The sequence below is a fragment of the Ovis aries genome, chromosome 1, assembly GCF_016772045.2.
Source record: "Ovis aries strain OAR_USU_Benz2616 breed Rambouillet chromosome 1, ARS-UI_Ramb_v3.0, whole genome shotgun sequence".
Taxonomy (NCBI): domain Eukaryota; kingdom Metazoa; phylum Chordata; class Mammalia; order Artiodactyla; family Bovidae; genus Ovis; species Ovis aries.
Genome location: NC_056054.1, coordinates 231,291,159 through 231,531,785, shown reverse-complemented (window position 1 = coordinate 231,531,785; position 240,627 = coordinate 231,291,159). Strand labels below are relative to the sequence as shown.

Here is a 240,627-nt window from a genome sequence, read left to right as displayed (position 1 = left end):
TTGATGATACTTAAGTTTCTTTTTGCTCTATCGATCTAATTCTATAAGAGGGAGTTGCAGCAAATCTAATACACCTATTTTGTTTGTTTTAAAAAATATATAAAAGGATTTGCTGCCGGCATCTATTCTGTGTATATTGAATCCCAATATTTTAAAACAGCAAACTCACTTAGAATAGCAATATATGTATAATTCTTTAATAATGTTGGGGTTAATTAATTTTACTCTACCCTAAAATATCCCAATTTTAGTAATAGTGCCAGTATTTTCTATTATTCTTTATAATTTTTCAAAAAACTTACATTTGGGGTACTAAAAATCTTAACCCTATTAGTAAGTGTCCACAGCTATGCTATTATAAAACCTTCTCACTTTAAAAGTTTAGGATTTTATGGAACAAATCCAATGTTGCCAAGCATTCAGATAATTGTTTTAGAAAATAATCTCTTCCTTGCTCACCAAGCCAAAAACAAAACCATCCTCCAATTGTTACCATGTGAGAGATGAGAAAATAGGCTCAGGTAGTAATCTTGACCTTCTGAGCCACGAGGGAAGCCCTAGTAATATGACCAGGGCACAAAGTCAGTAAGTGGCTGAATCTAGTTCTGAGATTTTTAAGGTGGCTTTGTATTTTATTAGTATCTTATCAAGCAACTGGTACTTATAATCATGTGCCCCCATTGTCCACTACACCGCTGGAAATTTAACATGGTCTGGAAGAGAACACGCACTGAACACAGTAGAATTTAGAAATTTTCCATTAGAAAATATAAAGTTTCTTATTTACGTGTGGATAGATTTGCCAACAAGGACAAATATCATAAATCTAAACCTGAAATAATCACATTGTTAACTGGCTATACCCCGATACAAAATAAAATGATGGCACTAAAAAAAAATGTTTTTTAATTAAAAATAAAGTGAACTGCCTCAAAAGGCAGTGAAAAATATCACAGTAGGTGACTGAATTCAGCAACTTAAAAAACAAAGTTTCTTCAAGACTCAGATCTCCTTTCTGCCCTGCTGTTTCAGTTTGGAGTCTAAGACTATCTATCTACGTTGTGTCTGACTTATTTTCCTGTCAGACAGGAACTGGAATTTGAACTTTGCTCTCCAAAAGCCAAAGGCCAACTAATTTAGAAGGAGACTCTCAAAATCAATGATGGTTTCTTCTAGTTTCATTAGTTTTGTCTAAAGTGATTAAAGGATTTGATTCCCAGATAGCCATGAAACTTACTGCTATTTTTACAAATCACATTAATTTCTATACTTAATTCTGATCACTTGTGGCATTCCTGAGGCAAGTCTGGATTCATGCAGCATTCCAACCGCAGTGCCTTTTCAAGTTTCCAAAAAATCCTGTGCCAGTGAGTGATGATACCTTTATTGTAGTAGCCCCAAGGTGTGGAAGTTGTTTCCTGTGGCCTAGACTCAGCCCAACCCCTCCACTTGTTGAAACATCTGCAAATACTTTGTTCATTTCAGAGGCATCTGACCACAGCTAGCCTTCCATCTGGATTGCTTCCTCTTTCCTGATTGCTCACATAAAGCATCAATAATCTGGGAAGACACTCAGCAAGAGAGAAACTAGGCGGGCCTAGGGATTAGATTGAAGTGCTTGGAAGTTAGTTCTTAGGAGTTTTCTCTCATACTCATTCATTAATTGATTCATTCAATCATCACCATTTATTGGGTGATACTAGTGGTGCAAATATCAACAAGGAGCAGTCTCTGTCCTGAAACAGGAGACAATATTACATGCTACATTTATTGTCTCAAGTAAGGAATTATATTAATCAGTTTATAATAATAAACTGTATTTACTAGGTCTCTTCTATCTGTAAAGTTCCACAATTGCTTTTATTCTTATCTTCAGTAGGTATAAGGTTTATAGAATCTTTTATCTGTTTGCCCACTTTGAAACTATATAAAACTGAAAGCAATACTCTCTAAAGGGTTTTGTAAATAATCATTAAATAATTTAAGAAATATCCCAGGAATTTTTACTTGATATGTGAAATGATAAATTGTGTTCCTCTGAGTAATCACATTCCTTAATATGTTGCATTTGCCTTAACATTTCTATATGTGAAAACTATTAATATAAAACTATCTGCTTAACTATTATTAGAAAGACTATATTTTAAAAGATTTTAATGCAGTTGGGTTATTTTTATGCTCTTACGTGTTTTAAAAACATAAAATTCCATGTTTTAAAAATATATCTATATTGTGCACACATTTGCACATTTTATTACGTTTTTTATAATCAAACCATACAAAGATCTAATTAAGTCATCCCAGGAGTTGCTGAGCAATAATTATACCTTCAAAGTACCAGAAGATTTAAGGCGTATACAGGGCGGGACCCATCCACCCAAGATTTCAAAACCACAAGGTTCTTCAGGTCCTGTTGGGGCTTATCTATTTGCACGTCTTCCCTTGCAGGAGTTTGGACTAATCAGGTCACTACATCTTGACTGTAGTCTCTACCATTCATTGTTTGCAACACAAGTACTGTCAACAGACCACAGGGAAGTTAGCAATGGATAATGAAAAGGCTAATAGCAAGGCTGTACCCAGGGTTCAGCAGGACAGATAGCCTATGTCAAATCATCTGATATCAAATCCAACAAATGAGCTCAGCCAAAAGGTTGAGCCACGTTGTCTGATGGCATTGTGTCCTCGGGTTGCAATGCAGTACTAAGCAAACTGTTGCACGTTGACAGTTCTTGCAGTTTGCTAAAATGGAAAAGTCAGGTTGTTTCTCCAGCACTGTTTCTGTTTTGCTGCAAAACATTTCCTACAGGGTTCATGCCTCAGCTAATCGTCTTTGATCCAGATATTAATTGGTCATCTTGGAAGCAGACAGGCCTTCCTAGGTGGCCTAGTGGTAGAGAATCTGCCTGCCAATGCAGGAGACAGGGGTTCAATCCCTGGATTGAGAGGATTCCCTGGAGAAGGGCATGGCAACCCACTCCAGTATTCTTGCCTGGAGAATCGCATGGACATGGGAGCCTGGTGGGCTCCAGGCCATAGGTTGCAGAGAGTCGGTCATGATTGAAGCGAGCTAGCACACATGGAAGCTGACAGGAGTTGGTTCATTTCTCCTTCCCATCCCCCAGTGCTCCCTGTCTGGAGACTCATAACAGAGTAGTGCTATTAAATATAGTATGAAAATACATGTCAAAGGGCAGATGAGAGCTAGGTGCCTGAGAACTTGCAATAACAGAGAGAGCCCCTGAGCCTTATGGTACTTTGTTCAAATTTTTTAAAAAGACACTACTTCCTGAGGAGGTGGGTGACATATATCTTAGCAGGTAGAGGATGAAGTTCAAAGCCTACCCACCTCCTCTGCCAGGCACCATTATGCAGTCAACAAACTGCACATGTATATGGTCGCCTGGCAGAAAGAGTATCAGAGCCTTCCAATCATAGATGAGAGCACTGAGAAAGATGAAGTCAACTTTGATATGAAGAATAATGGAAAACAGGCAGTACTGGGTGGTTCTGTCTTATGATTCTCTAAGTAGAAGAGGCTGTTTAAGTATGGTATCTGCCTTCTGATTCAACTTAAAACTATTTACCATTTTATGGTGACTCCTTTCCTCTCAGGAGATTTCTTCTAAAAGTTCAGATGAGGAGCAGGTTTTACATGTACGCAAAGATGTACATATTATATTCCTATTCCTAAGGTGGTCTGCATTTAAACAGAGGCAAAAACATTTAAAAACTGGTTACTGCTCTGTCCCCAACACCTAGAGCAATACCTGAAACACAGTAGGTCCCTTAATATGCTGATTAAATATATCTCTAATCCTAGACATTCAGTCACTGAGCATCAGGAAGCAAGAGGTATCTTGCTTTCAAGATTCCTCAGATCAAATTAGAAAGTCATCAAAATTAGTTTTCTCTTAGGCATGTCATAAGCCACAGGTCTCAACTCTCTTATAAAATAACATCACCACAAATACTACTCAAATGCCAATTATTTGAAACATCCCTTGAACATCACCAACAATAAAATGTCTATAAGCCAAACATTTTAAAAAAGGATGCAGCCTATATATAGTTCAGTGCTTGATAAGACTGTGAAAAGTGTGAAAGTGTTAGTCGCCCAGTCATGTTTGACTCTTTGTGAATCCATGGACTGAAGCCCACCAGGTTCTTCTGTTCATGGAATTCTCCTGGCAAGAATACTGGAGTGGGTTGCCATTCCCTTCTCTAGGGGATCTTCTGGACCCAGCGATAGAACCCAGTTCTCCAGCAATGCAAGCAGATTCGTGACTGTCAGAACCAACAGGGAAGCCCGCTTGATAGACAAGTACAAAAAAAAAAGTTGGTCGCAAAGATGCTTATAAACATTACTTTTTACTTTGTAATTTTATATATGGGGTTGCAGAATCACAGTGTATTATTTATAATTGAATGTATCACCTTCCATCAAAGATTTCAAAGCACCTTTGGTGAGTAGGTATAGTCCTCCCCACACATCTGGTGAAATAGGTATGCTATAAGCATTATTTTTATCAAACCAGGATCACACATGAGTCAATGTCAGGGCTGTATTACTCACTCAAGATACTTTAGTTTAGGGCTCTAACCCTCTGAGGACTGACTACACATTCATTCATTCATTCATTCATTCAAAACATTCATTTTATGCCCTTTGGGAGGCACTTAGGCTCAAGTCCCTATTTCCTCACTGAACTTGCATCATATGAACATTACAATATGTTAAAAAAAAACTGTCATAACATTAAAAATTTTTCTGCACATGATGATTAATCCTAATTGTTTCATAGAGACATACCTACCAGTGAGTCACATGTATACTGAGGAAATGACCGAAATACAAAAAAATTTAAAGATCACTTCTCTCTTATATATGGATGTTAATCATGTGTCTATAACATGAGGCCTTTTTTTTTTTTTAATGTTTGCCTGGTGCAACTAAATACTTGGCGATTTCTGTGTCTAATTATAAGTTTCCGCTGTGTGTTGTAGCTGAGTTGGTACAAGATGTTCAAAACCATGAAATGATGAATGTAATGGCTTCCTCGTGTCATGGTCTCAATTTTTTTTTTTTTCAGTTCATTTGTCCTTTTAGGTAATCATACTGTTTGTACTCTGACTCTCGTACTGAATCCACAATTATCGGTCTTGCCAGCCATGCCTCCAGACTTAACTGTATAAATTAAATGTGTATTCCTATGCATGCATATACAAGCCGTGTGCACTGCCTGTTGAACGAAGTAATGTAAGCAACTTAAAGGCACATTTTTTAAAAAAATAACCTTTGAGTTCCCGTGTTACAGTGGTTTTTAGACAGTTACCTACTGGGCAAAGTATAAGACAAGTGATTCACAGAGGTCATTATCAGTGTGCGCCTCGCAAATCGGTTTGATCGAGGAATCCAGCCCCCTAAGTGTGCAAGTTGCATTCTCCACGGTGTTCTTCTCTGGCTCCCCGCCCCCTAGAAGGGGCTGATTCACCCTCAGCTCTGCCGGAGCTAGCGTGCGGGGCGGGGCGGCCAGGCCACCGAGGCAGGGCGGGCGCGCAGCCGAAGTCGGGCTGCGTGACAGGCTGCACTTCCCAGCCCGATGCTGTGGTAACTGCCTGAGCTCATCGCCGCTCGTCACGACACGCGCTGCTTCGGTTGCACGCGGCGTAGCGTGAGAGGCGCCGGGGCTGCGCCCACCCCGGAGTCTGCGTGCGAATGCGCCCCACCGCCCCTCGGAGGCCCAGCCTGCCCGTCACCACGCCGCCGCCGTTCTCCGGCTGCAGGAAGACGGCCCTCGGACGTCAACAAATAACCTGACCTCCCAGGCGGTAGCCTTCGCTCTTTTCAGCCTCGGAGGACCCTGTCCCTCACCGCCCCCAGACACACAGCTGCCAACCCCCTCAGTGTGGGGAAAGCGCCAGGTCAACCGGGTCAGTCGCCTGGCAGCGCCACTTGCCTCCCGTGCGCCCCGAGTTCCCGGCAGAAAGGGCTGCGGTAGGGTACTGGGGGTGGAGGGCGCGGGACCTTCATCCCGGGGCACAACACCGGTAGGGCGCAAGGCCGCCAGGCTGCTGTGGTTGCCTGGGCAAGGCAGGCGGCGAGGAAGCGTCGGTGCCGCTCAGGAAGCCGAGAACTGTCCGCGGAGGCGACTCGTGACTTCTCGTCCGCGTTCCCCTTCGCCCTTGTCCCGCCGCCCGAGCTCTTTGCCTTACAACAGCGGAGCTGGGTACTTTTCGGCGTTAAAATGAGTGCATTAGTCGCTCGGGCTCAAGTTGGCGGCGGGTGCCGGGAGGAATCAAGGATTCCTCGCGGGATTAGGCGGCCGGCCCGGCACGCGAGGCGGACGCAGCGCCCGCCAGGAAGCCCGGGTTAGCGCGGAAGCGGGGAGCGCAGGCAGCGGGGGCGGGGCCGCGGGGTTGCGTGACCCGCCGCCCGGCGGCCGCACGCACTTCGTGCCCCGGGCAGCCCTCCCTGCCGGGCTCGTCGCCGCCGCCGCGAGGCGGGAGCGCAGGTGCAGGAGGGCGGTGCCGGGTTTCCACTTTTACAACCGCAGCGGGGAGGGGAGTCACGCTATATTTCTGGGACAGGGAGTGAGTTCACCCGGGAGGACACGGCGTCTCCTTGTTATCGGAACCTGGGTAACATTCAGTAATAAAACCCGCTCAGACAGGATGTATTAAACGAACTGGGAACCAGAGCTGCTCTGTCAATAAGCAGTCGTTCTGGGGAAGCTTTCCAAGGAAAGCTTTACATTTAGAGGCTCGGCACACAGGTGCGTTCGTGTGACATGCTTACACAGGAAGGAACCAGAGCGAGGACGGCGGCTTTGGGACGCAAGTTTTGTGCACTCTACACAAAAATTAATAACAGAGTCGTGATGCTGGGCAAACTATCATTCCTCCTAGAAGCGTTCTTGCCAGTGCTTTATTTTGCAAGAAGAGAGAGATGCCTGGTTTTAATGGCGTACAAACGGGAGAGGCCTCTTGCATGGTGACTCAAGAGTCCAAGGATATTTGAAAAAGAAAAAGAAAAAATAACTGACTTTACAGGGGACCACAATCCAACTTCCTTCTAAAGACCATGCAGGGGGGAAATGTTGTTTTCATTCAGATATGTTTATACAATTCAAATGTTTGTCAAAAATATTGACACCAAGACAGCTTAACATAAAACCACTTGGGTCGGCTGACAAAATTACATATTAGATTATTTAAAATTTCATTTGGTGGATCTACGCTCTTATTTCCCTGTTATTACCTTTGTGCCAGTGGTGCCTAGTTTCATACTCACTTTTGTTACACAAGAAGCACACCCTCATGTAAGGGGCTTCTCCGGGGTTAGGGTACCTACATAAACTCCCAGAAGGCTCTTTCAGAATACATATGTTCACCTTTCAACTTACTACATGTGGAAAGATAGCAAGATTCACTGTTTAATTTTAAAATATTCTCTCAGTTAACTCAGATTCTCACTTCTGTAAGTAAGAACATTTATTTGCCTAGCACTCTTCCTTTCTTCTGGGACAGAACTGCCCCTTCTCCTCGGATTCTTCTCTCTCTTCTCTTCTAGACGTGTAATTAGAAAGAGAGGTACCATCCTGTATAGCCTGGCCTCCCTGAGAACCACAGTTGGTCAGGAGACTGGTACCTGACTTCTCCTGGTTTCAGTGATTTGATCAAGGGATTGGGATATAACTCAAGGTGTGCTAAACAGTCATTTCCTGGAACTTTTCTAACTGGAGGTTGGGAATAAAAGTCTCATTTCCTCTTGGTTTCAAAATGGTTAGCCACCACTGCTCTGCCACCGACAAGAAACTGTAAAAGAGAAAGGAACCAACTTTGAGTAAGTGGTAGATTCAAAGGGTTGAGACTTTCTATGGCTTTTTAGAGTTCCCAGAGTTCTCAAAGCAGTCCTGTTTCTTGTTTTCTTGAAGCTTGGTTATTTAGCTCTACTGCTGATTCTGTGAGATACCTTTAATATCCTAATAGAATATACATTGATAGTAATATGGAAGATTATATATATATACACACTTAGAATGCTATTTGGAATCAGTTCAGTCGCTCAGTCATATCCGACTCTTTGCGACCCCATGAATCGCAGCCCGCCAGGCCTCCCTGTCCATCACCAACTCCTGAAGTTCACTCAGACTCATGTCCATCGAGTCAGTGATGCCATGCAGCCATCTCCTCCTCTGTCGTCCCCTTCTCCTCCTGCCCCCAATCCTTCCCAGCATCAGAGTCTTTTCCAATGAGTCAACTCTTCGCATGAGGTGGCCAAAGTACTGGAGTTTCAGCTTTAGCATCATTCCTTCCAAAGAAATCCCAGGGCTGATCTCCTTTAGAATGGACTGGTTGGATCTCCTTGCAGTCCTTGGGACTCTCAAGAGTCTTCTCCAGCACCACAGTTCAAAAGCATCAATTCTTCGGCGCTCTGCCTTCTTCACAGTCCAACTCTCACATCCATACATGACCACTGGAAAAACCATAGCCTTGACTAGATGGACCTTAGTCAGCAAAGTAATGTCTCTGCTTTTGAATATACTATCTAGGTTGGTCATAATTTTTCTTCCAAGGAGTGAGCATCTTTTAATTTCATGGCTGCAGTCACCATCTGCAGTGATTTTGGAGCCCCCCCCAAAAAAAGTCTGACACTGTTTTCACTGTTTCCCCATCTATTTGCCATGAAGTGATGGGACCGGATGCGATGATCTTCGTTTTCTGAATGTTGAGATTTAAGCAAACTTTTTCACTCTCCTCTTTCACTTTCATCAAGAGGCTCTTTAGTTCCTCTTCACTTTCTGCCATAAGGGTGGTATCATCTGCATATCTGAGGTTATTTTAAAAATTTATAATTCTATTTGTAACTTGCCTTTTTTCATAGAAAAAGGAATAGAATCCGTTGGGACATTCACCACCAATAAACTACATTATCATTTTTAACAGCTGCACATTCTTCTTGTTTGGTAAATAAATTTATTTCATTTTGATACCTCAGATTTTAAACATTAGAAGCAAGATTGTTATGAACCTTAAGTATTTGTGCTAATAAGGAAGAATTTTTCAGAAGCTTACAGCCGACTTCCTTTGGAGTCTGTTTGGTCAGAATTGGGTCATAGGCCCATTCCTGATTTAAATCACTGGTAAAGGGAAAGTGGTCAGTGGAATTGATCTAATCATTCCTGAAGTTGGGCTGATCTATGTGTGCTTAGGGGTAGAGGGTGCAGAGGGGAGGATGATGAAGTCTGGATTTCTGAACAAGAGGAAGAAGGGAGAATCAGGTGCCCACTATAATAGTTTTGAACATTTTAAGGTGTTTAAAACATAATGTAATAATTTTTCATGCTTAAAGCAGTGTTTAAGAGTGCTAATTGTGGGACTTCCCTGATGGTCCAGTGGTTAAGAATCTGCCTTCCAATGCAGGAGGTGTGGGTTTAACCCCTGCTTGGGGAACTAAGATGACACATGCCAAGCCTGCATTCTGTAACTAGAGAAAGCCTGCATGCTACAACAAAGACTGAACACAGCCAAAAACACACATTAAAAAAGAGTGCTAGTTTCTCTATACCCTTGCAAACCAGGGCTACTATGATTCATCTTTTTCACCTGTTTGATAGTGTTTGATTTTTTTATCAGTAGTTCATAAGAAAATACTTTTAAGATGATTCACAACTCCTGATTTAATGGCATTAAAATATCCTATTACTAGAGATGTAAAAAAAAAAGAGGAAAATTACTCCAACTTGAATCTTATAAATTCCATAGTTACCTGAAATTATAGGTGCAGAAACATGAACTTCATCTCTGTAAAGACAGAATGAAATCACTGCTGCCAATCACTTATCAAAACAAATATTAGATGCTTCATTAGAATCTATGGAAATCTCAGAAATAATAATTTCATTAAAAAAGCAAGTTCTTTAAAAAGTTTTTAGAGTGTATAAGGCAGTTATCAACTTTCAGTCTGATTTTATTGATATTTGTTATAGGCTAGATATTGGATGCTAAGGTTAAAGAACTGTCAGTACAATAATTTTGAGCATCAAATTCATTACAAAAGTATTAAATGAGTACTGTTAGAGCTTTATTCTTTTTGTGTTTTAAAATATATTCATGAAAATAATTCCTGTGGATGTAGTGTTTCAGCACTGTAACATACTGTACTGTTTATCTGAAAGAAGCTAAGAGAGCATATCTTAAAAGCACTCATCATAAGAAAAAAAAATTGTATCTATCTGTGGTGATGGATGTTAACTAGACTTATTGCCTTTATTTTACAATATAAACAAATATTGAATCATTTTGTTGGATACCTGGAACTAATGTATTTCAGTTATATCTCAATTAAAAATCAATATATTCATATGATAACTATTAACATATTTGGCACACAGTACATTTTTGGGTGAAGCTCTTATCAGTAATGAACAGGCCACAAGAGTACAGGTTTACAGTCATCAAAGGGTTCATTGTAGAGCTTGACTTTGAATATTTGAAAGTAGATGTTTATTTCTTCAAGGCCTAACTTGTCTCATTGGAAATTTTGTTCAATAATATTCTCAGGGCTAAAAAGAATTTAGTATACAATTTATTGCTGAACAGATGACAAAAACTGAACTCCTAGTTCAGTTCAGTCCTTCAGTCATGTCCGACTCTTTGCCACCCCACAAACCGCAGGACGGTTGGATGGCATCACCAACTCAATCGACATGAATCTGAGTAAACTCTGGGAGTTGGTGATGGACAGGGAGGTCTGGCGTGGTGCAATCCACGGTGTCATAGAGTTGGACACGAGTTAGCGACTGAACTGAACTGAAATGTTAACATGACAACACAGTTGTGTGAACCACGTGGAAAGTCCTAGGGTATCACTTTGTATAGACTCCAAAAACTAGGAAGAATTTTTCTTTTCTTCTCTTATCTCAGGGGTCAATGACCTCTGAGAAAAATTGACAGAAGAAAAATTATAATAAAGGGTCACAGTCAGTTCAGTCGTTCAGTCATGTCCGACTCTTTGCGACCCCATTGAGGGGTGAGAGGTAGACGGACTTTGTCTTCCACTTCTGCCACCGTCATTCCAACCCGCCTCTGGGCTGGAAATGTCTCCCTCCATCCCTGCAGCCGCCCCCACGACTCCAGCCCGCCCTCCTCTGCCTCGCCCTTAGCGTCCCTTGCCTCCCACTCACAGTACCCAGCGTAACCTAAGCCCGTTCTTTGACCCCAGCCAGGAGACTTCAAGCTTCCGCCCAGGACTTGGCCCGGGGCGGCGCAGGGGTGTCCTGTTTCCGCGTTGGCGAGCGGCGTGGGTCGTGACGTCATCGCGCCTTGACGTCAGGCCGACGTGCAGCACGGTCTCCTGGGAGACCAGGAAAGCCTTTTGCCCCCGGCGGAATCGAAGTATAGGTGAGAGAGACAAGGAAAGGCTTTCTTGAGCCCTGGAATGATCTGGTCCCGGCGCGCAGTTCCGAAGAAGAGGCGTGCTGGCACCCCGGGGGCAGAGCCGGAAAGCCGAGCCGTGGTGCCGCGCCCGGGGAGTGGGCCCCGCGCCTTGCCTCTGACCCCAGCTGCTGCCTTTGTCGAGTCTTCGCGAGCCCGTCCAGCTGGGTGCCCTCTTCTCTGCGTGGCTAGGATAGGCCTCATCCCCGCACCTTTTCTTCTTCCCGCCTCCGCGGGTCCCGTGGGAACGGGGTTATAAAGGGACAGATTTCAAAACCCTTGCAGCCGATTTTGGCTGTACTTGCAGTTAGTTTCTATTTGGAAAATCCTGTCCCTTCAGAAAGTCTCAGGACGTGAACTCCCTCTTCACCTGACCTTGACCTCATCTGTGGTGATTCACACTAAAGGAATAGTTCTTTAGGGAAGGGCCTGAAAGCTGAACGTGAGTTAATGGCCCAGCGTGACACTGGTGTCATGAAGGGAATCGGAAGTGAACGACTAGGGATGGGTCTGTATTTTTGACATCTTCCTTGTAACCCTGTCAGAGCAGGTTCACCAATACCTACGCGGCTACCGCCGGTTATCACCGCACCTCATGTCGAAGAAGAGTCTACAAAGTGTGTAATGTGAGAGAATAAAAGGGCCTCTTTGATTTTTTAAAAAAAAAAAAAGCAAAATAATGAAAGAGTAAATTAAGTTAAAAAAAATTTTTTCCCCCTCTTGCTAAAGGGAAAGAGATCTGTCCCATTCCTTTCTTGGGAAACCTTTTACGGCTGTGTGCTTCCTCTGTTCCTTCAACATGTATGTATGCAAATCTTTTGAAGACCCAGAATGTTTTTCTGGAGGACCTGGGAGCCATTTCTTTAAAATGTAAACATCAAGGGAAACAGGACCCATATCTCCATATTACTTTGGGAGTTTAGTGCTTCTAGTAACCAAGTGCTTTGTCTAGAGATATGTATTCATTTGAACAAACGCTGTTAGCTAGCACAGGTGGCTACTTCAATTACCAGGTGAATTTAAAACAAACTATGAAATAGAGTATAGTAAGCTCTGTTGAGGACAAATTATCTTTTATCTTGAGAACATGTATGTAATGGAGTGTACGTGCTTGGCTATATTAAAAAGTGGGATTTCTTTCTGTCTTTGTAATCTTATTAGCAGATTAGGTGTGCATCACAGTTTAGTTAAATGCTTATGTGATAATAAAATTGCTTTCTGCATCGTGGGGAAATTTTCTGGATGGCAGGATTTTAAAAATTTCCCTCAATAATCAGACCTACCAATTCTTCCCACTCAGTATAGTAAGGCCACAAAATTGGAGTAGATTTACAATAACGATACTGTTCCACTGTGCCACTAGATTCATGCTCTCAAATACATTTAGGTGTGAAATTTTAAAAAGGAAATTTAGTTGGTAATTTTAGGAAAAATTCTGCTCACAATAGAGTTTCATTAAGATGAAGCCATCTTATTTTTCTGATGGTGAGCTCACTGTAAAATGACAGAAATGAGAATAATGAGCTTTCTGTGAATAATGAGCTCTTGCCACATCACTGTGACAGTCTGCCAAACATCAGATTATTATGTACTTGGCCATGCGGGCCAATGTTCACTATGTCAGTTAACTTTACTCTCTCTGTCCATACACATTGTATTACCTTTATCTTTAGATTGGAAGACAGCCCATTAGTTATTTATTTTAAACAGCAGCTCATTAAACATGGAACTTTGCTAACAAGGGGGATTGGAAATCCACCGTTCCACCAATACTTACACAATTAAAAAAAAATACTGCCTCACAGGAACTTTTGTCAATTACAATTTTCTTGACATCTTGCTATGTGGCTGGGGTTACTTTTTCTAATAGAGTACTATGCCTCTTTAGTCTGTTTGTCAAAATCTTGTCCAGATCAAATGTAAATCTCCTCAGGAAGCCTTTGCTAATTCCCCATTCCCATGAGGAAGATAAGACATTTTTTTCCTGGAACTTCTAGATCCTTCCTTATCTACAGCTCCTGACCCTCAGGCCTTTCCTGCTGTGGAATTGTGCCTATATTATCTTAGTCTACTGTCCCCCTTCACTTCCCATATATATGTGTGTATATATATATGTATCTGTATATACCCATACATATGAATGAACATCTCTCACTCCTGAAACTGGACTGTCTATTCTTTCTCCTTATTTGGGAAACAATAAGAAAAAGAACTCAAAGTGCCCCTTCATTAATCTTGTGTGATTTTATGAAAGTAGTGATAGAGTTTTATATTGAATTGTTTTATTATAAAATGAAAATTATTAGAAGTTAAACATCTGCGTAAAAATTATATAAATGTCCACTTTTGGTAAAATTGGCGCTTCTTATGCTTTAGTGACTTTTCTGTTCAGTGCTTGCCTATCATATTTAACTTGATAACTCTAAATATTTTTTCCTGTACGTCATTTAAACCAGCGTTAATGTCACAGTTGCTTTCTTTTGTCTGATAAACTATTCTATAGATATTTTTTCCAGCAGTTTTTCAGGGGAAAAACTTTTCTTTTAAATGAAATAAATGGATCTGTTTAAAATTTTGTGATCCTTAATCTGTATTTGCAAAACAAATAACTCGTTGTAAGCCACTACAGAGTTACAATTATAAAGTTCCAAAGAAAGAAAATGTTATTTTTAATTCAGTAGTCTCTCTAGGTCCTTCCTGTTCTGTTGGCCTAATAACCACATGTGAAAACCTCATTTGTACCTTTTAACATTGAGTTGATGAAACAAACATCTGTAAAAATAGTTATCCCCATTGATTCCCAAATACTTGTAGGAATTTATCTTTTAATTTAAATTTTGTTCATATTGTTTTAATTCTAATTTATCACCATCAATGTTTTTAGATTATTTTACTTCAAAGCTCCTTCAGTATATTTTGGGAAATTATGGATCGTCATGTTCCCATGCATGCATTACCTGAAGAAATCCAAAAGGTATGATATTATGTTATTACAGCACAACATTAGAATTTTAACAGTTAATTCTAAAACATGGGAGAATGAATTCAGAGGTTTTATATTTATTTCAGTCAGGGGATCTGCAGTGAATTGGTGAAGTGGGGAAGGGAATAATTATAATAGTCAAAACGGTAGAATTCAATTCAGTGCAAAGAATGTTCAGCCTGTGAAAGAAGCTGGATATATGATTCTGGCATGGTATTTGACCAGGTGTTTTTGGAGCCCTTGTAAGGGCTCCAGCAATGGCCAAATACTATGCTTAGATATTTATCTTGCAGCTTTTCAAAGAAAAAAAAAAAAAGAACTGACACAAATGGGTCCGTTTCAAATGTTAAGTAATCCTTATTGTATATTTGCAAAACAAATAATTAGTAGTAAACCACTACAGAAATTTTCAGTTCAGTTCAGTTGCTCAGTCATGTCCAACTCTTTGTGACCCCATGGAATGCAGCACGCCAGGCCTACCTGTCTATCTCCAACTCCTGGAGTTTACTCAAACTCATGTCCATTGAGTCGATGATGCCATCCAACCATCTCATCCTCTGTCATCCCCTTCTCCTCCTGCCTTCAATCTTTCCCAGCATCAAGGTCTTTTCATATGAGTCAGTTCTTCACATCAGGTGGCCAAAGTATTGGAATTTCAGCTTCAACATCAGTCCTTCCAATGAACACCCAGGACTGATCTCCTTTAGGATGGACTGGTTGGATCTCCTTGCAGTCCAAGGGACTCTCAAGAGTCTTCTCCAACACCACAGTTCAAAAGCATCAATTTTTCGGCACTCAGCTTTTCTTTTTCTTTCCAACTCTCACATCCATACATGACCACTGGAAAAACCATAGCCTTGACTAGATGGACCTTTGTTGGCAGAGTAATGTTTCTGCTTTTTAATATGCTATCTAGGTTGGTCATAACTTTTCTTCCAAGGACAATTTTGTTTATTCATGGCTGTGCTGGGTCTTCATTGGTGTTCAAGGGCTTTCTCTAGCTGCAGGGAGTGGGGGCTACTCTTTGTTACAGGCCCTAGAGCACACAGATTTCAGTAGTTGTGGCACACGGGCTTAGTTGCTCCGCAACATGTGGACTCTTCCTGGATCAGGAAGACCCATGTCCTCTGCATTGGCAGGTAGATTCTTATCCATTGTGCCACCTGGGAAGTCCTACTTTGTAACTATTTATGATGCAAAAATTTTAAGGGTGTCTCTCTATAAGGGTCTATTTCAGTTTCACCTTAATTCTTATCTTTTACCATGTTTTAAGGCCTTTTATAGATATCAACTCATTTAATCTGGTTAACAATCAATTCTTTTCACCATTGCTATGCTATTTTCCTACCTGTTAATTTATATCTTTCCTCAGACAAAATCATTTCTCCCATATTTACTGTGGCAATGCATACATTGCTAACAGCATAATTAAAAATATCTCTTTGAGACTGATTGACAAATTATGAATTAAAACCTCAAACCTTAACTGTCATTTATCATTCAGTTTTTAGGGTAAATCTATAGTCAGTTTAAGATTAATCACCAGTACATTAGTTTTTAATTAAAAACTGCAGTCAGCTCTCAGGTATATTTTTATCTTTTATGTATGTAATGCCTGTTAGCATTAATCATGCCATTGATTTAACTTGATGTGTTACTTCTACTGCATGTCCTTTAGATTTATGTAAACTGCAGCCTAGCAGGACCTGGAAGGGAAGTCCAGTTACCATAAAAGACCTTTTAAACCATTGCCTTTAATTCACTTCACCTTTAAAGTTAGATATAAGAGAAAGTTCAGAGAGAGCTCAGCTATGCCATGCTTACCTGAGCAATGGTACCTAGATGTGTTAGAATACATGGACTGTCCTCACATTCCCTCAAATGATTTCCTTTGGTGTACTAGCCTGGTGTGGTAGAGATAAAAAGAAACAAAACAATCTGCAAGAAATAATACCCATACTCAGATACCAGTCATCTGTTAGAAAGCAACTATATAATGACATGAAAAAAAAAAAAACCCTAAAGACAATGTTTGATATAAATGTCATGTAAGATACTATCTTTTCTGAAAATAGAGAAAGTGGGAAGAGGAATCCTTGAGTATCATGATGGTCAAAGGAGGATCTTTATGCAGGAAATAGAACTGGAATTGGCCCTTGAAAGCAAAGTGCTCCTAGAGACAGACAGGGAAAAGGTTATTCTGGGCTAAGTGAACAAAATCTCACTGGTAAGAAAAAAAACTGGCCAGGGTAGAGAATGTTTAACAACGTCAGTGTTTTAAATGCATGAAAGAGTATATGTTTAACAGAGGTTTTAATGAGTTGAAGAGTGTGGTTTTTTTTCTTGTTTAAGGTACTTATATAAGTAAATTTTCAAAAAATGCTAAAACCAATCATTTTTAAATACACGTATATTCTCAAATCTTAAATGATGGGGAGCTGTCTGTGTAATGCAGAGAGGTAAGGAGGCCAGGGGTAGCTTAGCTGCCTAAGGCCCTGGACAAGTGAGTTGATTGTAGCACTTGGTCTGCTGAATGCTTAGCCTGTAAAGTGCATCTTTGCACTTTTTCAGACCGAAGTTAATACACTTGTACGACAAGTGTTTATCAAGTGCCTGTAGTGTCCCAGACACTGTTTTGGGTACTTGATTATAAAGCAACCAAAAGTATGCCCATGCATCCCACAGCCTGTTAGAGCTTGTTTTGGGAATGTCAGTTACTCGTTTTCCATAACGTCTTACCTAATATTTGATTCCTCTAGATTGTCCATAATGTGACTCGTTAAAGCATATTTATTTAGTCAGCTTGCATACATCATTCTATATACAAGCACATTAAACAGATATATAAGCTTATAATAGGAATAAGAGTACTTCAGATTAGAACCATTTCGTTATTAAAGTTTAGTCGCTCAGTCATGTCTGATTCTTTGCAACCCCACAGACTGTAGCCTACTAGGCTCCTCTGTCCATGGGATTTTCCAGGCAAGAGTACTGGAGTGGGTTGCCATTTCCTTCTCCAGAGGATCTTCCTGACCCAGGGATCGAACCCAAGTCTCCCACATTGTAGCCAGACGCTTTACCATCTGAGCCACCAGGGATTTCATTATTAAGATAAAACAAATCTTAGCCTTTCATAATGACTTGGAAATTGTGCTATAGTTCTTTATGGGATAAGAAAGAGGGTGGGTGGATCAGTGTGCAGTGACACAGAGGACTTTTAGAGGCTTTTTTTCTTGTTCTTTTGTTAACTTTCTACATTAGTTTTTATGCCGGTTCTTCTTTTTAGGGGATTCCCTGGTGACTCAGATGGTAAAGAACCTGCCTGCAATGCGGGAGACCCGGGTTCTATCCCTGGAATATCCCCTGGAAAAGGAAATAGCAACCCATTCCACTATTCTTGCCTGGAAAATCCCATGGACAGAGGAGCCTAGCAGGCTACAGTCCATGGAGTTGTGAAAAGTCAGACAGGACTGAGTGACTAACACTAATGGCTTCTTTCTAGAGAAGGTCCTGCTGTGTTTCCTTTTTTGCTGTGTGTAGGCAAGAAAGGTTAGTGTAGAAATCAGGAAAGAGAAGTGAGGGAAATCTTTTTCTTTCTGTGCTTTTGCTGTATAATATGGAAATAGGATGGTTGATCCAATTACTTGAAAAATATATGATAAAGGAAATAGAAATGACTGTACTACACTGTACACACACTAGTAAAATAGGTAGCAGTAGATAAGAGTTGCAAGAGAATATAAATGTGGTAGGGGGAAATGGCCAACACAGGAAAAGTGTGGAGAGTACTGATAATACTAAGCTCTAGTTAGTTCATTACCTTATTAGAAAGAGAAGATTGTTAAATCGTCTTGCCACTAGTCTCACCTTCTTAGGAAATCTTAAGGAAGAAAGAAAAAGATAATCTTTTGACAACCACTCCCAGATCTTTTTGTTTTTTATCACAGTTTCTGACTGAGCATAAACACATTTCAGATTCCCGTCTCCACAAGTAGCAGAAAATGTCAAACAGACTAATGGGCTGGAAGGCAAGACCATACTCATTCCCTTTGTCTGCTGCTGGACTCTACAGCTTACTTCTTTATGTACTTAGACTATATCTCTAAATATACTCTCTAGACAAAGTTGACTCCTACCTATTTCTAACTTCCAATAAGTTAGCAGCTTTGCTGGAATTTTCATCTAGCAGACTGAAAGCAGAATGCACTTATAATGATAGTATACTTTGTGTTTAGTATTTTATTGCCACAATTAAAACTAAAACACTTATAGATTAGCAAAATAATAACTCTATATTTCTTCCCTTCCTGAATGTGCACCTATTTCAGAAACATATGGACTCTTTTTAGAAAGAAGAACAGTGAGTAATATTCCTATTTGCTGTTTTTGCTAGAAGATGTACACAGAAGTCAGAAAACCTCAACAAATCAGTGGAAAAGTCAGTTATTTTGCAAAGGTAGAACTGATCTCTTGTTATTTTTTAATGGTGACAAAATGAGCACTTTTAATGGGATTTTAGCCTCAGGATATATTTATTATCACAGGACACAAAGTAAAATAAAGAGACCAGAGTTGTTTATTTTATAATACAGAAGTGGCAGTGCAAGGGCTGGAGAGCACACTGTTCTTTCTGGGATAACAATCCCTTTCCTTACCAGCACCAGCTCATTTTGTCCTGTTTCAGTAATTTTGGTACTTTGGAACTTTGAAATTTATTCAGAATAACAGTTTTATATTTCCAAGCACAGGTTGTCATTGCCAGAAAAAATAAACTTAATTTTCCAGGTCATTTTGGGCCACTGTGGCTAGGATCAGATTTTGTGTTGAATTAAAGTAGAGGAAAAGGAGAGAAAATCATTGAAACATTAGCGCTATTATCCTGGAAAAGTAGTGATATGTCTATGTGTGTGGGGGTATATGTGTTGTCTTTTTAAGCAATTGTAGGTTTGAAACTAGTAACAAAAGACATAGAGCTGTATAATTTTTGAAGAGACTGTTCACTTAATATTGTGACCCAAGAGAGTTCATTAGGGAAAACTTAAAAAAAATAGCTATGAATATTGAAAAATCTGTATTTGTTAATTTGTAGTCCAGAATACTTTTGCTGCCTGGCCATAGAGAGTCCCAGAATTTACTAAGGTGAAGTTTTCTAGAAAAATAGGTGTTTGGGTAAAAATACTTTGGAGGTATGTTTAAATGTAAACATAGTCATGTCATGTATAATTTGTATATGAAAACAATACTTCTTAAAATTGCTTATTGAAATTTCTCTGTGGATTAATCTCTAGCATTTTATTACCACTTTATTTATTTTATATTTTATTATTTTGAAACCAAACCTTTTATTTCAAGATCATTGTAAACTCACAAGAAGTTGTGAGAAATGATACCAAGAGATCTCATGTACCCTTCCCCCAACTTGCTCCAATGGTAACATCTGGCAAAACTCTACTAGGTATCACAACCAGACATTGACATTGACACAGTTAAGGATTCTGTGACAACAAAGATTCCTCATGTTGCCCTTTTATAGCTACATTCGCCTCAACCTCTGCTTTCACATGCCTCCACTATCCTACCCCTAATTCATGACCTCTAGCAACCAGTGATCTGGTCTCCCAATAACTTTGTGACCTCAAGAATGTTATAAAAATGGGGTTATGCAATATGTAGTCTTTGGGATTAGTGTTTTTTTGAATCAGTGTAATTTTCTGGAGTTTTATACATATTGTTGAGTATATTTGTAGTTTATTCCTTTGTATTGCTGAGTAGCATTCCATGGTATAAATGTACTGCAATTTATTTAACCTGTTGAAGAACATCTGAGTTTTTCCTGTTTGGGGCTATTATGTATAAAGTTGCAGTAAATATTAGTGTACAGGTTTTTATGTGAACTTGTGTTTTTATTTTCATAGGACAAATGCTCAAGTACAATTGCTAGATTGTTTGGTAGTTGCATGTTTAGTTTTCTAAACACTGCCAGACTTTTCCAGAGGGCTGTAACATTTTACATCCTCACCAGCAGTGTATGAGTGAACCAGTTTCTCTGCATGTTTAGTACTTGATGTTGTCATTGGTTGAAAAAAGTTTTATTGAGTTATAATGTACAAAATTATATGTTTCAGGTGTATAGCATAGTAATTCACAATTTTAAAGGTCATATTCCATTGATAGTTATTATAAGATATTGGCTATATTCCCTATGCTCTATAATATATCCTTGTGGGTTATTTATTTTATATATAGTAGTTTATACCTCTTAATCCCCTATCCCTAATGTGCCCCTTTTCCTTTCCCCCTCCCCACTGGTAACCACTAGCATGTTCTCTTTATCTGTAATTCTGTTTCCTTTTTGGCATATTCAGTAGTTTGTTGTATTTTTTAGATTCTACATATATGTGATATCATATAATATTTATCTTTGTCTGGCTTATTCCATTCAGCATAGTACCCTTCAAGTCCATGCTTGTTGTTGCAGATTGCAAAATTTCATTCTTTTAATGGCTGAGTAATATTCCATTCACATCTTCTTTATCTGTTCATCTGTTGATAGACACTTAAGTTGTTTCCATATCTTGGGCATTGTAAATAATGATGCTGTGAACATTGTGGTGCATGTATCTTTTTGAATTAGTATTTTCATTTTTTTCTGGATATACACCCAGGACTGGAATTGCTGTATCATATGGGAGTTCTACTTTAGGGTTTTCTGGTTTTTTTCTTTTTGAGAAACCTCCATTCTGTTTGCAAAAGTCTTTGCACCAATTTACATTCCCACCAACAGTGTCTGAGGATTTGTTCTTCCTTGCATCTTTGCCCACTTTTGTTAATTTTTTTTTAAATGTTGGCCATTCTTAATAGGTGTGAGATGATATCTTTGTGATTTTTAATTTTCATTTCTCTGATGATTAACAATGTTGAACATCTTTTCAAGTGCCTATTTGCCATCTGTATGTATTCTATGGAAAAAGATTTATTCAGGTTTTCTATTTTTAAATTGGGTTTTCCTTTTATATCAAGTTCTATGAGCTATTTGTATTTTGATTATTAACCCCTTATCAGTCATATCATTTGCAAATATTTTTCCCATTCCATAGGTTGTCTTTTTGTTGTTGTTGAAGGTTTCCTGTGCTATGCAAAAGCTTTTCAGCTTGATTAGATCTCATTTGCTTATGTTTGCTTTTGTTTCCTTTGCTTTAGAAGAAAGATAAACAATATTGTTGATTTATGTCAAAGAGAGTTTTCGTCTGTTTTCTTCTAGGAGTTTAAAGATTTCTGGTCTTACCTATAGGTCTTTAATCCAGTTTGAGTTTATTTTTGTATATGGTGTTAGAAAATGTTCAAGTTTAATTTTTTTTTTTACATGTAACTGTCCTATTTTTCCAGCAGTGCTTATTGAAGAGACTATCTTTTATCCAATATTCTACCATATATTCTTGTCACCTTTGTAGTAGATTAATTGACCATAAGTGTGTTAGTTTGTTTCAGGACTCTCTCTTCTGCTGCAGTGATCTATGTGTCTGTTTACTGTTTTTGTACCAGAACCATACTGTTTTGATTGCTGTAGCTCTGCATTATAGTTTGAAGTCACGGAACATGATACCTCTAGTTCTGTTCTTTCTCAATATTATTCTAGCTATTGAGGGTCTTTTGTATTTCTATACAATTTATAAAACTGTTTGTTGTAGTTATATGAAAAATGCCATTGATATTTTGATAGGAATTGGATTGAATGTGAAGATTGCCTTTGGTAGTATGGTTATTTAAATGATATTCTTACAGTCCATGAACATGGTATATCTTTTCATCTGTTTGTTTGACCATCAGTTTCTTTCATCAGTGTCTCATAGTTTTCCCTACCTCCTCAGGTAGGTTTATTCCTGAGTTAATTTTATTCTTTTTGATATAACTGTTTCTTTAATTTCTCTTTCTGTCTTAAAAAAATATTTATTTATTTATTTATAAATATAAGTTTATTTCTTTTAATTGGAGGCTAATTACTTTACAATATTGTATTGGTTTTGCCATACATCAACATGAATCCACCATGGGTGTACACGTGTTCCCCATCCTGAACACCCCTCCCTCCTCCCTCCCCGTACCATCCCTCTGGGTCATCCCAGTGCACCAGCCCTGAGCATCCTGTATCATACATCGAACCTGGACTGGTGATTCTTTTCACATATGATATTATACATGTTTCAATGCCATTCTCCCAAATCATCCCACCCTCACCCTGTCCCACAGAGTCCAAAAGACTAATTTCTCTTTCTGATAGTTTATTGTTAGTATACAGAAATGCAACAGATTTCTTTTCATTCATTTTGTATCCTGCAACTTTACTGAATTCATTGATGAGCTCTAGTAGTTTTTTGGTGGCATCCTTAGGATTTTCTATGGACAATATTGTGTCATTTGCAAATCATGACAGTTTTACTTCTTCCTTTACAATTAGAATTCTTTTATTTCTTTTTCTTACCTGATTGCCATGGCTAAGACTTCCAATACTATGTTGAATGAAAGTGGCAAGAATGGGCATTGTCTTATTCCTAATATCAGAGGAAATACTTTCACTGTTGAGTATGATGTTAGTTTTGGGCTTGTCATACACAGCCTTTATTATGTTGAGGTATGTTATATCTATACTCACTTTGTGAGAGTTTTTATCATAAATAGGTATTAAATTTTGTCAAGACTTTATACCTATTATGAATGCAGAGTTCCAAAGAATAGAAAGGAGAGATAAGAAAGCCTTCCTCAGTGATCAGTGCAAAGAAATAGAGGAAAACAATAGAAGAGGAAAGACTAGATATCTCTCCAAGAAACTTAGAGATACCAAGGGAACATTTCATGCAAAGATGGGCTCAATAAAGGACAGAAATGGTAGGGACCTAACAGAAGCAGAAGATATTAAGAAGAGGTGGCAAGAATACACAGAAGAACTGTACAAAAAAGATCTTCACGACCCAGATAATCACGATGGTGTAATCACTCACCTAGAGCCAGAAATCCTGGAATGTGAAGTCAAGTGGGCCTTAGGAAGCATCACTATGGACAAAGCTAGTGGAGGTGATGGAATTCCAGTTGAACTGTTTCAAATCCTGAAAGATGATGCTGTGAAAGTGCTGCACTCAATTTGTCAGCAAATTTGGAAAACTCAGCAGTGGCCACGGGACTGGACAAGGTCAGTTTTCATTCTGGTCCCAAAGAAAGGCAATGCCAAAGAATGCTCAAACTACCACACAATTGTACTCATCTCACACACTAGTAAAGTCATGCTCAAAATTCTCCAAGCCAGGCTTCAGCAATACATGAACCATGAAGTTCCAGATGTTCAAGCTGGTTTTAGAAAAGGGAGAGGAACCAGAGATCCAGTTGCTAACATCCTTTGGATCATCAAAAAAGCAAGAGAGAAACAAAAAAACATTTTTTTCTGCTTTATTGACTATGTCAAATCCTTTGACTGTGTGGATCACAATAAACTGTGGTAAATTCTGAAAGAGATGGGAATATCAGACCACCTGACCGGCCTTTTGAGAAACCTGAATGCAGATCAGGAAGCAACAGTTAGAACTGGACGTGGAACGACAGACTGGTTCCAAATAGGAAAAGGAGTACGTCAAGGCTGTATATTGTCACCCTGCTTATTTAATTTATATACAGAGTACCTCATGAGAAATGCTGGACTGGATGAAGCACAAGCTGGAATCAAGATTGCCAGAAGAAATATCAATAACTTCAGATATGGAGATGACAGCACCCTTGTGGCAGAAAGTGAAGAACTAAAGAGCCTCTTGATGAACGTGAAAGAGGAGAGTGAAAAAGTTGGCTTAAAACTCAGAAAATTAAGATCATGGCATCTGGTCCCATCGTTTCATGGGGAATAGATGGGGAAACAGTGGAAACAGTGGCTGACTTTGTTTTTCTGGGCTCCAAATCACTGCAGATGGTGATTCCAGCCATGAAATTAAAAGATGCTTACTCCTTGGAAGGAAAGTTATGATCAACCTAGACAGCATATTCAAAAGCAGAGACATTACTTTGCCAACAAAGGTCCGTCTAGTCAAGGCTGTGGTTTTTCCAGTGGTCATGTATGGATGTGAGAGTGGGACTATAAAGAAAGCTGAGCGTAAAAGAATTGATGCTTTTGAACTGTGGTATTGGAGAAGACTCTTGAGTCCCTTGGACTGCAAGGAGATCCAACCAGTCCATCCTAAAGGAGATCAGTCCTGGGTGTTCATTGGAAGGACTGATGTTGAAGCTGAAATTCCAATACTTTGGCCACCTCATGCGAAGAGCTGACTCATTTGAAAAGACCTTGATGCTGGGAAAGATTGAGGGCAGAAGGAGAGGGGAACAACAAAAGATGAGATGATTGGATTGCATCACTGACTCAATGGACATAGGTTTGGGTGGACTCCAGGAGTTAGTGATGGACAGGAAGGCCTGGTGTGCTGCAGTTCATGGGGTCGCAAACAGTTGGACATGACTGAGCGACTGAAGTGAACTGAAGGCGATCATATGGTCCTTATTCTTCAATTTTTTAATGTGGTGTATTACATTGATTGATATACAGATATTGAAAAATCTTTGCAACCCTGGGGTAAATACCACTTGATCATGGTTTATGATCCTTGTAATGTATTGTTAGATTCAGTTTAATAGTATTTTGTTGAGGATTTTTGCATCTATGTTCCTCAGTGATATTGGCCTGTAGTTTCTTTTGTCTGGGTTTAGTTTAAGGGTGATGCTGGCCTTATAGAGTGTGTGGAAGCATTCCTTCCTCTGCAGTTTTTTGGAATAGTTTGAGGAAGATAGGTGTTAACTCTTCTCTGAATGTTTGGTAAAATTCACTTGTGAAGCTGTCTGGTCTTGGACTTTTTTTTTTTCCTGAGTTTTAGAATAATTGATTCAATTTCATTACTGGTAGTTTGTTATAGTTTCTATTTCTTCCTGTTTCAGTCATGGGAGTCCTATTTCCTAGAAACTGTAGATTTCTGGAAATTTGTCCATTTCTTCTAGGTCATCCATTTTATTGGCATATAGTTGTTCTTAGTTGTCACTTACAATCTTTTTTGTTTCTATGATGTTGGTTGTAACTTCTTTTTCATTTCTGATTTTATTGATTTTTGTCTTTTGTCTTTTTTCTTGGTGAATCTGGCTAAAGGTTTATCAATTTTGTTTACCTTTTCAAGGAACTAGCACTTAGTTGTTCCAATCTTTTCTATAATTTTTAAGAGTCTCCATTTAACTTGTTTCTGCTCGCATCTTTATGGTTTTTCATTCCACTAACTTTGGGTTTTGTTTGGTTTTCTTTTTCTAGTTCCTTTAGGTGTAAGGTTAGGTTGCTTATTTGAGATATTTCTTGTTTCCTGAGTTAAACTTTTATTGCTACAAACTGCCCTCTTTTTCTGTGTCTTTTTGTTTTGTTTTCATTTAATTTTTATAATTTTAATTACAAAGTAATTTTAAATTTATTATTTTTAATTAAAATAAATTTTAAATTTCTTTTTTCCAAGTAATTTTTAATTTCTTTTTTTATTTCTTCAGTGAACCATTGGTAGTTTAGTAGCACATTCTTTAGCCTCCACATTTTTTTTTTTTTACAGTTTCTTTCCCTTGTAATTGATTTCTAGTCTCATAGTATTGTGGATGAAAAAGATACTTGATATGATTTCAGTTTTCTTAAATTTTCCAAGTTTTGTTTTGTAGCCTAGTATGTGAACTGTCCTGGAGAATGTTTCCAGGCACTTGAAAGGAAGCATCTTCTTCTGCTTTGTGATGGTATGTTCTATGTATATCTATTAAGGTCATCTGGTTTAGTTTGTAATTTAAGGCCAGTGTTTCCTGATTAATTTTATGCTTTGATGATCTGTCTATTGATGTAAGTGTGATGTTAAATCCCCCACTATTATTGTATTACTGTCAATTTCTTCCTTTATATCTGTTAGTATTTGCTTTATGTATTTAGATGCTGCTAAATTAGGGCTTAAATATATTTGCGATTATTGTATGTTCTTGGATTTAGCACTTGATCATTGAATGTCTTTGTCTCTTGTAACATTCTTTATTTTAAAGCTGATTTTGTCTTATGTAGGTATTGCCAACCCAGGTTTCTTTTGATTTCCGTTTGCAATGAATACCTTTTTCTATCCCTTCATTTTCAGTCTGTTTGTGTCTTTAAGTCTGAAGTGAGACTGTTGTAGGCAGCATGTATACTGATCTTGTTTTTGTTTCCATTGAGGCACTCCAGGTGTTTTGATTGGAACATTTAATCCAGTTATATTTAAAGTAATTATTGATATCTATATTCTTATTGGCATTTTGTTAATTTTTTTCTGATCTTTGTTGTTTCTTTCTTCTTTTGTTGTTTTCTCTTGTGGTTTGATGACTATCTTTAGTGCTGTGTTTGGATTCCTTTTTGTATGTGTATGTTTGTATCTATTATCAATTTTTGGTTTGTGGTTTACCATGAGGCTTATATTTAGCTATATATATATGTAAGGAAATGGCAACCAACTCCAGTATTATTGCCTAGAGAATCCCTTAGACAGAGAGCCTGGTGGACTGCTGTCCATAGGGTTGCACAGAGTCAGACACGACTGAAGTGACTTAGCATGCATGCATGCATTGGAAAAGAAAATGGCAACCCACTCCAGTGTTCTGGCCTGGAGAATCCCAGGGATGGAGGAGCCTGGTGGGGTGCCGTCTATGGGGTTGCAGAGAGTTGGACACGACTGAAGCGACTTAGCAGTACATATATATATATATACAGTGGCTGACTATTTTTCTGGGCTCCAAAATCACTGCAGATGGTGATTACAGCCATGAAATTAAAAGATGCTTACTCCTTGGAAGAAAAAGTTATGACCAACCTAGACAGCATATTAAAAAGCAGAGACATTACTTTGCCAACAAAGGTCCATCTAGTCAAGGCTATGGTTTTTCCAGTGGTCATGTATGAATGTGAGAGTTGGACTGTGAAGAAAGCTGAGCACCGAAGAATGGATGCTTTTGAACTGTGGTGTTGGAGAAGACTCTTGAGAGTCCCTTGGACTGCAAGGAGATCCAACCAGTCCATTCTAAAGGAGATCAGCCCTGAGTGTTCTTTGGAAGGACTGATGTTGAAGCTGAAACTCCAATACTTTGGCCACCTCATGCGAATAGCTGACTCATTTGAAAAGACCTTGATGCTGGGAAAGATTGAAGGCAGGAGGAGAAGGGAATGACAGAGGATGAGATGGTTGGATGGCATCACCAACTCAATGGACATGGGTTTGGGTGGACTCTGGGAGTTGGTAATGGACAGGGATGCCTGGCGTGCTGCAATTCATGGGGTTGCAAAGAGTCAGACACGACTGAGCGACTGAACTGAACTGAACTGAACTGAATCTGTAGCAATACAGATTTACCTTGAAATCAGGTAAAATACTTTTCCCACTTTATTCTTGTTTTTCAGTACTCTTTTAGCTTTTCTAGTTCCTTTGCCTTTTCGTATAAATTTGAGAACAGTAGTGTTTATATCTTAGAAAAGCACATATTGCTGGATGTAGGGGTTTTGGGTAGACGGTCTTTACCAAAGTGGTTTTTAAGTTGGTAGTACTGCCAGTTGACTTACTGAAAGGAAGGCTTTTGATGGTCTTATGAACTGGTCAGGCGGTCTGTGTTACTAATGACTTAAAAGGTCCTCTGTTCTGTCTGAAAATGTTTCTCCCAATCTGAATGAAATTCACTAGCTAGACACTTATTGTTTTGAGTAAAGGTATCTTTTTTAATGTAAAACTTATTAGAATGGTTAACATTTTATATGTGCTGTCATTTTTATAGCAGTGAATTTTTTCCTATTTCTTTCCTCCTTATGCAAGTATAGAAAGCATGGAATGGGTGGGGAAAAGAAGGGAGAACAATTTTTTTGAGCAGAGAATGCTTCACTTGGGCACTAGGAGGTTACTGAGTGTTTTTTCCATTTGAAGCATAGTTAGCTTCGAAAAGCATCTGAAGCCTAATTTAACCTTTTAAAAAATTTGCATCGTTTTATATTAAATAACTATAATTTGAAAAGTACAAATATTACATTTGAGAAGTATAGTTTACAATTTATTTTTAAATGGCTCCACATTTGTTTAATATACTGCTTTTGTTGATGCCTCCTCCAAAGTGCATCTTATAAAAAGCAAAAACATCCTGCTAATGATAGCTCTTTTCTCAAGAATGACAACATGTCATTATTTTACTTACAAAACGACATGATACAACACCAAGTTATAAGAATGAAGCGCAAATTGTATTTCACAAAAAACAGCTAAGGTTTACTTAGTTCATTTGGGAACATAATTATAGTATTTCATATCTTCTCAAGTTTCACAGAAATGTCCTAAGTAATTAGCCTATACAGATACAAAGAGTTTGAAAGTGTTATTACATTTTACTGTTGCAGTTTTACTTACCGAAAAGTATCTACAATTTAATAGCACTGAAACCTTTGTTCAGTATACTTGTTTCATGTAGATCATCAGTGACTTAGGTTATACTAAATGAAACCTAGAGACTACTCTTATGGACTTATTATTTATTTTACAATTGTTTTGTTTCCTAGATTATAGTAAATATCATATTTTGGCTTCCTATACTGTACATCTAGAAGCCTGATTTATAGCATGTATATTTCACTTATTTCAGCTTTTCCCACCGTGCTTGCTATGGTGGAATAACATTCTAATATTTTCACAGTTTTGAAGTTTATATGTTCTGTGTTTTGTACATCAAAAGAGCTTGCAAATAAGCTCTGTCCAGCATAGTTTTCTTTAAAATAAGGACACAGCATTTTCCCAGGAGCAGGGAAAGAACTGTGATTAATAGGCTAAGGATAAAAGTTCTTTAGAGTAAGAATTTTTAAGTTGATGAGAAGGAACCAAAACTCATGATGGGCAAAGGGACTGTAAGAAAATATGCATATGTTCTGCATTCGTTCAGGTCTCTTGACCTGGATGATTTATATTCCTGGGGACTGATAGTATATTTCAGTAGGACTGCAGTGCCACTCTTGGTGATCTTTGAAAACATGTAGAGAGTAAGAGGATAACATACAAATACCATTCCATGTATAGAATGACCATAAATTACTACCAGTGAACTCCCAGACAAGATTCTAGGCTATATTAAAGGGCAATTTGGGCGTTATGTTAGGGAAGACGACAAACCTTGAGCCAATTCTGTGTTCTTGAACAGAACTAGCATGTAGGCTTTGCCATTCCATTTTGTGCAGAGTCGCTAGATTTAGGGACTGTAGTTGACATAGAATATATGGAATTTATGAAGGCATTTGACAAAGTTTGTCTTAATATTCCTAAAGTCATATGAATAAATATAGACAGGTTACACAAGTCATTGGGTTGTTTAGCAACCAGTTGAAACACTGTATCTGTAATGTGCTGAGTAATGGATTTAGTATTAACCAAGTAGATATGATTGCCTGGAAAATCCCATGGATGGAGGAGCCTGGTAGGTTTCAGTCCAGGGGGTTGCGAAGAGTCAGACACGACTGAGTGACTTCAGTTTTACTTTTCACTTTCATGCATTGGAGAAGGAAATGGCAACCCACTCCAGTGTTCTTGCCTGGAGAATCCCAGGGACGGCAGAGCCTGGTGGGCTGCCGTCTATGGGTTTGCACAGAGTCGGACATGACTAACGCAACTTAGCAGCAGCAGCAGCAGCAGCAGCAAGCAGATATGAGAAGGAAATGGCAACCCATTCCAGTTTTCTTGCTTGAAGAATCTTATGGACAGAGGAGCCTGGTGGGCTACAGTCCGTGGTGTTACAAGAGTCGGACATGACTTAGCAACTAAACCACCCCCAGACCAAACCAAGCAAATATGACAAGCGGTAGAGTTCTACCCTCAACCTTATATTGAGGGTAGAACTCATATTCAACATTCTTTATCAGTAAATTAGATGGATAAAGCAACTTGCCAGAATCAGTTTTGCAGAAGATACAAAGCTTAGAATTTTCGGGATACAAAGTCACTTAACTAAGGTTTAAGTCTAAAACATACATACATGTGTATATGTATACACATTAAAATTTTATTTATTTATATTTACAATTATATTTGTGTTTCTGTGCTTGCATCTGAAAAGCTAAATGCTCACATAAGAGAATGAAGGTTATTGGTTGTAGCTTTAGGGGGAAAAGTGAGAATAGTGGGAGAATATTGGGTATGGATTCCAAAAGGCAAGTAGGGTAATTAGGTCTTAGCAGGGACTGGAGTAAGGAAGTGGAAGGTCATTGGGTATGAGACAGTATCTGGTGCCAGTTTGTTTCTCTCTTACACTGGATCTGCAGTGTCTTTTTCTCATCTTTGTGTGTTTGCTCATTCTTCTCTCTCATCCCAGTAATGTGGTTTACTCTGTACCTTGCATGTGATCCTTATATATCCTGACTGTGCTAAAGATGTCCTCATTGCCTGAGACTATAAGAGTCTCAGCTGGGTCATCCCAGCTCAGGACTTGGTTTTTCTAGGTTAGATGTCCAACCTTCATTTATCACTCAGCCATGCTAGGGTGGCTTGTTGGAGTAGTCATATTACCAGAGTAGCCAGGACTATGGAAGGTGGATTCTCTACAAAAGGGGACATAAGTGGGAAGGAATGGCTTGGTATATTCACTATAATGGGACATGGTTTTACACTGCAGTGTGTTTTTGGGTACGGGTTTTATTTAACATAAAAGCCAGTTATAGTATATAATAGCAACATATAATTGGTAAAAATACAGAAGACCATTGTGATCTGACTGTGTTAAATGATGTTACTAATGGTATTATTGAGATCTTATAATGAGGGAAATACAGGTCCACTCTTATTCTGCTTTAATGAGACCAACAGTAGTATTCAATTCTGGACTGCATACTTTGAAGTAGATATAGAACACTGGAACATGTTTCGACAAAATTATCTAGACTGAGAAAGAAATTCAAAGCTGTCATTATGTGAAATAGCTGAAGGGATTGGAAGTGTTGACCTAAAGAATTAAAAGATATGTAGTGTTCCTAATAGCCATCTTTAAATATTAGAAAAAGATCTGGTTATTCCTTATGATTACTAGGTGGTTTAGGACTGGTGGATGCTCCAGGGAAGCAGATTTGGGATCAGCATGAGAAAGAATTCCCTCATAGACAAAACCATCAGAAGATGAAACAGGCTGTTTTACAAAGTAGTTTCCCGTCATTTTTGAGTGCTGAGATAGAATCTGGATAACAACTTATCTAGGTTGGAATAGTCTCAATGAAGACATCCACGTTTAAGCCAGGTTATCTTTATGATTTCTTTCAAACTTGTTTCATAAATCTATAAATTTGGTGTCAGTCGCAGTTAGATGACTGATGTAGTCATTCATCTGAATCCCATAGTATTATATCATAGTTTTTAATTTGAAATTTTTATTAAGTTTAAATGAAAATAACTGTAAAAGTTATTATTAGTTTGTGTCAAGTAACTCTTTTATAATGGCATGGATAGGCACATATAGTAGATGGCATTGATAGGCATATATGGTGGCATCACTCTTAGTTATAGGAGCAGTTTCTATAGTCTTAACAAAGTTGCATTAAGAGTAAGCATTCTTTGTATAGTCCAAGAGTTGCTTTAGTTTTAGTGCCCTGAAGCAAATATTTAAATGAATCTCTCTTATCTTTATGAAAAGCAAGACAGGTAGAGGCTGCTTGAGGAATATTTATATACTTGATACAGAAAAAAGAATTATGTCTCTCGTGACTTCACTAAAATTTTATTTTTCACTCCCTGTATCTGGCCAAAGATATATGAGCATTTTATCTGAAGGAAGTAAGAGAATTTAGCAGACATTCACATGGTAGATAAATATGATACAAATGATTACAGGCATAAGTGCTGGTTTTAAAATAGACTTGGGTTTAATGTCAGCTTCTCCACTTATCAGCTGGTTATTTAACTTCAGTAGTCCCTATGTTCTTATCTGTAAAATAGGTATAACTATACCTACCTGAGGGGGAAAAGAACTGATTCAGGGAGAGGAGATTAAGTTCAAAGTGTTTCTTCTATCTGTGGTTTTATGACAGAATGCTAAATTCTGTGCAAATCATAAAATGATAAAACTGAGCAGGAACTGAGAACTCATTTGGCCCAATGCCATAATTGTATAAATGAGGAAAATGAAGTCTGAATAAGCTAAGAGCCATCTCCAGGATCACAGTGCAGTTGGCAGTGAAAGGCCAATTATTTCTTCCCATATCAGAGAAAATTCATCTTAAAGCAAGAATTGTAAAGATATTTTCATCAAAAAGTTTTACTTTATGGCAGATATTTCAAGGGTAAATCTTTCTTAGAGATACTGTGGAGAAATTATTACTCTGAAAGATCCTATTCTAATTCCAAGATTTTGTCAGAGTCAATATCACGCCATTTTTAAAAATTTTATGAAGTGTTGTAATTATTACTCCATGGCAGAGCACAATATACATTTACTTCGTTTTCCCAAGATGATTGTAATAACATCTTCAGTTGAATTTTATTTTTTAGAAATAAAAAAATATCATTTCAGTAAATGTATGTTCTATTTTATAGATGTCTCCTGAAGAAAAAGTTTGTAAGTACTGTGGAGTCAGCTATCTAATTCTACATGAGTTTAAGGCTATGGAAGAAAAAGTAAAAGCAATGGAAAAAGAGATGAAATTTTATCAAGGAAGTATAGAACGTGAAAAGAGACTTCAAGAAAAACTACAGTCTCTTAGCCAAGATTTTGAACAGTGCAAAATTGACAATGAATCCAAAACAGAAAGGTTAGAATATGTTATTCTTTTCTCTCATTTATTTAGTTTGGAAAACAAGTATAGAAAATAGATTTGACTTTTGTTTTTCTAGAATTTATCTATATCAAGTATAATTTATACCTTGGTACATTTGAATTTGTTCAGTAATTATTACTGATTACTAAGTATAATTTCTAGATACAATCTGAACATTCCTTTGAGGCTGTGTTTCTATCTGAATCATTGGTGGTGGTGGTTTAGTCGCTAAGTCACAACTAACTCTTGTGACCCTTGTACTATAGCCTACCAGCCTTCTCTATCCATCTGAATAACTGGAAACCAGTTAATTCAGTAACTATAAGTTGAGATGGGTTGACTTTTACTTTTCTCCAGATTTATATCTTAATTTTATCATTAGAAAGTTTTGTCTCTAAAAAGTCAGGTGAATTTTGATAGTTTTTATATCTAGTATTTTTTTAAGATGTCCTTGACCATTTAGATTTATAGAATAAGGTTTTCATGTTATGCAAAGGTTGCCGAAACATTAAAACTGGCACCTGATTCTAAATCAATAAAGCTGGAGTAAAATCAGAGATTGAGTTCCTAATGCTGGTCAAGTCCAATCAGCAATTTATTCTGCCTAAAGACACCTCATTGGGCTTATATAATACAAAAGGATTTTTGCTGTTGTTTCATGACTTTTCCTTTGAATAAATATTTTTCCACTTTAAAATATCGACAGTTGATATAATAAACAATGAACTAATGAATATATTGAACATTGTGTCCTTGTAAAGTAGAAGTTTTCTTATATCTCTTAGGATTAAGTACTTGTCTTAAATTTTATTACAAATTTAAATAAGTATATTAAATATCAGTTCATAGTCTTTGGCTAGGAAAGTTTTGTTTCCTTGAATTTCAGGTCTGAAAAAGTATTTAATCATATTTGAGTGGAAAAATAAAAAAAATAAAGTATTTAGTTTAAAATTTTAAATACGGAGGGTTTTTGCTTGTCAGATTCTTTTGTTTACTGTAATAGTTTACTTTCGTTAGTGATTATATGAATAATACATAAACATACAAAATAAAAGAAATATATAGAAGAAAATTCAAGAAAGTCCTTTTTTATTCTTCTGATTACTTTCTTTCACCGGAAATAAAAATTAATACATTTAATGGTTTGGTATATGTTTCTAGATCCTTCACTGTTCCCTAAGCTTTATTAAAGATATATATTTTAAATATTTGTAATGTATTATATTTAAGCTATGTAGTTTTAAAACTTTTCAATAGACTAGTGTTTAATATAAGTAATATATTAAAAGTATGTGTGACTTTTACCACTTAATTTTATATTCTGGAAATTGTTCCATGTTATACACGTAGATCTATCTTATTCTTAACTGCTACAATGTCTTCCTTACTAAGAATATGCCATAATTTACTGAACCATTTCTCTTTTCAACATTTAGATTATTTCCAGTATTTATGACTACACATAGTATTTATATTTATATTCTTGTGTACATATGTTTTTCCATAGGATAAATTCCTGGAAGTGAAATTGCTGAAAAGAAAGTAAATGCCAATTTAAGATTTTGATGGACATTATACCAAATTGTCCATTGAGAAGACAGGGTTAATTTATATTTGGCCAATAGTTTATAAAGTGGCCATTTTCTTAGATCTTTTTAGTATTGGAATCTTCTTAAGTTTTCTCAAATTTTCACTCTTTTTCTTGGTGAAAAAAAAAAGTTACTTCATGATTATTTAATTTGTGTTTCTTTATTGCTAGTGAGGTTGAATTTTTTTCATGTTTATTAGATATGTATATTTCTTCTTTTATGAATTACTTGTTCATATATATTGCCCAAATTTCTATGGTACTATTTCTACGTTTCTGTTTATGTATAGGAGTTTTTAATATAATATGGACTTATACTTTATTTACACACTGCTAATATTTTCTCATGGTTGTTTCAGTTCAGTTCAGTTCAGTTCAATCGCTCAGTCGTGTCCGACTCTTTGTGACCCCATGAATCGCAGCACGCCAGGCCTCCCTGTCCATCACCAACTCCCGGAGTTCACTCAAACTCACGTCCATCGATTCTGTGATGCCATCCAGCCATCTCATCCTCTGTCGTCCCCTTCTCCTCCTTCCCCCAATCCCTCCCAGCATCAAAGTCTTTTCCAATGAGTCAACTCTTCACATGAGGCGGCCAAAGTACTGGAGTTTATCTTACTGTTTATTGTATTTTTTTGGTATAAAGTTTTTAAAAATATCTTACGCTGAATTCTGGAAAGGGTTCTGTGTCAAGTCCTTTTGGTTGCAAGCAACAGAAACTTGTTCTGTCTTTTGCTAACCTAGATTCAAGCAAGTTGAAAAACAACATATATTTAAAACCTTTATGGTATTGTTGTTTTGGTAAGTCTTTTAATCTGTTTATTAGTTAGATTTGTGATTTCATGTTTTTTATTGTTCTTTTAAAAATATTTATTTATTAAAAAAATTTATTTATTTTTTGTTCCTATACACCTATAAGCGCTTCCCTGGTGGCTTAGCAGTAAAGGATCCACCTGCAATGCAGGAGATGCAGGTTTAATCCCTGGGTTGGAAAGATCTTCTAGAAAAGGAAATGGCTACCCACTCCAGTATTCGTCCACGGAGAATTCCGTGGACAGAGGAACCTGGTGGACTACAGTTCATAGGGTCACAAAAGAGTTGGAAATGACTTAGCAACTAAACAACAACACACCTATAACTTCTCTCATTATATACACCCCATATCACAGAGAAACATTTGTTATAGTTAATGAGCTTGTCTTGGTACATCATTATTACCCCAAATACATGGTTTTACATTAGGGTTAGCTTTTTTTTTGCCACTTTATTCATTTTTTTTTCAATTGAAGGGTAATTGCTTTACAGAATTTTGTGGTTTTCTATCATACATCAGCAAGAATCAGTCATAGGTACACCCATGTCCCCTCCCTCCCAGAACTCCCTCCCATCTCCCTCCCCATCCTACCCTTCTAGATTGTCACAGAGCCCCTTTGATGTTGTACATTCCATGGGTTTTGACAAATGTTAAATACCATGTATCTACCATTGTAGTATCATACAGAATAGATAATGCTGCCCTAGAGATCCTGTGTTCTGCCTGTTTGTCCCTCCCTCCCCTCTAAGGATGGACAATCACTGTTCCATTGCTGTCTCCACAGTTTTGCCTTTTTCAGTATGTCATAATGTTGAAAATGTCCATTGACAGAAGAATGGATAACGAAGATATGGTACACACATACAATAGAATATTACTCAACCTTTAAAAAGAATGAGAGAATGCCATTTACAATAACATGGAAGAACCTGGAGAGTGTAATACTAAGTGAAATAAGTCTGAGAAGGAGAAATACTATATGACATCTCTCATATATGGAATCTAAAAAGAAATGATGCCAATGAACTTACTTACAAAATAGAAACAGACTCAGAGACTTAGAGAATGAACTTTTTGCTGGGCAGGAGGTGGGGAAGGAATAGTTAGGAAGTTTGGGATGATTGACATGGACACACTGCTACTTTTAAAATGGATAACCAAAAAAGACCTACTATATGGCATATAGTTATGTGGCAGCATAATGGTATGTGGCAGCCTGTATGGGAGGGGTGTTTGGGGGAGAATGGATACATGTATATGTGAAGCTGAGTCCCTTTGCTGTTCACCTGAAACTATTACGTTGTTAATTGGCTGTACTCCAAAACAAAATGGGCTTCCTAGGTGACAGTAGTGGTAAAGAACCCACCTGCCAATGCAGGAGATACAAGTTCGATCCCTGGGTTGGAAAGATCCTCTGGAGGAGAGCATGACAGCCCACTCCAGCAGTGTTGCCTGGAGAATCCCATGGACTAGAATCCATGGGGTTGCAAAGAGTCAGACATGACTGAAGAAGAAAGAGAATGTCATATGGTTAGAGTAATACAGTGTGTAACTTTCTAAAAATTAGCATCTTTTAGTTAGTAATATACATTTTAAATTTACTCCATGTCTTTTCATGGCTTTACAGCTTGTTTCTTTTTTTAGGACTGAATAATATTCCATTCTCTGGATGAAACACAGTTTATCCATTCACCAAACTGAAGGACACCTAGGTTGCTTCCAAATTTTGGCAGTTATGAATAAAGCTGCTGGAAATATCTATGTGTAGGTTTTTGTGTGGACATGTATTTTCAGCTCCTTTGGGTAAATACCAAAGAGTGTGATTACTAAATCATATAGTAAAAGTATGTATAATTTTGTGAGAAGCTACCAAATTGTCTTCCAGAGTGGCTCTCTCATTCTGCATTCCCAGCAGCAATGAGTGAGAGTTCCTGTTACCAAATTCTCACCAACTTTTGGTGTCGTTGGGGTTTTGGATTTTCACCATTCTTATAGGTATGTAATAGTATCTTGTGTTTTAATTTACATTTCCTTGAAGATGTATGAGATTGACTATATTTTATTATGTCTGCTATCTGTATGTCTCCTTTTCTGAGGTGTTCATTCAGGTCTTTTGCCTATTTTAAATCAGATTGCTTGTTATTGTTGAGTGTTAATAGTTCTTTGTATATTTTAGATAATAGTTCTTTATCAGATGTCTTTTGCAAATATTTTCTCCCATTATGTGGCTCATCTTCCACTTTTCTTGATATTCTCTTTTGTAGACCAGAAGTTTTAAAATTTAATGAAGTCCTGCTTATTGTTTATTTCATGAATCTTGCCTTTGGTGTTATATTTAAAAAGTCACTGCTGTACTCAAGGTCATCTAGGTTTTCTTCTATGTTACCTTATAGGAGTTTTGCAGTTTGTATGTTATATTAGGTCTATGATTCATTTGAGTTGATATTTGTGTAGTGCGTATGACCTGTGTCTAGAATCCTTTTTTTGAGGATGGAGGAGGGGGCATAAGGATGTTGTCTAGTTGGTTCCAGTTTAAAAAGATAATCTTTGCTCCATTACATTGCCTTTGCTCCTTTGTCAAAGATCAGTTCACCATATATTTATTTGGGTCCATTTCTGGATTCTGTTCTGTTCCATTAATCTATTTGTCTATTCTTCCACCAAACTACACCATCTTTAATATTGTGTAGCTTTATACCAAGTCTTAAAGGCAGATTTTGTCAGTCTTTCAACTTTGCTCTTTTCCTTCAATATTGAGTTTTTTCCTCTCTATGTAAATTTCAGAATTTGTCCATATCTACAAAATAACTTATTGGGATTTTGCTTGGAATTGAATTAAATCTGTAGATCAAGTTGAGAAGAATTGATGTCTTGACAATGTTGAATCTTAATAATCCACAGACATGGAATATCTCTTTCATTTAGTTCTTCTTTGTTTTTGTTCATATGAGTTTTATAGTTTTTCTCATATAGTTCTTATATATATTTCATCAGTTTGCACTTCATACCTATATTTTTGGAAGGCACTAATGTAAATGGTAATGATTTTTAACTTCATGTGTTCTTGGTATATAGGAAAGTTACTGACTTTTATGTAATTAATTTTCTATCTTGGAGCCTTTCTGAAAGTGCTTGTTAGTTCCAGGAGTTTGTTGATTTTTCCAGTTTGTTTGTATAGGTGATCATGTTGTCTGTGAACAAAGTTTAATTTCTTCTTTCCTAATCTGTATACCCATATTTTCTTGTCTTCCTGAACAAGTTGGGACTTCATATACAATGTTAAATAGCAGTAGTTAGAGGAGTAAATATCTTGTTCTTGCTCTCAGGAGGAAGCCTTCAAGTTTTCCACTATTAAATATGACACGAACTGTAGATTTTTTGTAATTTTTTTTTTGTCTGTGCTGCGCAGCATTTGGGGTCTTAGTTCCCTCACCAAGGATCAACCCTGTGCCCCCTACAGTGGAAGCACAGAGTCCTAACCACTGAAACTTCAGGGAATTCTCTAAATTTTTTTTTTTATAAAAGTGAGGAAATTTTTCTTTATCTTAGTTTGCTGAGAGTTTTATCTTGAATGGATGTTGGATTTTGTCAAATGTTTTTTCTGTACCTGTTGAAAATGCTTGTGTGATTTTTCTTTAGCCTGTTAATGTGATAGACTAATTGGTTTTTGACTATTGAACCAGCTTTGATACCTGGAATAAATCCCATTTTGTTGTGGTATATAATTAATTTTTACATATTTTAATATTTTGTTGAGGACTTTACTTCCATGTTCATGAGAGATATTGATCTGTAGTTTTCTTGTAATTCCTTTGTATGATTTAGTATTAGGGTAATGCTGGCCTCATTGAATGAGTTGGGAAATAGTCTCAATCTTTTGGAAGACAGAATGGATATAATTTTTTCCTTAAATATTTGGTAGAATTTACCAGTGACTCCATCTGGGCCTAGTGTTATCTGTTTTGGAAGTTTATTAATTATTGATGAAAGTTTTTTGAAATTTTTTTAATGGTTAAGCTATGTTTAAATTGTCTGTTCTTGTGTGAGTTTTATCATTTCTTCAAGGAATTGAAATATTTTATCTTGGTGATCAAATTTTTGGGCATAGAGTTATTCATAGTATTTCTTTTTAAAATTTTTTGTACTTTTTTCTTTTTCTGTTGAGGTATAGTTGTGTATAATATTATATGTTACAGTTGTACAGCATAGTGATTTATACTTTTTAGAGGTTACAACTCCACTTATAGTAATTATAAAATATTGGCTGTATTCCATGTTGTACAGTATATCCTTTTAGTTTATTTTATACATATTAGTTTATATCTCTGAATCCCCCACCTTTGTATTGTCTCCTTTTCTCTCCCTGCTGGTAACCACTAGTTTGTTCTCTGTGATTCTGTTTCCCTTGTTATATTCATTAGCTTTTTTTATGTTTTAGTTTCTACACATAAGTGATGTGTTATTTGTGTTTTCTTGGTCTGACTTATTTCATTTAACATAATGCCCTCCAAGTCCATCCACATGGTTACAAATGGAAATTTTTCATTCCTTTTTTTTTTTATGGCTGAGTAGTATTCTATTGTATAACTATAACACCTCTTCTTTATCCATTATCTTGACGGACACTTAGGTAGCTTTCATATTTTGTCTATTGTAAATAATGCTGCTTTGAATATTGGAGTGTATGTGTCTTTTTGAATTAATGTTTTTGTTTCCTTTGGTTCTATACCCAGGAGTGGAATTGCTGGATCATATATTTTTAGTTTTTTGAGGGATCTCTATTGATGATTTCTCTTTAACTTCTGATATTAGCGATTTGTAATCTTCTCCCTTTTCCTTTGTTCACCTTATCTGAAGATTATAAATCTTACTGATATTTTCAAAGAAGCGGCTTTTGGTTTTATTGATTTTTTTCTCTGTTGATTTCCTACTTCAATTTTATTGACTTCTGGTATAATTTTTTTTGGAGTTATATAAATTATTATTATTTCTTTTCTTCTGCTTACTTTGGATTTAATTTGCTCTTCCTTTTCTAGTTTCCTAAAGTGGAAGTTTAAATTGCTGATTTTAGATCTTTCTTTTCAAATAAATGTTTTCAGTGCTATAAATTTCCCTGTAACCACTGCTTTTGCTACATCCCACAAATTTCAGTAAGTTGTATTTTCACTTTCATTTAATTCAAAGTATTTTAAAATTTCATTGTGATTTCTTCTTTGATATGTCTGTTAATCAGAAGAGTGTTGGTTAATCTCTAAGTATTTTGGGATTTCCTAGCTCTTTCAGTTTAATTTCTAACTTTATCTCATTGTTGGGTGTCTGCAAACGTTGTATGGTTTTTTATTCCTTTAAATTTGTTAAGATGTATTTTATGGTCCAGAATTTGTCTATCTTGGTGAATGTGAGCTTGAGAAGAATGCATTGTACTGCTGTTGTTGTGTGAAATCATCCATGTATGTCAGTTTACATCAGTTGATTGATGATACTATTGAGTTCAACTTACAGATTTTCTGCCTCCTGGATCTGTCCATTTTTGGTAAAAAGGTGTTAAAGTCTCCAACTCTAATAGTAATTAATCTGTTCTTCCTTGTAGCTCTATAGCTTTTGCCTTACATATTGTGTTAGCCAAAAAGTTTGTTTGGGTTTTTCCATAACATCTTATGGAAAAATCCAAAGGAACTTTTTGTGTCAACCCAATATTTTCATGCTCTGTTGTTAAGCTCTCTTGTTAAGGATTGTTATCTCTTCCTAGAACACTGACCCCTTTATCGTTATATAATACCCCTCTTTATTTCTGATAATGTTCCTTGTTTTGAAGTCTTCTCTGTCTGAAATTTCTTTTGTTTAGTGTTAGCATGATGTATCTTTTTACACCCCTTTCTTTTTAGTCTGTGTGTGTCTTTATATTTAAAATGTGTTTCTTGAAGACAATGTGATAGTTGATCTACTCTGACTGTCTTTAAATTGGTGTATTTAAATCATTGATAATCAAAGTAATGACTGACATAGTTGGATTAATACCTGTCATTTTTTGGTTATTGTTTTCTATTTGCTGCCCTTTTTCTGTTCTTATTTTTGTCTTTCACATTTTTTTTTCTGTCTTTTGTGGATTTAATCAAGCATTTAATATAGTTCCATTTTATCTTTTTCAGAATATCAGTTATACTTCTTTTTCTCACTTTTTAAGGTGTTGCTTTAGAGGCTTCCCTGGTGGCTCAGATGGTGAAGAGTCTGTCTGCAATGTGGGAGACCCAGGTTCAATCCTGGGTCAGGAAGATCCCCTGGAGAAGGAAATGGCAACCCACTCCAGTATTCTTGACTGGAAAATTTCATGAATGGAAGAGCCTGGCAGGCTGCAGTCCATGGGGTCCCAGAGAGTTGGACACGACTAGTAACTTACACACAGAGTTTGCGATATATTTTTATAACTAATCCAAGTCAACTTTTAAGTAACACTTCACTGCTTCACCAGTAGTGCAAGTGCCTTATAATAGCTAAATATTCCTAATTTCCCCCTCCCATCCCTTGTATCATGGCTGCCATTTATTTTACTTATAAATAAGCATACATATATGTATGTATGTATAAATATATATGTGCATGTGTGCTCAGTCACTCCAGTCATGTCCAACTCCTTGTGACCCTATGGACTATATCTTGCCATGCTCCTCTGTCCATGCCAGGCAAGAATACTGGACTGGGTTTCCATACCCTCCTCCAGGAAACCTTCCTGACCCAGGACTCAAACCTGCGTCTTCTGTGATTCCTTGCATTGCAGGTGGATTCTTTACCACTGAGGCACCAGGAAAGCCCATGCTAAGCCTTAGTTGGCATTTATCCTGCTTGGTATTCTCTGAAGTTCCTGGATCTGTGGTTAGTGTTTGACAATATTATAATTTAGAGGAAATTATCAATCATTGTTTCAAATATTTCTTCTTTTCCTTTCTCTATATCTTCTACTTCTGGTATTCCTATTAGGCAAATGTTATATCTTTTATAGTTGTCCCAGAGTTCTTGGATATTCTATTATGTTTTTAATTTTTTTTTTCTTTTCAGTTTTAGAAGCTTTTCAATTCTGTTGTCATATCCTCCGGCACAGAGATTCTTTCCTCAGTAATGTCTATTCTAATGAGCCAGTTAAAGACTTTCTTCATTTCTGTTAAACACTATATATTTTTTTTAATCTCTAATTTCTTTTTGATTCTTTCTTCAAAGTTCAATGTCTCTGCTTATATTATCCATCTGTTCTTTACATGTTGTCTCCTTTTTGTTTACATCCCCTTTCACATTAATCATAATTTAAAAAAAATTTCTGATCTAATAATTCTAACACTTCTGCCGTATCTCACTCTACTTTTGATGCTTGTTCAGTCTCTTCAGACTCCTTTTTTGCCTTTTAGTGTACACTATAAGTTTTTGTTGATAGGTGGACAAGACATAAAGGTGTAAAAGGAATTGCAATATATACCTTTAGTAATGTGGTGGTAATGTCAAGGGAGGAGAAGTATTCTGCAGTCCTATGATTATGTCTCAGTCTTGTAGTGAGCCTTTGCCTGTGGACTGTGAACTTTACAGATATTTCTCAGTTGCCAGATCTTGCATCCCCCACCCTGCCCTTAGGTGACACAGTATTTCTAGAATGAGCTAGAGCTGGGTTTTTCCCTTTGTCAGGTCAGTTAGGCTCAGATGATATCCCAGCAGGTTAAGGTCTGCTAAAATAGTTTCTCCTGAGGGAAGGCCGTGTTAAACATAATAGAAAGCTCTGGCATATTTAAAATATTTGCTTCTCCCCTCCCTCTGACAGAAGCTCAATCAGGTTTTTCTTTAGATGTTAGGAAGTATCACTTAACAGATTTACTCTCTTCACTACTTCAGTTGTGCTGCACATACTCTGATATGTTGTATTTTCATTTTCATTCAGTTCTGTGTGTTTTTGTATAATTCTTAAAAATATCCTTTGAGAGTTTTTCTTTGACACATGGATTATTTAGAAGTATGCTATTTAGTTTCCAAGAGTTTATAGACTTTCTTGTCAGATTTCTATTAAAGATTTCTAGTTTGATTCCACTATGGTCAGAGAACATACTCTGTATGATTTCAACTTTAAAAATTTTGTTAAAATTGTTTTATTGCCAAAGATATGCATCTGCCTTGATGACTGTTCCATGGGTAGTTGGGAGAAAATGTGTATAATGCTATTGTTGGGTGGAGTTTTCTAAAAGTGGCAATTAAAACCTGGTGATTGATGGTTTTGAGTTCTTTCATTTCCTTGCTGATTTTCTGTCTAATAAGTCTATCAGTTGCTCATAATGGAATATTGGAAGTTCCCAAATCTGATTGTGGGTTTGTCTGTTTCTCTTTGAGTTTTATCATTTTTGCTTCATGTTATTTTGTAGCTCTTTTGTTTGGTATGAACATATCTAAAATTTTTGTTTTCCTGGATTGATTGTTGTATCATTATGTAGTATTCTTTGTCTCTAGTAATTGTCTTTGCTCTGAAATCTACTTTATCTGATATTGGTATAGCAACTGCTGCTTTTAAAAACTGTTTATTACATGGTATACTTTTCCTATTATTTTACTCTCAACCTACTTATGTCATTGAATTTAAAGTCAGTCTTATGGACAACATATTTTTGAAGAATGTTTCTTTTTTAATCCACTCTGCCTATCTCTTTTAATTGGTGTATTTAGATTTACATTTATATTTAGGTAATTTTTTATATGTTAGGGTTTATGTATGCCATTTTATTTGTGTCCAGTTTATTTCCTCTGGTTCTCTTACTTCTGTTTCTCTTTTTACTTTCAGATTGGTTTGCTGAATATTTTTTAGGATTATATCTTGACTTACTTATAGTGTTTTAAATATATTGCTTTGTATAGGTTTCTTAGAGGTTGCTCTAGCCATTGCAGTATATATACATAATTGGTCATAGTCTATGGTTTAATTATGATGGTCTTAACATGGATTTCTTTGGGTTTATTCTATTTGTATAGAAAAGACTCTTTGCTACAGCTTGTTGAATCTGTAGGTTTATATCTCTTGCCCTTAGAAGTTTTCAGCCATTATTGAATATTATTTAATCATACTTCCTCTTTCTTCTTTCCTTCTCTGACTTTAATCGTATGAATTTTAGCTTTTTGTTGTTGTTTTGTCACACAGGTCTCTGAGACTCTGTTAATTATTTTTTCTATTTTCATTCTTGTCTAGATTGGGTGTTGATTTGTCCTAACATCCTCTGATTTTGTTTTCTGTCATTATACTCTGCTGTTGAGCCTGTCTTATGAGGTTTGTTTCTTTTTTTCTTTCACTTATTTATCTTTCAGTTCTATCATTTCTACTTAGTTTTTTTAACTTACATTTCTTTGCTGAGATTTTCTATTTTTTCTTTTGTTTCAAGAGAATTTTTAATTGCTTTTAAAAGAATTTTTATGATGGCTGCTTTATAATCCTTATCAAATAATTCCAGCATCTGATTCATCTCAATGCTGGGTTTGTTGATTATCTTTACTAATTAATGTTATGATTTTCTTGGTTCTGGCATGATGAGTGATTTTCTATTGAGTCCTGATTATTTTGGAAGTTACACTATGAGACTCTGGATCCTATTCTCTCTCTCTCTCTCTCTCTCTATATATATATATATATACATATATATATATATATACACACTCTCTTTCTCTCTCTCTCTCTATATATATATAAAACACACATTCCCCTTGTTGTGGTAAAGCATGAAAGCCAAATGGGTGTGTTTGTTCAGCTTCCTGCTGTGTCCACAAATACTACTTTTCAAAAGTAAGGTTCCCCCTGCCTTGTATCAGACTGGTGAAGTTGAAGTTAACATATCACCCTTAGCCCCACTCACACCTTTCTGGCAAAAGTGAGTCACCAACTTGCAGGTTCTTGTGTCTCTGCATGGGAATATTAGATCAGTTCCCCACTTAACTCACTGTCACCAGAAGGGGAGAACCAAAGAGCTGTCTCTCACTGTTTTGTAGCAGAATAGGGGCAAAAGTTTGACTTCTTTCTGTGCCCCATTGATACCAAAGGATGGGAAAAGTTAGGTGTCAGCCGGCCCTGATTCTGCCTTACTGATGCCATCTGGGAGTAGAGGCTCAGCTCCCTACACATCCCACTGGCACCAGAGGATGGGAAGCAAAGTGACTACTTTGTCTCACACCACCTTCTTCTATCTCACGGATGCTGGGTGGGGTTAGAGGCTTCTAATTGAAACCCTCTGACACAGGATATGTGTAGGGAGTCAGAATAAGAGTGCCACTAGTCTTGTTTTTCACTGCTTCCTTTGGTCTCTTTGCTGCCAATTGGGTTTGATTCCCCACTGGGCCTCACTGACACCAAGAATATAAGAAAAGTGGACTGTGTGCTCAGTCACTCAATCATGTCAACTCTGTATGACCCCATAAACTGTAGCCCGCCAGGCTCCTCTGTCCATGGAATTTTCCACGCAAGAATACTGGAGCAGGTTGCCATTGCCTACTCCAGGGGATCTTTCTGACCCAGGGGTTAAACCTGCATCTCCTGCATCTCTTGCGTTGGCAGGCAGATTCTTTATCACTGCACCACGTGGGAAGCTCAGAATGGACTGTTTACTACTAACAACTTGTACCACTTTGTTCGGATTCATTGGTGCAGGGTAGAGGTGGAGGCTCAGCTCCCCATTGACCCCACTGACACTACCCTGGTGTCGGGTATTGGAGCATGCCTTGCTTCTACAGAGGGGAATGAAAGATCAGTTCCTAGCTTACCCCACTGATACTACACCAGCCAGGAGACTTGGAGTGCACCACCTGCATCAGTAGGGCAGGGCTGTGGCAGTAGGGAATATCAACTCTGCTCAGTTATGTCTGTCTTTAAACTGTGAGCTGGGGAGGTACAGTTTTACAGTTGATATTTGGCTTGAGAAGGTGAATATTACAAAGATTGTTTTCAATTATATAGTCACACTTTACCTGATCAGCTAAGTTGATCAGACTTTTTTGGAGCTTTTTGGTTTTTTTTTTGGGGGGGGGGGTCTCTGCTGTTGGTGGTTCTGGGTTGGAAATTTCTGTAACACTCATCTTGGATATATGGGAGATAATAATAAAACTCAGGAATCTCATTGCCTTGGTGTTTCTCAAATCGTGAAGTCAGTAGGCCATCTGCCATCTTCTTTCTGCCTATCATGGTTTTGCTGTGCTTGTGTTATGTGGTATCAGGGTTTTTTAGTTAAGAGATGAACTTGGGAGTAGAAGAGCTACTCCATCTTGGTTGTGACCTTGGGTTGATTTTTTAGTAAAATTAAATATTGTTCTGAGTAACTAAGAACATTTTTTGTAAAGTAATGACTTAAAATTTCACAATGTTAATAGCTAGCTCACAAAAGTCAGTAGTTAGATATATGCATCACTACATGCTTGCTAAATAATTTCAATTTCTCTCGCTTATGCCAAATTGAGATGATCCATGGAAATTTGAGCCACAAAAAGATAGGCCTGTCTATGAGGAATTAGACTTAGGAGTTCTGTTGATAGCTGGCCATTCTCACAAATCAGGTGAGCTGTAGAAGTCAAGTCTAGACTAGTCAGCTCAAGGAAAGGGCATAAGTAGGTACCAAGGGTTCAGAGCCCACAGTTTGGAATCAAATTAATAGAGTGTAGAGACACTGAGTTTATAAATGAAGACAATTGGAGGAAGAGATGTACCTGGCTGGAGTAGAGGATAATAGGGTAAACGTGGCAGATTTTGTGAGTCATCATCTTCCTCTGTCAAAACTGCCTCCCTCATAGACCAGTTATGTCAGATAGTAACACTTTCTACAGCAAATGGCTTACATGAACAAGGGTTTATTTGTTTCTTGAGTTAAGAAGGGGTGTAGGCAACTCAGAATGTCACCAGGGATCTAGCCTTTTCCATCTCTCATTACATCTTTCTCATTGAGTAGGTCTTCAGTCTCATACTGATCTCCTCATGATCTCAAGACGGCTTTTGCACTGTCAAAAGTATACTTCTAGGCAGAAATATGAAGAGAGAAGCTGTCAGGGGAAGTGCCTGTGATAGGAGGTCAGAAGCTTTCCCACAACCGCAGGGTAGTTTGGGGAACTTACTTCAGGGAGTTGGTTTGTTGCTTTCTGAAATAATAGGTTCTGTGGTAAGGAAGGGGCTTCCCAGGTAGCTCAGTGGTAAAGAATCCTCCTGCCAAGCAGGAGACGCAGGAGACCCAGGTTTGATCCCTGAGTCAGAAAGATCCCTTGGAGAAGGACATGGCAACCTATTTCAGTACTCTTGCCTAGGAAATCCCATGGACAGAGTCTGGTGGTCTACAGTCCACGGGCTCGCAGAGTTGGCCACGACTTAGTGACTGAACAGCTGCAGAAGTTGTAAGAAAGAAGACACTAGCAGGCCTCCCTCTCTGTGCATTGCATTTCCCTCCAGAAAATCACACATTCATGCTTACTTTAATTCCTGAAGAAGGAAAAAATTAGTATCTCAAGAAACTTATCCAGAGCTCCATCTTTTTTAAAGGTCTTATCTTTAAGATATCTAGGCTCAGCTTTTTCTACTTGTACCATAGTCTCTGTTGTTTATGGAAATAATATAAGAGGCATACATGTGAAAAATGTTTGGGACAATAGATTTTGAGTAATCAAGATTTTATAGAACAAAGAACTGATGGAGAACTATAGCTCTCATTGTTTGCGCATACTTCTTAGACAAAGAGTTGCACATGACTGAGCGACTAATCACAGCACGTAGACAATTATTTCAAATACCTAGGGGCCTTCTCAAACCTTCATTTCTCTCCTAGGATTCTGATTTATGTTTTGGGGCCAAGTGGGAATCTCTGCAGTGAAACAAAAGCTGTTACTGATGAGACTGTATTTGGGCATGTGAGCATGGGGAGCACTGGAAAGAAAAGGTTGAGTACCATTTGGAAGAGCATTGGTTCTTTTCAGGCCACTGAAAAATGACTCCAGTAGACACAGAGTGTTATTAGCACGTAGTTTAAACCTGAATGTCTATATCATGTTTCTCTTAGTCTAGATGTATAGATATCAATATATTATACTGATATTTGTATTATGGATTTCTTAAACATTGAGAAACCTGAACAAGTTTTATTTATACCATGTAATCCTAAGACCAGGTAATCTTTTCATTATCTTTTCATTTTTCTCCTCTACCAGCACTAGATTGTGTTCCAGACTAAAGTACTTAGGGATAGAGCATACTCTTTTTCCATTCTTCTTTTTTCTCTGTGGACGCATTACACATAGTATATACTAGAATTTGACAGCTCTGTTTTACTATTGGTATAAATAATGTTTACATGGGTTTCTCATTACTAGATCTGGCAAGGTTATAGAGACTGATATTTATTCAACAACATTAATAGACCTATATATTCGTGTATATCTTTTATTACCAGTGTAACTTTGAAAGCTCTTCTGTGTATCATCATGTTGTTACTATAGCAACATGGTTACCAAAATAAGGTACACTTCTTCCTGCTTTGTGTTCTTAAAGATTTTTTTTCCCCTCAAGCTTTTTAATTAACTCTGTAGAGTTTCTGTCCCAGACATTCAGTACCCCTTCTATTTATCTTTTCCCCTTTAATTTCCCTTACTTAAAATTAGTTATCATTATAATACAAAATATAGTTTTTATTGGACTAAATCCTAGTAGGACAAGAATAAAGGAAGGGAAGCAGTGTATGATGTTGTATAAACAGTAGAGGCTCAGCTATCGCTTAACTCCCAACCTTGCCTGCCTCATAATCTTTTTGTACTTCTAGCATATAGCTTTTTTTTGGCCACATTGTGTGGCTTGTGGAATCTTTGTTCTCCAACTAGGTATTGAACCTGGGCCCTCAGAAGTAAGTGTGCTGAGTCCTAATCACTGGAGTGCCAGAGGATTCCCTCCTTTTGTGCTTTTGATTCTTCATTTATAAAGTAGTCAGAGAAATAGCTACTTCACAGGCATGATACACACATTACTGTGTGCCTGGCAGCAATTCGGCTCTGTTTCACTTCTCTCACCTTCTTTTTTTCCCTTTCTGTGTTTGTTAACCAAGGTTAATAGTGTACAGTCATTTGTCCCCCTCCTCGCCACCATAGATATCATCACATTCCCATCTACTTTTTTTTTTTTTTTACTTATTTCTAATTGGAGGATAATTGTTTTACAATGTTGTGTTGGTTTCTGCCATACAACAATGTGAATCAGCCATAAGTATACATATATCCCCTCCCTCTTGAGCCTCCCTCTCACCTTACTCTCCTCCCTCTAGGTTGTCACAGAGCCCCAGGCTGAGCTCCCTGTGTTATACAGCAGCTTCCCACTAGCCATCTGTTTTACACATGGTAGTGTATATATGTCGTATGTAAATGCTACTCACTCAGTTTGCCCCTCCTCTTCTTCCCCTGCTTTGTTCATTCTCTCCATCTGCATCTCTGTTCTTGCCCTGAAAATAGGTTCATCACTACCATATTTATAGATTCTATTTATGTGCATTAGTGATATTGGTTTTTCTCTTTCTGACTTACTTCACTCTTTATGACAAGGCTCTAGTTTATCCACATCACGACTGACTCAATTTCATTCCTTTTTATGGCTGAGTAATAAGGTCCCTTGGACTCCTCTGGAGGAGATTAGCCCTGGGAATTCTTTGGAAGGAATGGTGCTAAAGCTCAAACTCCAGTACTTTGGCCACCTCATGCGAAGAGTTGACTCATTGGAAAAGACTTTGATGCTGGGAGGGATTAGGGGCAAGAGCAGAAGGGGACGACCGAGGATGAGATGGCTGGATGGCATCACTGATTCAATGGACGTGAATCTGAGTGAACTCCGGGAGATGGTGATGGACAGGGAGGCCTGGCATGCTGCGATTCATGGGGTCACAAAGACTCGGACACGACTGAGCAACTGGACTGAACTGACTGACTAAATATTCTATTGCATATATGTACCACATCTTTATTCATTCATCTGCCAATGGACGTGTGGGTTGCTTCCATGACCTGGCTTTTGTAAACAGTGCTGTGATGACCACTGGGGTACATGTATCTCTTTGAGTTAATGTTTTCTCAGGATATATGCTCAGCAGTAGGGCTTCCCTGGTGGCTCAGATGCTAAAGTATGCCTGCAGTGCATGAGATGCAGGTTCAATCCATGCGTCGGGAAGATCCTCAGGAGAAGGAAATTGCTACCCTCTCCAGTATTCTTGCCTGGAGAGTTCCGTGGACAGAGGAGCTTAGTGGATTATAATCCATTGAGTTGCAAAGTCAGATACCGCTAAGTGGCTAATACTTTCACATGCCCAGTAGTGGAATTGCTGGGTCATATGGTAGTTCTTCAGAGAAGGCAATGGCGCCCCACTCCAGTACTCTTGCCTGGAAAATCCCATGGACGGAGGAGCCTGGTAGGCTGCAGTCCATGGGGTCGCTGAGTCAGACATGACTGAGCAACTTCCCTTTCACTTTTCACTTTCATGCATTGGAGAAGGAAATGGCAACCCACTCCAGTGTTCTTGCCTGGAGAATCCCAGGGACGGGGGAGCCTGGTGAGCTGCCGTCTATGGGGTCACACAGAGTCGGACACAACTGAAACGACTTAGCAGCAGCAGCAGCATGGTAGTTCTTTGTTTAGTTTTTTAAGGAATCTCCATACTGTTCTCTACAATGGCTGTATCAATTTATATTCCCACCAACAGTGTAGGAGGGTTCCCTTTTCTCCATACCCTCTCTAGCATTTATTGTTTGTAGACTTTTTGATGGTGGCCTTCCTGACCGGTATAAGATGATACTTCATTGTAGTATTGATTTGCATTTCTCTAATAATGAGTGATGATGAGCATCTTTTCATGTGCCTCTTGGCCATCTATATGTCTTCTTTGGAGAGATGTCTATTTAACTCTTCTGCCCATTTTTTTTAATCGGGTTGTTTTTTGATAATTGAGATCCATGTGCTGTTTATATATTTTGGAGATTAATCCTTTGTCTGTTACTTCATTTGCAAATATCTTCTCTTATTTTGAAGATTGTCATTTGTCTTATTTATGGTTTCCTTTGTTATGCAGAAGCCTATAATATAACACTTATATTTTCAAACAAATCATTTAACAGTAGAGTAGATACTGTCTTATTTTGTGTTTTTGTTGATGGTTGTCCTTAAGTCTTGCCTTTTAATATGTCAAAATCCTTGAGGGCAGTAACTGTCTTTATCTCCCTCTGAATAACCCATTAGGACCTAGTACCTAGTGGTGGGTACCTGGGCCTGTGTGCTTAGTCACTCATTCTGACTGTGACAGAGGAACCTGGCAGGCTGCCATCCATGGGACTGTCCAGGCAAGAATACTGGATGGGGTGCCATTTCCTACCCCAGGGTATCTTTTTGACACAGGGATTGAACCCATATCTCGTGTCTCCTGCATTGGCAGGTGGATTCTTTACCACTGTGCCACCTGAGTATGTGGGAGGTATTTGCTAATTTGCTGAGTGATTGAGATGTATGATATTAATCATGAAGCCATGGTTTTTGTAATGTATTTAATTTGTATTTTACCACTGTACATAACATAGAAATGTTTTCTGGAAGGTACTCAGGCATATGTGTTGTTCTGTATTATAAATGATATTCATGTCAAGAATGGAGAAATGGAACAGTATATCTCTTGCTGCCACTTCTGTTTTCTGTTAACAATAAATCCATGTAGGCTTCTAAATGGCTGTCTGCCATGAATTGCATCATTTACAATGGCTCTTAATATGCCTCCTGGCATTTCAGTTTCTGTCTCAGCAGGCAACCTCACTCATGCTGAATCCTTTAATATTTGTACCCAAATAAATGCTTAGATTGCTGTGAAAGATACTCTCACTTTGCTTCTACATGTTTCAGATGAATGTCAATGACACATTGGACAGCACATCATTCAAACATAATTTAAAATATTGAATCATAACAATTTCCTAGAATTTATATTCCATTTTTCTGTTAATGGACATGAGTTTTTATATTGAGTTTTGTCACCTGTATATGATTACTCCTGGGTTTTATCATCTTCTGCTCTCAGAAAAGAAGAGATGTATTTTACCTGCTGCCAGCCGGTGCCTTGTGAAATACCTGTGCTTGAGTTCAGGGTGGGGAGCAGAAAAACAGAGAGAGGAAAAACGGAAAATGATTTTATGATATTTTCCTTGCCCAAATTCCGGATGGAGTATGGCAAGGAGCCTGGGAAGAAGGAAAATACATATTTAAATGTGGTATTAGCTTTTAATTTATTAAAGCTAAAGAGAACAAGAAAAAATTTTACTTTGTAATTATACATTTTTAATGTATCAGTTACGCAGAAGAACTTAACAAACATCTTTTTAAAGCTTTTATTTTTCCTTCAGGATCCTTTGTGTTTAGACTCATATTGTACGTGAGATAAAGGTAAAAGAAAATCACATTTATTTTCATGGAAAACAGTCTTTTTCAAATTATCTATTAGTGAAATAGTAGATTGGTTTTCTTTTTAAGGAATAAGACTTCATATTTAAAATCAGTATTCATAAATATTATGCGTTATTTTTTAGATGTTTTGTGTGGTCATCAGAATCGTACTTATGAATTCAGAATTCTCTATTGAAAACTACTTGAAAAAAAGGAGAAACTTGAATGATTATATATTCTGCTTTATTGGTATATTAACAGAAACCCCCTGGTTATTACTCAGGGGAGATTACTCAAATAACAACTCATATAATTATATGTACTTTAATCCTAATGTTGGTTTAATTTGGAATCATTTTTCTCTACTAGAAATTAAAAAAAAATTTAAATGGAATACAGTTATTGTGGTAAGGTGCTGGGATCAGGGTAATCCTTCTGTCTCTCCCCCTGCCATTTGAATAAAAATCTATAGATAAAGATTTAGGTTAACTCATTCACTCATTTATTCATGAATGACTCATCACTTTCTAATTTTTTCCTAGTGGTATATCTTAAGAAAAGTGTTTGAATATTCATTTGTATTTATTTTGTATCATTCTGTAATTATTTTGACAAACTTAGAGTTGTTCAGTCCATGTTCTATCATTAATAGGCAAATAGAGTTGTGATAACAGTGAACATAATGATACAATGAGCGAATAGAAAGAATGTCTTCATTATCAGTATGTTATTATATCTAATAATAATAACATGGATGATGAAGATGAGGTGGTTGGATGGCATCACCAACTCGATGGACATGAGTTTGAATAAGCTCCGGGAGTTGGTGATGGACAGGGAAGCCTGGTGTGCTACCGTCCATGGGGTCACAAAGAGTCAGACATGACCAAGCGACTGAACTGAACTGAACTGATTCTTTTTAATATGTGATCTAAGTTTATGTAGCTTTTCTCTCCATCTAATGCAACTATCCAGCTGAATCCTATTGATTTAGAGATGGTCAAAGGAGGTAGGAGAGTTTGGAGTAGGAGAGAAGGGGCAAAAGAGTTAGTCAACACTTAATTAAAAAGCAAGTGTACCATTGGGAGGCAAGGCCAATCTTAACAGCAGAATATATCCCAGACCTAGGCTGAGACTGAAAATACAACATGGCCCAGGAAAACTAGTGCCAAATTCACAACACTTTCACTAAGCCATGTATAGATCTGTGGTTTATGTTTTGTTTAATCCTTTTGTTAATAACCTTGGTTTTGTAAAATAAATAAATTTGTGAAGTGAAATTAATGGCTTTCTTTTGATAGTAACTCAGAAGATTTTGGAGAGGCACAGAGAGAGTAGCAAAAATAAAATGATTAAAAATGCCTATTTATTGATAGAATATCCAGCCATCTTGGGGGCTGTTAATCTGAGGAAAGAGATAACTAGCTCAATGTGCTGTATTCTTTGCTCCTTTCCTTTTGCTTAGATTTATCTGTTTTCTCTTTCTCTAATCTTTTGCTTTTAACCTGTCGTTTTTTTCTCTTAAGTTGTGTCTGTTAAAGGCAGACTTTTCTTGGAATATTTATCATTATTGTTCTTCTGTGTCAGACTTTATCCAGTGTTTTCAGGTCTTTCTTACCAGCATCATATTCCAAACACAAGCCTGCCTCTTCTTCTTTTTTTAACTTCATGAAAAACTAATTAGGATATGAGCTGAAAAACATATTATGTTCATGCCTCTGTAAAAAGAAACATTATTGTAGCCTGTTTTAGAACTCTTATTTTCTGAAATAGAAAGTTAATTTTCTTGTAAATGTTAAATCCTAGATTTCTTTATTAATATTGTTTTCTTTGGCTAGATATTTTATTCACTCATATCTTTATATCTAGATAAATAGGCTATAGTTTTCTCTGTTTCCTATCACTTTTAGAGGAAGAAAAGTTAGCTATGGAAGTAAAACTTAAAATTGTCAAGTTAGAAGCCAACCATTTAGTACCTCATTTATACTATAATATTAGCTTGGGGTTTAACACTGTTGTGAGAGGGAAGTCATAGCTCAGCTCGAGAGCTTTCTAGCGTTGATAGCAAGGATTATACTAAAGAAAAATATGTTTCATATAATTATGAGCATGTTTTGTTTGTCACAGTAGAAAAAGAGAGAAACACCAATAACCCCCTTGTGCCTCTTTCCTCCAGTACCTTTCTTTTGCCCAAATCTGAAGCCAGTTTGGAGGGAGTTAGAAGGAGATGAAAGAGATTTGCTGTGGAAGCTAGAATATTAAGTGCTTTGGCAAGCATTTGTATTTTCTCTCAGGAGGAAAGGAGCGGAGCAGTATGCCAAATTCTTACGGTGCTGAAAGACAGAGACTAACTGGGGTTGATTGTGAAAACATTTTATACTCATGAAAATAAAGTTTCATGAGAATTACCACTGAACTCTTTCCCTCTGTGAAGTCCTGGGTTTTGTGAGGGAATTAAAAAAAAAAAGGATGTTTGGGAATATGTGTAAAGTTAATCTTCTGCTTAACTTTCCTTCATGTACATAACATTTTAAGCTGCAGCTCACTTCCCTTTCTTGATAAGGCCATTTCCCACTCCTCAATTCCTGTCAATTTCTAGTAAGTATCAATTTAATCAAGACAGAAGTCAAAGTACAATATACAAATAAAAATCCATCTTCCAAAGTGATATGCAAATAAATAATCAAATGCACAAAATCAGAGTAAAGTATGGTCAACTCCATGTCAGTAGCAGGATGGGTTCAAATCCTGGCTTGATCTTTGCTGGTTGTGTGGCCTAATTCAGCTTGCTTACCTCTCTGCCTCTTCATTCCCTTAGGAAGAGGGAAATGAAGGCTGTCAAATGGGGCTGGTAATGAATTAACCTCATAGGAATATTGTGATGTCTCATGTAAATATTTAAGTGCAGTGTCTGGCACTTGGTAAATGCTCAGTGGAGTTCCTTATTTTGTTGTTATCGTTGTCATTGTTATAAAAGTTTTCTGAACTGTAGGAAAAAATGATTTTGAAAAATAAACATTTTAATATCAATACAAGAGCAACAGTATTGTATATAAGTTGTATATATAGTATATAAATTGTATATTGTATATAAAGCAATATAAAGTAGCATACTGAACTAACGCATTTATTTAAATGTCAAAATTAAGAGAAGTGAAATCTCACCATTTGTAATTGACCTCAAAATTCAGCATTATTTGCCAATAGCAATCTAATTTTAATACATATTCAGTTTTAATTCATTGAATCTATATAAATAATAAAACCAGGGTGACAAAGCATTATGTGCTTTAATACTTCACCACTTCAATTTAATAACCCTTAACCTAATGTTGGGTTTTCTAGGTAGAGCAGTGGTAAAGAATCAGCCTGCCAGTTCAGGAGATGCAAGAGACGTGGGTTCTATCCCTGGGTCGGGAAGATCCCCTGGAATAGGAAATGGAAACCCACTCTAGCATTCTTGCCTGGAAAATTCCGTGTACAGAGGAGTCCATGGGGTCGCAAAGAGTCAGAAGTGACTGAGCACACACACACAGCACAAACCTAATGTTATACTTTTTAATTATTTCTAAATGTAAATAGTTCGTACTTATTCTGAAGTTGTAAGTCATTATTAAATTAATATTTCTATCATAAATAATGCAGACAAACTAAGTGCATTCTTTTGTTCCAACTGTCAGAAATTCCTTGTTAGTATATTTGGAGTCAGTTAAGTTGTAATATTGCATTATATTTATCAGGCAACTCTGAGGTGTTAATTGAGATCAGCATTATCAGTTCACCCCTGATGTCAAAGAGCATTTCTTTGACAGAAGGTGGGTAAGAAAAGAGGCAGCAGCCTTGAATGTGGGCAGTTATTTTCTAAAAGCATGTTTCTATTTTACCAAAGCAAAGTACAGTATTTATGGGAAACTAGATAAGTATCTTTATATTTGTTTATACTGTGACACTCCAGAAGAATCTTTTTTAAATTATACAAGTTTCAGTAAACAGAATTATGATTTGACGTGTCTGTACACTACAAAGTGATCATCACTACAAATCTAGTAACCATCCATCATCATACAGTTGACCCACTTTACTTGTTTTGCTCACCCCTCATCTTTCCCCTCTGATAACCACTAATCTGTTCTCTGTATCTATGAGTTTTTGTTTTGTTTGTTTTATATTCCACATATGAGTGGAATCATAAGCATTTGTCTTTGATTTATTTCACTTAGGGCTTCCCTTGTGGCTCAGCTGGTAAAGAATCTGCCTGCAATGTGGGAGACCTGAGTTTGATCCCTGGGTTGGGAATATATCCCCCGGAGAAGGGAAAGGTTACCCACTCCAGTATTCTGGCCTGGAGAATTCCATGGACTCTATAGTCAATGGGGTCGTGAAGAGTCAGACACGACTGACCTACTTTCACTTTCACTTTTATTTCACTTGGCATAATGCTCTCAAGGTCCATCCATGTTGTCACAAAATGGTAGGATTTCATTCTTTTAGTTGTTGAGTGGTATTCCCTTGAGTGTACATACCACAGCTGCTTTATCTGTTTATCCTTCAGTGGACACTTAGGTGGTTTCTGTATCTTGGTTATTGTAAATAATACTGCAGTAAACACAGGGCTGCATTTATCTTTTTGAATTAGTGTTTTTGTGTTCTTTGGATAAATACCCAGAAGTGGAATAGGTGGGTCATGTGGTAGTTGTATTCTTAATTTTTTGAGGAATCTCCTTTCTGTTTTCCATAATGGCTGCACCAGCTTATAGTCCCACCAAAAGAATATGGAAGTTCCCCTTTCTCCACATCCTCTCCAGTATTTGTTATTCCTTGTCTTTTTGATAATAGCCTTTCTAACAGGTATAAAGTGTCACTTACAAATTGGTGCTTGCCATCTACCTCAGCAAGAATCAAATTATGAGCCACTGCAGCCATTGACCTTCAATACCTCCGAAAGGAGTTCAGTATAGAGATCAGGAATGATGCACTCTGTGCTCTGGGAAAAAACTGATGGAATAGGATTTCAGATAGATAGATACTTTCAGGAGACAATTTTATGAACCCAATTCCTACATCTCCAAATATCTAGAAAAGCAGTCAAATCCTTTATGGTGACATCTGCTCCTTGTAACATTCACAAGACTAGCAGAAATCTTCTGCAAAATAATATGAGGATGATTGCATCTACCAAAATCATGTATATACTGACCCCTGCTACCTCTTTGGAGCCATTTCTCAAAACTGAAATGCTGTCTCCTGGGATATAGTCCTCAAATAAAACAACTCACAACTCTCATGTGCATTTTTTTTTTCAGTCAACAGAAGTGATATCTTATTGTAGTTTTGATTTGCATTTCCCTAATGATTAGTGATACTGAGTACCTTTTCATATACCTATTGACTATTTGTATGTCTTCTTTGGAAAAGTGTCTATTCAAGTCCTTTGTCCATTTATAAATCAGGTTATTTGTTTTTTGAGATTGAGTTGTATGGATTTCTTATATAGTTTGGAACCCCTTATTGGATATATGATGTGCAAGTATTTTTCTCTTCATCCATAGGTTTTTTTTTTTTTCAGTTTGATGATAGTTTCCTTCACTGTGCAGAAGCTTTTTAGTTTAACACAGTCCCCATTGGTTTATGTTTGTTTTTGTTTCCCTTGCTTTTGGAGACAGGTGCACAAAAACATGGCTAAGACCAACGCAATGAGGTTACCACTATGTTTTCTTCTAGGAGTTTTAGGTTTTCACATTTTACATTCAAGTCTTTAATTTTATTGAACTCAGGCCTGGAGTCAGAATCGGTGTCCTAAGAAGCAGGAGAGAGAGGAAGGAGGAGAAAGGCTTGAGGGCAGGAGTTCAAGTCTCTAAGTGGGGGAATCACAGGGCAATAGTTGTGAAGTAGAATAAGCACTGATTGATGCTCTCAATCAGTGAAAACATCTGCAAGTTGAACTGTATAGGCGAAACAAGATTCTAAAGGAGAGGACTGATAGGAGGAGAGGGTTCTTCTCACATGTTCCTGAATTTCAGTCTCTGTGGAAGTTTCTTAGTGACTTCTAACAGAGCAGTCTTTCTAAAAGGCAAATCTGATTCCTGCCTCAAATCCTCCAGTGCCCCCTAGCACTGAGGGAAAAGTGCACATTTCATAACATGGCTCACATGATCTCCAGTTTGCTCTTAATTGTTTTCATTCCACAGGAACCACCAAGAATTAACCAGAATATGCTCTTCTCTCAAGCTTCTCGGGTTTGGCTAATACCCTTCTGAAATTCCTCCCTTGTTAGGCCCTCCTCTGCCCTACACTAACCCTAACTCATCTTTTACCAATATAACTTCCTTGACTGAATTCTCTGTGCTCACAGAAAATTCTATGCATGCCTGCTGTTACAGTACTTAACCTTTAGTGCCGGTTAACCAACCAGCGAGTCTTCTGAATCAACTGAAGTTCTTTGATAAATGAATAAATGAATAGATGAGACTGAATGGAGAGAATTATTGCTAAAATTTAGCCTGGTTTGATGGTCAGGTTGTTTGAAGTGCCTCAGGTCTGCTAATGATAGCTTCCTGTTTGCAGTAAAGTAGCTATTCAAAAACTTTCAAGAGGTCTTCCTTAGTCAGCTTCTGTTTTTCAGTAGAGCCCTTTGTGGGATACTGAAGCCTTGTAAGGTCAAGATATATAGGAGAATCTCTGTTACTGAGGTGCTCTGGAATTCTAACTATGCCTTTGCTGTCAGGGGAGGTTTCAGGTTCTAAATTTTGGAGAGTAGAGAAGTCTAAAATAATGTATTTTTGTCTTCAAGATCATGGTGAAGAACTAGCATTGGATAAACCTTCTTTGGCTATTAATTTTTATTCATAAATCTTGAAGTTCATGGCATGGGCCTCTTGGGAAATAATCTGAAAATCAGATAGATCAGACTTTGTGGATTTAACTATGGGATAACTTGTGGATATGAGAATATGCTCTTCACTAGGTCCCTTCATGTGTCTTTTGGATTGGCCTTACTGATCTTTAATAATCAAAATATTAACATTCAACTTCACCAAGATTATAGGAACAGCATCCTTAAGTGCAGTACTATCACTCTTCTTTCAAAATCAAACAAATTGTCTAGGTTTGGGGTAGAAAATTGGTTTTGGGGTAGTGAATGTGCCCCAGTTGTTTCCTGCAGGTTAGGAACAGGATTGGGCTCATTGGCCTGCCCAGGGAGTCTAAGTTGAAAGCAGTGGATCAAGGGTGAACTTAGAGATGAAACAAAGGGTCTGGAGTTGGAAACCACTTTGGTTATCAAGAAAGCTTGTAGAGCCAAGCCTGAGACAATCCCTGAAATACCGTGTAGGGGAAGGAAGTCTTTAATGGAGCAGAATACCTCCTGGGCAGGAGTCCCTCTGAAGGGGGACAGCTTATGTGGCCAGATGTGAGTCCTTTTCAGGGCTCAGTAAGGAAAGAAGAATCTCTGTTCTTGTTGAGATTACCCGCTGATCTGGTTGACTTTCTGCCTTTTGTGGATATGTTCTGACACTCTATTGAAGTGAACATTAAATAAAAAGTTATCACATAGAATGGTTATTAAATTAATACTGAAGATAGAACACACTCAAAGTATGTTCAGACGGATTCCTGAGAAATGTTGCTAAAAAAATATTCTGTGGTCAGATTTTAAGTTTGAAACATACTCTACATCTGTCTTCTTTTGGTGGTTTTTTTTTTACATATTAGCATACTAAAAGCTGTGAGAAGTCTTACAATAAAGAAATCTATTTTTTTGCAATCATAGTTTCCTATGAAACCATTAATTGTGGTGGAGGCTTACTGTAGAACACACCTTGACAACACTAAAATAAGGGTTAATGAAACATTTGGTATGGTGAGGAAACTGCTAAGTATCAGGCAAAAATCCCTTGATTGGTACTAAAAGGAGATTGAAAAGCTAGAGCTAAACCTTAAAAGCTTAAATCAGAACATCTGTAAAGGATGTTGCTTTGGGCCATTTGCATAGTTGGTGCTTGGTCATTTCTTTCTGCAGTTATTAATATGTTTGTTGTTTGATGGGAAAGGAGATGAAAATACCTATTCTTGCCAGCTGTATGACAGCCAAATTGCTGTCAGTAGGGTAGATATCAACTAATCTTTCAACTAAGGAACCACTGCAATTTTGAAGCAGTCACGGTTTCTCCTTGCCTTCAAGTTTTAATATCTTGGTAACTGTCAGTATAAATTTAGATTTTTCTCTATGGTTGTTAATGTTCTTTCTAGTTAGATAGACAGATAGACAGATGGATAGATAGATAGATAGGTATACACATTTTTATTTTTCAAAGTAAAAATAGAACTAATTTATTCTACAGGATTCCTCAAGTGAGTTACAGACAACCATCTTTTGTAATTTTTAAAGAAGAAAGTATTTGAATTAGCCAAAGGCTCATTCAGCCGGCCTCATTTTAGAAGTAGGCAGAAAGGTAAATTAAATTCCTGTGGAGTAAAACAGGTATGCAGAATAAGTGAATTAAACAGGCTGGGTGGGAACTACAGTGCTCAGAAAAGCACATGCTCATTGCGTGAGGCAGCTGCTCCAGGAGACAGAATTGTGAGCTGTTGTTTCTGAATTGCTTGACTTTTTACAGAAAAGCAGAGAATATGCATCTTTATGTAAAATCCCTCAAATTTTAAAGTAGTTCTCATTAAAGAAAAAAAAAAACACTCTGCAAGTCAAATAAAACATATTCAGGAACTGATTTGCAGCTTCTTAATTAGGCAAACATAAGATAGTTCACAATGAAGCAGGCCAAAGGCTAACAGGGTTTTGCCAAGAGAATGCACTGGTCATAGCAAATATCCTCTTCCAACAACACAAGAGAAGACTCTACACATGGACATCACCAGATGGTCAATACCAAAATCAGATTGATTATATTATTTGCAATCAAAGATGGAGAAGTGCTATATAGTCAGCAAAACAGCACTGGAAGCTGACTGTGGCTCAGATCATGAACTCCTTATTGCCAAATTCAGACTTAAATTGAAGAAAGTAGGGAAAACCACTAGACCTTTCAGGTATGACCTAAATCAAATTCCTTATGATTATGCAGTAGAAGTGACAAATAGATTCAAGGGATTAGATTTGATAGAGTGCCTAAAGAACTATGGACAGAGGTTCATGACATTGTACAGGAGGCAGGGATCAAGACCATCCCCAAGAAAAAGAAATGCAAAAAGGCAAAATCATTGTCTGACAAGGCATTACAAATAGCTGAGAAAGAGAAGCTAAAGGCTAAGGAGAAAAGGAAAGATATATCTATCTGAATGCAGAGTTCCAAAGAACAGCAAGGAGACATAAGAAAGCCTTCCTCAGTGATCAATGCAAGGAAATAGAGGGAAACAATAGAAAGGGAAAAACTAGAGATCTCTCCGAGAAAATTAGAGACACCAAGGGAATATTGCATTGATCGCTGAAGAAGGCTTTCTTATCTCTTCTTGCTATTCTTTGGAACTCTTCATTCAGATGCTTATATCTTTCCTTTTCTCCTTTGCTTTTCGCCTTTCTTCTTTTCACAGCTATTTGTAAGGCCTCCCCAGACAGCCATTTTGCTTTTTTGCATTTCTTTTCCATGGGGATGGTCTTGATCCCTGTCTCCTGTACAATGTCATGAACCTCATTCCATAGTTCATCAGGCACTCTATCTATCAGATCTAGGCCCTTAAATCTATTTCTCACTTCCACTGTATAATCATAAGGGATTTGATTTAGGTCATACCTGAATAGTGTAGCGGTTTTCCCTGCTTTCTTCAATTTAAGTCTGAATTTGGTAATAAGGAGTTCATGATCTGAGCCACAGTCAGCTCCTGGTCTTGTTTTTGTTGACTGTATAGAGCTTCTCCATCTTTGGCTGCATAAAATATAATCAGTCTGATTTCGGTGTTGACCATCTGGTGATGTCCATGTGTAGAGTCTTCTCTTGTGTTGTTGGAAGAGGGTGTTTGCTATGACCAGTGCATTTTCTTGGCAAAAACTCTATTAGTCTTTGCCCTGCTTCATTCCGCATTCCAAGGCCAAATTTGCCTGTTACTCCAGGTGTTTCTTGTCTTCCTACTTTTGCATTCCAGTCCCCTATAATGAAAAGGACATCTTTTTTGGGCGTTAGTTCTAAAAGGTCTTGTAGGTCTTCATAAAACCGTTCAACTTCAGCTTCTTCAGTGTTACTGGCTGGGGCATAGACTTGGATAACTGTGATATTGAATGGTTTGCCTTGGAAATGAACAGAGATCATTCTGTCGTTTTTGAGATTGCATCCAAGTACTGCATTTTGGACTCTTTTGTTGACCATGATGGCTACTCCATTTCTTCTGAGGGACTCCTGCCTGCAGTAGTAGATGTAATGGTCATCTGAGTTAAATTCACCCATTCCAGTCCATTTTAGTTAGCTGATTCCTAGAATGTCGACGTTCACCCTTGCCATCTCTTGTTTGACCACTTCCAATTTGCCTTGATTCGTGGACCTGACATTCCAGGTTCCTATGCAATATTGCTCTTTACAGCATTGGATCTTGCTTCTATCACCAGTCACATCCACAACTGATATTGTCTTTGCTTTGGCTCCATCCCTTCATTCTCTCTGGAGTTATTTCTCCACTGATCTCCAGTAGCATATTGGGCACCTAATGACCTGGGGAGTTCCTCTTTTGGTATCCTATCATTTTGCCTTTTCGTACTGTTCATGGGGTTCTCAAGGCAAGAACTGAAGTGGCTTGCCATTCCCTTCTCCAGTGGATGACTCTCTGTCAGACCTCTTCACTGTAACCCACCCCGTCTTGGGTTGCCCCGCAGGCATGGCTTGGTTTCACTGAGTTAGACAAGGCTGTGCTCCTAGTGTGATTAGATTGACTAGTTTTCTCTGAATATGGTTTCAGTGTGTCTGCCCTCTGATGCCCTCTTGCAACACCTACCATCTTTCTTGGGTTTCTCTTACCTTGGGCGTGGGGTATCTCTTCACGGCTGCTCGAACAAAGCACAGCTGCTGCTCCTTACCTTGGACGAGGGGTATATCCTTACTGCTGCCATTCCTGACCTTCAACGTGGGACTAGAGATCTGTTCAAGAAAATTAGAGATACCAAGGGAACATTTCATGCAAAGATGGGCTCGATAAAGGACAGAAATGGTATGGACCTAACAGAAGCAGAAGATATTAAGAAGAGGTGGCAAGAATACACGGAAGAACTGTACAAAAAAGATCTTCATGACCCAGATAATCATGATGGTGTGATCACTCATCTAGAGCCAGACATCTTGGAGAGTGAAGTCAAGTGGGCCTTAGAAAGCATCACTACGAACAAAGCTAGTGGAGGTGATGGAATTCCAGTTGAGCTGTTTCAAATCCTGAAAGATGATGCTGTGAAAGTGCTGCACTCAATTTGCCAGCAAATTTGGAAAACTCAGCAGTGGCCACAGGACTGGAAAAGGTCAGTTTTCATTCCAATTCCAAAGAAAGGCAATGCCAAAGAATGCTCAAACTACCACACAATTGCACTCATCTCACATGCTAGTAAAGTAATGCTTAAAATTCTCCAAGCCAGACTTCAGCAATACGTGAACCGTGAACTCCCTGATGTTCAAGCTGGTTTTAGAAAAGGCAGAGGAACCAGAGATCAAATTGCCAACATCAGCTGGATCATGGAAAAAGCAAGAGAGTTCCAGAAAGACATCTATTTCTGCTTTATTGACTATGCCAAAGCCTTTGACTGTGTGGATCACAATAAACTGGAAAATTCTGAAAGAGATGGGAATACCAGACCACCTGACCTGCCTCTTGAGAAATCTTTATGCAGGTCAGGAAGCAACAGTTAGAACTGGACATGGAACAACAGACTGGTTCCAAATAGGAAAAGGAGTACGTCAAGGCTGTATATTGTCACCCTGCTTATTTAACTTATATGCAGGGTACATCATGAGAAACACTGGACTGGAAGAAGTACAAGCTGGAATCAGGATTGCCAGGAGAAATATCAATAACCTCAGATATGCAGATGACACCACCCTTATGGCAGAAAGTGAAGAGGAACTAAAAAACCTCTTGATGAAAGTGAAAGAGGATAGTGAAAAAGTTGGCTTAAAGCTCAACATTCAGAAAACGAAGATCATGGCATCTGGTCCCATCACTTCACGGGAAATAGATGGGGAAACAGTGGAAACAGTGTCAGACTTTAGTGTTTTGGGCTCCAAAATCACTGCAGATGGTGATTGCAGCCATGAAATTAAAAGACGCTTACTCCTTGGAGGAAAAGTTATACCAACCTAGATAGTATATTCAAAAGCAGAGACATTACTTTGCCAACTAAGGTCCGTCTAGTCAAGGCTATGGTTTTCCAGTGGTCATCTATGAATGTGAGAGTTGGACTGTGATGAAGGCTGAGTCTCAAAGAATTGATGTTTTTGAACTGTGGTGTTGGAGAAGACTCTTGAGGGTCCCTTGGACTGCAAGGAGATCCAACCAGTCCATTCTGAAGGAGATCAACCCTGGGATTTCTTTGGAAGGACTGATGCTAAAGCTGAAACTCCAGTGATTTGGCCACCTCATGTGAAGAGTTGACTCATTGGAAAAGACTCTGATGCTGGGAGGGATTGGGGGCAGGAGGAGAAGGGGACGACCGAGGATGAGATGGATGGATGGCATCACTGACTCAATGGACATGAGTCTGAATGAACTCTGGGAGATGGTGATGGACAGGGAGGCCCAGCGTGGTGCAATTCATGGGGTCGCAAAGAGTTGGGCACGACTGAGTGACTGAACTGAACTGAACTGAAGGGAACATGTCATGCAAAGTTGAGCACGATAAAGGACAGAAGCAGTATGAACCTCATAGAAGCAGAAGATTAAGAAGAGGTGGCAAAAACACAGAGAAGAACTGTACAAACAGATCTTCATGACCCAGATAACCAGATAACTCACTTAGAGCCAGGCATCTTGAAGTCTGAAGTCAAGTGGCCTTAGGAAGCATCACTACAAATAAAGCCAGTGGAGGGATGGAATTCCAATTGAGCTATTTCAAATCCTAAAAAATAAAGCTGTGAAAGTGCTGCACTCACTATGCCAGGAAATCTGGAAAACTCAGCAGTGGCCACAGGACTCAACAAGGTCAGTTTTCATTCCAATTCCAAAGAAAGGTAATACCAAAGAATGTTCAAACAAGTGCACAATTGCACTCATCTCACACACTAGCAAAGTAATGCTCAAAATTCTCAAAGCTAGGCTTCAACAGTGCATGCACTGAGAACTTCCAGATGTTCAAGATGGGTTTAGAAAAGGCAGAGGAACCAGAGTTCAAATTGCCAACATGCACTGGATCATTGAAAAAGCAAGAGAATTCCAAAAAAACATCTACTTTTGCTTTATTGACTATGCCAAAGCTTTTGATTGTGTGGATCACAACAAACTGTGGGCAATTCTTTAAGAGATGCGAACACCATACCACCTACCTGCCTCCTGAGAAATCTTTATGAAGCAATGGTCAGGAAGCAACAGTTAGAACTGGACATGGAACAGTGACTGGTTCCAAATCAGGAAAGGAGTATGTCAATGCTGTATATTGTCACCCTGCTTATTTAACTTATATGTAGAGTACATCATGCAAAATGCTGGGCTGGATAAAGCCCAAGCTGGAATCAAGATTGCTGGGAGAAATATCAACAACCTCAGTTATGCAGATGACACCACCCTTAAGACAGAAAGCGAAGAGGAACTGAAAAGCCTCTTGATGAAAGTGAAAGAGGAGAGTTGAAAAAAACTGGCTTAAAACTCAACATTCAGAAAACTAAGATCATGGCACCTGATCCCATCACTTCATGGCAAATACATGGGGAAACAGTGACAGAATTCATTTTTGGGGGCTCCAGAATCACTGTGGATGGTGACTGCAGCCATGTAGTTAAAAGACGTTTGCTCCTTGAAAGAGAAACTATGACCAACCTAGACAGCATATTAAAAAGCAGACACATTACTTTGCCAACAAAGGTCCATCTAGTCAAAGCTATGGTTTTCCCAGTAGTCATGAATGAATTTTGGAGTTGGACCATAAAGAAAGCTGAGTGCCTAAAAATTGATGCTTTTCAATTGTGGTATTGGAGAAGACTCTTGAGAGTCTCTTGGACTGCAAGGAGATCCAACCAGTTTATCCTAAAGAAAATCAGTCCTGAATATTCATTCGAAGGACTGATGCTGAAGCTGTAACTCCAATACTCTGGCCACCTGATGTGAAGAACTGACTCATTTGAAAAGACCCTGATACTGGGAATGGTTGAAAGGCGTGAGGAGAAGGGGACAGTAGAGGATGAGATGGTTGGATGGCATCACTGACTTGATGGACATGAGTTTGAGCAAGCTCCAAGAGTTGGTGATGGACAAGGAAGTCTGGCATGCTGCAGTCCATGAGGTCGCAAAGAGTTGAACACAGCTGAGTGACTGAACTGCAGATTGTTCACAGCAGAACTCAGGCATGTTATCACATCATCTCAGTTCTAGGTTCTGTATTATGGTTCAACTCTTTACAAAGGAACTAGTGTAACAATGTTCCTCAGATCAGTTCAGTTCAGTTCCTCAGTCATATCCGACTCTTTGTGATCCCATGAATCACAGCACACCAGGCCTCCCTGTCCATCACCAACTCCCGGAGTTCACTCAAACTCATGTCCATTGAGTTGGTGATGCCATCCACCCATCTCATCCTCTGTCATCCCCTTCTCCTCCTGCCCCCAATCCCTCCCAGCATCAGAGTCTTTTCTAATGAGTCAACTCTTTGCATGAGGTGGCCAAAGTATTGGAGTTTCAGCTTCAGCATCAGTCCTTCCAATCAACACCCAGGACTGATCTCCTTTAGGATGGACTGGCCAACCCCATAATTGAGGTATCTTTTATGAACCTTATGAATATCTGCTTAAAATTAATTTGAGGCCTCAGTACCATTATTTGATGATCGGAAAAAAGTCACATACATTGTCTTCTGCCCATTAGGAAATTTTCAGTTTAAGATGATAGGATTTGAGCTACACAATATTTAGTGAAACACTGATGGCAGAAAAACTGGTCAAAGGTAAAATAATCGTCTTAACTGCAAGAATATTTTGGCTATTATATTTTTATGTGATTAAATTATTTTTAATTGGAGAATATTTTATAATTTTATTTCCTCAGAATATGGCTGGAAATAAGTTGAATTTTTAATAAATACTGCTTAGTTTTTGTTTTTCTTATTCTCTTTGAATGATGAACTGAAGATCATGTAATATCTTGTTGAAAAGATTTTGGGGGGTTTAAAATGTCACGGCAGTATTAATGAAGTTCTTTGTGTGACCTTTTTGGTTTGGGAGTAACCACGATGATTAATTTTTTCTCCTGATTATTAAATATTATGAGAAGGAAATTAAAACTTTGTAACAAATCTTCATTTATTCCCTCCTTTACTCTTGGCTAATTGCCTCCCTCTTTTCCTCTCCCTTCCCTCCTTGCCTGTTTACAACAGCATGTAAGATGCAATTAAAGAGACTTCTCTAATCAGGAGCTTCTTCATGCTTTCCAGGACACACAAATAGCAGCTGGTACTTGCCTCTTTCTGCCTCCTCTCACCTGCCTTCTTCCTTTATCACTTTTATAGCACTATAATGTGACTATCTTATTTTTTACTTTCTTCCACATCTAATCATTAATCACTCAACAAGTACTATACCTTTACCTCTAAATAAATAAATGGGTCTGGTGTGGTATAATGCATGTGGTATATAGTAGACATGTAATACGTACTTTACTTCCCTGATAGCTCAGTTGGTAAAGAATCTGCTTGCAATGCAGGAGACCCTGGTTCAATTCCTGGGTCACAAAGATCCGCTGGAGAAGGGATAGGCTACCCACTTCAGTATTCTTGGGTTTCCCTTGTGGCTCAGCTGGTAAAGAATCCAGCTGCAGTGAGGGAGACCTGTGTTTGATCCCTGGGTTAGGAAGATCCCCTGGAGAAGGGAAAGGCTACCCACTCCAGTATTCTGGCCTGGAGAATTCCATGGACTACAGTCCATGGGGTCACAAAGAGTCAGACACGACTGGGTGACTTTCACTTTCACTAATACATACTTTAAAGTGAATTACTTTTATCCTTCTTTTTCTCCCTAGAGTAATTACAGTTTTATCAGAAGATACAAATAGTGAGATTCTGTCAGATATTCTCTTTTCCTTTTATTGAAACAAGATTACTATTTCAAACCTAGAGTGGGAAGAAAAGGAAACCTTTAATTTTAATGATTCTTTGAACATCTTATAGTTGTATGTGCTGTTTCTGGAAGCTCACCTGTAGCTTTCTCGAACCTCTTCAAAGAAAAGTAGATGTTAGACTAGTATTAAAACAACTAAAGTAATCTAATGATATTTTGGGGCACATTAATAAATGGGTTATCTTATTGTGTTTCAGTTGTACTCATTTTTCGTTGTTCCAAATGTTATTATATAGATAATTTGTTGATGTATTACCTATTCTTTAACAAAAATTAGCTCTTGTATTTTTTCTATACACATTATGGAATATTTGGAAAGTAAAAAGTAGGAAATTCCCTGGCAGTCCAGTGGTTAGGACTCTGCACTTCCACCACAGGGGGCACAGATTCAATCCCTGATCAGGAAACTAAGAACCTGACAAGTCACACAGCAAGTCCTAAAAAAGAAAATAGAAAGTAGATGAAAAAGATTGCTGTTTATTTTATTTCCTGTGATAACTGATATTAACTTTTGAAGTCAGTTTCTTCTTTTAAAATGTATTCATTATATTACTCCCCAAAACTTTAAAACTCACATTTAAAAAAGTATATTTCAATAAGAAAAGACATTTAGAAGTTCTTTGTTGTTTTCTATAAGAATTTTAATAAAAGTTTTAAAATAATCTTTTATAGATATTTTACTATTACAGGATAAAATTAATAAATGTAGCTTAGCTAAGGGACAAACATATAACTAAATATCACTGAGAACATCCTGAACAGCATGTAAGAATATATTGAAATTGAATTTCTAAGAATTGTTATATGTGTTTGAACCACCAACAGTAAAGAAGGAAAACAACCAATTGAGCAGCCAGCCCCTTACCAGAGTAGCTGTATGTTCCTATGTTTGGAGAACAACAGCTTTTATCCCTTCTCACAAAGTACTAACAGAGATCAACTTTTTACTAATACCAGCATTAAGAATGCAAATTATGTTCCCTGTTAACTATTGAATGATATGTAACTTATATTGTAAAAATTTTCCTAGTCAAAGACATATTCAATTATTTTTATTGTTTATATAGTTTTTAAAACATTTAATTTTGCAATCTGATATCTTGATTTTTAAGAATCCAGCACCAAAATATAAGCATATTTCAGTGTTATTACACACACTTGCTATAAAATTATTTCTAATGACTAATACTCCATTGAATAAATTAATAAATCACTTTCATATCAAGCATTTGTGTTACTCTCAAAATTTTGCTACTGCAAATTACTATGGTGATTGGCTTTCTTTAAAGCCAAAGAAAACAAAAACATTTTCTGTATTAAGACCTTTTTTTAAAATTAATTTATGATTGCACTTGCTGTGCAGGGGCTTTCTCTAGTTGCGGTGAGCAAGGGCTGCTCTTCATTGAAGTGCACCAGCTTCCCATCTGGGGACTTCTCTTGTTGCAGAGCACAGAATCTAGATGCATGGGCCTCAGTAGTTGTAGCAGGCAGGTTCAGTAGTTGCAGTATGCAGCTCTAGGGCACGTGGGCTTCAGTTGTGATACATAGGCTCCATAATTGTGGCTCATGGGCTCAGTAATTATGGAACATGGGCTTAGTTGCTTTGCAGCATGTGGAATCTTCCTGGACCAGGGATCAAACCTGTGACCCTTGCATTGGTAGGCAGATTCCTATCTACTATAGCACTAGGGAAATTCCAAGAATTATTTCTTACTGCTGGATCCCAGCAGTGGAATTCCTGGGTCAAAGAATATGAATATTTTAAGCTCACAATAAAGTGTGAAACTTCTTCAAGAGACAGGAATACCAGACCACCTGACCTGCCTCTTGAGAAACCTGTATGCAGGTCAAGAAGCAACAGTTAGAACTGGACATGGAACAACAGACTGGTTCCAAATAGGGAAAGGAGTACATCAAGGCTGTATATTGTCATCCTGCTTATTTAACATATGCAGAGTACATCATGAGAAACGCTGGGCTGGATGAAGCACAAGCTGGAATCAAGATTGCCAGGAGAAATATCAATAACCTCAGATATGCAGATGATACCACCCTTATGGCAGAAAGTGAAGAAGAACTAAAGAGCTCTTGATGAAAGTGAAAGAGGAGAGCGAAAAGTTGGCTTAAAGCTCAACATTCAGAAAATGAAGATCATGGCAACTGGTCCCATCACTTCATGGCAAATAGATGGGGAAACAGTAGAAATAGTGGCTGACTTTGTTTTCCTGGGCTCCAAAATCACTGCAGATGGTGATTCCAGCCTAGAAATTAAAAGATGCTTACTCCTTGGAAGGAAAGTTATGACTAACCTAGACAGCATATTCAAAAGCAGAGACATTACTTTGCCAACTAAGGTCCGTCTAGTCAAGGCTATGGTTTTTCCAGTGGTCATGTATGGATGTGAGAGTTGGACTATAAAGAAAGCTGAGTGCCGAAGAAGTGATGCTTTTGAACTGTGGTGTTGGAGAAGACTCTTGAGAGTCCCTTGGACTGCAAGGAAATCCAACCAGTCCATCCTAAAGGAGATCAGTCCTGGGTGTTCATTGGAAGGACTGATGTTGAAGCTGAAATTCTAATACTCTGGCCACCGGATGTGAAGAGCTGACTCATTTGAAAAGGGTCTGATGCTGGGAATGATTGAGGGCAGGAGGAGAAGAGGACAACAGAGTATGAGATGGTTGGATGGCATCACCAGCTCATTGGACATGGGTTTGGGTGAACTCCAGGAGTTGGTGATAGACAGGGAGGCCTGGTGTGCTGTGGTTCATGAGGTCGCAAAGAGTCGGACACGACTGAGTGACTGAACTGAACTGAATCCATAGTTTCAAAATGTGTTACAAAAACATATGAAATTTTATACTTCTAGAAATGGTGTTAGAGAATTCTGTTTCATTATAACTTGTCAATATTAAATATACTCATTTTTGTTAAATCTTTGTTAATTTATTAGATTAAAATATTTTTTCAGTTTTCATTTCTCTGACTTCTAGTGATGTATGTTAAAAAAAATTTTTTTTGCTCAGAATATTTATTTTTTTCTGGATTGCCTACTTATTGTCATTTGCTTATGTATATGTCTTTTATTCTTAAGGATTGGTGTAAAGCATTTGGTCCTCAAACACTATTAGTTAAGACTCTTGGCCGTAAATGATTAAAATCTAGCTTGAACTAACATAAGCAGAAAGTGTTTACTAGATCACAGATTTCAAGGAAAATTTGAACAATGGAAGGATCTGTGAAGCTAGGCTTCAGGAATAACCTGAACAAAGACATGACTACCCCTAAGATTTTCCTTTTTTTGATCTTTCATTTCTACTTTTCTTTGTATTTTGCCTTTATTCTCTTAAACTGCAGATTGTATTTTTTTAGCTAAAGGAAAAGTTGTTGCCCACAATGCTTAAGTTTTCATTCTTAAGAGAGACTGCCTGCTGTTACACAGCCATGGGACATAGCCCAAGAAAATAATCCTGGATAAGCAGAGACATTACTTTGCCAACAAAGGTCCATCTAGTCAAGGCTCTGGTTTTTCCCGTGGTCATGTATGGATGTGAGAGTTGGACTGTGAAGAATGCTGAGTGCCGAAGAATTGATGCTTTTGAACTGTGTTGTTGGAGAAGACTCTTGAGAGTCCCTTGGACTGCAAGGAGATCCAACCAGTCCATTCTGAGGGAGATCAGCCCTGGGATTTCTTTGGAGGGAATGATGCTGAAGCTGAAACTCCAGTACTTTGGCCACCTCATGCGAAGAGTTGACTCACTGGAAAAGATTCTGATGCTGGGAGGGATTGGGGGCAGGAGGAGAAGGGGACGACCGAGGATGAGATGGCTGGATGGCATCACTGACTCGATGGACATGAGTTTGAGTGAACTCCGGGAGTTGGTGATGGACAGGGAGGCCTGGCGTGCTGTGATTCATGGGGTCTCAAAGAGTCGGACATGACTGAGCGACTGAACTGAACTGAACTGAAGAGTTCTTACCCAGTTTAGGGCAGATATTTCTTCCACTAAGCCACTGGGGTTGGGTCAAAGAACATGGAAATTTCTGAGGCAGTCATATGAATGGTTGAAACTGTAAGAGTTGGGTAGAAAGAGGCAATTTCTTGCATAAAGCACTGATGATTCCCAAAAGAAAATTATATTAGGTGGACCAAATAGTAGGTAACTACTATTAGTAAGTGAAAAAAGATGATATCCAAGGATTTTATATGCTTGTTCATCCTTTAGGGTTGGTTAATCAATAGAAGAATATTTATCAATGCCTACTATGCTGCTAAAACTAAAGTTGCTCATCGTGTCTGACTCTTTGTGACCCCCTGGACTATAGCCTACCAGGCTTCTCCATCCATGGGATTCTCCAGGCAAGAATACTGGAGTGGGTTACCATTTTCTTCTCTAGGGGATCTTCCTGACCCAGGGATCAAACCCAGGTCTTCCACATTGGAGGCAGACGCTTTAACCTCTGAGCCACCAGGGAAGCCCCCAGTCAATAGAATATTTATCAATGAGAAAAGGAAAGATATAAGCATCTGAATGCAGAGTTCCAAAGAATAGCAGAAGAGATAAGAAAGCCTTCTTCAGCGATCAATGCAAAGAAATAGAGGAAAACAACAGAATGGGAAAGACTAGAGATCTCTTTAAGAAAATTAGAGATACCAAGGGAACATTTCATGCAAAGATGGGCTCGATAAAGGACAGAAATGGTATGGACCTAACAGAAGCAGAAGATATTAAGAAGAGGTGGCAAGAATACACGGAAGAACTGTACAAAAAAGATCTTCATAACCCAGATAATCATGATGATGTGATCACTAATCTAGAGCCAGACATCTTGGAGAGTGAAGTCAAGTGGGCCTTAGAAAGCATCACTATGAACAAAGCTAATGGAGGTGATGGAATTCCAGTTGAGCTGTTTCAAATCCTGAAAGATGATGCTGTGAAAGTGCTGCACTCAATATGCCAGCAAGTTTGGAAAACTCAGCAGTGGCCACAGGACTGGAAAAGGTCAGTTTTCATTCCAATCCCAAAGAAAGGCAATGCCAAAGAATGCTCAAACTACCACACAATTGCACTCATCTCACATGCTAGTAAAGTAATGCTCAAAATTCTCCAAGCCAGACTTCAGCAATACGTGAACCGTGAACTCCCTGATGTTCAAGCTGGTTTTAGAAAAGGCAGAGGAACCAGAGATCAAATTGCCAACATCTGCTGGATCATGGAAAAGCAAGAGAGTTCCAGAAAGACATCTATTTCTGCTTTATTGACTATGCCAAAGCCTTTGACTGTGTGGATCACAATCAACTGTGGAAAATTCTGGAAGAAATGGGAATACCAGACCACCTAACCTGCTTCTTGAGAAATCTGTATGCAGGTCAGGAAGCAACAGCTAGAACTGGACATGGAACAGCAGACTGGTTCCAAATAGGAAAAGGAGTACGTCAAGGCTGTATATTGTCACCCTGCTTATTTAACTTATATGCAGAGTACATCACAAGAAACGCTGGACTGGAAGAAACACAAGCTGGTATCAAGATTGCTGGGAGAAATATCAATAACCTCAGATATGCAGATGACACCACCCTTATGGCAGAAAGTGAAGAGGAACTAAAGAGCCTCTTGATGAAAGTGAAAGAGGAGAGCGAAAAAGTTGGCTTAAAGCTCAACATTCAGAAAATGAAGATCATGGCATCTGGTCCCATCACTTCATGGGAAATAGATGGGGAAACAGTGGAAACAGTGTCAGACTTCATTTTTGGGGGCTCCAAAATCACTGCAGATGGTGACTGCAGCCATGAAATTGAAAGACGCTTACTCCTTGGAAGAAAAGTTATGACCAACCTAGATAGTATATTCAAAAGCAGAGACATTACTTTGCCGACTAAGGTCCGCCTAGTCAAGCCTATGGTTTTTCCTGTGGTCATGTATGGATGTGAGAGTTGGACTGTGAAGAAGGCTGAGCGCCAAAGAACTGATGCTTCTGAACTGTGGTGTTGGAGAAGACTCTTGAGGGTCCTTGGACTGCAAGGAGATCCAACCAGTCCATTCTGAAGGAGAGCAACCCTGGGATTTCTTTGGAAGGAATGATGCTGAAGCTGAAGCTCCAGTACTTTGGACACCTCATGCGAAGAGTTGACTCATTGGAAAAGACTCTGATGCTGGGAGAGATGGGGGCAGGAGGAGAAGGGGACGACCCAGGATGAGATGGCTGGATGGCATCACGGACTCGATGGACGTGAGTCTGAGTGAACTCCGGGAGATGGTGATGAACAGGGAGGCCTGGCGTGGTGCGATTCATGGGGTCACAAAGAGTCGGACACAACTGAGGGACTGAACTGAACTGAACTTGCTACCTAAACTACTAGGAGAGAACAGTTAGGGAAGTAAGAAATGTTAAGTTCTTGCATTAAAGAATAAATAGGTAATTTTTATTTAGAGTTCTTAAAGTGATAGTGAAAGTGAAAGTGTTAGTCACTCAGTCGTGTCCAACTCTTTATGAGTCCCTGGACTGTAGCCCATCAGGTTCCTCTCGCCATGTAATTCTCTAGGGTAGAATACTTGGAATGGGTTGCCATGCCCTTCTCCAGGGGACCTTCCCAACCTAGGGAGTGAACCCAGGTCTCCTGCATCGCGGGCAGAGTCTTTACCGTATGAGCTACCAGAGAAGCCCATTATGTAAAACTGTGTTTTATATGAGTAATGTGATTTTATTAAGAACACTTTAAAACAATGGAGATTTCATTTTTTCTCTAAATTGTCTTTTATTTCTTTACTTTCAATAAAAATACAGTAAAACATTTTGCTTCTGTTTTGTGAAGTGTATACATCAACTCTAAAATATGTGTTTTGGCTCTTTATTAAGTCAGGGTTTAGAGTTTTAACATCTGTTTCTTCACTAGGGTCTTCCCTGATAGCTCAGTTGGTAAAGAATCAACTTGCAATGCAGTAGACCCCCATTTGATTCCTGTGTTGGGAAGATTCGCTGGAAAAGGGATAGGCAACCCACTCCAGTATTCTTGGGCTTCCCTTGTGGCTCAGCTGGTAAAGAATCCACCTGCAATGCAGGAGTCCTGGGTTCTATCCGTGGGTTGGGAAGATCCCCTGGAGAAGGGAAAGGCTACATACTCCAGTAATCTGGCCTGGAGTATTCCATGGACTGTATATAGTCCATGGGGTTACAAAGACACGACGGAGCCATTTTCAGTTTCTGTACTACTAGTGAAGCTTATCATATTTAGTCAAAAGAAGATCTATTGTTTTAATACACTCTGTGCATATTAAAGAGACCGGGGGGAAATAAGTGAATAATCAAAGACTGAATAAAACTCACATGAGGTTAATTTAGCAAGCAATGTTGATTCAATACAATGCAAGATACCTTTCTCTCACCATATTGGGAGAGGGTGGGGAGAGACAGAGACAGAGGGGAAAGGAAAGAGGAGGGAATGAATATGAATGTGTTTTAGATTTTAGACGTTAGACTTTTAATATTAGACTTTTGAGAGCCTTTCCTATTAGCAAAGCTAAGTATTCCTGATCCTTAACTCAATAAGGCAAGCACGTTTCAGAAGGAGTCAAACTATTAAGGAATGCATTGTACAAGGTCAATGTGCAATCCACTGGTCATAGCAAACACCCTCTTCCAACAACACAAGAGAAGACTCTACACATGTACATCATCAGATGTTCAATACTGAAATCAGATTGATTATATCCTTTGCAGCCAAAGATGGAGAAACTCTATACAGTCAGCAAAGATAAGAGCAGGCGCTGACTGTGGCTCAGATAATGAACTTCTTATTGCCAAATTCAGACTTAAATTGAAGAATCTAGGGAAAACCACTAGACCATTCAGGTATGACCTAAATCAAATTCCTTATGATTATACAATAAAAGTGACAGCTAGATTCAAGGGATTAGATCTGAGAGAGAGTGCCTGAAGAACTATGGACAGAGGTTCATGACATTGTACAGGAGGCAGGGATCAAGACCATCCCCAAGAAAAAGAAATGCAAAAAGGCAAAATGGTTGTCTGACAAGGCATTACAAATAGCTGAGAAAGAAGAGAAGCTAAATGCAAAGGAGAATAGGAAAGATATATCCACCTGAATGCAGAGTTCCAAAGAATAGCAAGGAGAGATAAGAAAGCCTTTCTCAGTGATCAGTGCAAAGAAATAGAGTGGAACAATAGAAAGGGAAAAACTAGAGATCTCTTCAAGAAAATTAGAGATACCAAGGGAACATTTCATGCAAAGATAGGCTCGATAAGGGACAGAAATGGTGTGGACACAGAAGTAGAAGATATTAAGCAGAAGATATTAAGAAGGGGCAAGAATACACAGAACTGTACAAGAAAGAGCTTCATGACCAAGATAATCATGATGGTGTGATCACTCATCTAGAGCCAGACATCCTGGAACGTGAAGTCAAGTGGGCTTTAGAAAGCATCACTACGAACAAAGCTAGTGGAGGTGATGGAATTCCAGTTGAGCGATTTCAAATCCTGAAAGATTTTGCTGTGAAAGTGCTTCACTGAATATGCCAGCAAATTTGGAAAACTCAGCAGTGGCCACAGGACTGGACAAGGTCAGTTTTCATTCAATCCCAAAGAAAGGCAATGCCAAAGAATATTCAAACTACTGCATAATTGCACTCATTTCACACACTAGCAAAATAATGCTCAAAATTCTCCAAGCCAGGCTTCAATAGTACGTGAAACGAGAACTTCTAGATGTTCAAGATGGGCTTTGAAAAGGCAGAGAAATCAGAGATCAAATTGCCAACATGCACTGGATCATTGAAAAAGCAAAAGAATTCCAAAAAAAATCTACTTTTGCTTTATTGACTATGCCAAAGCCTTTGACTTGTGTGGATCACAACAAACTGTGGACAATTCTTAAAGCGATGGGAGTACCAGACCACCTCGCCTGCCTCTAGAGATTCTGTATGCAGGTCAAGAAGCAACAGTTAGGACTGGACATGAAACAACAGACTGGTTCCAAACAGGAAAGGAATATGTCAAGGCTGTATATTGTCACCCTGCTTATTTAACTTATATGCAGAGTGCATCATGCAAAATGTCAGGCTGGATAAAGCACAAGCTGGAATCAAGATTGCTGGGAGAAAGGTCAATAATCTCAGATATGCAGATGACACCACCCTTATGGCAGAAAGTGAAGAAGAACTAAAGAGCCTCTTGATGAAAGTGAAAGAGGAGAGTGAAAAAAACTGGCTTAAAACTCAACATTCAGAAAACTAAGATCATGGTATCTGGTCCCATCACTTCTTGGCGAATAGATGGGGAAACAGTGGAAACTGACAGAATTCATTTTCTTGGGCTACAAAATCACTGCAGATGGTGACTCCAGCCATGTAATTAAAAGATGCTTGTTTCTTGGAAGAAAAGCTATGACCAATCTAGAAAGCATATTAAAAAGCAGAGACGTTACTTTGCCAACAAAGGTCCATCTAGTCTACGCTCTGGTTTTTCCAGTAGTCATGTATGGATGTGGGACTTGGGCTATAGAGAAAGCTGAGCGCAGAAGAATTTTTGCTTTGAAATGTGATGTCGGAGAAGACTCTTTAGAGTCCCTTGGACAGCAAGGAGATCCAACCAGTCTTAAAGGAAATCAGTCCTGAATATTCATTGGAAGGACTGATGCTGAAGCTGAAACTCCAATACTCTGGCCACCTGATGGGAAGAACTGACTCATTGGAAAACTCCTTGATGCTGGGAATGATTGAAGATGGGAGGAGAGGGGACGACAGAGTATGAGATGGTTGGATGGCATCACTAGTGCGATGGACGTGAGTTTGAGTAGGCTCCAGGAGTTGGTGAGGGACAGGGAAGCCTGGTGTGCTGCAGTCCATGGGGTCGCAAAGAGTCAGACACTACTGAGCAACTGAATTGAACTGAACCAGGGTAATGACTGTTCAGGATAAAAGTAAAACTACTTTAGCAGAAGAATATATTTTGATAACCAAGTTAGAACTTTTGTAGTAAGATATAAATATCACACTAATTTTTAAAAATAAAAGGAATAGAATGCCATGCAAGAGGAAATTGTGTTCACAAATAATTTTGTCTTAAATATTGTTACTCTTCTATACAGTAGAACTTATATGTTAGTGACATTTCCAATCCTGTGTAATCTCTTGTTGACATTTTTGAAGTTGCCATAGGTCTTGATAATAGGCAAAGGAGCTTGGGTTCTGCCTCTGGGGTTTTACAGAGTGCTTATGACTTTTCTCTGCAAAATAAGAATTCTTTCTAGTTTAATTGAATTCTACGTGATTTACCTACCTACATACGTGGGCTTCCCACTCTCATTGTCTGTTTTCTAGAAAGGTAATTTTCTGGATGCATTTCGATAGTGATTGATTCCAATAGAGTGGTTACAGCAGCCACTTCTGGTAGTCATATGTCAATGTCTAAAATCCATTTCCCAAGAACTCTTGAAGTACTATCTTGTTTTGATTGATTTCTCTGTTGTAATTCTAATTTTCCCCTTGATAGTTAGATGCCTTTTCCTGTCAGTTCTTTGTAGGACACAATCCTGAAAATCCTCCACTCTATTTTTTTCATACCTTGAACTTCCATCTGTCATCTCAAATTGCTGCAAAACCAGTTTGATGGAAAGACTAAAAACAAGTGACTCCTTCAAGCCAGGACCTTGACAAAAAGAAGCTTAGGTTTCACGTGGTAAAATACCCAATGATGTGATTGGCTTTCTTGTTGTCTTTTCTAAAGCATTTGACTACAGAATGGAGGGACGTTAAAAGGACATTTAAAAGTATTTTCTTTTAGAATATTTTTTATTATGAATAACACTGATAAAGAATGATCCAAATGAAAATATGTAAGAAGAGACAATAATACCATTCCCGAATTTGTTTTAGAACTCTGTGATTCTTACCACAATCCATTTTAATCAAGTTGGCTAAGGGAAAAACTGGAAAATAGATAAGGGTAATAACTGTGTTGTTCTCATGGTTGCATTGGCAAGAGGGTTATAATACAAGTCATCTAACTCCCAGTACAGAACTCTGTCCACTAGAACATGCTGTTGGTCTTACTGTTTTCAGGAACACCCTCTCACTAGACAACAGCATGTCCTCACATCAATCAACATAGTGTTCAAATTCCATGCAGAATTTTCTTAGAGAAAACCATGTGCTTGCATAGTACATATTGGATTAAAATATTTTATGAATTATTTATTTCATAAACAATATAATGTATACAATAAAAGTGAACATTAATACCTTTCATGCATATCACTTTTAGCCATATCAGTTTGATTGAAAGAAGTAAAGTAGCATTAGCAAAGACAAAACAGAGTGAACTAACGTGACCTAACTTTTCAGGGAGTGTTGTCAGAGGGCTTGAGATGTGATTTACAAGTAATATTCATTTGGGGAATATGACGTTATAAAGTTTTAATGTGCATTCTTTTCCTAATTACAAATAGGAAAATGTTTGTAAAAAAAAATCTTCAAGTTCCTTTTAAAAAATATATATATATATTTTTGGCTGTGCTGGGTATTTGTTGCTTTCTTTCTTTCTTTTTTGTATCAGCTTTCTCTAGTTGTGGTGAGTTGGGTGGGGGCTAGTCTTCACTGTGTGTGCGAGCTTCTCATTATGGTGGCTTCTCTTGTGGAGTACAGTCTCTAGGCACACCGTCTTCAGTAGTTGCAGCACACAGGCTCAGAAGTTGTGGCTCGTGGGCTCTACACCTCAGGCTCAGTAGTTGTGGTTCATGGGCTGAGTTGCTCTGCGGCATGTGGAATCTTCCTAGACCAGTGATCAAATCTGTATCTCCTGCATTGGCAGGTGGACTCCCATCCACTGAACCACCAGGGAAGTCCTAGAATTCTTTTCTGGGTAAATCTTAATAGCTGCAATGGGCTTTCTAAAAGAATTTAATTTTTCATATAATTTTAAAGGTTATATTCCATTTACAGTTATTATAAAATATTGGCTATATTCCACATGTTTTATTAAGGAATGTTTATACAAATTTCACTTAACCCCCAAATATACTAATGAGATTAAATTTTCTTCAAATATTTCTGGGCTTTTTGACCAATTTACCAACCTTAGATAAACACATATTGTGAGATTAGGTGCTTTTTAAATTCTAATTTTATTTTATTTTTATAAACTTTTATTGAAGTATAACATATATGAGAAAAATGCACAAATAATACATGTACAGCTAAAACTAAATTTCACAAAGTGAATTTCTCATGTAATCAGCACCCATATCATGAAACTGAACATTGACATCCCCCTAGAATCCCTCTTGTACTTATCTTAGTCACCCACTTAAAGGAAACTAGCCTTGACTTATAACACCATGGATCAATTTTGCCTATTTTTGAACTTTATGTAAATGGAATAGTAGAGTATGTATTCTTTTGCCTAATTTTCTTTACTTAGCATTATGTTTACGATATGCATCCCATCTTGTTATGGGTAACTGCTGTTTGTTCATTCTTATTGCTGTTCAGTTTTCCATGGTATGAATATACCATGATGGATTTATCTATTCTGCTGTGAATAAGCATTTGGGTGTTCACACTTTGGGGCTATTAAAATCAGTGCTGCCATGACATTTGTATGCATGTCTTTGGTAAACATTTGAGCACATTTTTCTATTGGATATGTACCAGGTGTGGAAATTCTGGGTCATGGCATTATGCATATGGCCAGGCTTCATAGATCCTACTATTTAGTCAAAGTAGTTGTGTAATTTACATTCACACAAGAGTGTCTGGAAACCCTTGTTGACCTGTAAATTACAACTTGCTTTTTGTTTTTTTCTTGTTAAGTCTTGGCATTCTTTCCATGCCAGGACATAAAAATCTACTTCATTCTTTTTTTAAAATATAGTATTCCATAGGAACATAGGTTACTTAATGTTTCTCTAATATTGACCATGAAGGTGTTTCATTTTTTTAATATAAAAATTGCATAACTTCTAAAATTTAATGTATATCCACCTTTTTACAACATAGTTTGTAACACAGATGCATTCACATGTACAAATTATTCATTAAATATATACAAGTGATTTTCTAACTTTTTATTTTGAAATAATCGTAGACTTATAGAAAGTTGCAAAAATAGTACAGCATTTTCTCATATACCAAGCCCCTCTAATGTTAACACCTTCCATAAATTTGGTACAGTTATAAAATCTAAGAAATTAGCATTGGTATAATACTATTAACTAACCTACAGATTTTGTTTGATCTTATCAGTTTTTCCACTGACATCTTTTTTCCAGTTCACGGTTCAATTTGGGGTCACTGATTGCAATTAGACCTCATATCTTTTTAATCTTCTTTGATCTGTGACAGTCTTTCTTTGTCTTTTGTGACTGGAGGTTTTTGAAGAGAACTGGTCAGTTGTTTTGTAGAATCCCCTCAATTTGGGTTTGTCTGATGTTTACCCATAATTTTATAGAGATTATTAATTTTTTATCAAGAATGCTACAGAAACGATGTGCCCTTTTCAGTGTATCAAATCAAAGTGTATATAACCTCAGTATGTTTTTTTGCAGATGATGTTGAACCTTGATCACTTGGCTGAGGTGGTGTTTCCGGCTTCCTCCATTGAAAAATTATTATTTTCCCCTTTATAATTAATAAATGTTTGGGGGTAGAAACTTTGAGAATATTCAAATATTCTATTTCTCCTTAAACTATCACGTACTTTTTACCATAGATTTTGCTTACAGCAGTTATTATTGTTCTCTTCTAATGCTTTTTCTTTTTCTCATTCCTTCTATATTTTTTAATCAGAGTTTTTCTGTAAGGAACAACTGTTTCTTCTCTCCTATTTAACTATTAAATTATTTGTTAATGTCAGTATGGATTCACTTACTTTTATTTTGTGGGTTATAACTCATCTCACATGCTAGTAAAGTAATGCTCAAAATCCTCCAAGCCAGACTTCAGCAGTACATGAACTGTGAACTCCCTGATGTTCAAGCTGGTTTTAGAAAAGGCAGAGGAACCAGAGATCAAATTGCCAATATCCGCTGGATCATGGAAAAAGCAAGAGAGTTCCAGAAAAGCATCTATTTCTGCTTTATTGACTATGCCAAAGCCTTTGACTGTGTGGATCACAATCAACTGCGGAAAATTCTGGAAGAAATGGGAATACCAGACCACCTAACCTGCTTCTTAAGAAATCTGTATGCAGGTCAGGAAGCAACAGATAGAACTGGCCATGGAACAATAGACTGGTTCCAAATAGGAAAAGGAGTACGTTAAGGCTGTATATTGTCACCCTGCTTATTTAACTTCTATGCAGAGTACATCATGAGAAACGCTGGACTGGAAGAAACACAAGCTGGAATCAAGATTGCTGCGAGAAATATCAATAACCTCAGATATGCAGATGACACCACCTTTATGGCAGAAAGTGAAGAGGAGCTAAAAGCCTCTTGATGAAAGTGAAAGAGGAGAGCGAAAAAGTTGGCTTAAAGCTCAACATTCAGAAAACGAAAATCATGGCATCTGGTCCCATCACTTCATGGGAAATAGATGGGAAATAATGGAAACAGTGTCAGACTTTATTTTTGGGCTCCCAAATCACTGCAGATGGTGATTGCAGCCATGAAATTAAAAGATGCTTACTCCTTGGAAGAAAAGTTATGACCAACCTAGATAGTATATTCAAAAGCAGAGACATTACTTTGCCGACTAAGGTCTGCCTAGTCAAGGCTATGGTTTTTCCTGTGGTCATGTATGGATGTGAGAGTTGGACTGTGAAGAAGGCTGAGCACCAAAGAATTGATGCTTTTGAACTGTAGTGTTGGAGAAGACTCTTGAGGGTCCCTTGGACTGCAAGGAGATCCAACCAGTCCATCCTGAAGGAGATCAACCCTGGGATTTCTTTGGAAGGAATGATGCTGAAGCTGAAGCTCCAGTACTTTGGACACCTCATGTGAAGAGTTGACTCATTGGAAAAGACTGATGCTGCGAGAGATGGGGGCAGGAGGAGAAGGGGATGACCCAGGATGAGATGGCTGGATGGCATCACGGACTCGATGGACGTGAGTCTGAGTGAACTCTGGGACTTGGTGGTGGACAGGGAGGCCTGGCGTGCTGCGATTCATGGGGTCGCAAAGAGTCAGACACGACTAAACGACTGAACTGAACTGAGCTGAACTGAACCCAATATTACAGTTATATATTTTGGTGCTCAGTCATTCCAGTTCAGCCATTAGGAGCTCTTTCACATGGCACCTGTGCCCTTTTAACATGCCTCTGTCTTCCCTTGAACTCTTCCTTACTTTCAGCATCATAAAATGTACTAGGATCATTTAAAATTTTTCCTGCTCCACCCCTGCCAATGCAGGAGGTATAAGGGACATGGGTTATATATAACCTTGTCCTGTATTTTCCAAGTCTCCTGTAAATATGTTATCATACTTTCATAATTAAAAAAAATTTTAAATACTAGATTATATAGAAATAAACATATGGTAAAGAAAAAATGTGATCATGGCATAACATGTAGCGCACTAGTGAATAATATCAACACTAGATAGAAAGATTATTTTAACTATATTGGAAGGATGAGGGGAAGAAGGCTTTGTCTGTGTGCATGTGGTGTATGTGTGTGCGTGTGGTATGTGTGCATATGTATATGTCTCTGTAGGTGTGTAGGTATGTATAGGAGGGTTAATTCTTTTTAGGATTGTGTTAAAGATTGCAAGCTACCCATCCCAACATACATTCTTCTTTCTTCCTTTGTAATAGAATTATGGATATATCTGGGGGTCAATCTTTCCAATTAAAACATTATATTTTTCAGATTCACTTTCAGCTAGGAACAGTCAGATATTTAGGTTCAGGAGAAGTATACAGAGGTACTTCCAGGAAATCTCCTTGAAAGGGACAGAGGAGCCTTCTGCTGCTGGTGGTCTGGAATAGGAAAGTAATGGTCAGTGTTTTTGCAATTATCATAGACCATGAGAATAATGAACACACACCAATTATAGTAGACCAGAGAGTTGAAAGGATCCTGGGGCTGTGATGATACACTCAAGCTATCATATATCAGCATTGGACTGGCTACCAATACGTTCATCTTATGTAAGATAATATACTTCTGTATATTTAAGTCATCATATTCAGGTCTCAGTTAAGTAGCAGAACCAGATCTTAACTGATTTGTAATTCACTAGGTAATATCTAAAATGAAATTTAAGAACTAACAGTGTAAGTATGTTATTTAATAATGTACAGGTAAATACAAGAATAAAAAAGTTGAAAGTAGTTATTTTTGGCAGTAAAAATTGGGGTAAAAGCAAATGATTAATATTTTTTCTAACTCAGTAAAATTTGACATTTAACAGGTATTACTTTGATAAAAGTTAAACTATTTGTTTAGGTACATTTTAATTAGTATTTCAAGTAAAAATACATCTTCATTGCAAAAATTCAAACACTACAGAAGATAAAGAGTACAAGTTATGCTTCCCTTCAATATTTGTTGCATTTCTGCCTGTCAGTTCTACTCTCTCCCCAGGGATAATGGCTATTTGGCATGTTTCTCTGGAGAAGGCAATGGCAACCCACTCCAGTACTCTTGCCTGGTAAATCCCATGGATGGAGGAGCCTGGGAGACTGCAATCCATGACGTTGCAAAGAGTTGGACATGACTGAGCGACTTCACTTTCACTTTTCACTTTTATGCTTTGGAGAAAGAAATGGCAACCCACTCGTGTTCTTGCCTGGAGAATCCCAGGGATGGCGGAGCCTGGTGGGCTGCTGTCTATGGGGTCGCACAGAGTCAGACACGACTGAAGTGATTTAGCAGCAGCAGCAGCAGCATGTTTCTCTCTATACTTTTTCTATACATTTACTTTGCCTATAAAAGAAGCATAGTTTTCTCCTTTTATTTATTTTTATTGAAAGTAGATTTAATTTAAAAAATTTTTATTGGCGTATAGTTGATTTATGATCTTGTGTTAGTTTCATGTGTATAGCAAAATGAATCAGTTGTACATATACATATATCCACTCATTTTAAAATATTATTTTCCAGTATAACCATTAAGAGTATTGAGTAGAAGTCCCTGTGCTACACACAGATTCTTACTAGGTTCTTATTAGTTATTTATTGAGATGGCCAAAACGTTCATTCAAATGTTTTGGCCAACCCTATATTTTTTATATAGTACTGTGTACATGTCAATCCCAACCTCCCAATTTATTTCTCCCCCTTCTCATTCCCTGGTAACTGTATGTTTGTCTTCTATATCTTATGACTCTGCTTCTGTTCTGTAACTAAGTTCATTTATACACCTTTTTTACATTCCACATATAAGTGATGTTATATGATATTTGTCTTTCTGTGTCTGACTTCACTGAGTATGACAATTTCTAGGTCCATCCATGTTGGTGCAAATGGTATTATTTTGTTCTTTTTTATGGCTGAGTAATACTCCATGTATATATGTGTACCACATCTTCATCCATTCCTCTGCTGATGAACATTTGGGTTGCTTCCATGTCCTGGCTATTGTAAATAGTGCTGAAATGAAAAAAATGGTTCTAAATTTTTATAAAGTACTGATGAGGAAATATTTAGATTTATAATAGTTGTTATTTATTTATATTTTTAGGATTCAAGATGCAAGCATGAAGTTAAAAAGTTACCAAGATGAATTTCAGAGGGTACAGAAAGAATTGAGTCAGTTGCAACAGGAGTTAAAAATTAAACAAAAACAATCACAAATCTTCAGGTAAGTAAGATTCCTTAAAAAAAAAAAGGAAAGTTATAGTATTGAAAAGATACACTCATTTAATACTAAGTTTAGAAACATTCAAACACATTTTAATAATATAGTTTATGTTTTTATATAGCTTAATGTTATAGTGTTGCTAAAAATGTAAACACTTTTTGAAAGCTATTACGTCAACTGAATATTTTCACTGGTAACCTCTTTTGGGGGGCTGAGGGGCACGTGCTGAGTCCTTGTTGCAGTTGTGGGAGCTTCTCATTCTAGTGGCTTCTCTCCTTGTGGAGCAAGGGCTCTAGAGCATGTGTGGGCTTCAGTAGCTGTAGCTTGTGAGCTCAGCAGTGTGTGGTGCACAGGCTTAGTTTCTTAGAAGAATGTGGGATCTTCCCAAATCAGAAATCAAAGAACCCATGCCCTCTGCATTGGTAGGTGGATTCTTAACCACTGGACCACCAGGAAAATCCTGCCAGTAACATTTAAATCAGGCAAACACCTTGTTCTTATTTTCAGGGTCATTTAGAATGAAAGCACAGTAACTAATTCATTTTCCTCTTGACCAGTATTTCTTGGTGCATGTGATCTCCTGATAGTTCAGTGACATGAAAAGAATAGAATGGAGAAATTTTCTAACTGGATAGTAATAGACTTATAAATTTAGAAGTTTCCAACATAAAAGGTGTAAATCTGTTTTTATATAATCTTCAGAGGGTTTATAATAACTAAAGGTAAAACCCAACAGTCTAAAAAAATAGGAAGTATTTTTAAAAAATAAATATATTGCACATATCAGAAAGAATGAATAATTTTCAAATTGAATAACTTTTAGCTCTTAGAAAAGTGGAATAAGTTAAATGAATATTACAAATAGACACAGGTTCAGGTTGACTAAAATAATATGCCAGGTGAATATTTTTAATGTTCTTATTTTTTCCAAACTACTAGTTATTCTTAAAAATATTTTTCTGTTAAAAAAATGATCTGACTAATAATTTATATGGAGTGTCTGGTGAAAACCTGTTAACCATCTATGTTTCATTAATACCTTACACAAAACTGATGTTTGAATGAATGAATGAGTCTACTCACAAAACAGATGGTAACTTTTGTCATCAGAAATCTCTGCCTTTTCATAGAAATCTATATTGAACCAGCAGGATACCACCCAGGTGACCTCAACTCTCCATTTTAGTCAGGACCATCAGTATTCAATCTTGGCTCCAACAATAGCTTTTGCCCAAGTCTGCTAGGGAAACCCATTTTTTTATCCATAAATGCCATTATGGATGGCAGGATTGACTACATTTCAAAGGTTAGACTAGGACTAAATTAGATAATTAATGCTGCTTCAGAATATTATGGCCATTATGGACTGATACAGCTAGTCTTTATTATTTACATTTTACATGTGATTTGTAGTATTTTAAATTCTTGAAGAAACGTATACATCTTTAAATGCTATTTTTATTCTGTGTTCTAATTTTGTCATCATTTTACTGGTTATTTTTTCAAATGCTTTCAAAAGATCTATGATTTTTATATGAAAGTGAAAGTTAGTCACTTAGTCATGTCCAATTTTTTGTGACCCCATGGACTGCAGCCCTCCAGGCTTGTCCATGGAATTCTCCAGGCAAGAATACTGGAGTGGTTTGCCATTTCCTTATATTTCTAGCTAAAAGATCACAAATTGGGAGTATGCTGCTGCTGCTAAGTCGCTTCAGTCGTGTCTGACTCTGTGCGACCCCATAGATGGCAGCCCACCAGGCTCCCCCGTCCCTGGGATTCTCCAGGCAAGAACACTGGAGTGGGTTGCCATTTCCTTCTCCTAATGCATGAAAGTGAAAAGTGAAAGGGAAGTTGCTCAGTCGTGTCCAACCCTTAGCATGGACTGCAGCCTACCAGGCTCCTCCATCCATGGGATTTTCCAGGCAAGACTATTGGAGTGGGGTGCTATTGCCTTCTCCTAATTGGGAGTATGGGGTCTGATTTATTTTTAAAAGTAGCATACTAAAAATTTTGAAAGTAACCATATAACTAGACACAATGTAAATAAAGTTTGTCACTGATGAATAAAGGTAATTACTTGTTTTATTAATTCTCTCAGTAGTAGGTGCATTGCATGGCAAAGAGCAATCAGGTGGAAATAAAATCAAACCCAAAGTGGTAGAGTTCAGTGATTTTGTTGCCTTACTAAAGGCTCGTTTTAAACTAGTTTACTGTATTTAAAAAGTATCTACTAGAACATAAAACTTTGAGTTTGCTGTGGATAAAGAAAAGGAGCTTATAGTATTCTCTCTTAAGGTGGTAAGAAAAAGAAGCTTGAGCTTTAGCTACTCAGATGTAATCATCTTAACCTGTGGAGCCCAAAAGGAACTTTCAAGAGATTAGTGAACTATGTCTTTGATTCACTTTGCTCTTTTTAAATTATCCTCTCATTTGTTTAGTTGCCATCCAGTTTAATCACCTAGCCTGCAACAAAGTGTTCTTCATGCTTGGTATTTTCCCTGACATCATTTCCAACCTGTCTCTTGCAAAGGGATGATGAGGAGGAGTATCTGTGGTTTGCCTCAGTTAGCTCAGCACATCTGCTATTTAGACTAAAGTGTCTTTTGAGAATGGAAACTAACTTTTGAAAACCTGTAAAATAGATATTAAAAAACAGTGTGAAATATAGGTATACTTCACTTTATGTAAAGAGGGAATGGCAACCCACTCCACTATTCTTGCTTGGAGAACCCCATGGATAGAGGAGCCTAGCAGGCTGCGTTCCATAAGGTTGCAAAGAGCTGGACATGACTGAAGCAACTCAGCATGCATGCATGTGTATAACTCCAATATTCCAAATCAATCTATATTTGAAATATTTTAGACTAATGCTTACTTTTAAAGGATTCCTATTGTGAATCTTCTGTAAATTGTTTGAAATACACTTATCCTTTAATTTTTCTTATTTGTAAATAAATCCAGAGTCTGTCATTTCTGAAACTTTAAAGCCAACTCCCCAAATCTCTCACTTTCACAACAACTCTTCGGCCACATTAAGACTTCGAGTATTTACTTTTTTTTCTGATTCTCCCAACCATTTCGGACTTCTCTTTGTTTTCTACCCTTGATACTGTAGTTAATAACCTTATATATTTAAATAGCTTTTTGACATATAAATTACAAACTACAAAATCCACAACCTTTTAAGTGGATAATGTACTGATTTTTAGTAAACCTACTGAGTTGTGCAACCATTACCACTTCCAATATTAGAATATTTGAATAATCCTGAGGAGACCCTCATGCCATTTGCTATTAATCTCTATCTTTACCGCCAATCCTAGGCAATTACTTATCTTCTTCCTGTTTTTATAGATTTGTATTTTTCTGAACAATTCAGTTACATGGACTCCTACAATGTGTTCTTTTATATCTGATATCTTTCACTGATATTTTTGACGTTCATCTATGCTATATTTTTTTCCTTTTCATTGCTAAATGGTATTCCATTGTATGAATTTACCCCATTTTATTTTTATTAGTTGAAAGACATTTGTTAGCATTTATTAGTTGAGAGGCATTTGGGTTTTTTCTGCTTGTTGGTAGAATACTGCTACTGTAAACACTCACATACTTTATGTGGATGTATGTTTCATTTCTTTTGAGTAAATACCTAAGTATCAATAATTCAGAACTACTGAGTTGTAGAGAACGTACTGGTCATAGCAAACACCCTCTTCCAACAACACGAGAAGACTCTAAACATAGACAACACCAGATAGTCAACACTGAAATCAGATTGATTATATTCTTTGCAACCAAAGATGAAGAAACTATATACAATCAGCAAAAACAAGACCGGAAGCTGACTATGGCTCAGATCATGAACTCCTTAGGTATGGGGAGGGAGGTGGGAAGGGGGTTCAAGATGGGGAACACGTGTACACCCATGGTAGATTCATGTTGATGTATGGCAAAACCAATACAATATTGTAAAGTAATTAGCCCCAATTAAAATAAATAAATTTATTTTTTAAAAAAGAAAAAAAAAACTAAAAAAAAAAAAAAGCCAAATTCAAACTTAAATTGAAGAAAGTATGGAAAACCACTAGACCATTCAGGTATGACCTGAATCAAATCCCTAATCATTATACAGTGGAAGTGAGAAATAGATTTAGGGGCCTAGATCTGATAGACAGATTCTCTGATGAACTATGGACAGATGTTCGTGACATCGTATAGGAGACAGGGGTCAAGACCATCCCCAAGAAAAAGAAATGCAAAAAAGCAAAATGGCTGTCTGAGGAGACCTGACAAGTAGCTGTGAAAAGAAGAGAAGTGAAAAGCAAAGGTGAAAAGGAAAGATATACGCATCTGAATGCAGAGTTCCAAAGAATATCAAGAAAGAGATAAGAAAGCCTTCCTCAGCGATCAATGCAAAGAAATAGAGGAAAACAACAGAATGGGAAAGACTAGAGATCTCTTCAAGAAAGTTAGAGCTATCAAGGGAACATTTCATGCAAATGTGGGCTCAATAAAGGACAGAAATGTTATGGACCTAACAGAAGCAGAAGATATTAAGAAGAGGTGGCAAGAATACACAGAAGAACTGTACAAAAAAGAGCTTTACGACCCAGATAATCATGATGGTGTGATCACTCACCTAGAGCCAGACATCCTGGAATGTGAAGTCAAGTGGGCCTTAGGAAGCATCACTACGAACAAAGCTAGTGGAGGTGATGAATTCCAGTTGAGTTATTTAAAATCCTAAAAGATGAAGCTGTGAAAGTGCTGCACTCAATGTGTCAGCAAATTTGGAAAACAGCAGTGGCCACAGGACTGGAAAAGGTCAGTTTTCATTCCAATTCCAAAGAAAGGCAATGCCAAAGAATGCTCAAACTACCACACAATTGCACCATTTCACACACTAGTAAAGTAATGCTCAAAATTCTCAAGGCCACGCTTCAGCAATACATGAACCATGAACTTCTAGATATTCAAGCTGGTTTTAGAAAAGGCAGAGGAACCTGAGATCAAATTGCCAACATCTGCTGGATCTTCGAAAAAGCAAGAAAGTTCCAGAAAAACATCTATTTCTGTTTTATTGACCGTACCAAAGCCTTTGACTGTGTGGATCACAATAAACTGTAGAAAATTCTGAAAGAAATGGGAATACCAGACCACCTAACCTGCCTCTTGAGAAATCTGTATGCAGGTCAGGAAGCAATGGTTAGACCTGGACATGGAACAACAGACTGGTTCCAAATAAGAAAAGCAGTATGTCAAGGCTGTATATTGTCACCCTGCTTGTTTAACATATATGCAGAGTACATCATGAGAAATGCTGGGCTGGAAGAAGCACAAGCTGGAATCAAGATTGCCGTGAGAAATATCAATAACCTCAGATATGCAGATGATACCACCTTTATGGCAGAAAGTGAGGAGGAACTAAAGAGCCTCTTGATGAAAGTGAAAGAAGAGAATGAAAAAGTTAGCTTGAAGCTCAACATTCAGAAAATGAAGATCATGGCATCTGGTCCCATCACTTCACGGCAAATAGATGGGGAAACAGTGGCTGACTTTATTTTCTTGGGCTCCAAAATCACTGCAGATGGTGACTGTAGCCATGAAATTAAGAGACACTTACTCCTTGGAAGGAAAGTTATGACTAACCTAGACAGCATATTAAAAAGCAGAGACATTGTTTTGCCAACAAAGGTCCGTCTAGTCAAGGCTATGGTTTTCCAGTGGTCATGTATGGATGTGAGAGTTGGAGTATAAAGAAAGCTGAGTGCCAAAGAATTGATGCTTTTGAACTGTGTTGTTGGAGAAGACTCTTGAGAGTCCCTTGGACTGCAAGAAGATCCAACCAGTCCATCCTAAAGGAGACCAGTCCTGGGTGTTCATTTGAAGGACTGATGTTGAAACTGAAACTGATATTTTGGCCACCTGATGCGAAGAGCTGACCTATTTGAAAAGACCTTGATGTTGGGAAGGATTGAAGGCAGGAAGAGAAGGGGAGGACAGAGGATGAGATCGTTAGATGGCATCACCGACTCAATGGACATGAGTTTGGGTAAACTGAACCCAAACTGCGCGACTGAACTGAACTGAGTGACTGAACTGAACTAAACAACTGATGGTAAATTGATATTTAACTCTTAAGAAACTACCAAATTATTTTGCAAAGTGGCTGTACCTATATTCCTACCAGGAATGAAGATTCTACTTTTTCTTTGTTCTTGCCAACTTTTTTTATTGTCTTTTTTTTATAATAGCCATTCTAGAAGCTGTGAAATTGTACTTCATTGTGCTTTGATATGTGTTTCCAAAATGACTAATGGTGTTGGGCATTTTTTCATATGTTTATTAACCATTTGCATGGTTATTTGCTGAAATATATTAAACTATTTTGTCTATTTTTTCACTGGTTTGTTTTCTTGTTATCAGATTGTAAGAGTTCTTTGTATGTTCTGGTTACAAGTCTGTTATTTGAAATATGATTTGCAAATTTTTATCCCAGGCTGTGGCATATCTTTTCATTTTCATAATTGTGTCTTTTTGAAGAACAATAGTTGTTATTTTCAGTGGAATACAATTTAATCAATGTTCTCTTTTATGGATTGTGCTTTTGGTAATGTATCGAAGAATTCTGCTTAACCAAAGGTCACAAGATTTTTTCCAGTAGTTTGTTCTAAAGGTTTTAGAGTTTTAGGTCTTAAATTTAAGTCAGTGATCCATTTTAACTTTTGTGAATGATGTAAAGTAAGGATCTAAATTCATCTTGTTTTCATGTTCGATTGTTCTCTGTAAAGGACTTTACCAATACTCTACTACTTTTACCGCTGCTTATTTACCCTTAAAATCCTAATCTTTATATCTACATATAGAGTGTTATACACCAGGTCCTCAATTTCCCCAATACTATTCTAATTCCTCAATATTCTGCTTAAAATTCTTTGTGCTACTTATCTCTCAGCAGCTATGTGTCTTGCCTTATATATTTCAGGAAGAGAATTAAAAGTTATCAATACAGGCATATTTCCTGTGACTCAAATGATACTTAAGTTTCAGAGCGCCCCCCCCCCCCCCCCGCCCACAAGCTTCTGGTAGTGCCCCTGGCAAAAGTAGGTTGGTTTTAATTTGTAGGATAAATTTAAATTGTAAAAGCTCTGTCTCTGTGTTATAATTTCCCTTATCTTACTTTGGGATAGTCACTGACATTTGGGGGATCTGAAAGGGAAAGTCAAGTTGTACATTGTATACAGTATACATTGTAACTGCCATTTAGAAAGACATTTTCAGTTCAGTTCAGTTCAGTTGCTCAGTCATGTCCAACTCTTTGTGACCCCATGAATCGCAGCACGCCAGGCCTCCCTGTCCATCACCATCTCCCAGAGTTCACTCAGACTCACATCCATCGAGTCCGTGATGCCATCCACCCATCTCATCCTCTGTCATCCCCTTCTCCTCCTGCCCCCAATCCCTCCCAGCATCAGAGTCTTTTCCAATGAGTCAACTCTTCGCATGAGGTGTCCAAAGTACTGGAGCTTCAGCTTTAGCATCATGCCTTCCAAAGAAATCCCAGGGTTGATCTCCTTTAGAATGGACTGGCTGGACATTTTAGACTGCATTAATTACACAAGCAAGACATTGAAGATTAAAAATCAGGGTGTATATGGCTTTTTTGAATTAATGAAATAAAAGCAATGAAGATGAACAATTTAAACAATAGAAATTATTCTGTCACGAAACAAATTTTAACTTCTTTTTAGATTAAATCATAAGAGATACATTTTCAGTAAAATTTCTTGGATTATTTTGTAATCCATTCAATGAAGAGGAGTTCAAAATTTGAATACATTGAGGAGAAAGATTCAAGTTTCTTGCTGATTTGATAAAAGCTGAATTTGACATTACTGAATATAGCATAGAATCATGGTATACTATTTCAGGACATCTGAGATAAACTGGTTCATTAGTTTCATCATTTCAAAGATAATTTAAGGTGTCATTTTCCGATAAAACTTGAAATTCCAAAAATTTATCATATATGAAAGATTCTCATAAGGATTTTTCCAAATTTGACAATGCTTAATATTTAAATGATATTACCAATAATGGACTCTAAAGCTTAAAGAATCTTTCTAAATTACCACTGATAATAAAACTAATGGCCATGCTAGATGAAAAGCTGTATAATTTTTATATTCTCTTCGCATAAAGTATTATTATACAGTGGTTCTCATATGAAAAGGTGCTTGTGAAGCATGTAGCCAAAAATTGTAGGCAATAAGTATTGTAGAGCTGTTACTTACTTAAAAGTTATATTGTGTTTCAGTATTTTGTGATATTGATGGGATTTATTAACATTTACAGTTGTTTTTGTAATGATTTTTCTCAATCTACAAATAAGTACACACTTTTAAACCTAATTTTTGTAGTCATCTTTTAGAACAAAGCCATCCTTCTATCCACACCGATCATGTAAGATCTAGGCTCTACAAAATGTGATGGAAATGCTCTTATTTAAGAAGCTTGAATTTTCTGTTTCCTGCCCTTTTCCCTGCAGAAGCACATGCATCCACAACATTCTTCTATTAAATATCTCCTTGGGCCTTGACCCCCAGGTACATTGCTTGCTCTCAGCACCTTACATTGGGCCCATTAGTCGCTTAATCTTTACTTAGTTCATAGTTCTTATCTCTTTTTCTTACCATTTACTGGCTTTATGTTCAAAACCCTATTCTCACTATTGGGCCCCTTGATTTAGTGATCTATATGGACTCTCTCTTTGATTTTTTTCTTTTAAACTGAGGTTCGAGTGATTTACAGTGTTGTGCTAATTTCTGCTATAAAGGAAAGTGACTCAATTATATATGTATATATACATTCTTTTTTTGTATTCTTTTCCATTATGATTTATCTCAGGATATTGAATATAGTTCCCTGTGCTACATGCTGCTGCTGCTAAGTCACTTAAGTCATGTCCGACTCTGTGTGACCCCATAGATGGCAGCCCACCAGGCTCCCCCGTCCCTGGGATTCTCCTGGCAAGAACACTGGAGTGGGTTGCCATTTCCTTCTCCAATGCATGAAAGTGAAAAGTGAAAGTGAAGTCGCTCAGTTGTGTCTGACTCTTAGCAACCCCATGGACTGAAGCCTACTAGGCTCCTCCGTCCATAGGATTTTCCAGGCAAGAGTACTGGAGTGGGGTGCCATTGCCTTCTTTGCCTGTGCTATATAGTAGGACCTTATTGTTTATCTGTTCTATATGTAATAGCTTGCATCTGCTAACCCAACCTCCCAATCCATTCCTCCCTCACCCCACCCTTTTTTTGACTGAGGAACCCCTGTGGCTTTTGATCACTCACATGGACCTTAGTTGACCACACAAAATGACACCACCCTTCTTCCTAAGAAAGTCTAATCTTTCAGCCTTTGTTTTACATCTGTCCTTTCTACCTCTTTGCACAAGAGATGATCACATCTCTTGCATGTGTTTTAGTCTCTGTGACTGCACTCCTACTCAGCTATGTACACAGTCAGGTGTCTCCCATCCTAGTAAACTATTCTACTGTGTATCTTCTTTCTCTCCTTGTTGCCTCAGTCAAGGTTCTTGATTGCACATAACTATTTCCTCTTTTCTGCTTTACTGCTCAGTCTTTTCCTACCTGACATCTCTGAAATTGCCAAAGGCCTCCTCAATACCAGGCATAAAGGACTGTTTAGCCTTTATCTGAGGACTAAAATACTGACCACTACTCTTTCTTTAAATTCTCTTACCCCTGGCCTTTCAGACATTATCCTTTTGTTTGTTTGTCTGTTTTTCCTGACACACTGATTGCTCCTACCTCATCTCCTTTGAGAGATTCTTTTCTGTTTTATTCCCATAAATATTGGTGTTGCCCAGTATTTTATCCTCAGTACTTCTTACTTCTTTATCCCTCAACTGAGTGATTTTTTTTCAATCATTCATTCATTCATCAGTATGTATTGAGTATATACTATGTGGTAGGTACTGTGTTAAGTGCTAGGGAGACTGTGATGAACAAGACAGATACTCTCTGCATAATAGGTCTTAGTCTACTTAGGGAGATAAATATTAACAAAATAATTAACTGCCATGGTTTCAGTCCTCTTCTTTTTCTGATAACACTCAGATCTGTTTGCATCTTGCTTGATCTGTTAGGTAAATGTTAGCCAGAACATCTGAAGTAATAAAAATCATTGGGATGACAAAACACATGTGGTTACTTTGAGTTGTGGCATTTGATGAAGCAGAAGCACTGGATCAGTCACTTAAAAAGTTTCACTTATTATTACCCCATGTTTTATACTGCCTATAGGGCCATAGCACAGGAAGAATGCTGTCTACAAATTTGAGACTCTCTTTTAGGCTCAGACACTGAGTCACTTTTGACTTAATTTTCTTCAAATGTTTGCTGTTAATTTTTAAAGAATAATAGAAAAAAATGTATAAGAGGATAGTTAGCCATCTTTATTTATAGTTAAAAATAACAACACAATGGAAATGAATTGGGGTGATCATATTACCTCAGTCTTTCTGGAATATCCTGTTTATATGTTGTCTTGGCATAATGTAGAGAGCACCTCCTTTTACTTTCAAAATTGTCTCCATTTGAGTGGTAGATTATATTGTTACTGTAAAACCATTTTTCAAAGAAATTTTTTAAAAATAATTGTTATTATGCCTGCTATTTTTTTAAATCCTAATTTTTCTTTACTACTTTACAGTCAGAGATTGATGGAATACAAATATTTCTGGACTAAGACTCTTGCATTACTTACTTTTACTAAAAGTGAGCTGAACAGTATTAAAAATGAAGTATATGATCATTTTAAAAACTGGACTTCACTGAAGAGAGAAGTTTTTCTACAAATTAAATCAATAAGTGAAACAGCCTTGACAGGTTTGTTAAATATATTTAAAATATAACCATCCTTTTTCTGTAAATTACACATCATAAGTAATAGAATAATGATATTTCACTTTATGTGATGGGAATTATGATTAATATTAAACCTATTATTTCTTTAGATGACCATTAAAATCTATTCCAACCCCGAAATTCAATAATTATAAGCCTGATCTAAGATAAGCTCTGATATGTCAGTCTTGAACAGTGGCCGGAAGTCTGGTTATTCCTGTTAAATGTACAAATTTGTATTTTAAAACTTTATCTTCTGTTAATGACTGATCAGATTAGATCTAATTAGATCAGATTTCCCACAGATAACAATTATAAATTCTGGACAAAATAGCTACTTGAGAACACTGGAGAGTGACCAAGTCTAAACACATGTAAGGAACATTAAAAAAAATTGGAAGAAGGTCTATAACTGTTTGAAAAAAGCCAATTTAAAAAGGCCATACACTGGATGATTCCAGCTATATGATGTTCTGGAAAAGGCAAGACTGTGGAGATAGAAAAGAAATCAGTGGTTGCCAGGATAAGAGGGAAGGATAATAGGTAGAGCATGGAGGGTTTGAGGACAGTGAAACTATTTTGTATGCTATGGACCGCACAGAAGCGTGGCCAAGAGGAGCTACCCCTTGCCCAAGGTCAGGGGTGGCGACCGAGAGTGCCAAGTTGCATCGGCACAGAAGCGGCCGAGAGGAGCTACCCCATGTCCAAGGTTGGGGCAGCAGCTGAGAGGAGCAACGCCACTTCCAAGGAGCGGCAGCTGTGTGGGCGAAGGAGGGCCAAGAGGAGCTACTCCACATTTCAAGGTCAGGAAGGGCGGCCTTGAGATACCCCTCGTCCAAGGTAAGGAGCAGCGGCTGTGCTTTGCTGGAGCAGCCGTGAAGAGATACCCCATGTCCAAAGTAAGAGAAATCCAAGTAAGACAGTAGGTGTTGCGAGAGGCATCAGAGGGCAGACACACTGAAACCATACTCACAGAAAACTAGTCAATCTAATCACACTAGGACCACAGCCTTGTCTAACTCAATGAAACTAAGCCGTGCCTTGTGGGGCCACCCAAGACGGGGGGGTCATGGTGGAAAGGTCTGACAGAATGTGGTCCACTGGAGAAGGGAATGGCAAACCACTTTAGTTTTCTTTCCTTGAGAACCCAATGAACAGTTTGAAAAGGCAAAATGATAGGATACTTAAAGGGGAACTCCCCGGGTCGTTAGGTGCCCAATATGCTATAGGAGATTAGTGGAGAAATAACTCCAGAAAGAATGAAGGGATGGAGCCAAAGCAAAAACAATACCCAGTTGTAGATGTTACTGGTGATAGAAACAAGGTCTGATGCTGTAAAGAGCAATACTGCAGAGGCCGGAAGTCTGGTTATTCCTGTTAAATGTACAAATTTGTATTTTAAAACTCTGGAATGTCAGGTCCATGAATCAAGGCAAATTGGAAGTGGTCAAACAGGAGATGGCAAGAGTGAACATCAACATTCTAGGAATCAGTGAACTAAAATAGACTGGAATGGGTGAATTTAACTCAGATGACCGTTATATGTACTACTATGGGCAGGAATCCCTTAGAAGAAATGGAGTAGCCATCATGGTCAGCAAAAGAGTCTGAATGCAGTTCTTGGATGCAATCTCAAAAACGACAGAATGATCTTGTTCATTTCCAAGGCAAACCATTTAATATCACAGTAATCCAAGTCTCTCCCCCAACCAGTAATGCTGAAGAAGCTGAAGTTGAATGGTTCTATGAAGACCTACAAGACCTTTTAGAACTAACACCCAAAAAAGATGTCCTTTTCATTATAGGGGACTGGAATGCAAAAGTAGGAAGTCAAGAAACACCTGGAGTAACAGGCAAATTTGGCCTTGGAGTACAGAATGAAGCAGGGCAAAGGCTAACAGAGTTTTGCCAAGAGAACGCGCTGGTCATAGCAAATACCCTCTTCCAAAAACACAAGAGAAGACTCTACACATGGACATCACCAGATGGTCAACACCGAAATCAGATTGGTTATATTCTTTGCAGCCAAAGATGGAGAAGCTCTATACAGTCAGCAAAAACAAGACTGGGAGCTGACTGTAGCTCAGATCATGCACTCCTTAATGCCAAATTCAGACTTAAATTGAAGAAAGTGGGAAAACCACTAGACCATTCAGGTATAACCTAAATCAAATCCCTTATGATTATACAATGGAATGAGAAATAGATTTAAGGGACTAGATCTGATAGACAGAATGCTTGATGAACGATGGACTGAGGTTTGTGACATTGTACAGGAGACAGGGATCAAGACTATCCCCAAGAAAAAGAAATGCAAAAAAGCAAAATAGCTGTCTGAGGAGACCTGACAAATAGCTGTGAAAAGAAGAGAAGTGAAAAGCAAAGGAGAAAAGGAAAGATATACGCATCTGAATAGTGTTCCAAAGAATAGCAAGGAGAGATAAGAAAGCTTTCCTCAGCAATCAATGCAAAGAAATAGAGGAAAACAACAGAATGGGAAAGACTAGAGATCTCTCCAAGAAAATTAGAGCTATCAAGGGAACATTTCATGCAAATATGGGCTCAATAAAGGACAGAAATGGTATGGACCTAACAGAAGCAGGAGAAGCATAAAAAGACACAGATGTATATAGCGGACTTTTGGACTCAGAGGGAGAGGGAGAGGGTGGGATGATTTGGGAGAATGGCATTGAAACATGTATATTATCATGTAAGAATCGAATCAGCAGTCTATGTCCGATGCAGGATACAGCATGCTTGGGGTTGGTGCACGGGGATGACCCAGAGAGATGTTATGGGAAGGGAGGTGGGAGGGGGGTTCATGCTTGGGAACGCATGTACACCCGTGGTGGATTCATGTCAATGTGTGGCAAAACCAATACCGTATTGTAAAGCAAAATAAAATAAAAATTAAAATTAAAAAAAAAAGAAGAGGTGGCAAGAATACACGGAAGAACTGTACAAAAAGCAGCTTCATGACCCTGATAATCATGACAGTGTGATCACTCACCTAGAGCCAGACATCCTGGAATGTGAAGTCAAGTGGGGCTTAGAAAGCATCACTACGAACAAAGCTAATGGAGGTGATGGAATTCCAGTTGAGCTATTTCAAATCCTGAAAGATGATGCTGTGAAAGTGCTGCACTCAGTATGCCAGCAAATTTGGAAAACTCAGCAGTGGCCACAGGACTGGAAAAGGTCAGTTTTCATTCCAATCCCAAAGAAAGGCAATGCCAAAGAATGCTCAAACTACTGCACAATTGCACTCATCTCACACACTAGTAAAGTAATGCTCAAAATTCTGCAAGCCAGGCTTCAGCAGTACGTGAACTGTGAACTTCCTGATGTTCAAGCTGGTTTTAGAAAAGGCAGAGGAACCAGAGATCAAATTGCCAACATCTGCTGGATCATGGAAAAAGCAAGAGAGTTCCAGAAAAACATCTATTTCTGCTTTATTGACTATGCCAAAGCCTTTGACTGTGTGGATCACAATAAACTGGAAAATTCTGAAAGAGATGGGAATACCAGACCACCTGACCTGCCTCTTGAGAAATCTGTATGCAGGTCAGGAAGCAACAGCTAGAACTGGACATGGAACAGCAGACTGGTTCCAAATAGGAAAAGGAGTACATCAAGGCTGTATATTGTCACCCTGCTTATTTAACTTATATGCAGAGTACATCATGAGAAACGCTGGACTGGAAGAAGCACAAGCTGGAATCAAGATTGCCGGGAGAAATATCAATAACCTCAGATACGCAGATGACACCACCCTTATGGCAGAAAGTGAAGAGGAACTAAAAAACCTCTTGATGAAAGTGAAAGAGGAGAATGAAAAAATTGGCTTAAAGCTCAACATTCAGAAAACTAAGATCATGGCATCTGGTCCCATCACTTCATGGGAAATAGATGTGGAAACAGTGGAAACAGTGTCAGACTTTAATTTTTTGGGTGCCAAAATCACCGTAGATGGTGATTGCAGCCATGAAATTAAAAGATGCCCACTCCTTGGAAGGAAAGTTATGAACAACCTGGATAGCATATTGCAAAGCAGAGATATTACTCTGCCAACAAAGGTCCATCTAGTCAAGGCTATGGTTTTCCAGTGGTCATGTATGGATGTGAGAGTTGGACTATGAAGAAAGCTGAGCGCCAAAGAATTGATGCTTTTGAACTGTGGTGTTGGAGAAGACTCTTGAGAGTCCCTTGAACTGCAAGGAGATCCAACCAGTCCATCCTAAAGGAGATCAGTCCTGGGTGTTCATTAGAAGGACTGATGCTGAAGCTGAAAGTCCAGTACTTTGGCCACCTCATGCGAAGGGTTGACTCATTGGAAAAGACCCTGATGCTGGGAGGGATTGAGGGCAGGAGGAAAAAGGGATGACAGAGGATGAGATGGCTGGATGGTATCACAGACTCAATGGACAAGACTTTGAGTGAACTCCTGAAGGATGTGATGGACAGGGAGGCCTGGCGTTGTGTGATTCATGGAGTCGCAAAGAATCGGACACGACTCAGCCACTGAACTGAACTGATAATGATGAATATGTGTCTTTATACATTTTGTCAAAACCCATAGAACTAGATCACTGAGAGTGTACCCTTAATGTAAATATAGATTTATGATAATGATGTGCCAGTGCAGGTTCATTAATTGTAATAAATTTACCACTCTGGAGCAGAATGTTGATGGTGGAGAAGCCATGCATGTGTCGGGGGCAGAGAGTATATGGGAATTCTCTGTTCTTTCTGCTTAATTTTACTATGAACTTAAAACTGATCTAAAAAAATATATTATTTTTTTAATTAAAAGAAGGGAATAGCACTGGTTGAATTTCTTGTTTGTTGTTGTTGTTTGTCTTGGTGTTTATTAAATGACTGTTAGATTGAGGGCAGTGTACAATCTAATCCATGCAACGATGGTAAAACTTTGACAAAATCTGTGTCTTTTTGGTTTGAAAACTTGTGGACAGCTATCAAGGCAGCCCTAGCTTTGAGAAGTGAGAGAATACCCTCAAAAAGAGATTGAACGAGAGAGCTCAACTTTCGCTTATAAATTCTTCCCAGATCTTTGGCTTATCCCTGAAATACATGTGCACAAGAAAGACTTTAAACAGCTCATCTAAGGTTAAACTGACGTTACTGCTACTTACTCTAAGGGGAAACAGTCTTAAATATTTGAGTCAGCCAAGTTAACTACTTGTTAAGGCAAGACTACTAGAGTGGGTTGTCATGCTTTCCTCCAGGGGATCTTCCTGACCCAGGGATCGAACCCACGTCTCCTGCATTGCAGGAAGATTCTTTACCTACTGAGCCATTGGGGAAGCCCACTAAAACAAAGCAATACAAAAAACCACAAACAAACAAACAAAAAAACCAATACTCTAGAGGAACGTAATAGAATCCAGCATCTCTATAACATAACATCCACAGCATTTAGGATATGATCCCAGACCACTTGTTCTGGGAAGAAATGGAAAGACGGCTAATACTCAAGAGTAGACAGTCAATACAGACCAGCCTTGAACTGGACTAGATGATGTAATTAACTGACTAGGATTTCAAATCAGCCATTAACTATGTTCAGTGACATAGAGGAAAATAAGCTAAGAATGAATGAAAGTATAGAAAATCTCAGCAAAAAACTATTAAACATTGGAAATTCAAGAATTTTAAAATATAATATCTAAAATAAAAATCTACTGGATAGACTTTTATATCATATTGTGATTACCAAAGAAAGAATCAGTGAACTTTAAGATAGATCAATTGAAATTATCCAATTTGAAGAAGAGAGATATACATTGAAAAAAATGAACAGGAAAGGATTAAAATATACTACAATTAATAAGTATCAGTAAATATGAAATTCCTTTTACCTTTAAATTGAAAATTATCTATGCTCATTTAAAGCTAAAATTATAACACTATATTGTGGGGCTTATAAAGTATTTTCATTTAACTTTTAACATATGACAACCAGAGCATAAAGAACAGAAGGATGGGGTAATAGATCCATATACTTCCATGCTTTTGTATTTTATGTGACATGGTGCAGTATTCAATATATATAGACTAAGAAGTTAAGGATGTATAATCCCTACATCAACCACTAAAACAAACACCAAAAGCTATTAAAAAGATAATAATAGTGGAGAATTAACATCACCCAACTTAAGATTTATTATAAAATCACAGTAAATAAGTCACTGTAATACTGGCATATGAATCAACAATAGATCAGTGAAACAAAATAGCCTTGTAAATGACACCTGTTGATATGACCATTTCGCTTTTGACAAGGCACCAAAACAATTCAATGGGAAAAGAAAGTCTTTCAACACATTGTGCTGGAATAACTAAATACTGATGTAGGAAAATATACTTTGACTCCTATATCACATTGTACATAAAAATTAATTCAGGGTATATCAGAGCTAAATATAAAAGCTAAAACAAGGAACACCAAAATATCTTCATGAATTGATAGTAAATGAAGGTTTCTCAGAGAGGACAGAAGTAAGAACTACCCCCCAAAAATTGATTAATTAGACTTCATCAAAATTAAAAACTTCCACTCACCAATAGATGCCATTAGGAAAATGAATAGGTAAGTCTCAGACAGAAAATATTCAAAAAATCTGTGACAAAGGACTGCTGTCCAGATTACATAAAGAACACCTATAAGTCAATAGTAAAAGGACAATCCAATCAAAAATGCCTAAAAGATTTGAATAGAACACTTTACAAGAAAAGATACACCAATGACCAATAAGAATATGAAATGGTACTTAGCATTATGAGTCATAGGGAAATGCAAATTGAAACCAATGAGATACCTGTACCTACCCATTAGGTTAAAGTGAAAAAGACTTGACAGCAGCAAATTTTGGTGAACAGGGCAATCGAAACTTTCATACAAATTGGTCAAAGTATAAAATGCTATAGTCACTTTCAAAAAAGTTCTGATAATTTTTTAATAAAACTAAAGATACATCTGTCTGATGACTCTGAAATTCTTCTCTTTGGAATTTATCATGTCCCGTAAATGAAAGCATATATTTATAAAAATATTCAACAACTTTATTCAAGCTTTATTAATAGCCTTAAATTGGTAAAAGCGTGGAAGTACATCACTAGAATGGATTATTTAAAAATAAACAGCAACTGAACAAACAATGGAAAATAAAATGGACTATAGTAAGGCAGTAACCTGGATAAGCATCAGAAATATTACGCTGCCTGAAAGTAACCTTATACAAATAATTGCATATTGTAAGATTCCACTTATATGGTGTTCTAGAATAGGCAAAACTGATCTACAGTGGGGAAAAAAGACAGAAGTAACACTAGTTATCTCAGAAGGGAAGATTGACTCAGGAGTGGCGTGAAGGCACTTTTTGTGGTGATAGTAATGCTTTCTATTTTGACAGAGGTTTGGGTTACACGATGGATGCATTCTTCAAAACTAATGATACATTTGAGGTTTGTGCATTTCTTTGTAGGTAAAATTTCATTCAAAAATTAGAAATCTATATTGAATGATAATTAATAATGTGTTTAGGGAATCAAATATATTGTCTTATCTTGAAATGCATAAAAATGTAAGGTGAATAGATGAGTAGCTATGTGATTAAGCAAATATAGTAAAATGTTAATTGAAGAATCTAGGTGTTGTGTATATTTGGTTCAATTCTTCCAACTTTTCTGTGTATTTTAATTTTTATTTTTTTTTAGTTAAATGTTAGTGAAAAGAAAGCATCTTAACTGTATAACAACTTCAGCTAATTTTATTATATGGTGTGTGCCTTTAGAGGTGAGCTGTGTGTGACAATATAGTACTCCTAAATTTTTTACTTAATTTTGAGGATTAAATTTAGACAAATACAGATAACTATTATAACAACCATGTTTTCAGCTGCAAAACTAACAATTTTTAACATTTTACTTTTAAAAAATATAATTGTTTATACTTTAATATGTATGAAAAAAGAAAAGTGAAAGTCACTCAGTTGTGTCCAACTCTTTGAGACCCCATGGAATATACCGTCCATGGATTCTCCAGGTCAGAGGAGTGAGTAGCCTTTCCCTTCTCCAGGGGATCTTCCCAACCCAGGGATCCTGCATTGCAGGCGGATTCTTTACCAGCTGAGCCACAAGGGAAGCCCAAGAATACTGGAGTGGGTGGCCTATCCCTTCTCCAGGAGATCTTCCTGACCCAGAAATCAAACTGGGGTCTCCTACATTGCAGGTAGATTCTTTACCAACTGGGCTATCAGGGAATCCCAAATATTTAAATGTAAATGGAGAATCCCATGGACAGAGGAGCCTAGTGGGCTACAGTCCATGGGGTTGCCAAGAAGCAACTTAGCATGCACGCAGAAATCCTACCAGCAGGGCTCTTGAGTCAGACAGCCAAAGTTTACATACTGACTTTACCACTTACGAAACCTCTGGACCTCAGTGTCATCATCTGTAAAATGCACATGCACACACACGCCACAATATGCCTGTGACAGTAAAAATCAAGATATGTCAGCTTCTATTATTTTACTCTTTTTATTCTAAAGTCTGTGTTCCTTCTGTTGTATTAGATTTTCACTTATCCTACAGAAATGTTCATTTGGTTGTCTTGTAGATTTTCTCCTAAATAATGGAACAAAATTAATGCTCTTCACCTATAGTTTAAATATATGTATATATATGTCGTGTACTGGTTTAGTCGCATAGTTGTGTCCAATTCTTTGTGACCTCATGAGCTGTAGCCCACCAGGCTCCTCTGTCCATGGGGATTCTCCAGGCAAGAATACTGGAATGGGTTGCCATGCCCTCCTCTAGGGGATCTTCCCAACCCAGGTCTCCCGAATTGCAAGTAGATGCTTTACTGTCTGAGCCACCAGGGAAGCATATATATATATATATCCATAGTGGCATTATTTACAATACATGCAAACATGTCCAAGACATGCAAACAACCTACATTTCTGTTAATAGGTGAATGGATAAAGAAATTGTGAGATATATATAACACAATATTATATATCATATAATATTATATATTATGATATTATAAATTACATATATATATAATTGGATATTATTCAGCCATAAAAACTGAAATCTTGCCATTTGAACAACATGAATTGACCTTAAAGAGGTTATGATAAGTGAAATAAGTCAGAGAAAGATAAAAACTGTATGATATTATTATATGTAGAATCAAAAAAAAACAAAAAATAAACAAGAAAAGCTACTAACCAGACTCATAGAAAAGAGATTAGATTTGTGGTTATCAAAGGTGGGAGCGAGGGGAGGGAGAAGGGGAGTTGAAGTAAGACTTAAAATTTAACACTGCTCTATGATATGTAGGAAATTTGTTAAGAGAGTAAATCCTGAGAGTTCTTATCACAAGGAGAAAATTGTTATTCTTTTTATTGTATCTATATGAAATTATGGATATTATTAAACCTATTGTGGTAATCATTTCACAATAAGTATAGATTAGACCATCATAGTGTACACGTGAGACTTATACAGTGATATATGTCAGTTATTTCATTCAAATTTTAAAACTAAATTGATATGTGTATGTGTTTTTTTAGATTCATACAAATATACTCAACAAGGTATTTTTTTTGAGATATAGTTGATGTACAAAATTATATATGTTTCAGGTATATAACATAGTGATTCACAATATTTAAAGTTTATATTCCATTTATAGTTATTATAAAAAGTTCCCTATATTTCGTGTTTTGCAAGCATATCCTTGTAATTTATTTGTTTTGTACCGCCCAGCTAGTTCTTGATAAGAGTGACTAGGTTTTTGACACAGATGCGCAGTAGAGAAAAGATAGCCTAGCCTTTTCAACAAAGGCTGGATGGTGCTGGATATCAAAGACCTTGATCCGAACCTCATACCTTATACAAAAATTAACTCAAAATGAATTATAATTTTAACTGTAAAAGATAAAGTTACTAAACTTTTAGGGAAAAAAGAGAATCTTTGTAACCTCACATTCTTAGACTTAAAAGCATATACATAAAAGGAAAAACTGATGGAGTGGACCCCAACAAAATTAAGAATTTTTCCTTTGTGAAAGACCCTGTTAAAAGGATGGAAAGGCAAGTTACAGACTGGAGAAAATGCATATCTGGCAAAGGGCTTATATCTAGATTTTTTTTTTTAAACTTTCAAAGCTCTACATCAGAAAAATAGTCGAGTTAGAAAATGGGCAAAATACATGAGCAGAAATTTCATTGAAGAAGATATATAGGTGGCAAATAAGCACAGAAAAAATGTTTAGCATCATTAGCCATTCAGTTCAGTTCAGTCGCTCAGTCATGTCTGACTCTTTGCGACCCCATGAATCGCAGCACGCCAGGCCTCCCTGTCTATCACCATCTCCCGGAGTTCACTCAGACTCACATTCATCGAGTCCATGATGCCATCCAACCATCTCATCCTCGGTCGTCCCCTTCTCCTCCTGCCCCCAATCCCTCCCAGCATCAGAGTCTTTTCCAATGAGTTAACTCTTCAAATGAGGTGGCCAAAGTACTGGAGCTTCAGCTTTAGCATCATTCCTTCCAAAGAAATCCCAGGGCTGATCTCCTTCAGAATGGACTGGTTGGATCTCCTTGCAGTCCAAGGGACTCTCAAGAGTCTTCTCCAACACAATAGTTCAAAAGCATCAATTCTTTGGCGCTCAGCCTTCTTCACAGTCCAACTCTCACATCCATACATGACCACAGGAAAAACCATAGAGTTTTGCCAAGAAAATGCACTGGTCGTATCAAACACCCTCTTCCAACAACACAAGAGAAGACTCTACACATGAACATCACCAGATGGTCAACACCGAAATCAGATTGATTATATTCTTTGCAGTCAAAAATGGAGAAGCTCTCTACAGTCAACAAAAACAAGACCAGGAGCTGACTGTGGCTCAGATCATGAACTCCTTATTACCAAATTCAGACTCAAATTGAAGAAAGTAGGGAAAACACTAGACCATTAACCATTAGGGAAATGCAAATTAAAACCATGATGAGATACTATGAAATATCTCTTACAATGTCTAAAATTTTAATTGAGTATAGAAGTGTTGGCAAGGATAAGAGAAACCAAATCACTCAATATTGCTGGTGAGAATGTGACATGGAATAGCCATTCTAGAAAATAACTTTACAGTTTCCTCTAAAGCTAAAAAATGCACTTAACACATGACCCAGCAGTTGCGCTTTTAGGCATTTATCCGGAAGAAATAAAAATCTAAGTTCATGAAAATACCTGTACATGCATTTTCATAGCAGCTTTGTTCATAATAGCCCAAACTGGAAACAACCCAAATGTCCTTCAATGAATGAACAAACTGTCCTTTATCCATAACATGGAATACTACTCAATAATAAAAATAAATAGATTATTAATACATGCTCAAGGGAATAGGCTGATTAAAAAAATCTAGCCTCAAAAAGGTTACATATTATAAGTCTATTTATATAGCATTCTTGAAATAAAATTCTAGAGAAGGAGAACAAACTAGTTGTCGCCAGCGATTATAGCTGGTGGGGATAGGAGTAGGTGTGGCTGTAAAGGGATAGCAGGGTAACTTTATGGTGATAGAATAATCTTGTATTTTGATCATATTGGTATTAATAGTTATATAAAGCTACATATGTGATACTATTGCATAGAGCTATGCCCATGTGCACATGTGTGCGCACCACACACAAATAAAGGAATGTATAGCTGGTCAAATCTGAGCTAATTCTGTGCATTATACCAAGATCAGTTTCTTAGTTTTGATAGAGTACTGTAGTTATACAAAATGTGAACATGGCAAGAGGAGGAATAAAAGCGACACAGGACCTTCCCATACAGTTCTTTATAACTTCCTGTAAATCTGTTTCAAAATAGAGGTTTGTTTTTTTTTAATCTATATAGTGTTTTATGATCCCTTCATTAAATAGTAAATCTAGCATTTCAGAGTTTTTAAATATTATTTTATATCAGTATGCCTTGGTGATAAGGTTATATATAGAGGCTTCCTAAAAGCTTATTAACTTAATATATTTTTATGATAATTTGACTAAGCTAACAGGACTAAACAATCAGAGTCTTATCAAGGCAAATAAATTGATTGTATGAGATTAATTTTGATACTAATAACTATACTTGCATCAGGTAGCAAATTATATCACACCTACTTTAAAGCTAAAAACATCCATTGGCTATCAACTTGGACAATATTACATTTTATTTTATATTTTTAAAAAATTATTTATTTTTGGCTGTGCTGGGTTGCTACACACGGGCTTTCTCCAGCTGTTGGTGAGCTGGGTGCTTGAGCTTCTAACTGCAGTGGCTTTTCTTGCTGCATAGCACAAGCTTTAGGTGCATGGGCTTCAGTTGTCGATGCTCACAGGCTCTAGACTGCTGGCTGAGTAGCTGTGGTGCATGGGCCTAATTGTCCCATGGTGTGTGGAATCTTCCTGGACCAGGGATCAAACTCATGTCCCCTCCATTGGCAGGCCGATTCTTTACAACTGAGCCACGAGGGAAGCCCCACAAACATTTTAAACAATATACTTCTTTTCTTTTGTGATCCACACTTTTCATAAAATTGATGAAATTAGGGATAGAATAGGCCTATTTGCTTATCCTATTTAAAATGTTTGCTTCTTTTAGATGTGCATATTTACTGCCTTACCAAGTCTGACATTAAATAATTTAGGGCTCAAAATGCTTGCCTCTGAAGTGAAGGGAGAGGTAAAATAAACACATATTTAGGATCTTCAACTAGTGGTATATTAGCAACTATTAGAAGCTTTGCTCAGTAATGCTTTTACTCATTTAGTAGATATTTATTGAGCTTCTGTTAATTCTAGGATATTGTAGTAGAAATTATAGGAGGAATAAAAAATGAGTAAGATATTGTTGTTCAGTTGCCAAGACGTGTCCAACTCTTTGTGACCTCATGGATTGTAACACACCAGGCTCCTCTGCCCTCCACTAACTCTGGGAGTTGCTCAGATTCATGTCCTTTGAGTCTTATTACTTACAGCCTAAAATAACTTGCTGTCTAATAGGAGACCACATGTTTACATATGATCAGTGCCATAGAAATGGTATAATTGGTGTAACAGATCTGATCAGGAAACATTTCCAGGCAGAGGTATCATAACAGCTGTGGTAGATCTAACATATGAGGCTAGGAAGAGCTTCTTCATGGGATAGTGCAAAGATAGGGAAAGCATGAAGTGGGTACAATGACCAGAATAAGTAAATCATAATTTCTGAATCCCAAATTTGGACACATAACTGACAATTATGAAGTTGTGTTAATGACAAAAGTAGGATTGAGTATTTGACACCAGGATTGCCATAGGTATAGGGGATGTATAGTTTCCCAAGGGTGAGTTAATTGACCCCATTGTGTTTACTCTTCTAATTCCATGTTAGAAACATTGTGCCTCCTGTTAGTTTTAAAATCTTGCTGTACTTTTCCATGTGTCAAAATATATTTCACAAATGAATTTTTATTGCAGATTCTTATTCTTTTAATATCAAATAGAAAGTCACATTGACACGAGTAGTTATTTTAGAGACAGATAGTAGTGTACACTGAGAGAGTCAGCCTGCAAACCTAACCAGTATCATTCTGGCAAACGATAAATAGGTCACAGCATGTGTGTGCTCCTCTGCAGTGTCATTCTGACTTCATCTTAGATAGATATGGTTAGGGTATGGTACAATTTATTCAGCCACAAGAAGCCACCTTTATGGCTACAAAAATACCCAGATTTTTTTAGGCCTGAAGAAAAATTGCAACCTCCTTGTTTTCTTCAACTATATTCTTTTAAAAACTCTGTGTACTGTTAGTAGTTTTCCTCACACAAATGGTAACATACCCGTAAGTTTTCAGAAGCATATAGCTAGTCCTAGAAGAAAAAATTCCCATGTAAAGGAACCCCTGGAATATAATTGACCCTCACTTATTTGGTCTCTGCCAAATTATTTCTCTAGGTTTTCCATTTTGAGTAGGAATAAAAGTGAAGAAGGTGCCAGACCCCTTGTGTTCATGCCCTTGGTCTACTTTAAGTGCCACCTTTTCTTCCAGAAGTACTTTCTTCCTACAGAAAAACATTTTGCTTTTCTCTCCTTAGACTACATTCCTGATCCTACTCATCCCCATCCCTTAGGGCATGCTCTCTTCTCTCTGCTCCGTTCAGCATACTGCTTTATTTCTCTTGTAACCTTTTGCTGGTCATGTTGCCTCTGCAGCCATGTGTATCCCATAGAAGTCTACTTCTCGTCTTCACTGGCCCATGTGGCTACTATTCCTGCTGCAAGACCAGTAAACCAAGCCGCCTTTCTTTGACACCCTATTATACCCTAAACCAATCACATAGTCCAGGATGAGCTAAACAAGGAAGGGAAAGCCATGTGAACTCTCTAGAAAAGCAGACTGTCCAGATTTTTATGTAGATCACCTCTTCTTCAATTCAGTTAATTGTGGTTGTACAAATTTTATAGTATTTTTTATTATTGCATGTGTGTTTGTATGTTTTAATGGTGATTTAAGGCAGCAGTGCTGAAAAGACTGTTGGAGAGCTTGATACTTATCATTCTGACAGATAAAGTGTTCTATGCATTTCTCACAAAATTATATAAAATTAGCACATTTAAATCTACATAATGCTGTGAAGGCATATTTTTATTAAACAATCTAAGTAGAGTAGTAAGAAGTGATTGCTATGATGAAATTCTAGTCTCATTTTGAGGGGACAGAGTGTTATTAGAATCATTAAGATATACTAACTAATACTTTCTGCCCATAAATTTATTAGTTTTAAACACTGTTTCCTTTTATTTCTCTCCAACCCACCACCTTTCTTCATAATTTATGTAGAATATAGCCTAGTTATCTCCCAGAAATTCCTCACAACCAGCTCATGCTAGCTCATTTAAATTTACTTTTCTGAATCATGTTGCCAAGAAAACAATTTAATTTCAATAAAACCCAGAACATTACAGAGATATTATGCTATTTATTCATGTGAGTATTTAAAAAGCAGGCAGGATTGTCATTTAACACAATTTACAGGCTTTAAAAAAACTACTAAAAGGTTTCATGTATCATTTTGCAATACAGTCTTTTTCGTCATTTCTTTTTCAGAATAACCTCTAAATTAAAACTCAACTTTTTGGTTATACTCTCTATACTCTCAGAGAAGTCATCTTGGCTTTCAACTATCAATTTTCTAAAATAAAATAATCATTTTTTTAAAGAAATCTTTTATGACCCAATGTTGTCTATTTGTAAACTTTGAATTTTCTTTACAGAAATAAAGATGCTAAATAAAAGTTTGACAGTGTCCCAGAGAAACAATGTATGCCTTGAAGAGGAAATGAAAAATCTGAAGTTGTTGTCAGATGCAGCCGTATTGAGATCTCAGCAGATTCAGACATCCAAACAACAGGAAGTAAACTTGCAAACCAGATGCCATGACTTGCAAAAGGAAGTACTAGGTAAAAGAGGATTATTTTTTGCTGTCATTAGCAACTAGCTGTAATAAGGAAATGTATAAATTTTTATTTCTCTTATAATCGCAACAAAAATCTTGTTTTAACTAGTTTGTGTTATAAATATACCTAATTATTACTATGCCAATAACTGATTCTGTTATAAATTTTTGCTATCACCCATTCCTAATCTGCCATTTAGAGTGGCAAGTATTAGTGAATATAATAAAGACTTTTCAATTACAGTGAGATTTCAGGAAAACAAAGTAGGAGTTACTTTTGTATATCATCATCCCCAGTGGGTGGTGGTTTAGAATACTGAAAGACTATACAGCATATGCTGTTATATAAGGTAGGTTCAAATTTTTAGGTGTTCCTTCATTTTCCCAAATGAAAATATTAAAAATTAAGTTTTGAGAGCCTTCAACAAGGTTTTAAAGTTTTTACCTTAGAACATTGAGTATATCAGCAGTAAGCCTACGGGGATTTGTACTTTTTCCTGAAGGCAGTAAGAAATCATTGACAACTGGTAATCAGGAGAATGATATAACACAAGAAGTGTTTTAGCAAAATTAAACTGTTAGCACTGTATGGAGATGTTCCGAACATCAAAGAATTGGAGTCAGATAGCCATTTAGAAAACATGTTTGCTGGTAACCTAGTCCCTAGACCAACCATAAGACACTGAAATAGGGTAGAACATAGAACACTAACATTTTTTTAAGTGGTAGTATGTACTAGGGGCTTTCCAGGTGGCTCAGTGGTAAAGAATCTGCCTGCAATGCAGGTGATGCCAGTTTGATCCCTGGGTCGGGAAGATCTCCTGGGGAAGGGATAGGCTACCCACTAGTATTCTTGCCTGGGAAATCCCATAGACAGAGGAGCCTGGCAGGCTCTATGTTGTTGTTTTTGTTTAGTCACTAAGTCCTGTCTGAGTCTTTTGCTACCCCATGGACTGTAGCCTGAGAGGCTCCTCTGTCCATAGGATTTCCCAGGCAAGAATAGTGGAGTGGGTAGTCATTTCCTTCTCTAGGGGGTCTTCTCAACCCAGGAATAGAACCCACGTCTTCTGTACTATGCTGCTGCTGCTGCTGCTAAGTTGCTTCAGTTGTGTCCGACTCTGTGAGACCCCATAGACGGCAGCCCACCAGGCTCCCCCGTCCCTGGGATTCTCCAGGCAAGAACACTGGAGTGGGTTGCCATTTCCTTCTCCAATGCATGAAAGTGAAAAGTAAAAGTGAAGTCGCTCAGTCATGTCCAACTCTTAGCGACCCCATGGACCGCAGCCTACCAGGCTCCTCCGTCCATGGGATTTTCCAGGCAAGAGTACTGAAGTAGGGTGCCATGGCCTTCTCCCTTCTGCACTATAGGTGAATTCTTCACTGCTGAGCCACCAGGGAAGCCTATGTTAGCACTGTATATAAATTACTTCTGTTAATCTTCGTAATGACTATGAGTAGCAGGTACAATTATCCCATCTTAAAAAGGAGAGAATGAAGGTCCAGAGAGGTAACATACCTGTCCCCACATAACTGGTAAATGGCAGGAAATGAAAGCAAACCTAGTTGGACTCCATGACTTAACGCTTGTTACACTATGTCTCCTTGGCCCTCTCTATGACCGCACTGCTACTGCTGCTGCTAAGTCGCTTCAGTTGTGTCTGATTCTGTGCAACCCCACAGACAGCAGCCCACCAAGCTCTCGCATCCCTGGGATTCTCCAGGCAAGAACACTGGAGTGGGTTGCCATTTCCTTCTCCAATGCATGAAAGTGAAAAGTGAAAGTGAAGTCGCTCAGTTGTATCTGACTCTTAGTGACCTCATGGACTGCAGCCTGCCAGCCTGCAGCCTGGATGGGCAGAGGAGCCTGGCAGGCTGCAGTCCATGGGGTCACTAGGAAGGCTCAAATAAAATCAGAGTTAAGAGGACTACCCAGGTCTAGAGAGTATGCATCTGGCTGAATAGACAAGGGAATGAAGGAGATCACAGAGGGCTCTCAACCTCCTTGCTGGGGAGTATTTAATGATGGAGTTCTCTAGAGAGAGAACCTAGTTTTGAAAGGTAAGTTGTCACATGAATGTGGAAGCAATATGAAACTGAATACAAATTTTAAAATCAGGTATTTTAATGTCTCTGGTCAATTACTTTGTCAATTAGATTTTCCCAGTTTTCTATTGAATTATTAGAACTTTCCAACAATTTTAAGGGCAGTTTATGTAGTAAAGTAATTATTTATCTTCTATATTCAATTTTTTCTAATGTATAATTTGTCTAGTGATTTTTTTCACAGTAAATTGTACCATATCAACATTTTTCTTTTTGGTATTATAAAATTATTATCTTTTATTGTTTCTAGTTAGTCTTAGTTCAAAAAGTCCATTTCATTTCTGGATTATACATATAGTCTCTTAGATTTTCTTTCATTTAAATCATTAATACATATGCAGTTTACCTTTTATATGGTATGAGATTTGAGGTCCAGTTTTATTCTTTCCATATGCATAGCCATTTGTGTCAGCATTGTGTATTACAATAAGTAATCTATCCTTTACCTACTAAATAAAACTACTGTCTGTCATATGGCAAAATTTCAAAATGCTGACATCTATTACTATATTCTGTTTTCTGTTCCACTAATGTATTGGATGTACCATTAATATCATATTCTTTAGACTTAATAGCATATTCTCATAACTAGTAAGTCTTTCTTCTTTGTTCTTTTATATACATTTTAAAATATATTTTAAAAAATATTTGGAAGTTTCCTTCAATTTGAACTTTAAGATCATTTATTCACCTCTAATCCAAAGACTCTGATAGAGATCTAGTAAGGTTTTTCTCTTCCAGTCTGTATACTTTTCTTACGTAGTCACAGGTAGATATTCTTCCACATAAAATTTAAAGTAATTTTATTCAACTCTAATCCCAACAAGAATTCTAATTGGGATTGCTTTATATTTACACTGATTTTTAGAGAGTTAATATTTTTAGTGATATTAAGTCTTATTAATATTAATATTATAAAAGTTTTCTCATTCAAGAATATGATATGTCCATTAACTTCTTTAAATGTTATTTTTAATGTAGTGAGCATCCTTGTATCTTTTATAATTTTACAAAAACACGCTGCTGAAAAACTTTGAGGTTTAAGCAGAAATTAAAGTGAATATAAAATATCTGGACTTGTGTTGTATGAAAAAACACTACATATCAAGAATTTGTGTGATGCAGCCAAAGTGATGCTTTGAGGGAGATGTATAGCTTTAAATGAAGGAATAAACTCAACATAAAAGAAAAATACAATAAAAATAAGAGCAGCAGTTAGTGAGATAGAAAACAAAAATACGATAAAGAAGATAAACAAAAAAGCATTGATTAAAAAAAATAATAAAACAGACAAACCTCTAGCAATTCAGTCACAAGAAGAGAAAAGAAACAAATGAAAAATATAAGGAATGAAGCAGGAAAAGTAACTGCAGATGAAGAGTAAAAAGAAAAGTGAATGCTGGCAACAACTTTGAAATTTTACCTGAGATGGACATATTAGAAAAATATGTCTTACCATGACTTACTCAAAAAGATTAAATGTTCCTATAACTATTAAAGAAATCAAAGCAATATTTTCTCACCAGAAAAAAGCTAGATTATATTTTATAAGCAATTTCTGCCAACTTTCATGGAAGAGAGCATCCTAATTTTATACAATATTTTCTAAACAACTGAAAAATTGGAAATATTTCCCAACTCATCCTATAAGGCCAGGGTAAACCTGTTACCAAAATCAAGACAAAAATATTAAAGTAATATTATAGATACATTTATGTTATAAACATCAGTATAACAATTTCAACTGTATATTTGATACTTTCAAAATATTTTGAACCACTTGAATATATTCCTCATTGATAAAATTAAATAAAATTATATAAAATAAAACTCTTAATATGCCATTCTATTATTTCAGACTTCATAGAGGAGGACAAATTTAGGATGGATTTGCTAAAACATACATTTCATAGTTATAAATAACTTTAAAAAAAATGCAGTCCCCCCCCCAATCAAAGGTTATTATTCTTATCTCTCTTTTATTCATCATTTTAATCTGATTTCTAAGATAAGCCATTTCCTTGAATGTTTTTGTTTCTTAAAAGAACAGTAAAACACTAGAGAATGTGTCTTATATTGCATGTAACAGGCAGTTAAGGGTTAAGTCAAGTAACTACCTTTCTATATTTGAAGAAAAGAAGTAATTTACTGACATAAGACAAGAGAAAAAAAGGAGAACACTTTCACTAACTAGGAACCCTCTTTGTGCTAGTCATTTGACTAGCACTAAGCATCTTTCATCTAATCTTCATAGTATTCTAATGTATGCATGCAGTCCTGTCCAATTCTTTGTTACCCTATGGACTGTAGCCCTCCAGGCTCCTCTTGTCCATGGGATTCTCCAGGCAAAAATACTGGAGTGGGTTGCCATTTCCTTCTCCAGGGGATCTTCCCGTCCCAGGGATCAAACCCAGGTATCTTACATCTCCTGCACTGGCAGGTGGGATCTTTACCACTCTTGCCACCTGGGATCAGACACAGAGAAGCAGGCCATGGTCACACTGCTAAGATTCAGACTCAGGTCTCTGTTGGGCCAGAGCTTGTTAGCTCTTTAATCATTTCACTCAGTTCCAAAAAGGCATAAGAAAACACTGAACTCCTTTTCTGTGTAAAAAAAAAAAAAAAAGAAGGGGATGAATTTCCACCCTCCACTTTCCTCTTACAAAAATGGACTGTTAGCTTAACAAGTTTTCTCAGAATTAAAGCTAAGGAAGTGTTTTCCAAAACTGCCCGACCACAAGAATATCTAGGACTGTGGAAATTTGTGTGGCGAGATAATAAAGGAACCTATTGAAAGTGTATAGTCTTTCACATCAGTTCAAACACATTGAGTATCTCCAAGATTCTGAGATGCTGTACTCTTAATAAATGCTCGAGGTGATTCCTGTGATGAGGCAAATTTTGTGCCTATAAAAATGTTAGAATATCTGAATTAAAAAACCTGCCAAACAACATAAAAATAGATGGAAAAAAATTTATATCATATATGGTATGCAAAGGGTTACTATCCAATCCATATAAATAATTTATTCAAGTATGTGAGAAGACTCCAAGCAGGCAACTGCTAAAAAACAGAAACAAAATTAACACTAGAAATACGGTAAACAAGCAAGAAACATTTAATTACTAGTAACTAAACAAAATTAAAAACATTCACCTCCTTTTATATTAGTACAAAGGCTTTAGTGGTAAAGCTTCTCCCTTTCTTTGGCAATAGAAAAATATTATATTTTTCTACCCATAAAACATTATACAAAATGCCAGGCTGGATAAATCACAAGCTGGAATCAAGATTGCTTGGAAAAAAGCAATAAACTCAGATATGCAGATGATACCACTCTAATGGCAGAAAGTCAAGTGGAACTAAAGAGCCTCTTGATGAGGGTGAAAGCTGGCTTAAAACTCAACATTTAGAAAACTAAGATCGTGGCGTCCTGTCCCATCACTTCATGGCAAATAGAAAGGGAAAAAGTGGAAGCAGTAACAGTTTTATTTTGGGGGGCTCCAAAATCACTGTGGATGGTGATTGCAGCCGTGAAATTAAAAAATACTTGCTCTTTGAAAGGAAAGCTATGACAAACTTAGCCAGTGTATTAAAAAGCAAACACATCACTTTGCCAACAAAGGTCCTTATAGTCAGAGCTATGGTTTTTCCAGTAGTCACATATGAATGTGAGAGCTGGACAATAAAAAAGCCTGAGTGCCAAAGAATCGATGCTCTCGAATTGTGTTCCTGGAGAAGACTCTTGAGAGTCCTTTGGACTGCAAGGAGATCAAACCAGTCAATCCTAAAGGAAATAAACTCTGAATGTTCACTGGAAGTTCGGCTGCTGAAGCTGAAGCTTCAATATTTTGGCCACCTGATGTGAAGAGCCAACTCGTTGGGAAAGACCCTGATGCTGGGAAAGAATGAAGACAAAAGAAGAGGGTGGCAGAGGATGAGATGGTTAGATAGCATCACCAACTCAATGGACATGAATTTGAGCAAACTTCAGGAGATAGTGAAGAAAAGGAAAGCTTCTCATGCTGCAGTCCATGGAGTCGCAAAGAGTTGGATATGACTCAGCGACTGATCAACAAACCCATAAAGATGTTTGTGATCAAATAATCTCCTTCTTTGAATTTATGTTTAGAAAACTGCTAAAGAAATTTATTTACTTGCAAAGATCATGTTTTTAATTGTGAGTGGTTAGGAATAATTTATCCCTAACTCTAATGAAATAGGTAATAAATTATCATATGCCATTATTCAGAACATTGTTTAGACTTTTAAAATAACAATATGAACACTGGGCATCAGTATGGGAAATGCTGTAACTATAACATTACATACTAGGAAAAAAAATCACAAAATTGTGTATACTTTAGAATTATGTCAAAATAAGTGTGTTTATGAATAGAAACTAGAAGAGAACAATAAAGATATGAGAATAAAATTTAATGTGATGGAAATATGGGTGATTTTTCTCTTATTTAATTTTTTCTGATTATAAAGAATAAACTTTCTTAACAAAAAGAAGAAAAGTCTACAAATATTTCAAGACTCAGCTCACATTCCACCTCCTACAATTAAAAAAAAAAAAAAACTCACCAAAATATTTCGATGCTGGTTACCCATAGCTGTTATATTCATTAACTCCTCACTTGCATTAAGTACAGTCCATATACAAATCAAAGGTGCAGCTGATCTGTTCAGTTCTTCATGTAGAAGTTGTGTAGTTATAGGTGTAATACAGGTTCGTCTAAAGGACAGTGTAATTGCAGGGCAAAATAGCACAAAATTTCAAGACTAAATTAGGTTTCTGCTGCTCGTACAGAATAGATTCACTCCATGGGTAACAGCATTCAAACTGTGTTAAGAAAGAAAGAAACCATCTTAAAAGGCTATCTGTTACCGCTCTCTTGGTTGAAACCATTGGAAATCGATAGGTCATAGTGGACAGAATCATTAATGCTTTTCTTAACTCAAGATGACAAGTACCGCTTCCTATGAACCTACCCATGAAGGGAAATAGGTTTGTTGTTGTTTTGTTTTTTGGATTTTTTTTTAAGCCACAACAATCTTATTTCCATATCAAGTTCTCTATTGAAATTGTCAGAACATTTGGAATGTTTTTAATGTCCCTCTTACTTTATCCACAAGTACCCTTGGGTGAACTGATTGCACCAACATACTTCTCTTCAATTCATTTTACAAAAGTGGATACAGTGGCTTACGAAAGCTATAGAACTACAAGTGCAGGAAAGACAGCAAAATTTCCATTTCAGGTCTTGGCAGTATTGTATTCCCATACTTGGTACACTTTTTTCTCCCATCTAGGGTCCATGGGGGAATTTTACAGGTGTTCCCATTTCCAGTGGTCCAAGACAGTCCCTCTGCTACCCTCCTCTCTGTACCTGTTTTCTATTTGCTATAATCTGCTTTTGTCTGTGCTCACTATCCATTGACCATTATGCTGGGCTCTTGCCACAATGCATCTTTTCCCATCAATTGGGCTGACCACATCCTGGGAATAGCTTCATTTTTTCAGCAAATATTTATTTGGCATTAACCACCTACCAGCCAACTGGCCTTATTTTCACTTTGGCTTCTGGTGTGCAGATACTCTCCACCTCTTTACAGGTCTTCATGGGATGTCTGATTCCTAGCCCCACACTGGTTATATGTGACAGCACTCTTAATGTTAGCCATTCTTAACAGTCTTTTTTTGTCCTTTATATTAAGAACATGCTATAAATTTCTCTAGCTCCAATTTTGTAGCCATTCAAATTACTTTTACTTTCTCTACTATTTTACATTTACTTTCATAATTTTCATAAACTTCAAGAATCTTACTTCTTAGTCTGCTTTCTTTTAAATACATGCCTAATTTTTCAATTACTAATGAATTAATGTGCTTAAGATTTTCCAATATCTCAATAATCATAATTGATAGCTTTTCCAGCTTATTAATATCTTTTCAGAAATCATGTCAATTATTTGAGAAGAGGAAAAACCATGCATCATAGTGAATATCTTCGCAGACGAATCACTGGATTAACATAACGAACATAGCATTTTACAGTTTCTTTGGCCAGATTAAAATAAGGGCAGACTGATACTGTTCATCTCTTGACTCTCCCTGTGTCTTGTTTTAAAGAAGCGTAATTATTTGTTCAAAGAATACAATAAAAAGTATTTAAATTCATTTTTTTGATATGAGGTTTGTAAATGACTTTTTATAATTAATAATCTTAAATCCAGTTTTTAAGTATTTGCATTGTTTATATTCCTTCTTACAAGTCCTTTTCCTGGCTTCTCCACAGTTGCAGAACCAGCTTTTAAGTGAGTGAGAAGCATCTCAATAAGGCTTCCTTTCTAGTACTAGTTAAACTTCTCCCCTTCTGTTTTCTAGCCTAATTTATCTGCTCTAGCTTCTGTCCCCTGTTTTTTCCTTCAGAGAATTCAAAGGTTTTACTATTAATTTCCCCTGTATCTTGCAATCTCTAATTTCATATCACTTGCACTTTTATTCTGTCTTATTATTTATGCTCTTAGTTCTTCCTAAATCTCTCTTAGCTTCTCTGTTAATAAATGAATTAGCATGTTATACTTTTAACTAGCATGAAATATTTTTTATATTCTGAATTTTTTAAACCTGTGCTGTATACTGTATCATTACTCTGTGTACTTATAAATAGAATTTAAAAGTTCTAATATTTCATATGAATATTTTTATTTTTACACTGATACTTTTTCTTTTAAATCACCATTGAACAATTTCAACTTTAATTCAAGTATATAGTCTTTATGATCTTTACTTTTCTACATAAAAACTTTTCTTTGGCCCACATTTTCCCTTTGTCTTTTGAAACATAAATGCTTGAAAATGTAAGTTCATATGATAATTCTAGTCCATATATTTGATAGTGGTGTAAAAGTAAATCCTAGGCACTAATTAGCAGCTTAATCTTAATGCCAAACTTTCATCTTTTTCATAGGAGAGCTTATAAATGAAATTTTAGAAGCTAAATTCTCAGTTCCCTTTTAAAGATTTATTTACATAACTTCTGTAATTTTATGTTTAGCTCACACTAATATAGCTTCCAAATGCATAATTTATCTCAATTGATAATACTCCTCTTAGAAGTCATTGTGACCCACAAACCCATCCATTTAAATGATTTTCCTTCCACCTAGTAGAATAGAGTGTCCTTTACTTTTTGTCAGCAGTCACAAATATTAGAAGACAGAATTCAGATAAATCACTTTAGCATTAATGTTCTTCCTAAAATTTATTTGACCAACTTTAAAATTTATTCCTAGTGAAAACACTTTTGGGTATTTTTTCTCTCAGGAAACTTTTTGATATAATAAATAATACATAAATATTTTACTTAAATTGTTTTGCACATATGTTTTAACATCCTAGTTGAACTTTTAAAGAATAGCCTTATTGAGAAATATTTAAATATCAGAAAATTTATGCATTTTAAGTGTACAAATTCAGTGGTTTTTAGGATATTTACAGAGTTTACGACCATCACCATGATCTAATTTTAGAACATTTCTATAACCAAAAGGAACCTCCTGGTCATTTATTTCCCTTGCCCTCCTGCCCCTCCGCCACAAGTCATTCTGTATAGATTTCCCTATTCTAGACATTTCATATAAATAGAATCATATAGCATGATCATTTAACGTGATCTTTGTTGTCTGGCTTATTTGACTTAGCATAATGTTTTTGAGTTTCATGCATGTTGTGTAAGGTATAAGTACTACATTCCTTAATTAGTAGCTCCTGTGTTAAATTGAAAAAAAAAAAAAGAGTGACGTGGTTCAGTTTAAAAAAAGTACTGATTCAGGGGTCAAACACATCTGCTTTTTGGCAAGTTTATGCCTTTTACAGGACTTCTGAATAAGTTATCAATTTCTTTGACTCAGTTACTTCATCTATAAAATGGGAATATGATCAGTTCAGTTCAGTCGCTCAGTCATGTTTGACTCTTTGCAGCACACCAGGCTTCTCTGTCTATCACCAACTCCTGGAGCTTTCCCAAACTCATGTTCATTAAGTCTGTGATGCCATCCAACCATCTTGTCCTCTGTCATCCCCTTCTCCTGCCTTCAATCTTTCCCAGCATCAATGGTCTTTTCTAATGAGTTGGCTCTTTGCAACAGGTGGCCAAAGTATTGAAGCTTCAGCTTCAGCATCAGTTGTTCCAGTGACTATTCAGGATTGATTCCCTTTAGGATGGACTGGTTGGATCTCCTTGCAGTCCAAGGGACTCTCAAGAATCTTCTCCAACACCACAGTCCAAAAGCATCAATTCTTTGGCACCCAGCTTTCTTTATGGTCCAACTCTCACATCCATACATGACTACTGGATAAACCAGAGCTTTGACTATACGGACCTTTGTCAGAAAAGTAGTGTCTCTGTTTTTTAATATAGTGTCTGGGTTTGGCTCAGCTGGTAAAGAGTCCACCTGCAATTTGAGAGACCTAGGTTCAATCCCTGGGTTGGGAAAATTCCCTGGAAAAGGGAAGGGCTACCCACTCCAGTATTCTGGCCTGAAGAATTCCATGGACTGTATAGTCCATGGGATTGCAAAGAGTTGGACACAACTGAGAGATGTCATTTTTGAGATTGCATCCAAGTACTGCATTTTGGACTTTTTTGTTGACCATGATGGCTACTCCATTTCTTCTGAGGGATTCCTGCCCGCAGTAGTAGATGTAATGGTCATCTGAGTTAAATTCACCCATTCCAGTCCATTTTAGTTCACTGATTCCTAGAATGTCAATGTTCACTCTTGCCATCTCCTATTTGACCACTTCCAGTTTGCTTTGATTCATGGACCTGACATTCCAGGTTCCTATACAATATTGCTCTTTACAGCATCAGACTTTGCTTCTCTCACCAGTCACATCCACAGCCGGGTATTGTTTTTGCTTTGTCTCCATCCCTTCATTCTTTCTGGAGTTATTTCTCCACTGACCTCCAGTAGCATATTGGGTGCCTACTGACCTGGGGAGTTCCTCTTTCAGTATCCTATCATTTTGCCTTTTCATACTGTTCATGGGGTTCTCAAGGCAAGAATACTGAAGTGGTTTGCCATTCCCTTCTCCAGTGGACCACATTCTGTCAGACCTCTCCACCATGACCCGCCCATCTTGGGTTCCTCACGGGCATGGCTTAGTTTCTGAGTTAGACAAGGCTGTGGTCCTAGTGGGATTAGAATGACTAGTTTTCTGTGAGTATGGTTTCAGTATAGGGGACTGGAATGCAAAAGTAGGAACTCAAGAAACACCTGGAGTAACAGGCAAATTTGGCCTTGGAATGCAGAATGAAGCAGGGCAAAGACTAATAGAGTTTTGCCAAGAAAATGCACTGGTCATAGCAAACACCCTCTTCCAACAACACAAGAGAAGACTCTACACATGGACATCACCAGATGGTCAACACTGAAATCAGATTGATTATATTCTCTGCAGCCAAAGATGGAGAAGCTCTATACAGTCAACAAAAACAAGACCAGGGCTGACTGTGGCTCAGATCATGAACTCCTTATTACCAAATTCAGACTTAAATTGAAGAAAACAGGGAAAACCACTAGACCATTCAGGTATCACCTAAATCAAATCCCTTATGATTATACAGTGGAAGTGAGAAATAGATTTAAGGGCCTAGATCTGATAGATAGAGTGCCTGATGAACTATGGAATGAGGTTCGTGACATTGGACATGAGACAGGGATCAAGACCATATCCACAGAAAAGAAATGCAAAAAAGCAAAATGGCTGTCTGGGGAGGCCTTACAAATAGCTGTGAAAAGAAGAGAAGCGAAAAGCAAAGGAGAAAAGGAAAGATATAAGCATCTGAATGAAGAGTTCCAAAGAATAGCAAGAAGAGATAAGAAAGCCTTCTTCAGTGATCAATACAAAGAAATAGAGGAAAACAACAGAATGGGAAAGACTAGAGATCTCTTCAAGAAAATTAGAGACACCAGGGAACATTTCATGCAAAGATGGGCTCGATAAAGGACAGAAATGGTATGGACCTAACAGAAGCAGAAGATATTAAGAAGAGGTGGCAAGAATACACAGAAGAACTGTACAAAAAAGATCTTCATGACCCAGATAATCACGATGGTGTGATCACTCACCTAGAGCCAGACATCTTGGAATGTGAAGTCAAGTGGGCCTTAGAAAGCATCACTACAAACAAAGCTAGTGGAGGTGATGGAATTCCAGTGGAGCTATTTCAAATCCTGCAAGATGATGCTGTGAAAATGCTGCACTCAGTATGCCAGCAAATTTGGAAAACTCAGCAGTGGCCACAGGACTGGAAAAGGTCAGTTTTCATTCCAATTCCAAAGAAAGGCAATGCCAAAGAATACTCAAACTACCGCACAATTGCACTCATCTCACACACTAGTAAAGTAATGTTCAAAATTCTCCAAGCCAGGCTTTAGCAATACGTGAACCATGAACTCCCTGATGTTCAAGCTGGTTTTAGAAAAGGCAGAGGAACCAGAGATCAAATTGCCAACATCCGCTGGATCATGGAAAAGCAAGAGAGTTCCAGAAAACATCTATTTCTGCTTTATTGACTATGCCAAAGCCTTTGACTGCGTGGATCACAATAAACTGGAAAATTCTGAAAGAGATGGGAATACCAGACCACCTAACCTGCCTCTTGAGAAATCTGTATGCAGGTCAGGAAGCAACAGTTAGAACTTGACATGAAACAACAGACTGGTTTCAAATAGGAAAAGGAGTATGTCAGGCTGTATATTGTCACCCTGCTTATTTAACTTATATGCAGAATACATCATGAGAAACACTGGACTGGAAGAAACACAAGCTGGAATCAAGATTGCTGGGAGAAATATCAATAACCTCAGATATGCAGATGACACCACCCTTATGGCAGAAAGTGAAGAGGAACTACAATGCCTCTTGATGAAAGTAAAAGTTCAGTTCAGCTCAGTCGCTCAGTCGTGTCCGACATTTGCGACCCCATGAATCGCAGCACACCAGGCCTCCCTGTTCATCACCATCTCCCGGAGTTCACTCAAACTCATGACCATCAAGTCCATGGTGCCATCCAGCCATCTCATCCTTGGTCGTCCCCTTCTCCTCCTGCCCCCAATCCCTCCCAGCATCAGAGTCTTTTCCAATGAGTCAACTCTTCGCATGAGGTGGCCAAAGTATTGGAGCTTCAGCTTCAGCATCATTCCTTCCAAAGAAATCCCAGGGTTGATTTCCTTCAGAATGGACTGGTTGGATCTCCTTGTAGTCCAAGGGACTCTCAAGAGTCTTCTCCAACACCACAGTTCTAAAGCATCAATTCTTCGGCACTCAGGCTTCTTCACATCCAACTCTCACATCCATACACGACCACAGGAAAAACCATAGCCTTGACTAGACGGACCTTAGTCGGCAAAGTAATGTCTCTGCTTTTGAATATACTATCTAGGTAGGTCATAACTTTTCCTCCAAGGAGTAAGCGTCTATTAATTTCATGGCTGCAGTTACCATCTGCAGTGATTTGGGAGCCCCCCAAAATAAAGTCTGACACTGTTTCCACTGTTTCCCCATCTATTTCCCATGAAGTGATGGGACCAGATGCCATGATCTTCGTTTTCTGAATGTTGAGCTTTAAGCCAACTTTTTCACTCTCCTCTTTCACTTTCATCAAGAGGCTTTTTAGTTCCTCTTCACTGTCTGCCATAAGGGTGGTGTCATCTGCATATCTGAGGTTATTGATATTTCTCCCAGCAATCTTGATTCCAGCTTGTGTTTCTTCCAGTCCAGCGTTTCTCATGATGTATTCTGCATATAAGTTAAATAAGCAGGGTGACAATATACAGCCTGACATACTCCTTTTCCTATTTGAAACCAGTCGGTTGTTTCATGTCCAGTTCTAACTGTTGCTTCCTGACCTGTATACAGATTTCTCAAGAGGCAGGTTAGGTGATCTGGTATTCCCATCTCTTTCAGAATTTTCCACAGTTGATTGTGATCCACACAGTCAAAGGCTTAAAAAGTTGGCTTAAAGCTCAACTTCAGAAAATGAACATCATGGCATCTGGTCCCATCACTTCATGGGAAATAGATGGGGAAACAGTAGAAACAGTGTCAGACTTTATTTTGGGGGGCTCCAAAATCACTGAAGATGGTGATTGCAGCTGTGAAATTAAAAGACGCTTACTCCTTGGAAGAAAAGTTATGACCAACCTAGATAATATATTCAAAAGCAGAGACATTACTTTGCTGACTAAGGTCCATCTAGTCAAGGCTATAGTTTTACCAGTAGTCATGTATGGATGTGAGAGTGGGACTATGAAGAAAGCTGAGCGCCAAAGAATTGATGCTTTTGAACTGTGGTGTTGGAGAAGACTCTTGAGAGTCCCTTGGACCGCAAGGAGATCCATTCTTCAGTCCATTCTGAAGGAGATCAGCCCTTGGATCTTTGGAAGGAATGATGCTAAAGCTGAAACTCCAGCACTTAGGCCACCTCATGCGAAGAGTTGACTAATTGGAAAAGACTCTGATGCTGGGAGGGATTGGGGCGGAAGAAGGCGACGACCCAGGATGAGATGGCTGGATGGCATCACTGACTCGATGGACATGAGTCTGAGTGAACTCCTGGATTTGGTAATGGACAGCGAGGCCTGGCGTGCTGTGATTCATGGGGTCGCAAAGATTCGGACACGACTGAGCGGCTGAACTGAACTGAACTGAACTGAGAGACTTCAGTTTCTCTTTCACTAGGTTTGTCATAGCTTTTCTTCCAAGGAGCAAGCGACTTTTAATTTCATGGCTGTAGTCACCATCTGCAATGATTTTGGAGCCCAGAAAATAAAGTCTCTCACTGTTTCCATTGTTTCCTCATCTATTTGCCATGAAGTGATGGGACTGGATGCCATGATCTTAGTTTTTTGAATGTTGCATTTTAAACCAGCTTTTTCACTCTCCTCTTTCACTTTCATCAAGAGGCTCTTTAGTTCCTCTTCACTTTCCTGCCATAGGGGTGGTGTCATCTGCATATTTGAGATGACACCACCCGGTAATTACCGGAGATGACTTCTTCCGGTAATCTTGATTCCAGCTTGTAGCTTTCCTTGACTACCTTGTAGTGTTTAGAGAGTCAACAGGACAAAATGTAGGAACACAAAAGAACTGCACAAATAGAGAATATTAAACCACCATTTCAAAGTGGTTTTTCCTGGTTCGAGAGGATACCAAATAGTTATATTTAGGATAAAAGTATTAGAATTTCCTTAAATACTGCTTTAATAACCAATGAAAACTATGAATTTTAATTTACTCAAAAATCTGCCTCTACTAATTTATTTTCAGTCAGCATTGGCTAGTTGTAACAGCAGTTTGCCTGCTCTTAGAACACATTGCTGAAGAAGGGAGTGGCTGTGATTAATTCAGAAGTCATCTCATGCATGGCAGATGGAAGACTCTCTGAACAGAGTTCCACTGTGACCTTACCTGCAAGGCATGATTTTCAAAGGGAGTTCACTGTAGTGAACTGACCAGCCCTGTGATTGCTTTTGAAGCCTTGAACTCCAGAAGGAATAACATAACCTTGTCTTCCAAAACAGAAGAAGTGCTGATTTTACAAACAGAAAACTAGGGAGGTTTAAAGTAATCCTTAGTTTTGCTAAATCCAACAGCTGTTTTTTCTTTAATGGAAAAAAAAATTCTTTGTTTCAAAACAGATTGTCTCAAAAAGAAGGAAGTAGGAGTAGAGGTAGGGAAGGAGGTAACACTTAAATTCTTTTTTAAAAATTCTTTTCCATTTTGGCTTATCATAGGATATTCCAACAGATCTTAAAAGAGGCTAGCGTGACATTGGGATACTGTTTGGGATGCTTCTATACCCAGAAGCAGGGATTTCACACACACACACCCACTTCCACAAAAAATACATGGATAACCTACAGACTCTAGACAAGTTGCAAACCAGATGATCTCAACTAGAACCCAGAGAGTTCTTATATAAAAACAAGTCACAACTGGAATATGGAGAGTAATAAAAGGGCCTGTTGTAGAAGCCACTTCATCTTTGATCACTGGAGTCTTAGAAGTCTTTGTTTCCTTTGTCGTCTGCTCCTGATTTTGAGCTTTCTTATAAATATTATCTCTATTTTACATATTTTCTTCATTTTACAAATGTTCAAATCTTAGAATTTTCTTCACTTCTCTTAGGCATCCACTCCTTAGTATGGTTATCTCTTCTCTGAGATTCCTTTCTCACCTTTGGGATAGCTGTTATTCTGGTTCATTCTCTAGTCATGTTTCACCTGTGCCAAGGCAACCTTCTTCCTCTCCCTCCTTCCCCTCCAGCAATATTTTTCTCTTTTAAGGCTAGATCTTAGCCTTGCCACTTTCTCTGAGTTTTCTTTGACTGCACTATTGCCCTCAGGTCCTTGGGTTAAATTTAGACTTTTTTTTTAAAAATTTAATCCTGTGGACTCTGCCCTTTGCCTTAATTCCTAAATCTGCCTCTCTGGGAAAGATTAGCACCATTCATTCTTTTTGCATTATTGAAATATAATTGATGTATATAACATTGTGTTAGTTTCAAGTGTATGAAATAATGACTTGACAATTGCATACATTGTGAAATGATCACCACAATGTCTAGGAACCATCTGTCCCCATGTATAGTTAATACAATATTTTGTACCATCTTCCTTATGATGTATATTATAGCCCATGACTTATTTATTATATAGCTGGAGATCTGTACCTCTTAATCTACTTCACCTATTTTCCTCTAGCAACCACCATTTATTGTCTATGAATCTATTTTCATTTTATTTTTAACATTCTGCATATCTGTGAAATCATGTGTATTTGTCTTTGTCTCATTTATTTTACTTAGCATGTTTGGTTCAGTTGTGTCTGACTCTTTGTGATCCCATGGACTGTAGTTTGCCAAGATCCTCTGTCCATGGAATTCTCCATGCAAGAATATTGGAGTGGGTTGCCACTCCCTTCTCCAGGGGATCTTCCAGACCCAGGGATTGAACTGGGGTCTCCTGCATTGCAGGCAGATTCTTTACCATCTGAGCCACCAGAGCTGCTGCTGCTGCTGCTGCTAAGTTGCTTCAGTCGTGTCTGACTCTGTGCGACCCCATAGACGGTAGCCCACCAGACTTCCTGTCCCTGGGATTCTCCAGGCAAGAACACTAGAGTGAGTTGCCATTTCCTTCTCCAATGTATGAAAGTGAAAGGTGAAAGTGAAGTCGCTCAGTCGTGTCCAACTCTTAGCGACCCCATGGACTGCAGCCTACCAGGCTCTTCTGTCCATGGGGTTTTCCAGGCAAGAGTACTGGAGTGGGGTGCCATTGCCTTGTCCAGAGCCACCAGGGAAGCCCCTCTAAAACCATCTTTATTGTTGCAGATGGCAAAATTTCATATTTTTATGACTGAGGAATGTATATATGTATATTTATATACCATACCTTTTTTATACATTTATCTGTTGATTTAATGTGGTGTAGAATATTGATTGATTTGCAGGTATTGAACCATCCTTGTGCCTCTGGAATAAATATGAATTGATTATAGTGTATTATCCTCTTAATATATGGTTGAATTTGGTTTGCTATATTTGTTGAGGATTCTTTTTTCTATGTTTATCTGTAATATTGGCCTTAATTTTCATCTTTTTAATTTCTATTTTATTGTATTGATGGTATCTTTCTCTGGTTTTGGTATCAGGGTGATGCTGAGCTCCTAAAAAGAGTTTTGAAGCATTTCTTCTTCTCCAGTTGTTGGCATGGTTTGAGAAAGATATGTGTTATCTTTTTTTGTTTTCCTAATGGTGTGTAGAATTTGCCTGTGAAGTCATCAGATCCTGGAATTTTATTTACTGGGAGTATTTTTAATCACTGATTGAGTTTGATTACTGGTAACCAGTCTGTTCATATTTTCTGTTTCTTCCTGATTCAGTCTTGGGAACTTACTCATTTCTTGTCCACTGTCCATTTTATTAGTATGTATTTGTTTGTAATAATCCCTTATGATACTTTGTATATATTTGTGGTGTCAGTTGTAACTTTCATTTCTGATTCCACTTTTTTCGGCCCTCTCTCTTTTCTCTAATGAATCTGGCTTATCAATTTTGTTTATCTTTTCAAAGAACCAGCTTTCTGTTTCATTGATCTTTTTGTTTTCTGATTTATATTTCTCTTATATCTCTCTGATCTTTATTATTTGTTTCCTTCTGGTAACTTTGGTTTTTGTATTCTCTTCTTTATCTAGTTATTTTAGGTGTAAGGTTCAGTTCAGTTCAGTCGCTCAGTCATGTCCGACACTTTGCAACCCCATGAATCTCAGCACGCCAGGCCTCCCTGTCCATCACCATCTCCCAGAGTTCACTCAGACTCACGTCCATCGAGTCCGTGATGCCATCCAGCCATCTCATCCTGGGTCGTCCCCTTCTCCTCCTGCCCTCAATCCCTCCCAGCATCAGAGTCTTTTCCAATGAGTCAACTCTTCGCATGAGGTGGCCAAAGTACTGGAGCTTCAGCTTTAGCATCATTCCTTCCAAAGAAATCCTAGGGTTGATCTCCTTCAGAATGGACTGGTTGGATCTCCTTGCAGTCCAAGGGACTCTCAAGAGTCTTCTCCAACACCACAGTTCAAAAGCATCAATTCTTCAGCACTCAGCCTTCTTCACAGTCCAAACCTCACATCCATACATGACCACAGGAAAAACCATAGCCTTGACTAGACAGACCTTAGTCGGCAAAGTAATGTTTCTGCTTTTCAGTATACTATCTAGGTTGGTCATAACTTTTCTTCCAAGGAGTAAGCGTCTATTAATTTCATGGCTGCAGTCACCATCTGCAGTGATTTTGGAGCCCCCCCAAAATAAAGACTGACACTGTTTCCACTGTTTCCTCATCTATTTCCCATGAAGTAATGGGACCGGATGCCATGATCTTCGTTTTCTGAATGTTGAGCTTTAAGCCAACTTTTCGCTCTCCTCTTTCACTTTCATCAAGAGGCTTTTAGTTCCTCTTCACTTTCTGCCATAAGGGTGGTGTCATCTGCATATCTGAGGTTATTGATATTTCTCCCGGCAGTCTTGATTCCAGCTTGTGTTTCTTCCAGTCCAGCATTTCTTGTGATGTACTCTGCATATAAGTTAAATAAGCAGGGTGACAATATACAGCCTTGACGTATTCCTTTTCCTATTTGGAACCAGTCTGTTGTTCCACGTCCAGTTCTAACTGTTGCTTCCTGACCTGCATACAGATTTCTCAAGAGGCAGGTTAGGTGGTCTGGTATTCCCATCTCTTTCAGAATTTTCCAGTTTATTGTGATCCACACAGTCAAAGGCTTTGGCATAGTCAATAAAGCAGAAATAGATGTTTTCTGGAACTCTCTTGCTTTTTCCATGATCCAGCAGATGTTGGCAATTTGATCTCTGGTTCCTCTGCCTTTTCTAAAACCAGCTTGAACATCAGGAAGTTCATGGTTCACGTATTGCTGAAGTCTGGCTTGGAGAATTTTGAGCATTACTTTACTAGCATGTGAGATGAGTGCAATTGTGCAGTAGTTTGAGCATTCTTTGGCATTGCCTTTCTTTGGAATTGGAATGAAAACTGACCTTTTCCAGTCCTGTGGCCACTGCTGGGTTTTCCAAATTTGCTGGCATATTGAGTGCAGCACTTTCACAGCATCATCTTGCAGGATTTGAAACAGATCAACTGGAATTCCATCCCTCCACTAGCTCTGTTTGTAGTGATGCTTTCTAAGGCCCACTTGACTTCACATTCCAAGATGTCTGGCTCTAGATTAGTGATCACACCATTGTGATTATCTGGGTCATGAAGATCTTTTTTGTACAGTTCTTCCGTGTATTCTTGCCACCTCTTCTTAATATCTTCTGCTTCTGTTAGGTCCATACCATTTCTGTCCTTTATCGAGCCCATCTTTGCATGAAATGTTCTCTTGGTGTCTCTAATTTTCTTGAAGAGATCTCTAGTCTTTCCCATTCTGTTGTTTTCCTCTATTTCTTTGTATTGATCTCTGAAAAAGGCTTTTTTATCTCTTCTTGCTATTCTTGGTGTAAGGTTAGTTTATTCATATAATTTTTTTTTTTGGTTTCCTGACGTAGGCTTGTTGCAGGAAGAGGGACCCCTTCCAAGGCCCGAAACTGGGCTCTTATCTAACACTCGGAAATGAATTGTCCGAGGAGACACCTGTGCTGACAAAGCAAGAGATTTTATTGGGAAAGGGCACCCAGGTGAAGAGCAGTAGGGTAAGGAAACCCAGGAGAACTGCTCTGCCATGTGGCTTGCCACATTGGGTTTTATGGTGATGGTATTAGTTTCCGGGTGGTCTTTGGCCAATCATTCTAATTCAGAGTCTTTCCTGGTGGTGCACGCATCACTCAGCCAAGATGGATGCCAGCAAGAGGGATTATGGGAAGTGGACGGACATGCAGTGTCTCCTTTAGACCTTTCCTGAACTCTTCCGGTTGGTCGTGGCTTATTAGTCCCGTACTCCTTATCAAGATCTCCTGTCATAAAACAACTCACGCAAATGGTTACTATGGTACCTGGCCAGGGTGGGTGGTTTCAATCAGTGTGCTTCCCCCAAAAGGCTTGTACTACTATGAACTTCCTTCTTAGAATTGCTTTTGCTGCATCCTGTAGACATTTCTATTTTCAGTTGTTCCCAAGTATTTTTTGTCTGATTTCTTTAGTAATCCATTGATTGTTTAGTACCATATTGTTTAGCTTCCACATGTTCTGTGTTTTTGCAGTTTGTTTTTTTTTTTCCTTGTACTTGATTTCTAGTCTCATGAATTTGTGGTCAGAAAAGATGCTTGATGTGATTTCAATTTTCTTAAATGTGTTGAGACTTTTTGTGTGGCCTAGCATGTGATCTAATATGGAGAACATTTCATGTGCCCTTGAATTAGTATTCTGTGGCTAAGTATGTGATCTGATCTGGAGAACATTTCATGTGCACTTGAATTTGTATTCTGTATATTTCAAATGAAATATCTCTATATCCATCAATTCATTTAGTTTAATATGCTGTTAAAGCCAGCGTTTTCTCATTTATTTTTATGTGTAGATGATCTATCCATTGTGTAAGTGGGGGTTTTAAGTTCCTTACTATCATTGAACTACTGTCTGTTTCTCCCTTTATGTCTACTAATATTGGCTTTATATATTTAGGTGCTCCTGTACTATATGTGCACAAACATATACACATACATATATAAACATATATATGAATATTTTAATGAGTATTTCAAGTTAATTATCTCTTAAGTTCAGTTCAGTTCATTCAGTCACTCAATCGTGTCCAACTCTTTGTGACCCCATGGACTGAATGAAGCATGCCAGGTTTCCCTGTCCATCACCAATTCCCAGAGCTTACTCAAACTCATGTCCATTGAGTTGGTGATGCCATCCAACCATCTCAACCTCTGTCATACACCTTTTCTCCTAACTTCAATCTTTCCCAGCATCAGGATTTTCTCAAATGAGTCAGCTCTTCACATCTGGTGGCCAAAGTTTTGAAGTTTTACCTTCAGCATCAATGAATATTCAGGACTGATTTCCTTTATGATAGACTGGTTGGATCTCCTTGCTGTCCAAGGGACTCTCAGAGTCTTCTCCAACACCACAGTTCAAAAGCATCAATTCTTTGGCACTCAGCTTTCTTTATAGTCCAACACTCATATCCATACATGACTACTAGAAAAACCATAGCTTTGACTAGATGGACCTTTGTTGGCTAAGTTATGTCCCTGCTTTTTAATATGCTGTCTAGGTTGGTCATAACTTTTCTTCCAAGGAGCAAGTGTCTTTTAATTTCATGGCTGCAGTCACCATCTGCAGTGATTTTGGAGCCTCCCAAAATAAAGTCTCTCGTTGTTTCCATTGTTTCCCCATGTATTTGCCATGTAGTGATGTGACTGAAGTAGTGATATGAAGAAGGCTGAGCGCTGAAGAATTGATGCTTTTGGACTGTGGTGTTGGAGAAGACTCTTGAGAGTCCCTTGGACTGCAAGGAGATCCAACCAGTCCATTCTGAAGGAGATCAACCCTAGGATTTCTTTGGAAGGAATGATGCTAAAGCTGAAGCTCCAGTACTTTGGCCACCTCATGTGAAGAGTTAACTCATTGGAAAAGACTCTGATGCTGGGAGGGATTGGGGGCAGGAGGAGAAGGGGACGACCCAGGATGAAATGGCTGGATGGCATCACAGACTCGATGGACGTGAGTCTGAGTGAACTCTGGGAGATGGTGATGGACAGGGAGGCCTGGCGTGCTGCGATTCATGGGGTTGCAAACAGTCGGACACGACTGAGCGACTGAACTGAACTGAACTGATGGGGCCAGATACCATGATCTTAGTTTTCTGAATGTCTAGTTTTAAGCCAGCTTTTTCACTCTCCTCTTTCACTTTTATCAAGAGATGCAAGGGTCCAGCCCCGGTGGATCCAGGGAATTCGAAGCGGGGGCCAAATTGGCGAGGAGAGACTTATTTATTAAAGATATAAAGAGAGATTAGAAAATAATAGTGTAGTAGGAAAATTAGTGGAGAAAAGAGGCTGAATAACTTGGTTTATATGGAAAACCAATAAAACTCCGAGACAAGGAGTTTGCACTGTCTACGTAGGCCACCAGTGCCCTCTTGAATAGCGGAGGGTGCCCCACCTTGGGCTCCCTGTTGCATGGGTCTTAGAAGCCAGGGCAAATAAGTAGACACGGTGAGCCTCCACGCTCCAGATAGGAATTCAGCCAGAAAAGGGAGAAAAGAACAACATGGAGGAGCCAAGCTCAGTGCCAGACCCACAACTTTATTTTCAAAAGCAGCTTATATACCCCAAGTTGTACATAAAGAAATAATGGAATATGCAGAGTTATGCAGGGTCAGCAGTCCTGACCCTTATTGAGACCCGGCTTTCTTTTTGCATACCTTCCTGTATACAAAAGGTCTTAGGTGGTTTTACATCATCTTCTGGCCCGGGCGTCTGTTAACATTTTTATGGCTCTTTTCCTAGATAAATGTCTATCAACCAGAAAACTCTTTTTCCCTTGAAGTGTTTTTTTTTTTTAATCTGTATCACCCTCAAAGTACTAAATAAAGTTACATTCCTGTAGAACAAAGTTGCAGTGGGTTATAACAAAGAAAGTGCTTAACTCAAAGATCTAATGTTGCTAATGCCAGGGCTACTACCTGTTTTTTCTACATACCAACTATATCAACAAATAAAAGATACGAAAACTTGGCAGCAAGTATTGGCTCAACAAATGAAACCCTTAATCAGTCCTATTGTAATGATTTTGACTCCTTAGAAGCCCCTAAATTCCTAGGATGTTTTAAGCTTTCTATGCCTCTCGCGGTTGGGAGGCCGCAAACAATCACATGCGCAGCTGTAAGAGTCCGGCAGGCAGGCTAGAAAGCCATCAGAGGGGTTTTGGATTGAAACACTCTTATTATGCCCAGGAGATTTATTAACTGGAGTCCTAAGTTAACTCCTTTTCAGAGGAGGTGGTAGGGGACAGCCCCCCATAATGTCAGAAGTATAGGTGAAAGGCATAATGCAGCAAGGCAGGCAAACTCTGGTTTTGGGGCAGATGCACGAGCAGATCCAGCGAGGCTCCCTTAAGGCCCAACTCACCTTTGCCTGTTGGGCCCCTTAACCTCATGACCTTTGCCACGGGCGGGACTCCTCGTGCTGGCTCCTGGCAAAGAGGCTCTCTAATTCTTCTTTGTTTTCTGCCAGAAGTGTGGTGTCATGTGCATGTCTGAGGTTACTGATATTTCTCCCAGAAATCTTGATTCTAGCTTGTGCTTCATATAGCCTGGCATTTTGCATGATATACTCTGCGTCTAAGTTAAATAAGTAGGGTGACAATATACAGCCTTGATGTACTCCTTTCCCTATTTGGAACCAGTCTGTGGTTCCATGTCCAGTTCTAACTGTTGCTTCTTGACCTGCACACAGATTTCTCAGGAGGCAAGTCAGGTGGTCTGGTAGTCCCATCTTTTTAAGAACTGTCCACAGTTTGTTGTGATCCACACAGTCAAAGGCTTTGGCATAGTCAATAAACCAGAAGTAGATGTTTTTCTGGAATTTTCTTGCTTTTTTGATGATCCAACAGATGTTGGTAATTTAATCTCTTGTTCCTCTGCCTTTTCTAAATCCATCTTGAACATCTGGAAGTTCACTGTTCATGTACTGTTGAAGCCTTGCTTGGAGAATTTGGAGCATTACTTTGCCAGCGTGTGGCAACAGAATGGTCTCTCTTTGTTTCTAAGGCAAGCCATTCATTATCACGGTAATCCAAGTCTATGCCCTGACCAGTAAAGCTGAAAAAGGTGAATTTAAATGGTTATATGAAGACCTAGAAGACCTTCTAGAACTAATACCCCAAGAAGATGTCCTTTTCATTATAGGGGACTGGAATGCAAAAGTAGAAAGTCAAGAAACACTTGTTACTCCGGGTATTTGCCAAGGCAATTTTGGCCTTGGTGTACAGAATGAAGCAGGCTAAAGGCTAGTAGAGTTTTGCCAAGAGAATGCATTGGTTATAGCAAACACCCTCTTCCAACAACACAAGAGAAGACTCTACACTTGGACATCAACAAAGGGGCAATACTGAAATTGGATTGATTATATTCTTTGCAGCCAAAAATGGAGAAACTCTATACAGTCAGCAAAAACAAGACTGGGAGCTGACTGTGGCTCAGATCATGAACTCCTTATTGCCAAATTCAGACTTAAATTGAAGAAAGTAGGGAAAACCACTAGGCCATTCAAGTATGACTTGAATCAAATCCCTTACGATTATACAGTGGAAGTGACTAATAGATTCAAGGGATTAGATCTGATAGACAGACTGCCTGAAGAACTATAGGCAGAGGTTCGTGACATTGTACAGGAGACAGTGATCAAGACCATTCCCAAGAAAAAGAAATGCAAAAAGGCCAAGTGGTTGTCTGAGGAGGCCTTACAAATAGCTGTGAAAAGAACAGAAATGAAAGGCAAAGGAGAAAAGGAAAGACACACCTATTTGAAAGCAGAATTACAAAGAATAGGAAGGAGAGATAAGAAAGACTTCCTCAGTGATTAGTGCAAAGAAATAGAGGGAAACAATAAAATGGGAAAGACTAGAGATCTCTTCAAGAAAATTAGAGCTACCTAGGGAGCACTTTAGGCAAAGATGGGCTCAATAAAGGACAGAAAGGGTAGGGACCTAACAGAAGCAGAGGATATTAAGAAGAGGTGGCAAGAATACACAGAGCTATACAAAAAAGATCTTGACCCAGATAATCACAATGGTGTGATCACTCACCTAGGGCCAGACATCCTGGAATGTGAAGTCAAGTGGGCCTTAGGAAGCATCACTATGAACAAAACTAGTGGAGGTGATGGATTTCCAGTTGAGCTATTTCAAGTCGTAAAAGATGATGCTGTCAAAGTGTTACACTCAATATGCCAGCAAATTTGGAAAACTCAGCAGTGGCCACAGGCCTGGACAAGGTTAGTTTTCATTCCAATCCCAAAGAAAGGCAATGCCAAAGAATACTCAAACTACTACACAGTTGTACTCATCTCTTAAGTTCAGATGCATTCTAACAATTGTACATTTTCACCTCCCTACCACGTTTAATGTTTCTGATGTTGAATTTTTACATCTTCTTGGATTTATGTATCCTTAATTATTTTTATTGTGCATATAGATGATTTTGCTACTTTTTTCTTTTAATCTTTCTATTAGTTTTATAAATGTTGGACCTACTGCCTTTATTATATGCTTGCCTTTACCAATGAGATTTTTAAATTTCTTTTACAATTTTATTATTTCTAGTTGCAGTAGAAAGTCCCTTTACTATTTCTTGAATAGCTGGTTTAGTTGTGCTGAGCTCATTCAGATTTTGCTTAACTGTAAAATTATATCACCTTTAAATCTGAATTATACCCTTGTTGGGTAAAGTATTATTTCTGAGTTTTGGTTTTTTTCCAGCACTTTGAATTTATTATACCACTCCTTTCTGGCCTACAAAGTTTATGCTAAAAAGTTAGCTGATGGTCTTTTGGGCATTCCCTTGTATGTAACTAGTAGTTTTCCTCTTGCTACTTTTAATGTCTTTTTTTATCTTTAATTTTTGCCATCTTAATTATAATGTGCCTTGGTATGGACTTCTTTGGGTTGATCTTATTTGGCCTTCTCTTTACTTCCTGGACCTAGATGTCTTTTTCATTTCCCAGGTTATGAAAAATTCTAGCTATTATTTCTTCAAATAATTTTCTTCCCTTTTTTTTCTCTCTCTTCTCCTTTTGGGATCCCTATAATGCAAATGTTCATGCACTTGCTATTTTCACAGAGGTCTCTTAAACTACCCTCATTAAAACAGATGGATTTTTGTTTTGGTTTCTGTTTAGCTTGGGTGATTTCTATTTGTTTGACTTTCAGATTAATAACGTGTTCCTCTGTATTGTCTAATATGTTGTTGCTTACTTCTAATATATTTTTGTCAGTTATATAATTCTTTGGCTCTGTTTGGGTCTTTTTTATATTTTCTAACTCTTTGGTAAACTTGTCTCATGTTCATCCATCCTTCTCCCAAGTTCCTTAAGCATCTTTGTAATTGTTTCCTTGAACTGTTTAGTGGGTAGATTTCTTATCACCATTTTGTTTAGTTCTTTTTCCTCAGCTTTTTTCTTGTTACTCTGTTTGGAGAATATTCCTCTGTCTCCTAATTTGACCTAATTCTCTATGGGTTTTTTTTCTATGTATTAGATAGGCTGATTATATCTTCTGATTTAGGAGAAGTGGCCTTATGTATAAGATGTTCTATGGGGCCCAACAAGCACATTCTCCTCTGATCATGAAAGCTATACTCTGTAGGGATGCTCTTATGTGGACTGTGTAGGCCTTCTGTTGTGGCAGGGCTGACTACTGTGGGTGTGCTGGTAGCTGGGGCTGGCCACTGGCACTGTGGTAGACAGGACTGGGTCCCAGGGCAGCTGGCTGCCAGGCATGAGGAGCCCATGACACCAGGGCTGGTGTCAGTTTGCTGGTAAGTGGTTTAGCCCCCAGAACTAACAGTCTAGAGGAAGGACTCCAAAATGGTGCTTGCCAGTGTCCTTCTGGTAGAATAAACTCCCCCAAATGACTGCTTCTGATGTCTCTCTCTCCATGGAAGCCCCATTTGCCTCCTGTATCTTCAGGAGGCTCTTTAAGATAAGCAAATAGGTCTGGCACAGGCTCCTTTCAAACTCCTGGCGCTATACTGGGACTCATGCCATGTGTGATTTTGCATGCCCCATTTAAGAGAGGAGTCTCAGTTTCCTACAGCCATCCAGCATTTTCATATGCAAGCCCCATCAGCCTCCATTGTCAGATGTTCTGGGGACTCGTCTTCCTGGTGTAGCACTCCCAGGCTGGGGAGCCTGATTTGGGTCTTAGACCTCTTGTTCGTTGGGGAAAAATTCTACAATTGTTTTTATCCCCTCATTCATGGATCATCTACCTGAGGGTCTTGACTATTTTGTGTCTCTGCCCCTCCTATTTGTCTTATTATAGTTCCTTTATGTCTTTAGTTGTGGAAAATCTTTTGTTAGTCTTCAAGTCATTTTTGTAGATAGTTTCTCTGCAAACAGTGGTAATTTTGATGTGCCCATGGGTAGGAGGTGAGCTCAGGGTCCTACTCCACTATTTTAGCCACTCCTTACCCCCATTTATTCTTTCTTCAATTCTGTACTTGTGGCATTAGGTGATGCAATCCTCTTTCCTCTCCCCACTAACCTAAGTAATCTTCTGCCCATCCAGTCGCCAATCATCTATTAACTTGGTCACTCAGCATTATTAAATAGCACCTGTGTCATTAAGTCTAGGCTTGATTAGGAACAGATCTTCTGTGTTATACATGGCTTCTATGCTAAGCATGATGCATTTTCAAGGAAGCTCCGTCTGAGCAGTGAGAGGAGGGAACTATCCTTCACCCTGTCCCTAATACCCACATGGACATACTCATGACAACACTTACGGCCAGTCACTCTTTCACACATAGCACTCTTATACCCAGGTACCCAGCATACCTAATGCTCATAGACATTTACAAATCATCCACATTATGGGCCAGTAGCATGAGTATTACTGACACTATCTGAGTGAAAAATAGATGATCCATCCCCCTTCCCCAACCCATATTCAGTGTCTCACATCTTATGAGCATCTCTTTCCCACTAACTAAGCATTAATTACATGTCAAACACAGTGAAGCCACTGTGTACCCTCTTATTATTATCCTCCTGGGTTAACCACTTTTTTAGTATCTCTAGTGTACAAATGAGATTACTAGGGTATAAAGGAACTAAGTTATTCACCCAAGGCAACACAGCTACTAATCAGCAAATTGGAACCCAAGTCCAGAACTATGCTGCCAAAATTTGGGCTCTTAACCTTTGAATTCCACCACACATTGTTATCATTAATTTATACTTCAGAGAAAGCTACTTTATCAGGCTACTTCCAGTACTCTCAATAAAAACAAGTTTCTGTAAGGGGAAGGCAGAAGAGGTTCCAAGAATGGTAGACACCTGGTGGTGGAGTACACAAATGATCAATAGGTTATGAAATAGGTTATACAATGGGTATAGGAGAAGGCAGTGGCACCCCACTCCAGTACTCTTGCCTGGAAAATCCCATAGATGAAGGAGCCTGGTAGGCTGCAGTCCATGGGGTCGCTAAGAGTCAGACACGACTGAGCAACTTCACTTTCACTCTTCACTTTCATGCATTGGAGAAGGAAATGGCAACCCACTCCAGTGTTCTTGCCTGGAGAATCCCAGGGACGGGGGAGCCTGGTGGGCTGCCATCTATGAGGTCGCACAGAGGTGGATACGACTGAAGCGACTTAGCAGCAGCAGCATAGGTATTATTACGTGATTCAGTGCTATGCTACTTTAATATGATTCTTTTATTCTCTTTTACCAAAATAATCCATATTCACTATTGATCAGGAAATTCCAGTATTTGCATAGTATCATAAGCATTTGATGTATATCCTCCTAGATTTTATGTTTTAAATATATAAATTTTTATGAGTGGAATAAATCTTCAACTGCTCTCAATTTCTTCTATTATGAAATCTTTCCATGTCAAAAGTATTCTGATATGGGATGAATCATAATTTTTAATCATATCTTATTTTTGTACAGTTGTTTCACTTTTTTCTGTTAAAATGATATGGTGGTAAATAACACCATACCTAAGTCTTTTCACATGTAAGTTAGTGTTGCCTTCCCTTGCTTCATTCTTAAAATTATAAAATGTTTTGGTTTTGTGCTTCTTACCTTTAAGTTACATAGTTGTGGGGTAGAATTTTTAAACGAAATTAGTACCAATTAGTTTTGTAGCATGAAAGATTCTTTTGAAGAAATTCTTGCCCTGTGCCTATTTTATGGCCATCCCAGCACAAGGAAAAATGGCACAGCAAAGAGAATCAGTACCCTGTGAGCCTGAAGATGTGTTCCATCTCCTTCCCAGTTTACATAGAATCAGTGCTGCACACAGGAATCTCTCCAAGCATTCTGATTGGAGAATACACCAATTGATGAAAGAAAGTTGATGTTTATATGATTATGTGACTTTATTTGAAAATTTCTTAAATATTTTTAGATTTAAACTTCTCTAGGTTCCATTTACTTTATTAATAACCCTGTCTTCTTCTTTTTTATCCCGTAAATGTTTTCAGCTAATATTCTGTCCAATATAAGTCCCTGTCCTTCTTACTTCACTCTAGTCTATCCATATCTATTACTAATATATTTGTCTTGAAAAATCTCATTATTTCATATACAAAATAATATATAAATACATATATAAAATGTATAATACATAAAATAATGAGATATAATTTTGTTAATTTATTTATATAAATCTATCAGAAAACATAATAGTGTTCTGTTGTATTCAGAAGTTCCTAAATCATGAGGATTGCCAGTTAATAAAGAGTGGTTAAATGATTTAACCAGGGTAAAAAAAGAATTTAAGATTCCTTCCATGATTTGTTATATTTTATAAGCCCCTACTAATGACAATTATTTTTATATTTGACTAGTCTTCAGAATAAAAATACAGTGGACGTTTATAAGCACTTTTTTGCATTCTGAAGCAAATTCTTGATCCTTAGTATTAGACTAAAATTATTTCCAAATTTTAAATATTTGATTATCTCCCAAGCTTGATTTCATCTACTCTCTCCTCCCCACACACACCCAGATAAATAGTTTTCTGATTTTAATATAACTACTTCTGGACCAAATTATAACTTTTTAGCTGAAAAGCCACACCTGTTCTATCATCTGATTTATAAAAATCTCCAAATGTTATTTCAGTCCCTTCTGGTATTATGCAGAAAATGTTAATGTACTTCAAGTATACTGTTTCAAAATAGATGTGAATCAAACCTCTGAAATACAGCCTCTAAAATGAACTTTCCAAGTGGCTGTACTCACCATCTGAGCTTTATAAAATATTTGCTTAAATTAAAAGATGTTAATGTGCAATTGATATAGTTGAATGCTCATTAAAGAACTTTCTTTTATTATTGGTATACATTCTTACATCTGTAAAGGTTTTCTCTGTTAATACTCATTAAAAAAATTAAGTGAAATACTACTTTTGTGAAGCTCTATGCTCAAACTGTGGTACAATAATATATATATATGACATCTAAATGCAGCATACTGATTGTGTTCATTCACATCAGTTACATCTGATCAGAAATCCCACAATTTCAGCCACATAATTAACTGAAAATCTAACTCAATAAAGTCATTTAAAATGGTAGGAAAATAAAACAGGTTCAAGTTTAAAGGAGTTACTGATTTGTCATTTAAAACATAATTTATCATTCATGAAGGAAAATGAGGCATTTGATTATAATTTCTCTAAGGACAAGGAAATATATCTTATTGATAGGTAGTCAATAAGAGTCTTTTGAAATAAAATAACATATTTATAAGAAAGTTACACTTTAATGCCAAGATACATATTAGATATTACCAGTGAAAACTGCACAACTCTGTCAGTTCCATCCACTTTAATCTTAGATACATAATTTTAAAGGCTTATTTGCTGGAATTCTTATTTCTAGTATCTCCAAAATTTCATTCTTTCAACAGTAATTTTTTGAGCACCTTCTTTGTTTCAGACACTATGAGTATGAAAGATAAGGTTCCTGCGCTCATGGAACTTACATTCTAGTTAGTTTACATTGGGAAGATTAAATGAGGTATAATGCACTTAGAATGTACTCTTGCCTGGAAAATCCCATGGACAGAGGGGCCCGGTAAGCTGCAGTCCATGGGGTCGCTAAGAGTCAGACATGACTGAGTGACTTCACTTTCAATTTTCACTTTCATGAATTGGAGAAGGAAATGACAACCCACTCCAGTGTTCTTGCCTGGAGAATCCCAGGGACGGCGGAGCCTGGTGGGCTGCTGTCTATGGGGTCGCACAGTCAGAGACGACTGAAGCAACTTAGCAGCAGTGCACTTAAAATGTAGTGTCTGGCACATGGTTTCATCTTGTTCGGGTTCTCTGCGCTCTTTGTACTTGGATATCTATTTCCTTCTTCAGGTTAGAGAAGTTTTCAACTGTAATTTCATTAAATACATTGCCCCCCTTTCTCTTTCTCTTCTCCTTCTGTGACCCCCTATAATGCAAATGTTAGTACACTTGATATTGTCTAAGGTCTCTTAAAACTATTCTCATTTTTTAAAATGTGTTTTTCTTTCTGCTGTTCTGAATGGGTGATTTCCACTGTTCTATCTTTCAGACTGCTTATGCAGTCTATATCCCATAATTTTGCTGTTATTTCCTTCTAGTATATTTTTCATTTTAGTTATTATATTCTTCAGCTCTGACAAGTTGTCATATTTTCTAGTCCTTTGTTGAAGTTCTATGTTCGTCTATTTTTTTCTGAAGTTCAGTTAGCATTCTTATTACTATTGCTTTGAACTTTTATCAGGTAATTATCTGTTTTATTAGGGTTTTTGAGGGGTTTTTATCTTGTTCTTTCATTTGAAGGATATTCCTCTGTCTTCTCGTTCTGTTTAAATTTCTCTGTTTTCCTTTATGAGATTAGGTGAACCACTTACCTGTCCTGATCTTGAAGGCATAGTGTCATGTGTGAGTGTCCCTATGCAGTTTGCATGTGCCCAGTGGCTTTGCTAGGAGGGCCAGGTCTGAAATGAGCACAGGCCAGATCTTGCCCCAAGGTGTAATGGCAGCTTCCACCATGGTGGAAGGTCATGCTGGATTTGGACGGGATAGGACTGGAACCAGGTATAAGCCAGGGCTCTTCCTAGGCCCCATGGAAGTCAGTACCCTATGGAGGCAGGGCCAGGGCCTAATGGACTAGAGCACAAGCCCCAAGGGTATTCCGCTTCTCCCTCCTGGGATAGCAATCTCCAATTTAGTTGGGGGCATGGCTGAGGAATTCAGCCTGCACTTCTGAGCTGGTTCCACTTTTCCCCTGGTATGCACACCTTGGTTAGAGGCTTGGTTGGGCATAGCAGGGTCAAGTCACACTACTGAACTAGTCCTACTCCTTCCCAAGTGTGTGTTCTCAAGGGCATACTGTGATTGTCGTTGCCATTGTGGAACTGGTTCTGCTCCTGCCTGAGTGTCAGGGTCCTTGTGCTCTGCCATCTTGTTCCCACCTCCAGTAAGAAGCTTTTGTTGCAGGATTATTTGTTGTGACATACTGGGCTTCCCTTGTGGCTCAGCTGGTAAAGAGTCCACCTGCATTGTGGGAGAGCTGGGTTCGATCCCTGGGTTGGGAAGATCCCTTGGGGAAGGGAAAAGCTACCCACTCCAGGATTCTGGCCCAGAGAATTCCACGGACTGTATAGTCCATGGGGTTGCAAAGAGTCAGACATGACTGAGCAACTTTCACTACTGGGCAAGCAACTTAGATTTCATCACTATTGGACTAGATCAGTAAAATTTGGTACATGCACGCAATTAAATATTATATATCAGTCAAAAAGGAATAAATTTTATCTGTGTATAGCTACCGCAGTAGGTCTCAAAATGTGGCAAAACCAATACGAATTAAGATGGAATTTATAGCTTTACATCATCAGTGTAGTTTTTTAAAACACCTGCAAAAGTACTATTTTTCACATGTTAAGTACAGATTAGAAGGCAAACATTAAATTCATAAGTGTGGGTACCTTCTAATTAAATTCAAATAAATGTCCCAATATCTTAAAACAAAAGCAAAATAAAAAATCTTTCCTTGTTACCATATCCTCTTCAACTGCAATTGAATTTCTCTCCTCCCTATTCACCAAACCAGTGAACCAAACCTTCCTATTCACAAAACCAGTTGCTTTTGGTTTCAACCTGATCCTGCACCCCCACCAAGTTCTAGCCATCTTGTGTTCTTTTGTACCTTGGATACACAGAACTGAGTTGACTAGACTTCTTAGTACAGAACATGCTATCCTTGACCTGTACAAGCAAGACCCCTCCCTAAACAATAAATCTATAAAATATGTCAAACACCAAAAAATACAGTGAATAATACAACAAATGTGTGTGAATTCATCACCCGTATTTTACAAGTTTTAACATTTTGTCATAGTTAACTTTGTAGATCATTTTTTAAGTATATAGTTAAAACCTTCATATTTACCCTTCCCTGTACAAAGATAACCACTGATGACACCAGGTCCAACTGTAGGAACAAGGTTCACAGGTTAAGAAGCGAGATTCAGAGCAGAAGTAGGGGGCAAGAGGTGGCCTTACTACCACTCCCCATGATGATAACCAGTAGTTATGTAGTGCCCACTATGTGTCTGGCACTCATCTCCTCTTTACCTATATGAAGTCACATAATTCCCAGAACAATCATATGCTATAATAACCATTTTATAGATCAGGAAACTAAAATACCTGAAGTTGCTTAGTTTATAAGGAGCAGAGCCAGGATTTGAAGTTAGACAGGTGGCTTTAGCATTCATGCACTCCACCTCTCTGTTATCCTGTCTTAGGAGTGTATTCAAAGAGTGGTGAGTTTTTGTATTTTCTTTTCTTCACTTGTCTCTACCATTTAAACAAACAAACTATATGTTTATATATATATATATATCTTCTACATTTTCATTTAAAAAAAGTTCTCCTAGATCTGGAACTCTGGGTGCCAGCTCTCCTGCCTGTTTGTTCTTCTGTTCTGCTGCTTGAACCTGGAATCATTTTCCTTCATATTGTACTTTGAATCAGATTTTAAATTCCTTTTATGTGTATTTTCTTTATCCAGAAAGTTTTAAGCTTGAAATATCTCTCCACTATAAAGGTTTTGTTTATTGTTTTCTCAAACATTATGCTTACTTAATATACTCTCCAAATGACTATAAAGTTTTATATCCTGCTATAAAATAGCTAACTATTGTATCTGTAGATTCTAGAAATCTTTTGGAATAATAGGATTCTCTTAAATGACTAGTTACCCCAGATCGGATGCCTGTGTAATGCTATCTGGCAAGGAGCTGTCTTCGTATGAAGAGAGGATAAGAGCTCCTTTTTGTCTTGTTCACTTAAAATCATTTGCTTTTTATTTAATATTTGCAAAGAATGCAGTTACCTTATAGTAGAATTTGCTGTGTAAATTTTGGATTGTTTCCATAGGTTCTGCCTTACATCTGCATGGTGTTTAAAGCCAATGCTTCCTTTCTTTTTGTAGGCATTCAGGGCCTTTTGCCTCATAATCCAACGACATGCTGAATGACAGAAAATTGAAGTTGAGTTTATCTGACTATAGAGAAGGACTATACAGAACAATACGTCTATTTAAGAACTCCTTATCTCAAGGACTGAAGGAGCTGTCTTATGCAGGTGGCTCTGCTGCTAAGCCTAACTATGTGTCTTTATTTATTAAGGACAGGAACTGGGCACTCTTTTTCCAGAAACAAAAAGACCCCACTGATCTATCAAAACCAACAATAAACCAATAAGATGCATACACCTCATTCAGAACAGTAACAATATGTTCTTTGTATTTTGAAAATAATTCTTATTTTTTTATTATAGAAAATTTAACCAAGTTTTTAAAAAGCTATGAAAATGTATTAACCAACTCCTAAGTATATACTGGTGGGCTGCTTACATTATAGATTATTCAGAATGAATCTTTTTTTCTTGATTCTATGTGGTATCTTCTCTCCTTAAGTAAAATGACTTATTCATTGACATTACTTATATTTCTACCTAAATTTCTAGTGGTTTCTTTGTTTTAAAGTAATAAAACATTTATTTACTTTCTCTGTTTTTACTCAGAGGTGCTGTAAATATCTAGTGAATAATCTGAAGGAACTGGCTTCCCTGCTCATTGGGTACTGTGATTTAAAGACTGAGATAAGCTATGTTTATCTTGAAATAGGGAGAAAGGGAGATTTAGGTGGGCATGTAGAGAGAAGAATATTGGAAAACATAATAGCTTTTCCTTTCTTGATTTGAGTCATGACTGTGTCACTTATTTTCCTCTAAATCTAGTAAGTTCTAGAACTTTGATGCACAAGTATATCTGATTGTGATCCTAAGAATACTCTTCAATGCTATAAAAATGGGTTTTGAATTAGCTATCATTTTTACTGTCTGCTAAATTATCTACCAGTTATCAAGTAATTGAGAATTAACTGCATAAAATTCATATATCAGGTACCAATTCTTTAGAGTTCATTTTTAAGATAATAAGTTCTTCCTCTTAGCAATAGCTGCATTTAGAAGTAATATTATAGAATTTATCATGTGGGCTCAGATCCATGCTTCATCTCATTTAGGATTATATCCTGACAAAAGCATCAAGGGACATTTAATAGACTTACCTGGTATCTCAGATGGTAAAGAATTTGCCTGCAATGCAGGAGACTTGCATTTGGTCCCTGAGTCAGGAAGATCTCCTGGAGAAGGGAATGGCAACCCACTCCAGTATTCTTGTCTGGAGAATTCCATGGACAGAAGAGCCTGGCAAGCTATAGTCCATGGGGTCGCGAAGAGTCAGACACATCAGTACTGTAGGCAGTCACAATGATACTGTATTTGTCTTAATGACTTTCATCAATTACATTAACTTTTAAACTTTCAAAAATTAAAATCCAAATCACCTCTTGGAACTGGACATTACACTAATTTAGTACCTATTTTATGTAGTAATAAATAATATTTTTCATTTACCTTAAAGATTCTAGGATATGCTAAACAAATATATGGCCATACTGACCACATTTTCATGGACAAATGTCATATCACCTTGAAGCTTATATTTTTGACGGTCCATGTAAGAGAGAAAGATCAAGACTTTGGGATGAAGCCAACCTTAGTTGAATCACAGGATCACTTCTAAATAGCTCTGTGACTTTTTATGTTAGTTAATTACTCTGATTCTTAGAACTTTCTGGTAAAAATAAAATGTATATCTGTTTTTCATGATAGTTGTGACTATGAATTAAATGATATAGGAGAGAGCATCCTGCACAGCACCTGGAACAGTATACCGTCAACAAATGTCAACTTTCCTCCTTATTCTTCAGAGGATGGGCAGAAATGTTTTAGCTGTGCCTGTTGAATAGAACCCTCTGAAAGCCCACGTTTTTAGTAATAAAGTAACACATTATGCATATTCTTTAGAGATTGCCTTGTTTCAAAAGATTACACTCAAAACTAAACTCTATGTGTATGTTATTTTATCTTTTCTCTCATATAATGATATCACTTGGTAAGTGGAAATGATATACCACACAAATACTATCTATCAAGTCCATGTTGAATTATTTATTTAAATAAGGAGCTGTACTCAAATAAATCCCGTACTCAAGTTTAAAATCCTGTCAGTTTGACTGCTGGCTAAAGCATTTACTCACTGTAAGATACTAAGCAAGATAATCAGAGATCTCATTTTTCATTATCTCAAAAATGGGGCTATTTGCATTTATGTGGCAGTTTGAGGGATAATATTAATATATGTGAACATGCTGGATAAACATAAAAATTTGTACCAATACATAGTGAATTCTAATTAAAACATTTGTTTAGAGTGAATTTATTTTCTGATTTAAGGAACTGGCTTATCTTCATAAAACAAAGTTAAGAAGGCAGATTAAAGATACATATAGAAATGTTATATATTTGTATAGATGCATAAGCTAGATTCAAGATAGGCAGGAGAAACATCAACAACCTCAGCATCAACAACCTCAGATATGTGAATGATACCACTCTAATGGGAAAGCGAAGAGGAACTAAAGAGCCTCTTGATGAGGGTGAAGGAGGAGAGTGAAAGAGCCAGCTTAAAACTAAATATTAAAACAACTAAGATCATGGTATCTGGTCCCATTACTTCATGGCAAACATAAGGGAAAAGGAGGAAGTAGTGACAGATTTCTTCTTGGGCTCTAAAATCAGTGCAGATAGTGACTGCAGCCATGAAATCAGGCAGGAAAGCGATGACAAACCTAGACAGTGTGCTGAAAAGCAGAGACATTTCCCTGCTGACAAAGGTCCGTATAGTCAAAGCTATAGTCTTCCCAGTGGTCACATACAGATATGAGAGTTGAACCGTAAAGAAGGCAGAGTGCCAAAGAATTGATGCCTTCGAACTGGAGAAGACTCCTGAGAGTCCCTTGGACAGCAAGGAGATCAAACCAGTCAATCTGAAGGGGAAAAATACCCTGAATACTCATGGATTGATGCTGAAGCTGAAGCTCCAGTATTTTGGTCACCTGATATGAACAGCTGATTCACTGGAAAAGTCCCTGATGCTGGGAAAGACTGAAAGCAGAAAGAGAAGAGGGTGTCAGAGGATAAGATGGCTGGATGGCATCACCGATGTGTGGACATGAACTTGGGCAAACTTCGGAAGATGGTGAAAGACAGGGAGGTCTGGTGTGCTGCAGTTCATGGTGTCTCAAAGAGTCGGACATGAATGGGTGACTGAACAAGAACATGGGTGCATAAAGATTTTATAGTTTACTATTAAAATACATGATTAAAACACCTGAATAGATGTAACAGAAATTTTATAAATTCCAGTGTTTTTTAAATTATTTTCTTCATAGAAATCATTTAGTCCACCCATGTAAATTTGTTTTCCACCTCATATCCAAAAAGAATACCAAGGGCTGTTATTGAGTGTAGGGTTCAGGCCTTAGTCCATACACACAGGCTATTGGTGGGACTCAGATCATTCAAGCCCTGTGCTCTTTCTGCTCTAGTTTCAATTCTGTATCCATACATGTGAGATGTGGCTACCTGAATAATCTTCCTCAAACATTACTTAAATTCCCCAGTTCAAGACTCTATGGAAGCCAATTTCTGGCTTGTATTTTTTTGGCTTTGAAAGTCATTAAAATGCCTATTAGTTGCTACCCAGAGTTAACAGATTCTTTACCAGAAGCCTTGCACGTGGTTTATATATTTTGGTTCTTACTGAGAGGCCTCAGCAATACTTCTCAGTTTCAGATCGCAAGAGTGAGCTTAGGCAGTCAAGTGTTTCAGAAGTGAGTCACATAATCAAAAATTCATATGTGTGCTGCAACATAAATTGCCTTTGAAAACATTTGTAAAATTTAGCCAATTAGCTGTTAGAAAATTAGCATGATGTTAGGGGCAGAAAGAGGCTAATAAATGGAGTCTATCAAAATCCAGTAATTTTGTTAAGTTTCAGAGTACAGATGAGTATGTAATCCAAGTAAAAATGGAATAAACAACTGCATTATTCTTCAGGAGCTGAGTGGCAACTCTAGAAGAATTTTTTCTATAAAAATATCTGGACACTTAAAATATACTAATCAGAAGAATACATTATGTCATTCCAGATTTACAGTGTCAAGTAGAAGCACTTGGGCTAAAACTTCAGAAGGCAGTGACTGAGATGGACAACTACAAAGAAAAGCTCAAGTAAGATGGTGAATATTGAACAACCTACAAGAATTTAGAAAGACTCTCATGTATTCTCTGTGATCTGGGACAGTAATTTGGTTGTGTGGGTATGGTCTACTGCTATTTTTCTCAATTTTCTGGCTTATATTGAAGGACCTGTACATGTTTTTAAATACATGAAATATTTCTTTACATATCCAGGGAAAAGTATTAAAGGTTTCCCTGTTTATTCAAATGTAGCAACTTAATATTCTCTGAATTTTTCTCTTTTCATCTATTTATTATCTGTCCAGAAGAAACAACATTGAAGTTGTTTCTTAAAACTATCAATTTTAGATTCAAAAAGACAGTTGTTGCTGCTGCTAAGTCGCTTCAGTCGTGTCTGACTCTGTGCGACCCCATAGACGGCAGCCCACCAGGCTCCCCCATCCCTGGGATTCTCCAGGCAAGAACACTGGAGTGGGTTGCCATTTCCTTCTCCAGTGCATGAAAGTGAAAAGTGAAAGTGAAATCACTCAGTTGTGTTCAACTCTTAGCGACCCCATGGACTGAAGCCTACTAGGCTCCTCTGTCCATGGGATTTTCTAGGCAAGAGTACTGGAGTGGGGTGCCACTGAGTATCTTTGAAGTTCTGGAGTGCTTGTGCATTACATAAATGAGAAAGAAAAGTATTAGAAAACAAATGATAAGACAATGCCTTTGTAAAATATCCAGAACAATATTTCTTTTTAAAATGATTTTATTTCAGAAATTTCAAATATTATAGTGTAAATACTTGTGCTCAATTGCTCAGTCATGTCCAACTCTTTCACACTTTGGACTGTAGTCTGCCAGGCTCCTTTGTCCATGGGATTTTCAGACAAAACTGGAGTGAGTTGCAATTTCCTCATCCAGGGAATCTTCCCAACCTAGGGATTGAACCCACATTTCCTACTTCTCCTGCATTGCAGGCAGATTCTTTACAGCTGAGCCATCAGAGAAGCCCATAGTGTAAATATAGTACATCTATAATTATAAAAAGAATTTATATAATCTTTGAAATGTAAGTAAATTTTTTACTTTGTGGTATATGATCTGGTAGCTTTGGTTTTCAGTTCCTATATTTTAGAAGGATGAGCCTCATAAGAAATATAAATATTTAGAATGCTTAGCAACTGAATGTTGTGTTGACCTTGAACTACTCCTAAGAAAAATGTGTTCAACAGAATTCCTAACAAGGAAGAACAAATTTTAAAAATACTCTATCAAATTAATGTATACTTTGACTATTTGCAGCAAAATTATTTATTTTCAAAAGTCAAAACCAAATATTCATGATTTACAACACTGTGGTCAATATTACAGTAAATAATAGTTCAATTCTCTGTGTATGATTGCTGGGGTTGAAGGAATGAGAGGACAAGTGGTATTAGCATGACACACTGGGCCCAATGAGGAACTTTCTGATGAGAAGAAACATGAAAAAGAGAAACAAGATGGGAATTGCCAGTAAAAAATCATTAGTTTCCACCCTCTAGTAACATCAGAGGGTGGAATCATTAGTTTCTACCCTCTAGTAACATCAGGGAAGAGGGTACTGACCACATGAATGTCTGATCTGGAGGGCTGCCAAGTCTGGCCACAACCCATTTAATATTAATACATGCCTTCTGATACTTTTTGTTAGTTAATTTTTAATATAATTTATAATATGAGTGCTGAGAAATGATAAGAGTCAAAGGAGACTGAAGTTGGAGGGAGGGAATACTACATCACTAAAGTCTATCAAATGAATTACTGGAGAAAGTCACTATACAATTGCAAAAATGGTGATGCTGTTGTTTCAGTTTATAACAAACCTGGTTCTTCCTATATGAGAACTTCTTTTTTTTCTCTCTCTCTCTACTGTTATTTATTTTTATTTTATTTTTTAATATAAATTTATTTATTTTAATTGGAGGCTAATTACAATATTGTATTGGTTTTGCCATACATCAACATGAATCTGCCACAGGTGTACACGTGTTCTCCATCCTGAACTCCCCTCCTACCTCCCTCCTCATACCATCCCTCTGGGTTATCCCAATGCACCAGTCCCAAGCATCCTATATCATGCATCAAGCCTGGACTGGTGATTCGTTTCACATATGATATTATACATGTTTCAATGCCATTCTCCCAAATCATCCCACCCTCACTCTCTCCCACAGAGTCCAAAAGACTGTTCTATACATCTCTGTCTCTTTTGCTGTCTTGCATACAGGGTTATCAGTACCATCTTCCTAAATTCCATATATATGTGTTAGTATACTGTATTGGTGTTTTTCTTTCTGGCTTACTTCACTCTGTATAATAGGCTCCAGTTTCATCCACCTCATTAGAACTGATTCAAATCTATTCTTTTTAATGGCTGAGTAATACTCCATTGTGTATATGTACCACAGCTTTCTTATCCATTCATCTGCTGATGGACATCTAGGTTGCTTCCATGTCCTGGCTATTATAACAGTGCTGTGATGAACATTGGGGTACACGTGTCTCTTTCAATTCTGGGTTCCTCGGTGTGTATGCCCAGCAGTGGGATTGCTGGGTCATATGGCAATTCTATTTCCAGTTTTTTAAGGAATCTCCACACTGTTGTGGCTGTACTAGTTTGCATTCCCACCAATAGTATAAGAGGGTTCCCTTTTCTCCACACCCTCTCCAGCATTTATTGCTTGTAGACTTTTGGATTGCAGCCATTCTGACTGGCGTGAAATGGTACCTCATTGTGGTTTTGATTTGCATTTCTCTAATAATGAGTGATGTTGAGCATCTTTTCATGTTTGTTAGCCATCTGTATGTCTTCTTTGGAGAAATGTCTATTTAGTTTTTCGGCCCATTTTTTGATTGGGTCTTTTATTCTGGAATTGAGCTGCAGGAGTTGCTTGTATATTTTTGAGATTAATTCTTTGTCAGTTGCTTCATTTGCTATTATTTTCTCCCATTCAGAAGGCTGTCTTTTCACCTTGCTTATAGTTTCCTTTGTTGTGCAGAAGCTTTTAATTTTAATTAGATCCCATTTGTTTATTTTTGCTTTTATTTCCAATATTCTGGGAAGTGGGTCATAGAGGATCCTGCTGTGATTTATGTCAGAGAGCGTTTTGCCTATGTTTGCTATGTTTTATAGCTTCTGGTCTTACATTTAGATCTTTAATCCATTTTGAGTTTATTTTTGTGTATGGTGTTAGAAAGTGTTCTAGTTTCATTCTTTTACAAGTGGTTGACCAGTTTTCCCAGCACCGCTTGTTAAAGAGATTGTTTTTTCTCCATTGTATATTCTTGCCTCCTTTGTCCAAGATAAGGTGTCCATAGGTGCATGGATTTATCTCTGGGCTTTCTATTTTGTTCCATTGATCTATGTTTCTGCCTTTGTGCCGGTATCATACTGTCTTGATGACTGTGGCTTTGTAGTAGAGCCTGAAGTCAGGCAGGTTGATTCCACCAGTTCCATTCTTCTTTCTCAAGATTGCTTTGACTATTTGAGTTTTTTTGTATTTCCATACAAATTGTGAAATTATTTGTTCTAGCTCTGTGAAAAATACCATTGGTAGCTTGATAGGGATTGCATTCAATCTATAGATTGCTTTGGGTAGTATACTCATTTTCACTATATTGATTCTTCCAATCCATGAACATGGTGTATTTCTCCATCTATTAGTGTCCTCTTTGATTTCTTTCATCAGTGTTTTATAGTTTTCTATATATAGGTCTTTTGTTTCTTTAGGTATATATATTCCTAAATATTTTATTCTTTTTGTTGCAATAGTAAATGAAATTGTTTCCTTAATTTCTCTTTCTATTTTCTCATTATTAGTGTATAGGAATGCAAAGGATTTCTGTGTGTTGATTTTATATCCTGCAAAGAGAACTGTTTAAAATTAGAAAATAAACAAAGTAACCACTTTTAGAAAACCTGAGTTACAAAAGATAGAGCCACTTAAATGGTCCCAACTGCTAGAGACCTTTCTCTGTGCTGCCCATACCTCCCTCTTCCATCTCTACTCCCTCTATGCTCCTTCACTACTAGGATGAAGTTGAGTAATTTGGGTGTTTGGGATCAGAGTCTGGGACGGCTTAAGGTACTCAGAGCTCAGTAAGTCTCCAGTAGTATTTAAATACTATTTTATTAATAGGTTAAAACCAAATTTTCAACCTGGCCATTGTTTTATGATAAATTCAGTTTGATGTCAAAATAATCCACTAAAAAATTCAGACATACAATTTCTTAATAAATTTGAGATTTGCTCTACATTCTTAAATCTGTTTGAACTTCCAAAAACTGGAAGGTGCTATGAAATTCGATTTTTAAAAAAATGAAATTCCTACTCTTTATGTGTGTGGGGGTGGGGGGGTGCAGGAATGAGTTTCACCTATCCAACTTAATATAATTGTTTTGTTTAAAGATTTTTAAATGTTTGGATATAGATATTGTGGATTTTTATTTATGGGAAGAGGCACTTTTTAAATGGATGAGTTGAGGTTCTTTTTTTCCTAAGATGTATAAGGAAATATTTTCCAAGGTTTAGAAGAACTTGTTACATATTTGAAAACAGAGATTTTATCACTTAGGATTCTTTGAGCTATAAGTAACAGAGGCAGAGGGGTTTCAAGTTTAGTCAATCCACCCACTCAACAAAATCACTAAGGATCTTGATGTTCTTTCTGTCCCTTCTGCTGCCCTCAGCACTGGCTTCACCCCAAGGCTAAGTCTCCTAACATCATGAAATGACTGCAGGTCCAGGTACCACATCCAAATATAACCACCCCTGGGGCCAAAAGGGCCTGTTTTTCTGGAGTCTCCTTAGAAGTGAGATTACAATTTTCCAGAAGCCGCCAAATAGCCCTCTCATTACATCTCTTGGCTAGAACTCTTTACAACTCTCTCCTAAATGAATCACTGGCAAGGGCAACAGGACTACGAGAGTTAGGTCAAGCAGAATTTGTCCTGAGAACAGATGATAATGGGGCTCTGATGGAAGTGAAGAAAGCTATAGTACATGTCCAGAAGGTAACCAGTAATGTTTACTAAAGAAGTAGAGTGTTAGTGGTGCTCTAAAAAGTAATGACATTTTCTACAAATTTCGTGTCACATCTGGATTAATTTAGGGAAGACCTCCCTAAAGTAATAAGAAGTACAGATGCTGTTAAATGCAACTTTATTAGTTTTAACTATATATGTATATATAGAGAACTAGGAAATACACTTTTGTTTTATATATAGAAAGAGGAGAGTGAAAAATTTGGCTTAAAGCTCAACATTCAGAAAACGAAGATCATGGCACCTGGTCCCATCACTTCATGGGAAATAGATGGGGAAACAGTGGAAACAGCAGCTGACTTTATTTTTTTGGGCTCCAAAATCACTGCAGATGGTGATTGCAGCCATGAAATTAAAAGATGCTTACTCCTTGGAAGGAAAGTTATGAATAACCTAGATAGCATATTCAAAAGCAGACCCATTACCTTGCCAAAAAAGTCCGTCTAGTCAAGGCTATGGTTTTTCCAGTGATAGAGTATGGATGTGAGAGTTGGACTGTGAAGAGAGCTGAGTGCTGAAGAATTGATGCTTTTGAACTGTGGTGTTGGAGAAGACTCTTGAGAGTCCCTTGGACTGCAAGGAGATCCAACCAGTCCATTCTAAGCAAATCAGTTCTGGTGTTCATTGGAAGGACTGATGCTAAAGCTGAAACTCCAATACTTTGGCCACCGGATGTGAAGAGCTGACTCATTGGAAAAGACTCTGATGCTGGGAGGGATTGGGGGCAGGAGGAGAAGGGGATGACAGAGGATGAGATGGCTGGATGGCATCACTGACTCGATGGACATGAGTTTGAGTGAACTCCAGGAGTTGGTGATGGACAGGGAGGCCTGGTGTGCTGTGGTTCATGGGGTCGCAAAGAGTTGGACACCACTGAGCAGCTGAACTGAACTGATATAGGATAAGATGGAGAAGGCAATGGCAACCCACTCCAATACTCTTGCCTGGAAAATCCAATATCCTTCAAAGTACATCCAGGATTGTCACCATGAAAGAATAACAGCCTGTTACAAAAAAAAAAGCTACTAGGAATTTTAGAAATCAAAAATATGATTAGAAAAATGATTCTGCTCTTGTTAAAAAATGTATATGAAGATACATAAAATATATATGGATTCAAATTCATTGAATAAAAAATTGGTAGAATTGCAATAGTTTCTTCTGGGGTGAGACTCAGGGGTATGCAGAGATTCTTGTTTTACTCTCTATATATGTTTTACTCTATATACTTGTATATTGCTTGAATAGCTTACAGTGTGAATGTATTCATTTTCACATATGTAATTAAAAGAATAAAATTCACTTAAAATGACATCACTTAAAATGATTTTATCAGTTACTGGTGAATATGTCTAAAATGGTTATATAAAATATGATTTCTAATTTGAGGACCTTTGTAACCTACTTATACTTTAATTTTATTAGCAGCCACCTGTTGCAGGAGGGCATCAGGGGCAGACACACTGAAACCATAATCACAGAAAACAAGCCAATCTAATCACATGGACCACAGCCTTGTCTAACTCAATGAAACTAAGCCATGCTGTGTGGGGCCACCCAAGACAGATGGGTCATGGTGGAGAGGTCTGACAGAATGCGGTCCACTGGAAAAGGGAATGGCAAACCACTTCAGTATTCTTGCCTTGAAAACCCCATGAACAGTATGAAAAGGCAAAATGGTAGGATACTGAAAGAGGAACTCCCCAGGTCAGTAGGTGCCCAATATGCTACTGGAGATCAGTGGAGAAATAACTCCAGAAAGAATGAAGGGATGGAGCCAAAGCAAAAACAATACCCAGTTGTGGATGTGACTGGTGATAGAAGCAATGCTTTAAAGTGCAATATTGCATAGGAACCTGGAATGTTAGGTCCATGAATCAAGGCAAATTGGAATCGGTCAAACAAGAGATGGCAAGAGTGAACGTTGACATTCTAGGAATCAGCGAACTAAGATGGACTGGAATGGGTGAATTTAACTCAGAGGACCATTATATCTACTACTGTGGGCAGGAATCCCTTAGAAGAAATGGAGTAGCCATCATGGTCAGCAAAAGAGTCTGAAATGCAGTACTTGGATGCAATCTCAAAAATGACAGAATGATCTCTGTTCATTTCCAACACAAACCATTCATTAATATAGTAATCCAAGTCTATATCCCAACCAGTAACTCTGAAGAAGCTGAAGTTGAATGGTTCTATGAAGACCTACAAGACCTTTCAGAACTAACACCCAAAAAAGATGTCCTTTTCATTATAGGGGACTGGAATGCAAAAGTAGGAAGTCAAGAAACAACTGGAGTAACAGGCAAATTTGGCCTTGGAGTACAGAATGAAGAAGGGCAAAGACTAATAGAGTTTTACTAAGAGAACACACTGGTCATAGCAAACACTCTCTTCCAAAAACACAAGAGAAGACCTACACATGGGCATCAGCAGATGGCCAACACCAAAATCAGACTGATTATATTCTTTGCAGCCAAAGATGGAGAAGCCCTATACAGTCAGCAAAAACAAGACTGGGAGCTGACTATGGCTCAGTCATGAATTCCTTATTGTCAAATTCAAACTTAAATTGAATAAAGTTCGGGAAAACCACTAGACCATTCAGATATGACCTAAATCAAATTCCTAATGACTATATGGTGGAAGTGAGAAATAGATTTAAGGGACTAGATCTGATAGACGCCAGATGAACTATGGACAGAGGTTTGTGACATTGTACAGGAGACGGGAATCAAGACCGTCCCCAAGAAAAAGAAATGCAAAAAAGCAAAATGGCTGTCTAAGGAGGGCTTAGAAATAGCTGTGAAAAGAAGAGAAGTGAAAAGCAAAGGAGAAAAGGAAAGATATACACATTTGAATGCAGAGTTCCTAAGAATAGCAAGGAGAGATAAGAAAGCCTTCCTGAGTGATCAGTGCAAAGAATTAGAAGAAAACAGTAGAATGGGAAAGACTAGAGATCTCTCCAAGAAAATCAGAGCTATCAAGGGAACATTTCATGCAAAGATGGGCTCGATAAAGGACAGAAATGATATGGACCTAACAGAAGCAGAAGATATTAAGAAGAGGTGGCAAGAATACACAGAAGAACTGTACAAAAAATAGCTTCATGACCCAGATAATCACAATGGTGTGATCACTCACCTAGAGCCAGATATCCTGGATTGTGAAGTCAAGTGGGCCTTAGAAAGCATCACTACAAACAAAGCTAGTGGAGGTGATGGAATTCCAGTTGAGCTGTTTCAAATCCTGAAAGATGATGCTGTGAAAGTGCCGTACTCAATATGCCAACAAACTTGGAAAACTCAGCAGTGACCACAGGACTGGAAAAGGTCAGTTTTCATTCCAGTCCAAAAGAAAGGCAATGCCAAAGAATGCTTAAACTACCACACAATTGTACTCATCTCACACACAAGTAAAGTAGTGCTCAAAATTCTCCAAGCCAGGCTTCAGCAATACGTGAACCGTGAACTTCCTGATGTTCAAGCTGGTTTTAGAAAAGGCAGAGGAACCAGAGATCAAATTGCCAACATCTGCTGGATCATGGAAAAAGCAAGAGAGTTCCAGAAAGACATCTATTTCTGCTTTATTGACTATGCCAAAGCCTTTGACTGTGTGGATCACAGTAAACTGTGGAAAATTCTGAAAGAGATGGGAATACCAGACCACCTGACCTGCCTCTTGAGAAATCTGTATGCATGTCAAGAAGTAACAGTTACAACTGGACATGGAACAATAGACTGGTTCCAAATAGGAAAAGGAGTACATCAAGGCTGTATATTGTCACCTTGCTTATTTAACTTATATGCAGAGTACCTCATGAGAAATGCTGGGCTGGAAGAAGCACAAGCTGGAATCAAGATTACTGGGAGAAATAACAATAACTTCAGATGTGCAGATGACAGCACTCTTATGGCTGAAAGTGAAGAAGAACTAAAACTCCTCCTGATGAAAGTGAAAGAGGAGAGTGAAAAAGTTGGCTTAAAGCTCAACATTCAGAAAACTAAAATCATGGCATCTGGTCCCATCACTTCATGGGAAATAGATGGCGAAACAGTGGAAACAGTGGCTGACTTTATTTTGGGGGGCTCCAAAATTACTGTGGATGGTGATTGCAGCCATGAAATTAAAAGACACTTACTCCTTGGAAGGAAATTTATGACCAACCTAAACAGCATATTCAAAAGCAAAGACATTACTTTGCCAACAAAGGTCCATGTAATCAAGGCTATGGTTTTTCCAGTAGTCATGTATGGATGTGAGTGTTGGACTGTAAAGAAAGCTGAGTGCTGAAGAATTGATGCTTTTGAACTGTGGTGTTGGAGAAGATTCTTGAGAGTCCCTTGGACTGCAAGGAGATCCAACCAGTCCATCCTAAGGGAGATCATTCCTGTGTGTTCATTGGAAGGACTGGTGTTGAAGCTGAAACTTCAATACTTCAGTCACCTGATGCGAAGAGCTGACTCATTTGAAAAGACCCTGATGCTGGGAAAGATTGAGGGCAGGAAGAGAAGGGAACGACAGAGGATGAGATGGTTGGATGGCATCACCGACTCAATAGACACGAGTTAGGGTAAACTCCAGGAGTTGATAATGGACTGGAGGACTGGTGTGTTGCAGTCCATGGGGTCGCAAAGAGTTGGATACTGCTGAGCGACTGAACTGAACTGATTTTCCTCTTGCCTCTCTCATCATTCATGAGAATATTTTCTCTAGCAAGCAGGTGGCCTGGTGGCAAACCTGTGTCAGAGTATAGATCCATGATCCTGGATTTAAGTGGCTAGATTTCCTTGATTTACCTATTCAATACAAAATGCTCATTGAGAGGCAGGTATGAGCCATGATTTTGCATGCAAGCACTAGACAAAGGAGTAACAACATTGACAAGCTACAATAGGTAATTTCAGGTAATATTAAGTGCTATAAAAATATAAAACAGGCATAAAACAATGTGAGTGTGGGGAAGAGTTGTATGCTTTTGATAGAGTGGTATCCCTGAGCAGATGGCGTTTGAGTTAAGATCTGAGCAATAGAAAGGAGCTACAGTGCTAACAAGGTAACATCTGGAAGCAGAGAGATTAAAGATAAAAAATTCTTGGGAGTGAGTTTTACAAGTAAAAGAAACATGAAAGCCAGTTGTGGTTGACAGAATAATGGCTTCCAAAGATTTAAATGTTCTGGTCCCTGAAATCTATGAGTACATTACTCCATGTGGCAAAAGGGATTTTGCACATGTGATTAAATTGAAGATATAGAGCTGGGTAAATTATCTTGGATTATTCAGTCAGACTCAATGTTGTAGTAGCAAAAGTCCTTATGGGTTCCCTGGTGGCTCAGACAGTAAAGAATCCACCTAAAGTGCATGAGACCCATGTTTCCATCCCTGGGTTGGGAAGATCCCCTGGAGAGGGAAAGGGAATAGCTACTGACTCTGGCATTCTTGCCTGGAGACTTCCATGGATTCTGGTGGGCTACAGTCCATGGGGTTGCAAAGAGCTGGACACAACTGAGTGACTGACACTTTCATTTCACTTATAAGATGAAGGCAAGAGAGTCACAGTCACAGAAATGGGTGTGAAGATGGAAGAAAAGGTTGGAGTGATGTGATTTGAAGATGGAAGAAGGGACTAAAAGCCAAGGAATTCGTGTCATCTCTAGAAGCTAGAAAAGGCAAGGAAATAGATTCCCCCCTGGAGCTGCCAGGAGGAACAGAGCCCTCACGACATCTTGATTTTAGGACTTCTTACCTTAGAAATATAAGACAATAAATTTGGGTTATTAAATTAGAGCTACCAAGGGAGCATTTTATGCAAAGATGGGCTCAATAAAGGACAGAAATGGTATGGACCTAACAGAAGCAGAAGATATTAAGAAGAGGTGGCAAGAATCATGAATGTGTGATCACTCACACTCACCTAAAGCCGGACATCCTGGAATGTGATGTCAGGTGGGCCTTAAAAAGCATCACTACGAACAAAGCTAGTGGAGGTGATGGGGTTCCAGTGGAGCTATTTCAAATCCTGAAAGATGATGCTGTGAAAGTGCCGTACTCAATATGCCAGCAAATTTGGAAAACTCAGCAGTGGCCACAGGACTGGAAAGTCAGTTTTCATTCCAGTTCCAAAGAAAGGCAATGCCAAAGAATGCTCAAACTACTGCACAGTTGCACTCATCTCACATGCTAGTAAAGTAATGCTCAAAATTCTCCAAGCCAGGCTTCAGCAATACGTGAACCGTGAACTTCCTGATGTTCAAGCTGGTTTTAGAAAAGGCAGAGGAACCAGAGATCAAATTGCCAACATCTGCTGGATCATCGAAAAAGCAAGAGAGTTCCAGAAAGACATCTATTTCTGCTTTATTGACTATGTCAAAGCCTTTGACTGTGTGGATCACAGTAAACTGTGGAAAATTCTGAAAGAGATGGGAATACCAGACCACCTGACCTGCCTCTTGAGAAATTTGTATGCATGTCAAGAAGTAACAGTTACAACTGGACATGGAACAATAGACTGGTTCCAAATAGGAAAAGGAGTACGTCAAGGCTGTATATTGTCACCTTGCTTATATAGCTTATATGCAGAGTACATCATGAGAAATGCTGGGCTGGAGGAAGCACAAACTAGAATCAAGATTGCCGGGAGAAATATCAATAACCTCAGATATGCAGATGACACCACCCTTATGGCTGAAAGTGAAGAAGAACTAAAAAGCCTCTTGATGAAAGTGAAAGAGGAGAGTGAAAAAGTTGGCTTAAAGCTCAACATTCAGAAAACAAAGGTCATGGCACCCGGTCCCATCACTTCATGGGAAATAGATGGGAAAACAGTGGAAACAGTGGCTGATTTTATTTTCTGGGCTCCAAAATCACTGTGGATGGTGATTGCAGCCATGAAATTAAAAGAGACTTACTCCTTGGAAGAAAAGTTATGACCAACCTAGATAGCATATTCAAAAGCAGAGACATTACTTTGCCAACAAAGGTCCATCTAGTCAAGGCTATGGTTTTTCCAGTAGTCATGTATGAATGTGAGAGTTGGAATATAAAGAAAGCTGAGCACTGAAGAATTGACGCTTTTGAACTGTGGTGTTGGAGAAGACTCTTGAGAATCCCTTGGACTGCAAGGAGATCCAACCAGTCCATCCTAAAGGAGACCAGTCCTGGATGTTCTTTGGAAGGTCTGATGCTGAGACTGAAACTCCAGTACTTTGGCCACCTATGTGGAGAGCTGACTCATTTGAAAAGACCCTGATGCTGGGAAAGATTGAGGGCAGGAAGAAAAGGGAATGACAGAGGATGAGATGGTTGAATGGCATCATTGACGCAATGGACATGGGTTTGGGTGAACTCCAGGAGTTGGTGATGGACAGGGAGGCCTTGTGTGCTGCAGTTCATGGGACATGAGTTGGACATGATTGAATGACTGAATGGAGCTGAAACCCCTACATTTATGGTAATTTGTTACAGCAACAATAAGAAATGAATATATAAGTATGTCCAAAGTCTAGTGAGGATTTTGGATTTTTGCAGAGGGAAACTATTGGTGGTGGTGGAGGGGGGCGGTGGTTGGCAAGAGAGTGAATTGATCTGATTTGTTTTAAAAGGTTGGCATGGCTATTACATGGGAAATGGACTGAAATAGATATGCAAGAATGATCAGGGAGATGAGGTGGGAGGCTGTGCATTCATGCAAGTAAGCAGTGACTGGCTTAGAGTTGGAAAGAAATAGAGGCCAGGGATCAATCTAACAGGGTTTACTGATGGAGTGGATATGGTTGGGGAGCAAGAGGATTGGAAAAGAAATAATAAAGAATGAGGTTTGGGGCTTTTCAACATCTGGGTAGACAGTTTAGAGGCAATAGAGTACAGTGACTAACAGCCTAGAAGCCACATGGAGACTGCTGGGGTTCAAATCCTAGCAGTACTACTTAGCGGTTATGTCACCTTGGGCATATTACTTACCTCTGTTCCCAGTTTCCTCTACTGTAACAAGGGCTGAAAAAGGGCTGGTTTGAGGGTAGTGTGAGACATGTAAGGTGTTACTATTAGTATCATTATGTGTTGGTGCCATTTATTGAAGTGGGGGAATCTGTAAAAGAAATAGATATGGCAGTGAGGAAATTAGAAAACAATGCTTTTGATCTGTTAGATTTGAAATGCCTTTTGGACAGCAAAGTGGAAATATCAAGAAAGCGGTTTAAGAATAGCTATTTCACATAAACGAATGGAACGTAAGACCCTTGCCTTTCAAATTAGAGGAAAATATCCATTATTCTATCTTATTTCCTTTGCTTTGATTGACAGGAGCAGCAGGGGCCTTTCCTTAGGCTTATTCAAAATAGTTGAAGAGAAAGGATTAACACTATTTATTGAGAGTAAAAGAAGGAATGTGTGTTTAAAGAGATGCAGGCATTCTTTCTATTCCTTCCAGTTCCTCCCATTCTAATGAAGGTGAAGATAACAATCAGGCAGTGAAGGGCAGACCATAAAAAGAGTGGCATGGGGGTGGGAGATGACCATAGTGAAGAGAGTTCTTGGGATAGTAGACTCCCCAGGGAGCTTTTTTCCAAATTGCAGCCAAAATTAATTGTCCACATAGTAAAATAACCACTTAAAATAGTTCTGCTCTCCCTGCCTCTAGTTTCAGAAAAGTGTATGAGTCTGAACATAGAGTGAAAGTTGTGGTTAGGGCTTCTGAGTCTCAAAGCATTTCTAAAAGGAACATTTGTGTTTGATTTCAAAGTAAATGCATAAAACTTGGGAAATACAGAAATACTCACAAAACAAACATTGTCTTTATATTTTGATATATCCTTGTAGTCCATTTTTCAAAGTAATGCATATTTTAAACATATTTTCACTTAATAATATATCCTGGATATTTTCCCATGTCATTGCATAATATACTTAGTTTTCAAATGGCTATATCTTTTTATGACATGGACATTTTTGAAGAATGTAGAACCCTTCATACTTTTTTTAAATAAAAAATTTTCCATTTTGTATTTTTCTCTTGATTGGATCAAGGATATGTACTCTCAGCCAGCTTACATAGGTGAGCACAAGCGCTTCTCAGGGCATCACAGCTGGAGGCACATGAGCATCAGCTTCTCACTGGTGATGTTAATTTTGATCACCTGGTCAAAGTAGAGCTTAGTTCTTTCACTGAGGGTTATTGCTGAGGATTGTTGTTGTGTTTCAACCAGTAAACAGTCTATAAGAGACGCTTTAAATACATACACATGCTCTGATTTTCATCAACATTTATCCATAAATGCAGCATCCATCGATGATTTTTGCCTCATCCAGTCCTTATCCAGTTGTTGTTAGATGATTTTTCCAACTCCAGATCTCCCTCCTCATTTATTAATGAGCCCTCTTCATTCTACTTTAAATAAGAGCCTCCCTTCTTCCCATTATTTATCAATTATTGGTATGGATTCTTGAACTTTATTTTGTTCAATGGTTCACCAGTCATTACTGTATTTAATTACTTTGGTGCACAAGTTAGCTAGTGGGGGCCCCTTCAAGCTGATTCTTACAATGCTGGAACACAATCCCATCATCTTGTATAAGTACTTCTTTACTTTCATTATAACAAACTGTTTCAGGAATACCTACTCTGCCCCAGCCTTGGAATCAGCTGTTTCTCTGAGCAGTCCTGGTTCCTTTGAGTGGGAATGGTATTAGAAACCAGTATCTAGGCTCTAAGTATGCTCAAGTGCTACTTGATTTTAGAGATAGTTTTTATACATATGTCAAATCTTTCAAATTGTGTGAGTTTATTGTATGTTAGGGGCTTCCCTGGTAGCTCAGCTGTTAAAGAATCCACCTGCAATGCAGGAGACCCTGATTCAATTCCTGTGTCAGGAAGATACCCTGGAGAAGGGATAGACTACCCACTCCAGTATTCTTGGGCTTCCCTGGTGGCTCAGCTGGTAAAGAATCCACCCCCAATGTAGTTGACTTGAGCTTGATCTTTGGGTTGGGAAGATTCCCTGGAGGAGGACATGGCAACTGACTCCGGCATTTTTGCCTGAAGAATCCTATGGACAGAGGAGCTTGGCAGGCTACAGTCCATGGGGTCACAAAGATTTGGACATGATTGAACAACTAAGCACAGCACAGCATCATATGTTATGTTATTGAGTGTTCTATGATCACTCAACTACAGTCAGACATCTTGGAGTGAGAAGTCAAGCTGACCTTAGGAAACATCACTATGAACAAAGCTAGTGGAGGTGATGGAACTCTAGCTGAGCTATTTCAAATCCTAAAAGATGATGCTGTGAAAGTGCTGCACTTAATATGCCAGCAAATTTGAAAAACTCAGCAGTGGCCACAGGACTGGAAAAAGTCAGTTTTCATTCCAGTCCCAAAGAAGGGCAGTGCCAAAGAATGTTCAAACTACCACACAATTGTACTTATTTCACATGCTAGTAAAGTAATGCTCAAAATTCTCCAAGCTAGGCTTCAACAGTATGTGAACCAGGAGCTTCCAGATGATCAAGCGGGATTTAGAAAAGGCAGAGGAACCAGGAATCAAATTGCCAACATTCGTTGGATCATAGAAAAGGCAAGAGAATTCCAGGAAAACATCTGCTTCATGGACTACACTAAAAGCCTTTGGCTGTGTGGACCACAACAAACTGGGGAAAATTCTTAAACAGATGGGAATACCAGACCACCTAACCAGTCTCCTGAGAAATATGTATGCAGGTAAGGAAGCAACAGTTAGAACTGGACATGGAACAATGGACTGGTTCCAAATTAGGAAAGGAGTACATCAAGGCAGTATAAAGAGCCTCTTGATGAAAGTGAAAGAGGAGAGTGAAAAAGCTGGCTTAAAACTCAACATTCAAAAAACTAAGATCATGGCATCCAGTCCCATCACTACATGGCAAATAGATGGGGAAACAATGGAAATAGTGAGAGACTTTATTTTCTTGGGCTCCAAAATCACTGCAGATGGTGACTGTAGCCATGAAATTAAAAGACATTTGCTCCTTGGAAGGAAAGCTATGACAAACCTAGACAGCGTATTAAAAGCAGAGACATTACTTTGCCAACAAAAGTCTGTCTAGTCCAACCTATAATTTTTCCAGTAGTCATGTATGGATGTGAGAGTTGGACCATAAAGAAGGCTGAGTGCCAAAGAATTGATGCTTTTAAACTGTGGTGTTTGAAAAGACTCTTGAGAGTCCCTTGGATTGCAAGGAGATCAAACCAGTCAATTCTAAAGGAAATCAATCCTGAATATTCATTGGAAGGACTTATCTGATGCTGAAGCTCCAATACTTTGACCGCCTGATCCCAAGAGCCAACTCATTGGAAGAGACCCTGATTCTGGGAAAGACTGAAGGCAGGAGGAGAAGAGGATGACAGAGGATGAGATGAATAGATGGCATCACCAGCTCAATGGACGTGAGTTTGAGCAACCTCTGGGAGATGGTGAAGGACAGGAAAGACTTGGCGTGCTGTAGTTCATGGGGTCAAAATGAGTCCGACATGGCTGAGTGACTGAACAACAATACAACAATAGTATGTTAGATCAGGAAGCAACACTTAGAACTGGACATGGAACAACAGACTGGTTCCAAATAGGAAAAGGAGTACGTCAAGGCTGTATATTGTCATCCTGCTTGTTTAACTTCTATGCAGAGTGCATCATGAGAAACGCTGGACTGGAAGAAACACAAGCTGGAATCAAGATTGCCGGGAGAAATATCAATAACCTCAGATATGCAGATGACACCACCCTTATGGCAGAGAGTGAAGAGGAACTAAAAAGCCTCTTGATGAAAGTGAAAGAGGAGAGTGAAAAAGTTGGCTTAAAGCTCAACATTCAGAAAACGAAGATCATGGCACCTGGTCCCATCACTTCATGGGAAATAGATGGGGAAACAGTGGAAACAGCGGCTGATTTTATTTTTCTGGGCTCCAAAATCACTGTGGATGGTGATTGCAGCCATGAAATTAAAAGACACTTACTCCTTGGAAGAAAAGTTATGACCAACCTAGATAGCATATTCAAAAGCAGAGACATTACTTTGCTGATTAAGGTCCATCTAGTCAAGGCTATGGTTTTTCCAGTAGTCATGTATGGGTGTGAAAGTTGGACTGTGAAGAAGGCTGAGTGCTGAAGAATTGATGCTTTTGAACTGTGGTGTTGGAGAAGACTCTTGAGAGTCCCTTAGACTGCAAGGAGATCCAACCAGTCCATTCTGAAGGAGATCAGCCCTGGGATTTCTTTGGAAGGAATGATGCTAAAGCTGAAACTCCAGTACTTTGGCCACCTCATGCAAAGAGTTGACTCATTGGAAAAGACTTTGATGCTGGGAGGGATTGGGGGCAGGAGGAGAAGGGGACGACCGAGGATGAGATGGCTGGATGGCATCACGGACTCGATGGACGTGAGTCTGAGTGAACTCCGGGAGTTGGTGATAGACAGGGAGGCCTGGTGTGCTGCGATTCATGGGGTCGCAAAGAGTCGGACACGACTGAGCAACTGAACTGAACTGAACTGAACTGATAATACAAATCAGCTATTTTACAAAAAGTAGATAATAAAAGAAACATGTTCTAAAAATTTTTTTATAAAAAGAAAAAGAATTAAAGTATAGTGTTTAGGGATAAAACTTGGGCAATGCAACTCCAAAGAAAATCAAAGTGATTACCATAAAACTCATGAGAATGATCAATTTAGAGGAGAGGGAGTTGACTATGATCCAGTCAAGGGTATGAAGCTTCTAGGCTAGCTGATGAGGTTTTATTTTTTTATCTGGATGGTAGTAATTAGAGTTTCTTCATAATAATTCATTATATAAATTGTTTACATAATTTTCTGCAGCTTACAATTTTATCATATTTTACAGTAGAAAAGAAAATAAATGAATAAAAATAAATGAATGCTGTTCATGTTCATTGTATATTAGGAATTAAAGTTACTCTGCAAGTAGGGCAAACCCATCAATAATCTAACATATTTCTTTGTACATTCATAAACTTATTAAAATAACTTATAAAGCTATTTTAAAGTATATTCATATAATAAATTATTAATGAGAAGCCTATACAACTAGAATATTAATCTTTCTTAATATGTTAACTTTTTGAATATTGTTACAAACCCAATCATATAAGATCAAGACAAATATTTATTTTGTTTTGGAATTTCCATTTCATTCTTTTTATTTTTAATTTTTTTTCATTTAACTTTTTATTGTACATTGAAGTATAGTCAACTAACAATGTTATGATAGTTTTAAAGTCCACAGCAGAGCAACTCACCCAAACATATACATGTATCTATTCTCCCCTAAACTCCCCTCTCATCCAGACTGCCATAAAATATTGAACAGAGTTCCCTGTGCTATTCAGTAGGCTCTTGTTGGTTATCCATTTATATATAGCAGTGTGTACATGTCCATCTCAGACTCCCTAACTCATTTTGTTGTTTTTAATGGTTTTTATTTCTCTGCTGAGATTTTTAATCTTTTCAAGAACTAGACTAGATTTTCCTTTATGTCTTCAAGCAGAATTATAACAGTGCTAATTTCAATATCTGGGTCATCTCAGAGTCAGTCCCTTTTAACAGTCTTTTCTCTTTAGAATAGGTCCTGCTTTTCTGTTTCTTTCTATGTTGAGTAATTTTTAAAAATATACTGTAAACTTTGTGAATGTTATGTTATAGAAATTTTAGATTCTGTTATATTTCTCCAAATACTGTTGTGGTGTTGGGGAAGGGATTGTGTGGCTTTAAATAGGCAATTAATTCGGTTGGCCTAAAACCACAAGTCTGTTTCTATGGCAACAGCTAAACTCTCAGTTCAGTTCTTTCATCTTTAATTAGGCTGCTTGGAGTCTTCCCCAGGTCACCTGTAGTTCAGGCTCAACCAGACATGTAGACAGAGTTTATAAGCAGTATTTGGGATTCCCTCTCTCTGGGTCACTCCCATTCAGGGTTCACTCTTTACCTCCCAGCAGCTGTGGTTGTCCTCAAACACTGTCCTGTAGTTCTTCAAGCCAGAATGACTGTGAGTTTTCTATTAGAAATTTGATTCTCCTGTATGGTGCAGTTTGGGGCCTGCCCTCAGGCTTAACATCATTTAAAAACAAAAACCTGATCCCATGGCTGTCACCTCATTGGAAGTATCAGCTTTCCTCCAGAATCATCCTGCTTTTGGTCACTTGCACATAGGGGTTTTTTTTTTCTTTCCTCTTTTAATGTTGTCTAAAATTTAGACATTTTATTTAAATGCAGATCTGCCTGATAGGAGATTACTTGGCCAGTACAGAAATGGACTGAATATTTATTTCTTTAAAGAAATGGTAATATAAAGATGCTAAGAAATTTTTAATGGATAAATAAAATAATGATATAGAAAAACACATATAATTGGACTAACAGATTAAGGTATTTTTGGCAAACAGAAACCCTTTGAATATGTATTCTAATTTTAAGGAAATCTGTGTATGTAACAATAAGTAGAATATAAAGATAAGTAACAAAGGAAAAATAAATCTTAACAAAAGGGAAAACGTTTTCACTTTAACTATGTTGAAATAAAATATTTGAATCTATTTTGTATAATTTTAGGAATAAATCTAATGAAGCTGATGAGTATCAAAGAGAACTTAGAAAACTGAAGTTTGAATCCATTATTTCTGACTCACGGTACACATTGCAAATTTTTTATTTAATGTTTTTACTAATTGAATTTGAAACCATATTTTAGATAATATTTAAAATGCACTTAACTTTTTGTATAGTATTGCTTGTATAAACAATACCTAACCCTAGTTTATAATGTATTGAAGCTGTTCAATGATTTTTGCCTTTGCCTAGATAGGAAATTTTTTAAATCACAGAACTATCTATTTATGTAGCATTCTTATTTTAAAAATTAAAGTTATGCTCTTATTTTTAAATGAGATGTTTATATATTTTTGATAAACATAAAAATATAGCATTAAATGCATATTGGTTGGGGTTTTTTTCCTTATTCCATTTTAGGCACACCAGATTGCTTAAAGAAAAAGAAGACTCTTTAATGACTTGTCAACAGATATATAAAACTTTACAGGAAGAACTGACTGCAAAAGAAAGGCAAGAAGATGACTTAAAAAGAAGAATTAATCTTGCAGAAAATGAACTGGAAATAACCAGAACTCTTCTGAATCAGACAAAGGAAGAAGTTGTAACACTGAAAAGTGAAAGGTACAGTCAAGAATAATTTCTTCCAAATTTATTTTATGTTTAAGTCAGTAATCCATATATATTTAAAGCATCAGGGTCCTATATATTTTGATAACAGTGAATCCAAGATTAAAGATACATTTCATGTGAAAGGTCATCCTATCCTACCACCCCATTTTACAGGTGATTAAACTGAACCCCAAACTGGTTAAAGGACTTGCTTAACTTCACTGAGTTAGTGCAAGTAGAATGGAACCCACATGGCATTTGGTGTTAGATTTTTGTTAAATCGAAGAGATCATGTGTGGTACTTACACTACTGAATTTCACTTTGGCCAGTAATTTTTGAATTCTGTCATCTTCCAACAGAAAAACATCTCTTTATCACTTTTTCCTTTATAAGCTCCTACTTTTCTTCTCTCTTTGTTATTTGTCAATACCTCGTATTGAAGACTCCCCCAAAACACAGATACTTCTGGTATTGAGTTAATATCAAAGATACTAAGAAGCATATTCCTCCAACCATCCTAGATATTTTTACTCAGTTACTTTGTCTTTACTTATCTGTACTTAATATCTCAACCGTACTTTCCTTCAATTTTCATTTGCCTGATAATATCTTTTATTATTTGAATCCTTTTGTTTTAAATCCATATTGGTATATAGCATAATGTTAGGGGTTTTCCTTTTGTTTTGAATTCATATTGGTATATAGCATAATGCTAGGGGTTTTGTTGGCTTTTATTAAATCTAGGAGTCTTTACAGAGAAGGCAATGGCACCCCACTCCAGTACTCCTGCCTGGGAAATCCCATGGGCGGAGGAGCCTGGTAGGCTGCAGTCCATGGGGTCCTGAAGAGTCGGACACAACTGAGCGACTTCACTTTCATTTTTCACTTTTATGCATTGGAGAAGGAAATGGCAACCCACTCCAGTGTTCTTGCCAGGAGAATCCCAGGGACGGGGGAGCCTGGTGGGCTACCGTCTATGGGGTCTCACAGAGTCAGACATGACTAAAGTGACTTAGCAGCAGCAGCAGCAGCAGGAGTCTTTAATGGGAGGTATTATGCCATTTACATATTCCATAAGAATGCAAGTTTCATGAGGATAAGAATTTTTGTCTTGTATTATTCTCTGTGTACAGAAGGCATAATTAGATATTTGTTTTTCATTTTTTCTGTATTTTATTCATTTTATTTTATGAGTATTGGACTGTTTTCTATTTAGAAGATTTATAATCTTGTTTTCGTTCTTTCTGAGGGCAGCTGTTTGCTCCAGAGGTGGAGTTTGGGAGTGAGGCCATGGAAATGGATATCAGGCACCTTAGAATTAGGTTTATTGTCTCCGAACCTTCTCACCAACACTATGCCCTGGATTGTATCTCTGTCTACTCCAGGCTAGAGTTCTGTCTAGTTCACAGAGGAACAAGGTTTATCTCTTCTCTCCCATGAGATAATATTCATTTACTTCTCTTTGGTTGAGTCAGATGAACAATTGCAGAGCTTATTGCCACCCACCATTTATTCCTCCACCCTGCTACACCAGTAACATGCCTCTTGCTAAGGTGTTGCATCTTGTAGTTCTAAGAGTCTTCATCCCGCCCCCACTTCTGCCATTTCACAATTTTGTCATTGTTAATCCCAGTACATATTAGAAGCAGCAATTTTATAAGCAGGAAATTTGCAAGAGCCAGACTTACTAATAGTAACAAGAAGTGATGGCAGCTGAAAGACTGACCATGCATAAGAATAAAGAAAAACTAAGTGCAAATAAATATCTTTAAAAGCATTGCAGTTTGGTCCAATATGCAACAGAGACAAGCACCCCTACGCATACCAGTAATCTTCAGTGCCCCTTTGTTTATAGCTCGTGTGTGCTGTCGTGCTCAGTCCCTTCAGTCATGTCCAACTCTTTGCAACCCTATGGATTGTAGCCCACCAGTCTCCTCTGTCCATGGCATTCTCCAGGCAAGAATACTGGAGTGGGTTACCAGGCCCTCCTCCAGGGGATCTTCCCACCCCAGGGATTGAACACACGTCTCCTCCGTTGCAGGTGGATTCTTTTCTGCTGAGCCACTGCGGAAGCCCGTGTTTATAGTATGGGTTAATAATTGATGGCCATAATGATGACTGCATCAGAAAGATTAAAATCAGCTATATACTCTATGTATATGAAAGGTACAGAATACCCCACTTCCAGTGATGTCAGATTAATTAGATCTAGCCGTTTATCCAGATGAATTCTGTCTCCTTCATCGTGGTCATTGAGAAGATTCTGTCTTTGTTCAAACATTTCTGGAACTCTTTTCTGAGGATTGGCTCAAGTGTGCATGTTTTAGAATATCCTCAGTATGATGAATCTTTGACCTTTAGGAATGAATTTGATATTTAAAACAATCTCAATAGGCCCAGTGAAAGCAAGTCCAAGGAGAATGATGGGAAATCAATCTGGGAAATATCACTGGGGATTAAAAATAAAGTAAAATGTTTTCTCTTTTTTTGTATGCTTAATAAACGATCTCTGGCAGCAATTTGAAGATGGCAGTTTCATGAATGTTTTCAGAATTAACATTATTAGAATAAATATAGAGCTTTCTTAGGGCATTGTTTGCTTTGAAATAGCATACCAAATTTTCTGTTTTCTTTCATTTTTTTTAAATTTAGTATGACTCTAACCTTATCTTCTATTATAAGTGTTAAAGATAATTTCTTTAAGTTTTCTGAGAATAGAGACATCACTGGACTATTTTCTCCTCTTCTTTTCCTCTCTTCCCTGCCCCTCTTTTTTCCCTCTTGCTCTTTTTCTTTCTTTATTCTCTATACTTTAGTCTATCAAAAAGCAGGCAAGATATTCCTTTGTTTAGTGGCACCAAATACACTGACATAATGTCTGTCACATAATAAAAATTAATATGTGCTTGCAGCTCAGTAAGTTATTGTATTATCACAGGATTACTCCTAGATATAAGCACTGTCTTTTTTTTCCTTGTCCAGGGTTTCCTTCACATTTTGTCTGCCTTGTCTTTTATTATATCCTCAAAATCTGGTACATGTATGCACTCAATAAGTATCTGTGGGGTGGATGAATAACTTGCTTTGGGTAATTCGGTTAACTAACAATTATTTGTTGAGCATTTACTATATGCCAGGTACTCTGTACCCTGGGGATACAGTGGTGAATCTGAAACATTCCTTTCCTCTGAAGCTTACATTCTAATGAGAGAGACAAACAGTAACAAAATAAATAAAGTAGAGAACTAACCAGAATAATTATACATTGTGATAACAGATATAAAGTAAGTAAAGGGGTGTTGTAGTAGAGACTGCAAGAATGGATATCTGCTTTGGAAAGGGTGGTTGTAAAAGTAACTTCCAAAATGATGCACAAAGGAAGATAAGTAGAGGTTCCCATGCCAAGGGCCAGAGAAGAGTTTTACAAGTGATAAATAAGCTTGGTGAGTTCTCAGAAGTGGCAGTGTAACTTGAAGCCTAGCAGATGTGAGGGACACGGGGGAGGGCCAGGTCGTGCAGGGCCTCACAAGCCTGTTGGAGTGCAAGTATTAATTCCAGTGAGACAAAAAGAAACCACTGGAGGGATTTAAGCAGAGGAATGACACTGTGGAAGGATCACTCTGACTGCTGGGTGGAGAAGGGATTGGCAATGGGCAGTAGGAGCAAGTCAGGTCGTTTACTGTTTTGAGTGCATAGTTAAGCCTAAGAGACATTTGAAAAGTGAAAATCTTTAACCCCCTGCCAGTTTCCATTGGATTGTTTGAATGTCTGTACCAACCAGATGAGAGCAAATAGCCAGGGCTTACAACATTCAGAAAACAAAGATCATGGCATCTGGCCCCATCACTTCATGGGAAATAGATGGGAAACAGTGGAAACAGTGTCAGACTTTATTTTGGGGGGCTCCAAAATCACTGCAGATGGTAATTGCAGCCATGAAATTAAAAGACGCTTACTCCTTGGAAGAAAAGTTATGACCAACCTAGATAGCATATTCAAAAGCAGAGATATTACTTTGCCAATTAAGGTCCGTCTAGTCAAGGCTATGGTTTTTCCAGTAGTCATGTATGGGTGTGAAAGTTGGACTGTGAAGAAGGCTGAGTGCTGAAGAATTGATGCTTTTGAACTGTGGTGTTGGAGAAGACTCTTAAGAGTCCCTTGGACTGCAAGGAGATCCAACCAGTCCATTCTGAAGGAGATCAGCCCTGGGTGTTCTTTGGAAGGAATGATGCTAAAGCTGAAACTTCAGTACTTTGGCCACCTCATATGAAGAGCTGACTCATTGGAAAAGACTCTGATGCTGGGAGGGATTGGGGGCAGGAGGAGAAGGGGACGACAGAGGATGAGATGGCTGGATGGCATCACTGGCTGGATGGCATCTCTGACTCAATGGACGTGAATCTGAGTGAACTCCGGGAGTTGGTGATGGACAGGGAGGCCTGGCTTGCTGCGATTCATGGGGTCGCAAAGAGTCGGACACGACTGAGCAACTGAAATAACTAACTAACTAACTAACTCCATGTTGAGCCAGAGGAAGATGGGAGAGCCAGGGTAAAAAGACATCCTTAAGAACAAGTGACCTTTCAGAGGCTTTGACATTACTGTCTAAACCTGCCTCGAGATTTTGACTTCATAGGCAAGCTGTTATCCTGCCCCTTTCCTGTCTCTGTTTTGGTTCTTTGTCTTCCCCTCTATGATCATGTGACAGCAGATATTCCTTAAGGTTCGTAGATGAACTTGGCTTTCCTCTCTCCACTTTCCCCAGTTAACTGTCTCTCAACTGAGCAAATTTGCTCTTGGAGCTCTGGTTGGAAGCACCAATAGAATTCTAAATAGAGGTATCCTTAAGCAATTGGAGATGTGAAAGTCCTTCCAGAAAAAGAAGCTGGGCTCAGGAAAAAAAAACCTTAAAATAGAGATATTTGATGAGACCCATAGAGATTCTAATTAAGTAGGGCTAGGCGGTGCCTGGGAATCTACCACACAGCAAGGTCCCAAACCTCTGCCTTGGAAAGACAGCAACCAACAGGCCACAAGATGTGCTCTCCAGAGGCCAGAGCCCAGCTTGCTCAGGGTGCTAGGGTGGGCTTTGCAAATTCAGGCACTCTCCCCACACTACCCCTCCTTCCCCTCCTCTCCCCACAGCAGAGCCATTTGCCATGGTTGCACTGGGACCATTGTGGAAAGTGTGAGACTTATAAGCTATGTAGCTTCAGAAGAGGAGGAAAAAAGATATGAAAAGCCAGAACTGGCTCTAGAAAAAAATCGGCAGAATTTCTGAATTTGGAGCAGGAAAGGAGTTGTTGACTAGGAAATAATTCATCCTTAATACAAATCTAATTAATTATGTATTGCTTTGTCCTCCACACTCAGCTGAGGATGCTCCCTTAGGAGAAGAGGCTCCACTGGAAGGAAGAGAAGTAGTTCCTCAAGATCCTAGATGCTTGGGGTAGAGAAGGTCTGGCCAGCTTGGTCACAGGCACACTGGGGCTGGAGAGAGGGGTCTCCTCGGGGCATGGCACAGGAACAGTGCCAGAGAAAAGTGTGGCTGTTTTTAAAATTCTGTGTAAAGAGAGCTCTCAACTCTTATGCTTCCAGGCTATAAGGTCTCTTAGGCCAAGGCCAGAACTCAACCTGGAAACATGAATTTGTGACACCACTTCAAAAGTATTACAGATTAAATAGGGTTTTGTGGGCTGGCCTGCAGGCCTAATTCCTTCTTTTTGGAAAACTGCTGCTATAGTAAAATGTGTTGGGAATTTCCTGTAACCAACTTACAAATACGTTTTAGAAGAACATATGTGTTTAAACTTGAAGGCTGCCCACGTATAACACTGAGAAATTCATTTACGAGTAATGTGTGGCCTACAGTGGTACCACTGAGACATGCAGCTGTTTATAACAGCTCACACCGTACACCTTCATCCCCAGGAGCTGTGTAGGCCCTATCTTGGTAAATTCCAAGAAAAAAATATAGAAAAATATTATAAAAAAATATTGTGATTTATTTGCCAATAACATGACAAGATTAGTGAAGAATGTTGTTGGAGGAAAAGCTTCATTGTGTCCAAAGTTAGATGTAACTGACTTGCATGTAAATGATTTTGTGAAATAAATAATATCTGTCTGTATCTCAAGCTATCTAGCTCTTTACCTACTTTAACTGAAATTTACCTAATTGCTCCCTGTCCCCCCAAAGCATATATTTGAGGCTGTAGGGAAGGATTTTATTTCCCCTCTCACACACACATTAACTTCTTTCACAATTTCTTCATCCTCTTCTCTTTCTCTTTTATAATTGAGAGCTATAGACCCTCACCTCAGAAAAATAGACATAAAGCCTGGCAAATTATTTCAGGAGATTCATGGAGTTTCCTGTTCTATGTATGACATGACCCCTTGATTAAACATATCTGCTTCTCCAGGCTCTCTCTTCCCCTATTCCTTCTTTTCTTTCTTCTCTCCTCCCCCATTTCTCCCTCTCAAGCTCTCTCACCAGCCCCAAGTTTCACAGTCGTGGGGAGCCCTCTGAATGCTTCTGTGGACATGATTTTGTTTTCACACAGCCCCAAGCAAGATGCATCGTTGTGTGGTACTCATTAGAAGGAATCAGGAATCTGAAGACCAGCCTGAACTCTGCTCTCCTTACCACTTGCCACAGAGGAAAGAGCTTATTTTCCTTGTATAACTGTGCCATTCCCTCTTCACCAAGCCCTGTGTCCGTATGTCTGGTCTCACTCAGAAGGAGCTTTTCTTCTAATTCACCAACCCAGAGGGAAAGCCATTTTCAAATTTGCACAAAGACTCTGGCCAGCAGAGTTGCGGCCCTCTCTTTTGAAGCAGGTATTATTTTCCACATTTTTCTCTTGAGGAAACTGAGGCTAAGCAAGGCTAAGTGTCTTGCTCAGGTTAACATAATTAGCAAAGACAGAGTCAAACTCTGTTGTATCTAGCTTTTAACCTGTGTTCCCCCCACTACTGTTTATACAGTTCTCTTACCGTTTGTCCTGAAGGGATCCATTCTGTCAGCTTCTCTTTCTCAATCATGTAACACTGAATCTTCAGGGAACTTCCAGCCCTGCAGAAAGCAGAAAATCCAAGAGTACCCCCTCTCCCCTTCCCCTTGCTTTCTTACCCTACCTCTCCACTCTTCCAGGATTCTTTCGTTCATTTAATAAATATAACATGGTGACTTTTGCCTTTCTTTCTGTAGTGCCTTGGCAAAATCAGAAGTAGAACTATATCTTCAAAACAAAAGTAGAATAAAAACATTTCACAACACATTTCTTCTTCTATAAGAAGATAAAATTGGTGTTTAGTTACTTTTTTGAGGCTTGTTATACTTTCATGAAGGCTAGAAGCGATAACAATATAAAAAAATATGTGGAAGCAAGGTTTCAAGGGTTCTGTTACCTCGTGGTAGTGTGACTTAGTATTGAATACAAAAAGAATGGACTTTTAAGTTAAGAAAACATAAATTTAAATCCCAACTTGACCAGTCAAGTTTGGACAACTAGCTTAACCATTTTAAGGGTCATTGTCATTTTCTGTAAAATGGGCATATTAATAACAGCTAACTTCTTGTAAAAATTAAAGCATCTAGTATCATGCCTAGTAGGTTGTAGGTGCCCAGAAAGTATTTCTTCTCTTTCATCTTCCCTTAGGTTGTTAATCTCTTAAAGCATCATATCTTATTAATTTTTATACCCTGCACTGGTGATTCAGATATTCAATAAATATCTGTTGAGTTCAGTATTATCTGCTTTACTCTTAAAGTTGTAAAGATTAGTCCATGGAGTGGTTTATTTTGGATGCACTTCTGTTAGTTTAAAGCATTATGAAATGAAGTGTTCTAGTAATATCATTCTAAAATAACAAATCTTATCTGATATTTTCCCCAAGACTTACCTCTTTCTCTGATTTCCTGTCTATCAATAGCTTTCAGAACAAGAGACTTGCCAAACTTCTTATGATATCACAGACACTGCTTTTAACAGAGGCAGGATTTGTGCAAAATCAAAATTATCTCTATGATTGACAATGTGAAGACATCGCTAAAAGAACAACTTGTGAAACAGAATTTAAAGCTGTCATTTGGCATTATGGTTTGACATTTGTTTGCAGTTGTGTTTTTAACTACAATTAAGGGAATCTAGCTTTTTCCATGTATGTATGAAATTAGATTCTCATTTTCTTTTTAGTCTAAGAATTTAAAAGTTAAAGGTTTTTTTTAAAATAAATACTCAATTGTGAGTAGATCCTAATTTTCCTATTAGGTGAACTCCAAATGTTGTTTTTGAAATGTATTGATAAAATTACAGGGAAGAGAGCCCTAAGCTGGTATAAGCTTGAATCAGCTCTGCCTCTTGTGAATCATGTCACTTTAGGTAGTCATTTACCACTCATGATCTTCTAAAAATTAGGGAATTGTATTAATGTATCAGCAAATGGCAAGAAAGAATGACTATATCCCTAAAGCCTGAAACAGTGCCTGATACATAGTGGGTACTCAATAAATATTTGCTGGTTGGATGTATGGATGGATGGGAATGAATTTAATCCCAGCCAAACCATTGATCACAGAATTTAAAACTTGGGAGCTCTCATTGTCTGCTAGTGAGTCAGCTTCTGACTTGCCAAGTATCAATTCAAACTCCTGGCTTTTAGGGATGATCTTCTTTATTGGATTCTTAGTAAAATCCAAATATAGGACCTGAATCTGTGTTGTTTCTTATTCTAAAGCGTCAATATCTCTAGAACTGGTTCTAAAGAGGAAATTGGATATCTGTATGATATTCAAAAATAGTTACACATTTTCAGCTTTTTAATATATGAATATACCTCTAACAATATTTTATTTCTTAAAATCCTCTAGGTTTCTCCCAGAAAGTCTCACTAGAGTAAAAGTCAAAACTTCATAGTTTCTTTCAAGACAAAGAGTGGTTTTTCTTTTTCAGTGTCTTAAGATGATTTTATATTCCTGAATAATGTGCAAGCTCTTTCTTGAGTGTACTATCTAAGTGTGTTTTTATTTTTAGTATCAAGATTATCTTTTTCATACATATAATCATCTCTGTATACATTACTCAGTGCCCAGCCCATGATAATCAAGGACAGCGTGTTTGCAACATCATGTATAATCATTCTTTCTGTCTTGTCTCATTAGAGAATTGCACTGAAGAGTCAAGAACAGAGACTCAGCAGGAATCAAAGAGATATGAAAGTCCTAATTTCTGTAGCTATAATATCAAGCAAAATTATCATCCCACACAAGTTCATAAATTTTCTAACAGTTCTCAAAACATCTTATATTTTGTGGAAATGTCATAGAAAATATCACAACTCTTTGTCAATTTCATGAATGATTATCACTTCATTAACATTGTTTGAACCTTGGCTTACTATATTTTAACTTCTATAATCTACTAGCCTTTCACAGTTTGTATTCTAAACAGATAGATACACATATAACCCATTGTACTGGGTCCATTGGAGGAATGTATGTGAAATGGATTCTACTTTTGTTGATATCAAAATTATAACTGTCTCCAAGAGACTAAAATTCAAGCACCTCAAATATTCAATACCATCCATTTTATAGTAAAGGTAACTTCTAATGTACTCATAGGCACCCAACTGAAAATGTTCACTGGAATTTTCTAATCAATAAAACCTCTTTTCCAATAGGAAACCTGGCTTAAGTAAAAAGTTGTTTTACTCAATATTAATCTTCAGAACAGAGCTTCAGTATAATTTACATTTTAACATTTAATATGTCTTTTAATCTTTAATAAAGAATCTGAATTAGAAAAAAAGAAAGAAAATGAATCAAATTGCCAGGATTCTGTTTCCTTTCCACTTCTAACAAGCACATAGCCAGTCATATCCATCCTATAGTACTGGTATTTTGAAAGCCAAGTGAAGTATTACTTTATTTCCATTGACTGCTGTTCCTTATTTTGTCAAGTTTACTATTATAAGATTCTAATCTTATACCTGAAAGTTGTATAATAACACTTGAAAATAAACCAGCATAGTTTTCTATTGCTGCTGTAGCAATTACCACAAACTTCAAACAATACAAATATATACAGTTCTGGGGGTCAGAAGTCCAAATGAATGTTAAGGGGCTAAAATCAAGATGTCAGCAGGGCTGGCTCTTTCTGGAGACTCCAAGGGGAGAACCCATTCCTTTTTCCTTCCAGCTTTTACAAGCTGCTGGCATTCCTTGGATCCTGGTCTCACGAATCTAATCTGTGTTTCCAGTGTCATATCACCACCTTCCCTTACCCTCCACATTAACCTTCTTGCCTCTTTCTCATAAAGACCTTGATAATTATACTTAGGGTACACCCAAATAAACTAGGATAATCTCCTCATCTGAAGATCCTTAATATAATCACATCTGCAAAGTACCTTATGCCATATTTACAGACTCTGGATTAGAATATGAATATCTTTGAAGGCAATTATTTAGCCCACCACAACTGTGACGAGTTAAAGATAGCTATTATCAACTCTAGAGCAACCATTAGATAAAGCTAAACAGAGAGTTATAACTAATATGGCAACAAAGCAGATGCAAGTGAATCATAAGCCATATGTTGTTGTTGATCAGTCTTTAAAACTCTTTGCAACCCATGGACTGCAGCACACCAGGCTTCCTTGTCTTTCACTGTCTCCCAGAGTTTGCTCAGATTCATGTCCATTGAGTCAATGATGCTATCCAAAGAAGGCAAAGAAGGCAAAGCAAACAACAGATAGGACAAATAGGCAAGATAATGGATTTAAATCCTACCCTGTCACAATTCAATTAAATGTAAATTGTCTAAGCTTTAAAAGACAGAGATTTTCAAATTGTATAAGAAAGTAAGATTCAGCCGTATAATGCCTACAGGAAATATATTTTAAAAGTAAAGACACAAAAAGCAAAAAATAAAAGAATAGGGACTTCCCTAGTGGTCCAGTGGTTAAGAATCCTCCTTGCAACATGAGGGATGTGGGTTCAATCCCTGGTCAGGGAACTAAGACACCACATGCCATGGAGCAACTAAGCCCATGCACCCCAACTGCTGAGCCCATGCACCCCAACTGCTGAGCCCATGCACCCCAACTGCTAAGCCCGTGCATCACAACTGGAGAGTCTGGGCACTGCAGCAAAAGATTCCCCATGATGCAACTAAGACCTGACACAGCCAAATAAATCAATAAGTTATATAAGATAAAAGAATGGGAAAAGATATACCATGCTGGCACTAATCAAGAGAAGCTAGAATGTGTTTATTAATATTAAGCAAGGTAGATTTTAGAACAGAGACTATTACCAGGAATAAATAAATTCATTTCATAATGATAAATGAACCAATTCATCAGAAGGACATGACAGTCCTAAATGTTTGTGCATCTAATATGAGAACTTCAAAGTACATTAAGTAAATACTTATAGAACTACAAGGAGAAGTAGACAAATTCAGTTATTTTTGAAAGGCCAATAGCTCTCAATAATAGATAAAACATACACAGCACAATTAGTCAGGCTATAGAAAACAAACTTTACAGTCAATCAAATTCACCTATTTTGTCCAACAAAAGCAGAGTACACCTTTTTTCTCCAACAGCATATAAAATATTCACCAAGAGAGACCATATAATTTAACTATAAAACAAAACCAAAGAAATTTTAAAAGACTCAAACCATACAAATTGCATTCCCTGGTATCAATTTAATTGACTTAGAAATAAATTACAGAAAAGTATCCGGAAAATCCCCCAAATATTTATGAATTATAAAACAATTCTAAATAAGATATGGGTCAAGGAAAATATCAAAAGGGAAATTATGAAGATTTTTTAACTAAATGGAAATGAAAACATCAAAATGTGTGGAACATCACTAAAGCGGAACATCACTAAAGCAAAACATCAGGGGGCAAATTTATGGCAATAGGCAATATATGTCTATGTGAAAAAAGAAAAAAGTCAGGTTCCACATTAAGAAGTTAGAAAAAGAAGAGCAAACAGAACCCAAGATAAACATAAGAAAGTAAATAATAAAGATCAGAGCAGAAGTCAGTGACATAGGAAACAAAAACAATGTAGGATATCAGTTTAAAAATCAGTTTCTTTAAGGAGGTCAATAACATTAATAAACCTCATGTCAGACTCACCAGGACAAAAGAGAAAAGACAAAAGTTTACCAATATCAGAAATGAGAGAAGTGACATTACATTCTTCAGATCCTAATACATTTATAGAGGAATATATTTTAAACAACCTTATGCCATTATTTTTTAAATTCAAAAATATTGCTAAAAAATTCTATCTATCACCTGAGCCTACAGTGAGTCTTGGTAGTAGCATCAAAAATCACTGATCATGGATCATCATAAATATAATAAACATGAAAATTTTGAAATATTGGCAAGAATTACCAAAATGTGACACAAAGTGAGCAAATGCTATTGGAAAAATGGCACCACAAAGCCATTTACTCAACTATGCCATTAACTTTGACTGCTCTGAAAAAATGGACACATTTTTTTGAAATACAAACTTCCAAAGCTCACTAAAATGAAATAGATAACCTGAATTTATAGTTTAAATTTTTCCCACAAAGTAAACTTTAGGCCCAGAAGTTTTTTCAAGCATTTAAGGAAGAAATAGTACTAATTCTATTTAAACTCTTCCACAAAATTAAGGAAGAAGGAATAGTTAACTTATTTCATGAGGCTAGTATTACCTTGATACCAAAATCTGACAAAAACATACAAGCAAATTAACAGACCAACATCTGCCATGAGCATAGATGCAAAAATTCTAAACAAAAATTTAGCAAATTGAATCTAGCAACATGAAAAGTGAAAGAAATCATGAATGTGTGGGGTTTATCTCAAGGATGCAAAATTGGTTTAACATTCAAAAATCAATTATTGTTATTCAAAAATTTCAAAAGAAAAACTATGATTATGTCAACAGAAGCAAAACAGTTGGCAAAATGCAATGTCTGTTCCTAAATTTTTAAAAAAAAACCTCAGAAAAGTAGGAATAGAGGCGAACTTCTTCAGATTGATACAAGGCATCTACGAAAACCTACAGATAACATCATCCTTAATAATGATAGACTGTATACTCTCCTCCTAAGATTAAGATCAAGAAAAAAACATCCACTGTCATCAGTTCTGCTCATTGTGCTCAAAGTTCTAGTCAGTACAGTCAGGCAAGAAAAAGTAATATCAGACTGGAAAGGAAGAAATTAAATTTTGTAGTCACAGATGATATGCCCACTAACATGAAAACTATAGAACCTACAAAAGAAGTTACTAGAACTAATAGATGAGCCTGACAAAAAGTTGCAAGGAAAAAAGCCAACATCCAAACCCCAAATTAATTTCTATATATTTTCACAGAACAATTGAAATTAAAAAGCTGTATGTACAAAAAAATTTCAAAACACATGAAATACTTAGTGATGAATCTGACAAATAATGTGCCAGACTGTATATTAAAAACTACAAATCATTGCTGAGATAAATTAAGAGGATCTAAATAAATGGAGAGAACAGAAGTCTCAATGTTGTTAACATTTATGGATTTATAGATTCAAAGCAATCACATTCAAACTCACAGCAAACTTCATGTAGAGATTAACAAGATAATTCTGAAATTCATATAGAAATGCAAAGGACCTAGAAAAACAAAAAGAATATTGAAAACACTTTGAGCCAAAAGATTAAAGTCACTACCTGACTTCAAGATTTATTATAAAACTATAAATAATCAAGGCAATGTGGAATTAGTCTCAAGATAGACAAATAGGTCAATGGAGCAGAATTAAGAATACAGAAATAGGCACAAATGTATAGTTAACTGATTTTCTACATGGGTGCCAAAGCAAGTCATTAGAGAACATACAGTTTTTGTGACCATTGGTGGAACAAATGTATACCCATATGCAAAAAAAAATGAACTTTGATTCATAGTGTGAAATATATATAGAGAGATATTAATTCAAAATAGATCATAGATCTAAATATAGAACATAAAATTATAAAACTTCTAGGAGAAAACATGAGCCATATCTTTGTGACCTTGAATTAGGCAAAGATTTCTTAAGATTCAAACCCAAAAGCAAAAAAACAAACAAACCAAAAGCACAATCCATAAAGAAAAAAAACTTGATAAGTTGGACTTCATCAAAGTTAAAACTTCTGTTCTTTAAAAGGCATTGTTTAGAGAATATAGACAAGCCATCATCATAGATTTGTATAATACATTGATATATGTCATAAAGGACTTGTTTTCAGAATATGTAGACTTATTTTCAGAATAAGTTCAGTAAAGAACTTTAGAAACTCAGGTGACCATAAACAACAAATAAAAAAAGAGCAGAAGATTTGAACAGATACTTCACCAAAATATACAGATGGCCCATAAACACATAAAAAAAGATACTCTACATTATTAGGCATTAGGGAAATGCAGAATAAAACCATAATGAGATACAACCACACACTTCTGTTTTAAAATATTTTTTATTTTTCTTTTTTGCCCACACCTCTTGGCATGTGGGATCTTAGCTCCCAGACCAGGATTGAACCCATGCCTCCTGCTGTGGAAGCATGGGGGCTTAACCCTGGACCTATAGGGAAGTCCCGTGACCACACACTTTTAGAACAGCTAAAATTAAAAAGCCTGAACATTACCAATTGTTGGTAAAATGTGGAAAGACTGGACCTCTCATATTCTGCTGGCTGGAATGTAAAACAGTACAACTCTTTGGAAAACAGTATGAAAGTTTCTTAAAAAGTTTAATATACACTTACTGACCTTGCTACCTAGCTATTTCACACCTAGCTATTTACCCAAGAGAAATAAAGGGAAATATCCATGCAAATACTTGTACACAGATATTAATAGCTATGTTTCTAAGAGCCAAAACCTGTGAAACAACCTAAATGTCCATCAACAGATGAATGGATAAACAAATTATCCAGTTGATGAAATATTACTCAGCAAAAAAGATAATGAACTATTACTTCATGGTACAACATGGACAGATTGAAAAGGAATTATGCCAAGTAAAAGATACCAAACAAGAAAGAATATACTGTATGATATATGGAGAATTTTTATAGAATTCTGAAAATACAAACCAATGTATAGACAGAAAGCTAACTCTTGATTTCTGAGGGCAAGAAGGCAGGAGTGAAGGATTTAAAAAGGGTATGGTGAAACTTTGGGGGATAATAGAAATGTCCTTATTTTGATTTTACACACATTATTTTGGTTTTGCACACATATGTTTATATATACCTTTAAAACTCATCCCTCTAGTATATGCTTTTAAAATGTATTTGATTGTTTTCAGCTATATCAAAACAAATCTGTTTTTATTATTATTATTATTCTCTCAAAACCATTTCTCCTCCAAATCTATGGGTAGGAAATAGGTGAAAAAAGCTCTCTCTCAATGGGGCAAAATCTCTTAATGCCCCCTTCTGATGTGGTAAGACTGTATAATGAAAAAAAAAAAAGTATATCTCAGATAGGAAAGCCAGGAGCTGTGGTGAAAAATGGACTGAGAAATTACTCCCAGGTGAAAGAACCACAGTCTAAGCAAGGATTTTTCTTCACCTTCAGAGTAGAAATCCTCACAGTTCCTTCCAGTAGGATTTCAGAGTTGTGATGGACTCCACAGGGTGCCTGTTGGTTTACTGTGCACCTCCTAATGAGAGGACTATACTGTCCACACCTGATTCACATCAAACATGTGCATTTGATTTGTTCTTGCCATTGAAATATGAGAGAAGTGACATGTACTGATTTCTGAGCAGAAGCTTTAACAGATCCTATGTTTGGGCAATTTTTCTCTTCTGTCTGCCACAAAAACAGCATTCCCAGGTAGGAGCTGCTCCTTGGGCTACATCCTAGAACAAAATATGAGGAGCAGAGCAGCAGATGACATACGAGCAAAAAAATAAACTTTGACATTGTAAGCCTCTGAGATTACAGACATGTTGAGTTTTGGATGATTCTGAAATTAAAAGAGCAATCAGGTGGAGAGTTGGAAACATGAGTCAGATACTAACAGAACAGATGTGCAGTGGAGATAAAATCTGGGAGTTGTCAGCAACTATATTGCATTTTAACCATAGGCATGGATAAGATCAGTTAGAGAAACGGGGGAGAGAGAGAGAAAAAGAGGCCCCAGAATGAAGTGCTGAGGAACATGAACATGTAATTGACAGGCAGATAAAGATGAGTCTGCAAAGGAGACAGGAATGGCCAAATATTTGGAAGAAAGCCACAAACGAGGTTTTAGTGTAATCCTACTTTTGCTGTCCTCATTCTTTTGTTCCTTCTGCTTCACTTCCTCTTCTCTAGCCTAGAGACTGCTGAGCAAGCATCAGAACCTGCTAGATCTGCCTCACATTTTAAAAGATAAATCTTCCTTTTATATTGCTGGATTTTGAGCACCATCTGGACAGGGACCCTGTCCTCATGCACCTCTTTCTCTCCAGGGCTTGATGACACTGTCCTGTCCATAGTGTGCCTAGTGGGCAGGAAAGTCCACCCTGCTGCTCACTTGCCAATTTCTTCTCCTTGATCTTTCACTTTAATATTCTTTTCTCCAAACACCCATACTACTATTGCTCAGGCTAGTTATTTTTATAAATATTGAGTAGATACATAAAAAATGTAGATAGGTTTAAAGTGTGATGCTGGATCATCGGAAAAGCAAGAGAGTTCCAGAAAAACATCTATTTCTGTTTTATTGACTATGCCAAAGCCTTTGACTGTGTGGATCACAATAAACTGTGGAAAATTCTGAAAGAGATGGGAATAACAGACCACCTGACCTGCCTCTTGAGAAACCTATATGCAGGTCAGGAAGCAACAGTTAGACCTGGACATGGAACAACAGACTGGTTCCAAATAGGAAAAGGAGTACGTCAAGGCTATATATTGTCACCCTGATTATTTAACTAACATGCAGAGTACATTATGAGAAATGCTGGACTGGAGGAAGCACAAGCTGGAATCGAGATTGCCGGGAGAAATATCAATAACCTCAGATATGCAGATGACACCACCCTTATGGCAGAGAGTGAAGAGGAACTAAAAGCCTCCTGATGAAAGTGAAAGAGGAGAGTGAAAAAGTTGGCTTAAAGCTCAACATTCAGAAAACTAAGATCATGGCATCTGGTCCTATCACTTCATGGCAAATAGATGGGGAAATAGGAAAAAGTGTCAGACTTTAATTTTTTGGGCGCCAAAATCACTGCGGATGGTGATTGCAGCCATGAAATTAAAAGACACTCCTTGGAAGGAAAGTTATGAATAACCTAAATAGCATATTCAAAAGCAGAGATATTACTTTGCCGACTAAGGTCCATCTAGTCAAGGCTATGGTTTTTCCAGTAGTCATGTATGGATGTGAGAGTTGGATTGTGAAGAATGCTGAGTGCTGAAGAATTGATGCTTTTGAACTGTGGTGTTGGAGAAGACTCTTGAGAGTCCCTTGGACTGTAAGGAGATCCAACCAGTCTATCCTAAAAGAGACCAGTCCTGGGTGTTCATTGGAAGGATTGATGCTAAAGCTGAAACTCCAGTACTTTGGCCACCTCATGCGAAGAGTTGACTCATTGGAAAAGACCCTGATGCTGGGAGGGATTGGGGGCAAGAGGAGAAGGGGACAACAGAGGATGAGATGGTTAGATGGCATCACCGACTCGATGGACATGAGTTTGGGTGAACTCCGGGAGCTGGTGATGGACAGAGAGGCCTGGCGTGCTGCCATTCATGGGGTCACAAAGAGTCGGACACGACAGAGTGACTGAACTATACTGAACTGAAAGTGTGAAGAACTACAATACAATGAACACTCAGTTTAGGAAAAAGAAGCTTACCATTAGCATTGAAGTCCCTTGGTACTTCACCCTAATTCCACCACATGGCATCCTTGAAGAGAAGGGTAATTCCTCACACTGATTAAAGGCATCCACAAAATACTACAGAAAACACCCATTGTTCCTTTGCTTCACTCTATAATTTTACTGAGGCTTCCCAGGTGGCAGTAGCAATAAAGAATCAGCCTGCCAATTTGGGGATGCAGGAGACACGGGTTCAATCCCTGGGTCTTGGAAGATCCTCTGGAGAACAAAATTGCAACCCACTCCAGTATTCTTGCCTAGAAAACTCCATTAACAAGAACCCTGGTGTGCTATAATCCATGGAGTTGCAAAGTCGGACACAACTGAGCACGCGTGCACATAATTTAACTGAGTATGTTTGTATTCCAAACAAAAAGATTTTGCATCTATTTTGTCTCCATGGAACTAAAATTATACTATATGCATTACTCAGTGATTCACTCTTTATGCTCAAGATTATGTCCCTGGGAATTTTGTCCATGATGTTACATGTAGCTGAAAATCATTCATTTCTTCATCTGCATTATGTTCTAAAGTATACCACAATTTGCTTATCTTTTCTGCTTTAGCTATATTTCATAACTTTTGATGTATAGAAATGTCATTATTATTCAATTCTAAGTATTTTAAATGTCAATTATGATTTTTCATTTGACCCGAGTTAATCAGAAACACATTTTTTTTAATTTCCAAATACATGGAGATATTTATCTTTTCTTACTGATATTTCTTTGTATTCAGAGAATATAGATTATCACAGTGCTGTTCAGTAGAGGTATAATGTGAGCCACATATGTAATTTTTACAAATTTAATTGCCACATTAAAAGAGTAAAGATAAACAGGTAAAATTTATCTTAATATATTTTAGTTAACCCAGTATATCCAAACTATTATTTAAATATCTAATCATCTATTAAAATTATCAGACATTTTAGATTTTTTTGAGTTTTCAAATCTGCTGTGTATTTTACATTTATAGCACATTCTAATTTGGACAAGTTATACTTTAATTGCTTGGAAGCTCCATGTGACTGCTGCTGCTGCTGCTATGTCGCTTCAGTCATGTCTGACTCTGTGTGACCCCATAGACGGCAGCCCACCAGGCTCTTCCGTCCATGGGATTTTCCAGGCAAGAGTACTGGAGTAGGGTGCCATTGCCTTCACCGACATATGACTAGTGGCTACCATTTTGGAATATACAGGTTTATAGTCTTTAAAATTTGTTGAAATTTATGTTCTGGCCTAGTATGTGGTCAATTCCATGTAAACTGAAAAATATTTGTATATTTTCCCACTAATTGGGTATCGTAAATCAGTATCCCTGAAATTAATCTTATTTGCATTAAGTCCTCTGTAATTTTTACTGAATTAATTGTCTGGCTGACCATAGGTTGCTACAATACATATTACAGGAGAACCATTCACATAACAGCCTAGAGTTATGCAGTGTACACTTTCATGCCTTATACAGTGGTCCCAGATTGCCTTACTATAACTAAGGAAGCTGTGTTTAATTCTACCGCTATGGTGTGGGTTTGACAGTGTTTCCTTTAAGTTCCAAAAAGTTTTGCTTTATATATTTTGAGGGTATTTTAATAGGTGCTATAAGTTTAAAATATTCATAGTGAATTATCCTGTTAGTATTATCAGCCCAGAGTAATGAACTTTTGTCTTAAAGTCTATTTTGTCTGATATTAATATAGTTGCATACTTCTTTTTCTTTAATATGTCCCTGTTAGAAATCTTTTCATGTCCTTATGTTTTAGGAATGTCTTTTACAAAGAGTCTATTGCTAGAGTTTGTATTTATCAAGCCTGTTTCTGTCTTTTAACTCATGTGTTTAGTTTATTTGCCATTATTATGATTGTTACTCTAAGCTTTCTATTTCTCCCTCCTTTTCTATACTCTTTCTCCTTTGGGGCCTTGGACAGGGGCAGTATTGTTAGAGTTTCTTTTATATTCTTAGTGCATCTTCTTCTAGTGGCATATTTTATTCTTTTAGTGGTTATTTTTGAGATTTTTGCCATGAAAACTTAATGAAGTCCAAAATTAATATATCCTGAATAATGCAAACTTCTCTTGAATATCTCAAACTTCTCTTGAATATCTCAAACTTCTCTTGAATAATACTTGAGCTCTGATCGTTGCCATCCTGACATACATTCTACATTTTTGTTTAGTGTTCTAGTTCTGATCTTTTGATAGCCCCACTAATTATATGCAGTCAAAACTAATTTTTTATACAGGTGATATTTATTTAGAAGGACCTACATATAGAGTCTTTACAGAATTTTCAAGGTCCAGCACAATATGAAAATGTGGAGCCTCTTCAAAAAAAGACAAAGAAGCTTTTCCTTTCCATAACATCTCTTTCTCAACTGGTCATGGTCTTTTTTGTTTATTTGCCGTTGAATCTTGTGCTCCCTTGGGCACAGAGAAATCCCAGCATGGATGCAGGCTCTCACAGGCACCAGGGACCTGCCGCAGACTTAGTAAATGGGACACAGTTAGCAGACCCAACCCTCCCCTGCCTGTGCCCAGGCCTGCATTCTCACTAGAAACAGAGGATGGCAGGAGGTGGGACTATGTGTAAGCCAAGATTCCAAGCCCCTAGTACATGCCTGACTGTCCTATCAGACCTCACTTACAAAGCACAGATACAAAGATAAAGTTAACTCCTCAATGGTGACCACAGAGCATTAAACCTGAAGTGCAGTCTCCTTCAGCGTATAGGCCCTATGCAACTATCCTGATGACACACCCAAGAAGCCCTCCCTGCCTGTATGTTTGCCAGTTCCTTTGCTCAGCATTTTTTCTTGATCATCTGACTTTCCTTCTGAGATCATATTCCTTCCTGCAAAGCGTATTTTTTAGCAGCCCTTTAACTGTCAGTAAACACAAGATTTTATTTTTCTGCGCATATTTTATTTCAGCCTCTTTCTGAAAGATAAGTTTTGCTGGGTACCCTACTTCAGGTTGATGGTTATCTTCTCATGGGGTTTTTAATGTTGTTGTCTTTGGCCTTCCTTGTTTTTACTGGAGAGTAAGCTTTCAATGTATGGATGTGAGAGTTGGACTGTGAAGAAGGGTGAGCACCAAAGAATCGATGCTTTTGAACTATGGTGTTGGAGAAGACTCTTGAGAGTCCCTTGGACTGCAAGGAGATCCAACCAGTCCATTCTGAAGGAGATCAGCCCTGGGACTTCTTTGGAAGGAATGATGCTAAAGCTGAAACTCCAGTACTTTGGCCACCTCATGTGAAGAGTTGACTCATTGGGAAAGACTCTGATGCTGGGAGGGATTGGGGGTAGGAGGAGAAGGGGACGACCGAGGATGAGATGGCTGGATGGCATCACTGACTCGATGGACGTGAGTCTGAGTGAACTCCCGGAGTTGGTGATGGACAGCAAGGCCTGGCATGCTGCGATTCATGGGATCGCAAAGAGTCGGACACGACTGAGCGACTGAACTGAACTGAAGCTTTCAATATGTTTGAGTTCCTTTGAAGATAATGTTTTGTTTCCTCTCCATCTTCTTTTGAGGTCTCTTTAACTTCAGTATTCTTCATTTTCACTATCAGGTCCCAGATATGAGATTTGGTTTTATTTATCTTGCTTGGAATCCTTTGGGCTCCCTAGATTTGTTGTAATGTCCTTCCTCTCCCTTTCTCTTTCTTTTGCTTCTGAAATGAAAAATAGATAAATACTAGATCTTTTCACTCTGTCCTCCATATGTCAAGCTCTTTTTTATTTTACATATTTTTTACTTCCTGTACTCAGTTCAGTTCAGTCACTTAGTCATGTCTGACTCTTTGTGACCCTGTGGACTGCAGCACACCAGGCTTCCCTGTCCATCACCAGCTCCTGGAGCTTGCTCAAACTTATGTCCATCGAGTTGGTGATGTCATCCAACCATCTCATCCTCTGTCATCCCCTTCTCCTCCTGCCTTCAATCTTTCCCAGCATCAGGGTCTTTTCCAATGAGTCAATTCTTCACATCAAGTGGCCAGAGTACTGGAGTTTCAGCTTCAGCATCAGTCCTTCCAATCAATATTCAGGACTGATTTCCTTTAGGATGGACTGGTTGGATCTCCTTGCAGTCCAAGGGACTCTCAAGAGTCTTCTCAAACACTTCAGTTCAAAAGCATCAATTCTTCAGTGCTCAGCTTTCTTCACAATCCAACTCTCACATCCATACATGACTACTGGATAAACCATAGCTTTGACTAGACAGACCTATGTTGGCAAAGTAATGTCTCTGCTTTTTAATATGCTGTTTAGGTTGGTCATAACTTTTCTTCCAAGGAGAAAGTGTACTTTTAATTTCATGGCTCCAGTCACCATCTGCAGTGATTTTGGAGCACCCAAAAATAAAGTCTCTCACTGTTTCCATTGTTTCCACAACTATTTGCCATGAAGTGATGGGACCAGATGCCATAATCTTAGTTTTCTGAATGTTGAGTTTTAAGTTAGCTTTTTCACTATCCTCTTTTCACTTTCATCAAGACATCCTTCAGTTCCTCTTCACTTTCTGCCACAAGGGTGGTGTCATCTGCGTATCTGAGGTTATTGATATTTCTCCCAGCAATCTTGATTCCAGCTTGTGCTTCATCTAGCCCAGCATTTCACGTGATGTACTTCCTGTACTACACCCTGTATAATTTTTTGAATCTCCCTTTCAGCTTATTACTTCATTTTTTAACTGTGAGTAATCTGCTGTAGGATCATCTACTGTGTTTTCATCTCAATTATTATGTTTTATTTCTACAAATTCAATTGGTTCTTTTCAGATTTCATTAGTCATTTAAGTTAATCTTTCATTTCTTCTAACATACTAAATATCCTTATTTTATATTCTATATCTGAAAATACTTTAGAATTTGTGACTTTGATTATGCTGTCATTTGTATCTGCTCATTCTTCCTCTTACTGGCTTTTTAAAAACTAAATTTGTGAGTTTTAAAATTATGATCTCATGGGTCTTAAAATCTGTAGGAATTCTTTGAGTTTCAGATTTAAGTTGGTTTCTCCCCAAAATGTTGGTGTTTTTCCTACCAGGCATCTAGAGACAAGGTTATCCTAGCACAATTGTATGATATCTCCTCAATTTGAGGCTTTTGGGGACACTCAGGTAGTGTGAGTTCAGGATAAAAACCTGCATTAGTATTGGCTTGCGTTTACAAATTCTTGTGAGAGATTTGTATTTTCCCCTCCACTTAGCACCAAAATTCAAGCTAGAAATTTGGGTTTTGTTCCTTGACAGGAGATGTTTTTTGTATTTTGTACATACTGGGTGTGAATTTCATATTCTGACATACAGTATGACAGAAATGACATACTGCATGTGTTGCTCTTTGAGATACAATTTTATGCAGATAAGTTTCCTCTCAAGCTCTTCCTTTCTCTCCTGACTCCAGTGCCCTTCATGGCTGTGAAATTTAATGCTCAAGTACATCATGTTTGGAAAGTACCTTCAAGGTGAGAGTTAGCTTGAATTCTCAACTTATTGTTGGAGTTATTCCTTTCACTTCATTTTTTTTTTAATGAAGTTTGGAGTAATTTTGTATTTACAGAAAAGTTAACAAAGACAGTAAAAGGATTTGTTTCCTTGGTCCCATTTTTTATAACCATGGCACATCTGTAAAAACTAAGAAATTAATATGGGTATAATGCAATTAACTAACCTACAGACTTTATTCAAATTTCACTAGCTTTCCACTGATAACATTTTCCTGTTCTTTTTCTTGATTTGTGTGTCCTTCATCTTCCTTTTTGTCCTGGTCACTAATGAATTTTAAGACTTTTTTTTAATAAGTGAAAAAACACTTATTTTCAGTAGAAAAGTTGTCAAGGTACCTAGTCTGACACATTTCTAAAAAGAAGTCTAAGGAGTTTTATCCTTTTCAATCATCATCACTTGAATAATGTAATCCTGGTTATCAAGTCCAGCTGTCTTTGTGACCTCAAAATTTTCTAGCCTAGAAATGTAGGCACTATTTTTATTAAAAAATGTTTAATAATATTCTAAGAGTGAGGCAAGAATAGAGATCAAGCAATAGGTTGACAGTCTATCACAATACTCTAGGCGGGAAATGAAGTCAATAACCTTAACTGTTGGTAGTCATAAAGGAAGGGAGGAAATAGTTTGAGGTACACCAAGGAGCAGAATACATAGAACTTGTTACTGAATGGAAGGGCTTCCCTGGTGACTCAGATGATAAAGAGTCTGCCTGCAGTGCAAGAGACTGGGGTTCAATCCCTGGGTCAGGTAGATCCCTGGAGAAGGGAATGGCTAACCACTCCAGTATTCTTGCCTGGAGAATCCCATGGGCAGGGTAGCCTGGTGGGCTGTAGTCCATGGGGTTGCAAAGAGTCAGATGTGACTGAGCAGCTAACACACACACACATACACACTGAATGGATGCGGCAGAACAAGAAGGAAGAGTCAGAGATGACTCAGGGATTTCATGCTAAAGATTTTGATTGTTGAAGCTTTCAAAGTCCAAAAGAAAGGCAACATTGTGGGAGATGATGATGAATTTCTTTCTTGACATATGGAATCTTTAGTGTTGATGGCTCATCAGAGTGGAGATGTTTAACAGCAAGTTATAAATGAAAGTCACAAATCTGAGAAAGAGGATGATGATGAAAAACAAAGGGATTAGAAAGAGGAATAAGCAATGGAGAAGAATCACTTACACAGAAAATAAGAAGGGTTATGTGTGGATCACAATAAACTGTGGAAAATTCTGAAAGAGATGGGAATACCAGACCACCTGACCTGCCTCTTGAGAAATCTGTATGCAGGCCAGGAAGCAACAGTTAGAACTGGACATGGAACAACAGACTGGTTCCAAATAGGAAAAGGAGTACATCAAGGCTGTATATTGTCACCCTGCTTATTTAACTTCTATGCAGAGTACATCATGAGAAACGCTGGGCTGGAAGAAACACAAGCTGGAATCAAGATTGCCGGGAGAAATATCAATAACCTCAGATATGCAGATGACACCACCCTTATGGCAGAGAGTGAAGAGGAACTAAAAGCCTCCTGATGAAAGTGAAAGAGGAGAGTGGAAAAGTTGGCTTAAAGCTCAACATTCAGAAAACGAAGATCATGGCATCCGGTCCCATCACTTCATGGGAAATAGATGGGGAAACAGTGGAAACAGTGTCAGACTTTATGTTTTTGGGCTCCAAAACCACTGCAGATGGTGATTGCAGCCATGAAATTAAAAGACGCTTACTCCTTGGAGGAAAAGTTATGACCAACCTAGATAGTATATTCAAAAGCAGACATTACTTTGCCAACTAAGGTCCGTCTAGTCAAGGCTATGGTTTTTCCAGTAGTCATGTATGGATGTGAGAGTTGGACTGTGAAGAAGGCTGAATGCTGAAGACTTGATGCTTTTGAACTGTGGTGTTGGAGAAGACTCTTGAGAGTCCCTTGGACTGCAAGGAGATCCGACCAGTCCATTCTGGAGGAGATCAACCCTGGGATTTCTTTGGAAGGAATGATGCTAAAGCTGAAACTCCAGTACTTTGGCCACCTCATGCGAAGAGTTGACTCATTGGAAAAGACTTTGATGCTGGGAGGGATTGGGGTCAGGAGAAGAAGGAGACAACAGAGGATGAGATGGCTGGATGGCATCTCTGACTTGATGGACGTGAGTCTGAGTGAACTCCAGGAGTTGGTGATGGACAGGGAGGCCTGGCATGCTGCGATTCATGGGATCGCAAAGAGTCGGACATGACTGAGCAACTGAACTGAACTGAACTGATGGTGATTATAGGAGGGGGTGTGGGACTCCTTGACCAAAAGGCATGCTTTTACCACAATTTCTGGTATAATATTAAATACTGGGAGTGAGTAGCCTTTCCTTTCTCCAGGGGATCTTCCCAACCCAGGAATTGAACCCAGGTCTCCTGCATTGCAGGCAGATTCTTTACTAACTGAGCCACAGGGTGGCTGGATCATCAAAAAAACAAGAGAGTTCCACAAAAACATCTACTTTTGGTTTATTGACTATGCCAAAGACTTTGGCTACGTGGATCACAACAAACTGTGGAAAATTCTTAAAGAGATGGGAATACCAGAACACCTGACCTGCCCCCTGAGAAATCTGTATGCAGGTCAAGAAGCAACAGTTAGAAGGACTGATTTTGAAGCTGAAACTCCAATACTTTAGCCACCTGATGTGAAGTACTGAGTCATTAGAAAGGACCCTGATCCTGGGAAAGATTGAAGGCAGGAGGAGAAGGGGACGACAGAGGATGAGATGGTTAGATGGCATCACCAACGTGATGGTCATGAGTTTGGGCAAGCTCCGGGAGCTGGTGATGGACAGGGAAGCCTGGTGTGCTGCAGTCCATGGGGGTCACAAAGAGTCAGACACGACTGAGCGACTGAACTGAAGTATAATATTTAAAGGCTTAATTTCAGTGCCTCTGTGAATGTTCTCATAAATCTCTCACACTTGCTTCCACTCAGAGGGTCACAAACTTAGCTTTAAGAGCCAATTACCTGGATTAAAAGATTAAAATGTTCTTTGTGTTTTCTCTCCTATTTTCTATTATGTTTTGTACTATGCTACATCTCAGACATTATCCTTTACTTAATTTGGTTTGTTCCTATTAGCATGTGAGATAAATTAAAGGAAAATAAATCTAGCAGAAACCACAAATGTGGTGATTTTGTGGCATACCCCAGCATATTTTCCTTTTTCAAAGTAACAAAATATTATCTATTGTCTAGTGTCAGAATTTAATCAGAAACTTTGGAACCACAATGTTTAGTATTTTATTATATTTCTAACTCTACATATGTTGTTACTGTTTCATATAAAAATAATAATAATGCTTATTAAACAAAAATTAAGCCTGACCTTGTTGCCAGTGTTTTAAAATTGCTGTTAACAGTTAAAATGGTATATAATATCATATGTTTTTTCCTAAGGGGAAGAATATACAGATTGAGTTGTGAAATAATCTCTAGAGCCAGTAATTGTAATTTAGGAAGAGTGTTATGGGTGTGTCTTGACTCATTTGTTGTGTTTATGGTTTTCAGGGAGTTGATGCTGATTTCACATCAGAAAAGCGTCGAGCAGCTGCAGGAAACCCTTAGACAGAAGCTGCTGAATGATGATAACTGGAGGGAGAAGGTAACGAAAATGTGACTTTCAGCAGTATGTGTCTTATTTGCTTTTTAAAAATTCTGTCCATTTGCCAGACTACTTCAAATAGGTTTCTTTGCTTCTATGCACACCTTTGATTCCTTCCGGAACTTCCTAGACCAAACATGCTTATGATATGTGTTTTTTCCAAAATATTAGACAAATAGGAGATTAAAAGGTAAAAATAGAATTTGAAACCTTATAAGTTTAAGATAGCTTTTCTTTCTCATGTAAAAGCATAATTTTTGCTTTTAAATATTTACTGTTTTTCCCCATAAAATGACAGAATCTGCATTTGACCCTATCCTTAAAAACAGGGGAACATTAATTCATTCTTACAGTTTCTCTGCCTTTAAGAAGATAATAAAAGAGAATGAAAAATGACTTAAAAATATTCAGTTATGAACTTTTGGCAGTAAAATAAGTATTTAGCTCACTATTTACAAAGAAAATGTTTGCTTTTAGAGTATGAAAAACTTTTTCATTGATTTTTGTCTCCAGAGTTTTCTATATTTTCAAATTTTCAGCAGTGAGTATATACTTCTTTCATAACTTTAAAGAATGCAAATTATACTTTTAAAATTATTGGCCTTTGCTTTCTCAGGCCTTGCACAGCTCTAGTCATTAAGGCTAGACATCATTTCCCTGTTATAAACTACCAGTATTTTTTGACTGATTCCTTGGCTTTATCATGCATACTGTGCTGAAACCTTTGCAACCAGCTGGGTCTCTTCCTTTACCGGTACCTAATCCTAGCTCTAGCCTTCTGTCTTGGTTTTCTGATTATGTCTCACATGTGCATCAGAACTAGAGCTGGCTACTGAAATTCAGATAACTTGACTGAAGTCCTGACAGACTGTTTGGTTATCACTAGATTCTTCTTGGTGACTAGACCTTATAATTTGTAACCCTAAGCAGCAAGCAGTGGCCACTTTCAAACTAAACATCTCCACCTGGAATCCCCAGATCTGCCATCTACAAATGAAATCCTCTAGGTGTTGTTGCTGGCTCAGGTCAATTCTAAACTTGTCACTTTCCTTTCCAGCCTTCACACAGTTGGTCACATCCAGTCTGGCCCTCTATAAATCAATCTCCCTTCCCTTGTTGTTTGGGAATGTGTTGTAGCCCATTCAGTCTATAACAAAGATGATCACTATAACAGCAGTTCCATATGGGCAACGATGAAAATTTGAGAATATGGACTATGTATCTCATTCTTATTTATTTTGTGGCATAGGCTTTTTCTTCTCCTCCTTCTCTAAAGACCACACCCCTTTAATTCTTTAAATATTATTTTTAGCCTCAGTGTACTCAGTTGACTAATCTATTCTTATTCACTTCCCATATCCTTACCAATCCATGTTTATAAGTGTGAAAAGATGATCCACCTACCTTTAATAAAAATCCAAATTAAAGCAGTGAGAGATTATTTTTTACAGCTTCTCTTTTGTCTTGTGATGAAGGTCATTAGACAGTTTTTCATTCATACTCTTTAAGGGACTGGAAATTACACTTTGAAGGGTAGTTTGACTATATGTATGCGTGCATGCTCAGTCACTCAGTCATGTCTGACTCTTTGTGATCCCATGGACTGTAACCCACCAGCCTCCTCTGTCCATGGGATTCTCCAGGCAATAATACTGGAGTGGGTTGTCATTTCCTCCTCCAGGGGATCTTCCCAAACCAGGGATCGAACCTGTGTCTCCTGCATTGGCAGGCGGATTCTTTACCATTGAGCTACCTGGAAAGCCCTGGCTATATGTATAAAGAGATATTATAAACATTTCATCCTTTTCTTTTTGGTCCCATCTTGTGAGTCAGAAATTTCACTGATAGAGACTTCCTCGGTAGTACAATGACTAAGATTTCACAGTCCGAATTCAGGGGCCCAGGTTTGATCCCTGGTTAGGGAACTAGATCCCATATGCTACAACTAAGAGTTTGCATGCCACAACTAAAAGATCCCGCATGCCACAACTAACACCCCACACAGCTAAGTAAATAAATAGATAAACATTAAAAAAGAAAGAAATTTCACTGATGGAAGTAATGTTTGTAGAGATTCACAGATCTTTCCCTCAAACTCCTTAGTTCCTCTTCGACTGAGAGAGTGAACTTTCCTGCCTTTGCTTATGTAGAAGTTCCTCGTCTCCATGATCACACATCACCAACATTCTTCAGATATTAATCCACTGGAGAAGAAATCTCAGCACTTATGATCCAGTCTAGTACTGCTGCTCAGTGTGCCCTGTGCCTAAAGTGCTAACACAGCATGTAGACCAAGTTAGTGTTAGCATCTGACCATATAAATGTATGCTCTTGCTTTATGCTAAGTTAATTTATTGATGAAAATAAATCTATATAAGATTCTCTAAGTTCTTATTAAGATCATGGATATCTTTCTAATAAATTAATTATATCATAGATGTATTTGGCTCATATAATTTTCTATAATATAAATGGATATTTCATTTTTTGAGAGGACATGACTTTTTGTTAATAAATTTTATCATTTAGTTTAGCAGTAAATCAACATCCAGACCAGTTAAGCCAATGAATGATAATTATCCTTGGCTGAGTTAGTTATCGAGACTATGAATAAAAAGTTCCCTGAAAGTCCTCTCATGAGAAAGAAGAATCACTAATATGACATTGTCATCTCTTTCTTGGGTCACTGTGCCTTTGCGTAGGAATGAAATGTTCCCTTTACAAATATATAATACACATATTAGAATAAACTTCATAACTTAAATGCTTTTAACATTCAAAAACAAGTAGATAGCAATTTATGCCTGTGCTTAATTATTTTAGAGTATGTAAAAAGCACATAATAGAATCAATAGTTGCTATGCAACAAGGATGGCACATTTTAAAATAACTGAGTATTTACTAATTGTCATGGATTTTTGTTTATTTCGAGTATTGCTTTGATGTGAAGAAAGCAAATTAATTTGCAGGCTGAACATTTTACATTGGCTCCAAATGCAGTGTTGGTACTTTTCAGTTAAAATGTTGTAATTAAAAAATGTCCTACAGCCAGACTGCTTACAATAAGTGATAGTCACTTACTGCCTATCACTTTGTAGTGCCCTAAACAAACTCCAATCAAATATTTTTTTGGATTATTACTAAAACATCACATTATGGGACATTTTCAATTATACTATTGACCTCATTTTAAATAATACATAGAGCTTGTAGAAACCAATAATTAAACCAAAGACAACCTTACTTCCTCACTAAATGAATGGGAGAACAAGTTTACTTCAAAAAATAATCAATTCCAGCATTAAAGGGGGAGGTAAAGAAAATCTCAAATTCTTCTTTAAAATAGAAGAGACAAATGACCTAGTGAGTCCTAATGTATTTCAGTGTCCTTTTAATCAAATTTATGAGAAACAAGTTATACAATAAAATTTTACAGGAATAAAGTTGTCATTTTAAAAAATATAAATTTTCCTTTATGTATAATAAATGTATGGCTAAAATGAATATTGAGGGTATGTATACTTTAATTTTTTTTAATTGTGCCATATATTGATAATTTCCAAAATTGAATTAATAAAATCATAAAATTTTAGATCAGAATAGCCTGCAAAGATCATCTGATTTAAACCCTTCAGTTCAGTTCAGTTCAGTTCAGTCGCTCAGTTGTGTCCAACTCTTCATGACCCCATGAATTGCAGCACACCAGGCCTCCCTGTCCATCACCAACTCCTGGAGTTCACTCAGATTCACGTCCATCGAGTCGGTGATGCCATCCAGCCATATCATCCTCTGTCATCCCCTTCTCCTCCTCCCCCCAGTCCCTCCCAGCATCAAATATAGTCTCCATTATTAACATGTTTACTATATGTCAAGCCTTGTGCTGAATGCTTTTCATCAATGTAATCTTAATCACTCTAACATTATTATTCCCATTTGCACATAGAAAAAATAAGACTCGGAGAAGTTAGATAATTTGCCAAGTTTATATAGCCAGGAATTGAGAACTGATACAACCCCTCCACCTTCAAAACTGAGAGCTAAACACAAAGTCCCACATGTCTGTATTTGACTTAGGTGGACTAATAGGAACCAGATTTACTCTCCTTTATGAAACAACTAAAACACTGGAGAAAAGATAGAAAACAATGGTTTCAAGACTCTGGACATCAGGCAGTGAAGGACAGTGATTCCTAGAGATAAGAGACAGACAAGGTAACCCCTATCATTACTCTAACTTAGGACCCTGAAATAGATTTAAGGCTATGGTAGAGGGAGTAGGAATCCAGGTGGAGTTTGGCAGATTCTGAGTTGAGGAGACTTTCCTAAGAGTCCGGGGAGATCTATGTGGCTAGAATTCACAGTTGAGTGTTCTCAGAAGAGAGCTGCCCAGAGAAAGAATGCTGGATATCTGCAAAGAATCCCTATTATGTATATGTGACCCGTGCATATATATGGGGAAACTACCTAGAGCCAGGGAGATGAATCTGAAAGGATTAGAGATAAGAGTACCAAATACTTACATGATGTCAATAATAATGTCTGTTCTCACCAGCCAGACTGGAAAGCCAACAATTCACAGGGGACTGGGTAAAGTTCTCAGAAGGGTCTTGCATGAATTGTAGGGAATAATTAGCCCTAGACTAAATGCTGAGCTGGTCCTGCCTAACAAATTTTGAAAGGAAGACCTTAAAAAATATCAGGCTGATTCCAAGAAACTTAACTGCTCCCAGAAAAGAATTCAAGATTATTTATAAGAACACAAAAATATCCAGCATTTAACAAAGTAAAATTCACAATGCAGCCAATGAAAAAATTGCCATGCATGGGAATAGGAAAATAGAACTCATGGTGAGAAGAAAAATCAACAAATAAAAATTGACTCAGAAAGGCACAGATGTTAGAATTGTCAGAGAAGGACATTAAAACAGGTATAACAACTGTATTCTTTATGTCCAAAAACTAGAGGAAAAATTGACCATGTTAAAAAGAGATGTAGAAGATATAAAAAAGATCTAACCTGAATTTATAGAGATGTAAATTATATATCTGACATGAAAAATACACTGGATGGGATTAATGGAAAATTAAACATTCCAGAAGAAAAGTTTAATGAATCTGAAGACACAGCAATAGAAGCTATACAATGAGATTTATCTCTTTTAAGAGACTCAGAACAAACAAACAAAGAGCATCACTGAGCTGTGAAATAAATTCAAGTGGCCTCAGTTCAGTTCAGTTCAGTTAAGTCGCTCAGTCGTGTCCGACTCTTTGTGACCCCATGAATCGCACCACGCCAGGCCTCCTGTCCATCACCAACTCCCAGAGTTCACTCAGACTCACAACCATCGAGTCAGTGATGCCATTCAGCCATCTCATCCTCTGTCGTCCCCTTCTCCTCCTGCCCCCAATCCCTCCCAGCATCAGTCTTTTCCAATGAGTCAACACTTCACATGAGGTGGCCAAAGTATTGGAGTTTCAGCTTTAGCATCATTCCTTCCAAAGAAATCCCAGGGTTGATCTCCTTCAGAATGGACTAGTTGGATCTCCTTGCAGTCCAAGGGACTCTGAAGAGTCTTCTCCAACACCACAGTTCAAAAGCATCAATTCTTTGGCACTCAGCCTTCTTCACAGTCCAATTCTCACGTCCATACATGACTACTGGAAAAACCATAACCTTGACTAGACAGACCTTAGTCGGCAAAGTAATGTCTCTGCTTTTGAATATACTATCTAGGTTGGTCATAACTTTTCCTCCAAGGAGTAAGCGTCTTTTAATTTCATGGCTGCAGTCACCATCTGCAGTGATTTTGGAGCCCAAAAACATAAAGTCTGACACTGTTTCCACTGTTTCCCATCTATTTCCCATGAAGTGATGGGAACAGATGCCATGATCTTCGTTTTCTGAATGTTGAGCTTTAAGCCAACTTTTTCACTCTCTTTCACTTTCATCAAGAGGCTTTTTAGTTCCTCTTCACTCTCTGCCATAAGGGTGGTGTCATCTGCATATCTGAGGTTATTGATATTTCTTCCGGCAATCTTGATTCCAGCTTGTGCTTCTTCGAGCCCAGTGTTTCTCATGATGTACTCTGCATAGAAGTTAAACAAGCAGGGTGACAATATACAGCCTTGACATACTCCTTTTCCTATTTGGAACCAGTCTGTTGTTCCATGTCCAGTTCTAACTGTTGCTTCCTGGCCTGCATACAGATTTCTCAAGAGGCAGGTCAGGTGGTCTGTATTCCCATCTCTTTCAGAATTTTCCGCAGTTGATTGTGATCCACACAGTCAAAGGCTTTGGCATAGTCAATAAAGCAGAAATAGATGCTTTTCTGGAACTCTCTTGCTTTTTTGATGATCCAGTGGATGTTGGCAATTTGATCTCTGGTTCCTCTGCCTTTTCTAAAACCAGCTTGAACATCAGGAAGTTCACAGTTCACGTATTGCTGAAGCCTGGTTTGGAGAATTTTGAGTATTACTTTACTAGGTGTGAGATGAGTGCAATTGTGCAGTAGTTTGAGCATTCTTTGGCATTGCCTTTCTTTGGGATTGGAATGAAAACTGACCTTTTCCAGTTCTGTGGCCACTGCTGAGTTTTCCAAATTTGTTGGCATATTGAGTGTAGCACTTTCACAGCATCATCTTGCAGGATTTGAAATAGCTCAACTGGAATTCCATCACCTCCACTAGCTTTGTTCATAATGATGCTTTCTAAGGCCCACTTGACTTCACATTCCAGGATATCTGGCTCTAGATGAGTGATCACACCATTGGGATTATCCAGGTCGTGAAGATCTATTTTGTACAGTTCTTCTGTGTATTCTTCCCATCTCTTCTTAATATCGTCTGCTTCTGTTAGGTCCATACCATTTTTGTCCTTTATCGAGCCCATCTTTGCATGAAATGTTCCCTTGGTATCTCCTAAATCAGATCCCTTATGATTATACAGTGGAAGTGAGAAATAGATTTAAGGGCCTAGATCTGATAGATACAGTGCCTGATGAACTATGGAATGAAGTTCGTGACATTGTACAGGAGACAGGGATCAAGACCATCCCCATGGAAAAGAAATGCAAAAAAGCAAAATGGCTGTCTGGGGAAGGCTTACAAATAGCTGTGAAAAGAAGAGAAGTGAAAAGCCAGGGAGAAAAGGAAAGATATAAGCATCTGAATGCAGAATTCCAAAGAATAGCAAGAAGAGATAAGAAAGCCTTCTTCAGCAATCAATGCAAAGAAATAGAGGAAAAGAACAGAATGGGAAAGACTAGAGATCTCAAGTGGCCTAATATATGTACAATTGGACACCCCATAGGACAAGAAAGAGAGGACAGAAGGAATACTTGAAGCAATAATCGCTAAAAACTTAAAGTTTAATAAGAAGATTCAAGGAGCTCAATAAAGCTCAAGTACACCGAGACATTATAATCCAGTTGCTCAAAAATGTCAATTAAAAAATCTTAAAAGCAACTAGAGAATAAAATACATATATAGAGGAACAAAGATAAGGATGAGAGCAGATTTTCTAAAAATCATAAACAATGTAAGCAAGAAGATAGCGGGGCTGAAAGTACTGAAAGAAGGGTTGGGCAGGGGTGAGGGGATAGCAGTGGGAGCTGCTAACTTAGAAATTCTATACAAAGTGAAAACATTTTTCAACACATGAGGGTAAAAGAAAGATCTTTCAGAATGAAAAAGCTGAAAAAAATGTATCACCAGTACACCCACACTCTAAGAAATGTTAAAAGTCCTTTATTCAGAAAGAAAATTATACCAGATGGAAATAGGGATCTATACAAAAGAATGCAGAACACCAGAAGTGTAGCAATGTGAATAAGTATGATATTTTTATCATTTAAATTTCCTTATAATCTAATATGACATCTATAGCATGTAGAAGCAAAATATATGACAACAATACCACAATAGCTGGGAAGGCAGAGATGAAGTATGCTGTTGTAAGATTCTTTGTTTTAAGTGAAAATATAATTTATTGGCTGTCTTAACTGCAGGGTTCAGTGGTGAGCTACCTTCAGGCACAGCTGGATTCAGGGCTCTCAAGCTGGTTTTCTGCCAGATTGGCTTCTTTTTCAGACTCAGGATTGTCCCTCCTGATGGTAAAAAGGGAGCAGCTATGTTTCCCATCACTTTCCTACATTCTTAGCAAGAGACTGACTGTGGCTGTCAGATTCTAACTGAACCATGCACTCAGTCTTGGACCAACCATGACAGCTGGCAAGACAGAATCCCACTCAGTCATATTGACTGATAGTAGGAGAAGAATGAATCACTACAAAAAAAGGAAAATAACAAATATCCCCTGAAGTTCCCAGATAAGAGAAGGGCCAAGAGATAGGGCAACAGGTGAGCAAACTGACAATGAGCTGGGAAGTACAGTGGATCCTTCTGGGGTATCTTCCTGGCAGATTACCCTTCTCTCTGAGAATTTCTCCACCTGCTGCATGGGTTGAGTGAGATTCCTTGCATTTTGCCCCCCTAGAGCCACTCTGCACCCTCAAAACCCTGCTTTCTATCCCCAAAGCCTGAATTGAATGGATGAGAGTAATAGTTCCTGGACCCTCTAACTTTTGATTGGGATTGGTGAGTAGGGAACAATGGCAGAAGATCTAAGGAAAGGAGGAAGGGATCCTTTCATTCTAGTTATATCCACCAACCAACCACCACAGCCCCCCTTTTCCCCCAGCTTTATGGAGATATAGCTGACATGTGACACTGTATAAGTTTATGATGTACAACATGATGATCTCTCTCTCACACACACACATACACATATATATATACAGCAAAATAATTACCACAATAAGATTAGTTAACACATTCTTTACACAATTATCTTTGTTGTTTTGGTAGTGAGAATATTTAGATTCTTATACAATATATAAAGTGATATATCAGTAGAAGATAGACTGCATAAAGTTAAAAATATATTCTGTAAACTCTAAACCAACTACAAAAATAGAAGAACAAAGAGTAACAGCTAATAAACTAGCAAAGATTTGAAAATTGAATTTTAAAATAATGTAAAAGAAGACAGAAAAAGAGGGGAAAACAATGAGATGGATCAAACAGAAAACACATAGCAAGACAGATTTAAAGCTAGTCATATCAATAATCAAATTAAATATAAATGATCTAAACCAGAGATCAGTAAACTTTTTCTATAAAGGTCCAATTACTAAATATTTTTGGTATCTGGACCATACAGTCTCTGTTGCAACCACTCTACTCTGCCCCTGTAGCTTAAAGGCAGCCACAGATGATATGCAAATGAATGGGCATGGCTGAAGTTTAGTCTGTGGGACATAGTTTGCCAAGCCCTTATCTAAATATCCCCATTAAAAGACAGATTGTCATGTTGGATAAAAATGAAAGATTCTACTATATGTTGCCTATAAGAAATGTATTTTTATATAAAGAAATATTTTAACAAAGAGGCCAAAAGTAATGGATTGAAAAAGAAGCTAGAGTTGCTACATTATAATCAAAATAGAGTTCAGAGAAAGAAATCAGAGTATTTAGAATATTACCAAAGATAAAGAAAGTCATTTCGTAATGATAAAGGGGTTGGTTCACCAAGAGGACATTTAACCCTGAACATCTTTTCACCTAGAAACAGAACTTTAAGCAAAAAGTGATAGAACTGCAAGGAGAAATAGACCAATCTTTAGAGTCAGAGATGTCGATAGCTCTCTCTCAATACCCAGAAAAACCATTAAGGATATATACTATGGAAAATAGTACAATAGTTTATTCTTAAAAATATTAACAGATACAACTTAATTGATACATATAGAATTCTTCATTTAACAGCAGAATATGCATTCTCCTCATGTGTGCATGGGACATTTATTAAAGTAGATCATATACTGGGAATAAAGGTCTTAAAAAATTTAAAAGAATTCACTGGACATGACTTTGAATAAACTCCGAGAGACAGTGAAGGACAGGGAAACCTGACATGCTGCAGTCCATGGGGTCACAAAGAGTCAGACATAACTGAACGACTGAACAACAACAAAAAAAGAATTCAAGCCATACGAAGAATTTTCTCTAACCACAATGGAATTAAAAGATCTCCCAATATTTTGAACTAAATCAATACCAACTCCATTCCCTTAACCACTGCGCCATGTAAATGTGTGGGGAAGCAAGGTGCCCGGGAAAACTCACCACACTGAGCTATGGAGCCCACCAGAGACATCTGAGTGCACAGCCTGCCCTGCCTCATGGTAGCTCTAAGATCTTGGTGAAGGCACTAAATTTCTCTGAGCCTATTTCTTACTCTATACAGTGGGAACAATAAGTACTATACGTTCTTTCAGAATTGTTGTAAGAATTAAATGAGTTAGTAGAGGAAAAGAGCCCTGTACCATACAACCTAGCTTGTATGAGGTACTCAGTGAACATTCTCTTCTTCTGTCCTCAGTTTTCCTCAGTTCTTGGCAGGACTTCAATACTTAGTCTGATTCCTTAACATTTGCATTTTTAATTACAAAGTCTAGTGTTTGAATAGTCATCTACTTTTATAACATAGTTATTCAGTGGTTAATTTAGAAATAATCTGAAATACTAGTTTTCAATTACAATTTGTTTCTAACTTTTAGAAAATAGTAGAATCATTTTTGGGCTTCCCTGGTGGCTCAGATAGTAAAGAATCTGTCTGCAATGCCAGAAACCTGGGTTCAATCCCTGGGTCAGGAAGATCCCCTGGAGAAGGGAATGGCAATGCACTTCAGTATTCTTGCCTGGAAAATTCCATGGACAGAGAAGCCTGGTGGGCTACAGTCCATGGGGTTGCAAAGAGTCCAACATGACTGAGCAATTTTCACCCACTCATAATCATTTGCAGGAGGTATATTAATATTTTGTTTAATGATAAATGTACATCAAATATAAACAAGTGGTCTGATTTCTACTTGACATCTGAAATTTTCTTGGTTTTAAAGGGATCATCAAATAATAAGTGATTGTGTTGTAACATGGTGTCTGCCTCCACGAACACTGTCTCACTGTGTCTCACTATACATAGTGTTCATTGAACCCATGCTAGGCAAGGCACAAGCAGGGAAGCCAGAAGAAAACTCATGGAGTCGTAGGAATTGCAAACACATTTATTTTCTCCTGACTGGCACAGCAGCACTAGCAGCAGATACGCTGTATTCTCTCCTCTTGCGGTTGACCCAGCCGTCACAGCCATAACACAGCCTCACCGCCATAACGCAGCCAAAATGTAACTGCAAGGGCTTTTTCAGGTGGAGCTTATATATGCTTACAGAACAAAGGTAGCCAGTGGCCAAGTGAGTACCTTGTGACATGCATGCGCAGTGCTATAAGTGAGCTCAACTGTTATATAATCATTATTTACAAAACATGGGGCAAGAGTGAAAGGACATGGTGAGAGAGCCTGACCACCACCGTCTTGGCTAATTTGCTCTTTCCCTACAAACAGAAAATGATATCAGAATCAACCAGAAAGATCTCACTTGGGAAACAGTGAAAAGACAGCATTTTGCACATAAGTATTAGAAACAAATATTATAAAACACTAACTTATGCGTTTCAGCACAAGTACAAAAAGGATTTTAAAGAACAATATACTCAGAATGCTTTGAAGTCTTCAGAAGCCCTTCAGGAATGAGACAGTTGAGCTAGAGGAAGATACGCATGAACTAAAAGCTGGAATGTGTACACAGACAACAGTTGATTTTACTTTCTCTAACTCGTAAGCTCATATTTTTATTCATGCTTTTTTAAAATTAAAATTTCCTCAGATTATCAGAATTACTATTATATAAGGAGATCAGTCCTGGGTGTTCATTGGAAAGACTGATGCTAAAGCTGAAACTCCAATACTTTGGCCACCTCATGCGAAGAGCTGACTCACTGGAAAAGACCCTGATGCTGGGAGGGATTGAGGGCAGGAGGAGAAGGGGATGACAGAGGATGAGATGGCTGGATGGCATTACCGACTCGATGGACATGAGTTTGGGTGAACTCCGGGAGTTGGTGGTGGACAGGGAGGCCTGGCGTGCTGCGATTCATGGGGTCGCAAAGAGTTGGACATGACTGAGCGACTGAACTGAACTGAATTGAAAGCAGTTCATATTTTATGTATGCACCATCACCTAATTTATGTATTTTTCATAAACATAAGTCCTGCCATCTAAGATTTTTGTAAACAAATAGCTGTTATCAACATGTAGGAAACATAAACATGACAATTTCACATGAATTCATCTTCTCAATGACAATATACCAGCTTAAGCAAGTCATTGTTGGTGGGCTCATCGTTTTGTTCAGACTCTTCAGGTCTTGAAGGAACTGGTAGTGTCATCTCTCTGTGCTACAGAGTCAACACATTCAGATGGCTTTTGACTTGCCATTGCAGTGTCCTTAAATATTTAGAAGTTCCACCTGAAGTTCATCCCTTTGCTTCTCTTTCTCAGGTTGTACAAATTAAAAAATCAAATCAGTATATCACTCTTCTCCTTTCTATCTGTAGTGCTTTTTCTTTCCCACCCTCTGTCTGTTCCTTTCTTTTTCCCTCTCTCCTTACCTATACTAGTTTATTCCAAGGAATAGTTCAGAGGCAAAGAGCCCTTTCTTCCTGGCTCAGGTAGAACAGAACATTCTACTCATTCAACCAGTCAGCCACCCTCTTTCCTTCCCTGAATGCATCCTTTGTTTCATCTTCAAGGGACTCTGCTGATTTGCTAAATGACCTTTTCCTCATAATTTAAAGAACTTCTGTTTTAAAAAGTTCCTCTGAAGTCCTTCTGTCACCTAATTTACAGTTTGTCCTGTCCCACCTCATTTGTGCACATTCTTCTTCTCTTGAGTCCATATTTTGAAAGATGTCTTTCTATCCTAAAATAACTATTTGGCTCTACCAATTAACTACACAAGCAAAATTTTTTGAACACTTGACATTTTAGTAACTGAGCACAAATTTTCTTTAGCTTCTCAAAAAAATGTTTATTTATTCTCTTTTTTAAAATAGTGTCAAAGTATCTTGTGGACTGTTAACTCAAAGTTTTATGAATGTTTTGTATTTGATTTCCTCTTTTCACGTGTTCTTATCTATTCCAGCATGGCTAGAGCACAGTAGTCAAATGGGAAATACAGTTTGAAAGTCAGGTTGGAGAAGTCCAGGGCTGCCATACATGGTATCCTGCTTGTGCCATGAATAATAATAGCATAGGCCAGGGGAGAGAAGGGAGCTGAAACCAGGCCTGAGCTCTGCTCACCATGTCCTGTGCCCTGCCCAAGGCTGTGTTTATCTAAGGAAGGTATGCTTTGTTGATTCTTGCAAAGGTGTCATAGGGGCTGGTGGTGTTCTAGTAGAAGAGTTTGGATTGGGAGTTTGGATTTTATAATGCAGTGAAAAGCCATCAAGAGGGAATAAAAGAATTCAATGTACAGTTTGTGAAGAACACTCTGTTGTGTATCAGGGGTTGGAGAGAGGCAGGAGTAGAAATAAGGAGGCAAGTCAGGAGGTGGTGGTGACCGCAACTAGGGTGGTGATAGTAAGAAGTACAGAGAAATCAATAGATTCAGTGTATCTTTTGGAGGCAAAATGAGCAGGGCTTGATGGTGGATTAGGTGTGGAGGGTAAAGGAGAGAGAAGTGTGAAAGGCAATTCCTCCAGTTACTGACTTGAATAACTCCACGGGCAGTGGCGCACATCCTGAGATAGGGAGCACTGAGGAAGGAACCGGTAGGGGGATTGTATCAAGATCTCTGGTACACACAGTTTGTTTGAGACACCTATGATGTATCTAGATGGTTACCAGGAGGCAAGAACAAAAGTAACTGAAATTCAGAAGAACATCTGCCTTTTTCCTAAGTGCCCTGAGGCTTTCCTTGCTTTTCACAATCTGATAACAACTTATCTGAACAATTCTGTCATGTGCCTAAATGATTATCGGTATTCTTTCCTCCAAACAATCTAGAAACTTATTTTGAAAGAGCCAAAACAACTCCGGTGCGGTGAGTATAAGCATAAGTGCTTTGCCTTGAGGCAAATGACCAGTGCAATAAGCCCCACTGACCCTATACTGAGGCTGGTCTTCTATCTGCATTTTATGTAATTTAAAGGGCTTCCTGCAAAGTTCCTTAGTGAGCTTTCTGTTTCCCAGTTTTAGTGTTCCCTTGAGAAATTCAAGTTGACCTCTCTCCTCTTACTGGCTTGAGAATCACAGTCACAGTAAGTCAGGTTTGACAGTTTTTCTCCCAAGTTATCTGCTTTTACTTGGTTTTAGAATTTATAATCTAAATAATTTATAATGGCACAATGTAAATCTAGAGCCAACCTGTCACTGGGATCCCTTCTGTAATCCACTAGATAAACTCCCAGGCGTAAATGACTCCAGTACTCATGGATTTGTTCTCTCTTGCTCAAGTAGGCAGAGCCAAAACCAATGACTAAAAACCACAGGGAGAGAGATGTTGGCTCAACTAAAGGAAAAGCTTCCTAATGCTTAGTGCTGTCTGAAAATGGAAGTGCCTGCTGGGGAAGGAGTGAGTTATGGTTTCTGGTGGTGTCAATGCATAGAGCAGATAATCATTTGGTGCAGAGTCCATGGTAGAGATTGAAGTCAGAGTGTAGAAGTAATCTCCACTGACTGTTGAATTCCTGCTCCTGCAAGAGCTTTACACAGATGTTTCGTCTCATTTAATCCTCATAACAACCCTCAAGGGAATCAGTTATAACCCTACCAGGAGAGGTTACAGTCACAATTTAAGATCACACAGCTAAAGTGGCAGAGCCAGGATTTAAACTCTGAGTCCAAAGCCTTTGTTTATCCTTCCACAATTCATGGAAGCTTGAGAAAATGAACTAGGGGATTTTTAAGGTCCCTTCCAACACTGTGGTTCTGAGTAGAAATCTGGATACAAGCATCACTGACTATGTTTTCCTTCAATCATCCTTCTGGCCTCAATCTCATTAAAATGATAATCTATGACTCCAAAGCTGTCTGTGGTCTCCATCAAGAAAGGCTCATTTTTTAAAAATCAGCATTTATACCTTGTATCCACTCAGAGTTTTCAACAGAACTTAGTGTGCGAGCCTCAAAATCTTTTCTTCTTTTTTTATTCCTTATAGGGTTGCTGGCAAAGGACAGAGTTTACACTATAAATGTACAGAAGACTAAGCTTTTAGCATTTCTGAAAACTTATATTGTCCTACCTTTTCTACTCATTTTACAGGTCTTAAAAGTCTTAGAAGATCTGGAGATATTTGACCCAAGGTCAGCTTCTCTGGTCCAAGTTCTGAATCAGATTTTTTTAACATTAGAATTTAAAAATTCATGTTAGAATTAGAATTTTTAAATGATTAGACCCTAAGAGTTCTCATCACAAGGAAAAGTTCTATTTCTTTAATTTTGTATCTGTATGAGATGATGGATGTTCTGTAAACTTTTGTGATAATAACTTCAGGATATATGTAAGTGAAATCTTTATACTGTACACCTTAAACTTATATAGTACTGTATGTCAATTATATCAACAAACCTGGGAGAAAAAAATGAGTCTGAAAATAGGCTTAATTTACTTATGATAATATGGTGTTAAATTTATTTATGATAATATGTATGTTAAATGCTATTTTCTAGATTGAAGCTGAAATTACCAAGGAAAGAGCCCAACATTTGGTTGAATTTCAGGAGCAAGCTCTTCTCTTTAAGGAAGAAGCTAAACTGGAACTTAATATTGAAAAGGAAAAACACCAAGAAATAATCCAAAAGTATAAGAAAGAACAAGAAGAACTACAAATGAAGGTCTGTCATTATGGTATTCATCATCATTTAATGGATTTGAAACTGTAGATGTTGGTTATTTCCTCCTAAAAGGACAACACTATGTTTCTAACTCTTATAGATTTCTTCATGGTCATCACAGCTTATTTTTAGATAGAATGATTTGGCTATTCTCCATAATGAATGACTGAGATAAATTATATAAGAATATAATCTAGCTATGTATGGAATTTTTCCTACTAAATAAATGTATTTTTAAAACAGCATAAATTACATAACTAATAATTAACATGGTTAGATATTCTAATACCTCAAATGTCCAACAAATGATAATGATGTGTTTTACATACCTAAATTTTACCAACAACTAAAGTCTATCCCTTTTAGTTGCAAATATTTTCAATTTTAGTTTTGAATGAAGGGGAAATATTTTTTACATATCAGACGTCCATAATTTCTTAAATAATGTTTACTAAACAAAATATAGGGTTTTGACAAGGTTCCCTTGTTTTCATAAGACCTGAAAGTAGAGTGTGTGTGTGTGTGTGTGTGTGTGTGTCTTTTTTGTGAGTATATTAACCAAGGCCTAGTGGTAAAGTTATATTTTGAATAAACTCATTAAGAATTTATGTAAATTAGCATTAAATGAGACTTACGGCCTCCACTTTGTTGTACAGGGGATATGGTAGTTTTTCAGTAGCTCACTGTGAATAGGCAGGGCCAGCCACGTGAATGTGGTATCATAGGTCCCCATACAAACCTTGCAGGCTTAATGCTGTCTTGAAATTCTTAATAATAATTTAATCTCTGAATTTGTGTTTTATAAGTGCAGTCCTATTTGGGACAATGGGACAATGGAGCATGCGCTGGGAGTTGTAGCCTCAGCTCACCTAAGGCCCCCTCCTCCTCTTCTGGACAGTCCTGTCCTAGACATGCCCTTACTTCCTGGCTCCTGCCCCCACTCCCCTTTTCCCCTCACCCTGTGACTGCTGTTACTCTCCCAGGTGGCCCAGGACCATCAGCAGGGGAATGCTGAAAGGCAAGCCCCAACTTGCCAGGGCTACAGTCTTTCAAGAGCAGTCCTAAGTCCAGATTTTGTGAGTGAATTCTTTTGATTTTTTTTTTTTATTGTTGACTCCCTTATTAAAAAATCAAAGCATGTTTATGGCTCTCTGAGCCTCCTCTTCCCAAGATAACCTGCTCTGTTTTAGTGGCAACTCTCCTCTGGATGAAGGAAACTACTGCTCAGACCCAGAAGTGACCCTCTTCTTCCCTGGGTTAATTGAAGAAAATGGAATATTAATTTATAAAAACTGTAGTGAATAGATTTCTTGTAAAAGTTATTATTAATGTAAATTTAACATTTGAAACACATTTTGGGTACATAACTCTTAAGTAATGGTTCACAAAATCCTTGGAACTTTAGTCTGTAAATGCTTTCCAGATTCTTCATGGGCTGATTTCTTGTTGTACTAATATTTATAATATGACAATATCCGTAGCATAAATAATGATATGTTTTGTCAGAAGCAGCTTTGCTCTTCCTGGTCTGTTTTGTGTTATTTGTTTTGCTTTTTTAAGGATAAAAATAAGCAGTCTTTTCCCTTCTAAAGATGCTGTGACACTGAAAAGTTCTCAAGTTGTTCTTTCCTCTGTTTGTCTAGAGGTACCACCTTCAGAAGCAGTATATTTTCAAAGTATTGTGGTATCCTCTAGAACTGCATTGTCTAATATAGTAACTTATGTGCCTACTTAAGTTTTAATTAATTAAAGTTAAATAAAATTGAAAATTGAGTTCATCACTCATGTTTGCCACATTTCAAGGGTGCAATAGCCCATACTAGCAAGTGAGAGCCTACTGTTAACATTTCTTCTCAGCTCAGTGATCAGTGATTTCACCTTCATAGCTTGGAATTGGTCATGGTGAGAGTGTTTACACCATGGAAACTGAATGCAAATCTGACTTCTGTGTGTGTGTGTGTGTGTGTGTGTGAGAGAGAGAGAGAGAGAGAGAGAGAGTCCATTGTTAAATATTTACCAGTGCAGTTGTGTCTGACTCTTTGCGACCCCCATGGACTTTATAGTCCATGGAATTCTTCAGGGCAGAATACTGAAGTGGGTAGCCTTTCCCTTCTCTAGGGGATCTTCCCAACCCAGGGATCAAACCCAGGTCTCCCACATTGCAGGTGGATTGTTTACCAGCTGAGCCACAAGGGAAGCCCAAGAGTACCACAATGGATAGCCTATCCCTTCTCCAGCGGATCTTCCTGACCCAGGAATCAAACCAGGGTCTCCTGCCTTGCAGGCTGATTCTTTACTAGTTGAGCTATCAGGGAAGTATTTACCAGTACACCACCATCAATAGTCACATGTGGGTAGTGGCTACCACATAAGACAGTGCAGAATATTTCTTCTTGTTGTTCAGTCACTAAGTTGTGTCTCATTCTTTGCAACCCCATGGGCTGCAGCACACCAGGCTCCCCAGTCCTTCACTGTTTTCTGGAGTCTATGCAAATTCATGTCCCCTGAGTCGGTGACTCTATCTAATCATCTCATTCTCTGCCATCCCCTTCTCCTTTTGCTTTCAGTCTTTCCCAGCATCAGGGTCTTTTCCAATGAGTCAGCTTTTCTCATCAAGTAGCCAAAGTATTGGAGCTTCAACTTCAACATCAGTCCCACTAATGAATATTCAGGGTTGATCTCCTTTAAGATTGACTGGTTTCATCTCCTTGCTGTCCAAGGGGCTCTCAAGAATATTCTCTAGCACCACAGTCCAAAAGCATAGTTTCGTCAGTGCTCAGCCTTCTTTATGGTACAGCTCTCACATCTTTACATGATTACTGGAAAAACCATAGCTTTGACTATATAGACCTTTGTCAGCAAAGTGACGTGTCTGCTTTTTAATATGCTGTCCAGGTTTGTCATAGCTTTTCTTCCAAGGAGCAAGCATCTTTTAATTTCATGGCTGCAGTCACCATCTGCAGTGATTTTCAGAGCCCAAGAAAATAAAATCTGTCACTGTTTCCATTTTTTCCCCAGCTCTTTACTGTGAGGTGATGGGACCAGATGCCATGATCTTAGTTTTTTTTTTAATATTCAGTTTCAAGCCAGCTTTTCCCTCTCCTCTTTCACCTTCATCAAGAAACACATCAGTTCCTCTTTACTTTCTGCCACTAGAGTGGTATCATCTGCATATCTGGGGTTGTTGATATTTCTCCAACAGCCTTGATTCCAGCTTGTGCTTCATCCAGGCCATCTTTCACATAATGTACTCTGTATATAAGTTAAATAAGCAGGGTGACAATATACTGCCTTGAGGTACTCCTTTCCCTATTTTGAAACAGTCCATTGTTCCATATCTGGTTCTATATGTCGTTTATTGACCCACATACAGGTTTCTCAGGAGGCAGGTAAGGTGGTCATGTATTTCCATCTCTTTTAAGAATTTTCCAGTTTGTTGTGATCCACATAGTCAAAGGCTTTAGCATAGTCAATGAAGCAGAAGTAGATACTTTTCTGGAGTTTCCTTTCTTTCTTTATGATCCAACAAACGTCGGCAATTTGATCTCTACTTCCTCTGCCTTTTCTAAATCCAGCTTGTACATCTGGAAGTTCTCAGTTCACATACTGCTGACCCCTACCTTGAAAGATTTTGAGCATAACCTTACTAGCATGTGAAATGAGGGTGCAGTTGTATGGTAGTTTGAACATTCTTTGGCATTGCCCTTCTTTGAGACTGGAATGAAAACTGACATTTTCCAGTCCTATGGCCACTGCTGAATTTTCCAAATTTGCTCATGCAGTCTGTCACTGAAGAAAGTTCTATTGGGCAGGGCTACTATAGAAGATGTGGTATCTAGGGTACCTTCAATCATCATATACAAGGACGAAAAAAAAATACATCAAAGGAAACCTTACTAGTATGATTTGAGTAGACTGTAGCACCAAAGAATTGATGTTTTTGAACTGTGGTGTTGGAGAAAACTCTTGAGAGTCCCTTGGACTGCAAGAAGATCCAATCAGTCCATCCTAAAGGAAATCAGTCCTGAATATTCATTGGAAGGACAGATTCTGAAGCTGAAACTCCAATACTTTGGCCACCTGATGTGAAGAACTAACTCATTTGAAAAGACCCTGATGCTGGGAAAGATCGAAGGCAGGAGGAGAAGGGGATGACAGAGGATGAGATGGTTGGATGGCATCACTGACTCAATGGACATGAGTTTGAGTAAACTCCGGGAGTTGGCAATGGACAGGGAGGCCTGGCATGCTGCAGTCCATGAGGTTACAAAGAGTCGGACACGACTGAGCAACTGAACTGACTGAGTGACTGTAGCTATGATGCTCTCCTACATGCATCCCCAAACATCAGGTATTTCTAGGTCCCAAAGTTACCCTAAAATTAGTCCAGACAGGCACTTGATCAAGATTTGAGTTGTCCTTGGTAGTTCAGTTCAGTTACAAAGATTTAGGTATTTCAAAGTATGTTCAAGTGATTAATGCAATTCCATTTTCAGTGATAAAAATAAAATCTTAGTCTTAACTTTTAAAATCGTGAAGGCCTATATAGGTCATAAGATTTGTTTTCATCAGATCAGAAGAGAATACCAATTATGTAGAATAAAACTCTTAAAACCAAGAGAATTCTCTGGATACCTAGAGACTATTACCTATAAACTAATGCAAGACTTATCTTACAGATATCCGACTTAATCGAAGGTGCTACTAAAGATCTAAGATTCAAACTCACTGCTCTTGAAGAAAAACTCCGTAAATCCCATGTTCAATATACTGAAGAATCTGCATTAAAGGAGAAAGAAATTGAAAACCTTAAAAGTTTGGTTGTAGAATTTGAATCACGTTTGAAGAAGGAGATTGACAGTAATGGTTCAGTTTCAGAAGACCTGAGGAAGGAAATGAAAAAGAAGTCAGATGAACTGGAAAGAGTAATGCTGGCACAAACACAACTGATAGAGCAATTCAACCAGTCCCAGAAAGAGGTAGGAAGCAGGTGATGGTACCAATGCAGTTAGTGAAAGAGTGCTGGTCTTTCAACAAATAAACAAACAAAGACATGAAATGTAGCTTGGTGTCATGCAGAAGGTTCTGGACTAAAGTTCTGGGTCATATCCCGGCTCTGTCCTTAACCTCAGTTCAGTTCAGTTCAGTCACTCAATCGTGTCCGACTCTTTGTGACCCCATGAACTGCAGCATGCCAGGCCTCCCTGTCCATCACCAACTCCGGGAGTTCACCCAAACCCATGTCCATCGAGTTGGTAATACCATCCAACCATCTCATCCTCTGTTGTCACCTTCTCCTCCTGCCCTCAATCTTTCCCAGCATCAGGGTCTTTTCAAATGAGTCAGCTCTTTGCATCAGGTGGCCAAAGTATTGGAGTTTCAGCTTAGGCAGGCATTTAACCTCTCTGGACCTGGCTTCCTTTTCTGTAAAATAAATAAAACATTTATCTATGTAATCTCTAAGGTTTCCTTGGCAAGTTCTACTGTGTTGCAAATGACCATTTAAAACCTCTAAGATTAGAAATCTTTATATATTTATGTCTTATTTGTTGAAACATTACATTTTTGCCAAAGAAACTTTTAGAGTACTTGCTGTTTAATATTTTAGACAGTATATTTTAAATACAGTTGTTCTTTAAGGTTTTATTTTTCTGTCATTCTAAAGTTGTAAGATAATGTATTTGTCTTCTTTCCTGTGTATGCACGATTATTTCAGCAGTGTTTTATTTAAACAGGAGTGGACAAGTTCTTGTCTATGGCATCAGCAAACTTTGGGAGATGAGGGACCTGGCATGCTGCAGTCCATGGAGTCGCAAAGAGTCAGACATGACTAGGCAACAGAACAACAACATACTTATTTGGGGGCTTCCCTGGTGGCTTAGTGGTAAAGAATCCACTTGCAATGCAGAAGACTCAGGTCCAGTCCCTAGGTCAAGAAGATCCCTTGGAGAAGGAAATGGCAACCCACTTCAGTTCTTGCCTAGGAAATCCTATGGTCAGAGGAGCCTGGCAGGATACAGTCCATGGGGTTGCAAAGAGTTGGACACAACTTAGCAACTAAACAACAGACTCATTTTGATTTGAATTTTGTTTTCCTAACAAAATCTTATTTCTGAACTGCTGACCATTTTAGAAATGGTGGATGCTATGGACTGAATGTCTTCCCAAATTCATATGTTAAATATAATCACTAGTATGATGTGTGGAGATGGGTCTGCCAGAGGTGATTGTGTCTTGAGAGATGAGCTAATCTCCTGAATGGAATTAGTGCTCTTACGAAAGAAAGCTTCCTCACTCCTTTCACCATGTGAGGACACAGTAAGAGAATGGCCATTTTGAATCAGGGTCCTTACCAGACACCAAATCTGTTGGCACTTTGATCTTGAACTTCACAGTCTCCAAAACTTTGAGAAATAATATTTGTTGTTTGAACTATGCAGCCTCTGGTATTTTGTTGTAGTAACCCAAACTTATTAAAACAGTGGGCAATTTTCCAATAGCCAAGAATTAGAATATTGTCATACTAGAATATTTGACCCTATTTATGACAGTATAGCAAATAAAGGCAAATGGAGGAAGATTCTGAATGTTAGTGATAAATAATATTTTTTGGTTTCATTGGTGTTTTAAAGATGAATAAAAGGAAAGTGCTAGTGGTAATATTAATTATTAACAAATATACCATGTTTTCTTGCTATTTGTAAATTGTCAACCAAAATTCAAAGTTTATACCATCATTATAATTATGAACTGAACCTATTGCAAAGAAATTTTAAGTTAAATGTGGAATGAACAGAATATTGGATCAAGAATAATACCTAAAAACCCTATTAAAGTAGGAATTACTTCCATGTTACAGATGAGAAACTGACTCAAGATGTTTGAATAATTTCTAAGATGACCCAGCATGGTGGAGCCAAGATTCAAATTTGAATTTCGTAGATTTGGATCTCTAAATTTCATCTCCATGAATCTCTATATTTCCTCTTTTAGGATACTTGAATTTTAGTGATTCTACTTCTAAAATTTCAAGTGACTTAAGGCTTGACACTCAAATCTCCAGAATACACACACACACACACACACACACCCTCTCTCTCTCTCTCTCTTACTTTTAGAATAATGATAAACACACTAATGCTTTACTCTACCAGATGGTTAGGGTGTTGTGTGATTGAATGTCTCCTGTTGGAACACAGCGCCACAACCTCCCTTGGAAAAGGGGGCTGCTTCTCCAGTCCAGGCAGGAGTGGGAAGAGCCAGCATACACATGGTCTCAGCTCTGCTGCAGAAGGGGAGAGGTGATGCTTCAACTAAGACAGCAGTGTTGAAGTTCTAGAGGTGGGACAGCAGGTTAAAGGAGAGAAAGCCCAAAGTAACTAGACCAGCAGGTTTTCTAACTCTTAAATCTCCCAAAGAAATGGCAATATGGAAAGTGAAAAGTTATTTATAAACTAGGACATTTATTTATTCTCAGAATTTATAAACTAGAACAAGACTATAAAGGGTCAAATCCAGGAAATATATAATAGTCCAATGCCTATATTCAAGTGCAAGGCACTGTGCTAGTCATCAATATGCAATTATAAACATGACTGACAACTGCCATTCCCTGCTTTCAATGAGGAATTTAGAGAAAATATTATGTTGAGCAGTTAAAGTGACATCCAGAGGCAAGAATGACCTAAAAAGAAATTTCCCATGTAAAAAACACAGACTAAAAGTTAACAATCTGGCCATAGGACTTGCATTAGTTATGTATTGTTATATAACAGATTGTCATCAAAATCAGTGGCTTTAAACAGTGAACATTTATTTCTGAGTATCAGAGATCTGAATGTGTGGCTTAGCTGGATGCCTCTTGCTCAGTACCTCTCATGAGGTTGGTGTTAGGGTGTCAGCTGCTGCAGTCTCATTAAAAGGCTCAGCTGGGGGCAGGTTGACTTCCAAGCTCACTTATGTAGTTGTCAACAGGATTTACTTCCTCATGGTTGTTGGGCTGAGAGCCTCAGTTCAATGTTGGCTGAAGAAGGGGAAGAGAAGACCCCCTCAATTCCTTCCAACATGAACTTTTCCATAGAAGAGCCTGGCAACATGGCAGCTAGTCTGTCTCAAAACAAGCGAGTAAGAAAGAGAGAGTTCAAGAGAGGGTGCCCAAGATAGAAGCCACAGTCTCTCTAACTTAATCTCAGAAGTGGCATCCCACTGCTTTTGCCACGTTCTATTCATTAGAGATGAAACAACAATTCCAGGCCACACTCAACTCAAAGGGGTTGCAGAAGGCTGTGAATAGCAAGAGGGCGGGGATAACCAGGGGCCATTTCATAGTCTGCCAACTCAGGGCCTCTGAAGGTAACTTTGGCAAGAGAAGCTAGACTAAAAGTGAAGACCGAATATCTTTTTCACACAAAAGCAGCTACATTTGGAATTCTTCCTGCTTGTTGGTTGTAACAGGAAACCACTCAGAGATGAAATTTTTTTACATGCAGACTTTGGAAAGAGACAAGATACTGAGCTGGAATATAAATGATCATAGATCATTACTGGGAAATAGAAAGGGATTGTAGCAAAAGTAAAGTTACCTTGGGACATGGCTGAGGGCAGGCTTCCCTAGAAGTTAGACAATTACAACTGAACTGTAAGAGTAAATAATTAAGACTGCTTCTCTGTTTAAGAATGCTAAAGGCCAGAACATTCTTATTAAATTGGAAATGAATTAATACAAGTGATAGGAATTATGAGCCAGAAAGAACTGAGGTTGTTAGCATGTAAAGTAAAAAGTACTACTTTTTGTCACCATGCGTTCCAGACACTCGAAATTTCTCAGGTTCTGGAGGAAAAAAGCCTCATTTAAGTGGAGAATAAATTCCCATTTGAAAGAAGATAAATTAATAGTCTAATAAGAAAGCTAATTAAAGAGAGGAAAACCCCACTCTCATTCAGGAGGCCAGAAAATAGGTATGACTTTGTTTTTAATTGTGTAAGGAAAGTTCTCAAGGATAGGAGGAAAGCCATAGCCTCCAAAGGGCAAAATGGATATTCCTCCATGGAGCAGGGATTAGTGGAGTGCTGCCACAGAAACAAGGGTCAAGAAGGTGAGGCAACAAAAGGTTCAGGTCAATAAGAAGAGAAAAAATAGGAAGTAAAACTATATGGGAAATTTAAATGTAAAAAAGGGGCTCCTGAAATTCTTTACAAGGAAAAGACACAGACATCAAAAATTGGAACAGTTTGAAAAAAATAAGAAGCCAGAAAAGAAACATAATATGTTAGAGAACAGGACAGTATCATTTAAAACCAGCTTAAAATAGATCCCATGCTTTTTGCTGCCAGTTTTTCTTCCTTACTAGCTCCATATGAGCTCTACCAAGACAGTGTGGCTCCATTGTTTGGGGCCTTGGATCCAAAAGGAGAATGTGAAAAACAGATCAAAGTAAAGCCAGTACAGAGAGTTCAATATTTTTGTTGACTTAAAACTATAGATAAAGAAAACATAAGGGGCAGAAGTTTTAAATTTCCCACTTCCTATAGTTATCTAATGAAGATGAAAGATATTCAAAAATAGAAGGTAATGCTTTTGGTTAAACATAAATGATTAAATGCATATGTTTATCTCTGCATCCATCCCCAAATACCACTAAAATGACACTAAATTAATTAAAAGTGAATAAATACATAAGGTAAAAAGAACAGGAAAGGAGATGACATTTGATGAAAAAAAATGTTGACCAAAATTTGGAAAACCGAAAGTAAGGTATGGATGAGAGATAATCAGCAGGCTATGGATATTGAAACCTAATGCTTGTGGAGAGTGTGGGAGTCCATGGAATCCTAAAAAGGAGCAAACCCAATCACATTACAAAGGCTCACCAAATATCTCTCAAAGTGGGAGAGAAGAGTAGATCTGAAAACAGGGCTGTTTGAATGTTTTTTAAAGGTGCAAACAGATGCTTAGATGCCCTCTGCAATCCCAGGCAGCCTCCACCTACCATCCTGGCAGGATACTAAAGGTTTACACTCTAGAAAACCTGAATGCAAGAGTCTTTGGACTTGAGGATACACAAAAGTGGGATATGATATAAGGCAAGAGCTAGAGTGAAGGTCTGTATATTTCAGGGTGAGACCTCCCAGTCCCTGTCACCCACTCACTTCCCAGAACACAGACAACCAAGCTTATATATCAATACCCAGGAAATTGGAGGAGCCCTCTGTGGTAAAATGAGCTAGCTCAAAAGAAGATACCTCTGGCTTAGGAATAAACTTAACCAATGAATTGAAAGACTTATACACTAAAAACTGTAAGACACTGATTAACTGATTAAAGGAAGTTTAAAAAAAGAAAATACCTCTGGGTGCCAACAACTATTAGTACCTCTGAACACTAAATAACTTTTAATTAAAAGTTATATGCATGTCCAATGAAACATATACCAGTAAACAAGCCCTTACCTAGTAGGCACACAGAGTTTCCAGTAACATTTTGAAGACTCATTTTTAAGCACAAAAGTCAAAAATAACCTATCATTTGAGGAACACTTCTAATATGAAAGACAGAATCAGGATCAAACAAATAAGCAAAAAAAGAACAATGTGGGAAGAAAAAGTGTCAAAAAAGAGCATAATTCATATCCTTAGAGACAAAAGAGAAGATTTTATATCTATGAAACGTGAACAGAGGGCTATAAAAAGAGAACAGAAATGAGTATCAAAGTACAAGAACTGAAATAAAAATATAATATTTGGCTTAAATGATAAAAATGAAGAAATAACACAGAAAGTAGAAGAAAAGGTAACAAGATGGAGAGAAGAAAAGAATATTAGAGGATCAAGCCAGGATATCTAATACTTCATTAATAGGAGTTCCAGAAAGAGAGAACAGAGAAAATGGAAGGGAGAAAACTATCCAGGAATTAATCTACTCCAAAAATAAATTTTCTAAGTACTGAAGGGGATTTCTATATTGAACAAGTCCACTCAGCATGATGGATGGCAAAGCAAACATACCAAAGCACTTCATCATGAACTGTCACTACTTTAAGGATAAACATAAGGAATTAAAAACATTAACGAAAATTATTTCCAATCTAGGATTCTATATCTTGCCAAATGATCAATTAAATGCAAGCGTCAAAGATATTTTCAGACATTCAGTTCAGTTCAGTTCAGTCGCTCAGTCATGTCCGACTCTTGCGACCCCATGAATCGCAGCACACCAGGCTTCCCTGTCCATCACAACTCCCAGAGTTTACCCAAACTCATGTCCATTGAATCAGTGATGCCATCCAGCCATCTCATCCTCTGTCGTCCCCTTCTCCTCCTGCCCCCAATCCCTCCCAGCATCAGAGTCTTTTCCAATGAATCAACTCTTCGCATGAGGTGGCCAAAGTACTGGAGTTTCAGCTTTAGCATCATTCCTTCCAAAGAAATCCCAGGGCTGATCTCCTTCAGAATGAAGTGGTTGGATCTCCTTGCAGTCCAAGGGACTCTCAAGAGTCTTCTCCAACACCACAGTACAAAAGCATCAATACTTCAGCTTTCCTCACAGTCCAACTCTCATTTCCATATATGATCACTGGAAAAGCCATAGCCTTGACTAGAGTAAGCGTCTTTTAATTTCATGGCTGCAATCACCATCTGCAGTGATTTTGGAACCCAAAAATAAAGCCTGACACTGTTTCCACTGTTTCCCCATCTATTTCCCATGAAGTGATGGGACCAGATGCCATGATCTTCGTTTTCTGAATGTTGAGCTTTAAGCCAACTTTTTCACTCTCCTCTTTCACTTTCATCAAGAGGCTTTTTAGTTCCTCTTCACTCTCTGCCATAAGGGTGGTGTCATCTGCATATCTGAGGTTATTGATATTTCTCCCGGCAATCTTGATTCCAGCTTGTGCTTCTTCGAGCCCAGTGTTTCTCAGGATGTACTCTGCATAGAAGTTAAATAAGCAGGGTGACAATATACAGCCTTGACCTACTCCTTTTCCTATTTGGAACCAGTCTGTTGTTCCATGTCCAGTTCTAACTGTTGCTTCCTGACCTGCATACAGATTTCTCAAGAGGCAGGTTAGGTGGTCTGGTATTCCCATCTCTTTCAGAATTTTCCGCAGTTTATTGTGATCCACACAGTCAAAGGCTTTGGCATTGTAAATAAAGCAGAAATAGATGCTTTTCTGGAACTCTCTTGCTTTTTCTGTGATCTATCAGATGTTGGCAATTTGATCTCTGGTTCCTCTCTGCCTTTTCTAAAACCAGCTTGAACATCAGGAAGTTCACATTTCACATATTGCTGAAGCCTGGCTTGGAGAATTTTGAGCACTACTTTACTAGGTGTGAGATGAGTGCAATTGTGTAGTAGTTTGAGCATTCTTTGGCATTGCCTTTCTTTGGGATTGGAATGAAAACTGACCTTTTCCAGTTCTGTGGCCACTGCTGAGTTTTCCAAATTTGCTGACATATTGAGTGCAGCACTTTCACAGCATCATCTTGCAGGATTTGAAATAGTTCAACTGGAATTCCATCACCTCCACTAGCTTTGTTCGTAGTGATGCTTTCTAAGGCCCGCTTGACTTCACATTCCAGAATGTCTGGCTCTAGGTGAGTGACCACACCGTCATGATTATCTGGGTTATGAAGATCTTTTTGTACAGTTCTTCTGCGTATTCTTGCCACCTCTTCTTAATATCTTCTGCTTCTGTTAGGTCCATACCATTTCTATCCTTTATCCAGCCCATCTTTCCATGAAATGTTCCCTTGGTATCTCTAATTTTCTTGAAGAGAACTCTAGTCTTCTCATTCTGTTGTTTTCCTCTGTTTCTTTGCATTAATCGCTGAGGAAGTCTTTCTTATCTCTTCTTGCTATTCTTTGGAACTCTGCATTCAGATGCTTATATCTTTCCTTTTCTCCTTTGCTTTTCACTTCTCTTCTTTTCACAGCTATTTGTCAGGCCTTGTCAGACTGCCATTTTGCTTTTTTGCATTTCTTTTCCTTGGGGATGGTCTTGATCCCTGTCTCCTATACAATGTCACAAACCTCTGTTCATAGTTCATCAGGCACTCTGTCTATCAGATCTAGTCCCTTAAATCAGTTTATCACTTCTACTGTATAATCCTAAGGGATTTGATTTAGGTCATACCTGAATGGTCTAGTGGTTTTCCCTACTTTCTTCAATTGAAGTCTGAATTTAGCAATAAGGAGTTCATGATCTGAGCCACAGTCAGCTCCCGGTCTTGTTTTTGCTGACTATATAGAGCTTCTCCATCTTTGGCTGCAAAGAATATAATCAGTCTGATTTCGGTCTTGACCATCTGGTGATGTCCATGTGTAGAGTCTTCTCTTGTGTTGTTGGAAGAGGGTGTTTGCTATGACCAGTGCATTTTCTTGGCGAAAACTCTATTAGCCTTTGCCCTGCTTCATTCCGTACTCCAAGGCCAAATTTGCCTGTTACTCGAGGTGTTTCTTGACTTCCTACTTTTGCATTCCAGTCCCCTACAATGAAAAGTACATCTTTTTTGGGTGTTAGTTCTAAAAGGTCTTGTAGGTCTTCAAAGAACCATTCAACGTCAGCTTCTTCAGCATTACTGTTTGGGGCATAGGCTTGGATCACCGTGATATTGAATGAACAAGATCATTCTGTCATTTTTGAGACTGCATCCAAGTCCTGCATTTCGGACCCTTCTGTTGACCATAATGGCTACTGCATTTCTCTAAGGGATTCCTGCCCACAGTAGTAGATATAATGGTCATCTGAGTTAAATTCACCCATTCCAGTCCATCTTAGTTCACTGATTCCTGAAATGTCGACATTCACTCTTGCCATCTCCTATTTGACCACTTCCAATTTGCCTTGATTCATGGACCTAACATTTCAAGTTCTTCCGCAATATTGCTCTTTACAGCATCGGACCTTGCTTCTATCACCAGTCACATCCACAGCTGGGTATTGTTTTTGCTTTGGCTCCATCCCTTCATTCTTTCTGGAGTTATTTCTCCACTGATCTCCAGTAGCATACTGGGCACCTACTGACCTGGGGAGTTCCTCTTTCACTATCCTACTATTTGGCCTTTTCATACTGTTCATGGGGTTCTCAAGGCAAGAATACTGAAGTGGTTTGCCATTCCCTTCTCCAGTGGACCACATTCTGTCAGACCTCTCCACCATGACCCGCCCGTCTTGGGTGGTCCCACACGGCATGGCTTAGTTTCATTGAGTTAGACAAGGCTGTGGTCCGTGTGATCAGCTTGGCTCGTTTTCTGTGATTATGGTTTCAGTGTTTCTGCCCTCTGATGCCCTCCTGCAACACCTACTGTCTTACTTGGGTTTCTCTTACCTTGGACGTTGGGTATCTCTTCACGGCTGCTCCAGCAAAGTGCAGCTGCTGCTCCTTACCTTGGACGAGGTCGTGCCTCCTGGTACTTCCCTTGCAGTCTTTCTCAGGAAGCTCCACAATGAGGGAGTAAACTAAGAAAGGAGAAGACACAGGAATCAGGAAATGAGCATTCCAACACAGGAGAGAGGTTGTGGGAATCCCCAGGACCAGGACGATGGTGGGAAGAAATCCAAGGATGACAGCAGTGCAGCAGACTTAGAGAATAACCAGACTGAGTTCAGTAAAAGAATGGCAGATTTTTAGAAGTATGTCTCTGAGGGAAAAAGAAAGAGAATGGATAGATTACATGGAGTGCTTCAATGTGTTGAGAGGATATTTACACTTCTGTAAGTAGATTTGGTGAAAAATTGTTTATCAACACCTAGAAAACTAAGCAGATGAATAATGGGATAATAATAAACTCCAGAAGGGAACTGTGAAAGAAAGGAAATGTAATCATAGTACACTGCATGGCTAAGGTGTACATATACTTATATACTATAATCATATAAGGTGGAATATAGATTTGACTAAATTGTGGTAGAAATTGGGAAGGTTTTTCAATAAAATTGTGATAGGAGCCTCTCCTAAGGGAGCAGAAACATCTTCTAATGGAAGGTGAAACAACTGTAAGGAAGCTAAATCTTCATCTTTCATTCTATGAAATCAGTAGATAATGACTTCAAAATTGAAAACCATGAGGTAGCTATATAATAACATTATTTAGGACTATGGATATAAATATCATTAGAAACAGCTTAAAAACCTGAAAATGATTATTTCTAGGAGGCAGAACCTAAAAGTGTGAAGAAGTAAATGCTTTATTTCATTATAATATTATAGTATTATTTTAATCTTTAACTATGTATAATAAACTAATTTTTTAAAATAATTTAAAATAATGGAAAAGAGTAAATGATATAGAGGACCTGACAAGATAGGGAAGCAGAGGAAAGGATAAAGGACAAAGTTATAGAAGAGAATACAGGAAAGTTATAAGTACAGCAAATAAACAACAGAATATGAAACTTAATGAGATATTTTTTAAGATTAGAGAAAATTTTAAAATAAAGACAAAGCAGATTCTAGCTTAAATTTTAGTAACAGGTACCTGAAACATTTCTGTTTATTCTTCAAGTACAAACAAAAGGAGTACTCTTCAGTGAACCCACAGAATCTACATCCAGCCTAATATAGCTGGTTGTTTTTGTTTTTTAATCTTTGTCTACTGAAGTAGAATATATATATACTCACATACCTACATATATATGAAGTGTTATATTCGATGGGATGGTCAGAGGTCTCTCTGAGAAGATAATATTCAAGCAGACCTGAAGTAAGAAAAAGAACATTCCAGACAGATTGAATAGGAAGTGCAAAGGCCCTGTGGCAAGAAGCATCCTGGGAACCTTTGAGAAACCACAAGGAAGTCAGCAAGCATTGCTGGAGCTTAGTGAGCAAGGAGGGAGTGGTAGGAAGCAAGGTTGGAGGGGCCAATTCATGTGGAATCTTTGAAGGCGTTAAAGACTTTGGACATCTTCCAACTTTGGCTTCTCTTCTGAGCATCCCTTGGACTACAAGGAGATCAAACCAGTAAATCCTAAAGGAAATCAACTCTGAATATTCATTGGAGAGACTGATGTTGAAACTGAAGCTCCAATACTTTGGCCACCTGATGTGAAGAGCCAACTCACTGGAAAAGACCTTGATGCTGGGAAAGACTGAAGACAAAAGGAGAAGGGGGTGACAGAGGATAAGATGGTTAGATAGCATCACCAACTCAATGGACATGAATTTGAGCAAACTCCAGGAGACAGTGGAAGACAGAGGAGCCTGATGTGCTTCAGTCAGGAGTTGCAAAGAGTCAGACAAGATTTAGTGACTGAAAAACAATGAAGACATTGGATTGTTGGACTTCCCTGGTGGCACAGTGGATAAGAATCCACCTGCCATTGCAGAGGACACAGGTTCAATCCATGATCCAGTAAGATTCCGCATACTGTGGAGCAACTAAGCCCAGGAGCCACAACTACTGAGTCTGTGTGCGCAACTACTAAAGCCTAGGCACCCTAGAGCCTGTGCTCCACAACAAGAGGAGCCATCACAATGAGAGGCCCTCACTCCACAACTAGAGAGTAGCCCTTGCTCACTGCAACTAGAGAGAGCCCATGCACATCAGTGAAGAACCAGTACAACCAAAAATAAATAATTTTTTTAAAAGATTTTGGATTGTTTCCTAGGTGTGGTGAAAAGCTACCTGGCAATGTTGAATAAGGGAGTGACATGATTTGACTTATTTTTAGAGAATCACTCTGACTACTGCGTGGAAAATAGGTTGAAGGGGGCAGGGCAAAATGAAAGCAGAAAGACCTATTACAAGGTCCTTGAAAAGGTCTAGAAAAGCATTGTTGGTCATCATCATAAACGAGGTGACAATTGGCCAGATTTGGTATATATTTGGTATATATTTCCTAGGTGGAGGTAACAGAAGTTGCTGATGGGTGGGATGATGAAGAAGGGTAAGAGGGGTCAAAGATAACGCCAAAGTTTGGTGTCTCAACAACTGAGTGAATGAAAGTGCCATTACTAAGATGGAAAACACTAGTTAAGGAATACAATTGGGAGGAATATCAAAAATTTGATTTGGGACGTGTCAACCTTAACATATCTGTTAGATATCCAAATGGAGGTGTTGAATGGACAATATGTTCAGGGATGACCGAGGAGAGATACTGATTTCAGAGACATCCACACATCCTAAGCCTTGGAACTAAATGAGGTCACCCAGGGCAAGGACTCTAAGGAATGAAAGTGTCTAAAGAAGGGAGCCTGCAACTTAGACTCACAATCTCCTGTACAAGAATTTTGATTTCAGATAGGTTTTTAAATTCAGTTTTGAATTGTTGAAAGTTAATAAGATGCATATGCTCCTGCAGATCCAGGGTAGCCTCTCCATTTGTTGTTGCTGTTGTTTAATTGCTAAGTCATGTCCAACTTTTTTGAGACCCCATAGACTGTAGCTCACCAGGTTCCTCTATCCATGGGATTTCCCAGACAAGAGTACTGGACTACGTTGCCATTTCCTTCTCCAGGGCATCTTCCTAACCCAGGGATCAAACCCACGTCTCCTGCATTGGCAGGTGGGTTTTTTACCACTGAGCCACCCGAGAAGCCCCTGAGTTTTAAAATTTTTGGTGTTGTCAATATTTTCCAAATGTAAAGTGAAAGTGAAAGTCCCTCAGTCATGTCCAACTCTTTTGAGATCCCATGGACTGTAGCCTGCCAGGCTCCTCTGTCCATGAAATTCTCCAAGCAAGAATACTGGTATGGGTTGCCATGCCCTCCTCCAGGGGATCTTCCCAACCCAGGGATCAAACCCAGGTCTCCTGCATTGCAGGCAGATTCTTTACCATCTGAGCCACCAGGGAAGCTCCAAATGTAAAGCCTATTAAAAAAAAAAAAAAAAGAAGAAGAAGGCCTATTTATTTAGGAAATGTTACTAACATATCTGGTAAGGATGGATTTATGTAAACTCTAAGATTAAATTTTAGGAATACATACATTTGAAAACATAAATAGCTTTTCTGAAAGAAGAATATGCCTAGTTTTAGGATATGCATTTGTTTGTATATTTATTTGATATAGAGAAAAATGGCACATGTTTCTCTGGTAACTCCATTTATGAGAAATCAGTGAGTCAATTAAAAAGTGAGTAGTTCTCTGAACCTAATAAAGAGAACACTGAAGTGTCTTCCAAAGAGTAAAGGGGTAAATGGAGGCTCTCTGCCTTCCAGCTTCACAGGAACAGGGGCAGATGGGGTGGTGGGTGGAGAGGGGCTGTTCTGAGGGGTAGGGACCTCAGACCAAGGGTCTCCAGTCATGGAGAGGGAGATCCAGGCAAAACTGTCTTTCACGTGTTGGAGAGTCAGCCCTGGTATGGAGTATGGATGCCAAAAATTTGACAGAATGAGAAAAATATGGAGAAACTGTTTTTGTTGTATCTAATTAATGTTAATTAAGTCTCAACTAAAATTAGCTTACTGACTTAGAAAGTAAATCCTGAACACTATGTCTTCATGGCCTCTTCCTCTCCATTCTAAAATCTGCTCTTGAAGGCTATCAGTTCAAGGGACTATCGCCCTCCGTCTCTTCTGTTTTAGTATGTCTGCCATGGTTATTTCAGTGTCCATTATGTTTGCAAGCATAGAAAACAATTTTAAGAACAACCCGCCTAACATCCATTTTGCTTCTTTCCTGGAAATTTATTCAGATTCTCCTCCCTGCCTTACCAAAAGGCCATTTCCACTGCAGTGTTTTGGCTGATCAGATTAGTTGAACAGAAGTCTTAAATGGAAGGTTGGGCACATCCTTTGCTAACACCCACTCATCTTTCTGGTTTCCACACCTTTTCCACAGAGTCTCTTTCACCTCAGCTCCCCACCAGTTGGCCAGCCACCCACTCACCCTGGGAGAGATCTAGTTTGGGTTGGTGGAAACTGTAATCTGATCACTGCATAACTGGTTCAGACCTCACTGGGTATAAAGCATGAACAAAGACACCCATCTGTGCTGCTTCTTCACTGAGAACTTGCTTTCCTGGCATGTTCCCCCCAAATTATGCCAAATACAGCGGATTGCCATCACAAATGGAATTCTCACCTTCAGAATGATCAAGTTATCCAGCAAAGCCTTGCCTTGCTTCTTCCACTGTGTTTGGAATTGAAAGCAATCCAGCTGTCTCTAAGGATAAAAAAGAAAACAAACATAAAAATAAACCATTCTTACATTACAAAGAGTGGGGGAAATTGACCATTTTTTTTAATACTAGAAATTTCATACAGATGGTGAGCTAATTTATATTTTCATTTTGACATTTATTTTCCCAGTAGGAGTGCAATTAAGCCATATTTTAAGTCTGTTCAGCGTGGCCATCATCTGAAAATATTGTAGGCATATCTATAGATAATGTTCTCACCCAACTGGCATGGGTTAAGGACTCAGGAATGCTAGCTCCCCTTCTCCTCGACCACCCCAACCAAGGGGCACTTGGGATATGAACCTGCTGCATGAAAATTGACCTCCTGTCCTTCCTTCTTCCTATCCCTCCCCACTCAGGGCTACTTTCTACAGAACTGGCAAAAGGATCTTCCTTTATTGTAAATTTGACCATGCCAGCCCCTGCTTAAACAAATCTTTCAAGACTGCATATGGCCCTCAGAATTGAGTTAAAACTCTACTATTAGCAGGTTGTCAAAATCATCCTTGATCTGATCCTGCTTGCTCTCGCTGCCTCAGTCCTGGTCTCTCCAGTTCTCTGCACTCTGCCCCGGAGTCATACTAAGCCATGTACCTTCCCAAGATGTGACTCTCCCTCTCTCACTGCCGGGCATTTGCATCACTGCCCACTCTGCCTGGAAAACCCACTGCCCCTCTTCATCTGACTCATGCCTTCTATTCCATTTTGACTTACAGTTTACTTGCAATCCAGTGATAACACTATTTTGCCATATTAAAATATGGCCAAAGATGCTTTTACCTAAAACTTTTAGAATGCTGTAGCTTCACTGATTATTCTTGTATTTACCCATGATTTTCAGTCTTACTGAACATGTTCCATCTTAGATATTTTCCCATGTTGTTCAATGAAAATAGATATTAAAATTCTGCAACAACCTAACCTGACAAAAACATCAGCAATTCCATCTACCCACAAGTAATGATTCTTTTTCACATATGGAACTTTCCACTAAAGTATCTCACTGACTCTGGCCACATCCGTGTGTGCTCCTGTCACGCCCTGTCACATACACTCCAACTCTGAAACAGCAATCCCCCAAACTTGATATGTTCTATTTCATTTATTTATTCCACAACTGAATAAATTCTAACACCTGAACTACAAAATTGAGTTATAATCCAAATGTTAAAGAAGGTGGGTAATATTAAGTGTCAGAGGAGATACAGATATTGTGAGATTCATCTGAGATTTCTTAGTGTTTACAGCAAAGACAAAATAGTAGACCTATCTTTGGATCCTATTCTCAGTTTAGAGGTTCTCTCAATTTGGGGAATAATAAAAGAAAGAGAATTTTTCCTTTGTTCTGGAAGCAAATAGCCTCAAAGAAGGATGAGTTCCAGAGCAGAGGGCCCCGGACCAAGGTGGTCAGCAGTGCTTCCAAAATTCAGTCTGGAGTTGGCAGGTACTTTGCTCCCACTGTACTTGTTACCGGGACATCTTTGGGTTCACTCCATCTTTTCGTTTTCTCCTTCAGTAGAGTTTCTCCTTGCCTGAAATGGCTTTTGAGTAACTTCCTCTGAAGATGTTTTCCACAGAGTACTACTCCTTTCCTTTGAGATTTGAATTTAATTTTGTAAATGGATTGAGTTTTCTTTTCCTTTTAATGAGAGCCCTTGTTGTCATATCGTCCATCACTTTATCCTTCCATATTTGTGCACCTTTTATTTGTGTCACCCATGTATTGACCACGTTGTTAACTTCTATAATTTTTTCTTTTATATATTTAAATAAAATTAACTCTTTCCCATAGCTTTCTTATTCGAGGAAATTTCTATACTAATTTATTTAAGGCCTCATGAATCTAACCACTTCAATACATTTTGCCTGCTTACTCTACTAGTAGACAAAAAACAAAATGCATTGATGATTTTCCCTTTTAAAAGAAAGTTTAAATATAGAAAAGTTGGACAAAACCAGATGCAATGTCTTACTGTTTTTTATTGATTCATTGTTCTGGAACAAAATGGCCTCTCTGCCTGCTTGATATAATTAATTAGACCCTTAATTTAGGCATAAGCAGCTTGGAGCTGGCTCTAGCGGCAAGCAGGGGCCCCACCATTTCAAAGCTGGGTTACTCTCAGCAAATTACAAAGCACGTATGGGCTTCAGTGTCTTTCTTGGTCAAACATAATTGTTGGGAGCAGAAAATGAGAAGACACCTAACAAGGCACTTTATTAACCTCTTCTCTAGCCCTCCTTCTCCTGCCTTTTCAACAAGTATTTCAGGAAGAGTTAAGGAGAACCAGATGATAAAGCCACAAACACCATCCTTGGTCTCCTGTTCCTTAAAAAAAAAAAAAAATTAACTGAAATTGAGTAACTAACCCCTATTATTTTTTTAAAAAATATGTGAATATGTGGATCATGTATGTCTACTGCTAATATATGTAAATAACGAGAGTTTGTTTGACCCAGACATGCCGCTGATTTTATAGAATATTAGTGTGCAACTGTTTATCTGGAATTGCTCCATATTCTTCAATTTTGATTACCAAATTTGGAATCGAATGGAGTTCTGACTGTAATCACAGGAACTCAAATACAGGAAGATGCTACTTTCCCTGATGCTTTGTTTTTAGTTCTACTGACAGCAGATTAGTCAGTAAGCACTTAGGAGGATGCTTTCCACCGAACGTCAGCCTTGGGAATGCCTTGGCTGATTTTTACAAACAACCTAAACAGGTAGAAAGTCATTTTCAGGTGAAGAATCCTATAGCATGATCACTTTAACTGTAGTTACTTATTTGGATATCATTTTCTTTCTTTTTAAAAAATATTTATTTGTTTCTTATGACACACCGACTCTCTAGTTTTGGCTCCTGGGCGCCAGAGTGTGCAGGCTCGGTAGTTGCTGCCTGTAGGCTTAGTTGCTTTATAGCATGTGGGATCTTCATTCCCTGACCAGGGATGGAAACTGCATCCCCTACATTGCAAGGCAGATTCTTAACCACTGGACCAGCAGAGAAGTTCCTGGATACCATTTTTAGTTATTTACTTTTCAATCTCTTTTCTGAGATCCTGCAGACATGAATGTCAGGACATTAGGGAGATTCAAGACCCAGTTTTTACCATGGAGCTTGAAGTAATTTTGATGAATTCCATAGATGAAAGATGGCTATCTTCTTCAACTAGAAATGTAGAGTCTCAATATTTGAAGAAGTTGTAATGATGTCTAGTCACATATTTGAAGTTTATATTTGCTCCACTACTTCCCAGTCAAGTGAGATTCAACCCTTCAGAGTATCCTTAGACAGCTCTGGCTACTAAAAAATTATTGTGTCTCTTTAACCCCCATTGCTTCTACCCTTGGCTCCAACCTCTGTTGGGGATGTAAGAAGCAGCTCTACTCAAACTTACAATGGTGCAAACTTCTTGAGAGAAGGAACTACAACCACTATAGCTTCTAGTAACTTGATATGTGATTGCTGAATGAAGTTCAAAGCAGATTTTGTTCTTCATTTTGATATATATCTCACAAAAGAGCAAATCATCAGTATATTTAAGTTCTGAGAAAGCATCACATAAAATCACTGATTTTATTATCTAAATGCTACAGCTGATATATTTTATTCTCTCAATTTTCTAATTTAAGCAATTTTTATCTGTCTTATGTACTGTCTTATGTACCTTCATTATAAAATAGCATAATGACACTACAGATATTTATTAGGCGTCACATGTGTAGGACAGACTGTCTCAGGCACAGAGGAGTTGAAGCCCTACTGAAGCAGGCATTCTGGGTTCCAGCACCACTAACATCTGAGTGACCCTGATTCTTGATTCCTCTTCTGCAAACTGCAAGGGTTGAACCAAATATTCTCTTAAAGTTCTTTCCATCTTCACAAGCCATTTGCATTTTTGACTCATTTGTCCCTGTCAGAGAACACAGACCTCTGATTTCCAGTTCAATTATCAATTTATATTGCCAATAACTGTCCATATGTCCACTATTAAAAGCTATGGCTGCTTTTTCTTTCCTTTTTCTCATTTCAGAACACTTTTCTTCAGGAAACAGTGCGTAGAGAGTGTGAAGAACGCTTTGAACTGACGGAGGCTTTAAGTCAAGCCAGAGAACAACTCCTGGAGCTCAGGAAGCTGAGCGGACAGTTGCCACTGTCACCGTGCTCCCTCAGCCAGGGCAGCCTAACCTCCTCTGCTGCAGCTGGGAGTGGTCAGGGAGAGAGAAGGCTTGCAAGACTGAACTCTGAGAAAGTAATCAAAATCCCTGGCCTGCCTGGAGTGTCGAAGCCCACCACTTCTGCAGCCTTTTCTCAGCCCAACAGGGTCAGCAGCTTAGGTTTGCCCACAGTCCCCCAGCCACATCCTCCCCGGGGTCGACCATCTTCAGTCAGTGAGACCAGGCAGAGACTGGCTGCTATTCTGAGGAGGAGACTGAGTCAGCAGTGATGGAGCCGAAGTCAGGGGCAGCTCCACACAGAGTCTCTATCTTTCCTGGAGTCCAGAGCCCCACTGTAATTAAGAATGACAAACTACAAATTATTACTGCAGATTGAGAATGCATACTTAAGGATATTTTTAACAATTGGACAAGCTAATGAATTGTGAAGCCACATTTTCTAAGAGGCCCTTGAAACTGCAACAGATAATGAAGTTGTTGGTAATCCAGAGACCCAATCTCTGTATTTATGTATTGTGTGTTTCGATGTACTCTATGAATATGCCCTTTTAGAGATCATAGGTAAAATTTTTCACCCATAGCATCTTTTCTACTTTTTTGCACTATTACAAGCAGATCTATTTCTACACACACACACACACACACACACACACACACACACAAGATTATATTGGTTTTGTTGGTGTTTATTCATTTGTGTGTTGAATTGAATAGGTTAAATAGATGAAATTAGCATTCCAAATAGCAAATGAAAGGACTTTAGTCCTTAATTTAATCATTTTCAAACTGCTTATTAGTTCAAATATTCACAAACTTCATCATCACCAAATTTTCTCTATTTCACCTCACAATCTAATTGGTTAATCTAATTTCTTTTTAAGCGAGGTCAGATGTAATGATAGGTAATCTTCAGGAAGACAAAAGGACAACAACTCCTGTTCAAGAAAAAGATGGGTTATTTCTAAAACTATGGAGAAGATTTTAGATAACAAGGAGCCTAGCCATGAAAGTATTATTTGGTAGAGATTTTCTCCATTACATGCTCTCTGGTACTCCAGGTCAAGTTTTGGGTTTAACTGGTATTCAGTAGCTATTGTGTAGAGAACTAATTCAAGACAGTTTAGTAGAGGCACATAGTGCTAATTTGTGATTCAAATTTTATTACCCCTGAAAATGGTCATCTTGTTAGCATGTTTTCTATTTTCAGAGTGAAAAATTAAAACCAGAAATCAGACCAACTATTTTATATAATCATAAAGCTTTAGGTTCCTCCTGTTTTGTAAAAGGCAACTGTTTACCTTATGCTAGTATTTGTCTATCCTTTTCTCCATATAATAAATATGTATTTTTCTTCTATAACTGATTTTATTCAAATCTTTCATCTGACTGCATCATGGATTCCCAGGCTTCTTACTCTCAGATTAGGATGATACTAACACATGTGAAATATGGCACATCAAACTCTCTGCTGTTTGGCCACCATGTAGATGAGAGAATCTAAAGATACCTGGAATCCCCCCCATGTGCAAAAAAAAGTGTTACTAAGCCAAATCAAGTCTATCTCCAGTTTTTCAA

General features: G+C 37.9%; 1 protein-coding gene across 6 annotated transcripts; it reads left to right on the top strand.

Moving 5' to 3' along the window:
• Positions 1 to 11,325: 11,325 nt before the first annotated feature.
• LEKR1 (leucine, glutamate and lysine rich 1) lies at positions 11,326 to 240,408 on the top strand. Of its 6 annotated transcripts, XM_012100804.5 has the most exons (13): positions 11,326 to 11,406; positions 14,324 to 14,413; positions 33,022 to 33,236; positions 86,958 to 87,077; positions 97,815 to 97,990; positions 113,358 to 113,543; positions 152,528 to 152,609; positions 172,248 to 172,325; positions 172,665 to 172,868; positions 199,859 to 199,952; positions 215,585 to 215,749; positions 220,429 to 220,728; positions 238,908 to 240,408. In XM_012100804.5, exons 2-13 carry the CDS (start codon positions 14,366 to 14,368, stop codon positions 239,319 to 239,321), a joined length of 2,082 nt encoding a protein of 693 aa, XP_011956194.1. In that variant the 5' UTR covers positions 11,326 to 11,406; positions 14,324 to 14,365; the 3' UTR covers positions 239,322 to 240,408. The 6 variants fall into 6 exon arrangements, with proteins under 6 accessions (XP_011956194.1, XP_060250338.1, XP_060250329.1 ...); XM_060394355.1 differs by lacking the exon at positions 33,022 to 33,236; XM_060394346.1 differs by lacking the exon at positions 172,248 to 172,325.
• Positions 240,409 to 240,627: the final 219 nt, after the last annotated feature.

Bases quoted from the DNA above. Each gene is read 5' to 3' on its own strand.
- LEKR1 (XM_012100804.5), top strand. From the start codon at position 14,366: ATGGATCGTCATGTTCCCATGCATGCATTACCTGAAGAAATCCAAAAG. The intron at 113,544-152,527 runs GTAAAAGAGGAT...ATGTCATTCCAG, and splicing joins CTTGCAAAAGGAAGTACTAG to ATTTACAGTGTCAAGTAGAA. The intron at 152,610-172,247 runs GTAAGATGGTGA...GTATAATTTTAG, and splicing joins AACTACAAAGAAAAGCTCAA to GAATAAATCTAATGAAGCTG.